Below are 269,977 nucleotides of genomic sequence, written 5' to 3'. Positions count from 1 at the left end.
GAGAACAATTTCACATTATATAAGAATTGCTCATTTGTGTTGCCAAGTATGTTGTGCTAGGTCACTATTAATGGGCACAGAGGTGGGGCTTTCCCACAGGAGAAGCATTTCTTACATGCAGTCTGTTTGGTCATTGCCTGTATAGCCTGGCCCAATACAGGTATGTCTTTTATTTTACACAGGATTAGGTAAAAAGAGAACCTGCCTGTAAATGCAACCACATGTGTGACATAGCTATCTCCTCTAGGTGGGGAACTTTCTTCCTATTTCCTGCTCTAGCTTGAAACTAAAAGTCTGTTCTGCCACTCTTACACTTTTTTAGAAAAAAAAAATTTCATTTTGATTAATGTGTATTAATTGTACTTATTAATGGTCTTCAGTGTGAAATTTCAATACATGCATGCAACATGCACTGATCAAATCTAACCAACTACTAACAGAGGGTGCTAGAGACTTCCATATTGGTTGTGGGATCCTATGGCTGCCGCAGTCTGGCTGGGCACAAATCACGAGCCACTGAAGCAGGAACAAACTTTATTTTTGAACTGCAAGAAAACACTTCACACACACTCCCGGGGAATTCTCCGAACGCCACGCAGCTCGTCTAGGAACCCCCAGCCGGAAATATCTCTCCCGGAAATCCCTCCTCCTGCACTTCCCCAACCAATGGGAACTCTCGGGGAATCCCTGGGAATCCCCACGAGAACTCCAAAGTAGTGTGAGAACTCAAAAGTAGCGGCTGAGGCGGATAGTAATGCCTCGCCTGTCAACCAATACTGTTGGCAAAATGCCAGGGGCCATACAGACTCGGCTGTGGCTCTCAGCATATGGCTACTAATGATACTGGAGAGTGTTTCCATCTCCCAACTAGCTATTCCACTGTAGCTCAAATAGTTAAATGAATGGGAAAATAGGTAGAGAAACATTGTTTTTTAAAAGAGAAACAAGTCTTAACAGACATTTTGGGATCTATCCTATTTCTTCAAACATACTTTGCCTTTAAATGATCAGCTCTCACAAGTCTTCCTGATTTTCCCTAAGGACTAAGATTCTGTACCTCTAATCCATGGGCAAGCTAAACTGCCTTGATTGAGTCATTGTGTTATGCCAGATTTGTGGGACCCCAATAGACCTCCAGGAGCCAAATCCGATGCGATCACACAAGAGTCTTCATTGCAAGCTCGAGCCTGGACTCACAACTATTCCCAACGCAGCGGTCCCAGGGAGTGAGTCCCGGTCCTTTGTTCAGTGAGATTTTATAGGTTTTGTGGGGATACTCTATGTGTCACAACATCACACAGCAAATCATTTCATACCACAGGAAAATCAAACAACAACTCAACATTGATTAACACATTCAATGGCGGCAACAAGTTGGGTAGGGGTGATTGGTTAGTACCAGAGGGGATTCCTTTGAACTGATTGGTTTAGGCCACGAGGGGTGTACATGCTAAACTACATGGTTTCCCAACATGTTATCAACCACCATAAACTACTGCGGGGTCATCTGGCATCCCAGGTATTTCCCTGTCTCATGATGATTGGTGGCTGCTAGGGGCTTGCTATGGGCCCTCACCTAGCCTGACTGAGTCAGGGACACCTGGTGCCTCAGATCGCTCCTGTTATTTACAAACAACTCAGCAGAGTGGGTATGTGCTTAGGAGTGCTCTGTGGGTCTTTCCAAGGACAAGGGTCACGCCCCCTTCCTTAGACAGGCCTTGAGGTAGAAGCTGCTATTATTTATTTATTTTTAAAAATGGAGTCACATCAGTTTCTCAATTGAAAAGTCCCTTTATGCTTAATAGAGCAGAATAGAGTTAGAATTTCACAAAAATAACTTTGGTTTCTTCCTAATTTCTACAATTAAATTTGTTTTGTAGAATTCCAACCCAGTAAGACTACTCCTGGGAGCCAACCTTAAAAATGCTTGTGCCAGAGACCGAATGTTTTAATCAATTCCCCCCGCCCCCCGCCCCCCCCCCCACACTTCTATGACCAAAAGACCTGACAAGAACAATTTTAAAGGAGGGAAAGTTTATTTGGGGCTCATGGTTTCAGCGGTCTCAGTCCACAGATGGCCAACTCCATTTCTCAGGGCCCAAGAGGAGGCAGAACATCATGGTGGAAGAGTGTGGTGGAGGAAAGCCACTGGGAACATGGGAGAGAGAGAGAGAGAGCGAGAGAGAGAGAGAGAGAGAGAGAGAGAGAGAGAGAGAGAGAGAAAGAAAGAAAAAGAAGAAGAAGAAGAAGAAGAAGAAGAAGAAGAAGAAGAAGAAGAAGAGACACTCCTCTTATCATGCACAAAATATATACCCAAAAGTGACCCCATGACCCATCTCCTCCAGCCACACCCTCGCTGCTTACAGTTATCACCCAGTTAATCCCTATCAGGGATCACTGCACTGACTAGGTTCAAACTCTCATTGGGTTCAAACCCAATCATTTCACCTATAAACTTTCTTGCAATGTCTCACCCAGAGCTCCTGGGCCCACCTCATATCTAAACCACAACACAGAGCGATTCCCACACTGAAAGCAAGATCTGGTGGAAGCCTGACAGGGTGTTAGAAAGTCTAATAAGAATGTATCATCCTCGGCAGAGGCTTCCCTTCACTGTGAACTCTCTCCCCGCCTGCTGACTGACTGGAGAGAATCCCAGGTACACATGAGGGAGGCTGAGTCCAACCGTGGAGGAGCCTGATTTCTGAATGGGAGGGTAGAACAGAGTCTCTCACCCAAACTCAGCCAACTGCGACTCTATTGGGAAACAGACGTGGTTTGTATTAGAGCACTCAGGGATCAGGGTGGTGTATTTCCAGCACGTGTAGCAGGACAAACACAGGAAGATTGTTTGAAGAAATCAATTGCACTGCTTCAAGGCTCACTGAAGTCTTTCTGGTTATCATTTGGCTTTCTTAAAAACCTCTAAACATATTTTCTGGGCTAATCAGGAAATGAGAGATCGTTCCTAATTATATTTTCACTATTAATTAGCTATATTTTGGATGCTTATTTTTAATAGTCTCCTAAGCCTTTTTTCCACTAAAAACTATCCCAAGTATGTCCATGGAGAGAGCTTCACAAAGATTTTTAAACAACACAGTCCTTCCTCCCGGTGACAGTTAATTGGAACAACTGTCCCAAGCTGGATCAATTAGTCCTTTCCAGGAATTGGGAACTGTGATCAAAAGTAGATTAGTTTCTCCAAGTAGCTGATTGTCTAGTCAGTCAGCCTAGGACCTGGAGGAGGCACATACCACACGGATCAGAGAACCAGTTGAGGTCCTTTCACAGAGATAGATAATAATGAAATGTGTACAGGGAGCAGCATACATTAGAGACACAGACATCCTGGACAGCATTTTCCACTTCTTTTCTTTTCCTGGGCTCTGACAGCATTCCTGGCATTAGGCTCTGCGACAGACTGCTGGGAGTTCATAATGATTTTTAAAATGTTTTTGTTGAGTTCATCTTATGTTGGTTTTTGTGCTTCCAACCAAAAGAACCACAGACAGTTTTCTTATTTTCAAGTTAATAAAGAGATGATTCATTCATCTTTTACAAGGTTGATTGTATCAGCTCAATTATTAATAATAAATAAATTTTCTTTGCATTCATGAAATCATATTTATGGAATTGAAAACACAGGAAACAGCCTACAGCTGAGGTACCACTTAGAGATACTGCTCTTGAGTGCCCCTGGCTGGATGAATGTCCAATCTATCTGTTCTACATAAGTGGAATTTAAAGCTCATCACCTCCACATTAAAAAATAGATTAATTAGAGATCCAATGAAGGTGGGGTATAGAAAATAGACATTTTTTCTGCCTATTTTATGTTGAAAAGGCTCTCTCTTTTTTTTTAGTGAGAGAGAGAGAGAGAGAGAGAGAATTTTTTTAATATCTATTTTTCAGTTTTCGGTGGACACAACATCTTTTTATTCTATTTTTATGTGGTTGGTGCTGAGGATAGAACCTAGAGCTCCGCTCATGCCAGGCAAGCGCGTTACCGCTTGAGCCACATCCCCAGCTCCAAAAAGGCTCTCTTAAATTTTACTATCTGGTGAAATTTTAATCATTTTTGGTGATTAGAAGTTGTAGTAATCCAAATCAGGTAATTAGAACTTGTTGTAATTTAAATCAGGTTACAAAACCTTGCTTAAATCCCTTTGAGAGCTTCCTATTGTGCATAAGTTAAATGGAAATGTCTCATTCTGGCTTAAGAGGCTTGGCATGACCTGGTCCCAACCTACTCCCCCAATCTTATCTCATACGAGCATGCCTTATTTTACTTTATTTACTTGCTTTCCTTTACTGTGTTTCCCAGATATTGTTTTATTTATTTCTTTTCACAGATTGAAGATTTATGGCAACTCTGCATTAAACAAGTCCATTGTCGCCATTTTCCCAACAGCTCAGATGATCCTTAGCATTTTGTGGCAATAAAGCATTTTTTATTAAGGCACAGCCATTGCTTTTTAGACATACTTGCTATTGCATACTTAATAGACTACGGTATAGTGGGGACATAATTTTTATATGTACTGGGAAACCAAAAATTCACTATTCAATTTATTATATATATATTTTTTATTACTGTGATCTGAAACTCCAATTCTCAATATCTCCAAACTATGTCTCCCCTATCAGCTCATTCCAACCACATGAGTTTTCTATCCCTTCCTAAGACACATCAAACTTACTGACCTGTGGTAAATCTTCCGGAAGAACAGGTTTTGGGCAGAGCAACTATCAGAAGCTCTATTTGAACATATTGAGTCTGATACATACTGAATCTCCATGTGAAGATATTCATTAAAAGTTTAGGGGAAGTTGGGCACTGTGGTGCACACTTATGATCCCAGTGTCTCGGGAGGCTGAGGCAGGAGGATCATGAGTTCAAAGCCAGCTCAGCAATGGCAAGGTGCTAAGCAACTCAGTGAGAGCCTGTCTCTAAATAAAAAAATACACAAAAAAATAGGGCTGTGGTCTAGTGCCCCTGAGTTCAATCCCTGGTATCAAAAAACAAAACAAAACAAAACAGTTCAAGGTAGAGGTTTGGCCTTGCAGATATGATCTGGGAAATTTTTGTATTTCAGAGCTGATAAGGATAAATGCTTTGAATACTCTTTCTCTTTTTGTCATGAATGTGTTTTTGTGGGTGTATGTGTGTGTGTTGTAAAGGGAGGAAAATAAAGATATTTGACATATACACAATATCTCTGCTTTTTTTCCCATTCTTATTCCTTTATCCTATAACACAAAATGTATTACTTATTATCACAATATTTAAGTATAGTTGAATTAGCATGAAAGTAAACTATGGGGTAGAAAGAAGTTTTAACTCAAGGATTTTTACCTCCTCTTTAGAATTAGAGGCTAGAGCGTTTTTGGTTTTTTGCAAGATAATTTTATCACGTTAGGTGGAATGAGAGCCTCGTTATTGATTTTATTTAGAGATTAAGTGAGGTTTAAGGAGATGGTTGCCAAGTTGACGAGGGGACTTGTAGTGGTTAATTTTACATGTTGACTTGCTGAGTCGTGAGGTGTTCCGCTGTTTGATTAAACATTATTTCTGGATGTATTTGTGGGAATATTTCTGGATGGGATTAGTATATCAACTGAAAGTCTCCATAGAGCAAATTGGGTTTCTTAAAGAATTCTCTTAAAGACTTCACAAATTGGTAAAGTCCTTCCCTAAACTCATGTTTTTCAAAGATGTTTCCCCTGTCTCATCAGATAATCAGGGATTACTGTTGATATTTTCTTTCCTGTATTTTGACCTTGCCAGGGCTAATCTTATGTGTCTCTGGGATGAATTCACCAATCAAGTACGAAGTCTCCTTGAAAATTTTCTTCCTGAGGTATATAGAGACAAATTCCTACCTTTTATGGAAATATGAAGAGCAGAAAATATGTACCCCTAATAGGACAGAGCAGAGATTTTTAAAAGACTAGTATTATTTTGAAAATAAAATCAAAGTGATAGTGTATGTTAATGCCCAGCTACAAATGCAATGTGCAATTTTGGTAAGTTTTTTTTTTTGGGGGGGGGAGGTGGGTACTGGGGATTGGACTCAGGAGCACTCCACCACTCATCCCCAGTCCTGTTTTGTATTTTATTTAGAGACAGAGTGTCACTGAGTTGCTTAGCACCTTGCCGTTGTTGAGGCTGGTTTTGAACTTGCAATCCTCCTGCCTCAGCCTTGGAAGCCACTGGGATTGCAGGCGTGCACCACTGCACCCAGCCGATTTTGGTAACTTTTTCTGTGATAACAAACCTCACCAATATCTCATGACTTACAATGTAAATTTTTGTTGTTTTGCTCAGGCAAATTAAGTGCTGCAAATCATCTGACGTTTTGCTGGACTCAGCTGGCCTAAGTTGAATTTGGCTCTAGGATGTGGGCTCTGTTTAATTTTCTTCCAACTATTTTCTTGTTCTGGGGTCTGGATTGAAGCAGCAGCCAAGCCCAACCATGGAACTGCAAGTGGTGTCTTGTTGGATACATCAAATGCTTGTATTCTGACATCTTTTTGCCCAAAATATGTCACACAGCCAGGTCAAAGACCAGTGAATCAGGAACATATACTTCTCCCCCAAAATACCTGAGAAGATCATCTGACAATGAGAAAACCCATATACATCTTTTATAAGAAGGGAACAATAATCTAACCTATTACAGTGCTGTGAAACCAGTTTCTACTCTGTGAGTCACATTTTATCCACTCAAAAAATATCAAGATTCTTCCTCTGAAAGTTTGTTAGCTTCTGTATTAGGGTTCTTTGGAGAAACATAACCAATAGAGTATAATTTTACAGTAGGCCCCCTATACCCATGGATTCTGCAACCACATTTTGAACCAACCTGATTGTTCCCTAAATGATACAATATATCTGCTATTCATATTCATAAAGTATTCATATTACAGTAGGTATTTTAAGCAATCCAGAGATTTTAAAGTGTAAAGGAGGATATTCATATAGGTTGTATGCAAGTACTATGCTATTTCATACGGGGGATTTGAGCATCTGTGGATTTTGATATTCATACAAGTCTGGAATTAAACCCCTGTGGATATTGAGGAAGGACTGTATATTTAGGGAAGATTTATTTCAAGGAATTGGCTAGGTGGATTATGGAGGTTGTTAGGTCCAAAATCTACAAGGTGGGTCAACGGCTGAAAATGAGGGATGAGCTGATGTTGCAGTTCAAGTGTGAAGGAAAGTGTGCTGTCACAGCCGGGGGAGGGGGGTGCCAGTCTTCTGTTCAGGCCTCCAACTAATTAGATGAAGTTCACCCACATTATGGAGGTCAATCTGCTCTATCCAGTGTCCAGCCATCTAAACGCTAATATCAGCTGAAAACACTGTCATGGAAACATCCGGAATGCGTGGCCACATATCTGGACACCATGGCTCAACGGAGACAGCATATGAAAGTCACATCACAGCTTCCCCTCTAGCAGGCAAGCCCAGCTTGTGAGACCAGGCCAGTGGTACCTGATTCTCCAGACTCCGCATCTCAGCCCGGGTCTCCTCTGTGTTCTCATCGCTGCTTCATGGAGCAAAGGGTTCTGCTTTTCCGCGGAGCCTTCAGATGCGTCCTGTGATGAGAATTCTCCTCCTGATGGTGGGTCCCAGGGGTGAGCTCTGCCACATTCCTCTGCCCTACGTGATGCTCTTCTCCTCATCACCCCCAGAAGCAGATTTTATCCCCATTTACTTCAACAGAATCTCGAGCATCGTGATTTCCTCTTTGTGTAATTTACTTCATTTTCTCTAGAAACCTTTTATCCTGTGTGAAAGCTAGGATGGGTACACTGTCCTCGAACAAGATAGCCACAATATAATATGCCATGCTCCGCGGGTTCTTGCCTCTGGCATATCCCTTACTGGGTCAAACTTTTTGGCTAAGTTTGGGCTACGGTGTGTGTGTGTGTGTGTGTGTCCTTCTTCACGTTTTCTTTAATTGCCTGTTTTCTTGGCATGTTCCATTCTGTGACAAATCCTAGCCCTCATCCAGGACCATGGCGAGTTGAGGCCAGCCTCGAAACTTGGTGAGACCCTCTCTCAAAATAAAAAATAAAAAAGGGCTGGAGATGTAGCTCAGTGGTAGAACCTTTGCCCAATGTGCCCAAGACCCTGGGTTCAAGCCCTAATACCACAAAAATAAACTAATTAATTTAACTAAATTAGAAAGGGTAGTGATGTAGCTCAGTGGTAGGGTTCTTTGAGTTCCTTTCCGAGTCAGGGGTGGGGGAAGAGAAAACAGAAACAAAATCATAAACATTGTATTTCTATTTATTAATAGAAAAGACAGATCTAATCTATATTAGATCTGATCTGAGTTGATCAAGAATTATATAGTTCTGGGATGTTTGGGGTGACTAGGACGGAGCGCGCACACACACACACACACACACACACATGCACACAGCATGTTGAGATGACGTGTTCTACTTATGATTGTGATTGTATTTACATCAATGTAGACCTTTGTCAAAAACCACGCCATCATATATTTATAATGGGTTCACTTCAATGTACGTTCAACGTATCTCAATAAACTGATTTTTAAAAAGCCTTTCAGTCTGTGGAGAAGGAGGAAGACATTTTTGGCTGCAGAAGTCATGAGGTCACTGGAGCAGGACATGCGTGACCTCAGGGGAAGAGACACAAAGCAGCACCGAGTATGCAAGAGCAGCTTTACACCCCGGGCTTGCACTATGGACTCCACAGTCTCAAAGAGGAGACTTCTGTGTTGTCCCCGACACTTTAACCTTGGCCATCCTTGTCTCCACATAGGCTTTCTCACGCCTGGGAGCAAAGGTGTGGGCCCACCGTCCGGTTTCAGCCGTTCCTGGGGACCATTCGTCTGCTTCCCCACATGCTCTCACTTTCCTTTATTTTCGTGCATCACTGACCACTCTTGTTTTTTTTTTTTTTCCCTCCATCTTCCTCTTTGGACTTGATACCTGGACGCAGATGTCAGTATTGGATGGCACCTTTCCACATTTCTTAATGGCTCAGCTTCCATTTTTTTGGTCTGTCTATTTGCAATCCTAAATACTCAAAGACTGAAAAAATTGGAAATTAAGGTATTTTATTCTCTAATTCATAATCTGAATTACACACAGGCTTCAGGTACCAAGAACTGGTAGTTCAAAGTGATAAGGAAAGCCATGAGTGGGTTCTAGATATCCAGACTTGGGATGAAGAAAGAGAAACATCCCAAATGTCAGTCGGGGTAAATGGCGAACTCCTCCCTAGTGTTCAGGGGCTGATTTGCATATGCCTATTTTCTCTATTTTATTTTCATGTACCGAAACATTTTGTTATGAATTGAATTGTAATTTCTCATGATTTTGTTTCTCAGCTGTTTTATGCTCACTTGTTGGCACACCAAAAGTCCCAGTATGAAAGCTTGTAAAGGTATGAATAGTTGGACCCTGTGCAGATCATCCTATGAGACAGCTGTGACCTGGTGACCGCCCCATCGACCCGTAGCTCAACGGTGTTTGCCTGGCGTGACTTTTCTAGAGACTGCTGGGAAACAGGGGTGTGTTGATGAGACCGTGGAGGGGACAAAGATGAAAGTGTGCCACTTGAATTTCAGGAGGTCTGTATCCTGGTGAGACCCACTGAAGTCAGAAACTGTCTTTGAGAGACCAGAGTTCTTAAAAGAGGCCCTCGAATATTGATGGATGCGCAGGGTCTCTGGGTTGTGGAATGGCACCAAATTACAGAAAGGAATATCTTTGATTTTTCTCAGCCTTCATAGGAGAAGAAATTGAGCCTGGCCCATTGGGGGGTTCTTCTTCCTTCTTCTATTTCTATAAACGTGCGCTGAAGGGTAAACTTCCGTTCCTGACTTCCTCAAACCTGAAAGCTGTCACCTCTTGACCTGAGGTGCGTTATTTTTGTGTAAGAAGCATCTTCATGTAACCATCTTCAGTCTGGTCCTCATGCGGCCGGGGCTCTTGCTGTTTATCTGTGGTGAGTCGGACAGCTGGGAGCAGGGTCTGGGGAGCCATCACACTGGGGCTCCACTGGCTGACAATCTATGGGGACTCCTGGGGACCGAGTCTCTGCCTGGCGAGGCTCAGGGGGGCTCGGCACATCTCAGATCAGAGTCAGGCAGAGTTTGAGGAAAATCATCGTTTCAGTTTTTATCTAAGACGTGTTCACGGCCCATCTCTCCTTCTACCCCTAATTCTATCTTTGTTCTTGATGCTTTCAACAGCCAGGCCAAAAAAAATCTGCAGGACATAGATAACCCTCCAGTTCCCTTCTTCTTATCATTATCAGCATTATTTTTTCTTAGCCCTCTGTGCACCCCATTCCTACTGCCAAGCCTTAGAACTCATCATCACCCCCTTTTTCAGGATTCCTCCCCACCCCATTGTAACCTGGGCCACTTTCTCTAACACTGTCTCCGAGGTGTCTGTGACGCCCGGCATTGCTTTTCCATGATGGGTGATCACACATCATGTGCTCCGTCCCCACGGGACGCAGATTCCCCAGTCCATCACCACGACACCCCTTAGTCTCTCGTTCCCCACAGCACTGTCCTGCTCAACCCTATTTTTTTTTTTTTTTTTTGCACACTTTACATGTGTGCCTGAGCAGCTGGACGGGACTTTAGACATCTGACATCTCCATTTAATGTGGGACCCCAAATTTCAGGCAGCTCTGAGCCCTGCCAGGCACTTTCCTGCACTCTGACGGTCCTCTTCTCCTGCCCACGATGACCACCGTTTCACACCTTCTTTCCCTTAGATGGACCCCTTTGATTCCCATTTATACCCTGGCTTCATGCCACGTTGATAAAATGAAAACCACCAGAAGAAAACGTCCTCATGCTTCTGCCGCCACATCTACCCACTCGCTGTCCCCTGCGGTCACCTATTCTGCCTCCTCTCCCACCATCCTCAGTATCTTCTCTCGCACCCACCCCCTTGCCCCATCCTTTTTCTGTCTCCCTTTATGAATTTTCAGTGAGTTACGGTCTTTGTTTCACTTCCTTCCATCTTTTTCTTTAAACTCCATATTTGGTCTTTAATTGTATTAAGATCTGCTTTTTTGAAATAGTATCTGGGATTTTTTAAACAAAGGTTTAGGGTCTCGTGGCCACCAGTACATTTCAAAAACCCATTTCCCTCACTTCAAACATCCTCTCCCCCTTCACTCTCTCCATGTCAGATGGTCCCCTCTCTGTAACCCCTGACAGTTGACAAATGGCTTTAGGTCTCTGTAGTCCTTCCTTTTTCTTTCTTGAACCCATTTTAATTGGTCTTTCACTCACTGCTCCACGGAAACTGCTTTTGCTGATCAAGTCCACTACGTCCATGTGGCCTCACCCGGTTTCCAGTTTCCACTCCTCAGCCTCTTGGGGCACCTTTTATGTATCAGTGGACACTCAAGTATCTAATAGCCTCTTTCCTTCCTTCTTCCTTCCTTCCTTCCTTCCTTCCTTCCTTCCTTCCTTCCTTCCTTCCTTCCTTCCTTCCTTCCTTCCTTCCTTCCTTCCTTCCTTTCTTTCTCTCTCTCTTTTTGGTGCTGGGCATTTCAAGGACTTCACACCTGCTCGTCAAGTGCTCTGCCGCAAAGCTAAGCCCCAAGTCCCCTAGTGACCATCTTAAACTCAAACAGACCTCTTGACCTTCCACCTCTACCGGCCACCACCACCAAACCTAACCCATCTCTCCCCACATCTTCTCCATTTCAGTAGCTATCACACGTTTCTTCCTGTGGCTGTGGTCAGAATTTTGAGTCATATTTAATTCATCTATTTCTTTTGTACTTTAGATTTCATATTAATTCTACTTTCAAAATTCATGCTAACACATGACCACTGTGCAGCATCAGTGCTGCCTAAGCAAGCCGTCATTCCCTGCTCTCCTAGATTCCCACTAACGTTCTCCTGAGCTCTCTTGCATTTCTACAGCCTGTTTCCTGACCAATGTCAGACTGAACTTGGAAATTGACTCAGAACCGTCCAGGGGTCCCCATCACATCTAGATTAAATCCAAAACTGCTCTGAAGTCCATAAAGACCCCCAGGACTGGCTGGCTCCTGCCTGCTCCTTTCAGGCTGATGCTCTCCACTGTCCCCCACCTGCTCAGGTGCAGGACTTGCCTTCTCCTTCCTCCCTAGACAAGCTCATCCCCACAGCCCCACGGCCTGTGCATTTGCTGTTTTTATCTCTGCTAGTTGCACTTTCCCAGATATTCCAAAGTCTTGCTTCTGAATCTACTGAGACAGTCAAGACCATCCTAAGACATTCTGTAACTTATTTCTCTGCTCTGTTTTTCTTGTGTCACCAACCACTCTAGGAAACCATCCTACATTTATTTTGTCATTGTCTCCCTCCCAGCATAGCGTTAATTCTTGACACCGCAGACTCTTGGTCATATTCCCTACTGTAAACCTGGTGCCATGCACAATGCCCGGCATACAGTAAACCCTCAAAATTATTTTTTAGAAGACCCCAAGATTAAATAAAAAAGTGCAGTACAACTTAAAGGAAACTTGGATTTGTCTTATAAGGTTTCAATAAAAATTTAAATACCAAATAATATAAAGCAAAAACACAAAACCTCTAATTTCTGATATTTTAGAATGCAATAATGCATCAAAGATTTGTATGAAATGAAAATTAAGGCATTGAAAGACGACTCATTGTCTGGATGGATACCTAAAATATGTTTCGCTCCCCCTGCTTGAGAGACTAATAATTCAAATAAGAATTTAACCTAAAACAATGAGCATCTCAGACTAAACAGAATAGTGATAAGACAATATTTATTGGATACTAAGTAAGTTTCAGGCTCTATTCTAAGAATTTTGTGGGTACCAACTCATTTAATCCTCACAAAAACTCTGCCAGGCAGGTACTATTATTATCTCATTTTATAGAAAAAGAAACCAAAGCACAGAGAGGAGAAACATTTTTCCTAGAGCCACACAGCTTGTAAGAATAAACTAAAGATCCAAATCTCTGCCTTTTGGTTATAAAGCCTAAATTATCTCCCCAATTTTTTCCTTCTTGACCATTATGACACCAGAGTGGGGTGAAATCCTTGCGCTAGAAGAGAATCAGGAGAAATGTCTATCCATTCTCTGGATCTAAGCTTCTTCTGATCTCAAGTTGGTAAAACAAGGGACTCCAAGCCTTAGCCATGAGACCCTTACCCCCTTGCCTGAGTGTGTTGTGGTCCTGAGACAGTGAGTCCTGACTGGATCATCAAGACTTTTGACAGGAGGAGGTGGAAATGGGAATAAGAAGTCTGAAGAGGGATGTTAAGTAATTAAAAGCAAAGCTTTAATGGAGAACGAAATTGATCAAATTACGTTCTTAGATGGTGCAAGTATGAATATGAAAAGAGGAATCCCACCATTATGTATAATTGTAATGCGCCCATTAAAATAAATAGATTTTTAAAGATAAAGGTTATAATGCACTAATTTAAAAAACTGTAAGTAAATAGGAGAAAGACCCTTAGAGGAAAGGAAAGCAGGGGAGGAGGGGAGGGAGAGGGGAAGTACTGGGGACTGAATTGGAGCAAATTATACTCCATGCTTGTAGAATTACGTCAAAATGAACCCCAATATTATGCCTAACTATCATGCACGACAAAAAAATTAAGAAACAACAAAGTTACCATTTCCGAATCACAGATGACAAAAGTTATTGGAAATTATGATCATAGGAAAAAGAAGTGCTTTGGGGATGGGTGTTCTGTGGGTGATAAGGAATGTTGGTAAAGGAACAGAGAGAAGGAAAGACGGAAGGAAGGGGAGGGAGATAAATCAGGGAAGTGAAAGGAGGAGGAGGCAGTGACTAGGAGGGAGGGTCTACTGCTGGAAAGTCCTAGAGGAGTCACATTTGTCTGCCTGTAGGACTTCCTGCTCCGCGCTGATGTCTCCTGAATTTTCTTGCAGCTCTGCTCTGCGAACCTGACGGTGAGTTGCACTTCCTTTACTTCCTCACAGTCTGTCACTCAGGTCAGATCAGGAGACCTGTGGATGGCCCTCTGAGCAGCCCCTACCTGTCCAAGATGCATCTGGTGACAGCTGCTGAGGTGTACGGACATCAGTGGCTCCCCTGAGCCCAGGCTGCTGACCCGTGTCTGCCCAGCTGGGTGATCAGGTCTCGCCTGGCCTTCTTCCTTTCTGGGAAGTCTCAGCACAGGGATGAAGATGCTATTTGCACAAGAGAGGCAGAGGGTGCCAAAGGCTGGCGTTAGAAGATAATCTGTCCTCCCTGCCCCAGGGGCTTCAAGTCCCCTGGGGACTCTGCCATGGGTGATGGAGGAAATGCTGAAATCACAGAGCCATGGAGAACAACACTGAAGTCCGTCCCCAGGCCACGTGCAACAGTTGTACTGTGCCTCCTGCCTATTTTTAGCTCTGCAGCCACAATTGTTGCCCCAGTTCAGTTTCCTCTCTCTGACTGGTTTATGCAAACGTACTTCATTGCTCTGATCCTGATTCAGAGTCTTGCCTTTCTCAGAAGAGGTGGGTAGGAAAGTCTTCTGCCATGAGAAATCTCACGAAAGCAGCCTCCAATATAATATTTACTAGAACCGCTGTCTTGTGCATAAGGTACTAACCTAAAGGTTAAGAGAGGACGTTGTGCTACCTCCGGGGATCAGGGATTCCTGTGACCAGAGAGATCGGAATCACCTTGGCGCTCTGAGTTCCTTCCCTAATATTTGTCCAAGTCCAGCTCCTGCTTGGTGTTAATGTCACATGAGCTTTGTTCTTGGTCTCTCCTTTACCCTTAAACTCAGGGGCCAAATTCTAGCCTAAGCAAAAATCCATAGTTACATCAAGGATAAAGAAACAAAATTCCCAGGTAATCTCTGTTTTCGCCTGGGAAATATTGGCGACAAGCTTGACCTGCAAGTCTGTGTGGCTCCCAGCTCCACCTGCTCCTCTGCCCTGGATAGAAGCTTGAGTGGACTCCGGGTGCCTTAATGCCTTTTTTATTCCTTCCTCTATTCAGCTCCAAAAGCTGTAATGCTCCTCTGTCCTCTGGGGACCAGCTTTCCGAGGACAAAAAGAACAGGGTATTCCATGCCTCAGGTCAGAGGGAACATTCTGGTAACCACAGATGGAACTGAGGTTTAAAAAGACCTGGGGAAAGCCTTGTGGGAGGGGGCGGGGCAGAATTGGAAATGATAGACCTTAGTCTAGGAATCATCTCTCTGTGATCCAGAGTACTCATCGCTGGCATCTGGTGAGGAGAGGAAGAGGTTTCTTTCAGGGAAAAAAAAAAAAAAAAATGAATCTCCCACATGTCAGAGGCTCTAAGAGTTGGATAAACACGTGCCCAAAGATTTGTGAGATTTCATAGGCTGCTGCAACTGGGAGTGCTAAGGGGAAAGGGGAGAGTAGAATGCACCTTCACCATCTTTATTTACCCAGAAAACAAGTCCCTAAGGCCCCAAAGGATCTACCCCTGAGGCTTAAGGCATGGACTAGATTTTCTTCCCCAGATCAGGGGAACGGGGCTGTGTGGGTGTCCACAGGGCACTTCCCAGCAATGGGACTAGCGACAGCAGGGACCGGACATAGTCGACACAGAGGGGTTTGAGTTCCTCTGTTGTTCCCACCCTGACTGATTCTTGAGGTCCACATTCTGTCTTTGAAACAGCAGGTGTCTGAGACGGAAGGGAAAAGAGAACAGAAGAAAATAACAACCAGATGATAAACCAGGGTCCAAAGAAATGTATTCACTTTTATTAAAAATCAAAGCTTCCCCATTTCCAATGCCAACTGCAGCGACTGTCTTCAATATTCCTGCCCTGGCTTCCAGAAAGGGGTTTTTAGTTCCTGGGTAGAAACTTGAAGAATTATAAGATCCTAGTCACAGTGCTGCCTTCTGGAAGTGGCTGCTGTGGCCCGTGGCAGGACGTGTGAGGAGGGACAGGGTGGGTCCCTGGCAAGGGGCAGCCCATGGGCCACTTCAGGGAACATAGGGGTGTTGTGTGGCTGAGGACGGAATGCCTCTCACCAGGAACTGTGAACCCCCCGGCCCTGCACTCTGTTTAATTATTCTCTCCAGAGCTGTTTCTACACCTTATGCTGACAGCCAGGCCTTCCAGGCCCATAGAGGGGAGCTCACTGACCCTGACCTGTGAGACCCCGCTCCTTGGTCAGCCGCCACCTGTCCAACCCCAGTTCAGCTTCTTCAGAGATGGCCACAACCTGGGATCAGAACGGAGCAGCTCCCCAAAGCTCCAGATCCCCACTGTGTGGAAGGAGGACTCGGGGACCTACTGGTGTACCATGACGACAGCCGGGAATAACCCCCCCAAACAGAGCCGGAGTTCCTACATCCGGGTGCAGAGTGAGTGTCTAAGGCCTGTGCTTCCAGAGTCTGCTGGGGAGAGGACGGCAGGTGACCTCTCCTGTCCCTGGGATGGAAGAGGTGGAGGGAGGCTTCAGCTCTCCTGGTACCCTTCCCTCTCCAGGGTCAGCTTGACCAGGTGGCAAGAGAAGGCTTGGCAGAAGTGTGTGGAATAGACTATTGGAGAAGACTTGTGGTGGTGGTGGTGGTGGGGCTTGATTTTGAAAGAGTACAAAAAGAAAATTTTATTACTATGAACCATATCATACCATATCAGACTGACACTTCTGACGTGATCTCCTGCAAAAACCCATCATTTAATCAGGTGCCAGGGTGCACGCCTGCAATCCCAGTGACTTGGGGGGCTAAGTCAGAAGGATTGCAAGTTTGAGGTTAGCAAGACCCTGACTCAAAATAAGAATTTAAAAAGGGTTGGAGGTATAGCTCCGTGGTAGAGCACCCCTGGGTTCAATCGCCAGTACAGAGTTGGAGGTGTGGCCGGAGTATGACATTCAAGTCTACTACCTCCAGAATATTAGGGAGTCCCAGACTTCTAAAAACTCAACACTAGTGAAACTAAACCTGCCATCTCCACCACAGCAAAAACCACTGAACAGCTCGTACACAGCAGGCGCCATTTTAGTGCTTCACATATATGTTTAATTGAAGCCCCACACCTGCAGGAGATAACTATCATTGCATCTCCATTTACAGATGAGAAATTGAGTCTTATAAAAGTAATTTGATCAAGCATGCACCGCAAGCAAGAGTTGGAACCAGTATTCACACCTAGGCAGACTGACTCACAATTTGGATTTGTAATCACTATACTACTGTGCCTTCAAAAAAGAAAGCTTGAGACTCAGGGGAATGGAAGTCACATTGTCCTAGGCAAAGAGGAGACACCACATTTTCCATGGTGATATTTTAGTATCTTTCTAACCCTATCATCACCACCAAACTAGAAGTGATTCCAAATCAGTAGAGCTTTCTCCTCCAGTCAAACTTTATACATCATGACTTTGCCTCCAGCTTTGCCTTCAAGACCCCATACCTACTCCCTGGGCCCCAAACACTCCCTACTTGGGTTTCTCCCACATTATCTGCTGTTTGTGCAGGAATCCCTGTCTCTGACGTGAGCTTGGAGACTCAGCCTCCCGGGGGACGGGTGATGAAGGGAGACACACTGGTCCTCATCTGCTCGGTGGCTAAGGGCACAGGAAACATCACCTTCGTCTGGTACAAAGGGCATTTGGGTTTAAACCTGGAAACCAAGACCCAGCATTCACGGACAGCAAACTTCGAGGCCGCACCAGTGACGGAGAGTGATTCCGACCAGTACTACTGTGCAGCTGACAACGGCTTCGGCCCCAGCCTCAGCGGACTGGTGGACATCACTGTCAGAAGTGAGTTCCAGAGTGGTGTTAATGGGCCTCTCCTGGGGTGCTGGGGTGCCTGCAGCTTGGCCAGCTCGGCTCCGTGTTCCCCTGGGGTGCCTTGGGGAAGTTCCGTGGGGTGGAGTCTCTGGGGACAAGCAGGGATTATGGGTCTAGTGCACCAGTGGAGACACGTCTCTGACAGTCCACTGTCTCTGTCAGTTCCAGTGTCCCGCCCTGTGCTCACCCTCAGGGCTCCCAGGGCCCAGGCTGAGGTGGGGGACGTGGTGGAGCTTCACTGCGAGGCCCTGGGGGGCTCTCCCCCGATCCTGTACCAGTTTTATCATGAGGACGTCACCCTGGGGAACAGCTCAGCGCCCTCTGGGGGAGGAGCCTCCTTCAACCTCTCCCTGACTGCAGAACATTCTGGAAACTACTCCTGTGAGGCCGACAATGGCCAGGGTGCCCAGCGCAGTGAGGCGGTGACTCTCAATTTCACAGGTATAGCTTTGTTGGTGGCGTTGTCTCCATCAGCCTCTTCCCCAGCACCCCAGGAGAGGCCCATTGACACCCCAGTGCCTCTGCTGCTCTACTCAGGACGAGGGTCCTGTGGGAGGAGCTGGAGGTTGGGTGCCTCTCTTCTTGCATCAAGGTGAACAGCTGCAGATCCCTAAATAAATAAGTGAATCCGTCCTGGGAGAGCAGCCGTTGAGCAGAGCCTGTACCAAGAGGTCTGTCCCCAAACTCAATTCCTTCCTACAGCAGCTCACCCCCAGGTCTCCCCCTCAGTGCCTGCCGAACCCAGAAGCGAACATCTTACTTCAGGGGTCGTTGAGGGGTTGCTTGGCAGCGTTGGTCTCATCACTGCAGTCCTGTTATTTTGCTACTGGCTCAAGAGAAAAATAGGTTAGTATTTATAGAGGTGGGTATTTTGTGACCTCAGATTTCACTGAAATAGGCTGGGAGGGTAACATGCAAACAGCAAAGGATAAATATATTCTTTTAGCCATATATTTATCCTTTGCAGTATACAATTTGCAAAATTTAGCCAATTTTTAGTAAAATTTGTTTAGTCCCCATATGTCATCAATTGAGGTTCAGCTGATATCATATTCTTCTGTGATTTAATTTTTTATAGAGAAACATAGTACTTTAATCAGTCAGCCCCTGGAAGAGAAAAGCGCTAAACAACTCCAGCTATCCCGCTCCTCTCCTAGCTCTAAAGTCAGTGCAGAGAGTCTTATTTATCTTTTGGGTTTGCCAAAAGCTACTCCCTACTCCCCCCAAAGCTCATTCACATATCCACATGTTCTAATCATTGCTGGAACTTTTTCACTCCTCAGTGGAAATGCCATTTTCTCCAAGACGCTTCAGCGGGTCACACGGCCTCCCACGGTTCTCTTCCGTTATGAATTCCGGGTGACTCAGCCTCCCACTTTATCACCAATGACAGTTACGTATTCCTTGGTGTACTGAGCTCCAGGCTCTTGTTCTCCACTGAGCGAGTGGGAGATGGAGCAGGAGAGGACAATGTGAGATTTTCATTTAAATTCTAGACTTTTCCAGCATCTTTGGGCACCTCAACTATAACATGGCTGTGGCAACACCTGCCTGTGAGGATTTGGGGCAGGATAAGATTCTCATCCTCACATCATAGACATGAGGGTTCAGAGACCTGGGCTCCACTCCCGGCTCCAGTATTTTTTGCTTGGGGGCAGCTCATTTATATTCTGGACCTGAGCCTCCTCATTTGTAAAAGGAAGGCTCTGCAAATAATTGCCCAGATGTCCTCTGGGCACAGGGTGGCATCCACAGTGGGCATACTGGCAGGAGGTGCATCCCTGTGTACCAAGGCTATAAGGGAGCCGAGAAGGAGGTTCCTCCATTGACAGGTTCACTCATTTGTTTGACTTTCAGAAAGATGCTCAACCAGGGACCCACACAGGTAAGACCTCTGCTTTCTCTGTAGGTACTACTAATGCAGGAAAAAAAATTAACTCTGAATTGTCCTTTTTTTTGGGGGGGGGGGAAGCTGTTTTCCTATCTTCTCATACCTAAAAATCACACCTGAGTTCAATGTACTTTAATTTTCTACTTCTGGTCTTTTAAGTTTCATATAATAACTAATTAATCATTTTTCCTATGTCTATCCCTCTCAATACATCTTCACAATAAGAAAGTTACATTGCTTTGACCAGGACTGTCTATTTGTTCAAGCAGTCAATGTCTCAGGCAATGTCTAAGGGTCTGTAGGCTGCAGAGACACATGAACATATGGAAAGATCTTGGGAGTCCCAAAGTATTTCAGGGTAGGTGAGATATACACACATTTCTGTAATGTTAGACAGGAATAAACATACTGAAAAATTATTGATGACATTCTTTAGAAGTTTAGAGGAAGAAAACATTTTCAAATACTTCTTTCTAGGGCTACCAGTGTTTCTTCGATGTATTTTATAGTGTGATTGTTTATGCCAACAATAAACAGATTTTTTTTTTTTTCCAAATCAGAGTGACCCTCTTTCAGGGGTACATTCCATAGATGCCTGTTTAATTCTGCCTTTTCTTCAAGTTCCTTATTCTGGTCAGCCACCTGTTTTCCTCTGGGGTGAATCATTATTTCTTTATCCAGGAATTAGTGAGCCTTTATAACGTAAGTGACATCATTTCAGGTGTGGGCTGTCCCACAGTGAATCGGTCAGCTAAGACCTGTGGAATATGTGCACTAGGGCGACTGCAGTGTCCACACTTAGGGCCACGGCTTGTATGGTACGGGTGTGCCTCCCAGTTCCCTGGACTGATATTCTGTCCAGGACTCTTCCTTAAAGAGCTTCTCTCCTTTGCTGTTTTACGATCTCGGATAGATAGGTCTGGGACATCTTGAATGCTATTCCAGACAGCTCACACGTGTTTCTGTGTTTGTAGGAGCCCTTCCAGTCCTGAACCCCAAGAACCCAACTATCTCAACTCACCTGACCCAGTGCAGCTACCGCCTGTATACGAAAATGGTAAAGTTTCTCAAATGACCTGGGCCAAAGTAGGCATAGCATTTGAGTCAGCTTTTCGTCACTGTGACCAAAAGACCTGACAAGGACAATTTTAGTGGAGAAACATTTATTTGGTGATTGCAGTTTAGAGGTCTCAGTCCATAGACGGCCGGCTCCATGCCTTGGGGCTCAAGGTAGGCAGAAAGAACATCGTGGAAGAAGGGCATGGTAGAAGACAGCAGCTCAGGACATCACATCAGGAAGCAGAGCCAAAGTCCCCTCACCAGGGACAAAATGTGTACCCCAAGGGCACAGTCTCAATGACCCACCTCCTCCAGCCACACCTTTCTGCCTACCGTTACCATCAGTTAATACCCAGCAGAGGACTAATGCACTGGTTAGGTGAAGACTCATAACCCAGTCATTCCACCTTTAAACTTTCTTGCATTGTCTCACACATGAGCTAACCTCTGCTGGCCAAACCTGATCCTGCTGTGTCCCCGCCTCCTCTACAAATAAACGATCATCAGCCTCCAGGGCTGGGACAGGCTGTAGACACACAGAGTAAACTGAATGATAGAAAGAAGGGACTTTGTCATGATGTCGAAGCCATTTATGGTCCTGCTACCTGGGCACAGCATGGCAGTTGGTGCTATAGAACTCTTTATGTGCTAAACTGGATAATTCACTTGCAAACTGTACTGGAAATTATTACTAATCAAACTGCTACAGCCTTTGGCCACACAACAGACCCAAATGTGAGTGCCTATCTATCAAAACCGCTTGGCATTAGATTACCTACTAGTTGAGGAAGGGGAAGTACGTGAAAAGTTTAACGGTTCAGACTGTCGCATCCAAATAGATGACCACGGACAGACACTTAAAGACATAGCCAGCAATATCAGAAAACTAGCACAGGTGCCCGTCCAAACCTGGAAAGGCATGAAAGATTGGAATCCAATCTCACTATTTGCAGGATGGTTTTCAGCCCTCGGTGGATTTAAAAGCTTAATTGGCATAGCAGGTCTTCTGCTGTTAACCTATTTATTACTCCCACGTTTGGCTTCCCTGTGCATTAAAACTATTGGGTCTACTATAAAAATAGCTGTTAAAAGAAAGAAAACAACTGAGTTCATGACATTATATAAAGCTTTAAAGCCAAGAAGAAGATGATGATCTTTGATTGAAATAAAAATCATCAAAGGGGGGAAATGAAGCAATCCAGAGACCTCCCCCACATCCAGAAGACCCTTGCCATAATAAAGCTTCTCCTCTTGTCAGATCAGCAGGATGCCTGCAGAGGTTACTGTGGTGGGTATTTCCTCTTTCTTGTATATGCCAGGTTTGCACACAAAAGCTGTGATAGTCAAGTCAGCAAACTTGTTGTAAAAAATGATATTATCTCTGTTTCCTTGGTAAGAAAAAAAATTTGTGAAACCTGTGTCTAGTCTCGGGGATGGAACAGAGAGAACTTGTCCTGTGAATCTCCAAGGACCTCCTCCCGCCACCACTGGGTATAAAGCTCAAAGAATTTCCAAAATCTTTGCTCAGAGAAAGAATTCTTAGGCGAGAGCCACCTCTGAACCCTGAAGTCAATAAACCTGCTTCCTGAAAATTCCTCGGGTGTCCACTCTTCTGTCCTACTTCAAAGAGTCCTTTCTTCTCTTGCAGTGAATGTCATGCGTGGGGATGATGTGTACTCCCTGGTCTATCATGTCCAGCAGGAGCAGGAATCGGGAGCAGGTGAGACTTGAGGCTGGGGATGAATTTGCCTCTGACCTTTGTCTCTCATTCTCTTGGAACCAAGAAGATAATCATTTTTTCCTTTGGATACTAAGGTCGTCATACTAGATCGAAAAGCAAAATAATAATAATAATAGTAATGGAAATCAATCTAAGGGAAATACCCAGAAGATGAAGAAGCCTTTATTATTGGGCATTTATTGAAAGACTTTAACTATAAGTAGAATCTCACAGCATGCACTTTTTTCTTTCACAGCTGAACACATGAGGCCACAGGTGGAGAATAAGGTGAGACTGGTTCCTATTGTTCATTTCTCCATGCACATTCTCTGTTTTCCCTGAGGACGGTTCGCAAACTTCTTAAATGATAGACACTTAGAGGAAAAAAAATGTCATGATCTCTTATCTACCATCACAATGGAGGAATTTCTGTACAAGGAAGGAAGTTTTGGAGTCTTACATGTTCACTTGCTTTAGCAATCGGCTTATGGGTGATTTGTAGTTCAATTGCTGCCATTTCAGCCCTGTAAACAAAAGACCTGACAAGAACAATTTTAGAGGAGGTAAAGCTTATTTGGGGCTCATGGTTTCAGAGGTCTCAGTCCATAAATGGGTTCTATTGCCCGGACTCAAGTGAGGCAGAACTTCATGGCAGAGGAAAGCAGCTCACGATGTGGCCATCAGAAAGCAGAGAGAGAGAGCTCTGTTCACAAAATATATACTTTGAAGGTACCCCCCTCCCCTATGACCTACCTCCTCCAGCCACACCCTCCTGCCTACAGTTAAAATTAATCCATTGAAGTGGATTAATGCTGTGATTGGGTTATGCTCTCATGACCCATTAATGCTCTCATGACCCAATCATTGCATCTTTAAAATGAAATTGCATTATATCACACATGAGCTTTGGAGGAACACCTCCTATCTAAACCATACCAAATTTTTAAAAATTCTATTTATTTGAAAATATTTTTCCTAAAATACTGTTGGAATACACACACACACACACACACACACACACATATCACTTAGTGCTGTTAAGGTCAACAAAACAGTGTGCGGCAAACTAAATTAATATTGAACAAAACTAAGCTCATAGTGATTTGTGTTATATCAATGATTTGCAAATCTCAAACAATTCAAGTTATCACTGATGACACAAAGTCACTTTCAGAAAATTGTAGGGTATCCCAACTGCACAAAGAGTAGGTGCTTAGCATTTTTGTGCAGTGCACTCTGGCAGCCAGATATCTCAGGACAGAATTCAAGTCCTTGGGAAACTCTGGTGCTATGCTAAATTTAGTTTCCAATTCTGAAATCTTTAAAAATGGTAGCCCATGACAGTGGCCCGGGAGGACGAGGGAAGGCCTTATCTGTTTGGATCACTTTGCAGCTCATCAGGAAGGAGCCCCTCTGTAAACTTCCAGTGGGCAGCAGGCCATCTGAAAATGCTCATGGGTAGTCACCATCTTCTAAGGGGCTCTTATTTACATGCTGTGTGTGCACCATGGTGGGAGGTATTCAGATGACTGGAGAGGAGGGTTGGTAGACTTCTGTTTTTTATTGCAGAAAAATATACATAACACAAAATTGCTGTTGGTATGTTCTCCTTGTCTGTTGTCCTCTGATCCTATCCATGTGACTTTGCTTTCAGGTCTCTGCAGACATCTATTCTAGGCTGAGGAAGGCAGACATTGCAGATGTGGACTATGATGACACTATGGAAGGTGATGGAAGACTCTGCTCTTCAAAACCCATCCATGCCCCGAGCCTCAGATCAATAGGATCTTCACAGATTCTCAGGAGTCAGGTTTCCAATCTGCCTCATCCACATCATGCTTTTTTTTTCTGTGAGAAAATCCCTTCATCGACTGTGAAGTGAAGTTGGCACAAGTCCTGAAGAAACCACCCATAGAACCAGCATAGACCAAGGACAGGGAAGGATTCTGTTACCAGAAACTGACTCCTGTTTTTTTTTGGGGGGGGAGGGGTCAAATTGTGAACTTGTCTCTTTTTTGCAAGAGGAAACAGGGTGAAATAAAAGAAGTGAGCTATTGGAGAGGAGGACAAGGACACTGAAAGTGGACGCCAAGGTGAGCGATTTCGCATGACTGCTCTGTAGAGAGAGCTGGTCTGTTTCATTCTGTACAGGAGCACACAGTACCGAGCCTCCATAGTGCTGTTTGCCCCAGCCATCCTCTTTCCACCTAAAATATCGTATTCAGTGCATTTTGAATTAGAATTATTACATTTACCATTATCCAATTAGAATTAAAACATTTACATAAGAATTTATTGCATTTGCACTCGATTTTAATGCCATAGTTTGCGTAACAGGCCAATCTCAACACCTCCATACTCATAATAGTCTTTGTGTCACAGTCCTGAGTTCTGCCTTTGTTGAAGTCTCTATATGCTTTATGAACACAGTGCTACTTCTTCCATCTTCACACTCTTTGAAAACATGGTAATATACCTTGGAACCTGTTTCAATTTTTGAATCAAGCATGTGCTCATCCATAAATTTAACCAATATAGAGATATACAAAGTAAAACAATGGAATAAAATGAAACTTGCTCTATAAGCCAATACCACAAATGGCAAGTTTTGTTTTTGTTTCATTTTATTTTTGTCTGTGGTTCTGGGGATTGAATCCAGGGCTTTGTGCATGCTAGCCAAGTGCTCAAGTCTAAGCCACATCTTCATGCCCACAAATGGCAAGATTTTTTTTTTTTTTTAAGCTTATGTATGGGGCTGGGGATGTGGCTCAAGCGGTAGCGCGCTCACCTGGCATGCATGCGGCCCGGGTTCCATCCTCAGCACCAACATACAAACAAAGATGCTGTGTCCGCCGAAAACTAAAAAATAAATACTAAAAAATTCTCTCTTTCTCTCCCTCTCTCACTCTCTCTTTAAAAAAAAAAAGAAAAAAGCTTATGTATTTCTCCAGTTACATACATATAGATACCTAAAAGCATGCCTATTTAATAAGCTATGAAATACTTCAAAATCTGTATATAGAGATCCTTATGCTATTTTAAAAGTCTGTATAGTATTCTGTTGTATAGCTAAGTCATAATGTACTTTGTTTTTTGTTGCAGAAAATATACATAACACAAAATTGATCATTTCAACAATTTTTAAGTGTATAATTCAGCGGCATTAAGTATTATCATAACATCATTTAATTCTTTTGCTTAGTGATGAATATTACAGTGGTTTCCAAATTTTTATATTATAAACACAAAGCTCAAATGTCTTTATATAAGCATACTGATATACTCCTGCTAGATTATCTAAATTTGTAAATTTGGGATTACTGCATCTTAGATTATGTGCATTAAATAAATATTTTTGTCTTCTTAAGTTTCTTCCAGTGAGGCTGCACCAATTTACATACCCACCAACAATGTATGAGAGAATCAATTTGTGGGGAAAGGTATCATTGTTAATTCAATTTATTTTTCAAAATTATTTATGTGGTTGGAGACCATACCATAACTTCACTGTTAATTTGTAGTTCTTCAAAAGCTTTCTTGTGTTTAGTCTTTGCCCATTTTTTATGCATTGTTTCTTCTTATAGCTGTTATAGGAACTATATATCAAGGCATAATTTATGTGCAGTGAAATGCACATATTGTATGTGTATAATTTAATAGACGCACACATCTGAGACTTCCAAACCTCTATCATGATATGGAATTTTTCGTATAGAGAGTTTCCTCATTCTCACAGCCAGTCAATTTCTTTTCCTCTCAAAAACAATGACTGAATTATGTGTCTTTGGTCCATTTCCCCATTGTGTGTGATGCAAATGTTTATGTCTCAATATTCATTTTATGTTTTGTTTATAAGGAATTTTAAAATATAGAAGGCTAGTTTTCCTACAGCTATTCTTCACAGAACTAGATAAATCAGTTCTTACCTTCATTTGGAAGAATAAGAGACCCAGAATAGCCAAAACAACCCTGAATAAGAAAAGTGATGCAGGAGACATTATAATACTTGATCTCAAATTATACTACTCAGCTATAGTAACAAAACAACATGGTATTGGCATCCAAGTAGACATAGAAGTCAATGGAATAGAATAGAAGACTCAAAGACAAAGCCACATAATTCCAGTCATCTGATACTTCACACAAGTGCCAAATATATACGTTGGAGAAAAGATAGCCTTTTTTTTCATTTGTTCTTTTTAGTTATACATGACAGTAGAATGTATTTTGACTTATTATACATACATGGAGTATAGCTTCCCATTCTTATGGTGGTACATGATGTGGAGTCACATGTATTCACATGTGAACACAGAAAAGTTATGTCTGATTCATTTTATTGTCTTTCCTATTCCCAATCCCCTCCCTTCCCTTCATTCTCCTATGTCTAATCCAATGAACTTCTATTCTCCCCTCTCCCACCCCTTATTGTGTGTTAGAATCTTCATATCAGAGAGAACATTTGGCCTTGGGTTTTTTGGGATTGGCTTATTTCACTTAGCATGATAGTTTCCAATTCCATTAATTTACCAGCAAAGGCCATCATTTCATTCTTCCCCATGACTGAGTAATATTCCGTTGTGTGTATATATCACATTTTAAAGAGCCTTTTTAACAAGTGGTGCTGGGGAAACTGGGTAACTATATGTAGAAGAATGGAACTCCGTCCCTGTTTCTCACCCTGCACAAACGGCAAATCAAAATGGATCAAAGACTTAGGAATTAGACCATAAATTTTGCAACTGCTAGAAGAAAACATAGGGTCAACACTCCATCATACAAGTATAGGCGTTGACTTTCTCAACAGGATCCCTAAAGCTTAGGAAATAAAACCAAGAATCAATAAGTGGGGTGTCATCAAATAAAAAAAAAAAAAACAACAACTTTTGCACAGGAAAGAAAATGATTAAGAGAGTGAAGGAAGAGCTACAGAATGGGAGAAAATCTTTGCCAGCCACTCCTCTGCCAGGAGGTTAGTATCAAGAATACACAAAGAACTCAAAAAACTCATTGCAAAACAAAACAAAAAAGAATCTAATCAATAAACGGACAAAGGAACTAAACAAAAGTTTCTCAAACAAAGAAACATAAATGGCCAACAAACAAATAAAAAAATGTTCAATATCTCTAGGAATCACAAATCAAAACTGCATTAAGATTTTGTCTCTCTCTAGTCAGAACGGCAATTATCAGGAAGATGAATAATAATAAATGCTTGGTGAGGATGTGGGGAGGAAGGTACACTCATAAATGATTGGTGGGACAGCAAATTAGTACGAACACTTTGCAAAGCCCTGTGGAGACTCCTCAAAAAACTAGGAATGGAACTACCATGTGACCCAGCTATCCCACTCCTTGGGGTTTATCCAAAAGAACTGAAATTGGAATACTGCAGTGATACAGCCACAATTCACAATAGCCAAATTATGGAATCAACTCAGCTGCCTGTCAATAGATGAATGGACCAAGAAAATGTGGCATACAATGGAGCTTTACTCAGCCACACTAAATATAATGCTCTAATAAAAATAATGAATAAATGTAATGCTCTAATAAAAAAGAATAATAAAAATCTGAGTTAGGAATTGAACCATATTTTTTCAAACATATAAATTGTCCACTATTATTTATTAAATAGTGTGGGTTCCCCCCTTTTATTTTTATGCTTGTTCATCTCATTCAAATTAAACACACCCTCTTACACAAAGCCCTTCAACCACATTTGCCCCAGTTTCCTAGACACATCAGTGTGGTCCCAACTCTGTACTTTCTCCCATGCTTAAAATCTTCCTCTTGATGTTCTTGATCTTTTTTATTTTCATTTCAGTTGCATTTTCTGTATTGAGTTTCTGTTTCTGGCCTATGGAAATTTTTTATTGTTCTATTTTAGGACATTTTGTCTGCCGTTGCTTATATTTGGAATTAGGGTGGAGGGGGAAAAATTAAAGAATGAACTTGGACCATGGTGTGAGTAGAACTTTGAACATCTTTGTATGATCATCCCTTTACCTCAGTACTTAGCATTAACCCTACGCATAGCTTTGTACATTTTGGTCTGTATGTGAGTTCCTTCTTCATGAACTTGGAACATTCTAGAACTATTCCATAGGGCATATTATTTCCTTTGTCTAAGAAGTCCAAAAGTAGAATTTAAGTTGTATAGCTTAGTTTTGTTCTCAGCACTTTTAATATTCTATGTCATGAGTTTCTGGCTTCTAAGTTGCCTTTGAGAAATCTCTTAGGTTAATTATTCCTTTGTAATTAGTTGGTCTTTTCTCTCTGGTTGCTTTTAAGATTTTCTGTCATTGGTATTATGCAGTTTCATGTGTCTAAACCTGAATGTTTTTTGCTTGAAGTTAGTAACTATTAAGTCTCGGGATACATTTCTTCATGTTTAGAAAACATTTGATTTTTATCTCTTGATTTTTCTGCTGTCCCAATACTGTTTTAATTCTCTCCTTCAGAAATTCATATTTCTCATTATATGCTCTTAACTCTTAATTAGTCTCCTGAGTTTTTCATTTCTTTATTTTCCTTGTAGCATCCTGGGCAATTTCTTAATCTCTATCTTGTAGTTTACTATTTCTCTTCATCTGTACATAGTTTATGCTTCAACCTATCTCTTTCCTATTCCAGAAATCACATTTTTCTTGTGCGACATATTAATAGCTAACTGATTAAATGCATGGTCTGTATAGAAGGACTGTCTGGATTCATATTTTGCCTCCACCATTTACTGGCCCTGAAGATTCAGCCAAAGAAATCAATCCTTGTTCCGTGCTGGTGGTAGCAACTGTGGCTACTCTGTGCCTGGGTCGGAGAGCGAGAGGAGTAGCGGGGGCCTCTACCGAGCAGTGAGCAGGGATTGGACCCAGGGGAGCTCTATCACTGAGCCACATCCCCAGCCTTTTTACTTTTATTTTGAGGGTCTCACTAAGTTGCCCAGGCTGGTTTTGAACTCCTCCTGCATGACTAAGACTACAGACATACACCACCACACCTGGCTTCTGCTCCTGTTTTTTCATTTATTCAACATAATTGATTTGAGGGTCTTCAAAAATGCATACCAGGCCATTGCTGCCTCTGATTCTGCTGGGGCCAGCCTGAAGTTGCATGGGGTACCCAAAGGACTTAAAATCAGTGTACTATAGTGACCTAGCCACATTAATGTTTATAGCAGCTCAATTCACTATAGCTAGACTGTGGAACCAACCTAGGTGTCCCTCAATAGATGAATGGATAAAGTAAATGTGGTATATACACTTAATGGATTATTACTCAGCTTTAAAGAAGAGTAAAATTATGGTATTTGCCAGTAAATGGTTGGAGTTGGAGAATATCATGCTAAGCAAAGTAAGGCAATCCCCCCAAACCAAAGACCAAATGCTTTCTCTGATATACAGATGCTAATTCACGACAAGGCAGATCTTATTCATCCTTTCTAAATGAAACTTTGTACAGTTTGATCAGTATCTCCCCATTCCCATCCTGCCCCTAATGAGGCGGGAAAGTAGATCACCCATAGACAGTTGGGATAAAGACCTCAGAGAAGAGAAAGAGGGAATGAGACCATGCCACCCTAGGAGGAGACATCAGACCTAGGAAATATCCTGTCATTGCCCTTGACAACTTCAACCACAGCACCTCCTCCTTGTTAGGATATATTGTTACTGTTCCTGACAGCTTCAACCACAGGAGCTCTTCCTTAACTACCCCACCATAGCGTTAGATTAGGTAGAGGGGAGTGATAGGAAAGATAGTAGGATGAAACTGACATTATTACTGTATGTATATATGTGACTGCATGACCAATATGATTCTGCAACGTGCACACTCAGAAAAATGAGAAATTGTATCCCTTCTATGTATGATATATCAAAGTGCATAAATGCATTCTCCTGTCATGTATAACAATGGCTGGCAATAGCAACAGCAATGGCTGACCACCAAACCTACTTTACCTGACACTTGCCAAACCACAAAGTTGGACCCATTCTCTTAATTACATAAACAAAGGATTAAACTACACACTTCTGATTGGCTTATTAAACTCCGATATTGAAGAGCTTGATTGGTACCTGATAGTATCCCTCACCCCTAAGATGGGCAATCAAATACGCTTTTAAAACCTCTAGACAACAGACACACATTGGCAGCCCTCTCTTGGGACCCTGCCCCTCTGGAAGCTCTGGCCTTCTTCCTAATCTACTCAGTGGTGTGGAAACATAGTGCCATCTTGATAATTAAGCAAAGTTACTTGTGCAAATACTTAAAATGGTCATTAGGACACATAAAATACTCAACTTTTCATCACTCTAATAAATTCTGTCACTTTGCTCTCACTTTTGTGCCAATGGATTTTATTTTTCAAATTCATGAGACAAAGAGCCCTCTCATCCATACTCCATGTTAACGTTTATGGAAATGCAGAAAAAAAGAGCTCTTGTTCCTACTGTCTGTGCTCTTGATTAGTGGACAAGCTACCTTTCAACACTGGGCACCTCTCAGCCAGTTAAAAGTGACTAGCATGGCTGTCAGTCTTAAGACTCAAGTGACAGGCTTGCTGGGCAGGAGAGGCTGATTTTCCTTAATTTCGGGGTTGGGAACATCAGTTCTGACTTGCTTCAGTTCCTTTCTACAGGAGAGAATCGGTGCATGGAACTGTGGAAGGCTTGAGATAATTGAAGAGAGCAGGCTGGTGTGACTCCCCCAGTGATGCACACAGGTCTCATATCCTGAGTCTGACCTTGAAAGCCCTCGGGGGTACAAACAGCAACCACTGTCTGTGTTTTGTTCTCCGACTGACTTGGCCTGATGGCGAAGGGCAGCCTTCCCAGATAGTCTTGGATCCCGAGATGAAGTCTTAGTCTGATTTAAGGTCTTTGGGAAAGAGGCTCCCCATTAATCTGCACAGCATAAACCAAGGAGTATTTTTCCTGCTCTGCAAAAATGCTTCTTCCCACGTACACCCTGGTGCTCAGGCTACTCCCAACAACCCTTTATGTCCTCCTGACCCTCAGTTCTCTCACCTTCTATCAAGTGCCTAAATAAAGTCTCCAGGGACTCCTAGGTTTTCAAGTACTTTCTGGGACCCAACCCCCAAATCTTTCCCTGGTGATCCTCTCAAACAGGAACCCATTGTAAGAGATTACCAAGATAGAGCTCCCCTAGTTTCAAAATTAGACTGCCTTCCTTAGATAGTCACAAGACACCCTTTATTCTGTATCCCCCTTAATTCTGCAGGAAAAGGGGGATACAGAACACTATCAGGCTTGCCTCCTTGTTCAAACTGAGGAAGACAACAAGAGGCCATGGTCCTATGAGTAAAAGGACCCCCAAGAGACAAAAGGAACATGTAAGACAAGTTTTAAAAGCACAGCCAGCTGGCAAATGCCCTCCCTTAACTCAAATAATTATCAAAAATAATAAGTTACTATCTTCCATTCTGAGTGAGGTCCAGTTTTCCCTCTGAAAGTTCTTTCTTTCTTTCTTTTTTTTTTTTTTTTTTGAACTGGTGGTGGGCTCAAGACACCCCAGAAATAAGCAGGTTTCAATTAGAAAATTATCCAGTTCACCAGAGAGAGTTTCAGATTCACTCACACTGGTAAAAGTGGACAGTCCAATAGGCCACCATCTCTCTTCATGGTCGCCCAGGAGAAAGAACCCGTTGCTATGCAGTAACTGCTGCTGTACGTGGCTGGCTACTGTGCAGGAGGAGAACCAGGGATGCTCTGGTTCATAGGAGACAGAGAACATTAGGGTCTCTCCCGCCCTTCCCTCTGTCTCATAGATAGGAAACTGGGTTTCCACCCCTCCACAATGTGTCAAAAGGAACTGTGCTAAATTTGACCCCCAAACCATGAGAAAAAAATGCCAAGGGTCTTTCTGCACCCAAGCCTGGTCTGATGACCAGCTGGGGGACAGAGAAAAGTGACCTCTGGAGGGAAACATAAACCATAACATACTGTTAGACTTGTTTTTACAAAAAAAAAAAAAAGGGAGAAAAAAATGGTCACAAGTGACCTGTGTATAAGCTTTTTGCCTCGTAGGCTCAGAACGCTGAGCTGCCTGTATGATATCCATAAACGTGAGCTGCATGAGCAAATTTTCATCATACAAATTTTAAGGACAAGTACTGGAGGGGGTTTCAAGATGGAAGAATAAAGATAGTCGCTTTCCTGGATGCTCTGTGGCGTGAAACCAAAAAAAACACAGGCAGCTTCTCAGCAAGGTGGGTGAAAAAAAAAAGTGGGAAGACTTTATTGAAATTTAAAACTGAACATTCAAAGTAGACCAGGGACTCTGAGATTGAATATAATAAATAAGGAAGAAATCCTCAGCACCACACCCACATTTTTAGGGGGCCCAAGGCAAGTCTGGGTGCAGAGAGCTTAGAGATCAAAGACAATGCCCAACTAAACTGAAAAGCGCGCTGCACAATATCCCTGTGCAGGAAAGAAGCCACATCTCTGAGGGACAGAGGTAAGCACCATTTTACAGCCACGGTGTGGGGAACAACAGCTGATTCCTGACGAAACCGAGTTTGGCCCAAAATACAGGCCTGGCAAACCCACGCTGCATGACATACAGTATGTCTAAGTGACCAGGAGAAAATCAAATGCAGAGAGGTTTTCACAGGGGAATACTGGCTGTGAAAACCCACCCGGCTCTCCCCTCCTCCCCCAATCCCACTGCTTGCTGGCCTGGCTGGGAGAGAGGTGCCTGGTCAGGATTTGACAAAGCAGGAGTGGGAGAGATTGAGATTGGAGACTAAACCTGAGACCAGTAAAAGTGGGTCCACACTGTATATTTTAGCGCTGTATATTTTTTGCATTTGTTGTTATTATTTGTCTCCCCCTACACAGTGAGGTATTGGAAAACTTCAGGGACACTGTCAGTCTACAGAGTAGAAACTCTGCTGTCTCAGACCCATTCTGTAAGTGGGAAGACACACAAACAACATGAAAAAGTAAGAGATCAAGTCACACCTAACCAATAAAGATACTTCAATAACAGAATCCATTGACATCAGAGTGGAAGAAATGTCAGAGAAGGAGTTTAGAATGTCCATGGCTAAACTGATCTGCAAGATAAAGGATGATGTAAGGAGTGAACTCATTGAGAAAATACAGGAAGTGAAAGATCACTTCAATAAAGAAGTAGAGATTCTGAAAAAACAATCAAGCAGAAGAAATCAATAAACCAAATTAAAAATTAAATGGAAAGCATCACCAACAGACTCGACCATTTGGAAGGTAAAACCTCAGGCAATGAAGACAAAATATATAATCTTGAAAATAAAGCTGACCATGGAGAAAAGATGTTAAGAGACCATGAACAGAACTTCCAAGAAATAAGGGATATCATGAAAAAAAAAACCAAACATAAGACTTATTGGGATAGACAACGGCTTGGAGACATAAATTGAAAAAAATGCAAAACCTTTTCAATGAAATAAAATCAGAAAATTTCCCAAACCTAACGAAATAGAAAACCAAATACAGGAGGCTCAAGGGACCCCAAATATACAAAATTACAACATATACACACCAATGCACATTATTATAAAAATGCTTAACATGGAGAATAAGGATAGAATTTTAAAGACTGCTGGAGGAAAACAACAGGTCATATTTAGAGGGAAGCCAATTTATTTCTCAGCTCATCTCTCCACCGAGAATCTCAAAGCTAGGAAGTTTTGGAATAATATATACCAAGCTCTGAAAGAAAATGGATGCCAGCCAAGAATACTATAACCAGAAAAAGTAAGCTTCAGAATTGATGATGAAATAAAAACCTTCCAAGATAAACAAAAGTTAAAAGAATTCACAAATAGAAAGCAGCACTGAAAAAACATATTCAGTAAAATATTTCATGAAGTAGAAATGAAAAGTAAAACAGAATATCAGAAAAGAGGGGAACTATATCAGAGGAATAGTCAATCAAAGGAGAAACTAATTCAAATTAAAAACCAGAAATCAAATGACAGAGAATAAAAATCATTTCTCAGTAATAACATTGAATGTAAATAGCCTAAACTCATCAATCAAAAGACACAGATTGGCAGACTGGGTTAAAATATAAAACCTAACAATATGCTATGGATCCAACCTAGGTTCCCTTCAACATATAAATGGATAAAGAAAATGTGGCATATATACACAATGGAATATTACTTAGCCATAAAGAAGAATGAAATTATGGCATTTGCTGGTAAATGGATGGAACTGGAGACTATCATGCTAAGTGAAATAAGCCAATCACGAAGAAACAAAGGCCAAATGTTCTCTTTGATACATGGATTTTAACACAATAAGAGCAGGGAAAGACAAAATTGAACTCATTCATTTGATTAGACAAAGAGAATGAAGGGAAGGGATGTGAGATGGGAATTAGGAATGAATCACACATAATTTCCCATGTTCATGTATAAATATACAACCAGTGTACCTTCACATCATGTCCAACCAAAAGAACGTAAAGTTATACTCCATTAGTAGGTATAATAGGTAAAAATACACTCTACTGTCATGTATATCTAAAAAGAACAAATAAAAAATAAATGAGATGGCTTTATACATCAGATAATGTCTGTTTCTGATCATTTGCACTGTTTCCTAAATGTATAAAAGGTTTAAGCTGGGAATATAGCTCAGTTGGCAGAGTGCTTGCCTTGTATGCACATGGCCCTGGGTTCAAGCCCTAGCACCACCAAATAAATAAATAAATAGGTTTAAGACTATTGTTTGATTTCTGCAAGTAATGTGATCTCAAATAGGGAATATAATACATAACTAAGTAAAGGTTTGGGTAAATTACACAATGCATTTAAATATTATAAAAGAGTTTTAGAATTTATGGATCTTCATAGAGGCTAAATAGATACCAAAAATACATTAGCACTATGACAGAAATTATGTTTCTTATTTCAAAGATACATTATGAGAACTAAATATGTTTTTGCTTTTGTAAATTACATTTTGTATTTTCCTTGCAAAACTTTATAACTGTTGCCTGTTAGAGTTTTGAGGAAGTACTAATTGTAACAGAACGACCTAAGTTGAGACCATAGGGAATCCCCTCCGGGACAGATAAAACACAGCACTGACTCCCAGCACTGATACTAACGTGAAGCCAACAAAGGGCTAACTGTAAATTACAGATATTCAAGTTGAAGCCCATTACTGCCGCTTCAAGAATGCAAATCTGGCCTGCTGGATGTTTAAAACCAGAACTTGCAGACCAAAGTCAAGGAAGTAAAAAAGTCCAGGAGAAAATAGCCAATATTTTGGCTTTTGCCCTTTTTCCCTGATGGATGGACTGAGGGCTGTTGTGCTTAATGATGCCGTGGACAAGGGAGCGCAGATCTCTCTCTGACATAGCGATTTCATCTTCTTGGAGAATGGATTCAGTAGTGGGGTTGCTGGATCATACAGTAGTGCTGTTTGTAATTTGGGGAGAAACCCTGAATTATTGTACACAATGGGTGTATTAACTTACATCACCACCAACGGTATACAGGGGTTCCCTCTTCTCACATCCTCTCCAACACTTGTTGCCTTTCACCTATTTCATATGCAACCATTCTCACAGGTGTGAGCTCTGTGTGGCTCTAATCTCTGTTCCCCTGATTATTAATGATTTGAACATATGCCCATTTCAAACCTATTGGCCATTTGTATGTGTTCTTTGGACAAATATCTATTCAGTGTCTTTGCCAATTTTTATTGAATTGTTTCTTTTACTGCTACCAAATTGAGTTCCTTATACAATGGATATTAAGCCTTTATGAGATACATCATTTGGAGAGATTTTCTCTCATTCTGTAGGTTACCTTTTGACTCTGTTTATTGTTTTCTGGCTACACAAAAAATTTTTTTAGTTCAGTGCAATCCTACTAGTCTATTTTTTGCTTTTGCTGCCTGTGATTTTGGAGTCATATCTAAAAAATTATTGCCAAAACCACTATCAAAATTCCCCCTGAGTTTCCTCCAGCAGTTTTACAGTTTCTGATTTTAATATTTGAGACTTTATTCTATTTTGAATTTTTTCTTCTTACCATGTGAGGTAAGTATTGAATTTGATTATTTTACTTGTGAATGCTCATTTTTCTCTAAACCATTTATTGAAGAGACCATCTTTTTCTAATTATGTGTTCCTGGTACCTTTATAAATCACCAGTTAATTTTCAATTCACAAGATTATTTCTGGAATCTTTATTCTGTTCTATTGTTCATATATCTGTTTTTAAGCTAATTCAATTATGTTTCAATTACTAGTACTATGGCTTAGTACTATGTTTTGAAATCAGGTAGGTTTATGTCTCCAATTTTGTTCTTTGCCCAAGAACAAATTCTGCCAAATCAATAGAATTTAATTCTAGCAGAATTGTTTTGCTACATTGCTTTGACTATTTGGGGTGTTTTGTGGATTTTAAAATTGGGTTTCTAATTTCTGGGAAAATCATATTGGTATATATATATATATTTGTACCAGGTATTGAACTCAGGTGCACTTGACCACTGAGCCAAATCCCCAGCCCTATTTTGTATTTTATTTAGAGACAGGGTTTCACTGTGTAGCTTAGCACCTTGCTGTTGCTGAGGCTGGCTTTGAACTCATCATCCTCCTGTCTCAGCCTCCTGGGCTGCTGGCTATTGGCAGTACTTTTGTACTTCACAATTTTCATTAATTTAAAAAATTACAGGCATGCGCCACTGTACCCGGCTACCATTGGAATTTTGATAGGGGAGGCATTGGATCTGAGGATCACTTTGGGTAGAGAGGACATTTTCAATATTTTAATTCTTCCAATTCATGATTATAGGATATCCTTCCATTTATTTGTATCTGTCTCAACTTGTTTCATCAATATTTTCAGTATACAAAATTTCAAATACTTGATTATATTTATTTAGAAGTATTTTATTTTATTATCCTTCATTATATGGGCGTGTTTTTATAGGGCTCCAGATGGATATAATTATAGCCATCTTGATTGCAACTGCCATCTTGCCCTCAGGTGACTCTGGCACTCATTTCAAACCCTATAAGATAAAGTTGTTAACATGCCTGTTAATTGATGGTTGACCTGTTAATAGTTTTTCAGAAATCCCAGGTACATTCCAGTTGGTCACAGGCTGTTAGCATACAAACCCTTTCTTTCTATCTTGCTCTGTTAAAGACACAACCATCTCTTTGTCCCTAATAAATTGCATTTTGTGCTATTCTAGATTTATCCATTTTGTTTTATTTGGTCTCTTAGTAACTTCTGCTTTTGGTGACCTCTGCTTATACATTGAACTCTCTTGAAAGATTTCTTAAATCTTTAAAGATTTCTTTTTCAGATAGTTCATTGTTAATACATGGAAATTATGTATGTTGAACTGTATGCTGCAACTTTACTGAATTTGCTCATTGTTTCTAATATGCATCCCCCACCCCCTTTTTTTTTTTTTTGGTGGAGTCTTTACAGTTTTCTACACTGAGGAGTCAATTTTTCTTTTTCCTTTGCCATTAGGATGTTTTTGATTTCTTTTTCTTGCTTAATTGCTCTGGCTGGGACCCCTAGGTTGAGAAAAATGATAAAAGTGGGCATCTTTGCCTTGTTCTTGATTTTTAGAGAAAAATCTTTCAACATTTTACCATTGAGTATGATATTAGCCCAAGCTTATGATGTATAGCCTATATAATATTAAGGTATATTCCCTCTATCATAATTTGTTGAGAGTTTATTTCTTTTTTTAAAAAAAATGGTAGAATGAATATTTTATTGGCAGTAGGATATATAATTTCTGTTCTTCATACTTTTCATAAATTTAAAAAATTACACGTTTTGAACAACTGATGGATGGTTATATTGTTCATAAATCACAGACAAATCCATTAATGGTGGCGTCAAGCTTTTCCTTATTAGCTCCAGAAAACTCACCTACCTTTTGACACTTTTAATCAAATGGAAAGTGGGTATGCATTTGACTTTATGCTCCTCAGTAATATCCTGACAGTTGTCTACAACTACTTTAAGGAACAACAAGTTGGAATACTTTTCAGAGAGGGAATGAAAGAGAGCCTTGATCATTTTGCAAGGGCCACATCACATAGCTGAAAAGTCAACTATTACTACAAGCTTGTCTCCTGCAGACTCCGAGATTTCCTGAAAAGCTTCCTGGTTGCTGATCTGCTTCACCATTTTGGCTGTTGGGGGTCTAATGAGTGACTGTTGCATCTGATGGAAACGGATCCAAGGCACCATGGGACAGAATTGGGAGGGGAGCTTGCAGCCTGCCTTATCTTTTTTCCTTTGTTAAAAAATTCGAACATTAAGCCTCTGTTTGCATCACTAATAAATAATTGACTTCCAAAAAAAGTTAAAAAAATCATGCATTAAAACTGTACATAATAGAGAGATTGAAAGTTTTTATTTTTTATCATAAAAGATGATGCTTTTCTACATCAATTGTGTGGTCAAATGGTCTCTGTCCTTTACTTTGTTAATGTGATTCATCAATTTATTACTTTGCTTATTTGAACATCTTTGCATTCCAAGGATAAATCCCACTTGCTCATGGCAAATGATCCTCTCACTGGGATGTTGAATTTTAGTCACTAGCATTTTGTTGAGAATTTTCAGATCTGTGTTTATCAGGGATTTTGGACTGTAATTTCCCTTCCTTGTAGTGCACTGATCTGACTTTGGTGTCAGGGTAATGCTGACTTTTTATAATTAATATATAAAAATTCTCTCCTCTTCAGTATTTTGGAAGAATTTGAAAAAGACTGATATCAATTCTTCTTTAAATGTCCGGTAGAATTCAGCCCTAAAGCCATCAGGTCCTGAGCTTTTCTTTGATGGAAGATTCTACAATTATTACTAAGTCAGTCTCCTGACTTATGATTGGTCTGTGCAGAGTTTCATCATGATTCCATCTTGAAAGGTGGTGTATTTGTAGGAGTCTATTCATTTCTTGAAAGTTATCTAACTTGTTGGTATACAATTGTTTAGTCTCATGATTCTTTGTATTTTGTGGTATGCATTGTAATGTCTCCTTTTTCTGATTTTACTTATTCAAGTCTTTTCTTATTTTTAAGTTTGTCCAGCTAAAAGTTGGCTTTTTTTTTTTTTCTTTTTTCTTTTTTTGGTCAGCTAGTTTTTAGGTCTCTGTTTCTTTGGGTCAGTTATTGAAAACCATTGTGTTCTTTGGGTGTTATTTTGTTACTTGCTTTTTCCTGTTTCTTCTTGCCTTTCCTTCTCTGTGGTGTGCTCACTGATGGAACCCTCAACTCTTCCAGACTTTATGGACTGGTTTCAGTGGTGAGTGTGAAGGCACCGGCTGAGTGGCATCGGTAGTTCTGGCTCCAAAGGGGACACACATGCTAACCTCCATGCATTTTCTCAGCTGAGTTTGATGCAGAGCAAAGATTACAGGTGTAGCCAATAATGTGGAGTCTTCAGAGGCACCGAGCACTTGGGATCTTCAGTAGTGGAGGTATCTGTGGTCCTTCTAATATCCTTTTCCCCTACCTGGTTAATCATGGCGGAGAGGAGCCCTCTTGAGTTTCAGATCCAGCTTGAGTGGTGCCAGAGACTGATGTGCCATGCCCATGCATCAGACACGGGCATGGATGTGTGTGGAAGGACGTGAAGAGGGGAAGCCAAGAAGAAAAAGCCAAGCTTGCTTCCTAACCACTCATTCTTCACGGTAACTAATTCAGCTCCATGAGAGTAAGAAACAAACTTCACTGAGAATGGCGTTAACCTTCTGAATAGCCTAACTGCCTGTTAAATGCCTCACTACCTCTCAGCCCTAATGTACTGGGGACAAACATTAACATGAGCTTGGAAAGGACAAATTATATCCACATCATAGACTTTTCAATTTCTCTTTTTTCTTTCTTGTTTTAATTTTAAAAAAAATTAATTGCCTATTTATTTTGAAGGTGAAGGCTGATATTTCTTAGTCTGCCATCTTGCTGATGTTACTCTGTCCTGTGCTTCTGTGTCCTTCAAAAGCCATTTTGCATTTGTTTCTTCTAAGCCCTAGAAATACCTTCAGCTCAGGACCGAGTCTTATGGTGATTCCTTATTTGGGGCTTCCCAGAAACACACCCATGAACGTGGGTCCTGGGTTTTGCTATTGAGGGAGAAAATTTCTGTTTCCCCCAGAGCTCATACAAACACAAATTTCTTGTTACCTGTCTAAGCTGGTGGGTGGCTTTCCCCCGCCACCAACTCCTCATTTGGAATCTAGACTTTATGCTGGTGGTTTAGTTTCAAGAGTCTGCCTTTTGAAAGCCCAAATTTTTATCCCTTAGTTCCACATAGACATACGTGTCTATGTAAATTACCTAGTATAGAGTTTCCTCTGTCATACCTCCTTCCGGGGCTGGGGGGCTCTAATGCCATTTTAAATATTTAACTTTTAATTCTTACTTCCTGTTTTGTCTGTAATGGGGAAATTTCCTTCTTCCTTGCATGTTTAGGTGTGCACTTAAAGTTAGATGCTATTTATTCACCACTCACAAGCATTTAAAATGGGAGGATTTGCAGGATTTTTAGTCTACCGCAATTTCCCAGAACCAATATTCCCACTTCTTGTTTTCCCAGTGGGGATGTGGCTCATTTTGGCTTTTTTCCCATCTTTTAATGAGACTTTGAAAGTAAGGAGATTTAAATGTCAGTCCTTATTTATCCAGCTTGGATCACAGAATAGTTATTGTAATGGAAAATAGACATTTATATTTAACATAATAATAAATCCTAAAAATATTCCTGCCTGAAAACAGAGGCTTTCTGAAAATATTGGCAACCTTTAATATTATCTGTAATCATAGGCTTCTATGGTTCTTTGATCGTCTTTCTCTTTTTTTTTTTTTTTTTTTTTAACTTTTTTTAGTTGTCAATGCACCTTTATTTTGCTTATTTATATGTGGTGCTGAGGATTGAAACTGGTGCCTCACACATGCTAGGCAAGTGCTCTACCCCAGCCCCTGTTTTCTTTCTCTTGTAACCAGCAGTAATCTCTAGCAGTATTGTATCCATCAATTCAAAATCATATTTTAAAACTTCTTATTTTTAGTCTCCAATGTATCTGATGCCACATGGAAGGGAAGCTTTAATTAATTAGAAATAATTGGAAGGAAATTCTAACTTTGGCTACACATGGATGTTGAAATTGTTAGAAGGGAGCTCTAGAAGGGATCCTTCCTTTGCTCTCTCCTTGCTCCTTGCTCGGCTCAGGGTTCCTTGCCCCGTGGGGCAATTTATAATTTTGCCACGTACATTATTATGCATCATCCTCTTGAATGGGTCTGTAGTAGGTGGCTGCTTTCCTGGAGGGTGAAGGTTTCCTGTAGGTCATAGACAAAGCTGCCACCAGGCAGCAGCAGGCTGAGTTTGAGCATGATGCTTAAAGAGAGGAGGAAAGAAGCTAAAGGTGAGACAAATACCTGAGAAAGTGGTCAGAGAGAGCTCCGCAGAATTTGTATAACAAAACTGCAATTCATGTGGCAGGAAGTCTAGAATGTGTTCTAAGGGGAATCTCAGGATTTAAGAACAATTGGTGTGTGGGGGAGGGACCTCTATCAAGAAAAGAAGATCAGGCCTCCCTTAAAAAAACAAATAGTAAATTCATAACTCAGTAAAATCCAGGTCTAGGAATCTGGGCATGTGCCTGAATTCTGGCTTTCCTCTCACACCCCACATCCAATCAGCCACCTAGTCCTACAGATTTTGATTCTCTGGCATTTCTTGTATTTATCCTCCCCATGTATCAGTGGTCACCCAACTATTCTATTTCTCTCTAGTTGTTTCTCTCCAGTCCACAACATACCCAGTTGTTAAAATCCAAAATAATCTTGCTGTGATCACAGTTAAAAGGTTCCTATTAGTCTCAGAATAGTTAGGAGTTCACGGAACTTCCTACCTACATCTCCCCTCCAGGGAGAACTAAATTGAGAATGAAGTCGGATTGGAACCAAACTATGAGCCTTACTAGACCATGCGAGACTGGATCATGAGCTTTGGATCTGAGCCAAATGGAGGGTTTCTACTTTTCTCAATAGACTTTGGGGCTCATTTGTTAAGACAGTTGTGGCCAACCCGCAAGCAGAGGGAGCAGGCTTCTCTGACGGCTCCTTGAAATTCCACATGGGAAATGAGTATGGAAGATTACTCTCTGCTTGGGGACAAAGAAGATGGAGCAAGAAACTGTGAGCTGGTGTCTTCACCCCAACTCATCAATCAGATGGGCCTCTTCTCTCATGCAGAAGAGAAAGGAGTAGGGACGGGGGAGCATTGGTAAAAGGACACCCGACACTCTTACTGTTCTTTTCTGGGAAATGCAGTGGATGCCTGCTCCACCCTGCGGAAATATGAGGGTTCTCACTGGATTTTCAGCATGTTTGCAAGGTGTGCCCTCATTTTTCCCCTGATCACCTTTGGGATTTGTCTCCTTGTACAGATGCATCTGCCAATCTCAAGTAACCGTGGTTCCCTGAGAAGCCCACAATGGTCCCTGTCACTTATTTTGCTTTTGCCGCTTTCTAGGCCTGGAAGCTCTCCCTCCTCCCAAGTCTTAATTGTCTGATTAAAACCTACCCATCCCTCAATATCCATTTCTTTTTTTTTAATGTAATTTAATTTTTAATGTCAATTTCTTTTGAAAGCCTTTATTTCTCCACCCCTTAACCTCCACCGTGTCTATTCACATCCCGTATAGAGGCCCCCACGGGGTATGACGCATGAATGCGTCATCTACCAATGTTAGTCTTCTTTTGCTAAGCTGGGATTCTTAGAAGTTTGGGGACCGTGATATCTTTTTATCTGTGTGCCTGTGGTGCATCAGCAGAGTGCCCAGAAAGCAGAGAGCATTGAAGAGAACTTGATAAAACAGATGAATGTATGAAGGCAGGCCTCAGTCGGTGATGCCATGCTTCCTCTCTTGGAAATCCTACCTTTGTGAATCAGGAAGGAGTTTTAACAGAACATGTTAGAAGATTAAGCAGAAAACCTCAGGGGAAACCGATACTGAAAGCCAAAAATACAATCTGGATCTTGGTTCTTGACTTCTTTGACCACAGTACAACTGACACTTTCCTGCTTGCCAGGAAGACACCCACAGGAAACTGTGGTGGGTGCCTCTTCAAGGGCTGCTACAGTCAATGACCCATGGACTGCAGTTACCCTTAGTCATCAGCCTTCGTTTCTTCTGGAAAACCCACACAGGTATCATTAAAACAGAAAGTAGAGAGGCTGCAACTGAATTTTCTTTGATCCCCTAGAGGTCCCCCCCCCCCCCCCCCACCATCCGCTGTCCCCATGGAGTGCCACCCACCACCCACTGCCGGAGGCATCTTCTCCCACAGAGGGAGGGCTGCTTCCTGTGGCAGATGCTTCTGTAATGTCTTCCAAGAATCACGATATCTTCCTGCCCCTGCCTCTCCTCAGACGCCAAAACTGGACTCCCCTTTATTCTCCACCCGGAGAGTAGCAATGCCTTTTTGAACCAGCATATCTTCTACACTATTGAAGGAACTGATACTCTTCATAAAAAAATTCATAAAAAATTCACATAAACCTATAAAAGACACAGAAACTCTGTAAAACTCCAGTCGATACAGAAATCATTACCTGAAAGCACAAGTTTATTCTTGCCATTCTCTAATTTCTTGGAGTAAATATGCAAATGCAAGTTTTTTTTTGGAACTAGATCTCTAGGGCATGTCCTTCTCCCTCTCTGCCAGAGAGGGAATGACTGATAGCTTCCAGCTCTTCTTCCGCAGTTCAAATTCCCTATCGTGTATTTGGTCTGTTCCGGGTCTCCAATGTAGCTCTATAAATTAATGAATGACACTGTAGAGGATCTTCTAGGAACGGGACTCAGTCTGCCTGAATAACATCTAGAAAGTGTCTATGGAGATAATGTCTAGATTTCTTCTGGCGAATTCTGCTCTAGGAGTTCTCCAAACAACAGTATCACCTTTATTGTACCTCCAGAAGTATATATTTATTTATAACTTTGGGCATGACATTCTTAGGTCAAGTCTCATTCAACAAAGACACATAATGTTGTTCCAGGTAATTAAAATTACTGTGACCACTACAACCACAACTATGATAATCAGGATTATGACTACTCTATTGCCATTTATGCAGCACTTATACTATGGTAAGGGATATAAATATATATACAACATGACATTTAATTCTGTTATAGTGGCCCTCAAACCCCAAGTTCAACTACAGATATCTAGGGTTCTCTGAAGTTAACTGCACCATTTTTCAACTTTAACTGTAACTATCCCAGTAATCAACCTCTTCAGTTGGGAAATGTGATTTGCTTGGCCCTGATGTATAGTTCCTGAAGATGCTATTTGTTTCTGTCTCAACCCTAATGTGCCCCAACTTGGCATTGTTAATTTGTATCGTATTCAAGACATTGAAAGACTGTTTCTCTGCACCTGTATTCTTCTGTATGTCCCCAAGGTGGAATCTCCAAGTTAAGGATCTACCTAGTGGATCTAAGGGGCTTTTTTTTTTTCATTTTTCTAATGCTGATTCCCTCAATATCTGTGACTCCAATATGTTGGTAGCTAAATGTCTTTGCACAAGAAGTATTGTTTTCTCTCACTTTAGCCAATTTCTCCATACAAAATGTCATTTCTACCACTTATAACCTTAATCATTAAGTTGCTTTTCCCCCCGAGGAACTGTTAAGTTTCTAGTCTCTGGTTGTGGTTCTAAGTTTGCATCCAATTTTGGGTATGCTTTTAAGCTATTTCTATACACCTATAAATGTCTACTGGCTGTCTACCAGCTGACAATACTCAGAGGGCTTGCTGTCACCCTTGTTTCCTACCATCTCACTACAATAGCCTTGGTCTCTGACTCATTGGTCTCTTCTTTACCTGCAACACTCCTTTTAGAACCAACCATGAATTCTACCTCATACCACTTTGTAATGCCTAAGGAAATATAAATTCTCAACTGAAGTGGCCACATTTTTATGAATGGAACATCAGAATAAATGAAGGACATCAATAGTGTGAATAATCTCTTCAGATGTCTATGAAAATATAGGTACCTACCACCAACTCTCCACTGTCTTCCGCATGCTCCTTCCCATACTCTTTCCTCAGTTCACTTCCCACCAGAATGCCATGTCTTCCTGTCTGGTGAGATTGAGAGGAATGACAGACCTAGAATCCTGAAGCCCATCCAGGAGGCACAGCCTAATGAGAAAAGTGACAGCTCTGTCCCCAGGGAGAGAAGAACCTTCTCTCTTCCAAACTCTGATTGCCCATCCACCTGTGCAGAATGGCCTTGTTTGGAACACTTTGAGGGGAGAAAGACCACAAAACCCACAGCTTATTTTTTTTAAATACACAAATAGCAGATTTTTTAAAAGAATACTAGAAATCACTAATAAACAAAGTGAGAAAAATAAACATCACTTTAAATTCTATCATTCAGATATACTTACACTAACTCTTTGGTGCTTATTGTACAAGATACCTTTTCTTAGGGTGGGGTTGAGTGGTGTACAGTAACTGAATTGCATTCTGCACCACTTTTCCTTAAGAATATATCCTAAGCACCTTTTTAATTTTTTATTAGTTCATTACATTTATTCATAATGGTGGGATTCGCTATTGAAAGGAAAGTGACTACAACACTCAGAGCAACCAAGAGATCTTTATTACAGCAGTGCAACAGAGGAGAAAAGAGAGAAAGAGAAGGAGAGAGAGAGAGAGAGAGAGAGAGAGAGAGAGAGAGAGAGAGAGCACAAAAGAGAGACAGAGAAAGCAAGAGAGAGAGAGCAAGAGAGACAGCAAGAGAGACAGCAAGAGAGAGGGGTCTGGCAGGAGGGAGTTTTTATAGCCCAAATCTAATGAGGTCTTTAGGTCTGCAAGCTGCCTTGTTGGCACAAGAGGGGTTAAGTGTTCGGCCTTGAGTAGGGGGTTGAGTGTCTAGCCTTGAGCGGGTGCTTGGGCATTTGGGCTTGAAGCAAATAGTTGATAAAGAACCAGACAGAGGGTTTGAGAGGCCAGGTCATCCTGCAGCTGACTTTGTTTGGCATGCCCTGCAGACAGCTTACTCAGCCTGTCCTGCACCTAACATTCCTCCCTTTTTGTTTTTCTAAGTGACATGCGGGATGGCATAAAGTCCTCTGGCTACTTCCTGCTTAATGGTGGGCGGTGTAGGACCTAGGAGGGAAAGTGGAGGAACGTTCAGGGGACAGGTCTGAGAACACCAGGGCAGCCAAAAATAATACTCAGTGGCTATAGACAACTACTTTGATAGGGGTAAAGTCCATAAAAGTTCCTTGAAGCCATGGGTTGTTGATGGCATCAAACCAGTCCTGGATGGAGGAGATTCTTGCTATCAGCCACTGGTCCTGCAGCAGGGACTCTAGGAAGTATTGGAGGTGGCTTGGTTGAATCTAGTTAAGGGTGACAGCCCGATTGCAGCTAGTGGAAGGGCAATCGCCTTGACCCATAAACTGAGAGTGGGTGGTGTCATCCTGGTGCCATGTCGCTTGGATGTTGAAGCGCCATCTGTGTAAAAACTTGAGAGAGAATAATGATTAGTAGAAGAAGAAGAGGGTTGGTGAGAAATTTTGAGTTTGGTGGTTGTGGTGGAAGTCCAGGACTGGACATTTGGAACAGGTGCCTTTTTAAGGCAGGAGACATAGTTCCAGGGAGAGTGTCTAAAAGCTTGGCCACCATTGGGGTAGTAAGTATGACCGTATGGGGTCCCGTCCAGCGAGGTTCCAATGATTGAGAATGCAGTTCCTGAAGAAAGACTGCATCACCCAGTTAAAGAGGGTCCAATTTAGTTTGTGGTTGTGCTGGGATGGAGGCAATGAATGGCGCAGGAAGGTACTGGTCTGCATGTTCCCTTAGGAGTTTGCGTGGAAGTGTGAAATAGGGCAGGGAGGGCACAGGGGAGGAGGAGTGATTGGAAAGCTTTGGGTGGTTAAGAAAGGGCACTCATAGAATTGCTCAAAGGAGCTAAGGCCTGAGGGGGTCCTTGGGGCTGCCTGAATTCAGGTGAGGGCCAACGGCAGGAGATTGGGCCAGAAGAGCCTGAGTTCAATAGCATGTTCAGTGAGATGATCCTTGAGAATACTGTTAGGCCTCTCAACCTTACCCGAGGATTGGGGTTGGTGGGGGATGTGGAGCCTCCAAGTGATGTCGAGGCCTTTGGAGACTATTGAACAACCTGAGAAGTGAGAGCTAGACCATTGTCTGACTGGATGGAGGCGGGAAGTCTGAACCTGGGAATGATCTGCTGGATGAGGATGGAGGTGACGGTGTCAGCAGTTTCCCTGGATGTAGGGGAGGCTTCTATCCAACCTGAAAAGGTATCAACCAAAGTAAGTAGGTAGGGAAGCTTTCTGTGCCTAGGCACATGAGTGAAGTTTATCCACCCGTCTTTGCCTGGCTGGTGGCTCCTCATCTGAGGTGTGGGGAGTTTAGGTTTGGTGCTTCCTTGTGGGGATGCTGTAGAGCAGACTGAACAAGCGGAGTGGACCTGCTGGAGAGTAGTTCTCATTCCTAGGAAGTGAAAGAGGGGTTGTAAAACCTGGAAAAGGGGTTAGGGAGGGTTTTAGGTGGGAGCAGAGTCTCTGGAGCCAGAGGAGTTGGTCATGAGTCCTAGGTCTCCGTCTTGGGCATCAGGGGCTAGTAGTTTTAAAGAAGTGGTTGATTGCAACCGGTTGGTGAATTTGTGTATCTGATCTTTCAGGAACTTCTGTAGGCAATTTAATAGACATGGTCCTATTAGGAGGAACATAGAGAGGACTAATAGGGGTCCTGTGAGGGGGAGGAGCCATACTTGACTGAACATTCCCCATGGAGACTGTTGGCTAGTTGCTGTCTCCTCTTTTTTTAGCTGTTCTTGTCTTTCATTATTCCTAAGAATGACTTTTTGGCTTCACTGTTTTCGGTAGGTGTTTAAGATCAAGCTGGTCAAAATTGACTTTGTTTCTATCTATGGTTAAGAGTCAGCCGAGTTCCCATAGGGGTCGCTTGTGGGGGAACTTGAGAGCAGCTTCTCAGTTCTGCTAGTGCCATCTGCGCTAGGATGGGTCCAGGTCTTGCTTGACCATGTGGCTTCCCTTGGAAGCATCAGGGATGTCTCCTGTCTCCAATGACCCTCCTATTCACAGCAAATGCACTGATTGGCTTTTGTTCTCCAGTGGTCTCATTAATCTCCCTGATCAGGAGGTTATGGGGCCCAGAGTTGCAAAGCTCTTTAGAGAAGTCCCCTGTTCCCTGGATTCAGACTGACTCAGAGGGCCAGAGCCAGATATTGGTTTTCTTGCCCATTTTAATTTAACTTTAAGTCTTGATCTTAAACATCCAGCAAAGTCAGCTTCACCCTAAATTAATAAGAGTATTGGGCTTTAGCTGAAGTCTGGCCTACTTTGGAGTCATTCTTACTTGTAGCAAGATGGGAGGCATAACCTTATCTCAAGTAAGGCAGGGCTCTTTATAAATCTTAGGTAAAGTGTTCTAGTATTGAAGCTGATCTTTGTTTTTAAATATTATTTTATAAAGTTTACATATATTGTTGTTCGAGGTCATATGAATACTAGCTAACACAATATATTACATTTAAATTGTACCCAGTTTATAGAACTTTATATTAATCTTATTGATAATAGGTCCAGTTATAGAAAATTAAATTATATAAATAAATCTCCAATATGTTATTTTTATAAGCCTAAAATTACCATGCAACCTTTTGGAGAACACCAGCTTGATATAATTTTTTTAAAGCTTCTATCTTAAAGACGTATATACCTGGAAAATATGAACACATTTAATATACAAAGAAGAGTAATAGTACCACAATTACATTGATGTTTTTATATTAATCAAGTTTAGCTCTTAAAGAAATAACATATTACAATATTGCAAAATAACAGTTGTTGTTTAACCATAGTTGTATAATGCTTAATTCCTTCAAGATTACTTGCTCAAAAAACTTACATATATAACCAACATACACAGACCTTCTTTATCACTTGTTTAAACCCTCTTATTTATTTAATCACATAGACTCTCTTATCCAGAAACACATTTTTCTTCTATTAAATCCATACCTAGAACCTTCTAATTTCTCTTTCCCATCTGTTAATTCTTTCTTTATTCATACTTTGAACCAATCCTTGTAAATTTCTGAATTTAGGCAAATTATTCCATTTCAATAAGAGATATTTTGTTATTTGCACAATTAATCACATCTGTTTACTATTTCATGAAAGCATGAACAATGTTTAAGTACATAGAATTATACTGTTGTAGGGACGGACAAGGCAAGGCACCTAAGATAGCACCAAAGATAGGGAAACAGTCTTATTTGGTTGCAGCCAGATTCAGAGAGCACACCTTCTGCTGTAATCAATTAATCCCCTGAACCCCAAGTTTAGGTAGTTTCAGAATTTTGCACTCAACATGTAAGGGAGGGGGCTCAGAAGTTCACAGTCTGCAGAAGTTCACAAAAAGCAGTTTTTTTTTTTTTTTCTGTTCTGGGCAAGTTAACTTTTCAAGGACACCTGGGAAGGGGAGAGCTTTTTTTCCCTCTCTTTCCTCCCCCTGCCAGTGGTTACCACGGAGCCCAGTTGGTAACACCCTTATCTTAGAAATGTAGCCATCACTGTGAAGCCCAGCTCAAGGCCAGAGGCCTTGTTCACATATTTTTGTGAAAAACTAGTAAGGGGGTGTCCAGCACCTGGAGTGCTAATTTTTTCAGACAGTGGCCAAGTAAAACAGGGCAACACAAAAATAGGAAGTTTATCTACATTAAACTCTTTTGTAGAGATTCTTTTGCTGAAAGTCCTAAAATCATCCATGGTGGATATGGCTGGAGAAGGTCAGTTAAGACTTTTCTGTGGGCCTGGGTAGGGAGGGGGAAGACGGGAAGGCGGGGCTGAGAGCAGCTCTGGTGGATCTGAGAATGAGGAAGGAGATGTAAAAGAATAATTGGAAAGGGGTTTGGGATTTTCCTAGCAAGGAAACTTGAGCAGCAGAACAGGCAGAGCAGAGGGGAAGACGGGAGTGAATATCCCAAAAAGCCTATAAGGGACTTTAATTCTTAGTAACCTGTTTTCAGTGATGACAAAGCATTTAAAGGCCATTTTCACCAGATCTCTGATAGGGGTCTGAGGGCCCTCCTCAGCTGGTTTGAGCTTTGGGTTTAGCTGGTAAGAGGACCTGGTGGAACCGGTGTGGGTGCTAACAGTAGAAGAGAGGAGTGAGTGGGTGGAGGGATTCCTTCAGTAACCGCTACCTCAGCAAGGGGACAGCAGTCTGAGGAAGGGTGGTGGTGTAGGTTTTTGCTCTAGTAATTGGAGGGGAGAAAGCAGGTTACTGAGGTGGGAGAGACGGCGGAGAGTCTGGGGCAGAAGGCTGAGGGTGAGGATCTATTCGAGTCAGGCAATAGGATGGAGGTTCATTAGCAGGGTCAAAAGTAGTGGATGAGTCCGGAGGAGGAGAAAGTTGGGGATCATGGTTGGGGGAGTTGTTTGCAAGCTGGAAGAATTTGTAGAGGTTTGCAAGAGGTGCAGAGAGCAGGATTGGATAGGAGCAAGAAGAAAGTGATCTCTACCCATTTTTTTTGAACACTCACAGTAATTGTAGAGATCCCTCAGAATAGAGGAATCCAGGGACCCAAAAGCGGGCCATCTGATTTGGTTGTCTAAGGGATAAGTGGGCCAGGCCTGGGTGCTATATTTGATCAATTTTGGGGGTTTGATGTCAGGTGTCAAGGAGAGGGTTTTGAGGTTATCCAAGAGGCATTGTAGGGGACAGTCAACTGGCAGAGAGGACACATTACCCATGTCACAAACGTAGTATAAGGAGGAGGGAAGGGGATGCATATGTAGTGTAAGAGAGAAGGAGGAAACTGATTTATTGGCAAAGGGGGCATCTCTGCTAGAGCCAAAAATCAGGAGTTCCTTAGTGGCAGATTCGAGCTGCAGAGATTGATCATCACCGAATCCTGACAGTCGAAGCTCTCGTCCTGGACGGAGCCGTTGGCCAAGGCTTTTCGGGACCCCTCCTGGAGAGGCCGGAGACTCCCAGGGCCGGAAAGAGGGGAGAGAGAGAGACAGGGGAAGAGGGAAGAAGGGGAGGGTAAGCGTCTCTCTAGCGGCCAAGTCTTGAAGGTGTGAGGACTAGGACTTTAGGAGAGCCACCGAGACCGTGAAGTTCTGGGTGGGGTGATGTTCAGTTCTCTGTTATGTCCCCAGAGGTTACACAGTCCTTTGAGGGAGACCTACAAAGCCTATGTGGTAAACTACCAGCTGGGAAGGGAAGGGAGTAATTTTGAACCCAGGAGTCTAATCTGCCCTAGGAAGGAGTCCCTGAGGGCCACCGTGGCCTTGAAGGCTGTGGTGGGTGCTTTCCTCCCCGCAGGTGGGCAGAGAGGTTTGCCAGACAATCAACGAACGGTCAAATCCTCCCGACACCACCATTGGGTTTAGGGCTCCAGGAAGGGGAACTCACCAATCGAAGGCCGGGGGTGGATGGAGTTCTGGGGTCGAGAAAATGGGTTCAGGCTGTCCAGTGAGTGGCACTTCCAAAGGAAGAGGGACCCAAAAGTGGGTTTTAACCCTCTCCCTCTCCCGGGTCTCGGCACCCAATGACAGGAAAGTGACCACAACACTCAGAGCAACCAAGAGATCTTTATTACAGCAGTGCAACAGAGGAGAAGAGAGAGAGAGAGAAGGAGAGGGAGAGAGAGAGAGAGAGAGAGAGAGAGAGCAAAAGAGAGACAGAGAAAGCAAGAGAGAGAGCAAGAGAGACAGCAAGAGAGAGAGCAAGAGAGACAGCAAGAGAGAGAGCAAGAGAGAGGGGCCTGGCAGGAGGGAGTTTTTATAGCCCAAATCTAATGAGGTCTCTGGGTCTGCAAGCTGCCTTGTTGGCACAAGGGGGGTTACGTGTTCGGCCTTGAGCAGGGGATTGAGTGTTCAGCCTTGAGCGGGGGCTTGGGCATTTGGGCTTGAAGCAAATAGTTGATAAAGAACCAGATAGAGGGTTTGAGTGGCCGGGTCATCCTGCAGCTGACTTTATTTGGCATGCCCTGCAGACAACTTACTCAGCCTGTCCTGCACCTAACAGCTATGCCATGTTTATACACGCACATAACATGATTTGCTCAATCTACTTCCTAGTGCCTCCCTTTCCCTCCCTCCTCCCACCCTCCACCATTTGCATCTCTCCACAGATCTCCCCTTCATCATCATCATTATGCAAAGCATCTTATCTTGCTGTGACATATTCTTCCACAGAATCATTTTAATTACTGCTTAGCGTTCCACATGACTTTCACACACACTTGTTTTTTAATCTGCCTTTCTAGGGGTATTTTTAGTATTTTCTCTTTTACTATCATGAGCAAGGCCATGATAAACATATAAATATCATGGAATCATCAGTATTTCCCAAAGTGAAACTATATTCACAGTGGGTAATAAAATGTGAAGTGTTCACTCAGGTGTGGTGAGGCTTATAACCTAGTGACTTGGGAGGCTGAGGCAGAGGAAGCCAGCCTGGGAAAATTAGCAAGATCATGTCTTAAAATAAAATAAAATAAGATAAGATAAAAAGGGTCTCAGTGTGTAGCTCAGAGTTAGAACATTCCTAGTACCAAAAAAATGTTAGGACTTCACCTGAACAGATGACATTGGGTTTATGACTACTTCACTATGGGTCAGTCCCTCCCTATAATTTTGTGATTTAATTCATGCTGCATACATTCCCAAACGTCAACTTGCACCTGTCTGGACACAGATGCTGAGCAGGCGGTCACACAGTAGACTCCCCCTCATTCATGGAGGATGTGCTCCAAGGACCCCAGTGGAGCGTGCAGCTCTCCTGGTTCCAAACCCTATATGATCTAGGTTTTTCCCTATATATACAAACTATGAAAAAGTTAAATGTACAAATCAGGCACAGTAATAAATTAACATCAATGACTTAAAGTAGAACAATTATTACAATACACTGTAATTAAATGGCCAGCACCACTACTCGTACTTTAGAGCCATCGTTAATTAAAATAAAGGTAACTTGAACACAAGTGTTACGAAATCATGACATTCAATTTGGCAAACTAGAGGCTAGTAAGTGACTAATGGTGGGTAATATATTCTGGACCAAGGATTGATTTATGTTGTTAGTGAGGTTTCATCGTGCTACTCAGAGCAGCAAAACAATTTAAAACTTATTAATTATTTACTTCTGGGATTTTTTTTAATTCAAGGAACGCGGAGAAGCAATATATCATGCTAATATATCAGTGTTTCAGAGCCAGACCTTAGAGCTAGACTGCCTAGGCTGGAGCCTTGGTTCTGTTTCTACTAGAAATGGATCATGTTGTTCTTGGTCAACTTACTGCTGCTCCCATCTGAGCAGCTGTGTTCCTTGGAGAGTCCCATGTTCCTTCTTAACCCCCAAAGCCATCCCATGAAGAGGGAGGCCCTCAGGGGATGATTCGATTGTGAGGCTGGAACTCTAATGAACCGGATTAGCGCCCTTATAAAAGAGGCTTGAGGGGGCTCGTTTCCCCCTCCCACCATGCAAGGATATTCTGAAGGTATCATTTATGAGAACAGACCCTCACCAGACACCAAATCTGCTGGTGCCTTGGTCTGGACTTACCAGCCTCCTAAGCTGCGAGTAATATTCTGTTGCTTATAGATGACGCAGTCTAACATCGGTCATTAGAGCCATTCAGGTGGACTAAGTCACTTGCCTTTCCTCAGCTCAGGAGATGGTGCTGACTGCAGAAGCTTGCTGAGGGTCTGCAGTAACCGTGAGCCTCAGGCACTCAGAACTGGGTCCCCCTCTGAGAGAGCCGGGTGGAATCAGTAGTTGTTATCATTCGTGTCAACAAATGAACTTGCTCCGGCATTAAAAGGATCACTCTAATTCTCTCTTCTTTTTTCTTTTTTTGGCACTGGGGACTGAGCTCAGGGGCACTCAACCGCTGAGCCACAACCCCAGCCCTATTTGGTATTTTATTCAAAGATAGGGTCTCACTGAGTTGCTTAGCACCTCACTTTTTCTGAGTCTGGCTTTGAACTCACCATCCTCCTGCCTCAGCCTCCCGAGCCATGGGATTACAGGCATGCACCACTGTGCCCGGCCTCTAATTCTCTGAATGCCACAGGATGAAAGATAATGGTCATTCATTGCTGGGCTCTTTTACTTCCTTTTTTGGCTAATTATACAAAACCTATTCTGAAAGGCACGTTTCATCCTGTGTTCACAGGCCCCAGATGGTGGCTGAGAGATTGCTTCTCAAATAGCTGGATCAAGCGCTCATGCTGCTGTGGACATTGCTGGTCTTCTCTGGTAAGTTCAATAATTTGAATTAGGACAGAGGTAGATGCAGGAGGAGATTTCTAGCTTCCAAATAGGTCTGAGGCTTATCAGAGCCCAGAAAACAGTGGGATAATCGAGTCTCTGTTTCCAGCTTTGACTTCAAATCCAGGGCTATAGAACATGAAATGGTATAACATTCTAACCCTTAACATTCAGGGCAGGCTGCCTTGTCATTTTTTGATCATAAGTATGTGTTTTAATATCTTGGAGCTCATCGAGGAATATGATACATTCTTAAGTAAAATGTTCATGATCTCAGAGCTTAATACTCACACTAAACAAATGTTCGACCTTGGAATCAAAGGGCTCTAACATAGAAAATACGGTCTGAGGAAAGGTATTGATTTAGGCTGAGTTCAATTCTCATGTCTCTCCCCATGTATGTATTTCCTGGTGAACACTTCGTGAATGTGACTGCCTTGGCATGTGGCAATGTGGTGCTTGAAAAACTTGGATATGAGGGAAGGTCCTGGGGTGGGGGAAGAAGAATGAAATAAAGAAGAGAATCACTAAACACTCAATGTCCATGGGATTTGTTCCTAGCAATGCCTCTGGTCAAGGGATGAGTTTGCAACTTGACTTGTTTGTTTGTTGTTGTTGTTTATTTGCTGCTGGGGATCGAATGCAGGGTCCCATCCATGCTAGACAAGGGCCCCACCACTGAGCCATACCCACAGCTCACAGCTTGACTTGTGACCAAGGCTAATTGTGTGTTTGAGGAAGACTGGGTTCCTGCTTGTGAGGGAGTAGGAGAATAGAGAAAGGGGGAAGATGGAAAGAAGATTTTTGAGCAACCTGTGAGAGTGATCTTAATTTCTAAATCGTGAACACAAATGTTCTGTGCTAACCTCTGGCTTTTGCTCCCATTGCAGTGCCATTCAGCAAACGGGGAGGTGAGTACCCTCTTTTATCGTTCCCCACCACAGGGTTGGGCAAAAGGACTGTGGAGACATCCAGATGTTACTACTCCCCTGGGCTGACACACTCTGGGATGATGCCGTCTCTGCTCCCACACTGCCAACCCTCCCGGGTGATCACACCACACCCCTTAAGAATCCAGGTGCAGGGAGAGAGGTAACATCCCAAAGAGGGTCTGCAGGCTGGCTGCAGAAGAGACTGCATCCAGAACTATCTACAGCTCCTCGGTACTGTCTGGCTGAGCGCCGGATGTGCTCACAGCTCTGAGGATGGTTATTCATAAAGAAAAGCTGAGGGCTCGACACTTCTGGGTGGTCAGACTCAGCCTGTGCCAACAGTCTTGTCTAGTGCTGGGTCAGGAGGCAGCAAATTTTTTCCATAAGAGTCCAGAGAGTAAATAGTTTAGGGCTCTCTGGTCGCTAGCCTAACTCCTGGACCCTCTTCCTCCTCACAGAAAAGCTGATAGGGATCACATGTAAGTGACAGGGGGCCATGCCTATGTTCCAATGACACTTTATTTACCAAAACGGGACATCCGTGACTCACAGTCCATTGCCAACCCCTGCTCTAGACTCATTATTTAGTTTAGTTTTTTTTTTTTTTTTTTTTTAAAAACACATAGTGCTTTTCTAAAGCCGTGTGACTAATTCCATCTCGATCCTTTTGATTTAAAGCTGTGTTTAATAAAGAGAGTAGGTAAGGAAAACATTTTATTCTATAATATATAGAATACTAAATCGAAAGAAAGAGAGAATTGTTCTCTGGCCTCTCCAGTGATAGGATCAGTGCAAGGGGCTCTCTGGGCTCCTGGAAACTGTTCTGGGATAAACAGACCTCCAATTTCACCCTAAATGGAATAGGAGTGTCCAGGGACACCTTCAGAGCCCTGGCCGGGCCTTCATCATCAAGTCTCGTCTCCTGCATTCATTTTGAGCCACGTAAGGCCCCCCCGTGCCATGCTGGTCACTCTACTTCCCTTTCCACCTGTCTGGGCGGTCGGGTGCAGAGGTCTCAGCGCTGAGCTGGTTTCTGACAACAGGTGGGAATCCTGCTATTACTCAGTCTCAGGGTGGCATGGAGCAGGCCGCCTGCGTGACTCACCCTCGGCCACTCACAGAAGAGGGTAACAGCCACTGGACTTCCTTTTCCTTCCCTGTTCAAATGCCAATCTGCATAGCAGCCGAAAATGACTCTCTCCACCCAGACCCTCAAGGTGGCCCCCCTCTGCCGTTTCCTCCTTTCGCCCCCCCCCCCCCCATAACCTGCTGGCACCACCTGGGAACTTCCCCCTCGCATGCAAACCTCTGAGAAATATCATTTGCCTTTTGCTTTTGCTGCTGTTCGGGTGAAAAGACTTTTTTCACAGAAATTCTTGTAAAAAACAAAAATCAAAAAGCCTCTAAATAGCTTGGCCCTAGTTACACTTTTGTGGTCCCCTTTGTTTGTTCTACTTAAGGGTTTTTCTGTTCACAGCCTGAGCTCCCCCTCCCCCTCACTGTTGTTAGCCCAATGCGATTCTCCCTTATCCTCCCGCAGGATTCCTGTGGGTGCTCCTGCCCTCAGGATGACCTGCTGGGTCTTTATCAAAGTCCCGTTACTGGGGATGGGCGAATCCATTCTTCTCTTGCAAAAGAAAGAGTTCCGCCAAGAGGCATTGATGAAGGGTTTATTTAGCAAAATGAAGGCGGGAGTGTCTGCCCCAAGAGAGAAGGCAAAGCCCACAGCTTCTGGGTGTGGACGTTTATGGTTTATGGCCTGCTTAGGTTCCTCCCCGTTCTATGAATTATTCATTTGGGGGAAGTTCCAGCCATTACCCTCCTTAAGGTCAGTTTCACCCTGTTGGCAATCACCCCAGTGGCCTGCACCCATTTTCTCCAGATTGACAGGGAGCTGTCTGACTGCAAGGAGGTGCTCCCTGGGCAATGTTGCGGCCAGTTGTGAGCTGCCCCATGGCGTGCAGCCTGCATCTCCTTTCCCACACCTCCCCTGCTCCTGTCCATCTAGTAGTCTAACCCTCCTCGTTGCTAGAGGGTTTGGAACCCCCTGAGGAGGAACAGTCAGCATTAGGGCTTCCTCACGCTGCCCTTCCAGGGCCTCTGATCCATCTCTGTCCACCAGAGCTACTGTGCACAGAATGGACCACACGAGAGCCAAGGAGAGTCAGTCACACTTCTGCTGAGGCTTCCTAATGGCCAGGTGGTGGGCATCTGAGTAGTCACAGCAACCCTGGGAGCAAGTGGACACAGACATTGTGCCAGCTCTGGGGTTCCCTGATGAAGCTGTGCGCCAGCTCAACCCCACTCCTACAACGCCACTCCTAAGAGGCTGGACTCAAGCCACCTTCACCCCTCAGGCTCCCCAGCACACCCCATTCTTGCAGACTTGAAACCCCCTATTTCTGTTGCTTTTGAAGTGCAGCCATGATAACCTCTTATTCTTCTTCCGTCATCATTAGCTTTGGCAACAAACCCCAGCCCCTCAACTGCCCTCATCGTTAACCGAGGGGTCCGGAGAGGCAAGCTCGGTTCTAGGCTTATTTCACAGAATCCTTAAAACAGCCTGATGAGAAGAGGCAGGTATTCTTCATTGTTCAAACGGAGGCAGAGAAAGCTACAGTGCTCTGTTCGAGACCATTCAGGAGACCTGGATTCAAAGCAGTGTGACCCGAAACTTAGCCACTGGGTCAAACATTTCTGACAACTAAAATCACACAGTCACTCTTGACAATGAAGCTCTCTTGCTGCCCCTTCACGTCTGTGCGTCCCAGCTGTATGCCCTCTCCCCAGCGGTCTCCCCCACGGGCTGCGGGCGGCTCACCCTGCTGTGCCCACTTACTGGGCGAATGGCTTGTCTTTACATCCTCTAGTCCCTTCTGCTCTCTGCCCTGTGGCTAACTCTTGGAGCCTTCTGACCCTTAAAGAGTTTGAAATAATGAATCAACTGACCCAAAGGCTCGCTCTGCAGCAGGCCTCTACCTGTGAGGCTGCCCATTTTATCATTTGTCACCAGGGTCCCTAACCAATGACTCAGAATGTTTCCTCTTCCCAACAACTTTCTTTCCCCAGGAATTTTTTTCCCCAGTTTCTGAGGGAAGCGTATACTAGTGGTTTAAAAGAATGATGGATGTTTGAGGTGATGGATATGCTAATTACCCCCATTCAATCATTGCATAGCAGTACTCCATAAATAAATCCCATTAAACCCACTTAAAAAAAAACTTTGTCTTCTAATGCCCAACGGGTCATGATGATTTTCCTGGAGCATCCAGTAATAAAGCACAAGCTTTCTCAAAAATTATAATCCCCAATTCCACAAGCCTCCTGTGGCCTGTTGGCTGGGATTCTGCAGTGGTATTCTACGAGCCAACACGGCTCCTTCCTTCTGCTACACACCCAGAGACAGGCAGTCACGATACAATCAAATAGTGCTAAGGAAAATTCTTTATTTGCGATGCCTTAGTGATCTACCTGAAGGTCAAAGTTCTCAACTATGATCCTAAAATGTAATGGAAGTGTCACTAACACAGAACATAGCCTGGTACCGCAAATAAGTGAACTGACGGGAGAGAAATCAGAGAGTCCACGGCCAGTCTTAGGAAAGGAGCCCTGGGACACACTTTTGAATCCCCCCCCCCCCCACCTCACTATGGTCAATCCTCAGGGAACTGAACCTTGGATTAAAAGTTACCCCTACCTCGTCGTACACTGAATGACCAGGTGAGGGAAAGTTTCGGAAGACATTCCAATAGAAAGTTCTGAGAATCAGAGAGACTGGACCTCATTCTAGTAACTGGCCTACTTCCCAGGGCCACTCTGTGGTTCATCGGAGGAGATGAGAAGAAAGGGACGGGCTCAGAATTTATGAAACGATGCCGCATCTCTAGGACTGGGTAAAGACATGGGGGATGGGACAGCGGAGTGCCCCGGAGAACGGTGACCCCCTGACGGCATCACCAATGTAGAGGGCTGGGGATAGGAGCTGGGGCAAAACGCTTCATCCATGAATAAAGTCATGTTTATCCTGACATTTCCTGGATGGACTGAGTGTTCTTGTCCCCACGCCGCCACCAAAGGTACATGTTGAAACTCTAATCCTAATGGGATGGTTTTTGGAGGTAAGAACCTTTTTGTGGGGAGGGGTACCAGGGATTGAACTCAGAGGCACTCAATGACTGAGCCGCATTCCCAGCTCTGTTTTGTATTTTACTTAGAGACAGGGTCTCACTGAGTTGCTTAGCACCTTGCCTTTCCTGAGGCTGGCTTTGAACTTGTGAGCTTGTGAGCTGGTCTCAGCCCCCCAATCCACTGGGATTACAGGCATGGGCCACCACACCTGACTGGAGGTAAAAGCTTTGAGATATAATTAAGCATGAGATTGGAGCCCTTGGAAATGGGATAAATATTTTTTTTCTTTTTTTTAGATGTTTTAATTTGTCCTAATTAGTTGTACATAACAGTAGAATGCATTTTGATACATCACACACAAATGGAGTAGAATTTCTCATTCCTCTGGTTGTACATGATATAGAATCACACCAGTCATGTAATCACATTTGTACATAGGGTGATAATGTCCGATTCATTCTACTCTCCTTCCTTACCCTCATACCACCTCCCCTCCCTTCACTCCCTTCTACCTAATCCTAAATACCTCTATTTTTCCCTAGCCATCTCTCCACATTGTGAATTAGCATCTGCATATCAGAGAAAACATTCAGCCTTTGGGTTTGGGGGATTGGCTTATTTTTCTCAGAATGGTATTCTCCAGTTCCATCCATTTACCTGCAAATGCCATAATTCCATTCTTCTTTAAGGCTGAGTAATATTCCATTGTGTATATAAACCACATTTTCTTTATTCATCTAAGTTGGTTCCTTTTAAGATGAATCTAGAAAGCCAGTGAGTTATTTTTTGCCCTATGTGAGGATACAATGAGAAGTCAGCAAGTTATAGCCTGAAAGATGCACCTGACCTCAGACTTCCAACCTCCAGACGTGAGGGAAGTAAATTCTCATTGTTGAAAAGCCACTCGGTTTGTGGTGTTTAGTTACAACAGCCTGAACTAAGATTCTCCTGGTATGATTTGGATCTGGAATATCCCCCCAAAGCTTGTGTTTTGAAAGTATAATCCCCAGTGCGACATGGTTCAAGGGTGGGGCTTTTAGGCAATGACCTAGGCTCTGACCTCATCGGTGGATTAATCCAGCAAGTGGATTAATCTTTTGATAGCTAACATGAACTGAGCAGCTTTCTTCTATGCCATATCACCATGATATTCTACCTCACCTTGGGCCCGGGACAATGGAGTCCGTCAGCCATGTACTGAGACCTCTGTAATCTTGAACCAAAATGACTTTTCTGCCTCTGAAAGTTGTTCGTACCAGGTATTTTTTGATCGCAGCGTCGAAAAGCTGACTAACACACCCCTTAAGGAAAAATGGTATGCAACGCTTAGTAATGAAGGTCTGACTTTGCACCTTCCTCTTGTCTAAAGATGTAGAGGCTCTGCCTGACACTTCACTGCCCAAGAGCAAGGTGGGACATCAGGCGGGTACCCTTCAGGAATGGTAAATAGAGTTTCCCTCCTTCCTTTGCAGATGGGCTGACCCTCCTGGCGCCCTCTCCTGTCTTTGAAGGAGACAGCATTGTTCTGACGTGCTCAGAAGAAAACAACAGAAAAAAACAGATAAGTTTCTATAAGGACGGGAAAAAGTTCTCTTCTTCCGATGAACTCTCAAGCTTCCCTATACAAAGTGCGCTTTTGAATGACAGTGGCATTTATTTCTGTACCACTGCTTCTAAGACCTTTCTGAGACGGGAAACATCTTCAGAAAAAGTAAAGATCACAGTTCAAGGTAAAAACCTTCACTCTTGTGTGCCACGGGCTGGGCAGGAGGCTGGGGACGGAGCAGAATGGGTATCTGGCAGGAGGAAGGTGCCCAAGTGAGGACGCGATGTGCCCTGACGCACCTGCTATTGGAGCACGCAGAGGAGACACGGAGGGGAACGTGTCTGGTCCTGAATCACCTGTTTCCTGCGGCCACTTCTCACCCAGAACTTTTCCGCGGGAACCTGAATCTCACTGCTCTTGGGACTATTGTTTTCCTTCTCTCTAGAGCTGTTCCCGCGTCCTGTGCTGACCGCGAGCTCCTCTCAGCCCATGGAGGGAAGTCCGGTGACCCTGACCTGTCAGACTCAGCTCCCTCCAGAGAGGTCAGATGTCCAGCTCCGGTTCTGCTTCTTCAGAGACGGTCAGGTTCTGGGGTCAGGCTGGAGCAGCTCCCCAGAGCTCCGGATTCCCGCCCTGGGGACAGAGGACTCGGGGTCCTACTGGTGCCAGGCAGAAACAGTGAGTCACAGGATCAGAAAACAGAGCCTTCGATCCCAGATTCGCGTGCGGAGTAAGTATCAGCAAGGTTGAGCCCAGGGGGGGAAAGAGATGAGCACTGGAACTTGGATTTATAGTCTTTTGGCTTCTTTGTGCAACGCCTGTCCTTGTGGAAAGCAGGAACCCAGATAAAGAAATTCCAAGTTGCTCTTGACCTCTGTCTTCTAAGAATCAGGAATAGACTAAGCTTCTTATCATTTTTTCTCTTCTTTATTAGCAAAGGGCAGTGGTCTGGGCACTTTAAAAATCAAGACACCTGCGGCTCATTGGCTTTTCCAATACCCACATGCTGGGGTCACAGATCTGAAGGCTAAGTGGTACTACAGAGGCCGGTGGGGCTAAATGAAGCATCAGAGAAAGCAGAGATCCAAGTGAACAGTACAGAACTCAGTGGAGAGGTTGTGATTTAAGCCTTGAAACCAAGAGTAATAGAAGGATTTTTATTGCAATTTTATTAGAGAAAAAAATGCCTTTTGCAAGGGGGTGGGGGGGGACTGATGATACCAGTGTCCCTCTTCATTGTGTGTAAAGGGCCACTGTCTGCAAAGTGAGTCATCCAGAAAAAATTTCAAGTTTCCCATCTCATGAAATGGATAATTCATCACAAAAATCTGTAATTACTGCTACCCGTGAAGTTAGCCAAGAACAATGTTCTTCAAGGATATTTCTCATGGACTCCCTGTCTCTGTAGGGATGCTTATCATGGAGTACAAATGCAATCCCCACGTTCCCACGCCTTGCATTGGAGAGCGGAATCAGTCTATCAGCTGTTCTCAGAGTCTCCTGAAGTCAGGGTTTCTCGCATATCACTTTATGCCCATCTAGGAGTCCCCGTTTCCAGAGTGAGCTTGGAGACCCAGGCCCCTGGGGGACAAGTGATGGAAGGAGGGAAGCTGGTCCTGCTCTGCTCCGCGGCTGAGGGCACAGGAAACATCACATTCTCCTGGCACAGAGAGGCCACAGGAACCCGTCTAGGAAAGAAGACCCAGGGTTCCTTGTCAGCAGAGCTGGAGATCCCAGCTGTGAAGGAGAGCGATGGCGGGAAGTATCTCTGTCGGGCTGACAATGGTCATGATGCTGTCCAGAGCCAGGTGCTGGACATTCTTGTGAGAAGTGAGTTGTGTTCTCATTCATCTCTACTGGACGTGCTAAAGCGAAGTCCATGGTACCCAGGTAGCATGAGGAGATCCCAGGTGGTCTCAGGGATCAGGGTTGGGAAGACAATTTGAAGATGGATTAGCCATGAAAACTAAATGGGCATCTTTCTTTGCATGGAAGGATCGGTCTAAAATAAACAGATAAATAAATAAAATGAGAACAACAAATCACCCTATCTCTAGACAGTATCACAGAACCCATATTCTTCCAAATCTCTAGATACAATTGACCCTTGAACAATATGGGTTTGACCTGCACATTTCTGCTCATACACGAATCTGGGTTTTGTTTTGTTTCTTTAGATTTACAGCAATTTGAGAAAAAAAAAAAAAAAAATCCACAGACCAGCCATCAACCATGTAGCCTAGAACTATTTCAAAAAAAAATTTTAAGTTAGGCATGCCATGAATGCCTAAAATATATGTAAATAATAATCTGTTTTATTATTTACTATCATGAAGTACAGACAAATCTTATAATAAGCTAAAGTTTATCAAAACTTACACAAGGCAGGCTGGACACCGTGCCATTCGCAGTGGAGAGAAACGTAAACAAATGTCAGGGTGCGGCGTAAGATTAACTGTCATGCCTACTGTGGTGCTGTAGTAACTTCAGAGTCACCTGCTGTTGCCATTGCGGTGAGATCAAGTATTGCAAGTGTGCACTTAAGCACCCTGTAATTAATGCCTGTCAGCTCATGAGCAGTCCATCTCTCCAGGAAATTGTGTAGCATGGTGTAAAGGTGATTTCTCATGGTTCTGGACTACTTTTCACTGTGTCAGATAATATAACATACAAAACGTGTGTTCATCGGTTGTCCATTGGTAAGGTTTCCAGCCAACAGGAGACGACTCGTGGATGAGTTTTAGGGGAGTCCAGAGTGATATGTGGATTTTGATGGCACAGGGGTTGGCACACGAACCGCCACCTTGTTCAAGGGCAAAGTGTTGAGGAAAGTGTCTCTGTTTGGTGAGGTGAAATGTGAGAATGATAAACAGGACCCCAGGCCTTGGCTGCAGCCCTAGTGTGGGGTGTGGGGTTCTGCTGCCGTTTCACAGATCCTCTGATAATCTTCTGGTGCCTCTCAGTTCCAGTGTCCCGCCCTGTCCTCACCCTCGGGGCTCCCAGGGCCCAGGCTGCGGTGGGGGACGTGGTGGAGCTTCACTGCGAGGCCCTGAGGGGCTCTCCCCCCGATCCTGTACCAGTTTTACCTTGAGGACGTCACCCTCTGGGGGAGCTCGGCACCCTCTGGGGGAGCAGCCTCCTTCAACCTCTCCCTGACTGCAGAACATTCTGGAAACTACTCCTGCGAGGCCGACAATGGCCTGGGGGCCCAGCGCAGCGAGGCGCTGTTACTCCTCATCTCAGGTGGGCTTGTGGCCCCTAGATACTTGACGTATAATGATCAGTGACTGCCCCACCTGTCCTTATTGGTACAATATTGGGATTTCAGAAGACAGGAGGGTGATGTCTGTGGTGTGTGAAGAGGCAGGAAGGGGAGTCTCCGTGTCTAAAATCTGATTTTCTTCTCCCAACCACAAGAGTACAGTCTACACTTAAATGGTCTTTTACCTGAATTTGTATCTACCTGTTTTTTTTTTTATTATTGTATTGGTTCTTTTAAGTTATACATGACAGTAAAATCCATTTTGACATAATTATTAAAGCATGGAATCTATCTTATTCTAATTCAGATCTCAGTACCTCTCCTTCCCCTTCCCTTTCCCCTCCCCCGGCTCCCTCCCCTCTATTGATCTTTCCGCCCTTTACCCATAGTTACCTTTTAAATTAATTTCTTGTGTATGTAAATGATGGTGAGATTCATGTACGTATAGAGGAAACTTGTGTCCAGCTCATCCCACCGTCTGCCTTTTCCCTGTTCTCTCCCCTTCCCCTCATTCCCCTCTGTCTAATCCACTGAACTTCCATCTACCATTCCTACCTAGCATTGTTGGGCTCCAGGGCCCAAGGTTTGACCTTCTGAAGCTGAAGCCCTGGTTTCTTCCCTCAGGACCTGATGGATATAGAAAAAGCCATGTCACAGCCAAAGTTCTTGGGGGACTCTTTGGGGTCCTTGGCTCCACCGGTGTGGCTCTGCTGTGTTACTGCTGGTTCCACAAGGCACCAGGTGGGTGTCTATGATTTCTTTTTGTTTTCCCTTTCTTGCTGTCAGCTTTTCCATCAATAATATAGACTGGATTTACAGAAAGAGAAGAAAAAAAGACACAGAAGAAAAGGAAAGGAGAACTTTCTAAAAGTCGACAATTTCTTCCCGTACTTGACAACTCTGCAAGGTCCCCTGCAGAGGGCAACACTGCCACCACACTAGTGATTTTACAGCATGCCACTATTTCCAATTGTGGTCATTTGAGATAGAAATGCGGACACATTTCTCCATGCTTGACTTTTAACTTAAAAGTCAAAGCATTGAATACAACTCCATAATTTTTAATAGACACAGTTTATACACAATGGAGTAAGATATAGTAAGGTAGACTTAAAGCTACTAAAACAATTTGGTGTGATCATTTCTCTTTGATTGATGAATTTCTTACTAGTTACTCTGCTCTAACAAGAGCAGTGACTTCCTTTTGAATTCTTGGATCCTTTATTTGAGTCATAAGGAGGCGACGTCACCCATGGCTTGTGGCTGATGATGGCTTTGGGTTGGGATCCCAGCTGAGACTGTCGACTAGAGCACCTGCAGATGACCTCTCTCTGTGGATTTCCTCAGAGCACAATGACTTCAAAGAAGCCATATTTTCCCCATGTCAGCCTAGACTCCAGAGTGAGTGGGCATGATCTGCCACCATGTTATGGTGGGCTAGTGCCCCACAAATTTGGCCCAGATGTAAGAGGACAGGACACAGAGGCCACCTCTAAAGGGGGAAATAGTGAAGAACTTGCAGCCATGATTTTAAAATTTCTGCACACACCACCACATATTCCAACCCACGACTGGAATCCAGTCTCCTAACCCAAATGACTATAAAAAACACAAACCTTCGGCTGCCCTCAAAAACCTGCAAGTGTTTTATGAAACAAGTGATTCCAGGAGCCGGGTTTATCTCCCTGAGACTATCCTCCCCAAGTCTTATCTCAGTGTTTCTTTATTATCTTATTGCTTTATTTATTTATTTATCCATTTATTTTCATGATACTAGGAATTGAACCTAGGGGTGCTTTACCACTAAGCTATACCCCAGTTCTTCTAATTTTTATTTTTGTTTTAATTTTGAGACAGGATCTCACTAAATTGCTCAGGTTGGGCAATAGTGAGAGGCCATATGCATGTGCCTAGTTGACAATCTCAGCCTGTGTCCCAACCTATGGCCAGCATGCTTCTGCCTCAGCCTCCAGAGTAGCTGGGATTACAGGCATGCCCCCCTGCACCACGCTGATATTCATTCAGTCTGTCAGATACAGGATAAGCACACCAGAATCTCCATGTAAACTTTTAAGCTTGTGCAAAGCACTTCCTTAGACTTATCTATTAACACCAATTAAAAGGAATTTGGGGAATTCATCAGTTAATTTTTTTTTCCAAGTAGTAAATATTTCAGCCAGTATTTTCAAGTCCAGTGGAAGTTCTATTTTTAAACAGACAACCCAAGATTAAGGAATTATGATATTACACCAGCTTCTCTCTTCCTCTCTACTGCTCTATTCTGCATATAATTTTCTCAGGTCCTAAAGCTTTTCGAGACCTTCTTTCCTTATCACTGACTTGCTTTAGGGGAGATGAAATGGTCTTCCAGGACCTTCTATATGTGCAGTAGGCAACAAGTCTTGCTCTGTTTCCTCATTCACAAGATAAGAAAATAGAATCACCTAACTTAACTTCAACTGGTCCAGACTATAAAAGAGGGTATTTGTTCTTTTCCATGGTGACAGCATAGGACGTCTGTATGAGTCTGCTTGGGCTGCTATAACAACAGCAAAAAGCATAGATTAGGTGGCTTAATTTTCTCCCAGATCTGGAGGCTGGTAAGTCCATGGTCAGGATGTAACAAAGCAGGTTTCACTCAGAGCCCTCTTCTCTTAGCTGATAGGCAGCTTGTAGGCAGCTGTCATTTGCTGTGTGCTAACATGACTGCTTAGAGGAATGTGCTGGGAAAGACCCCACATTCTCTGGTGTCTCATGTAAGGACATCCATCCTATTGCATAAAGGCCCCCCCTCCCGTGGCTTCATTTAAACATAATCACTTAAATTTAATTAAGGACTCTATCTCCAAATGTGGCCATATTGGGCTTTAGGGTTCAATAGGTGAATTCTGGGAGAACTCAAACATTCAGTCTGTAACAAGTGCCCAACATAGGGTTATGAGAACACCTTTCAAACCTCCTATTGTCCCATTGACCAAAGAAAGTCACATGGACGTGCCCAAATGCAAATGGAAAAAATAGTCTCTACCTCTTTACTGTGGAATGACAAAGTCACTTTGCAAATGATTGCATGCAGAAAGATGGGAACAGACTGGGGGACATTACTGTATTGATGTAGCATGTGGACACTGGGCTGCATTTCCGGTCATAATTCTTTCTTCCCAGTGCTTTTTAGTGTACATGCGCATATCCACATGCAGCTATCTACTTATAAAACTAGGGTGACTGTTTCAGGAGGTTTCAATCTCAAGCACAAGTGGTCATGATTTGGATCTTTAGATATCTGAAATTAACATTTTATTTCATGGTGAGAGTGAAAATTTTTAAATTTTCAAGTAGACAAACCCAATTGGAACTACGTGTATCCCTTGGAAGATAATAAAAGAAAGCCAAGGTCTTGACCCCCCCTGAGGGTCCTTGGGCCACTATATAAATCAGCCATATTCAAATCATTAATTTTTGAGCTCTGCATAGCATTACAACATATGGACAGGAGTTTGGCTATAGTGAAAACAATGTCTTGTTTTATTTTTGTTAATCTTCTCTCTCCTAAACTGAACCACTCGTATGCTGTCCTCATAGTGTTGCAATTTTCATTTTTTTCTTTAAATCTTTAAATAAATTAGGTAACAAATCCACAGGGCAAAACATTCAAGAGATACCAAAGTAACTGGGTGTGGTGTCTCATGCCTTTAATCCCAGCAACTCGGGAGGCTGAGGCAGGAGGATCCCCAGTTCAAGGCCAGCATGGGCAACTTAGAGATACTTGTCTCAAAATAGTAAGTGGAGAAGGGCTGGGGTGTGGCTCAGTTACAGTCTCTGGGTTCAATGCCCAGTATCACAAAGAAAAAAAGAAAAAAAAAAAAAAACTGATACCAAAATATACAGTGAAAAGTGATCATTTCTCTCACTCACTTTCCTGGGTCTCTCAGTTCCTTTTCTCAAAGGCTTCCACTATCAGCAATTTCTTGTATATTGCAATATCTCATGTAACATACGATCTGCTATGTATAACTTAGCATATTTATGAAAATTATTTGGGGATGTTGCATATTCAATACACACAGAAGGACAATGACTCTTCATTTGTTTGTTTATTTACTTATTTTTGAGATGGGATCTTGCTATGTTGCCAGGTTGGCCTTGAATTACTAGGTTCAAGTGATCCTCCTGCCTGAGCCTCTAGAGTAGTTGGGACTACAGGCAAGTGTTAAGCACACTCAGCTTCACAACATCTTGTTAATGACTGTGAAGTGTTTTACTTAAGGATTCGTAATAATTATTTTAATGGCCTTTTAATGATGGCTATTTAGGTCACCTTGGGTCATTTTCCAAAATGCACAATGCTACATGTGTCAATATATCCCTAAGAATAATTCTCAGAAATAAAATTTGTGGATCCAAGATAAGAACTGTTGAGGAGGTAAGACTTTCCTTCTGAGGGTTTGATAATTGAGTCTATAACAAACTGACAATGGGCAGATTAAAAGAGAAAAGATATGAAGTTTATTATGTGCACCAGGGTTTCAGAAGAATAAAAAGTGAATCACGAAAAACCAGTGAGATTTAAGAGCTTGTGTAGCCTCTTTATAAGTGGGGAGGGAGAGAGGATACAGGCCATTTAGGGAGAGTTGAGTGGTTTTTAGGAAAGATGAATGGGTCCTGTTATATTCTGAGTGCATCTCCTGAAAGTTCATATGCTAGAACTTTTTATATGTTAACCCCCAAAGTCATAAATTAGTGATATTTAATAGCAAAATCAGAGAGGTGGGGCTGTTGGGAGATAAATAGGGTTAAATGAACTCATGATTGTGGGGATTCCCATGACTGCATTAGTGACTTGATAAAAAGAGGAAGCTAGAGACCCAAGCTAGCATGCATGCTTGCTCCGTCTTACCATGTGATGACCCCTTTCATGTTACAGTGGAGCAAGAAGACTCTTAACAGGTGCTGGCGCTAAGCTCCTGAACTTGCCAGCCTCCAGAACTATGAGCTAAATAAATAAAACTTTGTTTTTTTTTTTTTTAATAAACCGTCCCGTACTTTGTTAAAGCAACAGAAAACAGACTAAGACAGGCCCTTATAAGAATAGATGATAGATGATGTGTCATGCTGATTTCTAGTTTTGCTTTCTGCTGATAGGAGTTTATTTTTCCTGGTTTATGAAACTCCTGGGACCGATGACTGGGGTGTTCCCTTTGGAGGATCTACCTTTAGGCAAATAAGGGGAGTTTGGAGAAAGTTCCTCTCTGCATTCGCTGTTCACCAGGTGCTTTCAGATTGAAGCCGTTGGTATTCTAAAGAAGCACATTTTCTAGTGGCATTTCCCCAGATCCTTCAACAGCTTCCTAACCTGATGTCTATAGTGAAGCATTATCCATAGTGGTTACGCCAAATCACACTCCCACGAGTGTACTTTACTCACTCATCATTCTCACAAATGCTTAGGAGTCACATTGACAGGAAGATAGGTTTACTCCAAAGCACCTTTCAGGAAGACAGGGGAGAACTTTCTGTCTCATAACTCTATTTTGGGGATCTCAGGGGCTCAGAAAACTTTTATAAGAGAAGAGGAAGCAAAATGGGACAAAAGACAGGGGATATGCATATGCAGATTTAGTTAAACAGAAAACTCCCTGCTCTCTGTCCTTGGCTTGAGGCAGTTTCTATTCTCAGCATGAGGAAATGCAGGTTATAGAAAAAAGTTATAGGAAGTTGCCCTTATTTTCAGAGGAAGTTTGTTTCATAAGGAGATGTAAGTCCTTATTTCATGATTGAGTAGCCATTCAATGTAAGTTTTTGATTTTTGTCTCCTTGTTAATTGAGAAACATTACTGCCTTATAGTTTTGTTGTTGTTTTTGATACTAAAGATTGAACCTAGGACACTTTTTACCATTGAGCAACATCCCTATGCCTTATAGTTTTTATTTGAATCTCTCTTTTTAGTGAGCTTTCTGCGCATGCCATTTTTTTAACCCTTTGATTTTTTTTAATATTCTTTTTTTATTACAGTATATTGTTATTATTGTTTTAATCTCTTTTTTATTCCAGTTTTTATTAGTGCATTAAGAATATACATAATAGTTGTGTTACCCTTGGGATACCCAGTTGAAGTTCAGGTTCTTGATGTCCTGAACAAAGAATTGAGCTAGACACACAGAAGTAACAGAGTACACATATATTTAAAGTGAAGATAGCCCTCCAGTAGGTAGACTGGAGGGGGCCAAGTGCAAGAGAGAAGCTCAACGCCCTGATGTCTGGAAATTAGGGTCTTATATCCTGACACAGGGTGTCTTCTTCCCTGGGCAGACCTGATTGAAGACCTTACCCCATTTCTCCCATTATTTGTCTTATGATATCTGATTAGAAAATTTTCCAATTTTTCCCCATTGATTACTTTAGAAAACCTAATTAGAATACTGCCCACTTGACTTCCCTTGGTCATTTCAAAATTTGAACCTGTGGCAAGAGTTGTCATGGTGATGTCCTCAGTGGCAGGAGTTGTCATGGTAATGGGTTTTATGATAAACCGGATCAGGACTTCTCTCCTGTCTGGTCCTTCACCAGCTTCTTTTTAATACTCTGCCTCCGCCATCTTGGGGTCCCTGAACCCAACAGTAGGGTTCATCTTGACATCATACATGCATGGAATATAATTTGTTCCATTTCAGTCCCCAGTACCTCCTTCCTCTGCCCCTTCTCCCTGCCCCTGGTTTCCCCTCCTCTACTCCCAGGCTTTTCCCTGCATCTATTTCTGTTTTTTATGAATTTGTTCTTTATAGTAATACAGATGAAATTCACTGAGGCACTTTTACATAAGCACCCTGCATAATTTGATCAAACCCATTTCACTGGGCTTCCCTTTACCACCCCTACGTTACCTACCCCCCCCCCTTCAATCTTCCTTCTCCATTCCTCTGATTCCCTGCCATTTTCATGGTGTCCCCCCCCTCCACTCCTGCCCACAACCTGCTTTTATTTTGCTCTAGCTTCCACACATGGGGAAACATTTGCCCTTTGACTTCTGAGTCTGTCTTACTGCACTTAACAGTTCCACCCATTTCATTCTTCTTTATGGCTGACAAAAACTCCATTGTGTATATAGACCACATTTCTTTATCTATCCATCTGCTAAGAGACATCTGGACTGGTTCCATAACTTCGCTATTGTGAATTATGCTGCTATAAACATTGATGTACCTGCATCTCTAGGGTATGCAGATTGTAATTCTTTGGATAAATAGCAAGGAATGGGATAGCTGGGTCAGATGGTGGTTCCATTCTTAGTTTTTGAGGAATCTCCATACTGCTTTCTAGAGTACGAAATAATTTGTAGTTCCACCAACACTGTATGAGTGTATTTCCCCCCTACATTCTTGCCAGTATTTATTATTTTTTGTATTTTCTATGATTGCCATTCTGACTACAGTGAGGTGAAATATCAATGTGACTTTGATTTACATTTCCCAGATTTCTGGGAAAACTGAACATTTTTTCATGTATTTGTTGTCCATATGCATTTCTTCTTTTAAGAAATGTCTGTTTAGTTCTTTTGCTCATTTCCTGATTGGGCTGGTTTAGGAGTATTATGTTTTATGAGTTCTTTATATATTCTGAATATTAACCCCCTAATCAGGAGTAGGTGGCAAAGATTTTCTCCCATTCTGTAGTCTCTCTCTTCATGCTCTTTATCATTTCCTTTGTTTTGCAGAGGTTTTTTAATTTAATTTGATGCTATTCCATGTATAAATTACTGTCTTTTTTTTTTTTTTTCTTGAGCTTTTCAGGTCTTTTAAGAAAGTCAGTGCCTACACCAATATGTTGGAGTGTTTAGTCTATGTTTTCTTCTACCAGTTGCAAAGTTTCTGGTCTAATTCCTAGGTCTTTGGTCTATGTTGAGTTGACTTTAGTGCAGGATGAGAGAGAGGGATCACATTTCACTATTTTACATATGGCTTTTTAATGGATCACACTTCACTATTTTAAATATGGCCCATTGTCGTTTGTTAAAATGGCTATCTTTTCTCCAACATATTTTTTGGCACCTTTGTAAAGTATCACATGACTGGGTCTATGTGGGTTTGTCTCTGCTTCTTCTGTTCTGTTCCATTGGTCTTCAGGCCTGTCTTGGTGTGAAAACACCAATAACATGGTGTTTTGTTACTGTAGCTCTGTAGTATAGTTTGAGGTCTGGTATTGTGATGCCTCCTGCATCTTCTTGCTAAGAATTGCTTTGGCTACTCTGGGTCTCTTATTCCGCCAAATGAATTTTAGGATTTTTTCCTAGTTGTAAAGTATGTCATTGGTACTTTGATGGGGACTGCATTGACTCTTTTTAATGCTTTTGGTAATATGGCCATTTTGACAATATTAATTCTGCCTATCCAAGAACATGGGAGATCTTTCTATCTTCTAAGGTTTTCTTCAATTTTCTTTCTTCAGAGTTCTATAGTTTTTATTGTAGAGGTCTCTCACCTTCTTGGTTAGATTTATTCCCAAGTATTTTATTTTGTTTTGTTTTGTTAAGGTTATTGGGAACAGGACAGTTTTCCTGATTTCTTTCTCAGCAAATTCATTACTGGAGTATAGGAAAACAAATGATTTATGCATGTTGATCTGACATAGTGATACCTTACTGAATTTGTTTATCAGCTCTAGAAGTTTTCTGGTGGCGTTTATTGGGTCTTCTAGATATAGGATCATGTCATATGTGAACAGAGATAATTCGACTTTTTCTTTTCCTGTTTGTATCCCTTCCATTCCTTCTCTTGCCTGATTACTCTGGCTAGAGTTTCAAGAACTATGTTGAATAGGGATAATGAGAGTAGACATCTTTGCCTTGTTCCTGATTTGAGAAAAAATGTTTTTAGTTATTGTCCGTCCAACATGATGTTGGCTTTGAGTTTGTCATATGGAGTCTCTATAATGTTGGGGTAATTTCCTTTTATCCCTAACTTCTCCAGTGTTTTTAATATGTACAGGTATTGGATATCATCATTTTTTCCCCTCATCTATGGAGATGATAATGTACCTCTTGTTCTTAACTCTATTTATGTGGTGAGTTACATTTATTAATTTAATGTATTTGACCAATCTCACATTCCTGAGATTAAACCCACTCAATCATGGTGTACTATTTTCTTGATAGTGTTTTTGAATGCAGTTTGCTAATATTTTATTAAATACTTTTGCATCTATTTTTCACCAGGGACATTGGCCTATAGTTTTCTTGGTGTGTCTTTGGTTTTCATATCGGTGTGATACTGGCTTCATAGATTAGATTAAGGAGTATTTCTTCCCTTTCTATTTCATGGAATAATTTAAGGAAGATTGGCATTGTTTATTCTTTCAATGTTTGGTGGGATTTGGCTAAGAATCCATCTGGTCCAGGGCTTTTCTCAGTTGGAAGTCTTTTAATTGCTGCTTCAATCTCCTTGCTTGATATTGGTTTGTTTACATTTCTATATTCCATGGGTGAATTTGGGTAGATCATAGAAATTTATCAATGTTTTTAGGTTTTCCTGTTTATTGAAGTATAAACTTTCAAAATAGTTTCTCATGATCCTCTGAATTTCAGATGTATCTGTGGTGATCTCTCCCTTTTCATCTCCAATTTTGTTGATTTGGGTCTTCTCTCCCTTTTTTTGATTAGTTTGGCTAAGGGTGTATCAATCTTGCTTATCATATCAAAGAGCCAACTCTGTTGCTTTGATCCTTTGTATTGCATTTGTTCTCAATTTAATTAATTTTGTCTCTGATATTAACTATTTCCTGCCCTCTACTGATTTTTGAACTCATTTGTTCTTCCTTTATTAGGGCCTAGAGATGTAATATTAAATTTTTTTTTAAGATTTTTTTTTACATACATGACAATAGTGGAATGCATTACATTCATAATTATCCATTCACAGCACGATTTTTCGTAACTCTGTATATAAAGTATGTTCACACCAAATTATGCCATTATATATGAACTGTCTCTTTTTTGGCATTACAATTCTTAATACACCTTTATACCACAATTTATCATATCTCTGTTTATATATAAAGTATGTTGACACCAAATTCACATCTTCATACATGTATTTTGTATAATGATGACCATCACCTTCCACCATCCTTGTTTTTTGTTTGTTTGTTTTTTTAATGTAGGCCCTCAATTCTATGATCTTTCCTCTTAGAACTGCCTTCATACTATTCAGGTTTTGGTATGTTGTTTCTCTGTTCTCATTTGTTTCTAGGAATTTTTTTTTATTTCTCCTTTGATTTTGTCTATGACTCACTCCTCTTTCAAAAGTATATTATTTAATCTCCAGGTATTAAATGATTTGTTTTTATCTTGTTAATGATTTCTAGTTTCATACCATAATGATCTAATAAAATGCAAGAAATTATCTCAATTTTTTTTTTTTTTGTAACTGCTAAGACTTGCTTTTTGTCCTAAAATGTGGTCTATTTTAGGGCTGGTGAGATTCACTGTGGTATACATGCTCTTTGTCTATTTAGGAAGGTTTTTTTTTTTTTTTTTTTTTTTTTTTTTTTTTTTTTGTAACTGCTAAGACTTGCTTTTTGTCCTAAAATGTGGTCTATTTAGTTTCAGGTTCAACTGAGAGGAAAGTGAATTCAGTTATTGATGGGTAGAATATTCTATAGATGTTTGTTAGATCCATTTTATTAATAGCATTGTTTGGTTCTGAAGAATCTTGGTTTACATCTGGATGACCTATCTATTGGTAAGAGAGATGTTTTGAAATCATCCAGAAATATTAAATTATGGTCTATTTGATTCTTTACATTTAGTAGGGTTTTTTTTTTAAAATGTGAGTAGATGCATCGAGGCCATTTTGATTTATTTATGATGTTTTATCCAGACTTTATTCTCCTTTAATTAACTATTCTTCTAGTGAGGTTCAGCCATATGCTGGCTTTGATATTCACCTTTCATTTCTTCTGTATGAAATATTTCACTTGGTATACTCTGTAGTGCAGGCTTAGTGGTTACGACTGCTTTTAGTTTCTGTTTGTCATGAAAATTTTTTACTCCTGCTTTGATTCTGAAGGGTGGTTTTTCTGGATATGGTAATCTTGATTGAAAATTGTTATCTTTTAATGCTTTATATATTTTATTCCAAACCCTCTTGCCTTTTAGGTTCTGGGTTGAAAAATCAGTACAAATTATAATTGGCTTAACTCTAAAGGTGACTTCTTCTTTTTCTCTTCTGGCTTTCAGAACTCTATCCTTGTTCTGCACAGCAGGCCTTTCAGTTATAATGTGTCTTAGAGACAGTCCTTTTTGATCTTGTTTATTTGGAGTTCTAATTTTCTGTTGTATTTGGTTTTCCACTCATTCCTGAGGTTTGAAATTTTTTTTTTATTTCATTGAGAAGATTGTACATTTTTATTTGAATTTCTGTTCCTTTGTGAATGCTAATGATTCTTAGATTTGGTCTCTCAATGTTATCACAGATTTCTTGAATATTCTGATCTCAACATTTTTTCTCTATCATTGACTCCACTTTCAAAGTTACATATTTTGCCTTCAAGGTTTCAGAATCTGTCTTCAAAGTGGTCTAGTCTATTAGTGATTTTTTCAACTGAATTTTTTATTTTCAGGATTTGTGTTTGGTCCTTTTTCAGAATCTCTATTTCTTTGTTGAAATGTTCTTTCACTTTCTGTATGTTCTATCTTAATTCCTTCCTTAGATCTTATTTATTTTCATTGAACATTTTAATTATCAACTTTCTAAATTCTTTTTCTGGCGTTTCCTCTATTCTGAGGTGTCTGTGGGATCAGTTATGTCGTGAGGTACTTGGGATAGCTTGCTCTCTTCATTTTTCATATTGTTAGTATTTATGCCCATCTTCTGGGATAATTCTTTCTTCTACTTTTATGTGAGGGATTTTTTAGTGAGTTGTTTTTTCTTTACTGTGTGTCCTGGGTTGGCTAAATGTCAGTATTTTCACTCATTTTGAACTTGCTACTATGTTCTGTCTCTAACATCACATTGAGATGAGATACTGGTCCCCAGTCATTATAGCCACTTCAGAGCAATGCCTTCTACTAATACATTTTTTAAAAATACTAATAATGATCTTCTGCAACCCACTAAACTATTGTTCTTGGTCAGTTTTTTTTTTTTTTTTCGGGGGGGGGGAAGTACTAGGGATTGAACTCAGGGACACTCAACCATTGAGCCTCAGCCCTATTTTATATTTTATTTAGAGACAGGGTCTCACTGAATTGCTTAGCACCTTGCTTTTGCTGAGGCTGGCTTAGAACTCATGATCCTCCTGCCTCAGCCTCTGGAGCCACTGGGATTATAGGCATGCACCACCGCGCCTGGTCTTGGTCAGGTTTTGGAAGTAGGTTTTTTTCTTTGTGTTTACCATTTGTTTATTCTCAACTCTGATCCAAAGGAGTCAAACTTGTTAGGGGAGTCTCTATATAGAGTTTCACTGCAGGCTTTTACTTTCCCCCTTTGTAGGAGTCTCAGACCTTATTCCGATGGTTCAAATTCCAAACAGCAGAGCAAATGGGATGTGCCTCTCCCCTCTACTTTGCCCTCTTGCCAAATCTTGAAAACATTATTCATTTCCTGGTTTTTATGATGCCCATGGTTTTTCCTATGGATCTTCCAGCCCAAGCAGAGCAGAGAGACTCGGGCTTCCTGAGCCGAAGAAGGGCAGCCTAGACATGGATCCAAAGAACCTGACTTATTTTATTCTTAGTATTTTGTGGTTTCTCCTAGTAAATATGTCAGCCTTTCCTTATGTAATAGTAAAAAGGTTTTGGAGCACTTTTCACTGACTTTCGCAGTGGTATTTTTGTTATACAAAAGAAATGGGTTTAGGTAGTCTAGTTTCTCAATCTCTCTTGTGTGGATTTGGGATTTTGTAACATGTTTTAGCATTCTCCATTTTTAGATGATAAACAAAAGTCTCCTATTTTTTGCAAAATTGTTTTGGATTCATATTTATCTTTTTATCTGTCGAGAAACAGTTTTAAGTATGTACTAGGGTCAGAATATAACCTACTTTTTTTTTTTTTCCCAATAGCTACATAGTTGGTTTATTTATTTATTTTTTAGAGACAGGGTCTCACAAAACTTCTTATGGCCTCACATTTAGTGTAAATTGCTAAGGCTGGCCTTGAACTCATAATCCTCCTGCCTCAGCCTCCTGCGTTGTTGGGATCATAGTCATGTGCCACAACACCTGCCTTTACATATTTGTTCTTATTCCATTTATTTCATAAAACATTCCCTTGATGAAGTGATACCTTTATAACACCATGATATTATGATATAAGAAGTATGTATTTGGTCTTTGTCCTTGGTTTCTAACCATAGAGCTTCTTTTTTTATTTTATTTTTAAAAACTTTGTGGTACTGAAAATTGAACCCAGGGCTTCATGTGTGTTAGCCAAGCATTCCACTACTGAACTACACCTGCAGCCCTTCACAAGAGCTTCTGAAATACTAGGGATTACCTGAATGATGGGAACATTTTTTTTTTTTGTTTATTTATTCTTCTTTCTCTCTCTCTTTTCACTTTTCATTGATTCTTTTTAGTGATACATAACATTGGGATTCTTTTGGACATAATTATAAAGGCACAGAATATAGTTTGCTCTAAGTTAGTCCCAAGTATTTCCCCTTTCCCATCCCTCCTCCCTCCCCCTGTTCCCATCCTTCTACTCTAATGACCTTTCTGCTATTTAATTTTAGTTTTTTGTCTGTCTTTTGCTTTTTTTTTTTTTTTTTTTTTTTTTAGTGTCTTGTGAATATGCTTGATGGTGAGATTCACTGGGGTGTACATGCTCTTTGTCCTTGGTCACCGGCACGGACATCCTAAGAGCTCTGGAATTCCCTGAGGGATAATAATAAGATGGTCCTTGGCTGAGAGGGACTTAGGTGTGTTCAGCATGGGAGATGGCTGCTAGCAAGATCAGCCATGTACTCAGGAGGTCAGAACTTCAGCCCCACCCTGGACACTGGGGAAGGAAGAGGAGGTAGAAATGGAATTGATCACCAATGGCTAATGAATTTAATCAGTTACGCACCCATTTTGTTTGACCATCAACTTTAGAAAACTTCCAACTGTAAATTTTTTCTCTGCCTCTTTGAGACAAATCTTCTATGGCAGTACTGTAAATTTCTTAGAATTACTTTAATTTGATCTAACCATTTTGCTTTATAATTCTAGAATTCTGCTTTTATCTTTTTTAGTTACTGCCTTCTGTTTTCTCTATCCTCATTATTTTGAAAAAAATTCATATTTAATATCCTGAGATTTATTTCCTTTTTTTTCTTTTAAGTATAGGCAGAGCTGGGTGCAGATGGCATATACCTGTAATCCCAGCAATTTAGGAGTCTGAAGCAGGAGGATTGTGAGTTTGCAGATGGCCTCAGCCACTTAGTCAGACCCTGTCTCAAAATAAAAAATCAGGATGGTCGGTGATACAGCTCAGTGAGAGAGTGCCCCTGGTTTTATCCTCAGTACCAAAAATAAAAGTTATAAACACATCTAGACTTATCCTAGTTTTGTTATGAATTACCAGTTTTGTAACAATCAGAGAATATTTATAATGTATCTACTTTGGGGAATATTTTTAAATTTCTTTTGTGAAACAACAGATCATCAGTTTCTGTTCTCAATGCTTAGTTAGTAGGCTGAAGTCCATTTATAAAATAATGTCTTTAAGAAAGAGTTGCTAGAAATATATACTAATTTCGTACATGATTTAAAATGTCAAGCCTGATGATTGAATAATAGTTTTTTTTTTTTTTTTTTTTTTTTTGGTAAACAACTGAAGTATTTTTTTATTTCCCTAAATAGTAGACAAACTAATTATGAAGTTTCTCTTTCTTTTAAGCCAGGGGAACTCCCCATCCGTGTGGCCATCTCTATGGAGCTATTAGTCTGAGGTCCAGAAAATAGCTTCTCTGAGCACATACCTGGTACATCTATGCTCATAGGCCATGTTTCTTGTTTTGCATCTCTCTGCAAAGATTAATGGTGCAAGATATAGACTAATGGATCTTAAGAATGTCAATATCAAGTTTAACCCCAAGACCACTGCTATAGGCTGAGTGTCGCAAATATTAAAACATTTAAAAATTAAGAATGGCCATGAAGAATCTAAAATGGAAGAATAACAAAGTAAAACTAGATCCATTAGCAATTAAAATATATCTTAGAGTAATTAAAAATAGTATTGTATAGGTGTATGCCTGGACAAAGAGACAATAGAACACCATAGAAAATTCATCCAGTGATGGATTCATGCAGGAAGTTCTATTGGAAATATCATTTCAAGTCTGGGTGTGAGTGTGTGGAGGGGGGATGGCAGATGAATTATTCAAATAATAACTAATAGTGTTGGAATAAGGAAGTAATCATTTGGATGAAATACAGTTGGTTCATTCTTCTATATCTTATGTCTTACTAGCTAATTATACACAGATAAGTATGTCCCAAAGCTCTAAGAGAAAAAGCTTCTGTTCTGAAATGCATGTTCTTTTTTCTGGTTTTCAGGAGAAAGTTCTGCCATTAATGCACCCAGGTGAGAACTTCCCAGTCAAAATTGGAACTCTGCAGTGCTCCCTCGATCGCAGTTTGGAATACCTATGAGTTCTCTGTTTATAATAGAGACCGAGGCTATTGGATCATATGATGTCTTCCTTTTAATACTCTTGTCTCTTAATACTTCATTACATTTATGCTATCAGAGCTTTGTCTTAGGGTGATCCACATGACTCCAGGTGTTAAGTTATTTAGGATTAAATATATTTTAACTAATGTACTAACTTAGATATTAATGATTATCAAGTAACTATATGCATGAGTAAGTTATCATTAGATAACTAGAGGGGTAAAAATATTATTATTAACTATGATCATGATTATTATCATTTGGCAGTACTGGGGATTGAATCCAGAGCCTTGAGCAACAGACAAACTAATTATAAAGTTTCTATTCCTTTGAAGCCAGAGGAGCTCCTATACCCATCCATGTGCCATCTACATGGAGTTATTAGTCAGAAGTCCAGAAATAGCTCCTCTGATACATGCCTGGTAGGCAGGTGCTCTACCACTGAGCTACATCCCCAGCCCCTAGAGGGGTGAAAATATGCATAGATTAGAGTCCTATGTCCTCAAGAGAGATAATATCTTATAGGAGATGTCAGATATGCATAGAGAACAAGGAAGAAAGAGATAAAGTAATGAGAAAGATGCTGGTTAAGTTCTGTGAGAGTTTATAAGAGTCTATTGGTAGCTTGGTCAATTTCCTGACCTGTGGTCACTCAACCTTTGTCCTCTGAACCTGTGAAGCTAGGTCCCCTGTTAGGACCTAAAAAGATAGATATGGGGAGAAAAGGAAACAAATATGAGGAAGAGAAAATCGTAGCCAAGTCAGAGCCAATAGTCTGTGTAATGGGCCATTTGGTCACCTGAGGGGGGCGGTGTCCTGCACCTGGATTCTACTCACGCTCTCCCCAGCCTCTTCCCTCTCTATCCTCTCTCTTCCCAGGGACTACCACGTAGATAGTTCACTTTCTCACAGAGGTGCTGCCAGCCCGAATCCTCAAGGGTTCACCCACCCCAGCCCACTCCCGGACACGGAGGATCTGCAGCCGGAGTATGTCAATGGTGAGTCCCCACTGGGAGGGGATCTAGCGCTGGGACAGGGAGGGAAGCAGAAGAGACAACCAGACGGTCTTGCCTCTCCAACCTCGGGAGGCCCAGTCACTCCAAGAAATCAATGAGTCCCTCAGAGCCACGGTGCGGGTATGGTCATGGAGCAGGAGACTGGGGAGGTGTGGCTGATGCTTGAACTTAACTGTGAACATCAGGGAACGCTTGTCTTCTCCCTGCAGTGAGCCCCGGAGGAGATGAGGATGTGGTTTATTCCCAGATCTATAGCAGCCAGCATCCAGAAGGCTCAGGTAAGAAAATTCAAAGTGATTCCTGTCAGGTGGATCTTCCTTGGAAATGTGCATTTTGTACACAACAGGCTGCAAGATATCACTTACCCTTGGAATGATCCAAGAAGGATCAAGAGGTACCTGGAGGCAGGCTCTTGTGAATAAACTGAACTAAAGAAAAAAAAAAGCAGAAGATCCAATAATTCTTGGACTAGACAGTTAAGGAGTATCCAGGATATAAGAAAGAGAGAAGAAAAACAGAGAAGAGTTAGAATTTCTAAAGCTATCATATCCAAAGTCCAGGAAGAATTCCCTCGGTTGGAATGGGTCATTGCAAAGCCTTTTTTTTTTTAGTTTATGTTTTTAATCGGTGTATTATAATCATACATAATAGTGGGATTGAAAATGCCATATCTGTACATGCACATAGCATAATTTGGTTAATCTCATGCCTCATTATTTTCCCTTCCCCTCCCCTCCTTCTTCCCCATCTGTTGATCAGCTCTATTCATCTCCTATTTTTAATATTATCATCATTATTATTTGCCATTATTTAAGTGATGTATCTTAATCACACACAAAGGAGGGATTTCTTGTGGCCTATTCATGCGTAGACACAACATGATTTGGTAGATTCCGTCCCTCAGTACCTCCCAGGCTGGTAAATGGATGGAGATGGAGAACATCATGCAAAGTGAAATAAGCTGTGCCTCTCTTTAAGTGCCTGAAGACTTGGGATGACTCCACGAATCACCTGATCTAGACAATTGTCATTTGGACACATAGCTTTGCAGGAACCAAGAGGACAGTTCTGTAGCAGTGCAGAGTGATAACTTCCAGCTGTTGCCCTGAACCTGCCCTTTCTTCTGTGCTTTTAGCTGTCTCTGATAGAGCCAATGGCTATTGGTAGCTTGGTCAGTTTCCTGACCTGTGGTCACTCAACCTTTGTCCAATGAACCTGTGAAGCTAGGTCCTCTGTTAGTGTGGACTAAAGTAGTGCCTCTGTTGTTTCCTTCTGGGACCAGCCCAGCAGAATAGACAAAGTACACTCGTGTCTACTGGGTGTTCATCTTCCAAGCTCTTGAGGTGTCGATCCGCAGTTAAGGAGAAGGAGGAGATTCATTCCTACTATACACTTTGAAAGTAGGGGGAAAGAGGCAGACAGCAGTGAGCAGACCCTGCAGCCAGACTCCAACTGCTGGGTGACTGGGATCTGTCATCTTTGAATGTGCATTAAGTATCCTTCTCTATGGTAAGGTGAACCATCCGTGGTGGATTATCTAAAAAAAAAACATAGAGGAATGACAAGAAAAATGAGCCCTGGAAGGATATTGTAATGGTCAGAGAAGCCAAAAATAAATAAATAAATAAAATAAAACAAATCATGAGGATAATAGCTCACAGGAAGTTGCATCAGAGAGAGGGAGAGCTTTGTTAGTAAGTGTTGGTGGGGGATGTGGGGCTTGCAGTCTTATAGGAGCTCAGAGTGAGCAAATTTAATGGATGGATTTTGCGGAACAGGAAGGGTTGGACTTCCGTCCATGAAACATAGCAGTTCTATGCCCTGCCGCACACAGTCTGGGCCAAGGATATAAGCAGAAACCCAAGTATTCAGTATCATTTTTTTTTTTTTTTTTTTTTTTGCCTCCACAGCAAACATCAGGACGTCTCTGGAGAACAAGGTGAGCTAGAGCCTTTGGCAGTCCCTGCCTCTCGACTTTCTTCACCTTATTCCTTCTCTTATGCTTGTATGTCCCACTGTTTTGTGTCTCTCCCAGGATTTCCGAGTCGTCTACTCCTCTGTGAAGAAGTCATAAAACTTGGCAGAATCGAGAGCAGATGGCTGCAAAGATAGCGCCTCACTATGGATTTTATTAGCCCCGATGCCAACGCTCAAGGCTGACCCCCTGTCACAGCAAGAATGTGCCCCGGGGACTCTAGGCAAGCCACCTCGTGTCGTGATTTTTATTCCCATCAACTTCCCTCCCCAATATTTTCATTTATTCATTAAATATCTCTTGAACTGCTGCTGCATCCCGGGTACTGTGAAGTAAATGATCTCTGGATCTTAAATGATCAACGTGAAAAGACTTGAGGAAGGGAGAATGAACACGGGAGACAGGGCCTTGCCTTCTCCTCCTCTGAATCGAGAACCACAGAACCGTCGAGGGGCTTCTTTTTCCTTCCCAAACTAGGACTCGGTTGCCTTTGGCCTCCCCAGAGACCGCACTTGTAAACGGAATTCTCTTTTGCTTTTGTGAGAACTTGACAGGGGGCCCCGTGGGAGGAAACGGCAGCCTGGGGTACTTGCCACAGCGTCCAGGTTCTTGAAGGTTCAATTTTACCTCCGTTTAAACAAACTAACAAGGGGGTTTACCATTTTTGAAGTGTTCAGCGTTGTGCATTGATTCCCACAGTGTGGGCAGTAAGAGCACAGCCTTTGGAGTCCTGCGGTGTGGCCCCAATCCCATCCCCTTCTAGTCGGGCAAACTACTTGAACAAACTACCGATCCTTCCTGGGCCTCGGCTTCCTCGATTTTAGATAAGTATGACCCACAGGGCTGCCGTGAGGATTATGCAAACATTCATTCACTGCTTGACACCGTTTCTGCCCTCTAGGTCACACTACAGAAGTTCTTCGTGTTGGTGTCAGATACACAAAATGATCACTCCGCCTTCAAGCTCAGTCCTAAAGCTTCCAGCTTAATTAAGAAATCGAAGTAATGAGGATCTCAAATCTAATGACTGTCCGAGGCAACCAACAAATTTTCACTACTATGCTTTTTTAAGTGAATGTTTTATGCAATTTCATGCCCTTATTTCTGTCACTGTAAAATAAGCTGCTTGGTGAGAAGAAATTTTCTTGTGTTCTTCCTCATACCGTCCATCCACGGTATAGTTGGCAGGAGCACAGTGGGCACAGATGACAGGTCCGCATGCAGAGCAGCAATCTGTTCCAGGGAGGACAAGTTACTTTACTTCTCTTTATATAATTCCTTCTCCTGGCAAATGCAGTTCACCAATTGGAAGGATGTAGGTGGCTGTGGGCTTGGAGTTGGTATTTAAACAACTGAGAATAATTCAGAATGTATGAAGTACATAAAGTTCGTTAGAAAAAAATAATCAAGAATGGTTATGACTGTTATTATTTAATTTTTTGTTGAAATGATTATAGATTTTCCAGAAATTGCAACACCGTGAACCAAGAGACCTGTGTACCCTCAACCCAGCACCTCTGTCAGGTAACACCTCGAGTAATATGATACCAGGAAATCAATATTGGTGCCATCCACAAAATGTCTTCAGATTTCACATTCCACAAACACTCACTGTGTGTGTGCATGTGTGTGTGTGCGTGTGTGTGTGTGTGTGTTTCAATACAGTTTTATCCACAGTGTAGCTTTGCATAACAATCTCCATGGTGATAAGGATTTAGAGGATTGCTTTCACAGAGAGCTCTCTGTGGCCACATGGCCTTGTCTCCACCCCCCAGTCTTTAACGCCAACCACTAACCTGTTCTTCATGATTAGAGCTATGGTATTTCAAGGAGGTTACTTACATGGAATCATAAAATATACAGGTTTTCAGATTGATTTTTTTTTCACTCAGCACATGCCTTGAGAGCCACCTTCCTGTCTATCAATAATTTGATTGTTCCTATTGCTGAGTAGTATTCCACGGCACAGATCAGTCATTCATCTACTGGAGGACATTGAGGTTGGCTCCAGGTTTTGACTATTACCAATCAGACCTCTATGATCATTTATCAACAGGTTCTTACTGAGCACAAGTTTTCATTTCTCTGGGATAAATGCTTAAGAGGGATTACTAGGTCTTAATGGCATGTGCATGTTTAATTTGAAAAGAAAATGCCAGAATGGCTACTCTTTTTCATTCCCAGCAGTGAATGAGTGATCTGTTCTCTCTGTATCCCATTTTTGTTTTAATATGCATTTCCCTCAGGACTAATGTTGACCTTTATATATTTTTATTACCTGTTTTTCACCGGTAGATTCTCATTGAGAAAAATATTATTCAGGTTTTTGTCCATTTCCTAAATGAATTGTTTGCTTTTGCTGTTGGATTTTGAAAGCTTTTTATATGCTCTGGATAAGTCTTTTATTGGATATTGGATGCGAATACTTTCTCCCAAGTCTATACCTCGTCTTTCCATTTTCATAATAGGTCTTTCACAGACCAGGAAAACTATTTTTAATTTTAAAGAGGTCATATTTTTCGGGAGGCAGAGGCAGGAGGATCAGGAGTTCAAAGCCAGCCTCAACAAGTTAGCAAGGTGCTAAGCAACTCAGTGAGACCCTGTCTCTAAGAAAATAAAAAATAAGGCTGGGGATGTGGCTCAGTGGTCGAGAGCCCCTGAGTTCAATTCCTGGTCCCCCTCCCTCCAAAAAAGAGGTCAAATTTAGTGATTTTTTTCTTTTATGATTCTTTTCTTTCCTTGTTTTTTATATCAAGTCTAAGACCTCTTTACCTATTCTTAACCCACATAGGTTTTCTCATGTTTTTTTCCCAAATTTTTTATATTTTTACATACTACATTTAAGTATGTGACCCATTTTTATATTAGATATGAAGCTTAGGTTGAGGTGTATTTTCTTCACCTCTGCACGATGTCTCATTGCTTGAGTATCATTCATTGAAAAGGTTATCCTTCCACCTTTTAAGACTTTGTCAAAAATCACTTGGGCAAATATGTCTATTTCTGGGTTCTACATTCTTTTCTACAGACTTTTATTCTTTTTTTTTTTTTTTTTTTTTTGGTGCTGGGGATCGAACCCAGGTCTTTGCACATGCAAGGCAAGCACTGCCAGGGACCAAAAGGGAGTTCTCCTTCAAAGAATAGCCTGACAGTGCCAGGGACCAAAAGGGAGTTCTCGTTCAAAGAATAGCCTGACAGTTACAAGAAGCAGCCCCTGGGAGACATCTTGCCTGAGACACCCCTGCAGCCATCTATCTCCATGAGACATCCTATGGCCATTTGTCTTCCTGAAGCATCCTGCGTTATCTCACCGTATGAAGACTTCTAGCAACTGCCGATAAGACAGCTTCCCCATCCCCAGCCCATAAATACCCCTGTGTGAACAATAAAAGTTTGCAGCTTGATCAGAACTACTGTCTTGCTGTCTCCTTTCGTGTCTCTTGTCCCTTCATTCCTCCCCATCTAGGTTCGCTGCCCACGTTGATGTGTCCTGCCGGTCGGGACAAAGCACTCTACCAACTGAGCTATGTCCCCAGCCCAAAATTCTATCTTTATTACTGTAGCTACCTAGTACTTTTAGTTTTCAGTGCTGGGGATCAAACTGACATGCTAGGCAAGCACTTAACTACTGAGCTACATACTCAGTCTTGTAATTCTCTTTAATATCCAGAAGAGCAATTCTTCCAATTCTCTCTTCCAATTTCATTATCAATTATTTTTAACAAATGCTAAGGAGAAGAGTAGCAGCTGTAATAAAATAACATGTTTTCATCTCTAACATGTGCAATTACCATGATAACGGCAGGAATATGTAGACCAAATATCATGACAGAATTATAGTAAAGAATATAGACAAGAAGGAAAAAAGGGGGGGCATCTGTGTAGGTTTAAAAAAATGGCAAAGAAAATATCAAGAGGAGAGTGGTCTCCACTTCCAGATTATTATTTTCATTATTATTTTTATCCTTGGGTTGAATTTTCTTTCTTTTCATATCACAATTAAAACGACTGAAGAAACATAAAATTAGGGGAAATATGTGTATTGGCACATGCCACCCATAAAATAGAAATTACTTCAAATTATTATGCAGGTGAAAGGAAATAAATAATAGAAATACCTACAAGTATGGCTGTCCGAAGCAGCAAATAGATTATGAGTCTATGAACTGCCCAGAGACAGAAGCCCCTCTAGAGAACTCTCAGCGCCAAGGGGCCAGCGGAGATTGCCCAGTTGCCAAGGGGAATTCCTTGCTAGCTAAGGAATTTTACCAGTTGATAACCTTAGATTCCAACACCTGCTGCCCAGTAGAGAGTCATGGGCACACGCTGATAAGCCCAAACTGGGCTGTTTTAGCCCCAACTTCAGTTTTGTTTATCTTGAAGATCCTTTCTCACAGTAAATCCTTTTGATGTCTACACTATATAGTAATCCTGTGGCGCTTGCTTGTGGTCAGTCTTCCTCCACCAGAAGTCGGCTGAAGCACCGAGCCCCCGCTTTCTCTCTACTCTTGTGTCTGTTCATCTTTTCTTAATCCCCTCATTGCCTGGCTTGGGAAACAGTAAATGGCCGTACAGGACGTGGCACCTGCCCAGGAATTAAATGAGGAACATCTCTGGTATTGAAGTCTGAGCATCCGGGACTGAAGGTGAGCATGTTTCATGGGGCTATCACGAGGTGGGTTAGTATAACCTGTACAGTTAACCCTGGGGAATTAGCAGGTATCAGGATATAAATTTAAGGTGAAAAATACTAAATGTAAACTTTAAAAAAAGACACAAGAGGGGCTGGGGTTGTGGCCCAGTGGGTAGAGCACTCGTTTAGAATGGGTGAAGCACTGGGTTCCATCCTCTGCACCACATAAAAATAAATAAATAAAGTAAAAGTATTGTGTCCAACTGCAACTAAAAATAAATAAATAAATAATTTTTAAAAAGTAGAGACAAGAGGCCTGAAATCAACTGACCTAGACAACCACCCCAATCTATTCTTCCTAGACAATCAGGCATGAATCAATGGTTCAGAAAATCTGAAAAGAACTTCCAAGCCGGACCTGGTACCACCTTAGTGGTGATGAACTATTATTCACTTTATTTATGTCCAACCCTTCCTGAGGCAGAGGGCACACTCCCATTATTAATAGCTGCTTTGAGGGGGAACATATTAAGGTGTGCATGGGAACATGGGTAACTTGCTGTATCTCTGCTTAGGGGTGCTTGCCCCAAACTCCTTCTTCTCCCTTAAGAATCACTTATCTACTTATTTTTGGGTTTGCCAGAAACCAGAGGAAATTGTAGACTTTCACAAATCCCAGGTCTGACCCAGTGACCTCTCTGATCTCAGGTGGAGAGACTCTGATGACGTCATTTGACCAGTCAACTCTCCTCTAATTGCTTAACAGCCACATACATAACCTGCTTCTGCTGAAATCTCAGAGGACTATCACTTGGACCCTTTGGAGCTGAGAAGAGCTACAAGAACCTATATGGAGTGTGTGTGTGTGTGTGTGTGTGTGTGTGTGTGTGTGTGTGCTATTTAAAATATGATAACATTTTCTATTTTAATATTCTTGTTATGTTTTCATACCATTCAATATTGTAGTAAGATATTTCTGTGGTATGTTTGGATATATCGTAACTTATAAATGACTTATTTGAGGGCTGATGTGACAAACAGTTTTGCAGCGAAGCTCCTTGTCTCTAAGTCAACATTTTGGGTAGCATCACTAGTTTAGATAAGTGAAACCTGTTATTCTTGGTTGTTTTTGGTTGTTTGTTTGTTTTGTTTTGTTTTTCAGGGTGTTTTGTTTTTTTTTTTGACAGTACTGAGGATTGAGGCCAGGGCCAATAGCATGCTCTCCACCACTGAGCTACAGTCCCAGCCCTTTTCTATGCAAAGTCAGACAATAATTTGGCAACATTTTTCATGAGATATCCAGGGTCTATTGATATCTACTATCAAGATAAAGAACAGAAACAATCTGATTGAGAGAGAGAGAGAGAGAGAGAGAGAGAGAGAGAGAAGGATTTCTGTTTTCTCATCAAACTATGCAAGCAAATAGAAACCAGGAAGGGGGAAGTCTTTCCTTTCTTGCTTTCTATTTAGTCAAATGTTCCAAAGAGTGGAACATCCCTGCCCCCTGTTACTTTTTGGCTAACCCTGTCAGGTCAGTTGCTGGCATAGTCCCTTCTCAATGGCTGAATAAGGAGGCTTCAAGGTGCTGGGTCTTTCTGTTGGTGTTCATGTTGGACAACCTGGAGAAAGATCTAGGGCATCGACAGGATGGGGACCCAGCATCTGGAGATCTTTGGAACTTTCTTAGAGCTTACCTCTGGTCAAAGCCTAGCAGGGAGGCCGAGTCTCACTTTTAGTCTCTAGTCCTCCATTTGGGAACTGAGAAAATGAAAAGACCTAGATTTCCAAGAAAATATAAAAGAGATACATTTCAATTTATAAAAGTGTCTTTGCAGTGAATTTCATTCTGATCTCATAGGTAATTTTAAAAATGATGTAATTGGGACTTTTTTTCAATATCAAACTCCAGTATTAAAAATGACAAAATAAAAATCAACACTAGATAAAGGACCAAAATTCACCATAGGTTCTGAGACCTCTTGATAAGATTTTATTTCCTAACAGTAGACAAGAGAAGCTGAGAAATTTGTTAAGGAATTGTGATTCCTTTTCTGTGCTCAGACATTTGGTAATTTTAGAATGAAGAAATGGATTCTTAAGCCAAAACTGACCTGAAGTTGGGAAGAGGGGACTTGCACTTCCTACTGTTATGGCGAGACTGCAATAAATCACCGAGTCAATCTTAAAGTGGGAGACAGAAACATCTTTATTCACCAGCTGGTGGGTCTGGATTCACCAGCTGGTGGGCCAAGGGGCAGGCTGCAAGTCTACACCCTTCGACCCCCTCTGGGGGTTTGAGTACACCTTTTATACCATAAGGAAAGCATGTCAGTACGTTAATCATAAGTGGCTGTTGCTAGGATTCAAGACCATAAACAAACATCATGAGATCTAAAGTCATAAGCAGAAGGGGAAGTGAGTCAAAATGACCCTAGTTAAATATAAGTTAAAGAACAGTTACTAACATCCAGACAATCATCCTCTGACAGGGTGCATTGGTCCAAGAAAAATGGGAACAAAAAAACCCAATTTTACATTGTATAAGAATTGCCATTTTGTGTTACGGAACATGCTAAGCAACTGCTGATGGGTACAGAGGCGGGGTGTTCCCATGGGAGAAGCATTTCTTACTTGGCATGGAGTCTCTGGGTGAAAGGCAGTCTGTTGGGTCACTGCCCACATAGCCTGGCCCATAACATTACCCAGTACATGAGAGAGAGACCCTTCTCTACATCCTGTCCCTGGCTCTGGGTCTTAGGCATATCAAGTCCTTAACGCTGTGGAAATAACAGGGAAAAGACTGAAATCTGGAGATGCTGAACATCTTGGAAAGGGGATCAGCTATTAAAGGAGAGTTAGGAAGCATAGTGTCAGTATCTGCATGATGCAGGTGTCACAGGTAAGAAGAGAAAACTTGTGGAAGAGGAAGAAAGGATTTTACAAAATCAGAGAAAGATGAAAGATTTCACATGGAAAGCTATCAAAATAAAAATCATTTGCTAAGCTAAATAGGAAAAAAATCCTAAACATTAAAGGATAATTTTAGGAATATCAGAACCAAGGGATAACTCTAAAATAGTCAAGAGAATAAAGGTATTATCTACAGATCACAGGAATAAGAAAGACCTCAGACTTCTTAACAAGTTCAAGAAGCTATGCAAATAATGTTTTCAAAGTGTTCCAGGAAAAGAGTCAAACCTATTTTGTATCTATCTAGACTCTCATTTAATTCTGAGGGTAAATAAAGATATAATCTGATAGAACAAGTTTCACACATATACACACACACACACACACACACACACACACATAACACATAACACATAGAGGAAGTCTCCAGTGACAAAAAATACACACACACACACACACACACACACAGAGGAATATTCCACCAGACACAGAAAATGAGTTTCAGTATACAAACTAGTAGGACTTTGCTTAAATGAACAATGACAAAGTACATAGGATGAACACAATGAAATTAGAAGAAATAAATGCACATGATTATTCATTTTAGTAAGTTAGTAATTTCCACCCAAAATGAGAATAGAATGAGCAACTCTTGGAGCAACCTAAGAAAGTTCAACCTTGACCTCTGTGGTAGCGACACTGAGCTGGCCACCACCTTCTCCCTGAGCAGAAGGTGACAGTGCCTCCCACCTACACAATCTTGAAAATCTGCCAGGGATGTCCCCACCCAGGGCTCTGGGTCTGGCCTAACAAAAGTAGATTTGAAAATGAAAGCTGAGCCCAGAAGGGAATCTACAAGCTCCGTCTCAACTGAGGTTACCAAAGTGCCAGATGGTCTGGAGATCAAGTACAGATAGACCAAATAATGTCCATGTGGTACCCATAGATAAGTGGATCACTGAGAACACATTGGGCCCTGACATGACCAGGAAGATCAGTTTGCACATGGCCTGAAGCGGATCTGTTTCTCATTCTTGCTGCCTAACACTGGGGCGCAGGGAGGATGCTAAAATTAATACACAGTACTAGGGGTGCTTATCGGCCGGTCAGAGATGTGGATCTTGACACCTCTCATCTTCCGTACAGGGTGATCTGAAGCTATGTGAGGAAGGCTGGTTGCCTGGCTACCAAATGAAATTTGAGACGATTAAGTCCCAAGTGGCCCAGAACAACTTTGTAGTTGGCTGGAAGACTGGTGAACTCTAGTTTTAGACTAAAGTGAATGACAGGACAGAGTTTGGAGACTCCATCTACCAGAAGTGAACAAGAAGTTAGAGACAACTGTCAATCTTCTGGACAGCAGGAGATAGCTACACTCACTTTGGAATAGCAGCCAAAAGTCAGATGGATCCATCCCAACATCCATTTCTTAGAGTAACCTCCGACTGAGAGATTTAGGATACACTCAGACTCAAGAAAGCCAGGTATCAAACCAAAAATGTCAGGTCTACTGACTGAATGTCCATGTTGGTGGCTACTTGGTCTATGACTGGAATCTCAAGCATAAATGAACACTGTATAATTACTTAAACTATGTCGCAACATAGTTACCTTCATAATTTAGTGTTTCTTTTAATGTTAAAAGTCTAGAATGCTTTAAGTATCACTCAACATCTTGAGAAACCTCCAAGTTAAAGATGATTCAACTTTCAAAAGTACAAAAATGAACCCTGTTCCACCTGTAAACTTGGGGAGAATTGGTGGTCCCTCCAGAGATGTCAAGTTTCTATTTTATCTAGAAATAGCTGCAAGTGGTAATATGGAGTAACTTTGTAAATCCATATTGAGTAAATGAATAAAATTGTGACTTCTGTAGATCTGAACCTTAGCTTTGTACCTTCACTGAAGAGCGGCTCACTGCTTCTCGGTGTGTAAAACTCTCCTGAAAGGGATAAGAAAGGTCCTCAAGATCTATTTCTACTCCAAACACTGAATTCATTGCTACACCAAAAGTAGTCTGCAGGGCATGGAGACTAATTTGTTGGTGCCATTTTGCAGGCAAGACAATGTGTGTAATGAAGCAAATAATGAAGGAATTAATTCCCTCTGATGTGGCTGTCTTTTGTCCTTGCTCCAAAGTAAGAAAGAGCCACCAGGAGCACCAGCCACAAGCTGAGAAATGACCCCTACCGCTGTAATAATGCAGTGACAATTCTCCAGATCCAAATCAGACTTCTGCTGTATTCTCATCATTTGGTTTCTTTTTTAGCAGTATAATGGGCTCATTTTAGAGGCGTCCACCTTGTGTGAAATTAGCTCTCTTCCTTCAAATGGTGTAATTCGTGACATTTAAAATAGAACTTGAATAAAATATTGAGACCTCAAAAAACAGAAAATTCAACTTCCAGAATGAAAAACAGTGGGCAAGGGGAAAGAAAAATAAAAAGAAAATATGAGTAAACAGAAATGAAAAAGTAAAATAATAGAAACTAGGTCCCAATAGCACAGTAATAACAATAATTTTAAGAGGGCTAAACTTAATCAAAAGGTATGGTCCCAGATCATATTTTTAAAAAATTCAATATGTGTTTATAAATATATTTATAATACAGTACAAAATCAACACAATATTATACCATTGCAATTCGATCTCATTCAATTCAAACAATGCTATTTGAATTACATTGAAAATAAAACTATTTCGGTCTCTGATTTTACCATTAAAGTGAATTTTGTGTTGATAAAATTCTCCTTCTCCTAAAATTCAAATGAGTCTCATGTTTTTTCTTCCCACTCCTAGGTGCTAGGTCATTGCATATTTAATGCTCTAATTATAAACTAGAGGGTTAAGCACAAGGTATTAGTCAAAATTCAGACTGTCCCCCTTTTCTTTGCATTAAATTGATCCCCTTCCTCAGTCTATGTCTGTGTCACGCTGAGAGCCTGAGAGTGGACTGAACTTCTCTCTCTTCTTACTCTCCCCAGGAGGACTGGCACAGGAGGAGGCCAGGCAGGAGAGGAGCAGGCTCCACGCATCTGAACACATGTCAGAGTTCTGAGACACCTCTAGCAAACGTCCAGACCCAGGCAAAGACGCTTTCACCCCCAACCCGCCCTCCCGCTGTGGAAAGTAAGGAGGAGAAACCAGCACATCAGGTGGCCCACAGAAGCCTATTCCCCAATCTCCTCCGTCTGTCCCCGTCCCCTTACATTCCTCAACCACATAAGGAGTTCAAGAGTCATGGAACAGATTCTCAAAATTTATTTAAAAGTAACCTGTGACTACTTGCCAACTAGTTATGGAATTTTACAGCTATTAAATCCTGATGCCTCGTCAAAGCTTTTAATAATCTGTTTACAAGGATCTGAAAATTTACTGTCTTTGGAAGTACACATGGAACATTCAAATGAATAAATCATAAGTTCAATAAAAAGCCAACATTGTGTTTTCAAACCTTTATGCAATAAAATTAGAAATAGATTTAAGCCAAGAGTGAAAACCCGTATCGTGTCTGGAGAAGAAACAAGAACTTACTCAAAACAGCCCTGCAGTTAAAGAGGAAATCATAAAGAGTATTATAAAATCACCAGGCTGGTAATGCAAATATAATGGGCGAGATGCAGAACCCAGCCAGGGCGATTCTTGGAGAGAGTTTTATTGCATTCATTAACCTTTATTTATTGAATTAATAAAAAAATGATTAAAGTCAAGAGACCTACCATTCAATTTAAAAAGGCTAGAAAAAGCAACAATAATATTCTCCCTCCAAAATGGAAGCAAAGAAAAATGCAAAAATAATAAAAGGATGAATAAAAAGAGAATCATCCAAACTAGTAGCTCTTCCTCTAAAAAAAAAAAAAAAAAAAGGAGATAAACAACATCTAGCAAAACTTATTAAGAAGAAAATGCAGAAAAACGAAATACAGACTATTATAGGGTAACTACCTAACAAAAGATATAAAGAGTAATCTCGTATTAATAAATTTGTGAGTTTTACGAGTGACTATACGAGGAGGTACCCTGAAGAGATTCTGATTTCCAGACACACTCTTCTCCCTTCCCTTCACACGCTAGCCGCCATATGTCTACCTTGAACAACTAATCACTAATTCTCGTCAAAACACAGCAAAACTGTTTGTTTCTTTGTTTTTTGGTCTGTTGGTCCATTGACATGAAGAGCCCCGAACTGCCAGGCTACAATTCAGTTCCCAGATCACTGAAATCATTAAGTGGAAGCATTTTCTAAGACCTCTCAGCAAAGTATAAACCCATAGGAATGATAAGAAAATGTGTTGAAAGGGGTCATGACTCATATTAGTGAGAGATATCTCACTTCCGCTCAGTTCTCAGAACCTGTGTCTGATTGTGAGGGACTTGTTTCCAAGAATGAAGGTGGACAATAGCCAACCTTCCATGACGCTGTCTCCCAGCAGGGACTGTGAGTCTCCCACATGCCACGACACGGCTTCTCGATGATGGGTAAGTAATACAAGCTGACATTTGGTAGAAACTAGCCCATCCCCTTAGTTCTGTCATTGCAAAATAAGCTGCTGGGTGAGAAGAAATTTTCTGTGTTCTCACTCACACAGTACATTGATGGTGTAGTTGGCCCAGATGGTAAGTCCCTATCCAGAACAACAATCTGTTGCAAGGGAAGACAAGCTGCTTCTCTTCCGTTATTTGTAATTGATTTGCTACCAGCTAACTAGCAGGAAATCTCCCTAGTCTCTACTCCCTCAAACCCAGTAGATCATTGTATTAGCTCATCTTGCATTTCTACAATGAAATACTGGAGGCAGGATGCCTTTATAAAGAAAAGAAGTTAATCTAACTCACAGTTCTAGGAGATCAAAATCCAAGGTCAGCCAGCTCTGTGGTTTGGGCTTCTGATGAGGGTCTAATGGTAGATGGCCTCTTTTCATGGTGGATAGCAATGGTGGAAACAAGTGATCACATCCTCAAACTGGAAGCCAGAGGAAGACCCATACTTCCTTACGAAGACTCTCTTCCAGTTGGAGATCTCCCACCTCTTAAAGATCCCACCTCCTGGGCTGGGGATGTAGCTCAGCTGGTAGAGTGCTTGCCTCACATGCACAAGGCTCTGGGTTCAATCCCCAGAACTGCTAAAGGGGGAGAAAAAGAAAGAAGAGAAAAATCCCACTCCTCCTTCCATGGCTGCTTTAGGTACTGACCGCGTGCGTGGGCTCTTATTGGAGCTCTGGCATATTTTCCTCTAGGCCCACTTGCAGCTCTCTTAGGCGATGACAGAATCCAGCTCCTTGCAGTGACAGGACTAAAAGAGCCACTTTCTTGCTCACTATCTGACAAGGGATCCCCTCAGCTCCTTAAGGCCACCTACACTTGTTCCTGCATGGCTTCTTCAATCTTCAAACCAGCAATGGTACACGAAGCCCTTATTTTTCTAGTTTCTCTTACTTCTGCTACAAATTGGGAAACCCAGTTTTAAAAGAGTTTTGACATAATTAGATTAAACCACTTAATCCAGGTGTTCAAAATTTGGAAGCCTGATAAACCCGCCCCCCTTTTTTTGGTTACAGACCTCAAAGGACTCTACTGCAGATATAAGAGGGAATTTACAGGAACGCTCACACAAATGGACGCCTGGCTTCAAGACTTCTAGAGACCTAGAAAGTGGTAGCTTTATGAACTTAGATTAATGTGGTCTCAGACTACTAGTGTCTCCAGAATCCTGGCAAAAAGAAAGCAAATAGGTTGGAAAAAGATAAGATGTAATATTCAGCAAACAAGAAAGAAGACACCATAAATAACAACCAGAAGAAATGACAATGGACAAGTGAAATCTTTGGTCAGATTGATCAAGAAAGAAAGAAAGGGAGGGAGGGAGGGAGGGAAGATATGAATAACCAATATCTGGAATGAAAAGCAGGATGATTATATATTCTGAAGTTATTACAGATAAAATAAGAGGTTAATAAATAGTTTAATGCAGAAAAAGTGAAAATTAGAGGACTGGAGAAATTCCTAGAAAAATTAAACTTCTTTTTTCTTCTGGAAAGAAATTTTTTAAAATTCTGAATTTTGGAAACACTGAAATGAACTGAAGAAATACAATCCCCTAAATAGGGGTATAATTGTTAAAGAAATTATTGAGACAATAATGAAAAACCTTCCACAAAGAACACTGATGTCCCCAATAGTGATACTGGTAAGTTTTGTCAAATAATTTGAAAGAAGTAATGCCAAGCTTACACAAACACTTGGAAGTATTTGGGAAAAGTAGAAAGTTTCACAAGTCATTTTATAAAGGCAGGATAATTTTTATATCAAAACCGATTCAGAATATCATGGGAAAAAATTATAGGCTAATCTCACTAATAAATAGAAGGGGACTTCTTTTCTCTGGGGGGGAGGGAAGAAAAGAGATATTTATGGAAAGAAAAAAAAATCCTACAATAAGCATTATAGTTGATGGGAAAATGTTGAAAAAGTGCCATTAGGGCTGGGGCCGTGGCCCAGTGGTACAGCACTTTCCTGGCTCACGTGAGGCGCTGGGTTCAATTCTCAGCACCACATACAAATAAATAAAATAAAGATCCATCAACAACTAAAAAATATTTTTAAAAAAAGGAAGAAAAGAAAAAGTGCCATTAACATTCTTAAGAATATTGCCTTATGTATGATATAACAAAGTACATAAGTGCATTCTATTGTCATGTATAACTAATTAAAACAAATAAAAATTTTTAAAAAAAATAATATTGCCTAAGATCATTTTTGTTTCAAAAAGGAAGAAATTTTAAAAATCAGGATTAGTATTACTTATAAATGATGTGATTACATATACATAGCAAATCCAAAAGAATATGTAGATAAATTATTGAAATTAACATAAAAGTTTAGAAGGATTACTTCAAAAAAATATGAATATCAAAGGCTATCTTTATCACATCAGCAAAAAAAAAATGAACACAAAATATCATATACAACAGTACAAAAATTACCCAAGAATAAATTCTAGTGCATTATTACACCAAGGGATAATTACATATTTATATAATGCAATAAGTATATTGTATTATATAAATGAAAAGAGCTATTTTAAATGTTTGAGATGATGAGTAACCCACATACCTGGGAGACGGGCAATTGAGAAATGAGAGACAGAGACCAGGCAGAGATACACTTGAGACAGTTTATTTTGTCAGAGCTGACAAATGAAGGCCATCTCTCCATAGATGGAGAGAGACAGGACAGGCATGGATCTGGGGGCGTTTATAGGCCAGGTTCAGTGATCAGAGCTGGGCCGTCCTAATGATTGTGGGTTTAAGGGTAGGGCTGGTACGATGCAGTAGTGACCCTTTCCCAGAAAGGTCCTTGGGTGGGAAAACAGCATCTGTCACTTAAGATGGCCGCCCAGATACTAACCAAGGACCTTACACACAAATATACCCCACTTTACCCCATACTAAATATGTAGTATTATTATCTATTCATTAAAACTAGATTAATTTTTAAAAAGGTACCTAAGAACAAAGATAAAGAGACATTTAAGACATCTACCAAGCAACTATAAAAGCATTAGAAAAAAATCAAATAAGAAAGTAAAATTTAAAGATAAGAAACATTATTTAGTGGGGGTGTAGTTCAATCCCCAGCACTGATAGGCAAGAGGCACATGGGAGGGTGGGAACATGAGGTTAAAGGGATAATTTTTTAGACTGGTCCACTGTGCCGATCCCACATGCTTTCTCTAAAAAAGCGACTCACCTGCCTCCCTGTCCAAATTAAGTCAATAGGACATGTTCCATCCCTCAGCAGCCACTTGTTCTGCAGGAAAAACGCAGGCCTGAAGCCTCCACTCTACCAGGTTACCCTGAAGAAGTGAACTTTTGTGACCCTCACACCGACCAGAGCCCAGAACCCAGGGAGGTAAGGATGATTTTCCCTGACCATAAAATCTCTAAGAGTCACATCCAATGAGAACAGATTGCAGGGGCCAAAGTGAGGCAGAATTGCCTTGGATTTTACTGTGCACACTGGGGACTTGTAAGTCTGATTCAATTTTACTATCAGGAAAATCAAGAGGTAGACTTGGGGTGGGGAGTGGGGGCTCTCTGGAAACTTCTCTGGGAGCCCCCCAAGAAAACTGGAGGGCACAAGGGGGACAACAACTCTCTTCTCTGAGAGGACCCACTCTGCTCCTTGAGTCTGGCTGGGCACAATTCAGGAGCCACTTATCAAGCAGAAACGAACTTTATTTTTAGAACACACAGGCCATACCACAGGAGCTCTTCAGGAATTCCCTCAGAGCCCAGCTGCCACCACCGGCTTCCCACAAGCCTCTCAACCCCCCACCCCCCACTCCTCCTGCTCTTGAGGCTGATTGGCTGGATCGCATGCATGGGCGGAGCCAAAAAAGTCCCCCAATGAGCAGCTCTGTGGTCTGAAAGGGCAGGGAAACAGCCCAATGAGCATCACCGCAGAGGAGCCAATCAGCTGGCAGCTGGAAGTTTGCTGGCAGCTGGAAGTTGGCTGGGGCCCCTTCGGCTGTGGCTCTCAACACTTGAGGGTGTGCCATTTGCCTCGTTTCCTATCCTTTCTAACGAACTTTTCTATTCTTTGCTGAGTCTCGTGTCTTGCCTAGAACCCTCTCAAGCAAGAGCATAACAATCCGGGTCAGGGCCCTCACAGCTGTGCTCAGGCTCTGTGGTCAGATGAAGAAAAGAAAGGCATGATATAGGCACAAAGACACAAGGATAGACTCATCCACTAATGCCACCGTGCACAGATCCAGGCTGACGTGTACCTGTCAGGAATGACACAGGAATGGGGAACAAGTTAGCTTGCTGTAATTGATTCTGGGACCATTAGGTATGCAGATGGAGGGGAAAAAAAAAAAAAAAAACATTTTAAATCTTTTCCCTACTTCATACTCAAACAACAATAAAACCTATTCCAAGAGAACTAAAAATTAAATATTAAAAGCCGAACAGACTTTTAGATGACAACTTAATACGCGATCATCAAAATTTAGAGAAAAATTTCTTAAACAAGATCGCAAAAATAAAGGAAAAGATTGACAAGTTTGACTGCATTAAAATTCGGAACTTCTGCTTATCCAAAGGCAGGAGAAAGAAAGTGAAAAGGCTGTGTCGAGAAGGAGAAGATATTTATATTACATTAACTCAACCAGGAGTTTGTACCCAGAACTGCAAGTCACAAAGAGCTACAGACCCACCGAGAAAAGCTGGACAGATAGCTCAATAGAGAGGACCAAGCAAGCACTCCACCCAAGAGCAATTCCAAAGACAGTCCACCTGTAAAACTGTGGCCGATCTCACTAAAAACAGGAAGAACACAAAATAAAATGAGAGTGAGATACCACTGAATAGGTATGACCGTCAGAGAGTAGGACATAAGCAGGCAGTGAGGGAGATGAGCCCATAGGCACGCCTCTGTGGAAACATTTCAAACATTCCAACCACCAAAACCCTTTGACCCAGAGGACTGGAAAAGGGGGAGGCAGGCCTGACCGGAGTGGGAGCTACAGAGAGTTCCAAACTCAAGAGCTGAAAGAACACACCCCTCAGAAGGTCACAGCATGACCAAGAACAAGTCACCTTCCAGATGCCTAATTCTCATAAAAGTTAGGCAACTCCACCAGCCAGGTAGATGAAGGCAAGGTAGGGAGAACAGGCAGGCAGAGCGGAAGATGGATAGGTTGATTAGGAGGGCAGATGTCAGGACCACCGTTTGACATGTGTCCACCATTTGATGTGCTCCAGCCTGAAAAGTCTTAACTGGACTTCTCCAAAAATTGTCACCATGGCTGATTTTAGGACTGTCAGCAAAAGAGTCTCTACAAAAGAGTTCAATGTAGATAAACTTCCCATTTTCTGTTTACTTGGCCACTGGCCGGGAAGATACCAGCACTCCAGGTGCTGGACACCCCCTTACTAGTTTTTCACAAACGTATCCAGTATAGTACTTTGAAGAAATGTGCAAACAAGGCCTGTGGCCTTGAGCTGGGCTTCACAGAGGTGTCTACATTTTTAAGATAAGTTACAATTGGGCTCCATGGTAACAGCTGGCAGGGGAGGAAAGAAAGGGGAGAAGAGGCTCTGCCCTTCTCAGGTGTTGTCCTTGAAGAGTTAACTTGCCCAGAACAGTGAAAGAAAAAGCTGCTTTTATGTGAACTTCTGCAGACTGGGAACTTCTGAGCCCCTCTCCTTACACGCTGGGTATAAAACTCTGAAACTCCCTGAACTCGGGGTTCAGGGGATTGATTGATTACAGCAGAAGCTGTGCCCCCTGAACCTGACTGCAGCCAAATAAAACTGTCTCCTGCTGTCTTCGGTGCCTTGCCTCATCTGTCCCTACAACAAGCCATCAAATAACAACATCTGTTTCCCAAAAGGGACCAAGAACTCCATTCTTACAAAAAAGACAACTGTGCAATTCAGCCTGAGCACACACAACAATTAAAATCTCAAGGACAGGTTATAAGGGAGTTAGCCAACTTCCCCTGTGCACCCTTACTCTCCATGGGGAGCCTCCTTACACCTCTGAACCCTAACCTCCTCTTTAATGAATTCCTGCTGGCTTACTTCAGCTTTCAGGGTGTTCATTCTTCCCCTTGGGGGAACGGGTTCTGGATCCTGATTTCTACCAATAGCCAAAGCCCCTAAGCCCAGCAGCTCCTCAGCAACCCTCTCCCTGCCCTGTCTTGGTGGGAGTCTGGTTTCTTTTCTTGCCTGAGCCAGCCTTACTCTTTCACACTCACTCGCCATTGTCTGTGGATTTCATTCTTTGAGTTTGCAAGACAGGAGCCTGGAAAGGGATCACTGATGGCAGGCACTGCTTTCTGTGGAGCTGAAAAAGCTGTCATGCAAACAGGCCCTGCCAGCCAGGATCGGAACAGGCCAACATCCCGCGTCACCACCACACAACAGGGGGAATGGCTTTAATTGACGTGGAACAACATGAACTCAGCTCAATATAAATGAGGTCAACCTCTTGGGAAAACACATAGGCACCATCTACTGAAGTGGACGTGCATATATATTGTCCTTATAACCATCAATTCAATTTCGGTATGAATGTGTGCTGATGTATAAAATGTTCACAATATCTCTATCACTGCAATACGCAGAAAACGTGAGTCCATTCAAGTGGCCATGATCCAAGAATGTATGAATAGCAGAGTGACACATTCACACAATGCAACTTCACACAGCAATAAAAATGACAAGCTGGAATATGTGCATGGATAAATGTCACGAACATAATACTGAGCGAAAGAAGCAAAACAGAAAAGAGAGTGAATTACATGGGTATAAAATTCAGAAACAGGCAAAAGTAAAATACTGTTTAAAGATGGGTAACAAAGTGAAACCGGTCTTGAACATCAGGATTGGGTCCTGGTTCCCCTGGTGTTGAAGATTCAACACTGGAGAAACGCCCAGGCAAAAGCACCTGGAGTGGTGTCCAGCACCTGGAGTGCTGGTATCTTCCCCGCCAGTGGCCAAGTCAGTTTCATTTAGAAACAGAACGGGGTGGGGAGGGGAAGAGAGCCGGGCTCCTCCAGAGAGGAGGGGGTCCAGAGCTGGTGCCTGCGGAAGTGGGGGTGTCTTGCCCTGTATAGATTTTAGCTTTCCTTTCTTTTCCTGCTCCCTCCTCTCTTAGCTTGCCCACATGACCAAAAGGACAGGAAGAGAAGGATTCAGGGGGTGATTGCTTGTGTTGGAAAATGTGACCCTTCCCCTTCCCCCAGAAGTTGTTAGCAAACAGGTGATGGGGAAGTACTATCTACCATTTCCCTTTCTGTGATAGTTAGCTGCTTTCCATAATTAGCTCCCTGGTCTCAAAAGTGAAGCCGTATTACCATTTTACCAGGTAAAACACAGTAAGGGAGGGCGTTGTGATAGAGAAAGAGTAGGCAAGGCTTCCAAGGTCCTGCTAATACCTTATTTCTCTATTTTAGTAATGATTACATGGGGGTTTGTTTTACAATAATTTGTTAAGCTGAACACTTTTGTTCTAGGCATGAGGTGTGTGTGTGTGTGTGTGTGTGTGTGTGTGTGTGTGATATTTAGAAACACAAATTATTCTTTAAAAAGAATTGTTCATGGGCTGGGGGTGTGGCTCAAGCGGTAGCGCGCTTGCCTGGCATTCGGCCCAGGTTCGATCCTCAGCACCACATACAAATAAAGATGTTGTGTCCGCCAATAACTAAAAGAAATAAATATTAAAAAATTCTCTCTCTCTCCTCTCTCTTAAAAAAAATGAAATTCTAAGAATATTATCTTGAGGAAACAAATGCCTGGGGAAAGGGTCAGTTCCCCTCCCCTTCTGAGAGACTTTCTTCAGGAAATCTAATTAACCTTGGGTCCCTACCTTTTGGATTGTAAATAACTGTCTCTAGGAGGCTGGCTACTCCCTTTTGAAACCAGCTGTTAAATAGCTGCCAGTAAAAAGAGACATTTCTTCTTATCTGTTTCTGTAAACATGCTTTAGAGTCGTCTCCCCCCCACCCCCCCCACCCCAGGCCTTTAGTCCTGTAGATAGAAATATTTTTTTAAAGAAAAAAATGTTGTGAGAAAGTGGATCCGACTCAGATTCTCCTATGAGTTCCTGATGTAAAATAAAGATTGGAGTTCTCCTTCTCTCCACTGGTCTGGTTCCCCCCCACCACCCCACTGGTCTGTTTCCAGAAACAATGATGGCGGTTGCACACCTGTTATCTCGGATACTGGGGAGGCTGAAACAGGAGGATGAGGCCAGCAACTTAGTGAAATCTGATCACAAAATAAAAAATAAAAAGGATTGAGGATGTAGCACAGTGATAAAATGCCCTTGAATTCAATCCCCAATACAAAAAAAAAAAAAGAAAGAAAGAAATCAGGGGCCTGGAGGTACTATGATTTCTTTTGATCTCTTAAAAAAGAATTTGATTTAAAGTTTTAATGGGTTTGGAATTTTTCAAATGACATTGATGTCATATAATTAACATTTTTTTTCTTCTGAATTTTCTCAGAAAATTCTACATCACTGCCCACCAGTAGTCCCGTGAGGATGCCCACAGGAGCAGAGCCATCCCCGAACACGAATGTCAGTATGACTTCTGGGTTTTTGGCAACCGAGCCTAGGAGCTCTGCCTGGATCTCAGTTGGTGGATTCAGCCACCCACCTGCATAAGAAATAGGCAAAAGTGGAAAAAAGAAAATGAACTTGACATAGTTTTATCAATTAGATTACTTCTCTGGCCTGACCCACAGAACTACTTACAATTTATAGACAAAAAAAAGTCAGAAGATATGCATATGTAGGGTTAGTTGGCCTGAAGAGGGGATAAGGTGGGGCAAAAGGCATACATACACAGATTTGGTTAGCCCGTGCTTGTTAGGTGCAGGACAGGCTGAGTAAGCTGTCTGCAGGGCATGCCAAACAAAGTCAGCTGCAGGATGACCTGGCCTCTCAAACCCTCTGTCTGGTTCTTTATCAACTATTTGCTTCAAGCCCAAACGCCCAAGCCCCCGCTCAAGGCTGAACACTCAATCCCCTGCTCAAGGCTGAACACGTAACCCTCCTTGTGCCAACAAGGCAGCTTGCAGACCCAAAGACCTCATTAGGTTTGGGCTATAAAAACTCCCTCCTGCTGGGCCTCTCTCTCTCTCCCTCTCTCTCTCTCCTTCTCTCTCTCTCTCTTCTCCTCTGTCGCACTGCTGCAATAAAGATCTCTTGGTTGCTCTGAGTGTTGTGGTCACTTCCCTTTCAGTGCTACACAGGCCAGGGGAGGGGACAGTCTCCAGGCTTGATGCCGGTAAGGTCATGGGTTTAGGGCAGCCCCTCAGCTTCCACTCTTGAAAAACCAGCCTCTACCTCAGAGCAAAGCCTGTCCAAGGAAGGGACATGACCTTTGTCCTTGGAAAGACCCACAGAGCACTCCTAGGCACATTCCCACCCTGCCAAGTTGTTTATCTACAAATGAGATCTGCTGCGCCAGGTGTCCCTGACTCAGTCAGGCTAGGTGGGGACCCATAGCAATCCCCTAGCAGCCACCAATCAGCATGAGACAGGGAAATACCGGGATGCCAGTTGACCCTCCAGGTAGTTTATGGTGCTGGGAAACCATGTAGTTCAGCAGGAACACCCCTCTTGGCTTAAACCAATCAGTTCAAACGAATCCCCCTCTTGTACTAACCAATCACCCCCACCCAACTTGTTCCCGCCAGTGAATGTGCTAATCATGTTTTAGAGTTGTTTTATGATTTTCCCATGGTGTGTGATGACTTGCTAAGAGATGCTATGATGATGTATGTAAAGAGTGTATAAAACTGCTGCAAACCCTGGGCTCGGGGCCTCTCAGCATCACCAGTTGCTGTGTGCGCGCGCGGAGGACCGAGCTAGCTCGCAATAAACGCCTCTTTGCTGTTTACATCGATCTTGGTCTCTGGTGGTCTTTGGGGGGTCCCGAATTCAAGCATAACATATTGAGCATAACACTCTCAGCTCTGTCCAAAACCATACTAGCTCTTAAGCTAGGGCACCAGGGTGGGTGTTTCTGCTATCTGGCCTCCTCCCACATGGGGGGAGTTCTATCTTTTCTTACTTAAATAAATCCTATATCATTCACTCTTCCTTTCCATTATTGTGGGTGGATTTTATTTTTCAAATTTGCAAGACAAGAACCCAGAAGGAAATTGGCAAAGCGTGAAATTGAGTCTCATCTCCAAACTCCAGTTTCAATAACACAGGACATTTTAACCCCATCTTCTCCTCCTAACAATATTTGCAAGTTTAATAATCAATACAATGATTTGTAATAATCAATACAATTCAAAGTTTAATAATCAATACAGTTTAATCATTTAATACTGATACCACCAATTATCGGTGATGAGTCCTGCTTCCCCACTTGTTGAAGTTAAACATGCGGAGGCAAGCATATGAAGTAGGGTTTATTTCAAAAGGGATAACATAGGCTTCTCCCAGGAGGGAGAAGGGGGCCATAGCTGGTATCCCGAGAAGCGAGGGGTTCTGCCTTTCTCATGAGTCCTAGCTTCCTTTGTTCTCCTGCCCCCTTCCCCTTATCTCTCTCCTTCTTGATTACAGGAAAAGCTCAGTGGGATGGCCAAAAGGTGGGCACCAGGTGGGCTGAGTGAAGGGAGTGGGGCAGGATGGAGCAGCCCAGGACAAACTGATTAACAACCTTTACAATTCAATGTAGGAGGGGCAATTCCTGCGACAGGTTACCTTAGCAACAGGTTGGGGCAGGGACTGTTAAATTGATGGGGGGGAGGGCTCTCGGAAGGCACTTCAGTGGGGGGGGCAGTCTCCAACTCCTCCTCCCCCCACTCACTCAAATTGGCCTCCTGATGACCTCCCATTCTCTCTTCCTCTTTATTCTTTGTACATTTCCCTCCCTCCTTGATTCACAAAGCGGATAATAACATTCTAGTGGATGAACTTAAATTCCAGTAAGAGTGACAGGCAGTCCTGTTATGCTGTCTGATAAAATCACACTCAACTTCCCCCTTCTACTTGTCCCCTTTTATTGTCGTAACCCTGGTCCCACCTTTCACTTTCGACCCATTTTTTTTTTTTTTAAAGAGAGAGAGGAGAGAGAATTTTAATATTTATTCTTTAGTTTTTGGAGGACACAACATCTTTGTTGGTATGTGGTGCTGAGGATCGAACCCAGGCTGCACGCATGCCAGGCGAGTGCGCTACCGCTTGAGCCACATCCCCAGCCCTTAGAATTTCATTTTACAACTGGGTCTGACTTTGCTATTTCGCCACCACCCTCAGCCTGGCTCCTGGTTTCTTATTCTGGTTCATTTTGGCTAAGAAGGGCTCCACACCTGAATGCAGCTAAGGTTGTTTCCGCAGTCACTATTTCTGCAGACCATAACAGAGATCCATGCACCTATTAAGAAAAGTCATCAAATTCTTGGTTTAACTTCAGAAAAATGCCAGTCATTTGAGGCCTGTCTACTGAACTTTTTTTTTTTTTTTTTTTGTACCAGGGATTGAATCCAGGGGCCCTTAACCACTATCCACATCCCCAGCCCCTACTTAGAGCCTTTTGAACTTAAATACAACCGTGAGACATCTCCCATTTCAAGCTTAATATCGACAATAAGGGTTCACCCCGGGGAACTGGGTGGCAGCCACTTCTTTGTGCCTTTCTTTTCCACTGCATCTATTCAAAACCTCTTTGTTTTCACTTCCTCTTTGAGTGAAGTACTTCTGACACCTGAAGTTTGAGCTCCGTGGATGATCTCTGAAATGACAGAGTGTCTGTACCCTTGAGCAAGCAGAGGGGCTATGGGTTGGTCTGGATGGTATTGTTCTCGTTAGCCAGCCTCCTGGGGGATATCTTCACCTTGCACCACTCTAGTTTCAGTTAGAAAATATATCTCAGTCCATTCCCGAGATGAAAACGCAGGGTGAGTTTCTGAAAAGTCCCATAAATGGTCAGTGAGGCCCCCATCCTTCCCAGTGCAGAAACATGCGCTCCCTTTTGAATTCCTTGGGTGGATCAGCCACATTCCTGTGCAGTCTGAGCGGGACTGCATGCCCATCTCAAGTAACTACACAACCTTGAGGCTCTCAGTAATTCTTTAAATATTTTCTACCCTTGAACCCAGGAATTCAAGAGTGCTTCCTCTAGTTTGCTCCTTGAACCTGAAGGCAGGGTGAATTGGGGTTGACTGATAATAGGGATCCTTTCAAGGCTTGGCCCTGTAACATGGTCCACTTTATGCTTTGAATATAGGTAGCCCTTGCTGCTCTGCCACTGTGACTTAAATGGACCAGTTTCTTTCTCTTCCTCTCTCCCTGCTCCTCAGTAATCTCTTCCCCTCCCCAATCTCAGGAGAAACCTTTCTTTCCCAGCCTAAGTGGTTATCCCACCTTAAGCACACACCCACCATCTCCACTAAGGAATTTAAACTTTGGGGAAGGCACCAAAAGAGCTCAGAAATGACTACCTCCCAAATTTAATAAGTGAATGACAACCCCAACCCAGGACCTGTGTAGTGCAGCCGTGGAATCTGTTTAAACGCCCCAGTTCTTGCTGAGGGGCAGAATCAAAGCCTCTTTCCTTTTTTTTTTTTTTTCAAAACTTGTGTACTGGTTCTTGGATTGTCTTCAGACCCAAGGACCACGCTTTTGGTCCTAGTAATTTTTAACAATATCTTTATTGGTGTTTTGTACCACACAAAGAATATTATTACAGATAAAAATATTACCATAGTCATCAGAGAAACAGGCTGAAATTGGGGCCCCTCTAAAACTGAAAGCAACTTCCTCTTGTTGAAGTAAAGGACAGGGTGGGGGGGTGAGGCGGGTGGGGGATGTGCTGTCCCCACCCTGTCTGGAGGAAGCCTAGGAAGCCCAGAGGAGACTGTCCCTTGGCCAGGCCAGTACAGGCTAACCATATCTGCCAATGTATATTTCCTGTCTTTTATGCTATTTTTGCTACCTTTTCCTTTTGAAAGTCTTCTCACTCAGAGCCTCTCAAAGAGAAATCTGAAACAAAAGTGTCTTCTGTTTTCCCTTAAAGCTGGCTTTGAATAAACTCGATTTTCCTACCAATTTGAATCTGAATATCGGCGACATCGGTGACATAGCTTGGACTCTCCCCTTGGGTGGTAACTGAAGGGAAAGCCAGGAAAGAGAGACAGAAAGACACGGAGACCAGCTGACAAATAAAGGCCATCTCTCTGCAGGAGAGAGGGACCGCACGGGCTTGAGTTCTGGGACCTTTATGGGGGAGGTTCCGGAATCAGAGCTGGGCGGGTCCTAACGTGGACCCTTAAGAGTGGGGTTGGTAGGAGGGAGTGGGGAGCCTTTCTCAGAAAGGCCCTTGGGTGGGAAAGTGAAAGTTTTTCCTTACAATGGCGGCTGTCACTGAAGATGGCTGTCCAGATCCTAAGCAAGGACCTTATAGTAACAGTGCCACTCAGTCACACTAGTACCTACAAAAGATATCGAGATTTCGACTTTTGCTAAAAAAGATGATCTGCTTCGGCTGCCACTGCCTAGGAAAAGTGACTCAGGCTACCATGGGCTTTTGTCGAGCCCCCAAATTTCTGCTGTTGTAAGGCAACCTTTGAAGCCATTCGTGTGCAGAGTGCCCAGAGGTAAAGCTTGCTCCACCTGCCCCTGCTTACAGAGGCCTTCACAGCTTTCTAGAAATCCCTTACTGTTGCCAGACTACTAGGCCTTAGTGATAGGAAACGGATGTGAGCAGTGTGAACACGAGGTTAAGGGGACAATTCTAGAGGCTGTACTGACCTCCACGTGTTCTCTTTTAAAAAGCAATTTACCCCGAACCCTTTGTGGCTTAGGTCAACAGGATATGCTGCACTCTGCAGCGCACAGCCTGTTATCTGCAGGAGAATCGCAGGCCCCAAAGGCTCCTCTGTGCCAATAAGGGGAACACTAGTTACACTAAAGAGGGGGGCTTCTGTGACATTGACACAGACTACATGTCAAAACTCAGGGAAATAGGATAATTAGAAGCAAAGTTCCACAACCAGGAGATCTGTAAGAACAAGTTCCAATTAAAACCAGAGCATGGACCAAGTGACCCAGAGTTGCCTTAGATCTTTGCCATGCATGGAGGACCTGGAGGTCTAAAGCAATCCTGCTGTCAGTGAGAAGTCGAGAAGTGGACCTGGGTGGGATTCTCTGGAAACTTCCCTGGGACCCTCAACCGGAGGGCAGGAGGGGTACACTGTCCTGCTCTGTGAGAGACTGGTGATGAGAATCGGGGCCAAGTCCCATTCGCCCAGCTGTGAATGAAGATGGAACACCCAAGAGACACTGAGGCAAGAGCCAAAAGTTTGTTTAAAAGATAGAAGAGAGAGAGAGAGAGAGAGAGAGAGAGACTCCTCCACAGAGAGAAGAAGGGGTCCAAGTTGGAAGTTGGTGCCTGAGGAAGTAGGGGTGTCCTGCCCCTTTTATAGATTTTAGATTTCCTCTGTTCTCACGCCCCTCTTCTCCTCTGATCTTGCCTTCCTGACCAGTGACCAAAAAGTGAAGTGATCCAAGAGCAAAAATGAATTGGTGGGAGTCCAGGCAGGAAGGGAGAAGTTTAGGAGGCATTTATTCACAACTCCTACAACTCCCCAAGGGAGAATTAATCCCCTGGAGGCAGGTAACCTTAGCAACAGGCTAGAGGAGGGGGAAGGGCTCTGGAGGTATTAGCATTTCATTTCCTTTCCTTTCCCACCAGCCCACATTTTCCTTACCCAACCCAATCATTCATTACCTACACTGACTGGCCTTTTGCACCCCCACCCCCACCCCAAGGGATCCACTTTCTCTGCTTTTCTATCCTTTTTTTTTTTTTTTTTCCTTTTTGGTACCAGGGACTGAACTCAGGGGCACTCAACCACTGAGCCACATCCCCAGCCCTTTTTTGTATTTTATTTAGAGACTGGTTCTCACTGAGTTGCTTAGTGTCTCACTTTTGCTGAGGCTGGCTTTGAACTGGAGATCCTCCTGTCTCAGCCTCCTGAGCTGCTGGGATTACAGGTGTGCCCCGGGATCCTTTTTTTAACAAGCTTACACCTGCTACTCTGAGCAACACATCTAAAATCTTTCTTTCATGATTGCAAGAACCAGTAACAGAGTACCTGTATTCAGTGGCTGCCTTGGCTCTGCAGAGTGTCCTTGCTCTGTAACACTGACAAGGAGATTTAACAAACCAGATCCAGTTGCTCAGCCAAAGCAAAAACAAGCAGATTTGGTACTATGTACACATGGAGATTTGGTACTATGTACACATGGAGATTTGGTACTATGTACACATGGAGATTTGGTACTATGTACACATGGAAGAAAACCAGTGTCCCTCCAGCACACATCACTCACTAAATCTATTCAAAAACATTAAAAGTCATTCTATTCAGTTATAGTTATCAGATTCAACAAGTAAAAATATGGGACTTCCAGTTACATTTGGATTTCAGATAAACAATGACAATTAATATTTTATAATTAGAGTAAAATTATTGTTTTTGATTTGAAATTCAAATTTAACAGGGCACCCTGTGTCTTATTTGGCAATCCTATATTAAGTGTCAGGCAGTGTGCTGGGTACTGGTTTTAGAATGTGATCACTACATGGTCCCTGTTAGGAGACAGATAGATTAGGATGGTATGAACACAAGGTTAAGAAAGTAATTCTATAAAGTGGGACCAATGTGTTCACCCCCACATGCTTTCTTTTCCAAGAAGCAATTTACCTGTAGCCCTACCTGGCCTAAACGCACAAGGTATATTTCATTCCTCAGCAAACCACCTGTTATCTTCAGGAGAAATGCAGGCCCAAGATAATGTCAATGGGAGGAACCCAGGAGACTTTTGTGACCAGATCCTGAAACTCTAGAGAGATAAGAATAACAACAAAATCTGTAAGAATATGTAGTTAAGAATCAAATTAGAACAGGTCAGCGTGAGCCAAGGTAACCTACAGTTGCCATGGCAGTGGGTACTTAAAAGTCTGATGTCATCTTGCTGTTCAGTCAAGAGTAAAGAGGTGGCTCTGGGCAGGACTCTCTGGAAACTTCTCTGAGATCCCCAATAAAACTGGAGCACAGTAGAGGTACACTGTCCCTCTCCTCTCCGAGATGACCCACTCTCTCCCTTGAGAGAGTCCCCTTTCCCTTTCCCTATCCGTCAGTGAACTCATGTCTGTTACTCTGAGACGCAGGTCTGAAATCTTTCTGACCTGGTTATACAAATTGGGGTTTGAAGGGAGGGTCTTCCTGATGCCTGAGTTTCTTGGAAGGCCCCAGCTCTGTAACACCTGCCTTACTGAAAGAAGGATAGACCCCGGATGGAAATACTATTCAAAAAGCTGCTTTCTGAGCACCTCTTTCCAACCACAAGAAATAACTATTAATAGAAATGATCAACATCCTCACCTTGGACCACGGGATTCATTTGCATTCGTTTATGGTGTAGAATTAGTCGGACAGACTACATCTCAAAGTTATTCACATTCAACTTTGCCTTCCTTTTGTTTTATTAACTAAATTAATTAATTTATTTTTATTTTTGCTTTTCGCTTTTTGTATCGGTGCATTATTGTTGTACATAACGGTGGGATTTGTTGTTACATATTCCTGGGTGCACACAAGATATATAACAATGTAATTCACGGAGCCTTCATTTGGTTGATGACTGCGTAGGCTGTAGAGAAATCAACAGCGAGCCCGAGCTCTTTCTTTCCCTCAGAGTGTGGGTAGAAGGAGTTCAGGGACACGGAGACGGTGGAGACAGGGTACTAGAAGTCGCTGGGGGATGAGACAAGATGAGTCCTGAACCTGTTTACAATAAACTTCATTACTATGACAACCGCTGCCAGTGAGGACTTATCACCATGATGACTCTCTCCACAGGTTCAGATGACCAAGGGGGCAGGAGGGGGATAAGGTGGGCAGTGTTCTAATTCGGTTTTCTCAAGTAACCAATGGGGTCCAGGAATTGGACCAATGGGAGAAAAATGGGGTAACGTCTTCAATTGGGTCAGTATAGGGAAGAGAACACCCCACAGTTCAGGATACTAGATCCTAATTTCCAGACACTGGGGCCTTGAGCCCCTCTCTTTCCTCAGCCCACTCCTCTCTCCCTTACTGAGTGCTACTTCCACCTTCAAGTTCAACAAATCTGTACTTTATCTGTTTCTTCTGTGTGTCTTGCTCAATTCTTGGTTGGAGACACCAAAGACCTGGGCTTCGACTGAATATCCCAATCGAAACTAAAGTACAAAAGTATTTACACTACTCAAGGACACTACAGGCCCTCCACCATAAGGAGCTCTGTAGTGAAGGAAATCAATGCTATTGATGAACGGGAGCGGAAAACCCAGCCCAAATTCAAGAGGTCAGAGGTGACACCCACACTGCACAGTTAGCAGTTTACAACGATCCTGTGCTACAAATGAACTGGGTACAATTTTAGGAAATAGCTCGATAATTTCAATAAATAAATGCAATCGATACGTATCCAGGATATTGGAGATATCTTCAATCAGGAGGGAGTAAGGAAATCACTTAAACACATTGATCTTTTTCAGTGGTCATCCTGCTGTTTCTTGTTGGTCAGCTATTCAGTCATTCAGCCGTACTGATGGACAAATTGGGACAAATTTCTATGAGTGTTCTAACGAGGCACTGAGACCCAAACCTGACTCACTTCCAGCCCCAGTGATCCAGCAGGCTAATGACAGAAATAGACATTACACATCACATAATGGTAAGTTCTGTGGGGGTCATGCTGAAAGCTTGGTCCTTGTCCCCAGTGCTAATCTGATTAACAAGGACAAGGCTTTAAAAAAAAAAAAAAAAAAAAAAAAGGACAAAGAAGTCTAATTGCTTTGCTGGCAAAAGGAGAAAGACAATAGACAAACCGCAGTCACACAGCTGTCCCCCTGACTGCTATAGGGGGAGCAGAGGGCTTTGAAAAGGGGACTGCAGAGCTGTTTCCAGATGTTAGCAGTAGTTGTAATTAATGTTTTTTCTTAAGAGCTGTTTCTCATTTCCTATGTCCAGAGAATCTGTCCAGGTGGGCAGTACACAGAAGGACAGATGGCTCCTCTTAGGATAGAAAGAATGTTCCTCTTGTTTTCCCCACACACAGGGAGGGGAAGAGAGGGGGCGGGGAGGGGAAATGTCTGTTCTACAATGAGCTGCCAGTTGTGGAGCAGCAGGTTAATGCCCAGCGTAAAGGGGGCCCTTGTTACTTGAAAGGGACCCTGTTATAGGAGAGGGGGTGGGGACCCTTGTTACAGGAAAGGGACCCTGTTATAGGAGAGGGGGTGGGGAAGTGTTAGTTGGTTCAGAGAGAGAACCTCTTCACAGCTCTTTACAATACATGCTCCCGGTGGGCCTCATCTGCTCTGAGATCATCTTCCACTTGTAATGCAGAGGTCTCCTTGAGCGGTCCTGACTTTGTCCATGCAGTTACATTGCTGTCTAACCGTACATTCCAACAGGGGTGAGGTCATCCTCCAGGGGGCAGATATTGGTTCTTGGGAAGGTGAAGAAAACAAAAACCTTACTTTTTTTTAAATGTATGAAACACACCTATACATGTAGCACATAAACAGATGCACACATATCTGTGGGTATTAATATTCCATGGAGGAGGAGGGCAGCTGGTGAAAAAACACTGGGGCTGTGGCTCAGTGGTAAAGCTCTTGCCTAGCATGCATGAGGCACTGGGTTCGATCCCCAGCACCACAGGAAAATAAATAAATAAAGGTATGTTCATCTGCAACCAAAAAAGGAAAAAAAAAAAAAAAAAAAAAGGCTGGTCTTAAGTTCCTGATGGCCCATTTCGGCAGTCCCTAAAAAATACCAAAGGATCCCAACTTTCCTAAGAACTGTGAACTAGGAGAGGCACGAGGGATGCTGTAGTGGATAAGACAGACATCGGGCCCTTAAATGTTAGTAGGGGCCGGGCACAGTGGCTCACCCCTGTAATCCCAGTGCCACCGAAGGCTGAGGCAGAAGGGTCACAGTTCAAAGCCAGCCTCGGCAATTTAGCAAGGCCCTAAGCAACTCAGCGAGACCCTGTCTCTAAATAAAATACAAAGAAAAAGAGCTGGGGATGTGGTCCAGTGGTTAAGTGCCCCTGAGTTCTATCCCTGGTACCAAAAAAAAAAAAAAAAAAAAGTTAGATGGGGGAAGACACAAATGCAAGCAAGAACATGGAGAAAATATCCACCAGTTGTGATTTAAAACAACATTACAAATAAAAAGCGGGACCTCTCTGAGTACAAAGGGAAGGAGAGCCTTTCTTAGAAGGGCCTTGCCTTTACAAACAGGGATTCCTGTCTGTACGCTTGCTCATTTATGTCTTAATTTGCACAGTTCTGGACACGACTTGGAGGTAGCCCCCTTTTGCTAACCTGTGTGATTCTACTATTTTCCCATTCAGAAGCTCCATGCCAACTTATGTGAAAGTGAACAAGTCTTTTGCAACTGCTCTGATACCTTGACTTTGCGTGACTCCTTAGGGATGCCCTTAACCTAAGAAGGGCCTTAGCCTAAGTCACTCCATTTTGAAATAAAACCCCAGTCCCAGGGCTGGGGTAGTGGCTCAGCCGTAGAGTGTTCACCTAGCACATCCTGGGTTCGATCCTCAGCACCACATATAAAATAAAGGTATTGTGTCCAACTACAACTAAAAAATAAATATTAAAAAAAAAAAATTGCAGTCCCCACCAGGCACGCCTACAGAACCCTCCCATATGGTCATCAGGCACAGCCTGATAAAATAAGTCACTTTCCACAATCCTGATAAAACTCAGAGTGAAGTCTCTGTCATTTGCCTTCGCCCTGATAAAAGCAAAAGGCGAGAGATCGGGGCACAAACCACCAGACCAGCTGATAGGGATTGAAAGGGTGGTCAGAAGCCCCCAAATTTAGCATAAATGATGGGGCAAATAAATAGACATTCAGCCAGCCAGCACTGATGCCCACATGCCGGAGAGTCTGACCAGAGAGCCTGATGAAGACCTGGACTGACATCCCAGTTCTTCTCATCGTCTGCCTGATCCTCTGCACCATCCTCACGGCTCTCAAACTCTACAGCCTCATCTTGACCCTGGTGAGCAAGGCAACTTCTCCTTAAGACCCTCTCCTCAGCCAGCTGCCAGCTCCACCCCAGGAGAAGCCTCCATCGGTTCCTGACCTGATCACTGGGGTCTGAGTGAGTGTGCACCCGCTGGACTTAAGGCCTAAGAGCCTCTAGTTCTGGCTCTCGAGCTCAGCTGCAGAGGGAATGTCTGTCGTGAGCCTGTCGTGATTAAGAGTGTCTGCAGGGCTTAGAATTAACTTACAATTGTTTGCTTTGAATTGATCGTGTCTCTTGCAGTGCCCAGAATTAAGGATCGTCATTTTCTTGGTTAAGAACCTATAGAGTGAAATTGTGTTGAGTGATTTGAGTGAATAAAGCATTGAAAAGGGCAGAAGCGCGTGGACATTCTTTAGTTCTCCCCTCGACTGCCCAAGTGGCCCTTTTGCCCATCGTGACCGTCTCTCACCACCAAACGCATCAGAACACTGAGCTGGTCAAGCACGTCCATGCTTGATCTATGTTAGGCACCTCACGTGGACCTACAGGATGTATGAATTTGAAGAAATGCTGGGGGTGAGGGGAAGTTGTTTCCATTTGAGAAATGACAAGTTATTTGAATATAAACAAATGTATGGCTTGGCATTTTCAGAGACCCCAGGCACAATATATATATATACTGTTTTTCTGAGAGATCTGAACAGTTGGAAGGTGGCCCTCAAAATATGAAAACACACAGCTACCAGGGCTGAGAAACAGACATCACTTAGGAGGGCCGTCATGTTCGCGTCTGAAAACCCAGGGGTGAGATGTGACACCAAGTTCTTCTACTTCCCCTTTTCTAATTTCTACCTATCTTATCTGAATATGACCTTCCATTTTCCTTTGTAGATGGGAAATAAGCCTGCCTTTTGGTGAGACAGACATGCCCTGCCTGCAGCCAGGCCTGGTTCCCATGTTTCTGTGGCTGTTGCTGCTGATCCTGGGTGAGTAGAGGGACTGGGATAGGGCAGTGGCTTCAGTTCCTACAGTCAGACAAGGGAGCCTCTGTCTCTTCTTTTACACTGGGGTTCATAGTCAGATAGCAAGAAACAGAGAAGGCCCGTGTTCCCAAGACAATCATAAAACTCCAAATACAGCCATCCGAGGAAGCCAAGTATTGGTCCTTGGTTTTGTATCATTGTTGGCTTTTTTTTTTTTTAAATCCTATAGGAGATTTGGGCTTAAATTTCTGCCAATCCTCAGCTCTAAATTCTTTCCTTGTACAGCTCCCAACGAAATGATTTTTCAGATAAGCAGTAGCTTCCCAAACCTAGGTGAGTGAGTCAAGGTCTACTTAGAAACAAGACCTCCTTCTCCCCTGTTTTAAGCCAAAATTTAGCCAGAGATTTAAAAAGTAGAAGGAATAAGAGGAGGCCCAAGAAGTGAGGGGAGGATAAGGCATTTCTCCAAGTGGTTCCTGCGTGGGCACTGTGAGTTCCTGTGGGAGAAGAGAGGAAGGGAATGGAGTAAGAAGTTGTCACGCAGGCGGGTGCAGAGACGAGCCAGGGCTGTGGACGGGCACTGCGTTTGTAAAGTAAATCATAGACTAAATGTTTTCATGGTTGTTTAGGAACTTTGGGTGGTACACAATGGGTGCCAAGAATTGGGAGGAAAGAAGCCGTTGTGCAGCTAGGTTGTCAGAAAAGTTCTCCTAAAGCGTCTGATTGAAAAGATTTGAGAAATATCGTTCTATGCTAATAACCTTTGCTTCTGGATTCCCTCACAGCTCCCGGAGGAGAACAATCACGTAAGTTTCCCCTCCTTTCTGTTCCTCCCAAGTTCTGATCACTCATCCCCTCAGCCAGCATGTTGGGGCTATTTGCCCAACACTTGCAAATGAGGACATTGGGGAGATGCCAACATCAGTTGCTGTGCTGGGGTCACACCTGTTACTATGTTGGGCAAACAGCTCCCAACTTCTCAGTTTCTAGCTCATCCCACATTACCAGGACACCCCGGTGCAGAGAGGGAGCAAGCATGAGCAGAAGGAAGGGTAGACGCAGCAAGCAACTGTTCAGAGACTCTCGGGCCTCATCTCCTCCACCCCCGAAGTCATTTCCTCTGTGTGTCCAAGTTAGTGCTGCTACCAAAGGAGATAGGAATCGCTTCTATTCACGGAGGGTAATGCCACAGTAAAACCCTTCTATATTTCCAAAAGGAGCTCATGTCTCAGCTTCCGGTCCAGCAGTGAGCTGCGATCCTAAACACAAGCCTGATTTCTCAAGCAGCCCGACCTTCTGACTTCAAATTCTTTATATGCCTTTGTTATTGATTGTGTCCAACTTGGATGGAGAGTAGAGTTGCCTTTCCTGTAGATTCTCCAACTAAGCAAAGTTTAAAAATAACAAAATTAAAGAAAGAATCTTGTTCATTACATGTTTAAAGTCAAGCCCAAAGTGATTATTATTATTATTATTATTTTTTTTTTGGAGTCTAGAAACTGCTTTTGAACAGCCCTGGTTAACCTTCATCTTGAAAAGAATGAATAGAACAAAAGTATCTCAGAGCCTACCTTCTGGACTTAGCAGTCTTTGTACAATGACAAATCTTTTTTTTTTTTTTTTTTTTTTTTGTACTGGGAATTGAATCCAGGGGTGCTTCACCACTGAGTTACATCCCCAGCCCTTTTTATTTTGAGACAGGGTTTCCCTATGTTGCCCAGGCTGGCTTTCAACTGGCAATCCTCCTGCCTCAGCTTCCCAAGTTGCTGGGATTACAAAAATGTGCCACCACACCTGGCACTAATCATGTCTTCTAAACTGTTCTGAGCCCCTGCCAAGACCCCGCTATCCTACGATATCCCCTTGCCCGTGTCCAGGGTAGGCAAAGGATGAGGAAGAACAGATTCTCTCCCAGGCATTTTTCAAAGCTGTCTCTGTTCCATTTCTAACCCCAGTCCCAGGAAAATCCCCAGCTGCAAGGCTGGCCCCTCCCATGTCCTCGGCCCACCCCTCACTAACCTGCCTTTGTCTATTTCCCATTTAGAAGTACCACCCAAAGCCGTACTTCTGCTCCATCCTCCATGGTCCACAGTCTTCGAGGGACAAACGATGACTCTCACATGCATGAATTACCAATTGCAATTCCAGGAAGGCGCATCTTGGTATCGGAACAATAAATTGATTGACAAAACATCTGGAAGGATCCTAATCAAAACATCTGGTTCTTACCAATGCAAGACCCAAGGATCCTCCCAGAGTGACCCTGTACATGTGGAATTTTCATCTGGTGAGAAAAAGGAGGAGTTTCTAAAATCAAACCACTGGGCAGAATATCTTCGAGCTGGGTTAACACAGGGGAGCCCAGATGGCACTGTGACAGGCGTGGGCGTGTGTGATGCGCTGGCCCCAGTGGGGAGAGCAAGAAGCACAGCAGCAGCAAAGTGTGGTGCTGTCCATTTCCTCATTCAGAGACGTGTCTGCACCCCGGGGGCCACCAGGCAAAAAGGAGGCCAGGTCTGAATATGGTATGGGATAGAATTCCTCTTTTAAAGATGGGATTTCTCAAGGACATTTTCCAGAAATCAGTCCCCTCTTCTAGAACAAGGAAGAATCTAGTATGGAGCATGTGGAAAAATTGGTGGAGGACATTTGCAGGCGTGTACAGGGCTGTAGCTCTTTTCTCATGGGGAGAACTGAGAGCAAAGAAAGAAACGACAGGGAAGAATTGAGTATGTCCCCCGCTCTTTGCAGACTGGCTGATCCTCCAGGTGCCATACCCGGTCTTTGAAGGAGATGATATAGATCTGAGATGCCAAGGGAGGAAAGAAGAGATAATACATAAAAAGATTTACTACAAAGATGGAAAACAACTTCCTGATGGTGATAACTCAGACTTCATCAGATTAAATTCCGTCCGCCAAGATGATAGCAAATATCGTTGTGCTGTTTCTAAGGAATTTTCTTGGGATTCTTTTTGGAAAGAAACTTCAAAATCCCTAAGTATCCAAGTTCAAGGTAATGGTTGAACACCTGTGGGTTTAGGTTTTGGCAACGAAGCTGTGAGGATCAAGGGAGGGTGTTTATCAGAGAGGATTTCATGAAAAAATCTCCACGGGCCATGGGAGGAAGACGGTCCCCACTTCGGGGGGCTGAGAGCACAGGTAAATCTGTGCCCCTGTTCCCTAAGGATTGTGTTCCTTCTCTCTAGAGCTCTTTCCACGTCCTGTGCTGAAAGCCAGTCCCTCCCAGCCCATTGAGGGAAGCCCATGGACTCTGACCTGTGAGACGCAGCTTGCTTTTCAGAGGTCACAGGTCCAGCTCCAGTTCTGCTTCTTCAGAGATGGCCGTACCCTGGGGTCAGGCTGCAGCAGCTCCCCAGAGCTCCAGATCCCCACCATGTGGAGAGAAGACTCGGGGTTCTACCGGTGTAAGGCAGAGGCAGCAACTCCCAGAATCACGAAAATGAGCCAGGTGTCCCATATGCTTGTGCAGAGTAAGTGTTAAAGGGGCTGCTTGCTCTTCCAGAGCTGGGGAGAGGAGAACAGTTCAGGACACCCCCTGCCCCTGGGGTGGTTGATGTCGAGAGAGGCTCCAGCGATTATGGTATCTTTCTCTCTTTGGACTCAGTATTGGACCAACTTCCCTAGGACCCTCTTTTCCATCTAAACCAGGCAATAGTAATTATCCATCAGTTACTGGGTGCCCAAACCGGACAACTAGAAGCACCATTGACCAAATGCTGTCTGAGAAGGTCCCGATAGTGTTTTCATAGTTAACTTAACCGCACACCAAAATCATCAGAAAAGGGGAAGATGACTATGGACTGGAATCGTCAGAGAAGAATGTGGGGGCATGGAAGAGAGACAGGAGAACCCTTAAAGGATGGGGAAAGAGTTTGGATTCTGAGAAAAGTCACTTCAGGATAGAGGCAACATCCCAGTACTCTTATTCTGTGGCATATCTGAGATTCCTTCCAGATACGTGTTCATAAAAATGTGATTGCAAACAACACCGGGTTTAAGATCATGGGCCTGGTGCCTGCATTACCCAAGAACAGGAGCTGTTGTGGGAGTGGGAAGGGGTACTGATCTCTTTATAAAATTAATTTCTTCTTTCCGACTTTGGACCCTGGCCTATTGCATCTACGACTACTGGCCTATTCCTGGCGGCTCCAGACTTTTCCTTGACTCTGAAGTGCTTGCCATCAAAACCCTCACGTGTTACCTTGTGTCTCCCCAGGAATCCCTGTATCTGATGTGAATCTAGAGATCCAGCCCCCAGGGGGGCAGCTGATTGAAGGAGAACATCTGGTCCTTATCTGTTCAGTAGCCGCGGGCACAGGGAATATCACATTCTCCTGGCACAAAGAGGGAACAAGTCTGGGCAGAAAAACCCAGAGTTCCCTGTTGGCAGAGCTGCGAGTGCCGGCCGTGCAGAAGCGTGATACTGGGAGGTACTACTGTGCCGCTGACAACAACCACGTCCCCATCCTCAGCAAGCGGATCACCGTCACCGTGAGAAGTGAGCTCCTGATTCCTCCCTACCACCCTTGTTTTGCAAGCCAGAGTTGAAGTTCTCCATCAGCCCTGAAGTTTTGGAAGCAGGCAAATGAACAGAGGCGAAGATCCAAAAAAAGACCCCTGCCGCTACAAACGTGGCAAAATGAGTGGAAGATGCTTTGCTCCCGTGGGGAGAGGACTTTGGGATGATGAGGACAAAATTCTCCAGGGCTACTTTTCTGGGTTTTAGGACAATGCTTCTGATCATTCTTGTAGGAAAGTGCAGGCAGTGGGGAACAGAAGTGATCAAGGGATATATCTATTTCTAAGCTCATCTGACAGCCCTTCTGTCTCCCTCAGGTCTTGTGTCCCAACCTGTCCTCACCCTCAGGGCTCCCAGGGCCCAGGCTGCGGTGGGGGACGTGGTGGAGCTTCACTGCGAGGCCCTGAGGGGCTCTCCCCCGATCCTGTACCAGTTTTACCGTGAGGACGTCACCCTGGGGAACAGCTCGGCACCCTCTGGGGGAGGAGCCTCCTTCAACCTCTCCCTGACTGCAGAACATTCTGGAAACTACTCCTGCGAGGCCGACAATGGCCTGGGGGCCCAGCGCAGTCACGGAGTGAGTCTCCACGTCCTAGGTGAGCAGGTTGTGCACACAGTAGCCCAGACACGGACTTCTTGCCGGCATGGATTCTTTCCTGTGATTGCACATTCCTTTATTTTCCTCTGTAAGAGGCTACAGTTCCCATATTCCCCACTCCAGAGGAAGTTCAAAGACTCCAAAATACCAGATACACGAGCTGCAGCGATTGCTGGCAAGGAAACATCATTCCCTGCCATGATCATGATTTTCTTCCTGCCTGCATGCACCTTTTATTTTATTTTATTTTTTTAAAGGTGGTGGAGCTGGGATTTGAACCCAGGGCCTTGTACGTGTGAGGCTAGCACTCTACCAGCAGAAGCCATCTTTCTTGCAGCCAGTGTTGGCTCATATTTCAGGTCTAATCATTGCCGTTCAATGAAGGGTCCCACATTCAGTCTGGAACACAAAGCAGAGCTTAAGATCCTTCCCAAGCCGTCTCTTGCCAGTGAAGCACACAACTGCAATCTAAAGCACCCAAAGAGAACTATCTCATTTAAGTCTCTTCACCACTTAGCAGAACCAGCAGTCTTCTCGTCCCTATTCCACATGAATGGTTTTTCTGTTCTCATTTGCTGTCCTATCTCTAGAGTCATCAATGTACGTGGGATTATTGTTGCTAGTGCTGCATCTGGATGTTTTGGGGGCCAGTCTAAATCAATTAGTTCCGTGGCCAATTATTGGGCGACGATTGAATGTCATGCAAAGTTCCAGCAAATGGAAATACAACACAGGAAAGATAAATCCCTGTTGTTATGGAACTTAAATTCTATTGGGGTCATCTGATATATGATAATGATAGACGAATGGATGAAGGGATAGAGGGATGGATGGATGGATGGATGGATGGATAGACGGATGGATAATAGAGGGATGGATGTTAGTGCTGAATAGTAACTTGGAAAATGAAGTCAGGTAATTGGGTAGAGAATAATGAGGCCCCAAATTAGATAGATATGGAACCATGTCTTGATCTTAGAGCTAAGATTCAGCAATAGGAATATCCTAGAAATGACCCTTGATTTTAGTTATATCTGTTAATAATGCTAGCTTGGCATCCATTGATCACTTTACATACATGATTCTTATTATAATAGTTTGAGATATAATTTATTATTAGCTCCTTTTTAGAAATGAATAAACAGACTTAGAGAAGTTAAAGTTTTTAAAAATCAAGATTACAGCCAGGCATGCCTATAATAATACCTGCTACTCCAGAGGCTGAGGCAGGAGGATTGCAAGTTGGAGACCAACCTTCGAAACTTAGCAAGGCCCTAAGCAACTTCTCAAGACCCCGTCTCAAAATGAAAAACAAAAAGGGCTGGGAATGTAGCTCAGTGGTAAAATGCCCCTGGACTAGATCCCCAGCACCTAAATAAATAAATAAGTAAAGTAAAAATCAAGATTAAAGAGTTAACAAAGGGCAGATACAGGATTCAAACCTATGTTTTTCTGAATCCAGGTTTGTGTTCCTACTCTGAACTATGCAGAATATTATTTTTATCACAGTTTCTTGTATACATGCCTATACAAAACTGCCAATGAACTATTTTCCTCTCTCAGTTCCAGTGTCCCACCCTGTCCTCACATTCAGGATTCCCAGGGCCCAGGCTGAGGTGGGGGACATGGTGGGGCTTCACTGCGAGGCCCTGAGGGGCTCTCCCCCGATCCTGTACCAGTTTTACCTTGAGGACGTCATCCTGGGGAACATCTTGGCTCCCTCTGGAGGAGGCGCATCCTTCAACCTCTCCCTGACTGCAGAACATTCTGGAAACTACTCCTGTGACGCTAACAATGGCCTGGGGGCTCAACGCAGTGAGGTGGTGGCACTCAGCATCACAGGTGAGTTAGTGGCACCGGAACTAGAGGCCACAGTAGTAGGCAGTAAAATATCCCTCCAGTGGTAAGTACAAATTCTATCAATGGCCAAGTTTCTGAACATGCCCACCAAGGTGTGGAGCAGCTTGAGATTGATGCTGATTTCATGTGGGAAGGGGAAAGGGAATAAATTTTAATCTTAGATGCCGGTGACCACCTTTAACATGTCATTGTTTTGAAAATCACAAATTATACTAAAGATAATTTGAATGGAGAAATCAGAAACTGGAAAATTACCTGCCCTGATAGATCTTAGCTCCATTTGCATGTTTTTTTGTCTAGATCCAAAACTTTTGCCCTTGAGACTCAAGTATATATCTTGGCCCTCAGGGAATTCCAGGAGAAGAATTGTTCTTATGACCACAGGAATCACTGGGGGATTGCTCGTCATCCTTATCTTTGCTGCTACTTGGCTGTATCGCATCAAGAGCCAAAAGAAACCAGGTAGGTGTCTCTGTCTTAGCCCTTAAGGCTGTGACTTTGGCCATTGCTATAATGATTTGGAGTTGGGTAGTGCATCCTGTAAAAGCCAATTATTCCTTCTAAGTACTAGTCCCTCCGTTTTATAGGCAATAGTAACAAAAAAGGTAGCGTAGAGTTTTCAATGGGATTTTTTACCTCTCATGTTTGATTTGAGATGAATTATGTATCAGAGCTTTGCTTTCAATTAAAAATTGGAAAATTAAGCGCTTTACTGTTCTACCTGCATTCCAAAGCCTACTGAAAACAAAAGGGCCCCCAAACCCCTCCACCATTTGTAACAAAAAGCAGGTAATCGTCATAAGTGCAAATCATAAGCCAGGATACATTTGAATAGCAGTCAACTGTAATGAAATTTGGATAAAACTAATAGAGAACAACTGAGAGGAGATTAAAAATTCAATTGCTGATTGTTGGTTGTACATAGATATACAATTGCCTTTTGCATGTTAATCGTATACTCTGCAACCTCACTAAACTCCTTACTTAGTTCTAATATCTGTTTTGTAGGTTTCATGAAATTGTCTATCTAGATGGCATGCTGTCTGCTAATAAAGACAGTATCACTTTTTTCCAGTCTTAACCTTTTCTTTTTCTTTCTTGATTGCACTGTCTAGAACCTTTTATGTAATGTTGAATAGAACTGGTCAGAGCAGACATCTCTGTCTTGTTCCTGACCTTAGGAAAAAAGCATTCCGTTTCTCACAATTAAGTATTTTGCCAACTGTCGAATTTTCATAGACTCACTTTATCTGGCTAAGCAAGTCCCTACTAATTCCTAATCTGTTTAGAATGTTTACAGGCATAGATATTTGTCAAGTGCTTTATCTGCATTGATTAAAATAATCACGTGATTTTCTGTTTTCAGTCTTTTAATAAGGCTAACTTTGAGTGTTCAAGCCATATTATATTTCTGGGGTCTTTATCATGATGGTTGGATTTGATTTGCTAAAATTTTATTAAGAATGCTTGTATCTGTTTGTAAGAGGGAGTTGGTTGATATCTTTCTCTTCTCTTGCCTTTATAGGATTTGCTGTCAAAATTGTAGCCACCTAGCTAATCCTTTCAATATCCTCCATCCTTCTTTGTGTGTTTACATTTCCATCTCGTATCATTTTTGATCTGCCAAAAGGGATTCTTCTAACATTTCTTACAGTAAGTGTGCTGTCATTACTAAATTCATTTATGTTCTTACTGATTTTCTGTATACTATCAATAGTTGAGATAGGGAATTGAAATCTTCAACTGCAAGTGTCAATTTATTCATTTTTTCCTGCAGTTGTATCTAGTTCTGCTTTGAGGATTTGATGCTCTTTATGAGCTATGTGAATATTTAGAATTGTTACGTGTTTTTGATGAATTGAAAAAATTTATCCTTACAAAATGACCCTCTTTACCAAACCTCCCTGATAGTATCACTTACTTTGAAATACTTCTTGTTTGATACTAATGTAATAATGAACTATGATTAATGAAATTTTAAATATTGGCATGTTAACAAATATAATCCCTGCTAACATGGTATTTCTCTCCCTGTCCTTTTACTCTTGATTTATTTGTGTCCTATGCTTTAGTGTATCTTTTTTTTATAATTAAAATGTGATTAATTCCTTCTTTTTCCTTTCATCCAATATGAGAGTCTCCACCTTTTATGAAAGGTGTTTAGACCATCTGTAAGTTAGATTTTTATTTTATTTTAATTGGCATATAGTATTTATACTTATTTATGGATACAATATTATAAGTCAATACATGTACATGATATGTATTGATCAAATTAGGATAACTAGCATTTTCATCTCCTCAAATATAACAATTTACATGTCTTGGGAATTTTCAAGTACTTCTGTAGTTATTTTTAGAAGCATAATTGTTGTAGACCATAGTTACCCCACAGTGCTACACAATATTCTAATGAATCCCCCCATCTAATCTCTGTCTAACCTCCCTCCCCACTACCTAGAAGAGGGCATTAGAAACTCACTGTTGAAGTGGATAATGGTCAAAAAGCAGACTACTCAGTCACCACGACACGAGGAAGGAGGAGAATGCTGACAGTTTTATGTGATCCATGTGAACAGAAGGCCAGGGGGTGTTCTGTCCACCAGGTCTAGAAGAAGTGCTGTTGTTTTGTTTTGCTTGTGGTGCTGAGAATCGAACCCAGGACTTCATGCATGCCAAGCAAGGGCTCAGCCCTTCATTCGCTTCCTGAAGAAGTGTATTAAATAGCAGACTCACCGAGAAGTGGGGATAGTTCACCAGGAAGTGGGTCTCTGTCTTTCTCTTCTCAAAAATCTTGACTCCTGAATCCTCCACCCCATAGCAAAATTCCCTCTCCCGTTATTGACCAGTTATCTCAGGAAGGAGCTCAAACTTTCCACGTATTTCTAAAAGTGAAGAATTCTACTTCTTGCCTGAATAATTCCTACAAATTATCAAAAGAGATAAAAATGTGTCAATTCTATATTCAAACTACTTGGGTTAAAATTTTAGTAATGTCAATTGCTAACTTTTTTTTTTGTAGTTATAGATGGACAGCATGCCTTTATTTTATTTATTTATTTTTATGTGGTGCTGAGGATTGAACCCAGTGCCTAACACGTGCTAGGCAAGCACTTTGGCACTGAGCCACAACCCCAGGCCATAACTTGCTAGCTTCTTGATATTAGGAAAGTCATTTAAACTCTCCAAACCCCAGTTTTTTTCCATCTATGTAGTGGTCATAATAACAGTAGCTGCCTTTGACAGTGTAGGCAAACTGCTTAGTATAGTTCCTGGCCCATATGTCCTCAGGGAAGACATGGTAAATAGCCACCTCTTTACATCTCAGTTTTCTTTTTACAGTGAGGAGATAGACTAACTTCTAGATCCATCCTTACAGACAAATTGCCCAGGGAAGACACTGGCTGTGGGTGGAAGTGAATTCTCACTGTTCTGAGGACAGAGACACAGGCCTAGGTCATGATCACACACTTCCAGCCTAACTCAGGAGGCCTGGCCCCCAGGGACTGGGCTTGTAGGCATCATTCAGTTATTTATCAAAGGAATCAGGGCTCTGGGTATAGCTTAGTTGGTAGAGTGTTTGCCTCACATGCACAAGGCCCTGGGTTCAATCTCTATCACCATCAAAAAAAAAAAAAAAAAGAATCAAGACTGGTGTGCTTACTCTGCACAGTGACTGGTGTTCTCTAAAACCAGTGAGATAGGTAGACACAGATTTTTAAAAAGGCTAACGACAGGGATATGAAACTGGGAACAAGTCCACACTGGGGCACGCCAGAAATTTTTCAGAATTTCAGTGATGAAAACTGCCTTATTATAACTAGAAAGAGAAATATTTTTTTTTAAACTGCCTTCCTTTTAAGGCTGATAAAGTAGGCTTCAACATTAAACTCACATGCAATCACCTATTAGAATATTGTCGATTTGTCATTTTTTTTTTCAGTCCTCGAAGTATATACTTTAATTTGTTCCATACTTTAACCAATCTTTATTGAATATTTTCAACTGTTAGGCATGGCTCTGTGAATACAAAAAAAAAAAAAAAAAAAAGACTCAAGTGGATAATGTTTAAAAAGCAGACTACAGGAAGGATTAAGGGAAAACAAAGACATGGATCATGATAGTACACGTAATAATTAGTTCTTACAATATTACCCATTCTATGTGCCTGGATCTAGGTAGAGTTGATGCAAAGCTCTGATGCAAAGAAGGAAAGATAAGTTGAAATTAGCCAGGTGAAAGAGACGGAAAGAAAAGGGATGGAGAAACTGCCCAGTGCCCAAGTGACATGCGGTTCAGCGTTTCTGCAGAGGATCTGCAGGGGTCACAGTTAGAGAAAAATAGGGGAGAGCGTACCTTGAGAGTCACAGTTTGGTGTCAGTGTTAAGCTGCAATCACAGTGAAGAAGTGGGCGTGGAGAAAGACCTAGGCTCCGAGTTAAATATCGCCTCGTCTCACTTCTGCTTCCTGGCCACAGCTATTTAGCATTTCTCTTTGCATGGCTATTACGGATTGAAAAATGACTCATAACGAGTGTGATTCTGGACAGATGTCCTCCAAGACCCTGCCTTCCCTATCTGTAACATGACTTGGGGGCATAGAAGGTTATTCCCCAAGCTTTGCCATGTCTGAGATCTTACAGTGAATCTGACTTCGAGGAAGCAGAGCCCACTGTCCACGCAGCTCTCTTACCCTCAGTGTTCCTTTGTTCCTTTTGTAGGAAGACTTCCCGCCACGGGGACACCTAGGTAAGGTCTTGGATTCTTGTGCTGCTTGGGTTCATTTGCATAATCTGTTTATAACTACGATGATGTACATTTTTAAAGTTTCGAATGGACTTCCTACCAACCTTGTAACATTCTTACAAAATTCAAAAAAAAAAAAAAAAAAAAAGTGATCAGAAAACCAGTCCCACTCCTCTTTGGGGACAATATTGTGTCAACTGACATGCCGAATGCATGCTGTTGTCTGGGTTTATTTATCTACCTCCGAGCTCCAGTACAGAACTGACCGCTGACGTCTTAATGACGTCACCCTGCATAGGGCCACCGTTCATTCACTCCCTGTTTCTCTCATTCCTTCACTCATTTAGGAAGTGATACTAAATGCCAGCGTTAAATCAACAGTGCACAAGGAGGTGATGTTAAGAAAAGAACCCACTTTTCTGAGGAAACTTTATAATATCTTACAGGGAAAGTGGAGTCTCACCACACGAGGTAGAAAATTAAAAAAAAAAAAGACAAAGGTCAAGTTACATGGGAATGCAGAAGACCTTGCGTATCAACGTTTAAACATTAATATCTTTAAAAATAATCTTAACAATTAGACAAATATAAGTTTTATCCTCTCAAAGGGACCTGAAGACTGTGTGGCTTCTGCCCTTGGACTTGGCCTCAGCTAGCTTCCCCTGGGGTCCATCTTGCACCACACTTTTTCCAATATTTTCTTGAAAGAGTCATGAAAAAGTGTCCGTAATAATTTTTTTTTTTACATAAATCCTGCCAGGCTCTAGGCCTTCCTGGATGCCAATTTCTCTGAGACTCTGTGTAACTCACAAACATTCTTCATCCATTATCTCTTCTTGTCACAGTTACAGTCCCAGTGAATATCAGGAGACTTCTGGGTTTGAGCCCTCCAGCATAGATGCCCAGGAGCCCCCCTACTCTGAGCAATTAGTCCAACTGGAGCTGCAGCCAGTGTATAGCAATGGTAAGGACTTCTTAAGGGACACAGGGTTCTAGGGAAGTACCAGTACAGAGGAAGGACTGAGCAACCACGCAGGGCCCTTTCATATCCAATTTAAATATGACATACCTAACATTATAGGGATTAAAAGGCAGCTATAAATTTGATGGCTGTAAAGGAGTATTGGTCTGATTTTCCTTACTATGATGAAACACCTGAGACTGGGTACTTTATAAGAAAAAAAGTTTGATCTAGCTCATATTTCTGGAGGTTCAAGAGCATGGCACTGGCATTGGCTCTGGTGAGGATGTCATTGGCAGATGGCATCACAATTTCAGGAGTGCACATAAGCAGGGAGATCGTGTGGCAAATAGGAATCCAGAGTGATGGGAGGTGCCAATAAAGACCTTTCCCTAGACCCCACCTCTTAGAGGTTCCACTACCTCTTAACGTCACCACACCGGGGACCACTCTTCTGAGAGATGAACCTCTGGAGAACAAACCAAATCCCAAACTAAACCATAGCAGGAGACTCTCAGGGGGGGCCATGTAACATCTTCTGTTTTCTCACAGTGAATCCTGAAGAAAGAAACCTGATTTATTCTCAGATCAGGAGCATCCCGAATACAAACGGAATTTCAGGTGAGATGCCTCTCAGACAAGTAGAGGCGAGGTGGTAGGTGGCAGTGTTCTCGGATCCAGCCAAGGGTCTTTGATCAAAGAGTCGTCTCAAATGTGAGCTTAACATGGGAGACATGGCCTGCTTCTCCCGGGCCCTGTCCCTCTTCTTTCAGGACACAGCTTGCAGTGACTCTCATCATCTCCTCCCATGATCACTCTTTGTGGCAACAGCAGAGTTCAATATGCTTTTCTGGAAACCTGGTGCGTTGGTTTCGATGTCCGTTTCTCCTTTTCAAAGTCAGGGGCTCCTCCGTCATATGGACTGAGCTTCTGTCATCTCTGCCTCCTTGTAATGTACCTAATGTTTAATGAGAAGCCACTTTTCAATGAATGCTTGTTGGCTGAATAAATAAACAAGAGAGACACAAACAACTCTTTGGAAGGACAGAGGAACACACAGTGAATTTTCTTAATGCTCCACTGCAAATCTTTGGCTTCCTGGGGAACTGCTGTGTGGTTTAGACGGCCGGCCGGTCTCTCCTCCAGCCTTCTCCAAATTCCCTGTGCAAAGAGAAGTGAGTGCTGTGGGCCACTTCCTCCCAGATGGTCAATACAGCCACAGAGGTGCCTTTTTTTTTAGTGTGCATATATATATATCTTGTGTGTGGAGGGGAAAGAATGCTTTTTTTTCTGTGAGGACTTAGAAAAAGTGAGCAGAGAAAACAGTCAAGAGATGAGCAGGAGAGGTGGAGTTGACTCGGAATGCACTGGGAATAGGCTGTAAATTGAAATATAGAATTTAAAACTTTTCTTTGCTATTCCCATCCAACAGCCAATTCACCGCGGACACCTAGGAACAGTAAGGTGAGATACATTTCCTGGCCCTCTCTCTTCTCTGCTCTTCCTCATCTGTATTTAGGTACTTAAGATTTGTGGGTTTTCCACCAGGAACCTGTGGTCATTTATTCAGAATTGAAGAAGGCACACCCGGAGGACCCTGCAGGACCGGCCAGCCGAAGAGGCAGTGACCACGAGGACATTACAGAAAACTATGAGAATGTCTCATGGGCTCCAGCAGCCTCGGGGCACTAGCTCCTCACCCAGAGTGGCCCACAGAGAGCCCAGGGAACAGCCGTGTGCCGTGGACTAGAGGAGGAGGACCGTCTGGCCAGGGTCACAAAGGCTTTACCTATAGAATTGCAGTAAATACACAGGAATGATTCTAAGGCTTAAGCATTATAATGTCTGTTTTGCAGATGAGACAGAGGTCCATAAAGGTTAAATAGGTCCAGAGAGGCTATCCAAGGTCGTATGCAAATAAAAGCAGGAACCAAATGCAGGTGTGATCGGCTCTGAAATCTGTGCTCTTAACTACTGCCCTACCTTGTTTTCTCGTCACGAGGATGACAATAGAATTCAGAAGGATCATACATGATACGGAAGGTGAATTACATGCTATTTACCAAACAGGTGGCTTAAGCATGTATAAGTGATATTCAGAATGGACCATAAGCCTGTAATCCATCCCACCGCGGAGAATTCGGCTTCTATTCTCTCATTGTCTTGATTTTGCATTGTTCATCGCTCCTTTTTCTCTTCCCTCAGTGATCATTCTGTGTGCAATTTGCATCAAAATATTTGTTTTTTTCCTTTCTGTCAGTATCTGAATGTTATTGGCAAAGTTCTCAGTCCCCCTGGTTGACAGTGTTTGATGTACTGAATTCGTTGATCTCCTGTCACAGGATCCATCATGCGGCCTGCCTGTAGCAGCTCAGTTGTGCCACTTAACTGCATCACTTACAGTTTGAAGCTACTGAAGCATCAGTGCCAACCCCAGAATCTCAGGAAATCCAATGATTCACAGAACTAGAGGGCGACCTTTGTGTTCCTCAGGAATTTTTTTTTTTTTTTTAATTTGTTCTTTTTAGATAAACAGGACAGTAGGGTGTATTTTGACAGATCCCATTGTTTATAGATACCACATCTTCTTTATCCATTCATCTGTTGACGGGCACCTTGGTTGGTTCCATAGCTTTGCTATTGTGAATTGAGCTGCTTTAAACCACTGATGTGGCCCCTTCAGTGAGGTATGCTGACTTTAAGTACTTTGGGTATAAACCAAGAAGTGAAATAACGGGTCAAATGGTGGTTCCATTCCAAGTTTTCTGAGGAGTCTCCATTACTGCTTTCCATTCACTCAGGAGTCCTGGTTACCTGAGCTGACAGTGGAGAAGTTGCCAGACATTAACTTGTAAGCTCAGAGCAGAACTTCTCATGTGTCCCCCAGTTGGCCGAGAAATATTGTCTATCATGGACTCAGAATACAACAACAACATGCTGTCGGGCTTAAGTTTCAGGAGAATGGACAAAATCACTTAAAATTTCTTCAGAGGCAGAAAAGGAATAACTGAAATGGTTAGCCTTGATCACCTGGCATTACCCTTCTTACAGCTTCCAAAACAATAGGCCTTAGGAAAAAGAACCTAGTGAATTCCGTGATGCATGTGAATGGATCAGTTTAACAGCATCATGGATTCTGCACCACCCATTGTTCATCACTTTATGTAAATAACACAAGAGCACTTTGACAACCTTGAAATAGTTGAAGCATAAAAGTCCACAGTGTATTTCAAATTTATGCCTGGGGTGTCAATAATGTAGACAATAGAAAGAATAACAAGCAATCTAATTTGAAGTTTTTAATCTTAGCCTAATGAATTCAATCAGCAACTGAAGAAAAAAATCCATTTTTTTTTCTTGTTGAAGAAATGTGTATGTTTTATTATGAGAGAAGGGCTTATACGTGTCGTTTTCATATTATTAGGGGCAAAACACAATCCAGGACAGGGGCCGGGCCTGTAGGGGGCATCAAATAATCCAGTTGGAATCTGTGTGTGCTTGAGTTCTCTCCTAATGCCTTTCTCCAGGAAGGGGGAAAAGACATGTCACTAGGCACTTGTTGAAGGAAACCTATGATAAAAGGAGAAAAATTCTCCCATTGACTTTTGAGAGATAAAAGGTCTATTAGGAGAGAGGCAGTGTGCTACGGACATTCTCCAGGGGAACTGGTTGGTGGTGCAGGTGGCACCAAGGACAGCAGCCTTTGGAAAGGAGAGAGTTGGGGACGGGTGGTGGGGGGCAGCTACTGTGCACAGAATAGTTCTGAGCATAATGGGGAACCTCCCCCAGAAGACCTTATTCAGATCCTCAAAACCAAGGCAAATAAGTCAACAAGGTGACATTAGAGACTTTGGTATCTGGGGCATTATTAATTCCTTTCTTTGCATTCTATTTATTTTGTTTATAAGTTTACGGAATAACAATTTATGCAAAATAAATAACATGTATTTAAAGTGTACACTTGGATGAGTTTTGACAGATGAAATCACACGAACATAATCAAGCTCCCAAACACTTTTATCACCCTCACAGCCCCTCACCCTTGAGCAAAGATTGGTCACTTTCACCTCCATCCCATTCAATTACTGCCATGCTTTATGCTGTCATTATAGATTATATTTCCTAAAAATATATATATATAAATGGAATCATATGGGATAGACTCTTTTGCGCCTGGCTTCTCTCACAAAGCAAAAAGATTGTGAGGTTCATTCATGTTGTTTCATTATTTATTTTTATTGCTGAGTAATATTCCATTGTATAGACATATTTCACGATGTATTTGGGTTGATGGACGTTTGGGTGATTTCACTTGTCATTGTTAAAATAAAGCTTGATATATATAAATCGTTCTGTGAATATGTTTCCGTTGCCCTTTGGCAGATGCTGTGGAGTGTAACTGCTGGGTTACATAGTAGATTCATATTTAATTTTCAAGGCTGCATGTTGTTTTCCTAAATGGCTGCACAATTATACATTCCCATGAATGGTGCATAGGCTCAGTTATTCCACATCTCTGTCAATACTTGAAATTTTCAGTCTTTAAATTCAGTTATTCTAAGGAGTATAGAATTCAGTATAAGGTGGCGTTATGATTTAACTTCTCTTTTCCCAGATGTTGAGCATCTCCTCAAGTCCTTATTGACTTTCTGTAGATCTTTTGTGATTTTTTTGTTAAAACCTTTCATCACTTTTTTTTTTGGTAGTCTTTTTTATTATTTGAGTTGGCTGAATTCTTTATATATTCTGGTCTGATTTACATATTTGTCTATAGCTTGATCTTTATTCTCCTAATGGTGTCTTTTGATGAGCAGATGTGTTTAGTTTTGATGTCATAAAATTTATGAATCTTGTCTTTTATGAGTTATGCTTTGTGTCTCCAATGTGAGAAAATTTGTTAAGCTCCAAATCAAAAGACTCTTTCTAGAAATTTTTTCATTTTCACTTTTACATTTAGGTCTAAGATCTCTATATAGTAACTATTTTTGTGTGTATGTGTTGTGTGCAATGCAAGGAAAGTTATTCATTTTTTTTCTTAGAAGTTTCCACCACTTGCCTTGGTAGGTGCTCATAGCTTTTTGTGTGTGTGTGTGTGAGGTTTGAGGGAATAGCAAATGCACATTTTTAAAATTTATAATGCATTATAATTTTATCAGATCCATGCTTATCAAATATTTTCTCTCAGTTTATAACTTTCAAAGTTCCAAATTTGACTAAATTTACCATTTTTTCACTTATAGTTCATATTTTGTATATCCTATTTAAGAAATACTTATCTGCCCAAATGCCATAAATATTTTCTTCGGGGCTGGGATGGTGGCTCAGTGGTAGAGCACTCGCCTAGCACGGGCGGGACCGGGGTTCAATCCTCAGCACCACATAAAAATAAAGGCATTGTGTTGTGTCCATCTACACCTAAAAAATAAATATTAAAAAAGATTTTCTTCTAGAAATTTAATATTTTTATCTCCTGTGTTTATATGTGTCACATTTCAAGATATTTTCTGTATGCACCTGAGGTCAGGGTTGATACTGACTTTTTTCCTATACAGATATCCATCGTTACAGGAGTCTATTGGAAGAGCATGCCTTTTCCCTTTGAATTATCTTGCCATCTTTGGAAAAACCTATTGACAATATAGGTATGAGCCTACTTCTAGACTATTTTGCTTTATTTATTTTATCTTAGAGTAGATCATAAGGCTCTCTCCTTATGCCAAAATGGACACTTTCTTGATTACAGTTGCTACACATGAAGCTTGAAATCACTTGGCATAAGCCACCAACTTTGTTCTTTTGTTTTTCTCAACATGATTTTGGGTAATCTGGGTCTTTTGCTTTTCCATATACATTTTTACATTGACTTCTCAATCTATTTTTTTAAAAAAATTTGATTAGCATCACACTGAATTTCTACATCAATTTGGGGAGAATTTCCATATTAACAAGACTGAAGCTTTCAATCCATGAATTTCATATGACCTTTCCATTTCATTAGGTCTTATTTAATTCTCTTTCACATATCTTTCATTAAATTTATTCCTAATGATTTTATGTTGTTTGGTATTATAAGTGGAGATTTTAGTTCATTTTTTAATTGCTTATTGTTAGTGTAATTTGATAACTTCTCTCAATTTTTTGAAAGAATTTGCATAGGATTGATATCTTTCTTGAATATTTGATAAAATAAATATTTGATAAAATAAACCAATGAAGCTGTTTGGACTCAATTTTTTTTCTTTGTGAAAAAAATTGATATGATGATGTGAGGGGGAAGAGAAAAAAAAGAGAGAGAAATGTGTCATAGTAGATTGTGTAGAGAGAGGTGATGGGAGGGGAAGGGAGGGGAGGGGAGGGGAGGGGGGATAGGAAGGGCAGCAGAATACAACAGACAGTAGGATTGCTGTGTGTATAAACATGGATGTATAACCAATGTGATCCTGCAATTTGTTCACGTGGAAAAATAAGAATTCATACCTCATTTGAATCAAATGTATGATACGTCAAGATCATTGTATTGTCTTGAGCAACTAATAAAAAAAATTTTTGATAATGAATGCAAGCTCTTAATAGATATAGTACTACCAGTGGAGCATCCCTAATCCGAAATCTGAAATGCCCCCCAAATGTAAAACTTTTTGAGCTCCAACAAGTGGAAAATTTCATATCTTGATCTCATGCAACAAGTAATAGTCACAAAGAAAGCACACTAAAAATGTTGCACACAACACTTCAACAACTGAACCCAGGGACACCACGGGGGAGGAAATGTCAGAGGAAGAATTTAGAAAGTTTATAGTTAAAATGTTTAACAAGTTTAAAGAGGGTGTAAGGAATGAACTTAGAGAGGAAATGCAGGAGTGAAAAATCATTTCAATTAAGAGAAAGAGATTGTGAAAAGGAATCAAGTAGAAATTCTGGGAATGAAAGAGCCAATAAATCAAATACAAAATTTAATGGAAAGCATCATCAATGGATTAGATTACCTTGAAGACAGATTCCCAGGCCTAGAAGACAAGATATATAATGTTGAAAACAAAGTCAACAATAAAGAAAAGATGTTAAGAGACCATGATCAGAATATTCAAGATATCTAAGATAATATTTAGAGTCCAAATTTAAGCACCATTAAATGGGTCAGAACAAAGCTTTGAAATACAAACTAAAGGAATGCACAATCTTTTTAATGATATAATATCAGAAAAATTTTCCAAATTTTAGGAATGAGATGAAAATTCAAATATAAATGCATATAGAACTCCAAATAGGCAAGTTCAAAAGAAATCCTCTCCAAGACACATTATAAAGAAAGTACCTAACATACAGAATAAGAATAAAATTTTAATAGCTGCAAGAGAAAAATGGCAGGTCACGTTTAGAGGCAAGTCAATTCAGATCTCAACTGATTTCTTAACCTAGACCCTCAAAGCCAGGAGGGCTTAGAATAATATGTGCCATGCCAACCAATATCAAATGGGTGCCAACCAATATTACTGTGCTCATCTAAATTATCTTTCAGAATCTAGAATGAAATAAAACATTCCATGATAAGCAGAAATTAAAAGAATTCAAAAAAACTAAGCCTGCACTGTGAAATATACTCAATGGAATGTGTCATGCAGAAAGACTCCACTTACAATTTCTTATAGTTTTTTGGCAATGAGTCTCTAATGGTTTTATTTTGTTTTTAGTTTTCTGCATTTGTATTTGGTGTTTTGTTTTGGGGTACTAAGGATTGAACTCAAGGGCACTTGAACACTGAGGCACATCCCCAGCCCTGTTTTTGTATTTTATTTAGAGACAGGGTCTCACTGAGTTGCTTAGTGTCTCGCTTTGGCCAAGGCTGGCTTTGAACTTGCAATCCTTCTGCCTCAGCCTCCCAAGCTGCTGGGATTACAGGCTGCACCAGCACACCAGGCTGGATGATACTATTCTATGTTTGAAGATTTTGTTGCTGCTATTATTATTATTATTTTCTTTTGGTATTGGGGATTAAATTCAGGGTGTTTAACCACTAAGCCACATTCCCAGCCCTCTATTGTATTTTATGTAGAGACAGGGTCTCCCTGAGTGGTTTAGGGCCTCGCTAAATTGCTGAGGCTGGCTTTGAACTTGCGATCCTCCTGTTTCAGCCCCCAAGGCAGCTGAGATTACAGGTATGCAGCCACTGAGCCCAGCTGAAGATGTTATTTTTGCTGTGTATAGAAAACTGGTTTGAAATTTTTTCTTTCAATGCTTTAAAATGTTGTTCCACTATCTTATTGTGCCAATCGTTTCCAAGAGAAGTTTGTGCTATTCAAATCAATGCTCTAAAAATAATACAGCATTTTTATCTACTTTTAAGGTTTTGTGTTTAACTTTCAGCAGTTTGATTATTATTGTCTTGGCATGGTGGTGTTTGAATTTATCTTCTTTGGAGTTCATTAACCTTTTCAAATTGGCAAATGGATGTTTTCCACAAAATTTGAGAATAGTTCAGTTGTAATGTTTTAAATTTATTGGTTTTTTAAAAATTATACATGACAGCAGAAGCCACTTTGATATAATTATACAAGCATGAAATAGATCGTATTCTAGGTAGGACCTCATTCTTGTGGGAGTACATGATGGTGAGATTAACTGTGACATTTCATATGTATATATACACATAGGAAAATTATGTTACATTTATTCCAATGTCTTTCCTTTTCCTGTCCCCCTTCCCTATTTTATGTCTCTCTTGCCTCCTGCTTCAATTCCAATGTGTATATTGTCCCACATATCCCTAAGTTTCTATCAATTTTTTCAACTTTCTTTCAGATCAAATTTTTTTTTTTTTTTTTTTTTTTTTTTTGTGGTGGTGCTGGGGATTGAACCCAGAGCCTTGTGCATGTAAGGCAAGCACTCTACCAACTGAGCTACATCCCCAGCCCTCAGATCAAATAATTTTTATTAATACATTTGCAATTTCACTTGTTCTTTCTTCTGACCTACCATTCTGTTATACACCCCATTTGATCATTTTTAAAAATAACAAAAGTATTTCTAAAATCTGTTTCTCTAAAATTTGTGTATCTCTACCAAGATTTTCTGCCTTTTCGCTCATTCTGTGTGTATTTTCTTTCACCCCATTCAGTGGCTGTTATTAAATTCTTGTCAAATCATTTGGACCTCAGAGGCATTTGACATTGTTGTTACAAGTCATCTTTATCCTAGAAAATCGATCACATTTTCTGTGTTCCTTCCACATTGAATAATTTTTTATTATATCTTGGATGTTACAAATGTTAGGTCGTGTGGTTTCTGTGTTCTATTACCTTCATCAGGAGAATGTTGGTGTTGTTGTGTTAGCAGCATTTTGTCCAGTAAGACTCTGTCTTCCCTTCTGTTGGTGGTAGCTCAAAGCTTAATTCTGTTCTTTTCATTCTTTGCTGTATTGGGGCTCTGAGAGTGTCCTGCACCTGCACGTGGAGTCAGCCTGAACTTTAGCACTGTTCATACAGAGAATTATGGGGTTTCCTCGGCTTCTCACTTTTCCAGAGTGCTACCCTCACTTCCCAGTATCTGCAATTGACAAGCCTCCTGTCCTTCATTCCTCCAGCTAGAAAGACGGTGGGATTTCTAGCAAAGTGTTACTCACCTACAGTGTGCTTCTTCATGCTACAACCTGCACGCAGGTGAAACCCACTGGAAACCGTAAAACTCATCTGTGTGCCAGTCACTTCTCCAAAATTCAATTCCTCTCCACAGTCTGGCTGCTCTTTTTAATTCTGCAGAATCCCCAGGTGTTTTCTGTTTATCCAATTAATAATTGTTACCAGCTGTTGGGCTTATCTGTAGTTATTTGACAAATATCATATCAGAAATGGGATTCCAGCTTGAATATATTTCTACTCTCTGGTTAATGAAGTGGTGATTCAGGATGTATATTTACATACACACTTGGACTTCAACTGTGTTAAATACTTGTTCATTTAATGTGTCTGGGCATTTTTCATGCTTTTCGAATCATTTTCTAAAACATAAATAGTAGTTTTATAATACTATGTCATACAGATGTACCCCAATTTACCATTCTCCTTCTTTTGTATATTTTATTTTCTATTTTTATAAAAAGTTTAAGATAAATTCTTTGCATCTCTTCACTTCCTCACAATAAAATTTTATTGAGAAACAAATTACAAGGAATTTTAAAGATTCTTTTTTTTCTTCCTTTCTTTTTTTTAAGATTTATTTATTCGAATTTGCTATACATGATAGCAGAATGCATTTCAATTCATAGTACACATAAAGAGCCCAATTTTTCATTTCTCTGGTTGTTTAAATACCTTTAATCCAGAAAACTTTTACACTATGTACTCCCAAAAAACGTTTTTGAAAGTTCCAACACTGTGTGGTATGGTTTTTCTTAATTTTACAAAAATGTTGACAGAAATTAAATTTGATTGCTTAAATTTTAATTTATTTGGTGGTTAGTAAAGTTTAAGATAATTATATGCATTTAAGACAATGAACTTTATTAAATCAATAGTTTAGCATAAGAAATTGTCATATTTCGAATAAGTGAAATATTCTTTTTTTTAAAGAGAGGGAGATAATTTTTTAATATTTATTTTTTAGTTTTTGGTGGACAAAACATCTTTATTTTCATTTTTATGTGGTGCTGAGGATCGAACCCAGCATCCTGCACATGCCAGGCGAGCGCACTACCACTTGAGCCACATCCCCAGCCCAAGTGAAATATTCTTTTCCTAAAGAATTACACGGGTTCTTTATGAACTTAGGACATTAACCCTTTATCTGTTAGGCACTGTGTCTTATTTTCCATTTTGCTTATGGTATCTTAACATGCCAAAGTTATCCAGTAGATCACAAATTTGTGTTCATGTGCTAAGACAGCTCTCCTAGCTCTCCTCTCCTAGTTAAGGGACCTATGGACGTCAACCAAGACTTCTCTAAACATGAAACTAAGTCTCCATCTGTATCTGAGACGAGGAGAGGATATCCCCATGCATCATGGAAGACAAACCACTTGTCAGTTGTGCTCTCGGAAGCAGAGTATTCTGATGGCCAGAACAGCCTAATGTTAGGTGTTGGAGAGAATGGGTCAAAGTAGGGATTGCTAACAGCAAAGGACCATTTCAGAACCACAGACTAAGGTCATCGTTTAAGAAAACCATAAACCTTGGCTGCTTCAGTCTAGAGACAGCTTCATTTTTCCAAAAGTGAGTATAATGGAATATGGATTAAAACACCCATGATTTTTTTTTAATGTACTGTACACTTAGAGGAGAAAAACCTCTTAACATACATGGTCAAAGCAGGGCCTTGCTGATTAATAAAGAGACAGGCACATGGACACATAACTGACAATGCTGGACCCCCTTTCAGGTCCCCGTGAGTCTCCACTTCCTGTCCCTACTGTCCTTTTTTTTTTGTCAATGAAATACTATTTGCAGACTATTTTTTTTTTTTTTTTTTTTTTTGTCTTGACAAACGTAAATTCTTCACTCTCCCTTCCTTGGACTGAAGGAAGTTGAATGGGCCTCTCTGTGCAAACTGCTCTTGACATGAAAATGTCCCCTCTTCCCTGTCAGTGGGCAATGAACAGGATTCTTCTTCAGCAACTCTTAGTCCCCAGCCTACCAAGTAGGGCAGGGTTGCTTTACATATGGTATGCAGAGTCAGAAAGGAACCGAGGGAAGCAGTCACCAAAAGAGGAAATAGTGGTTAGTGGGTTCTTCAGAAAGTTCTCAGAGGTTACAGATTAAAAATTCTGGAAGATTAATTCTGTGCTACTCTTTAGTTTTTCGCTTTCTCCTCTCTCTCTCTCTCTCTCTCTCTCTCTCTCTCTCTCTCTCTCTCTTTCCCTCCCTCTTTTTTCTTCACAGTTCCAAGCAGAGGAAACAAGTCTGACTTCTTCTGCAACCTCCCCCATGACCCGGCTCTCTCTGGTCGGCACAGGGGAGGCTTGTGAATGTGCTCTACATCTCCCCTCCAACAGGTGCAAGAGTGTGGTCCCCATTGCCTCGGACCACGGAAGCTCTGTGGTTACACTCATCTCCCTCCTGGTCACCTGTTTGTCATTCTGTGTGATCAGGGCTTGTCCTAATAAGGAAGTTGATCTGATGAGGAATGTCAATGAGGGACAGAGAGATCTCCAGAGGAGAGGACAGACTTTCTAGGTGACTGCTGATGGAACAGTGTCTGAGCTATAAATGTCTTCAAGGTACAGCAGTTGACCACTCCAGGGACATGGTCCCTGAAAACAAATCTACTCAAGAAATTCATATTCCTTGTTTAGAAAAAAATTGATATTGTGCTCATCATCTGTGAAGCCCTGTTACTCAGCTTCAGATTCAAGTTGACCGGGTCCCTCAACTATTTCTTCATGAACACCCCACTGTCCCTCAGTACCTGATGGAAAGAAAGCCCCCCCACACCCCACCCTCAGTGCTAATTCTTTTCTTGCAGGTTTAAATCTCCTGAAAGTGGGAATTGCTCTTTTATCCATTACATATCTATCTATTTTCTGGTAGCAGGGGACATGGGCCAATATTTGTGACCTTAAGTAGAAATGAGAATTGATCATAAAGAAAAGGGGGTGGCTTTTAGAATACCCAGGCAGAAAGGTGAGAAGCAGAAGGTGGAGTGGTGTTGGGAATCTTGGGACTACTCTGCCCTTGCATCCAGACAGACTCCTCTGCCTGCCATCTGTGGCCTTGGACAACCTTCTCAACCTCCCTATGCCTCGGCTTCTGTATTTGTAAGATGAGAATAGTGATGTCTATCTCATAAGACTGTTGTGAAGATTGAGTGCATTAACACAAATAAAGGGTGTGGAACTACTCGTGGGATTTCCCTATCCCTCGAACCACTGTTGCTGTTGTCTCATTCTGTGTGACCATGTGTCTCAATTTCTTTTTACCCTTTTTTTCTTTTTTGCCTTTGCTTCCGGGGAGATTTTGTTTTGTTTTGTTTTGGGTACGAGGGCACCAGGCGAGGGAACTCAGGAGCACTCAGCCACTGAGCCACACCCCCAGCCCTATTTTGTATTTATTTAGAGACAGGGTCTCACTGACTTGCTTAGTGCCTTGCTGTTGCTAAGGCTGGCTTTGAACTCGAAATCCTCCTGCCTCAGCCTCCTGAGCTGCTGGGATTACAGGCGTGGGCCACTGCACCCTGCTACATGACTCAATTTCTATTTTGTTTTTAAGCACAGAACTTTCCGCTTTCTGAGATTACCTTGTTGATTTACTTGTTTGTAGAATCAGTCTTCTCCACTGCCTTATGACTGACTCCATTCATCACCTTTGTTATGGTTTGGGTATGAGGTGTACCCACAAAGCTCCTGTTAATGCAGAAATATTCAGAGGTAAGAGCATTAGATCATGGGAGCTGTAACCTAATGAGTCCATCCTAGTGTGAATGGACTAACTGGGTGGTAACCGTCAGCAAGTAGAGGTGAGGAAGAGCTGGCTCACTAGGAGTTCCTGAAAGGCCCGTCTTCCCTCTGCTCCTTCTCACCCCTCTCCTCTCTGCTTCTCCACCATGCCATGATGTTCTGACTGCCCAGGCCCAGAGCAAGGGACTCAGATGGCCATGGACCGAACCTATGAGACCATGAACCAAGGTAAACGTTCTCTCCTCTAAGTTGTTCTTATCAGGTGTCTCGGACACAGTGATGCAAAGCTGACCAACACAATTTCCTTTCAGGAACCATCTAACCTGGGGTTGTGATGCTGTTGCAATCTGCTTCCATTTCTTGCCAGTATATCATGCAAAACCATCAAGAAGCAAGCCCCAGGGCTAGGGCTGGGGGTCCACGGTAGAGCGCTCGTCTAGCACTCGCAAGCCCTGGGTTTGACCCTCAGCACCATATAAAAATAAGAGAATTTTTTATTTGTGTCCAACTACAACTAAAAAATAAATACATATAAAAAAGAAGCAAGCTCTAGTTTTTCTTTTTTAGTAAACGAGTTATGTGAATATTGTTTAGCCATAAAGAAGAATGAAATAGTGTCATTTTTCAGGGAAAAGGATGGAACAGGAGATTATGTTAAGCAAAATAAGCCAGATGAAAAACAAGTATTGCATGTTTTCTCTCATATGTGAATTTAGAAATTTAAAAAAAAAGGTGGGGGGACTGTTAGGGAAAGAAAAGGCCAGAGGGAGGGGAGGAGAAACAGGGAAATATGCAGGTATGAAACTGTCACAGTGAATCTCCTTATTTTGTACAATTAATATACACTAATAATCATACTTTTTAAATAAGAAATTCTACATGAGGCTATAGGTGTGGACTGAGAGAGGAAGGCTATGCAGCCTATATACATACATACATACATAGGTACATATTTCCTTTTGAGGAACTGCCACTCTTCATGCACAACCTTGTGGCTAGGTAACACCTCACTCAGGATAAGCCATACAAGTTGCACGCTCACTTGATATTCCACGGTTAAGCATTAAATTTCTAGTAAGATAGTGTCAAACTAGGTACTATTTCTCAAAAGAATGTTTATTTCCAGAAAATAGAATAGTTTATTCTGAAATTCTAGGAGTCTATGCTCTACTCCTGCTCTGTTCCTCTTTTCAACACTTAATTCAGATGACACCATATCTGCTGTATCGTAAATCTCAAGTGGTAAGCTGCTTTTGTGGCAATCTGGAATACTACAGAGCTCTCCCTTTCCCTAGGTCTCAGTCAAAACTGAATCAAATGGGTAAGAGAGCCTCCAAAAAGATCTTCAAGTATTGCAACCTCTTCTTTAGCAATAAGGGGGCACAAGGCACAGCAATTTTCTTTAACTTTGGAGATGTCTTGACATAGGAATATAATCTAACTTGTGGGAGTTTATGAGGAGAAAATGAGATACTTAGTTCAGTATGTGACATTAAGTAAGTGCTTAATCGATATTAACTGTGATGATGTTTATTATTGTTACTATATCCAAAATTTAAGCATGACTACATAAAAAAAGGACTTTCAGACCTTCAAAATCTCCCTTCCTCCTGCTCCTGACTATAATTAGCAAAGTCAGAGAAGAACAGATATAACATCCAATTTACAGATAACTGCATCCATATCTCTTCATAAAAAGCAGTCTTCAAATTCAAGAAGCCAGCTCATATCTGTGCAAACAGCTGTTAGGAGTCTGCATCGTTTTAAATGTAGCAATATGTTCCAGTGAAGCCCTAGACTGCTTTATGGTTTCTACAAGAATCCGACAGGAAACATCCTCAGTCCGTACCTGCTGCATCCATGCGTGTGAATGTGGGGCCGGGCTGTGAGGGAAAGGAAGGGGGTACAATGGTTGTCAGGAAGGAATACAGTCTTTGGGGTTCCTAGGACTGAACCCTTCCTGATCCTAGAAAGAATGGACAGGGCTCTTGGGTTTCTATGGGTTAGTCCCTCTGTTATGGTGTGGATCTAGAAGGTTCTCCAAAAGGCTCATGTGTCGAGGGCATAACCCCCCAATGCAGCAAGGCTCAGAGGTAGGATTTGGGGATTAGAGCTCCAACCTTATTGGTGGATTAATCCATTGGTTGAATGAACTACTGAGCAGGTAGGGTGTCACTGTGGAGAATGGCTCATTGAGGGGGCATGGCCTTGGGACTGTCTGTCTCTGGCCCCTTCTCTCTCTCTCTCTCTCTCTCTCTCTCTCTCTCTCTCTCTCATTCTCTCTCGCTCTTTTGCTTTCTCTGACTCCTGACTGCCATGAGCTGAGCAGCTCTCCTTAAGAGATAAACTAAAATTTGGAGAAGGGAATGAAGATCTCAAGTCCAGAGGGCAAAGGCAGTGGTGGAAGGATCTGGAATGAGAATAAGGGAAAGAAAGGGAGGCTGTAGGTCAAGGAGGGGTGTGATCATCTGCTCCTGAATAGATAGAACTCTTCAGCATCTTCCTGACCCTGTTTCTAAAGACCCAGCTCTGTCCCAGAATGATTGACTGTGGACCCCACAGGGAAGGGTGTTGTGGATCCAGCAGTATGCCTAAGCAGAGGACCCACCCAGGGGCACCTGTTCCCAAGAAGCTCCCCTGATACGGACTGGGATCAGTGTCATTTACAGGCTTCGGGTATGGAACACTCATTTACTGTCGAACTGACACAGTAAATGGGATACTCATGAGACCTATGGGATCACTGAGACCCACTAGGTAGACAAGGAGCCTAGTGCATATACTCTGGAAGTGGATTAGAATAATTTAGTGCATGCTGAGTTTGAGACCGGTGGGCATGTCTTTTCATCTTTTTTTTTTCACTGAAAATGATGCCATAATGTTTATTAACATAGGTACATGTCCAATTCACAATAGCTAGACTGTGGAACCAACCCCGATGCCCCTCAATAGATGAATGGATAAAAAAAATGTGGCATTTGTACACAATGGAGTATTATGCAGCACTAAAAAATGACAAAATCATGGAATTTGCAGGGAAATGGATGGCACTAGAGCAGATTATGCTAAGTGAAGCTAGCCAATCCCTAAAAAACAAATGCCAAAGGTCTTCTTTGATATAATGAGAGCAATTAAGAACAGAGCAGGGAGGAAGAGCAGGAGGAAAAGATTAACATTAAACAGAGTCATGAAGTGGGAGGGAAAGGGAGAGAAAAGGGAAATTGCATGGAAATGGAAGGAGACCCTCATTGTTATACAAAATTACATATAAGAGTTTGTGAGGGGAATGGGAAAAAAATAAGGAGATAAATGAATTATAGTAGATGGGGTAGTGAGAGAAGATGGGAGTGGAGGGGAGGGGGATAGTAGAGGATAGGAAAGGTAGCAGAATACAACAGTTGCTATTATGGTATTATGTAAAAATGTGGATGTGTAACCGATGTGATTCTGCAATCTTTGTAATGTTTTGATTAACCAATAAAAAAAAAACAAAAAAACCCCAAAAACATAGGTGCATGTCAATCATATCATTAGTTGACATAAAAAGCAACTCAAATACTGTATTCTGAATCATCACATTTGTCTTTAAAGAGACTGGGCCTTGGTACATTGCTTAGGCTGACCTGGAATGCCTGGACATCCTCCTGTCCCATCCTTCAAGTAACAAGAGGCGCAAAACTGGTTCAGATTATATTTTGTAATAAACATTTACCAGCAAAAACATTGTATCTTTGCATGGTGAGATTAAGGATAATTATTTTTCATTATTATAATTTATATATATTACTTTAAATCAGTGATATGAATTATTTGTGCAGGAACAAAACAAATAAGTCAAAAACCCATTGAACTACCCCCAAAGAGCACTTAACCATTCAAACAAAAAAAATTGGATTTGTAAAATATGTATTTCTTCATTTCTAAACATATTTTAGTATGTGCTATAGAGTTGACCCACATTGTACAGTCTGGCTTCTAATTAGGTGTGTGTATAAAACATGGACTTTTCTTTGCCAAATTTACCATGAACTCTCACTAAATATTCTTTATCATCATCTCCTGCAGGACTTGATGCTAAACACGTGTATCTTCCAGTATCTTCCACCTACAAAACCCAAATAAGCAAATTACAAAATGTTCACATGTGGCTTTGGTGATGAGAAAAATATAAACTAGAATGAATTTAATAATCACCATACAAAGCAAAACACAATTAAGAAAGCACAAGAATTAAAACAAACGATCTAACACAATTAGTGTTCTGAAACTGAGCACTGGTTGGTATCTCCATTATATGTAAACCTGTGTTTTAATGGGTTTCATTATTTGATCTAAAAATATCAGGAAAGAAAGGCATATATAAGACCTAGCACCATATAGTTGTTGAAGAAATAAATATTCACTGGCTTAAACTGTAGACTGAAAAGTTCAATTGCAGTCTTATTGAAGAAAATTAAATGTTATATTAAGTCATTAGATCAATAAAATATGAAGTTATTAAAATCAAACACATTAATGTCACATCTTAACTCTACCTTTGATATATAATGATGAAATAAAATGGTGATATTAAATTATTTGGTTGTATTTGGTGTCAGACTGACAGCACAATTTATTCTTTTTTTAAAAATTTTTTTAGTTGTTGATGGACCTTGATTTTATTCACTTATTAATATGCAGTGTTGAGAATTGAATTGAACCCAGTGCCTCACACATGTGAGGCAAGCGCTCTGCCACTGAGCCACAATCCCAGCCCCACAATCTATTCTTTTTTTTAAATTAATTTTTATTGTAGGTTGTTCAAAACATTACATAGTTCTTGACATATCATATTTCACACTTTGGTTCAAGTGGGATATGAACTCCCATTTTTACCCCATATACAGATTGCAGAATCACATCAGTTGCATATCCATTGATTTACATATTGCCATACTAGTGTCTGTTGTATTCTGCTGCCTTTCCTATCCTCTGCTATCCCCCCTCCCCTCCCTTCCCCTCCCCTCTTCTCTCTCTACCCCATCTACTGTAATTCATTTCTCTCCCTTATATTTTTCCCCCTTTCCCCTCACTTCCTCTTGTATGTAATTTTGTATACCCCTGAGGGTCTCCTTCCATTTCCATGCAATTTCTCTTCTCTCTCCCTTTCCCTCCCACCTCTCATCCCTGTTTAATGTTAATCTTCTTCTCATGCTCTTCATCCCTACTCTGTTCTTAATTACTCTCCTTATATCAAAGAAGACATTTGGCATTTGTTTTTAAGGGATTGGCTAGCTTCACTTAGCATAATCTGCTCTAATGCCATCCATTTCCCTGCAAATTCTATGATTTTGTCATTTTTTAATGCAGAGTAATACTCCATTGTGTATAAATGCCACATTTTTTTTTTATCCATTCGTCTATTGAAGGGCATCTAGGTTGGTTCCACAGTCTTGCTATTGTGAATTGTGCTGCTATGAACATCGATGTAGCAGTGTCCCTATAGTGTGCTTTTTTTAGGGGAATAGCTGGGTCAAATGGTGGTTCCATTCCGAGCTTTCCAAGAAATCTCCATACTGCTTTCCAAATTGGCCGCACCAATTTGCAGTCCCACCAGCAATGTACAAGTGAACCCTTTTCCCCACATCCTCGCCAGCACTTGTTGTTGTTTGACTTCCTAATGGCTGCCAATCTTACTGGAGTGAGATGGTATCTTAGGGTGGTTTTGATTTGCATTTCTCTGACTGCTAGAGATGGTGAGCATTTTTTCATGTACTTGTTGATTGATTGTATGTCCTCCTCTGAGAAATGTCTGTTCAGGTCCTTGACCCATTTGTTGATTGGGTTATTTGTTATCTTATTGTCTAATTTTTTTAGTTCTTTGTATATTCTGGATATTAGGGCTCTGTCTGAAGTGTGAGGAGTAAAGATTTGTTCCCAGGATGTAGGCTCCCTATTTACCTCTCTTATTGTTTCTTTTGCTGAGAAAAAACTTTTTAGTTTGAGTAAGTCCCATTTGTTGATTCTAGTTATTAACTCTTGTGCTATGGGTGTCCTATTGAGGAATTTGGAGCCCGACCCCACAGTATGTAGATCATAGCCAACTTTTTCTTCTATCAAATGCCATGTCTCTGATTTGATATCCAGTTCCTTGATCCACTTTGAGTTAACTTTTGTGCATGGTGAGAGAAAGGGATTCAAATTCATTTTGTTGCATATGGATTTCCAGTTTTCCCAGCACCATTTGTTGAAGATGCTATCCTTCCTCCATTGCATGCTTTTAGCCCCTTTATCAAATATAAGATAGTTGTAATTTTGTGGATTGGTTTCTGTGTCCTCTATTCTGTACCATTGGTCCACCCGCCTGTTTTGGTACCAGTACCATGCTGTTTTTGTTACTATTGCTCTGTAGTATAGTTTGAAGTCTGGTATAGCTATACCGCCTGATTCACACTTCCTGCTTAGCATTGTTTTTGCTATTCTGGGTCTTTTATTTTTCCATATGAATTTCATGATTGCTTTCTCTATTTCTACAAGAAATGCCGTTGGGATTTTGATTGGCATTGCATTAAACCTATAGAGAACTTTTGGTAATATCGCCATTTTGATGATGTTAGTTCTACCTATCCATGAACAGGGTATATTTTTCCATCTTCTAAGATCTTCTTCTATTTCTCTCTTTAGGGTTCTGTAGTTTTCATTGTATAAGTCTTTCACCTCTTTTGTTAGGTTGATTCCCAAGTATTTTATTTTTTTTTGAGGATATTGTGAATGGAGTGGTTGTCCTCATTTCCATTTCAGAGGATTTGTCGCTGATATACAGGAATGCCTTTGATTTATGCGCGTTGATTTTATATCCTGCCACTTTGCTGAATTAATTTATTAGCTCTAATAGTTTCTTTGTAGAATCTTTTGGGTCTGCTAGGTATAGAATCATGTCATCTGCAAATAGTGATAATTTGAGTTCTTCTTTTCCTATTTTTATGCCTTTAATTTCTTTTGTCTGTCTAATTGCTCTGGCCAGTGATTCGAGAACTATGTTGAACAGAAGTGGTGAGAGAGGGCATCCCTGTCTTGTTCCAGATTTTAGAGGGAATGCATTCAGTTTTTCTCCATTCAGAATGATGCTAGCCTGAGGCTTAGCATAGATTGCTTTTACAATATTGAGGTATGTTCCTGTTATCCCTAGTTTTTCTAGAGTTTTGAACATAAAGGGATGCTGTACTTTGTTGAATGCTTTTTCCGCATCTATCAAGATGATCATATGGTTCTTATTTTTAAGCCTATTGATGTGGTGAATAACATTTATTGATTTCCATATATTGAACCAACCTTGCATCCCAGGGATAAATCCTACCTGATCATGGTGCACAATTTTTTTGATATGTTTTTGTATCTGGTTCGCCAGAATTTTATCAAGGATTTTTGCATCTAGGTTCATTAGAGATATTGGTCTGTAGTTTTCTTTCTTTGAAGTGTCTTTGTCTGGTTTAGGAATCGGGGTGATGTTGGCCTCATAGAATGAATTTGGAAGTTCTCCCTCTTTTTCTATTTCCTGAAATAGCTTGAAAAGTATTGGTATTAGTTTCTCTTTAAAGGTTTTGTAAAACTCTGCTGTATACCCTTCCGGTCCTGGGCTTTTCTTAGTTGGTAGTCTTTTGATGGTTTCTTCTATTTCCTCAATTGATATTGGTCTGTTTAGGTTGTCAATATCCTCCTGACTCAATCTGGGCAGATCATATGACTTAAGAAATTTATCGATGCCTTTACTATCTTCTATTTTATTGGAGTATAAGGATCAAAATAATTTCTGATAATCTTCTGTATTTCTGAAGTGTCTGTTGTGATATTGCCTTTTTCATCCCGTATGCTAGTAATTTGAGTTCTCTCTCTTCTTCTCTTCGTTGGCGTGGCTAAGGGTCTGTCCATTTTATTTATTTTTTCAAAGAACCAACTTTTAGTTTTGTCAATTTTTTCAATTGTTTCTTTTGTTTCGATTTCATTAATTTCAGCTCTGATTTTAATTATTTCTTGCCTTCTACTTCTTTTGCTGTTGTTTTGCTCTTCTTTTTCTAGGATTTTGACATGAAGTATTAGATCATTTATTTGTTGGTTTTTTCTTTTTTTAAGGAATGAACTCCAAGCAATAAATTTTCCTCTTAGAACTGCTTTCAATGTGTCCCATAGATTCCGATATGTTGTGTCTGTGTTTTCATTTATCTCTAAGAATTTTTTAATTTCCTCCTTGATGTCTTCTATAACCCATTGATCATTCAGTAACCTATTTTTCATTCTCCAAGTGATGCATGATTTTTCCTTACTTCTTTTATCGTTGATTTTCAATTTCATTCCATTATGATCAGATAAGATGTATGGTATTATCTCTACTCCTTTATATTTTCTAAGAGTTGCCCTGTGACATAATATATGATCTATTTTTGAGAAGGATCCATGTGCTGCTGAGAAAAAAGTGTAACTGCTTGATGTTGCGTGGTATATTCTATATATGTCAATTAAGTCCAGGTTATTAATTATGTTATTGAGTTCTATAGTTTCCTTATTCAACTTTTCTTTGGAAGATCTGTCCAGTGGTGAGAATGGTGTGTTGAAGTCTCCCATGATTATTGTATGGTGGTCTATTAGACTCTTGAACTTGAGAAGAGTTTGTTTGATGAACATAGCTGCACCATTGTTTGGGGCATATATATTTATGATTGTTATGTCTTGTTGGTGTATGGTTCCCTTGAGCAGTATGTAGTGTCCCTCTTTATCCCTTTTGATTAACTTTGGCTTGAAATCTATTTTATTTGATATGAGTATGGACACTCCTGCTTGTTTCCGAAGTCCATATGAGTGATATGATTTTTCCCAACCTTTCACCTTCAGTCTATGTATGTCTTTTCCTATCAAATGCGTCTCCTGAAGGCAGCATATTGTTGGGTCTTGTTTTGTGATCCATTCTACTAGCCTGTGTCTCTTAATTAGTGAGTTTAAGCCATTAACATTTAGGGTTATTATTGAGATATGGGTTGTTCTTCCAGCCATATTTGTTTATTTATGTTACTAAACATGGTTTGTTTTCCTCTTTGATTATTTCCCCCCTCCTTTACTGTACTACCTCCTGCTGTTGGTTTTCATTGATATTTTCCATTTCCTCTTCCTGTAATATTTTGCCGAGGATGTTTTGAAGAGATGGTTTTCTAGCTGCAAATTCTTTTAACTTTTGTTTATCATGGAAGGTTTTAATTTCATCTTCCATCCTGAAGCTTAATTTCGCTGGATACACAATTCTTGGTTGGAACCCATTTTCTTTCAGTGTTTGAAATATGCTATTTCAGGATCTTCTAGCTTTCAGAGTCTGTGTTGAAAGATCAGCTGTTATCCTGATTGGTTTACCCCTAAATGTAATCTGCTTCCTTTCTCTTGTAGCTTTTAAAATTCTCTCCTTATTCTGTATGTTGGGCATCTTCATTATAATGTGTCTAGGTGTGGATCTCTTATGATTTTGCACATTCGGCATCCTGTAGGCTTCTAGGATTTGGGATTCTGTCTCATTCTTCAAGTCTGGGAAGTTTTCTCGTATTATTTCATTGAATATATTGCTCATTCCTTTGGTTTGGACCTCTATACCTTCCTGTATCCCAATGACTCTTAAGTTTGGTCTCTTTATGTTATCCCATATTTCTTGGATGTTCTGCTCATGGTTTCTTAACAGTCTTGCTGAGCTGTCTATGTTCTTCTCCAGTTGAAATACTTTGTCTTCATTGTCTGATGTTCTATCTTCTAAGTGTTCTACTCTGCTGGTAGTATTCTCAATTGAGTTTTTAAGTTGGTTTATTGCTTCCTGCATTTCTAGGATTTCTGTTTGTTTTTTATAACCTCTATCTCCCTGTATAATTGATCTTTTGCTTCTTGGATTTGTTTATGTAATTCATTGTCGAAGTGGTCGAAGTGGTCTTTCATTGTCTGATTTTGCTGTCTAATGTCTTCCTTGAGACTCCAGATCATCTGAAGCATGTATATCCTGAATTCTTTATCTGACATTCCATCTGGTGCAGATATTACCTCTTCTAAAGTTGAGTTGACCTGCATTGCTTGTGTTCCTTTCTTTCCTTGTCTTTTTATACTGATCACGTTTCTTTCTGCTTGGTGAAACTGTTGTGTTATTGATTTTTCCCCCTATATATTTATATTGCTCTTGTATAGTTGCAAAGTCTCCCTCACAGGCTTTGGCGGTGGTTCTGCCCCTCCTCCAATTGGGGCAATGTGCCTTCCACGCTGGCAGGCCGCTGGGCCTGTACTTTCGGTGGGCCTGTTCTTTCGGTGGTCGCAGGTCCGCCTCCCTTGCAGGCGCAAGCAGCAGCTCTGCCCCTCTGCTGGCCGCTAGGCCTGTTCTGTCTGTCGGTTGCAGGTCTGTCTACCTAGCAGGCTCTGGTGGCGGCTCTGCCCCTCCCCCAACCGGGGCGATGTGTCTGGCGGGCCACTGGGCCTGTTCTGTCAGTGGTCACGGTTCCGCCTACCTTGCAGGCGCATGGGGCAGCTGTGCCCCTCCGCGGGTTGCTGGGCCTGACCTGCCGGTGGGTGGCAGGTCCGCCTACCTTGCAGGTGTGGGGGGTGGCTCTGCTGCTCCGTGGGTTTCTGGGCCTGATCTGCTGGTGAGTCGCAGGTCCGCCTACCTTGCAGGCATGGGGGGGGATTGGGGGGGTGGGGGGGTGGCTCTGCCGCTCTGCAGATTGCTGTGCCTATTCTCTCTTTTCATCTTTTTATTACTTATATGTACCAGTCACCATTTTAAGCATTTCAAATATTAACTCAATTAATAATGATGAAAAGGTTAAGATTTCTGCTCAAGGGGAAAGCCAATGGGCTTTAGAACATATGAGTAAGTGTGTTTGCAAGGTAAGGGCAAAGTAGGAACTATAGAGAACGGACAATGGCAGATAGGAAATACTTTGCCAAAATACATGGTGTTAAGGTTTTGGATGCTAACGAGACTGCCGAGGGTGAGCCATTCTTTAGAAGTCTTTCTTCAGTCAGTAGGTGAGCATCGGAAGAGAGCAGAAATCAAGTAAACTTTGGACAACACTATACAACCAGTGAAGTGAAACTCAAATAAATAGCCCAGCACGAGAGACACAGGAAATACTCAATAGATAACTAATAAATGTGTGAGTGAACGATGTCCTTCAGACACAGAAGCTGAGACTTGAACTCTTAATAGAATAGTAAATCTTAAAGTCCCAGGTTAGCCATAATATTGCCCTGTATTTAAGCAGATCTGAAAATATTTCCTATCCTTAGGATCCATAATAGAGGAAGTGGCAATTAGCAAATACCAAAACCTTGACTTCTCTTTTAAAAAATTTCTGGCAATGTCCATCGGTCCCACAGAGGACAGCTTCTGTCCTCAGACTTGAATTGTATGGTAATTACAAAAAGAAGCTCTCTTGGAGTCTCCTGGAGCACAACATCATGCCACTGTATTTGTGGGTGGCGGGGGTGCTGGTCTAGGTGAGCAGGACCTGGATTGGGTGGACCCTCTGCCTTCCCCGGAGCACAAGTCTCAGATGCTCATGAAAGATTCTCTCCTCTGAATCTTGCCCTCGGGGCATCTTTGGGCTTGGGGAGTGGGGGGACTGGGCAAGCTTTCCTTAGATGATGAGCTCCTAACCTCTTAAATAAAAAAATTAGCAGCACATAAGAGTAAAAATAATAATGATAATAGAAATACTAACATTTATTGAAGGCTCACTAGCAATGACGAGTTAATCATGTTAATCTCTATGCTAACTACCACCAAGTAAGATTCATACTAGAATTGAAGAATATATGGAGATCTACTGTTATTCTATAAAATCCCACATCAAAATGCTGGATAAAAGAAATCATACGATGTCAACAGGTGCCAAAGATATTGTAATAGTTATTAAAAAATCAGTATCTAGGGGCTGGGGTTGTGGTTCAGTGGAGAGCACTTGCCTTGCATGTATGAGGCACTGGGTTTGATCCTCAGCACCACATAAAAATAAATAAATAAAGCTATTGTGTCCATCTAGAACTAAAAAAAAATTTTAAATAAAAAAAATCAGTATCTATTCCTAAAGAAATCATCTCATAATTTGAAAGAATATTTACTTAACATGATAAAGAATATGCACTTTAGGGCTGTGGTTGTGGCTCAGCGGTAGAGCTCTTGCCTAGCGTGTGCGAGGTGCTGGGTTCGATCCTCAAAACCACATAAAAATAAATACATAAAAATAAAGATATTTTGTCCAACTACAACACATATATATACATATATATATACACACACACACATATATAAAAGAATATGCTAGTTCTAAATTGATATCCAGTGTTACACATAAAAGGATAGAATTTAAAAATGCTGTCTAAAATGGAGCTAGGACCAAAATGTTTACAATTATCATATTCAATAGCTTTTAAATCCCAGCAGACAAACTAGAGTGGGAATAAAAATAAAAGGCATGCATAGTGGAGACTAAGGTTTTAACAATCGTTATTCATTCTTTATTCATCTCACCGCACTTCTTTAGCACTTGCTTGTTTGCTCTTATTGCCATGAACCACCTGCTCTTGATCATGTCATCTATGTGGAATAGTTAAAAACACATGAATTATGCCAGATGTAGTGGCACATCCCTGTAATCCTGTGACTCAGGAGGCAGAGGCAGGAGGATCACAAGTTCAAGACCAACCTCAGCAACTTAGTGAGACCCTGACTCAAAATTTAAAAAATTAAAAGGGCTGGGGATGTAGCCAGCAGTAAAGTGTCCCTGTATTTAACCCCCAGTACCTCCAAAATCTGAAAAACAACCAAAGGAAGCACAAATACACATTAATTAGAAATAGTCAAGATAAATATAAAAAAAACAATGAAATCCTTGAATATTATCAATCACCAGTTTTAGATTATAATAAAGAAGTTCCATCCAAAATAGCAATAAAAGTAAAAAATAGTGGAAATGTTATAAAAATGTTGGTTCATTTCAAGTACATTTGTACATTCTGTAGAATTTTGAATTACCTGCAGAGTTTTCCTTGGAACTCTATAAAATATTCAAAAGTCTATCTGGAAAAGAACATGAGTGAGAATGTCAAAGGATAGATTATTTTAAAAGAACAATGTTGAAAATCTACTTCCATATAAATATACATCCATGGAAAATAATCTAAATCCAGAAATAATATAATGAATAATATAAATCTAGAAATAAATCTAATTATATATTCCTTTACACATGATAAATAAACATCACCAAACATATATTTTCAGGCTCTACTATAAATTTAAAAATAAACTTTGGAAGATTATAAGATAAGTAAATTCTTTTTTAATTTTCTAGAACCTGATGGAAAATTAAGGCTATTTTAAAATAGATTATCTTCATGAACATTGATGTTGTAGAAAAATCAGAGATTCTATAATATAAAAACTAAGAAGTTATGTATTAAAATAACAGAACTAAAGTAGAAACTAATTTTGTGTTGGAAAAAAACATTTACAGCAAATAAATCAAAGAGTTGAGATAGAATATAAATAATTCATATAAACTGGTAAGAACAACTTGAAAGTGTTACTGAGTAAATGGATAAAGAGCATGATTATATAATACAAAACACTCCCGCCAGCTGCTGCTGAGCTGACAATGAGCTTCACACGAACCATTTTTTATCCCCCAAACCTATCAAAGCATCTAGCATATACCTTACGGTCAATAAATATTTCTTATATGAATGAATGAATCCATTCAAGAAATAGGAATGGAGGTGCAATCTACAGTCATTAAGTTTACAGCATCAGCAACCACTCCAACAGGCTAAGTGCTATTTAACCAGTGTAGGGAGATTGGCTGAGACTGGCAGATTGCGACATTGCTGCTGGCAGAGCAAGCGGTAAAGCTCATTTGGAAAGCCAGTGGGCATGTATTTTGACACAGTAATCTCCGTACCAAGAATCTAAAATAAGTGTGGAGAAAAAGATGTACATAAGGATGTTCATTATAGTTATTATGATAATTCCAAGGAAATAAAAGCAGAATCCTGTATCTTAACACTCATTAAAACGAGATTAGGACAAATAAAAATTTTTAAGAAAACTAGGTTATGGGGGAGATATGGTTGAGTGGCAGGGTACTTGCCTAGTGTGTGTGTGAGGACTTGGGTTCAATCCCCAGCACTGCAAAAAATAAAAAATAATCTAGGTTAAAATCATACATATACAAATAGCAAAACAGTTCATGAAACAAGATGAGCTACAAAATCGAGACTGTTTTACTTTCTAGATGTAACTAATATTTAATGTATGTGAACAAATGAGAAAAAGGGGTCTCAAACTTCATCATATTAGGCTTAACATTTGAACTCTATGCTGTAATATCCAGGCTGCACAAATGGTCTTTTCTTAAACAGTCAAAGAGCAGTTGTGTATTCTCTTTAGTGCTCTTGAAACCCCCTGTTTCCCACTGCCGTCATCCTGTCACACTGGATTATAACTGCTTTCTTACTTTGAATTTCCTTTGTTAGACTGTAAGCTTCTTGAGGGTAGGGACAGTGGTTCACTCTTCTTGGTAACTACGATATTCACACCCGGGATGGCACGGTAAGTATTCATTGATCTATTTGTTAAAGAAAGAAAAAACATGACAATTGTCTCCACCGAGTGCTCTGGCAAAGTTGCTGTACCCCAGGTAAGATTCTGGTGAGACCGGACATCTGTCAAACCCTCCTTTGGACAGTAAAGCCAACCAGCAGTGAGGGAAGATCACCTGCCAAGAAAGGCGAAGGACTGGACTTCATTCTCCATTGTCTTCCTATTTCTGTGCTATTCCACTTCAGTGCTGGGGACCAAGAGAGGGAAATCTGAGGAGCCTAGCAGTCCTGCTGATGGACTGGGGAAGTATCCGTCAGCTGTCCCCTGCTTCTGGGTGAAGGATAAACCTAGAAAGGAGAAAGATGCAATGGTCACTGGGGAAGCCATGAGCAGGAGAGTTTTGTGGGGAAAAGGGGTTTAAGATATCATCCACTGTGGAGAGGATGTCAAGCATGATATCTGTGCAAGGTTTCATCAGGCAGGGGAAGATCAAGGAGAGGATTAAGTGTCCTCTGTTACACACCTGCTGGTTCTCCAAGTCCCCCTTCCTAACTCTGAAGGAGACAGAGCGATTCTGAGATGCCAGGCAAGAGAGAAAGAGAAAATGAAATGAACTATTATTTCAAGGAAGGGAGAAAGGAGGTTTTTTATAAGAAACTCAAGTTTCATCCTACCAATAGCATCCTCAAGCAACATAGTGGCCTCCCAACAGTGACCTGTGTGTGTGCACTGCTTCTTGGGCAGGTTTATGTATGGAGCAGAACTTCAGATCCACACAGATCCAAGTTCAAGGCAATGGCTACCCGCTAGGTGACCGCATTAGATGCAAACAAAGCCTGTAGGGGGTTGGACGACAGTGTGCCCATCAAGGCCTCTGACTGTCCAGTTGGGCCACCTCAATGGCACATTGCTTTGTTTCTAAAAGACCTTCCTGCTGATGCTGACTGCACCAGGCTTCCTTCAAGGAGTTCTGAGCCTCAGGGTCTAGGGATGGTCTCTTCTTTCTTCTCTCTTGAGCTGTTTCCACCTCCAGTCCTGATGCCAGCACTCATGTCCACCACGGGGAGCCCAATGTGCCCTGAACATGAGATTTGGTTTTCTCTGTAGATCAAGATATCCAGCTCCAATCCCACTTCTTCGGTGATGTCGGAGCCCTGGGATCAAGCTGAAATATCTCCCAGGTGCTGCTGGTCACCACCATACCGGGTGAAGTCTCAGGGTCCCGCGGGTGTGAGGCTGAGAGACTTCCATGTCTGGAAACATACCAGAGAGCCTGAATTCTTGTGCAGAAGGAGTTTGATGTAAAAGGACATTGAGACTAGAAAGAGAAGAATAGAGCAGGGCTATCTCTTGGATGTTAGTTCTTTCTTTGCCTGGAAGGTGAGAACAGAGATTTATTCCAAAGATTAGTAAGTTTAATTGGGAATAAACACATTTGTTTATTTTTAGGAATACACATTGCAATGGGAATACCCACAATGTAGTTTACTATGAGCCCATTCAAAAAAGTTGAAATGGGAGAGATTTTTAAAGGTAAAATTGGGAATTACATAAATTGTTTTGAAATAATGATCCTTGGCTACAATAACAAGGGTAATGTGCATGTCAGGGTGAACAGGCCTTTGATAGTCAGATGTTCTTGCAGAAATAATTTCTGTGTGAGAGTGAAGTGGCCTTTGTGCAGGGCTAGGGTTCTAGGAGAGTCTTCTGTGATCTCTGTTACTTCATATGTGTATAAATAGGATCTTCTCCTTTATAACCTCCCAGCTTTAGTTAGTTAGTTAATATTTGGCATAAGCAACTCCATTTTTGATTTTGACAACTCTCACACCCTCATGAGTCCCATGTAAATAAATACACTAAACATAATAATGTGGTGTAAGTAGTTTCTAACTGGAATTGAAAAACTAGTTGTGAAGAGCAAACAGTTGAGGCCACATTCCACGTCCACAGTGGCCTTTTATATCCATCCACTTACGCTATAGTCATGGAATGACACGTGCTGTACTACATTAACATAGCTTGATTACATGAAGGGTTACTCAAAGCCACTGGGATCCTGGCTAAAGCGTTCCCTTCCTCATCCTGCACCCTCTGCTTCCCATTCCTGGAAAAACAAATTTCTTTTGTTGTTGTTGTTGTTGTTTGCTTGTTTGTACTAGGGATCAAACCCAAGGGCACGGCACTTTACATCTCCAGTCTTTTTTTATTTCTCATTGTGAGACAGGGTCTTGCTAAGTTGCCTACTCTAGCTCAGAACTTGAGTCCTTCCTCCTGCTTCAGCCTCCCGAGTCACTGGGATCACAGGTGTGGGCCATTGAACCAAGCGGGATAAGTTAATTCTTAATACAGCTTCTAGATCAACTTTCAACTTGACATCAACTTAAGAGAAAAAAATGAGCATTTGTCTTTCTTAGGCAATGTGGGCCTGAATATTTTTCTTTCTTTGCATCCACACTCCATCCAGCAGAGTTTGTCTCTGTGCTTTGAACTTAGCGATCCTGACATACTCTCATTGGTCAGCTCCAACCAATAAGACATGAAAATAAGATGAGGGGCTGAGAACAGCTAGTTACGGGTACAGCGGTTAGGAAAGACACCACAGTGTCTTGAAGATACCATGAGGTCTGTGGTGCGTACTTAGGGATAGATTTTTTCCCTCTCTGTTTTCAGAAGAGTCAAGATGTGGCAGGACAAAAAGAAAACAGGATTTGGACCAGCAAAATGCCAACTGTTGCTTACTAGTTGTTTGATCTTGGAAGCTAATTGTCTCTCTGAACCTCGGTTGTCTTATCTGTAAATTGGGAATAATTGCTCCTCTCTCATCAGGTTGTTGAAAGGTTGCATGAGACCCTCTAAAACATGCCTGTTGCAAAAACAACAAATAATAAATGTGTCTGTAATATCCAATTATTATAATCATTATTATGGAAAGCACTGTTCTTATAGAATTTCTAAATTCTATAAGAATTTAGAGATTGTTAATGACTTTAACAATATTGCTGCCACTACATTTTCCCAATCTGAATCTCCAAACACAGAAACACAGGTGGAGTCCTCATATACACTCATAGTCCTAATCGGGGGAGCAGACTCTTCAGATCTTCAAGTATTCAGAATATTTTAGTTGGGTTTCTTGGGTCTAGCAACAGAAACCAATTCTGGATGTCTTTTTTAAAGGGGGATAATTTACTGGAAGGACCTCAAGGACTCAGAAAATTGGAAGAAGAATAGGCTTTAAAAATGAATAGAACCCAGAAGGAGTTGACAGCCCAGGCCGAAGGAACCCTGCAAATGTCATGCTGCAGAAAGTTGGTCTCCACATCTTGCAGATCCATGCAACACAGAGGCTCCACACCAGCTCAAGCTGCAAAGTCCTGGGATAAAAATCTAACTGGCTGAGCCAAGGTTCCATGCCCAGGTTTTGATGGCATTTGGGTGGGGAGTGGAAGAATCTCATAGGCTACGCTATTTTCCACTGAGACCACGAGCAAGGTAATATCACCTGAAAACAAATAGAAGTGCTAATTGGAGGGCTGTTTTGTTCCCAAGACATGGAGTAAGTAAATGACAAGAATCTGCTAAAGACAGTGACCTGGGCATCTAAGACTCTAAGTAAATCAGTAGTTTTAATTATATTCTTCTTCTATCCCTGGGCATCCTAATGAAAGTGCTAAGCTATGGCTAGTTTCAGTTCCCAGTTTTTTTTTGTTTTTTTTTTTTTAATCCACAATAACCCACCCATTTCATGACGCGGAGATGATGCTGCAAGAGAGGTTACTACAAAAAGCAGCCTGGGAGACTGAGGCAGGAGGATCCCAAATTCAAGGCCAGCCTTAGGAATTTAGTGAGGCCCTCAGCAACTTAGCAAGATTCTGTATCAAAATAAAACACAATCAATAACACGAAGAAAGAGCCTACAGAATGGGAGAAAATCTTTACCACACACACCTCAGATAGAGCACTAATCTCCAGGATATATAAAGAACTCAAAAAACTTAACACCAAAACAAACAAACAAACAGACAAACAAAAACCCAATCAATAATGGGGTAAGGAACTGAACAGACATTTCAAAGAAGAAGAAATACAATTGATCAACAAATATATGAAAAAATGTTCAACATCTCTAGCAATTAGAAAAATGCAAATCCCAAACTACTCTCAGATTTCATCTCACTTAGTCAGAATGGCAATTATCAAGAAGACAAGAGCAGTAAGTGTCAATGAGGATGTGGGGGGAAATGTTCACTCATACGTTGCTGGTGGGACTGCAAATTGGTGCAACCACACTGGAAAGTCTGGAGATTCCTCAGAAAACTTGGAATGGAAGCACCCTTTGACCCAGCTATCCCATGCCTCGGTTTATACCCAAAGGACTCAAAATCAGCATACTATAGGGACACAGCCATATCAATGTTTATAGTAGCTCAAGTCACAATAGTTAAACTATGGAACCAACCTAGATGCCCTTCAACAGATGAATGGATAAGGAAAACGTGGTACATATACACAATGGAATATTATTCAGCCTTAATGAAGAATGAAATTATGGCATTTGCAGGCAAATGGATGGAGCTGGAGAACATCATGCTAAGCAAAATAAGCCAACCCCCCCAAACAAAAGGTTGAATGTTTTCTCTGATAAGCAGATATTGATCCATAATGGGAGTGGCTAGGGAAGAATGTAGGAACTTTGGATTGGGCAGAGGGGAGTAAGGGAAGGGGAGAGGGTGAGGGGGTGGGAAGGATGATGAGATGAGATGGACATTATTACCCTACATACATATATGATTGCAAAATCCGCCTATGACTCTGCCTCATGTACAGCCAGAGGAATGAGAAGTTGTGCTTCATTTGTGTAAAATGTATTGAAATGCATTCTGCTGTCATGTATAATTAGCAGGAGATTGCTAATGACTTTAACCATGTTGCTGCCACCACTATTCTAAAAAATAGAATAAAATAAAGAAATAAGTAGAATACAGAAAGGGCTGGGGATATAGCTCAGTGGTGAAGTGCCCAAGTCTTCAGTACCAAAAAAGGGGAGAGGGTCCAAAACTTTAGGGTCCAGTGGCAAAGAGCTTCTCTATTCAAGAGGGAGAATAGCTCATCATGCTGGACTGAGGAAGCTTTGGAGAGAGCGCTCTTTTGAAAATCTCCTTCAGAACACCTCTGCCACTGGTCTTTCTGCCATCTTGTCTTCTCCTTTTCTTCCTTGACTTATTCCACAAATCCTGAAGCTGGGCCAAAGGTGAGGCATGGAAGGGTCTTGTCCTTCCCTATCTGTGCCCCTATTAAGAATCCTATTTTATCATTTATTCAAGCATTCACTCAACTTGTCTGTGTTTGGGCCACTTTGCTTATTACTCTGTATTGACTCTGGGGAAAATATTAAATTCCTACTGTGCAATTTTCACAAATGACCACATTGCTGGCTCATATGATAATGCATAAATTATTTACAAGTTAAAAGTGAGGAGGTTTAACATAAAAATACATACTTTGAACTTCTCTTGAAAATTGGAAAAATCAGGTAATAGCTGATCTTCAGAACATGTGCTATTATCAGCTATTGATAGCAATACTCAGAAGTTGAATCACAGCTGCACACGTCCTCCAATTGGTCATAGTTTCTGCCACTCCCTATTGTCTCCCAACACTAAAGACAAGTGACAATTACCGCTTATTCTCACAAATGTCCAAGTGTTTGCCTTTCAATAGATTGAAGAAGACAATGAGCTTTTATCTGTACCTGTGAGAGAATAAAACAAAACAGAAGAACTTGTGGTTTCATGAAAAGAAGGGAAGAAAAAAATGTTCATATATATATATATATGAAGCGATTATTGTTAAAGAATTATGACTAGAGAAAATGACTGTTGAAGAGCTTCATGAACTAAAAAATAAAGAATTGAACTTTGAACTGGGTTTCTATAAAGTGTTTATATATTAAATATAGCTATGATAAAGTGGATTTAATGTATTAAGTAAAAAAAATTCCACAGAAGATAAATCTATAATCTATGACTTTTTAAATTTTTAGTGTTTATTTATGACACATAAGATTATGCTTTAATATATGTATGCATTTTGAAGTGCCTAAAACAAGCTAGTTAACATGGGCATTACCTCATATATTTAACTTTTTTACGGTGAGAACCCTCAAAACCTACTCTCCTAATGAAAACAACACAGTAAATCCCACCATTGTGTACATTCCTAAGAATGGGGTTCTAAATAGAAAAAGATATATTCCATACTTGTCTAAATATACCAGAATGGACTCTGTTGTTATATATGACTAAAAAGAACAGATAAATGAAAAACAAATTTTCAAGTACACAATGTATCATTACTAACAGTAGTCACCGCGGTGTACAGTAAATCTCCAGAATTCATTTCTCCTATTGTGAAATTGTGAAGCCTTTGAGCAACATTTCCCACCCTCTCCACCCCAGACTGGTACCATCTTCCCACTCTCTCCTCCTCCTATGAGCTTGAATGTTTAGAGTCCATATATGGGTAAGACCATGCAGGATCTGTCTTTCTGTGCCTGGCTTGTTTCACTTAACATAATGTCCTCCAGGTTTATCCAGGTTGTCACAAATGACAGGATTTCCTTATTTTTTCAATAAAAGGTCAAATACTTCTCCATCGTGTGTTTATACTACATTTCCTTTACCTGTCTCTCCATGGACAGACAGACAGATTGATTCCACAGCTTGGCTGTTGCAAACAATGCTGAAATGAACACGAGAGTGCAGATCTCCCTTCAACAGGCTTACTTCACGTCCCTTGGCCACACACCCAGGAGGGAGACTGCTGGGTCACAGGGTAGTTCTATTTTAAATTTTTCTAAAAATCTGCACATGTGTTTCTACCATGACTGTACTAAAGAATGTCTATCGGCAGAATTATGATTACGGGAGGGAATCAACCATTGGCTGATATTCGGGAAATTGAAAATATGACGATAGAACTGAAAGGCTAAGTGTGTGAAAATTTTTTTAAAGTAACTCATTTCATTTTTCTATTGCAATTTATTAGAATATAAATATAAACAATAATGCTTAGGTTAACTATGTTTATCTCAATATCATTAACAATCTAGATGGGACTGAATACTTGCTCATGGTGACCATAGCATATTAAGGTAAGTCTTTCCCGTTAATAACTGTGTGTAACCACACCAAAACTTAGTGGCTTTCAACAACAGCCATTTGTTTATCTCATGATTCAGCCATTTGGCAATGTAGGTCGGGCTCAGCTGGACAGTTAATTGGTCTCTCCTGGACTCACTCATGCATACATGTTGTCAGCTCACAGGTTCGGGCCATCTTGCTTGTGATGGCTTCCTTTGGATTGGCTGAGGTGACTGGGTCCTCTCTCCAAGATCTTTCATCCTTCAGCATGCTAACCCAGCTTTATTCACATAGTAGTTAGTGTCTTCCGAAGAGTGAAAGTGAGGCATGCGAGCCCTCCTGGGCACCACATTCAGAACTTTCACCACATTGCTTCTGCCATTTCTATTGGCGAAAGCAAGACTGGAGGAAAACTGTTCTGTTCATGCACTTCTGACCCCAATTGTGTGGGTTTCTACACCAGGCAAGCTTCTAGTTGTCCACAGACACCAACTGGGTGTCCTACAATTTAATCTACCCAGAGTTAATGTAGAGCCCCCAGTTTAAGAGTTCTGTCCCACGAGAATGCTCTGCACATCTGATGCTATTCACCTATATTAGTTGTCCAGAGTACCCACACTTCTGTCCAACATGGCTACAAATCAGCTTTTCATCGCTGTGACCAACAGATCTTACAGGAACAACATAGAGGAGGGAAAGCGTATGTTGGGTCATAGTTTCAGAAGTTCAGTTCCTGGTCAGCTGACTTTGTAGCTCTGGGCCTGAGGTGGGCATTCATCTTGGCAGAGGGGTGTGGTGGAGGGAAGTAGTTCAGAACGTGGTAACAAGGAAGCCAAGAAAAGAGCTCTGCTCACCATCCAATGGCATACCTCCCTGTGACCCACCTCCTCCGGCCACTCCCCACTTCCCTACAGTCACCATCCAGTTAATCCTTGTCAGTGCATCAATCCACTGATTAGCTAACAACTCTCATAATCTAATCTCTTCATATCTGAACACTCTTGCATTATCTCATGCATGAGCTTTTGGGGAATCCTGCATATTCAAACCACGTCAGATTTCCACAAGCCCCTCATAAGATTTGAGAATTTGCTAAAATGGCTCATAGAACTCAGTCGGGGAAGCACTTAATTTACCTTCACCAGCTTATTATAAAGCATATGATAGAGAATACAGATGGACAGCCAGAGGAAGAGGCACCTAGCGTGAGGTCTGGAAGAAGTCAGAGCACAGGAGCTTCTGTCCCCGTGGAGTGGAGATGGGCCATCCTCCCATCACCAGGGCAGAGGCTCTCTGAACCCTCTATCAAGGGGTTTTATGGAGGCCTCACCACATCACGTGGTCTATTATTAACTTAATTTCCACTCCCTCTTCCTTTCCTGGACTATTAGGTTGTGTGTGCTTGGGAAGGTAGAACTGAAAATTTTAGACTTTGATTCGTGACTTGGTCTTTCAAGACTTCTAACTAGACCCTTTCCAGATACCATCCAAGAACCCATCAAGAGCCACCTTCCGGGCTGGGGATGTGGCTCAAGCGGTAGCGCGCTCGCCTGGCGTGCGTGCGGCCCGGGTTCGATCCTCAGCACCACATACAAACAAAGATGTTGTGTCCGCCGAGAACTAAAAAGGAAATATTAAAAAAAAATTCTCTCTCTCCCTCCCTCTCTCACTCTCTCTTTAAAAAAAAAAAAAAGAGCCACCTTCCTAGAACAAAAGGTGGTCCTAGTGTCTAGGAAATTTCAAAAGATTTACAAGTTTGGTGTTGTAAGCTGTAGTTAAAGAACAAGTATTAGAATAAAAGATATTCCTAGCTCCCGTGTCATTCAGGAAATTATGAGTTTCATAAGCTGCGTACCAGAAACCAAAGTATATTTATCATGTCACAAAAACACCAGGTCAAACCATGTTTAAGAACTATAAAAATAGATTCAACTTTTTGGGAGAAGCTGCAAAATTACACTGTAAGCATATGGATACGGGGAGGGAAATAACTTATGGCCATTTTTGCCACTTACCACAAGTCTTAAAAAGCCAAATATAGCTTGAAAACATTAGTTAACAGAATCTAGATGTACCCCTACCATGATCTGTATTAACATTGAACGTGTTAGGAAGTTTAAATTCAAGATGGCAATGTTTTGCCATGACAGAGAATTTAAATCCGTTGTCACATCATCCAAAGCCATCACTCTGTGCTAACACTCTAGATATAGAATAAATATATCTCAAACTCAGTAATAAAAAGGGGGGCATGAGCTAGATAAGTTCTCCATGTTAGAGCCACAGAGAGATTAACACTTTATGTGATGAATAAGACGTAGAATATGGAGATCAGCCACACCGGGACTTTAGGAGGTACCATGTCACTATGGCTATAATTTGAGGTTAGTCAGCTTTTTATGGCTGTGATACCTGCACAAAACAACTTAGAAAGATTTAATGGGTGTCAGCCCATGATGCATGGCTTTGACTCTGAGGTGAGGCAGAGCATCATGGTGAACAGGCACAGCGGAAATATGCTTTCAGCTTGCAGCAGCCAGAAAGCAAAGAGAGAGCAGGGAAGGGCCAGAAAGACAGCAAACCCTTCTAGGGCCCGCCCCCAGTGAGTTTTTCTCTCAACTAGTGTCCACCTGCCAGGAGTCCATTCAACCATCAATAAATGAATCCACCGAGGAGCCCAAAGCCCCACCTTGGAGCACATGAGACATTCCAGATCCAAGCCACAAGAAGTGTCTTCCACAGGTCCAGGTTTGGAGGACTGGGGATATATCTCAGCACCTGCTCAGCATGGGAGAGACTCTGGATTCGATCTGCAGTATCAATCAATCAATCAATCACAAAGGTATATATAGGGGCTGGGTCTTCAGGGTGGAGGTATTGGCAAGTGCTGTACTGGGAGGCAGGTCTCTCCCAAAGTGGGAGGTCCTTAGGTCACTAAGGGAGTGCCCTTGGAAGACAGTTTTCATGGGACACATTGGTAGTTCTCATGAGAGGACTGCTATAAAAGCCCAAGTTTGGCTCTGCCCTTCCTCTCTCAGTTCCGGGCTTAAGACGTGACCTTTCGTTCTGACACAGCTGTCCCTGCTGTTGTCCTCTGCCGCCCTGACCACAAGCAAGCCAGTGAGGTGCTCTGCCTTTGAACCTCTAAAACTCTGAGATAAACAAATCTTTTTTTTTACAAGTTAGTTGCCTCGTGTATTTCTTTGTAGTACAGGTGTCTTACTTGCAGCACGGTGAATTAAAAGGAAATAAATGGTTTATGTCATCCACTGAGCAATCTTCTTACCAAAGACCAAATAGTTGGACTTTTAGCGGACAGTGCCTCCCCTTTCAGCATGTTGACTACTTCTCTGAGATAAGCATTTACAATTACCCCAAATTATGATCCTCTTCATTGAAATCAGTTTCCAGAAATAAAAGGAAAGGATTGAACTACTACGTATCCCAAATTGTGGAATCGAAAAATGAGTTCAGAAAGGAAAGATCTGAAAATAAACCAGTATGGTTGAATTTGCTTTTTTTTTTTTTCAATTAATATTGATAGTGAGCCTGAAGAGTCACAAATAGAAATAATTGAGGAGTAAGGCAACACTGAGAAACAATATGGCAATGGAGGACTGCCAGGATTCTACAAAGAAGAAGTCCTCCCCAATATAAAAACGATTGTGCACAGTTCCTTCCCATGGTCAGAAGTGCCTACATTTGCAAATAATTGTTTGCCTTTATAAAACAATAAAACTAAATATGGCAACCGTTTAAAGAACACAAAGCTGAATCCTACGTTGCATATACAATATGAAATGTTAAGTTCTCGCACTAATTTCTTGGTGCAGAAGAAGCGATGTCAGGTTTCCAGTTCCTGACTGAAAAATAATGACTACCGAAGGAAAAACTTTATGTCTGCATGACAATTTGTACTTTTCAAGTTTGGATTGAAAATATAGTCTCTAATACATTCGTATATTGTTACAAGCATATCCAATAGTTCAGTAAAAAATAATTGAATTTCATTGCATTCTGGAAGTTGATTATTCTAACATGTCATTCCCTTCTCTCTACATTGCTGATCCGGCTCCCACAGGCTTTGAATTTGCAAAGCCTATTTGAAATAGACTAAGTCAGATTAAAACAAATGCCAGGGGCACCAATCTATGAAAAGCAATCAAACCAGAATAAATCGGTAAAATGTGAACTCACTCCACTCCCATAAAGTAAAGAGGACCCTCCAGTGTAATTTTTTAAAATAGGCCTTTCTAAAACGGGCTTTTTGTTAAATATTTTTTTTTTTTTTTTTGTGGTGTGCAGTTCAAGCTAAAAATGGGTTGTCACAGACAGCATTCAGAAGTCATTTAATGCACAGTTTAATGTTGTGTCCTGGTGAATTGGTGATTTTACTTTAGTCTCTAAAATTTTAAGTTCTTTTATATTCGGTTTTCCAATAAATTACCTGATTTGGTAAATCATAAAATCTAGTGAAGGTTATAGTTTTAAATGTTTTATTTTGGTGATCCTTTTTCAAAACTTATCTTTTAGCCAATGGAAGTGAAGTAGTAAGAAAGTCAGTTGCCCCATTAAACGAAGTTCGTGGAAAATCGGTATCCCCTCTTTGCTTTCCTGTAAGTGTTATGTGCCTCCCTAACTTTTGAAAGGGGCCAGGGCAAGAGTAAAAATGGATGTGTATACGCATGTGTGTGACATTATATAAGGCTATCATTTCATAGTTCTATTAGAAAATACAGAGTGCTCCTCATTTGCTTCTAGGTCCATTATCCTTCCTTACAAGAAGGCCAAGGGTCATTTATTTGGAGACATGTGGGAAGATGGTAATGGGGATGGTGACTGCCTTCCACCTTCAGCCATGCTGACTCCCAGTTCAAGAATGACATGCCTTCAAGTTGAATGCCACTTCCACTAGGAAGGCTCTCCTGATTCCCCATCCCAAGTCAATTTCCCTCCCATCAGAGCACTTTCATTCTGTGTCTCATTCCCTATTGCCAGTCTGTCTCCCCCACTAGAATAAAAAGTTTGTTGAGTCCAGATTTCTACTCTGCTCCCGGCACCTGGCACTATAGCTGGAATACACTTATATAAACAACATATCCGTCAAGATACTCCTGTAGCAAATCTCAGATTCTAGGACCTTAAGTGGAAATTCACAGTCTCGTTATCTAAGAAGAGCAAGATGGGGGTGAATTTCCTTTTCAGTTCATCTCTTACTCAGGTCACAGGTTGTGGCTTCCCCTGGGAGAGATGAGTCAGGATATTTTCATACATGGTAGAGGTTAGAGTTGTCTTGTGACTAAGAAATTCACTATGTGTCTAGACAGCCAGCTGAAGTGGGCGGGGGGCGGGCAGCAGAGGCCGTAAGGGTCAGGGGAGGGCATTTCTGACCAAATGGAATGTTCTCCATCTCTGGGTGTTTCAGGTACACCCTTGGATTATGCGAATCTCAGGAGGACTTCGGTCTTGCCTGGTTTCTGGTATCAGAGAGGATCCACCTGTGATCTATCTCCTGGAAAGACAGAGCCAGAAAGTTTTGGAAATGTGACAGCTGCAGCTGGAGAAACTCCCCCTACCAGGATGTGAGTGACAGCAAACTCCTCACACCAAGATGTCAGAGCAAAGCTTCAATCCTCCTGTCAAATACTGACTTTCACTTTCTGGGTTCTCTTGCACTGGGCAACATGGTATTTTAAGAAAGATCGCTCCACTTCTGTTTTTCACTTCATTAAGCAACTAGCTGTACTCAGAGAACCACTCCTGAACCCGCTTCTGGGAGCGCACAGTGTGGATACACGCCGAACTCCTGAACTCGCTTCCGGGAGCGCACAGTGTGGATACAAGCTGCTTTGACCGTCTGGCCTGACCCGGCGTGTCTCCTGAGATCTGCTCCTCGTCCAGCTGCTGGGGCAGGACTCCATGCTGCTGTGGGTGTCCCTGCTGGTCCTCGGTGAGTGATGAACAGGAGCCTGGCCTGAGCCTCCTCCCAAGCAAAGCCCCCCCCCACACACACACTCCTGGCTAGTGAAAACTGCAGAAAATGAACAAAAGGGAAGGTATTGATTTAATGGTATGAGGGAAATAAACAGAAATTGATTTCCAGAGATGTGTTCTTCATCCACTTTGGCTTTTACTTGTACTTGCCTGTGGAAATTCCTCCCCATTTTTGTTTTCAAATGAAAACAAACAAACAAACAAACAAAACAACTAGATTTGGTTAACCCCCACCCCCCGCCCCATGCAGCTCATGAAAACTCAGAGAAAAATACCATCTGAGATTCTAAGGACCATATGTATCCTAATTGTGAGCTGGGGCAATTGATGCTTTGCTGAGAATAGCTATTTCCTTCTCTGTATCCTGCAATCAAACCATGAGAAGAGAAAAAAATAAAATGGTTTCCCCTGGACTGCCCCGACCCCCTGCCCCTGCTTCTGTGTTATTTGACAATATTTGTCCACATGAGACACTGAATTCCTAGTAGTTCACACTGGGAATTTAAAAAGTCAGTCTTGTGTATTTGTTAAGTGTATTTGTCTTGCTCCAACTTGGATCCCCAGACTCTAACTTGGGGAAGATTTATTATTAGTGTGATATGCACCTCGTGGGATCAGCAAATAAAGAAGGGATGGATGGTGTCAGCACAGCCCAGAGCGGAGCACCTCAGAGAGTAGAGAGGCCTGGAGATCACAGCCTCCGCCCTCAAGAGCTGACACTGATTAGAGCATCAAAGTTCCAATGCAAGAACCTTTGACTTGCGAATATCAGAGAAATATTACATACTAGGTCACGGCATGATGGGTGATGATGACAATTGCTTCTTGCTAACCCCTATGTCTCAGACACCCTTCTAGGAATACCCCCATGTTATTGATTTACCCAATTCTTTAATGATCCATAGCTTGGAACTATTATAACTCACATTTACAAATGAGGAAACTAAGGCACAGAAACTGTGGTCTCAATGCTAAGATTCATGAAGCTAGAATTAGTGGTGGTGTCAGGATTCAAACCCATCATCTGACTTTGGAGACTAGGCACTTAACCATCACCCCATACTGTATGTTCAGTTCTGGGCTTCAAGAAGCTACGACTGTCAGCGTCCTGAGTCAAGAGAAGAGAGAGCTTGCTTCAGCCTCGAGACACCTGATAAGGCTTCATGGAGGAGGGAAGGTTTCATTCGGACCCTAATGCGTGGATGTGGCTTGACTTAACTTGGTACTGAAGGAGAAGAATACTCCAGGAGTCAAGATCAGCAGTAGCCCCATACTTAAAAAAATGACAGCAGCCATTAATTGAGGACTTACTAATTCAATTCATTACAATAACACCATGAAGTCACTTTTATGGTCCTCATTTTTCAAAAGAGGAAACTGAGATTTGGAAGTTTATGTGGTTTGCCCAGGGTTTACATGGCTAAAGTGGAAACCAGGTTGCCTGAGTCCATACGTGAGATTTTGGCCACCGTGTTAGGTGACTTCTCTGGGTTAGGATGGAACTGCACGTGTTTCTCTTCCTCTTGTTTTGTAATAGAATGTGGCCTGCGGGTTCTCAGGGAGACATGGTTGGGAACATCCTGCCTGTGTTGATACCTGGCTTTTTACTCTCTTGCAGCTCCAGTCCATGGACAATTTGGTAAGTCCCCAGTTTCTTTTCTCTTTCCTATCTCCAGATACTCTAATAACTAGCCTCTAACTCTTGTAAGAAAGACCACATTGTCTCCTTCCTTTCTTCTCTGAGCGCTGCAGGGACATAAAAATACCAGTTGTTCTGGTGATTCTGATGCTAAGCATTAGACTATTCGGAAGTACCTTTCTCAATCCAAATCTGCCACGTGTTGGATGAATGTGGAGGGTTGGGGCATGTGTCACCGGAGTTCACAGAAGGAGGAGGATCACCTCACCTGATGTGGGATTCTGGCCAGGGCAGATGTTGGAATGCATGGAATTTTGAGAGGGAAAGATTTTTAAAAGCCATTATTACAAAGTGGGAGGCTGAAGCTCCAACTTTGTCCCCTACCCATGTGTAACCAACTTTCTGTGGACACATTTTTCTAGTAATAGCTTAAATCATGGTGACTCTGAGCTCCCATCCATCTTGCTATTCAGCAGAAAGCCAAGTCTGTCTTTCTTTCCTTTCTCTCTCTTTTATTTCTTTCTTTTATGCTGGGGATTGAATCCAGAGGTTTATGAATGCTAGACAAATTCTGTACCATTGAACTACAATCTAGTCCTTTAATATATATATATATATATATATATATTTTTTTTTTTTTTTTTTTTTTTTTTTTTTTCATTTTGAGACAGGACCTAAGTTGCTAAGGCTGGCTTTGAACTGGAAATCCTCCTGCCTCAGCCTCCCAAGTCACTGGGGTTACAGGTGTGCACCACCTCACCCCAATAGAAAGTCCAGTTTTTATAGGGAACTATCTCACAAATGTTTGGCAGCCACCGTGGGATTCCTTCAAGTGTTCCAAGCACATCCCGGGAATCGCTGGTGGTTGTCCTGCTTGAGCCAGCAGAAGCCACAGCCCTCCCCTGGGGTATACACTGTCTCTGTGGCTCTTCCTCATGATGTCATGGACACAAACCATTTCCCTGTCAAAGTGAGACAGGATTTTAACTCAGCGAGAACTTGCTAATGGACCTAGGATGAGGAAATAAACCAGCAGGTCTTACGTCAGCCCCTGAGTGTGGTTGATCTCAGGACCCAGTGCCAGACCTCACAAAGGCCCTGACGAGGGATCTCCTCCTGGTCACCAGGCCACGGCACACCAGACGGGCAGTTTACCTCAACCAAAGAAGAATCCAGTTGAACCCATCAAAGGAGGGAAGGTCGTCCTTCCTTCCAGGAAAGGACCTGCTGCCCAAGTCCCCATTCCCTTGCCCCAGGCTTCCTAGGAACATGACAGGTGACCCCTAGAAACAGAACATTGCTATTCCCTTCAGGAGAAACACAACACATTCCCATTGAGCACACAGGGCATTCTGTCCAAATATTTAAGAGAAAACATTTTATCTTTTTTTATTGGTGCATAATAGTGGAATTCATTGTGGTGCATTTGTATGCATTTTACATAATTTGATCAATTTTATTCCCTGGTACCTTCCCTTCAGAGTTTTTTTTTTTTTTTTTTTTTGCACCAGGGCATGAACCTGGGGGTACTTAACCACTGAGCTACATTCCCAGCCCTTTTATTTTATTTTATTATTTTGAAATAGAGTCTCACTAAGTTGCTGAGGCTGGTTTTGAACTCTCTCTCTTCCTGCCTCAGCCTCCTGGGATTACAGGAGCGTGCCCCTGTGCCTGGCTGAGAAACTTTTTTTTTTCCAAAGTCTGCAAAAACTCTCGAATGTCTCACATTACCAAACAGAAACATTTAGCCTCTTCATCTAAAACATGCATTCAAGTGACCTTATGGTTATTTCCCCCCTAAACAGGAGAAAGGCCTTTTTGTTACCTTTGGATATCATTAAAAGTCTTATTGGGGATGTTCTTCTAGGAAAAAAGGTTAATAATACTTAATATCTCAAGCTTTAAAAAAGCAATTGTTTATAAGCCCTTAACTCTAGACACTTCCCCCTTATCTGAGCATGAAAAGGTAACAAGACAAAAATCCATGTAAAGCGATTCCACTGCAAATTGGATAGTAATTAACGGCACCCCAAAATTGAGATTTTTTTTTATTTTTGAAAAACAAAATAATCCCACTATAATTTGTTTTATTTTCTACTTCACAGAAGTTAGACTATCACAGGCCCTGAGTAGAGCGAAGCATGGACCTAGTATTGGGTTTTCAAATGTGGCATCCAGGCTGTGTTGGAGACAGGAAGGGGTGAGAGGCAGCGGAGGAGGGGACTGTAGCTGTCAGAGGATTCCCAGGTGCCTCCCTTCCTTCAGCGTAAAGGCAGACTTTCCCCGGAACCCACAGTCCCTGGTGTCCCTTAGTTTCATTCCTCTGACAGCTTTTCCCCAGACCTGGATGGAGCAGCCAGGAAAGCCAGCTGCTTCACTTTTCCAGCCCACGGGTGAGCAGCAGTCTGGAGGGGGCATCGGGACCCACCCCCAGGAACCAGACCACTGCTTTCCTTGTGATGCCTTTCTCCTTTTTCACTGTTAACAGATCTGCTTTTCACCTCTGTGTTGCCAGCCATCAGAACAGCGGTTCCACATAACTTTTCCAACTTCATGAAATACTGCGTCTTAGGCACAATCTGCAATAGCGATCCATTTTCACTTTATACCCGTTGAAAGATTAGCTTACCAAGCCACTCATCTTTAAGCAAGCCAGAGAATAGCATTGCATCTGGAGGGATGTTTCTAATGGATAATTTTGTTGTTAGCTTCACCACCTCAAAACTACAGGACTCCGAAAATAAACATTCAGGTTCAAAAAAGCAGGAAGCCTCAGTAATAATTTCTTGTCAGGGAATTAGCACTAAAAATAAGATCTCCTCCCAACCCAGAAATCCTCTCCATATATGGTAGTAGATAAAGGAAAACACTTTATTATTGAATAAGTGTTAAGCCAGAATGGAATGCACCTCATAGGAAAACCACTAAAAGATAGAAAAGACAGAAAGGACTCTATTTAGTCAAGTTGATAATCCAAACATACGTGTTTTCAACATAAATAATAATTGGCCTTCCAATAAAATAACCTGACACGTAGTTTAGCTTAACTATGATAATTGGGAGGACCACCTGTGTTAGCGGATTGCTTTTTATCATAGGAGAAACAAACTTCTCACATTTTTATAACAACAGGTGGTTTTGCGTGTTGGCGTCAGGGGAGCCCAGCAAAGTTAGACTCAGCCTCCTACAGAAACCAGGAGACAGAGAAACGTCTTTCCATATGCCCATCTACCCCAGACCAAAAAGAGAGCATGTCAAGTTCATGACCCTGTTGTGTCAGGGCAGTGGGGCAGGTTGTGAAAAGGCCAGAGATGTCCAGAGATGGCTGTGAGACTTATGATCAGTGACAGTTCAGGAGGCTGAGGCAGCAGCCTTGCAATTCTGAGGCCAGCCTCTGCAAGTAGTGAGATCCTATCTCAAAGTAAAAAATAAAAAGGGCTGTGGATTAATTCAGTGGTAAAGCACCCAGGGTTTAATTGCCAGTACCAGGGGTTGCGGGGGGGGGGGGGGGGCGATAAATAACTGCTCCAAGAAGAGTTCAGTGGTGCTCAAAGCAAGCGCCTCCTTCGTCCCTCCCTCTTGCTCTTTTGACCAGTGGTGCCTGGCTCGGGAGTGATCTGTATTCTTTCCACGAGGCTCTCAGTTCTACAACTTCCCTACTCAGAGGGAGGTTTTATACATCAGGTTGCAGCAGCAGTGACATCAGCGGCTTTAGTTTGCTTGTATGAGCAGCATATCAAGGAGCAACTTTCTCAGCATATATGGAAGAAAGGAGCTTCTGACAGATGGCACTAAATGTCCTTGGTTTCCAGTGTGCTTAAGAGAAACCAGGGTCCTCTAAGATCGTAGGTATCTGCACTTTGCAGCCCAAGGGTGTTATTGCTCCCTTGACTTGGCTGAGCTTTTGGAAAAAGAAGGAGGCATCTGGGGATGATGTTTTACTGTCCCCCACCTTTTTTTTAAGGATAACACATGGGGCTGGGGACGTGGCTCAAGCGGTAGCGCGCTCGCCTGACATGCGTGTGGCCTGGGTTCGATCCTCAGCACCACATACAAACAAAGATGTTGTGTCAGCCGAAAAAACTAAAAAATAAATATTGAAATTCTCTCTCTCTCTCTCTTTAAAAAAAAAAAAAAGGATAACACATGGCACCCAGGACTTTCCTGGGTTTTGAGACTGGCCAGACTCTTGTTTAGCCATTATAAAATTTATGAACATTTAAAAAGGATAGAAAAAGAAATTCTGAAAGAAAACAGAAATCTCTTCCCTTATTTTCCACAGGGAGCTAATGCTAATGCTTTTTTTTTTTTTTAACTTGTTTTTGCCCTGGATTCTCCAGCTCTGTCCACTCTTGTTTCAAAGATCTCAGGGTCCAGTTTCATGCAAGGCCAATATTTTCTCGCCCTGAGAGTGTCTTTGAGGTCTAGAGTGTTGGGAGCACCTGTCTCCCTGCAGTCTTACCCTTTGTAGCTGTCTAGACATACTTCACACCTCAGACAGCAGCCGGCTCCCCTCTCCCACACCTGCTTCTCATTGATATTATTATTTGAGTCCTAGGCCAGAGGCCTGACTCGGGAGACCCCCAAAATGAGGTCCAACCACTCACCCTAAAAACAAATAGAAAAGGAAATGATAGAAAGCATGAAAGGGATTTTAATCAGTGTAGCTCTGCTGGGAAGAGAAGTGGTCCATCCCTTTAGCCCCATCTTCAAGAGACTGACAATGACTTTTGAGGTTTTTTTAAGAAGAGAATGAGAGGCTGGGGCTGTAGCTCAGTGGCAGAGCATTTACCTAGTACTTGTGAGGCACTGGGTTCGATCCTCAGCACTGCATAAAGTAAAGGCACCTAGTTCCCCTTTCTTTAAAAAAGAAGAAGAAAAGAACAAAGAAATGGGTGGGGGTTTGCATTACTAGAAAGTTTGCAAAGATACCAAAGCAGGTGATCCTGATCAGGAGAGGTGTGTCTCCATATTATCTCATTATTTCAAGATTGGTCAGGTCTGACCATGTCAGGTTTAAAAAAAAAAAAAATTACTATTGCCTGGCAGGTAGCTTCAACTCATCACAAGATGTTTACTGGATCAGATCCCATTCCTGGAATCAAAGGTGACTTGGAGCAAAGGGAATAGATGTAAAATGGAGGTGGGAATGCCAAGTCTTTAATCTTGCTCTTAGCCACCCATCAAACATTTGCAGGCAGAAGTGAAGAGTTAAGTCCTTGTTAGAATATGAGTAAAAATACAATCTGGACTTTTTAAATACCAGCATAATTAATCTCCAAATTTCTGTATTTCTTCCTCTTCAAGTCCAGTCCCAATATAGGCTCATTCCGCATGTAAGGGAGGGAAAAACAATTATTTTTGCTTCATCTCATCTTAGGCTCACTAGCTGGGGCTGATGAATCAAACTGGTAAGAGATTAACAGGAGAAAAAGTAAGCTTTAATTACACATATACACATGGGAGATCACAAAGTCAAATGTGGCTCAAGGAGGCAGGCAGATAATCGAGGTTTACATATCATCTTAGGCTAAACAACGTTGAGGGGTTTGGGGATTCTGGGAGAGGCAGAAGGAAGTTATGGGGCGGTGACAAGGAAAAGCATGGTAACAAGAGTTGTTTAGTATGATTTGTTGTGCAGATCTAAGCCAATATCTTCTTTACTGAGAAGGTCCGACAGAAGGAGATGCCTTTATCAAAGCAAATTTTCTTAAGGAAAAGAAAATATATGCCCTATTTTTAGAGTTTTCTTTATTTCTGGTAGTTCCCAATGGTCTTTTGGTTCAAAGTAATTCATATTTGGGGATGGCATTTCCTGGTACCCTTCACACACACACACACACACACACACACACACACACACTCATCTTAGAGAGGAACTGTAACGTGCAGTTCCCTGGAGGAAGGAATACATGCTGGAGAAATGCAATGCCCAATTATGTCCCTGAGGATCTGGTTCACCTGAGAAGGTAAGGGGATTTGTAAACCTCCCATCATTGATCAATCATGAATGGATCCCACTGAGGTTGCCCTCTGAAAGGTCAGTCTGCTCCTGGAAACCCCGGAGCAGCCACGGCACCTGGCAGTAAGGTGAGCCCAACTGGAGAACTTGCAATTTGGGGAATCAGAAGCCCTCCCCAGGACCCAGGGGATTCTTCAAATCCAGGTCCTCCCGTCGTCCCCACAGGAACCTCCGTGGCAGGGACTGCAGGGACCACCGCCTCAGACTCATTTCTCTTCTCCTCAGCAGCTGCACCCAGACCTGTGATCTCCCTCCATCCTCCATGGACCACAGTCTTTCAAGGAGAGACAGTGAATCTGACTTGCAATAGATTTCATTTCCATGCACCAGAGAAAACAGAATGGTACGGGAAATATGGACACATAACAGGAAGAGAAACCCTTCAAGTCCGTGAATCGGGAACTTACCGATGCAAGGTCCAGGGCTCACTTCTAAGTGACCCTGTCTCCTTGACCTTTTCTACAGGTGAGAGAGAAGGTGAATTGGTTAAGATTGTAGCTCTCTGCAGTTTTTCAGCACTGGGGTCCTTCCTTCCTCTCTCTCTCCCTCAGCCTCAGCTGCTTTCCGTTTTACACTCTTCCTCGTTGTCTGCAAATGTTTTTCACTTGAAATTCGAGTTGAAATGCTTAATATTAATCAGCATACATTCTCACACATTGACATAGTCCAGGAAATTCGTTTGTTTTAGTCAATACAAAGAGGAAGCTGTCTGAGACGCTATCCTGTGGAGCTTCACAGCCTCACAGGGAGAAACCACACACACGATCACGCTGAGCATGAAGGAGAAAGTCAGACATTTCAAACCTCTGGCCTTTCATCCCTGCTTGTCCTGGTATCTGTCCCTTCTTCCTTTCTATTTTTCATCTCTAATTTGCAAAATGCCCATATCCCTTCCCGTGCAATTTTACCTCATTTAGACATAATGTGCTGGATCCCCTTCACAGATGTGGCTCTCTAGGAGGAGGTATTCAGGATCTAAGACGGAATTGATACAGCTAACCTCAAGTCACAGCCTGCACAGCAGGAAAATTTCCACAGAGGACCACATTCACGTTCAATTGAACCTAAACTTGTGTCTCTGAAAATAATTCTTCTCTCTAGCATTCCCCAATGCACTGCCATGATTCCTTGCATATTTCTCCAAAGGCTTCCTCTTTGATAGCACCTGCTGGGAGATTCAGTGAGCAGACTGGTGCTGATTTTTGCTATATTATATGATGTCAGAGATTTTGATCATACCTTCTTTGGCTTTTCTTCTCCATATTAAAGTCCTTACATTTTGAATCTGTCCTTAAATGATTGAATACATGTGTTTAGAATTTGTTTAGGAGTTGCATCTGAAGTATGCCTCACTGAGTTGGGAGGAAATGAATAGACTTTGGTCAGGAGATTAACTTCTGATGGGGGCAGAAAGAAAACAATAAAGCCTTTGTAACTGAAGGGACATGGAGAAAGGAGGTAGTGTCCTGAGTGATGGTATCTTATCTCTGTGTTGTTTCCAGCCTCCTTAATCCTACAGGCTCCTTATTCTGTGTTTGAAGGAGACATATTGGTTCTGAGATGCCAGCAAAGGGGAAAAGAGAAACTGACCTCCGTGAAATACACTTGGAATGGAAAAGTCCTTCTCGTTTCTAACAAAAGCTTGGATCTTTTTATCCCAAGAGCAAGTTTAAATAACAGTGGCTTTTATCAATGCTTTGGATTTAGGAACAAAAAATCGGCAGATACGTCAGCTACCAAATATATTGGAATTAAAGGTAAATCCTTCATTTCCTATAGATTCATTTAGTAATGTCAGGGTAGAGAAACGGGGCCTGTCAGGAGGGATTTATAGGTGAATATTGGAACCCTGAATACTGGAGACTTATGAGTCCCTCCAGGAGGCAGAGAAAGTGGAGTGATTGGACTTGAATTGTCCTAGGAAAGAAAAACATAATTGAGGGCTTGATACATTTATCTTGTATGTCTGAAGTTTCCGGGGACAGAGAATCCAAGCCTGTTCCTCCCAGAGTGCTAAATACAGTCGTGCTCAGAACTCGATTTTCCTTTTCTCTCTAGAATTATTTCCACGTCCGAACCTGAAAGTCACAGCCCTTCAGCCTACGGAAGGGAACTCTGTAAACCTGAGCTGTGAAACGCATCTTCCTCCAGAGAGATTGGACACCCCTCTTCATTTCATCTTCTTCAGAGATGACAGAATCGTCCTGTCAAGTTGGAGCAACTTCTCAGGGCTCCAGATCCCCACCATCTGGAGAGAAGACTCGGGATGGTATAGATGTGGGGCTGCAACTGTGACAAGCAGCATCCAGAAGCTCAGCTCCCCCCGGGAGATCCTGGTACAGAGTAAGTAGGCAGGGCCAGGGGGCTGGGTGGCTCTGAGGCATCTTTCCCAGGTCTCCGGGCTCCTTCTGGCCCGTGGGTATAGGGACTATCCAAAAGAGATTGGTTTTGTCATTCTGATAGGGGCATCAGGCTTAAAGTAAGAATCGAGGAACTATATAATAAAAGAAATAGGGGATTTCATTTCTACCTTCATTTCCCAAAAACTTAGTCTTCCTTTCAAACTCTTTCATGTTGGAGTGATAGAGCTGATGCATGGAGTTAGATTCAAGAACTGGGGTTAAAAAACAAGAAAACGAGGTTCCCTGTTATTGAGTTGGCAGATCCAGCATGCCAGAACCCAGGGCAAACTATTTAGAAGACAAATACCCACCTCTTCCTAAACAATAACAAAAACAATATACTGTCTGTGAGGTGTGTGGCAGAGGTGAGGGAGACATATACATACAAAGGGAAATACACTGAATACCATCTTGTCTATGTTTACAGGTGATTGGAATTGGACTTGTATTTCTTTAGAAGAGTTAGTAAGCCAGAATGAAAAAAAAGGGCCAGGATTTTTTTTTTCTTTTGTTTGTTTCTAAGGCAGGGTCTTGCTAAGTTTCCCAAGCTGTCTAGAACTTGCAATCCTCCTGCCTCAGCCTCCTGAGTTTCTGGGATTACAAGCATGTGCCACTGTACCCAGAAATGAGAGGGCCAGTTTCATTAAACATTGCCTTCTCAAAGAAATTTTCTTCTTAAGGGACCAAAAACTTGTATGTCCCTTACATGGTGGCCTATTTTTTCCCCTGATATTAAATAAAAATTGTCAATCAGCCCAAAAAGAAAAATATCATCTTGTCTTAGGTACCAACGCAGGACTTCAGGAATCAGGTGTGGTCCAGCTTAGTCCCATAACAACCACTATTTCTATTACCTATCTCTCGAAACAATTCAGACCACCAGCTAGGTCAGACAGAGCTCAAATGCTTCTCCAGGAATGGTTGATTTTTCTCTCGTGGGGCTTGGTGTGTTAGGCCGGAAAAGTTAGCACATTTAGTGATGTTCTAGATTCAAAATCCATAGTCCATTGATCATAGCACTAGTATCCGCTAAGGAGGACACCTTAAGTCACGTGAGAAGTGACTCTGTCTGAAACCAGCTTTGCCTTCCCCACACCTGGCCCTCAGCTTCTGCTCCTGTTCCCGCAGGGGTCCCTGTGTCTCAGGTCTCCTTGGAGACCCACCCCCCAGGAGGCCAGGCAATTGAGGGGGAGATGCTGGTCCTTGTCTGCTCCGTGGCTGAAGGCACAGGGGTCACCACATTCTCCTGGCACAGAGAGAACACATCGGAGAGTCTGGGGAGGAAGACTCAGCGTTCCCAGAGAGCAGAGCTGGAGATCCCAGTCGTCCGGGGGAGCCACGGCGGGGGATTCTACTGCACAGCCAACAACAGCTATGGCCCCGTACAGAGCCAGGTGGTGAACGTCACTGTGAGGGGTGAGTCTTAGTCACCACTGACCCCCTTTATTCTGGGCGTATTTCCTCAAACTAGGAGTGGGCCTCCCCAACATTAACTTTCTGACTCATCTTTATCCTGCTTCTTTTTCCATCCTCCCCATGACAGACAATCTCTTTCCATCAGAATGTTAACAAACCCGTCGGGTCAGTGGAAAGCAATACGGGGAGGTAAAACTGGCCAGAAGCCATCTTTGCCTCTTGGAGCTGATTTGGTGTGTCTGTTCTCTGATCCTCTGTGCGCTGATCTCAAAGAGTAGCCTTACCTCACTGGCAGCATTGTAGCTCTGTCACCTAAGTGTCACCTATACCTCTCCTTTCAGTAAATGATTCATTGCACACCCGATCCGTGTCCTCGGGGTGGACAGAACCAAAGGCGTAAGGCAGCCCTCTGCTTGGTACAGCAGGCCTGAGGGATTCCCAGCTTCACAATTACATGCAGGAAGCGCCTAAGTACGGTGAGCAGATCCAGAGCCCAGCTTTGTCCCCAGACAGACGAGCCTTGCTTTGGGATCCTCCAGGTCTAGTTCATGCCCCCTTGTGTGCCCAAGAAGCCACAATGGGCCAAGTCATGTTCTCAGTCAACACTCGGCACTAAGGATGTGGTTTCTCCTGGGCTTCGGCTCCTCTCCCACCCCGGGTTCAGTGCCTCCCTAGGCATTCACTAAATCGTCCATCCCATCGAGAAGCTACTGGAAAACTAGATTTCCTTGCTTTCCTTTCCAGTAAAACTCCTCAAAAGGAGTTCTCTCTGCTGGCTCTCCTGACTTCTTCCACTTCTCTCAAATCCTTCTCTCAGGCTTGGCTCACTCCACTGAGTTACTCCTTGTAAAGGTCACCAATGACCTCCAACGACCTCCAAAATGCTGAGGCCGGGCGACGCTCGGCTTCCATCTTACTTGATCTTCCTCCAGCTCTTGACTCAAATGATCCCCCCTTTCTTGAAATACTGTCCTTAACTTCTGGGGCACAACTCTGGGCTTTTTATCGGACACTCCTTTTAGGTTTCTTTTCAGAGCCTCATCATATTTCCAACTTGTCCATTCTGGAGACTCCTCCTAAGGCTCTGTTCTCAGACACTCTGTGCCCAGACTCTCCATCATCTCACCCAGTCTCATGGCTTTCAATGCACTTATGACTTCCAGGTACTGAGGACTCCCAAACTCAGCCTATAGCTAGACCTTCTAGCTAAAAAAGTCTCACCCTCTGTTTCTTCCTCAGATTTTCCAGGAACACCACCCCCCAGGCCTTGCGCAATGCTCTTCCTTGATGTCCTCGGCTCGCTCCCCATTTCTTCCAGGGCTCTGTTCTTCTCAAGGAGTCCTTCCCCCACCATCCTTTATAACATGGAGCCCTTCACCACAGCACTCCCTCCTCCAGTCCCTCTTGAGTCTCCCCCGACACACTCATCACCAACTATCATGCACTTCTTTGCTCTCTTCTCCCCTCCTCTTGCCTTAGCCTCAGGACAGCAGATCCGTGTTCCGACCACTATAGTATCCCAGGTGCCGGAAACAGTGCTGGCGTAATTCAGCCATTCCATAAATGCTTGCTGAATGAATGAATTTCTCATCCATCCTCTCTGTTGATTGTACTAAGAGTCCTAGAAAATAAAGACATGACCATCTGCATTCTACCGACAGGGAAGGTGGAGCTCAGAGAGGTCTTGTCGTGTGCATAGTCACAGGGTTTATACATGGTAGCCCAGATCTGAACCTCTGCTGTCAGAGAGACGACAGCAACATTAACGTTCTCCCAAGGCCACGCTGTCGAGTTCCTACACTGTCAACCATGCTCCATAAGCAGTCAGCTCTGACAGTCAGAGCCGTGAACCTGAACAGTTTAGACAGAGGCTGCGGGAAAGGGTGGCTATGCTAATGGCCCAGCTGCTGCTCAGTTTTCTCTGCAACTCCCTTGAGGCAAGTCCTGAGATGAAGCAGGGGTCCTCCCAGGTAGGGGACTGATGTCTTCCCAGAACAGAAGGAGCTGCATCTCCGTCTTAGAACACCTTCAGGACGTGAAACACCGGGTGCGATTCCTGGCAGGAAAGGACCGAGACGGAGTAGGTGGCATTTCAAGAATCAGCTTGGGAGAAGGGAAAGAGGTTAGGAAAACTGAAAGCCACCAGATCACACTCGAAAGACTCCGAGGTCCCCTGAAATCCAGAGTGGCTCTGAAAGCAGGAGGTGCCACTTCTCCAGGAAGCCACCTGTCCTGAAAAGTTTGCCCAGGGAGCTGAGGTTGTGATCCCTGTGGAGCGTAGACGTCACTCTATTGGTGACTGACACTCAAGTGTAAAATTACTCTTCTTGCTTGGGGGGTTAAGGTAATGGGATGGATTAGGCTTCTCTGCTCCAGGGAGTGAGCTGGTCACTTCACACATGTAGTTTCATTTTCCTCTCTCAGCTTCCCTGCCTATGTGGGCTTGGCTACTTTTTCACATACTAGGGAAACATCATCTCAGAGAGTTAGACAGACGGCAAGGATGCAGCTGATGTTCCATGGAATGAGATTTCCTTCTAAATTTGTGGACTTAATGCAAAAATCTCTGTGCTCAGAAATGGGCAAATTTATAACAAGACATTGATTCTGCAGTAGGCTTAAGGTAGGCTGTCTGGGGGCAGCTCAGGTCACCATGATAAAATTCCATCCACTGAGGCTGGGGTTGTAGCTCGGTGGAGCTTTTCTACTGGCCGTGTGGTAAGTAGCCGACATGCATGAGGCCCTGGGTTCAGATCTTACTACTCAACATCTCGTCATAAGTGACTTAAACCACAGAGAGTTATTTTCTCACTGGTTTAGAGGCTGGAAGTTTGAAATGAGGGCATCGACAGGGTTGGGTTCTGGTGAGGATTCTATTGCTGATTTGCAGATGGCTGCCTTCTTGCTGTGTCCTCATGTGGCAAAGAAAGAGGGAGGGAGGGAGGGAGGGAGGGAGGGAGGGAGAGAGAGAGATAAGAGCAAGTTTTCTAATGCCTCTTCTTAGAAAGGTTTTAATTCATCATGAGGCTCCCCACCCACATGACTTCATTGAAGTTAACTACCTTCCAAAGGCCCATGTTCAAATATGACCACCTTGGGGTTAGAGCTTCAACCTATGAACTTTGAGGGGACATACTGCAAGGATTGAGGTTGGCTGCTGTGGTGCTACAGGGGAGTAGGCTTAACCTATGGGGTTAAGAGCTAATACTGAGGTGGACATAGCACTTACATTGTAGGCACTGTTTGTTCAAAGCACTCAACAATATGACCTCACTTAATCCACCAACAACCGTAAATAGATGTTATGTTCCCCGTTTTTCAAAGGAGAAAACAGAAGTCCAGAAAGATTAAATTATATTCCCTGGCCACACAGTTGGGAAATGGAAAAGCTGGAATCCTAACCCAATAATCTGGTTTTAGAATCCTGTGCCTTTCTAAGACAAATTTCAACTGCATCCTCAAGAGTAGCCATTTCTTCTAGGAAACTGGGTTACCAGAAAGGAGGGATAATTTGCTTTCTACCCATTAGATCTGAAATCCTAGGCCTGGGTATGGTTGAAATTCTGATTTTGCTCAAGTAGATGCCCTTGCAGGCAAATGAGGAAGGATTCCTTCTTCCACTCTCCAGCCATCTTTAGTGGTCGGGATGAGGAGGCTGGGCTGGCTGCCCCCACTAACACTGCTCATCGGTCCAATGGCAGGTTTGTTAGATTTGTCAGGATGGAAAAATAGCGACAGAAATTTCCCTCGCTGGCCGCCAGCCATTTATTTTGTTCCAAGAATCATAAATGAAATAATTGGAAATTACCATTAGCATTGCTATTGTTGTGACATCAGGGTGTCCTCTGTTTGAATCCCAGACCCTTGTCGTGTCTGAAGTTGACTTCCCCAGGGAACCTAGAATCTGTGTAAAAAGCCCCACCCACTCCTGTCCTTCCATCCTGCATTAGTCCCGTGGCCTTTATAAATTTGTTTATTGTCTGTCTCCCTCACTAGACCACAGATCCAAGAAGGCAGGACCTTTTCTATCATTTTTCACTGCTGTATCTTCAAGGTTTAGATCAGTGCCTGGCGTGTGCTGGGCATGTTCGTTGGGTGAGTGGAAGAACTGAACTCTCTCGCTGTGGATGACAGGGTAGGAGAGTGGGCCCTATGGAAAAATCAGAAACGTCCAACAACTCACTTTGTTGCGTATGGAAATATGGAAAAAATCCGTATTTTTGTGTTACTCCACCCTGGACCACACAGGGTGAATTTTTCTGGCCTTATCTTGGCCCAAAATTTCTCTCCCCCACCCCACTTTTTAGACCCATAATTTCTCGTCCCTCTTCCCTTCCCAGACAATCTAAGGAAAGTTTCCAGGATTGGAATGCATGGTGATTCCAAACCCTAAGCCTCTCCTGCTGGGGCTCACACAGCTTCTCTCCCCTTAGTGATTCCCAGCCACAGAAATGTCCTCATCGCCGGAGGAGCCGCTGGGGGACTGCTCAGCTTTCTTTTCCTGCTTGGGGCCCTGCTGTTTTTCCACTGGCACAGGACGAAATCAGGTTTGTGTCTTTCTCTTGCCTTTGCTAGGGTCCCTGCCCTGTTCTTGCGTCAGACACCCCAGCTTTGGTCAGCCTCAGTAACCACCCAGCCACTCTGCAGGTCTCTTCCTTACAGCGCAGTTCCCCAAACAGACCAGTGCGTGAGGGCTGCTTAGACCTAGTCTAGTTCACCAAGTCTCAAGTGGAAGGAAGGAAAAAGAGAGAATCTTTAATGAATAAAGTTTCAAACACTACCTTAACAGCTCTGGGGGGCAGTTTCTTTGGTTCACACAGGTCGACCAACTAGATCATTCAGCCCGACCCAAATCTGTAAATGGATCTTCGAACTAAACTGAAAGGCTCTGGAGACATGATTGTGAAGGTTTCCTGGGCCTTATTGGCTTGACCCTGCCCTGGCCTTGCTCTCCAGGGGTCAGCCTCCCCTACCTCGGGAGAAGGTCTCTCCCAGGCACCATCCATGTGCTTCCAAAGCCTTCTTGCTCAAAACCAGGTCAAACTAGTTTCAGATGACAGAAAACGTGGGGTAAAAGACAGGTACAGAGCCGGGCACAGTGGCGGACACCTGTAGTCCAAGTGACCCAGGAGGTGGAGGCGGGAGGATTACATATTCAAGGCCAGCCTCAGCAACTTAGCGAGGTCCTAGCACTTAGTGAAACCCTGTCCCAAAATAAAAAATAAAAAAGAGCTGGGGATGTAGCTCAGTGGTAAAGCCTCCTGGGTTCAATCCCCAGTTCAAAAAAAGAAAAAAAAAAAAAAAAGAACAGAGAGGCTTTCGGTTCTAGAAAATTACCCACAACCTCCAACTCTTTCTCTTAATCCATTCAATTCAGTTGCGCTCTCCAGATCCTTGGGAGCACGTCCACATGCCATGTACTGAGCTGGAGGTGGGGAACTTTGGACCTCTGATGGGTCTCCTTGATATCCTTGAGTGAGAGCCTGAGGTTTCTGGACAGCCACAGATGTTCCCTGAAGTCTATCCTCAGCCACTTCTCTATGAGGGTGATGATTTGGTTACGTTTAATATTTCTTGAGTTACAGTAACACAGCCTTAAACCCTAATAAAGTCTCACATAATGTGACCCAGGAATGTGTGGCACTGGCCCCAGCAAGTTCCATCCTTTTATGCTCTGTTCCCATCCCTTTTCAAAATATATTGATGAGAACCAGGACTCGGCTGGTGTTTAAATGGTCCCCCCCAACACACACCTCCCCCCTCCCCCTCCCCCTCCCCCCACACCCCTCCCTTCCCCCCACACCTCCCCCCTCCCCCTCCCCCCTCCCCCTCCCCCCTCCCCCTCCCCCCTCCCCCTCCCCTCCCCCACCCCCACATCTCCCTCTCCCCCCACCTCTTCCCCTCCCCCCACCCCTCCCCCCACCACCTGCCCTGCAGTAGCTCATGTATGTGAAGTCTTTGGGAAAGAGCTCCCTCTGCTGACATGAATGTGCCTTTGCTTTATTTTGCAGGAGGTGGTTTCTGGACAGCTGAAACCAGGTGAGACCTCAGCTTCTGCAAGTGCCTTTTTTGCTTCCCAAGTACACAATATGCAAAACTGTGTGGTTGCAAAATTAGGTCAAGTTATTTTTCTTAGACCTTGTGGCTAAATGCTTCCATTTTCATGTTCCTTGAATCAGTCAAAAATGAGCTTCCTAAAGCCATTCTGTCAGCTAAAAGTTATTATTATAGATTTTATGTGTATTTGGATTGGTTTCTTATTTGAAATTGACACATTCATTTAAAAGGATGATAGCAAAGGTTTAGATTTTCTTGGGTGGGTACAAAATACTTCTATACCAATAGCTCCAGAGTTAGACCATATGTTATTAAATATATGTGCAACGGTTAGATTCTAGATTTTTTTTATAAATGTTCTAGATTTTCTGGAGGTATATGCTTTTATTAATCTTATTTTTCTCCCAGACATACAAATATATTAATTAGACTGTGTTCTTAATTTCAGTTTGGGAAATATGGTCCTCTTCTGTCAGTATCTCAGTCTTAGGTTGCACCCAGGAACTGGAGCGTGGATCATGTCTAATTCCTTCTTAAATTTCCCAACATAATAATGTGAAGACATTTGGCCACTACTTCCTGATGAGAAGACCAGTTTTTATCCATCCTGTCTATGAGACAATGATTGTTACTGTGATGTCAAAGACTTTGGTCTTGTCCCAAGGGAGCCTTTCATACCAAAGCTCCCCAGTTTCTTTCAAAACAACAATCCAACTTAATATGGACCCACTGAAGCTTCAATTAAACTCTTCAGGGTTCCCAGTTCCCTACGGACTGCTGACTTCCCTCCAACCCACTTTTCCCACCACCTCTGCCTAAACATCTCACCCTCAGGCATGTTGGAATGCTCCAAGGATTATCATGTATTTCTGTCTCATAGGAGTCCTCTCACCCCCGGCCTGGGACAGTCCTTCCCTTACATCTGCTCTGCCCAGGTGGAACCACACATCTCCTGTGACAATGGTGAGGTTTCCCCTATAAGAAGCTGCTCCTAAGACTCCACCAGGGAAAAATAAATCGCTTTGAGCCCCCTGGGAAATGCCGCTCATCTCCCTACAATACTCTGGAGTCAGATATTCCCAAAGAATAATCACTTCATTGTGTGTCTAAAGAGGTTGGAGGGAGTGCTTGGGAAGAGGCATCTGCAGAACATAACAGACAGAGACAGACTGGTAATGTCGTCTTTTCTTTCCAATGCACCCCGAAGAAGGAGATTTGGTATATGCTGAGATCCAGACTATGGACCTGGGAGAAGAAGGAGAAGGTATGTTTTGGAACGATTATAGCTACAAACTATACTCATTCATTCAGCAAATATTTATGGAGTATCTCCCATGTGCTAGGTGCTATTATAAGTGTGGAGAGTCACTGAGCAAACAACTCCCCACAGTGTGGAGCTTAGATTCTAAAGAGGGAAGATAGACATGAAAAAATACATACTATAGTTGAGGTTGTGGCTCAGTGGCAGAGCACTTGCCTAGCATCTGTGAGGCACTGGGTTCAATTCTCAGCAACACATAAAAATGGATAAATTAAAAAAAGGTCCACTGACAACTGAAAAAAAAATAATACTATATCTTTGCTGATAATCAGAACAAAAAAAGCATCCTTCTGATAAATATTGTGATCTTGATGGTTTGTGTACTAAGGTTGCCTATAGGTCTGAATGAATGAATATTTGCAACATACGTGCTACTATGATAGGCATTGCATTGAGAACATTTAAATATAAAATATTGGATACAAATTTACAATGGAGTTATGTCCCAATAAGCCTGTCATAAATGGAGAATATTTTAAGTTGAAAGTGTATTTAGTATTACCCTACCAAACCTCAAGTTTAGCAATCATTCTATGGTGCACCATAAAGTACCCATTGTTTACTCTCCTGATTTCGTGGCTGAATGGGAGCTGTGGCTTCCTGTTACTGACCAGCATCACAAGATAGTATCATGGGTGATACTGTCTTGGCTCAGTGGAAAAGTGTTTGCCTAGCATGGATAAGGCTATGGGTTCAATTCCCAGTGCAGACAAGAGAGTATCATACCACCCAGCACTAGCCCAGGAAAAGGTAAAAATTTTAAAACTGAAGTATGGCTTCTTCTACGGTTTGTGCACAATTGTAAGGTCAAATGATTGTAAGTAGGAGTCTCTCTCTCTCTCTCTCTCTCTCTCTCTCTCTCTCTCCCTCCCTCCCTCCCCCCACCCCTCCATAGATGATGATAGATAGAAGGCAATTTTTTTAAAGGATGCTGAAAATGTGAATTTTACCTTTTAATATTCCTTAATTTACTATTGAACTTGGAATTTTATTCTGGACCAAGTTAAGTTACTTGGTACCAACTGGATCCTTTCAAGGCTTGTTTTTGTTTTTGTTTTTGTTTTTTTAATTTGTTTTAATTAGTTACACATGACAGTACAATGATCTTGACACATCATACATTTGACTCAGTTGGGGTACAATTTCTCATTTTTCTGAGTGCACAGGTTGCAGAATCACCTTGGTCATGCAGTCTCAAGGCTTGCTTTTAAGCTTCATTATGGCAGGTCCCAAACAACCTTTAGAGGAAGGCTAATCTATCCCTAATACCAAAGCAACATTTCTGAGGATTCTACCCCAGTTGCCCCCTCTATCACTAGATCTGCACGAGCATCTGGGGTTATTTTCCCCGTTCCTTTCTGATGGTTCTTACCCGACCCAAGATAGTTTCCTCTCTCATACGTAGTATTAATATTCAGCCAAAGACTTGAGGCTGGCTACATACCTGTCTGGAGATCTCTGGAGCTTTTGATCTGCCTTGCTGCCGTCTCTTTAGTACTCTGTCCTAGAAATTCTAGCTACTAAGTTTAACAGGACTGTTGGTCTCTGTCACTTGAAGTCAGAGAGAGCCAGTCTCTGCTAGGGTTCTCCAACCTGTGCTGCGGTGTAGAAACTGCCCCCAAGTGGCAAGACTGTGCAACTGCAAGGCTCAGGTGTCTACTGGCTTTCTTTTAGGGCTCCCGGTGGGTCCTGGACTGCCTGTGTCAAATGCCTGAAAAGCATTGCATTATCTGTTTGTTTTCCGGTGGTTGAAAATGGAAAGGTAAATCCAGTCCTGTTAGTCCCTTTTGGCCAGAATGAGCAGTCCTTCTTCATTTCCTTGAATCTCATTCAGATCCCATTTCAAGGCTCTCAAATGAGTGGAGACATTACTGTGGTCAGTTGTGACCTGCAGTCCACTTTGGGTTTTTTTTTTGTTTTTTTGCTTTTTTTGGTATACGCTATTTATTTTCCAAATCAGGGAAATCACTTTTCAGTTTCTAAGATGAATCTCTGAAGGCTCCTTCACCACGCTGGGGGCTTATAAAGTATCATTTCCCCATTCCCTAAACACACACACACACACACACACACACACACACACACACTCCCAATAAAACTTCTGGGTAGAAACTCATTGCACAGAAACCGATCTCTCCTTCTAAAGAAATCTGTTCAACAAATCTTTTTTTTTTTTTTAAATCTCTCTCCATATTTCCTTAATTTGGTTGATTAACCCAGACTCTTACAGTCAAAGAAACAAACTATTATTTTTTAATAAATCTAAATATGGCATCTCATCTGAGAATGTAAACCTCTAGTATCTTTGTGCCTTGTGGGAATTTCATTCATAATCTAACACTGAACCTGTTTTGCAAATGAAGTGGTGGTTAAGTCCTTTCCCAAGGTCACAAAGCCTGTAAAACACAAAGCTAAGACAAAGTCTTCTGTCTTGATTTAATATTTGCTGCTTGTACAAACAACCGATTCCTGCTTGACCAATAATGTATCACCTGATCAACTGCTTTGTCTCTTTGCTCCCTGAGCCAGCCATTGGCCAGGACCCTCTGAATACTAGAATCAGAACCACTAATCGTTTGTTTGGGTTGGTTGAGTGTATCTATCTTATACAGTTTCCTCAATCATCTTTCCACTCTATCCTTAACATATTGGTCTAAACTCCATTTTTGTTTATGAATTGGTTATATTTCAGGCACTTGATGTATTAATGAGCTGTAGAAAACCCTTTTTACTTGTTCCTTCCGGTTTTCATAAAGGCCCTGAGATCATAAGCAAAGCTCTGTCCATTTGCAGGAGGAAAGTGTGCACCACTTTTATCACTTCACTAACAATGTCTGTAATTCCAAAAGTGTATGGTAAGAATACGGTGAAATGGAAACTTCAGGTGCCCCAAGATATATCTCCTTTTCAGGTTCTAGTTCTCCATAAAATTATTATGGTGCTTTAATGATTCTACTTTTTTTCCCTGAGACTCTTAAATTCCAGTATTCGTGATCTAACAAATCACATCTGCTAAACTTTCTTTCTCTATGACTCCACCTCTAAAAAAAAAAAAAAATGGCAATAAAATCAAGAACTAGAACATGCTAATGTGAGAGTTTTCCTCACCAGGCAACACATATAGAGAGTTTTATGAGAACTTGCCAAACCATCCAGGACAGTGTGGTGGATGTACTCTAAATTAAAAGTACAACAAATTAAGCAAGGAGAAAAATATTCTCTCAACATCTGGTAGAAGAAGAAGTGAAGTTTCTTCATGTGATGAGGGAGAGTTTTACAGATCAATGAAGCTTGAGAAGAACTTGCAGAGGGCTTAGATGAGAAATGGTAAATTAAAAAAAGAAATGGTAAAATACCTAATGCTATGCATAGCTAATAGGATATGAAGCAATAAGAAAAGAAAGAAAGAAAAAGAAAGGTAAAATAGAAAATCAAAAGATATGTTGGGGTGGGGAAGACACGACATTGATGGAGAGGGCCCAGTGACCCGCCCCCCCCTGATCTAGGAAATACGTTGGCAGACTGGGTTCTAAGTGAATTCTTATAGTTCCCTTGTCCTCCACAGGTAATACCCCCTGGATGCCTCCAGAGGACAAGGTGAGCCTCCTTTCCCTCTGTCACCACCACCTCCAGCCCTTTCCTTCTCACCCTTTCAAGTTCCTCCGCTGTCTTCTTTCCGTCCCAGCATGCCTTGATAGTCTACTCTGAGGTGAAGACACAGCTGCCAGTTAACTCAGGTGGAAAAGTCGGTTCCAGTGATGAAGATGCAGAAGAATATTATGAAAATGTCGTACTCATGTGACTTGACCCTATCCAAAGCCCCAGGCCCAGTGCAGTCCTCCAGGCCCTCGGAGCAAGCAACAGATGCAGCTTTCCGACACTTACACCACATGCACTCACCCCCAAGACTCCTCATTTATCCACCCTGAAGCGGTGATGGGATGACCTCTGGCAGCCTTTGCTAAAATGACTGGGTTCTTATCCAGAGCTAGAAGAAGACTCTGTACACTTGCTCTGGGCCTGACCTAATGTGTTCTCCAGAATCTGATTTCGGGCAGGAGAATAAGGAGAGAGAGAGAGAGAGAGAGAGAGAGAGAGAGAGAGAGAGAGAGAAAGAATGCTTTTGAAAAACAGAAACATACATTTAGTGAATTAGGACTTGTACAAAGATAGAAAAGACTGAGCAATGGTGGTTCTCCACTTAATACCTCTGTGATTCCTTCAGCGGAGAACCCTTGACATCCTTTGGTGCAGCTGTGAGCAGTTGTGCTCCAGAGACCTGAACAGCCCCTCCCCACCTGCCTGCAGTTTGCTCTGTCAGGATCCAGTTGAAGATGAAAAGATCCACTTCAAATGGTTTATGGAGAAAGGATTTTTCCCCCCAAGATTTTAAACACTTACAAAATCTTCAGGAGAGCTAGAGAAGCAGGCTTTAGGCTAAACTTCCCAAAGCAAAAGGGATTTATGTTACTATCACTTGGAACACAACCTTATAACATTAGAGAGAAAAAGATATAATAGAAAATTAAAAAGCAGCTTTGCAAACCTAAATTTGAATTTGAAATATCAATATAAACTCATGATAAACTCCACATTTTTTAAAAAATGTGCACTTCTAGGTTCATCCACTGAAAAGACATAATCATCAGTTAAACAGCGATAAGCACCCCTTGCAAAGGTTATAGTCTCTAAGCACCCTTTCCTCCTCAAGTGAAAATAGGGCTGCCTTTCTTGTAGGAGTTTTGTCTTTGAGTTATCAAATAGTTGCTGAGAGAATAATTCTTCCAAAAATTAAGAAAACAATGAAAGAAAAAGGAAATCACTATTTCTCGTGGATATTTCATGCTGCCCCTACTGGTTAACATGAAAAAGAAAAACCACAGCCAAACAAGTGGCTTCTGGTGGAAAAATACAATACAGTACCGATGCCCCAAATATCAAAACTGAATCCCAGGGTTGGGGATGTAGCTCAGTTGGTAGAGGACTGGCCTCTCATGTCTCATGTACAAGGACCTGGGTTCAATCCCCAGCACCAAAAAAAACAAAAACAAAAAAAAACTGAAAAAAAAATACTGAATCCCATCAAGTCTTTAGACCTAATTACTAGTTTACAGGAAATACATGAAACGAAGGAATGGGTTAGAATAGCATCAGGGGATTGCAACCAACAAAATGCAAACTGTGGGAAAATTCTACAGGACCAATGACCTGGTTTTCTAACTACTAATGGGAAGGGAGGGAGGGAGGGAGGGTGGGAGGGAGGAAGAAAAGAGAGAACGGGAGAAAAAGAAGAGCAAGATAAAGAGAAAAGGGAGAAAGACATAAATTAAATGGGACTTGAGACCTGTCAACCAGAAAGAATGAGCAGGCCCTGTTTGGAACCTGATTCAAACAAATCCAGGGAAGAAAAAAAAAAAAAAAAAAAAAAAACCACCTGATGAAATACTAAGAGAAAATTGGATGCTAATATTAAAATATTCATGTGTTTTGGATAGAAGTGATAGTATGGTTATATTCTTATAAAAACAAAAAGGCACTCGTTTTTAGAGCTTACGTTGAAGTACGGAATGAATGGTGTTAGCATAAGTTCAATGCACGTTAAAGGAGTGGATTAAATGACAGATTTGACTTGAAGGAACCGATGGGGGAGGGTGGGGAGAAGAGGGCAGGGATACAGGACCCCTCATGCGGGCCCCATCTTTGAAGCTGAGAGATGGGTACCTTGTGTGGGGGAGGAAGTGGGGTTTATACTATTATGATTACTACTTAGACTATTCGGTTCCTTTTGTGTTATTTAATTTTCCACAATAAAAAGTTAAAATCTCCATGCCCAGAACGCCACCTCCTTTGTCACTCCCTGATTTGACCCCTGACTGAGGCAGCTCTCACTTCCATTGCAAGAGTGGGGGTCTCCTCTCTTTGTTCCTTTCCTCCCCACCACCCCCGTCCATCCTCAGCTCTGTGGTCACTGTGCTCCAAACTCCGCAGTGACTGCTCAGTGACTGTCAGCGTCCACTGGTCCCCGGCCCCCCCCCCCCCCCCGTGACCTCTCCAGCCTCCTCTCCTGCTACTTTCCCTTGTACATCACTGTGGGCATGGCCTTCATTGCTGCTTCCTGCCCACATCAGGCAAATGTCCGCTGAGACCTTTCCCTGGCTGCTCTATCTGCCTTGAACCCTGTTCCACCCAGATCCTCACCAAGTCTTTGAGGTCTACCCTGAATCATATGTAAATTTAGAAACTATTTCCCCTTCCCACCACTTCCATTCTCCATTACCCTGCTTTACTTTTATGTCCATAGCACTTATCACTTTCTTCCCCCCACCCCCCCCCGGGGGCACAACATCTTTATTTTATTATTTTTTATTTTTATTTTTATTTTTTTTTTGTTCTTGTTCTTTTTTTAAATTGTTGGTTGTTCAAAACATTATATAGTTCTTGACATATCATATTTCACACTTTGATTCAAGTGGGTTATGAACTTCCATTTTTACCCCGTATACAGATTGCAGAATCACATCGGATACACATTGGCTGATTTACATATTGCCATACTAGTGTCTGTTGTATTCTGCTGCCTTTCCTATCCTCGACTATCCCCCCTTCCCTCCCCTCCCCTCCCCTCTTCTCTCTCTACCCCATCTACTGTAAAGCACTTATCACTTTCAACCAGACTATAAAATTTGCTTATTTATTATGCTTATTGTATATCACCCCTCTGGAAAGTTTCTTAAGGGCAACAATCCTTTGTCTTTTGTTTGTTTGTTTGTTTACAGGCAGATCCTAATGACCTAGAACGGTACCTACTATATAGTGGGTGCTTAATACCTATTTTTGAATGAATGAATAATCTATTTTGATGAGGAGACTCGCTTCCCTTTCCAAGATGGAAGGGGTCCAATGTAAACTGTCTGCCACCACATGGCAAACTGCCCTCCAAGGATCTGGCGCTCTGTGAAAGGCTCAAGTTTAGGTTCTGTCAGGTTGGGCCATTGGCAGTGGGCAGAGTGGCCTTGGTGAGCAGATGCTTACGGAATCGAGCCCAAACATAAGTAACTCTGCACCTTCCACAAACCTACCTGATACGTGGGCCCTGCAATAACGAGTAACTCTAGAGGCAGGCTGCCTGACGTTCGCCTAGGTCAGGTTACCATGTTCTTCTGAATGTTGCAATTCTTGCTGGAAGTCCGCTGGTGAGTGTTCATATCGTCACAAGAATTCTCTTACTCTGCCTGGGTCCATTCAGAGAAGTCTGCCAATATGACTTTTTCCTAATCTTGCAATTTTGCTCTTTTTAAACCCCTGACCATATGGCTCTAACCACTAGTCACTGCTTATAAACCAGAGTAGACCCCCGAACTCTGGACATTCAATCTTCCAGGCAAAGTGAACTCTTGGGACTCATCCCTCATCCCCACAGTCCTCCAGGGACTCCTTGCATGGGGCCACAGGGCTGCATGGTGACCTCCAGCTGATCCTGGCATATCTAAACCAGGATAGATATTTTTCCCTCTGTCAACTGGTCATGGGAAATTTACCACCAAGCCATGGCTGTGGGGTTAGACAGCAGCACAGTATGAGCCAGTCATTGTTTGCTCAATTTACTGTTGCTTTCAGGTCATGTCAGAACCTGCCCATTATGTCCACGTAAGGATGGAATGATCTTGAACATGTGTGACTTTTTGGTTTTTAGATAAGAAACTTCCAGTTTGAAATGAGCAGGTCAGATCTCTGGTGAATCATGGTGAAGCATTCACAACCCAATTCTAGCCAATAGCTTTCTTTTTTAAAAAAAATAAAGACAGTTATTTTAAGAGGGCAAAACTATAGGATCTTTGCTTCAAAACTATAGGGTCTCCTCTCAAAGCTTGCTGCAGACTCTGCACAACATCCTGAATAGACACTGCACTCCTGGGTCTTTTCAGTATGCTAGATTATAAAAGCCAAGAACAGAGCCGGCTGCACAGTAGCCTAGACGAGCTAAAGACCTCTTGTTTGCTCAAGGGCCCACTCAGAGACAGTAGTTTTATGGGTTATTCAATTATTGAGACTGATAAAATGGCAACAACAACTTAATTTTCTTTGAAAGAACTTTTCCAACCTGCTGTAGAGAGCCAACTACATAGTAAAACCTAAGAGAAAAGGGGTTAAATAGACATAGAAATAAAAAATAATTTGCTCACTTATAGCAGAAAAATATGGATATTTTGCTAAGAATAAAATACCAAGGATGGAAGAATAGAGCCCTGTTTGAGGTTAAATAAATTAATTTAGACATACCAGGAAAAGATTCTGAATGCTAGTACTGGTTCAAGCATCTAGGAGAAACCTTAATTGGTGGATCAAAACCTGTACTCAATGGTGGCCTGAGATGAATTTAGCTGAGATACTAATTCCTTGGCATAATGTGGAGGAAAGATTCAAAGATGTATAGAGATTAGATTATTGAAGTGAACCCATCACCTATGACCCATTCATGTACACCCTATGTTTGCTAAGAGTACATTACTTTCCACACAACCCTGAAAAATACTTTGGTGATGAAAAAAATCAAATACTAGCCTCTTTGAAAAGCAAAACAGAAACAGGTCAGAAATAAAATTAAAGATGCTGCTACTAAAATGGACTAGCAGGGGGGCCCCCACGGCATAGCTACCATAATAGGAAACAAGGCCGAGATGGCAATCAGAATACTGTGACTGACTAGGACGTCGGATGATGGGATCAACAGGGACCAGCAGGTCTTATCTGTATAAATGGAAACCAACTCAAAGCCCGGCTCGAATCATCAAAGTCATGACCACCCCACTTTTGTGCCAATTAGTATGAGTCATGGCCCAGAGCAGACAATGGAATCCAGTCTTGCTGATTGAGGAGGAAAAAGACTTAATGCAGGACATTGAGGAAAGCGCTGGAGGGTGGGGTCCTAGGCTGAATGAGCCTCAAGAAAAACTCCCAGAGACAAACTGCCAAACTGGGCTGGCAGGAGAGCAGACACCGTCACCAGCTGACTCAAGACCCACAGAGCCTCTGCTGTCACTGGGAACGTCCCCAGATCAGGAAGCTGCTGCTGCGGCCGCTCAGCACCTCAAAATTAGAGATGGACCAAGGAATTGGCTCAGAAGAATCAAAATACCCACATCTATCACCCAGCTTCCAGAAGACCCACTGGGTCAAAACATCATATTCAAAGTGGCTCTCCGTTTTGTAGATGGTCTCTTTAGTGGAAGAGAGGAGACATGCAGGAACCCTGGATGTACCCTTCCAGTCCCCACTGAATAAGAAGCCACTCTAGAAAGAGACTGGGTTGGTCTTTAGAAAGCCATTCTTCAGTTATAATTCACAATGATTCTTTTAGAATGGAGTGAGTGACTAACAAAAAATGCAGACCGAGGGAACCTATCAAGATAGAACATTGAAGGTTCTGGGGAATAAGATTGATTGAATTATGCATTCATGTACATATGGCATAACAAATCCCACTGTTATGTATAACTATAAGACATCGATAAAAATTTTTAGAAGTACAAGATGGTCTTTTATTTTTACTATTATTTTTTAGTTAACACACAATAATTGTACATTGAATGCATGGATAAAATGTGTAATGTGATTCAGTCAAGGTAATTGTCTTATCTATCACCCCTCCCCCCCAAATTCATCTTTCTGTGTGTTGGACACATTAAAAATCCTCCCTGCTCATTCTGTAGAAATAGATAATGAATTGTTGTCAGCCACAGCTACCCTGCTGGGCTGTTGAACATTGCAAGTTATTCCGCCTAACCTAGGGTTCCCTATATTCACAGTTTCAGTTAGCTTTTTGTAGCTGTGACCAAGAACAATTTAGAGGAGGGAAAGTTTTTTGGAGTTTGTGGTTTTAGAGGTCCGCGTCCACAGAAGGCCAACTCCATAGCTCTAGACCTGGGGTGAAGCTGAACATCATGGTGGAAGGATATGGCCCAGAAAAGCAGTTCAAGACATGGCCACCAAGAAACAGAGAGTGCGTTCCACTCACCATGGACAAAATATAAACCCCAGAGGCACACACCCCTAGTTCTCTACCTCCTCCAGTCATACCCTACCTGTCTACAAATATCACCCAGTTAATCCACATCAGTGGATTAATCCACTGATTAGTTTAAGGCCCTCATAATCCATTCATTTCATCTCTGAAAAATTCCTGCATTGTCTCATGCATGAGCTCTGGGAGTATCCCTCATATCTAAACCATAGAATTCTGCTCCTGGCACCCCCCAAACTTATGCCCATCTCACAATGCAAAGTGCATTAGTCCATTTCCAAAAGTCTCCATAGTCTTAACAGTTGCCCCAAAGTCCAAGATCTCATCAGAGACTCAAGGAAAACTCTTAACTACAAAAGTAAAAAGATTAAAAGCAATTTGCATATATCCAATATATAATGGCACAGAGTAAACGTTTCCATTTCAAAAAGGAGAAAGAGGGGCATAGAAAGAAGGGATTGGATCAGAATATAAGACTGAAGTCCACTTGGGCAAACAAGTCCTGTGGATTCATGGCCAGCATCTAGGGCACAAGGCATTATGATGCTCCTTCCAAAGACCTTGTGTACCCACTAACAATCCTCTCCCCAACCCCCACCCTTCTCAGCCTCTGGTAAACACTATTCTGCTCTCTGCTTCTAGGACATCACTATTTTAGCTTCCACATAGGAAAATATACAGCATTTTTTCTTTCTGTGCCTTGACATATTTCATTTAAAATCATGTCCTCCAAGCTCACCCATGTTGCTACAAATCACAGGATTCTCTCCTTTGTATGGGTAAATAGTACTCCAGTATATATACAGGCCATATTTTCTTTATCCATTCACCTGTTTTGTATAAGTTTATTGTTTTACAATCTTTATTGGTACATGATTGTGAGATTCACTGTAACATATGCACTCCTCCACATAATATAATTTGTTGAATTTCACTCCCCAGTATCTCCCCTAGCTATCCCCTCCTGTCTCCTGCGATGACTTTCCTCTGCCTTCTGATCTCTCTTAGATTTTTATGAGATTCCCCTGGTTCCCTTTTTCTGACTCCCACATATGAGAGAAAACATAACTCTTCACTTTTCAGAGTCTTGCTTATTTCATTTAACATGAACCTCTCAACGAGCAGGAGTTTTTCAAGTGAAGATATTCCAAGTCCGTAATGTGTTGCTTGTTCGCTTTAAGCTCTTAGACAAGTTACAGGTTAATTTTCTGGGGTCCATTTCTTTCTCTGCAAAATGAAGGTCATGCCTGCCTCCTGGAGTTCTTGGGGGAAACGTGCCCCATTCAGACTTTTGCACTTACGGTTCCTTTTCTATGAGGTCTTCTGTGACCTCCTGTTTAGTCAGCAACCTGCCCAACTCCCATCAATACCTCTCATCCATATTCATATTTCTCCAAGTACGTTTCCGCTTCTGATATTCTATTTTTTTCTTCTTTATCTGATTTCTCCATCAACAATTGGGGCTCTAAAAGGAAAGGGACTTTGAACTGTTTTGTTCCCTGATGTATTCCCAGTGCATCTTCTCAGAAACCAACACGCAGCGAGCACTTAGGTAACATTTGTGAATTATGAGGATTATATAAAGCAATAAATGCAAGTGCCTGATGGTGAACTTCTCTCATATAAGTACTCAATACATGTGAATTGATAGTATTGCTATTATAGCACTCACATTTTGTAACTCAACAAGTATTTGTTGAGCGCTTAGTAGGCATCAAACACAAAGATTGGTCAGAAAAAGTGTCTCAAGAAGTTTCCAAAGTAATGTACTGAAAGAGATAGATACATTTTAAAAAAAACTTTCACATAACATAGAAGTAACATTAGTATGTACTTAGCCTGTGTGTTAGGGAAAATAGCATTAATAGTTATTACGGATGACCTCAGACATCTCAGGAGCTCTCTAAAACAAATACCAACCTTTGCATCCAGGCTGAAAGGGATGGTTCTGCTCCATATCATCATCCTGGAACTCAGGGTCCTTGCATCTCACAGAACCACTCTGTTCAGGGTTCCAAATTCTCTGCAAAAGGAAAGAGTGTGTGGACTTTACAGGTCAGCCCTGAAAGTGGTATGTATTCCTTCCTCCCACATTCCCTCTGCCAGAACTTAGCCACAGCTCCCTGCCTAACTCAGAAGGTACAGATATGATCAGCACCCTAGTTAGTCAGTCGTTGCCACATTCAGCCAAAGGAAATACTCAAGGATATTTTCCTGGGGGAGGCAGCAGACACAGAAATCACTGACGTGTGGAGACAGGAAAATGTGAGTTCAAAGCTAGGTCACAGTTAGTAGCTCTACAATCTTGGTTAGTGGCTATGTGACCTTGCTGAAGTTACTCAAATTCTGACCTACTTTCTAGCTCAGAAAAAATGGAAAGAACTATAGAAATTTAATTGATGTGAACTCAGAAACACATGAAATTTTAAGAACAGTGCCTGGAACATAGTATTTAATAAGTGTGTGAAATAGATAATGCATCAAGGCATAAAAGAGCAAAATGTGTTCAGGACAGTGCAGTTGAGTAGCAGAGTTGCATAATATACTGCTGCCTTCAGGACGGTGGCTTGTAACTACCCAGGGCCACTGGAGTTAGTCAATCAACATCCAGATTAGCCCTTCAGACAGGCCCTCCTGGTGGCTGTGTAAAAGATAACTGTAAGCGGGGGAGACCTGCTGGTGACAGGGAGAGATCACCGTTATCAGGTTAGCTGAAGGGGACCAGAGCCAGAGGTGTGTTAGAAAGGTCGGGGGCAAAACTTGTTTTGTAGGTAACTCAGTAAAAGCAGTTGGTTGATTGAAGGTGAAAGAGGGGGTTTAGAATGACTCCCTGGACTAGGTCTTGAGTGACCAGGGAAATGAGGGAACACAAAGAGACAAGCAGAATCCAAACCCACGGGCCACCCTGCCCTTGCGCTTGGTTCAGATTTTCCCAATCAACCCCCACAACAATTTTGAGATGCCCTTCAGCTTTCTTTCACCCGGCACGTTACTTTGTGGCCTCATTTTTTTTTTTTTTTTGGTGCTTTGTACATAATATTATACATAATAGTGGGGTTTATTATGCTGTATTTGTACATGCACCTACTGTCATTTGATCAATTTCATTCCCCCTTTCTATTTCCCTCTCCTCCTTTCTTCCTTGATTCACTTTCTTTACTGATCCCTTTCTATTAGTTTTTTTTTTTTTTGTACCAACCCAGGGGTACTTAACCACTGAGCCACATCCCCAGCTCTTTTTATTTTATTTTATTTTTTTAATTTAGAGACAGGATCTCACTAAGTTGCTTAGGGCCTCGCTAAGTTGCCGAGGCTGGCTTTAAACTTGCAATCCTCCCGCCTCAGCCTCCCGAGTCACTGGGATTAGTGGAATGCACTCTGCACCCAAACTATTACTATAATTTTAATGGGTACATTATAATCACATACAAAAGCGAGATTCGTTGCGATGTACTCGTACCCAGATGTAACATACCTTGGTAGATTTTTGTTCCGCAGTACTTCCCCGTTTCCACCCTCAACCTTCCTCTAGATCCCTTTTCTCTGCTCGGTTATCTCACTTCTGTTTTTGTGAGATCCCCTTTTATTTAATTCCTTTTCTCTCTCTAGCTTTCACATGAGAAATTTTTAAAGACTTTCGGATGCTTCTGACAATTCCTTGCCTTTTACTCTTGAGCCAAGTTAGAAAGTTTCCCTGTATAATTTCTATGATCCTTTTAGTTCCTAGGTTTCATGGTCCCCTTTTATCACGCCCTTCCTCTGTACCCAGAAACTCCATCCCAACTCTTGCTGGTCCTGTTTAATAAAATCTCTAAACTCAAGTATGAACTTGAGGTAAGATATAAAAACAGCCCCCACCCAAACGTCAGTTCAAGAGCCACAGAAAGAGGAACCCCAAGATAAATATATCATTCATGTTTATGCAAACGTGTGTTGTGTCATCGGACTTCCCAGAGGCATGGAAAAATAATACCGCAAACATTTACATAAGCTGGAGGGTTTAGTGGAAAGCCTCAAACCCACGGGCTTCTATTACTTTCTGGTTTAAAAATTAGGATTTTCATTAGAAAAGGAGATTGGCTCACCTGCACAGGGTCCTCCTTTCAAGAAGCCACAATTCCTCCCAGGAAGCTGCCCAGGGACTACGGAAAAGATAACAAAATTAGATGCAAAACTGGTTATGTAATTTATGGGGCCTGGTATGAAATTAAAATGCAAACTCCCTCGCTTAAAAGACAAGAAAATCAATATACCATTGAAGGCACTAAAATATAACAGGGCCTGGTGGTGCATGCCTGTAATAACAGCTACTTGAACCCAAGTTTGAGGTCAGCCTGGGCAACTTAGTGAAACCCTATCTCAAAATAAAAAAAAAAAAAAAATAGAAAGGGTGGAGGATGCAGCCTTGGGGTACGAGGCTCTAGCTCCAGTACTATACACTCACAAAAGTAATAAAATATGAAGCTTTTTCCTTTTCTTTCACAGATCCTCCCTTGACTTGTCATAATCTTTTTATTTCCTATCTGATCCTTTTATTTCCTATGAAAAGAAAAAATAAAATTGTAAGTCATCAGCATGAATGTTCCTGCAATGCCAATTTTACCTGAAAATATAAGAGTATTTAATTAATGTGTAAATGTGTTAGTCAGCTTTGTGTTAGTTGTGTTAGATATGTTAGTTGCTTTGACCAAAACCTGACAAGAACAATTTAGAGGAAGTTTATTTTGGCTCATGGTTTCAGAGACTTGGTCCATGGTGGGCCATCTCCATTGCTGTGGACCCATGGTGGAAGGGCATGGTGGAGGGGCATTGCTCCATTCATGACTGGCCAGGAAGCAGGGGGCAGGGAGCCACAGTGAAGATGTACCTTCCCAGGACATGCCTCAGTGACATACCTCCTCCAGCCCTGCCCCCAGTTAACTGCCTACAGGTAACCACCTAGATAATCCACTCCAACTAGAAGGGACTGATTAGGTCACAGCTCTCATAATCCAGTCCTGTCACCTCTGAATATTCCTGCATCAACACCAGAGCTTTGGGAGGGCACCTCGTACACAGACCAAAGCAGTGGAATCACCAAAATTAGTTCTTATTTTATACTTTGTACAGACAAAATGCATTTTGTTCGTATCAGAAAGGTAGAAATGCTGCAGATTTTAAAAAATACTCAACTATTTATATTCCATTTCTTAAAAATGATAAGAAACATTTTTCTTTTTAAATTATATTTCCTATTCCCCCCTCAAATTTTTTTAAAGATAACTTCTTTGTTATGACGTCACCAGCTGACTCAAGACCCACAGAATGTCTTTATTTTATTTGTTAATTTTTAGGTGGTGCTGAGGATCGACCCCACTGCCTCACGCAGGCTAGGCAAGCGCTCTGCCACCGAGCTACAGCTATGAGCACTTTCTGCCTTTAGTTTTCTGACGAGTAAGAACTGAAAGGCAAAGCAACTCCAGCTTGCCCTGTCTGCTTTCCTTCTGTGTATTTTCATCATAAGCAATTAGCCAATGCAGAGAAGCAACATAAAAAGGGACAGGAAACTGATCTTTCATTGTTTTCTAGAATACCGTGTCCTTCTTGCTCTGTGGTGAGCTAGTTCTAGTTCAAATGGAAAGTGCGACTTCCCTGGGCTGTCAATCATCCACATTCCACAAAGAATAGTTTTGAGGCTCCTTGGACTCCCATGCAAGCTGGGTCCGCCTGGGATTCTGTGGCCACAGAGTATCACTCATGTCATTTGCAAACTGACAGCAGGGGAGGCAGACAGGCATACTGCAGGCAACTCCTCAGCACATGCTCAGCCTGGTCCTGGCAGATTTCATTTACAAAACACAAGTTTTCGAAGTTAAAACTATTAGTAATTTCAAGATGGCAACAGCAGAGTATTAAACCAAGCTTGGGGTCCTCCTGAGCATGGGGTCCTATGGGACATGCCATATCCCATGAAACTAGCTATAGTTAGACATTTTCATCAAGTCATGAAAGGCTGGTCAGAAGCCTCTCCAACTGAGAACTGCTCTGGAATCAAACAGGCTCTACACAGCATTATCTACCCTCAAACAAGTTGCTCTCTACAAATTCTATAACTAACTGAACCGACATTGGAATATTTAAATATGCTAGTTCTGGGTTTGGAAGGCTAACTGGACCCAAAAAACCCAGACTAGAAACAGTTTTAACTAAACAGTTATGTGAATGAGAACAGCTAAAAGCAGTGTTGGCAGGCTAACAAACTTCATAACTGCCTCTTAGGCAGCTCTTTGGTGTATATTTTATGCACATTTTATTTAATCCTCTAGGCAAGTATAATGCCAATTTTATAAATGAGGAAACTGGGGCTCAGAATCTTGCAAAATTTGCTCCAAGTCATTCGAATGATAAGCAACAGAGCTAAGACTGTTTCATACCTGAATAATTCAAGTATCCATGTTATTCCTATACAACAAGCTTCCTCACTGGTTTGTTCAAAGAATCAGAGTCTGATTTTAAAAGGCTGAGTTGCAAAAGTACTACAAAAAGAAGGGTCTTAGAGATTCTAGGTGAGATCCACCTTGGCAGATCCAGCATGTATTCTAAGAGGAGGGGAAATCTGCCTGGGAAACCTAATGTTAGGTGCCTGTGTCAATTTTTTTTTCCTAAGTGCAACCAGGTAGCCAAATTATCTTTTTGTTTGTTGGTTTCAGTGCTAGGGATCGAACCCAGGGCCTTGCACATGCTAGGCAAGTGCTCTACAACTGAGCTACATGCCCAGTCCAGGTAGCTAAATTAATAAGGAAGAAAATTCTACACAAACAGAGTGATGGGTGATATCCAGGGGTTGGCTTAGGTGGGGGAATGGGTACAGATCAGAGAACTAGCAAAGAATTTGAAGGCTGGAGACTTATGGGCCCTGGAGGCCCATGCAATTAAGCAAGGATGGAGTACACAAAAAGCAGGTCCAGTATTCAGAGATAAAAGTCAAGGGTCAGATTAATCTGACGTAATATCCCTCTGGATGTCGTTAGGGAAACAGTAGCCAGAATGCAAAGTGACCCCAAAGCATAGTTAGCTTGCCCGGAAAGAGCAGCTGCTGATGGTGGATGTCAGACATTTTCTTTCTTCCTTTTCTCTGTTATCGTTATTTATGAACCTTCGATTGAGGTGGGCAGTACCCTAAAGACAATTCCACTAGTCTTTAATAAATCTTGTTGTACTGCTCAAGAAGATTCAAGCTACGACATACACATCAACAAAGCACCGAGGCTTGCTCCGACGTGAACAGACTAAGGAACATTTCACCAAGTGAAAGAAGACAGACCCAAGAGAATCATATACTGTACCAATCCGTTTCTATGCTCATAATAGGCAAATCTACAGAGAAAGAAAGTAAATTATTAGTAAATAATTTCCTGGATCTGTGGGTGGGGGTTGAGAGTGATTGCAAATGGGTACTAGGTTCTTTTTGGGGTAGAGAAAAATGTTCTAAAATTAAATTATTGTAGGCTGGGGGATAACTCTGTGGTATAGCATTTTCTTAGCATTGCATATGGCCTTAGGTTCAATCCCCAGCACCATAAAAACAAAACAAAAAAAATGAAAAATAAAATAAAATTGAATTGGAATTGGTTTGTGTTGATAAAAACAAGGGCCTTTATTTTAATTAATTAATTATTTTTGCAATGTGGACATCAAACACAGGGCATCATGCACACATGCTAGGCTAGTGCTCCACTGATGAGATGCATTCCTATCCCCAAACAAGTGATTTTTCTCATTAAAAATTATACCTCAATAGAGCTGTTAAATATATATTCATTCACTCAGTTATCTTTTAACAAAGCATCCATCACCACCAGGTAAAGGCAACTTGGTATAAAGGTTAGAGAGGAAAACGTAAATAAATCTTTGAAAGGGCGACAGATTTTGTGTCACCTACATTCTGGTTCCGAATAAGCAAGGAAAACATTACCAGTTTTGATTTACCCAAGGGGGTAGGTATGTGGCACCTGTTTTAAAATGAAGAAAATTACTGTAATAATTTGTCCAAGGTCAGCCAGCTGGTTGGTGGAAGAACCTGGTGATGGAGCCTGTGTTCCTTTGCCCCTCTGCCATGATAGTACATTGTCTGTAAGATTTTTCCTCCAGAAAATGATGCAACATCGTTTAAGAAATAAAGCCTTTTCTTTGTTCTGATTTGGTTTTGCTGCCCAGATTTTCTCTTCTGTATCGACTCTCTCTCCCTCACTGTATTATATGACACCTGTCTCCTAGCCACTATGCCAGAGCATCTTCTTTGTCAACATTTAAAATCCTCCTCATCACTCAAAGAGCTCCTAAGAGGTTCTGGCCCTTCTCCAAATTGATGAACAGAACCCTAAGAGATATCTCAGCCCCACCCAATGACTATGAGATTTCTATAGCTAATTTCCCACCTCTTGCTTTAAATATGCCCTCCAGACACCTTTGACTATTATCTGAATGTTTTGTAAATAGTTCAGTGTTCATTTTTAAGAACCCTGAGTTTCCATTTCCTGTCACCAAAATAGCCCTTAACAATTGCTCTTGAGAGGTGACTCTTTAGCCATGAAAACTGTCCCCGCTACAGCCGGCTTTAGGACTTGCATTGCATCTGAGTTCCTGTTCAAATGCCTGTGACTGTTGTATCTTTGTATTGAATTAGTTAAGGCTCAGATGGATCTGGATTTTGGTCTTGGCTTTGCCACTATAGGTCACAAGTCTTTGTCTTACAAAGCCAGAAATTGAGAACTGAGGTAAACTGAAATCATAAGGATATAGATTTGAATAACATGACTAACTAACTTGAGCTGAAGAAAAAGACTTTAAGAAAAAAATCATTATTAAGAATAAGAATATATTATACATTTATAAGATATGGATAGCAATATCTGCCTGAAAGAACACTGCCTGGGTTATTTCGTTGTTTAACTTTTTTAGAGTGGAGGCAAAGATTTCAAAAGGTAATCTTTACAAAATATCCAATGTGGTTACAGTAGTCATCCAATCAACGTACCTATTATTGGACTAAGAATCTTTCAGTTCAGAATAAAAGCATATCTACCACATTTTATTTTTCTGAAACCAACCACAAACGACCAAAAAAGAAAAATGAAACTTTATCTTCAATGAAACTTTTTAAAAGCCACATCCCCAACCTACTTACTCTGAAGAATCATAGGGAAATTCAAACGAAACCAAGAGAAGAATGAGGTTGACAGTGTATTATTTATTTAGCTTCAGGATAGAAGAATTTAACACACATTCAGTGTGGTCACTTATTAACTATGTTGACTTTATAACTCTAGTATTCTTCTGGCTCTAAAATTCTAAGATAATTGCAAAGATACTTAAGCAGTCCTGGAGCTCATAAAAAAATAAAACTAGAAGGATTCTTCCTTAATAAAAGTCAGATTCACTTTGAATGAAGAATACTTAAATAATTTCCAGTAAGGCTGGGAAATGTAGGATAGTTTAGAATTGTTCTGATAGTATGTTTGAGGAAAGGACCGTTTGTGTAATGGTAATAATAATCGACCCCCAAAATTGAGTGAATCAACACCTAAGAGCTGACTTTAATCTCAGTTTCATGTCCAATGTGCCTCAGCAGAAGACCCAGACATGGAGAGGTTTCACCCTTTTATAAGTCCACTCTCTGAAACACGCACGCTGTGGTCCAGTAGCCAGGGAAGGGCTGATGAACATTTCCTACCTGTTCTTGTCCATTTCAGCCTGGAATTAGTATGTACCACTTTCACCCACAGTTTATTGGACACACAAATCATGTGGTTCTCTATTATTAGGGAGCTGGGAAACGTTGAGGATACGGCTATTCCACAAGCAGTGAATGCCTCTTCCATATAGTACCAGCCAATGAATAATCATCAGGAGAATAAAACATCATAAAAATGGTTAATGCACTTAAATTAAAACATACATGCATAAAAACCAGGAGCCATTGAAGGCATACAAGAAATTGAGAGCTGAGGTAAACTAAATCCATAAGGATATAGATTTGAAGAACATGATTAACAAACTTGAGCTGAAGAAAAAGACTTTAAGAGAAAAATCATTATAGAGAATGAGTTCATTGGGGGTAGGGGTACTGGGGATTGAACCCAGGGGAATTTAACCACTGAGCCACATCCCCAGCCTTTTTCGTATTTTATTTAGAGACAGGGTCTTGCTGAGTTGCTTACAGCCTCACTAAATTGCTGAGGCTGGCTTTGAACTCACGATCCTTCTACCTTGGCCTTCCAAGCCACTGGGATTATAGGCATGTACCACTGCTCCTGGCTGGGTAATTTCTTAATGATAAAAAGGACCTTCTTAAGAAAGATAGAACAAACTCATCCCGGTTAGCTCTTGCTGCCTAAAAACCACACAAAAGCCAGGTGACTTAAAGCAATGGTTCTATAATTGGTCATGCTCAGCCAGGCACCTGGCTTATCTGGGGGTCATGAATGTGGCTGTGTTCATCAGGGAATATAACTGGGGGTAGGAGAATCCAAAATAGCTTAAGTCACATGGTCAGTGCCTTATCTGAGTTGGCTGCACCAGCTGGGGCTGGCTGGGACTCTCCGATGTGGCAATTAGATTTCTTACATGATAATCTGGGGTTCCAAGAAAACACAAACACTCTGCCAAGCTTCTGAAGAATCAGGTTTCAAATTTGCCCAGCTTCATTTCTGCCACATCCCATTGGTCAAGCGAATCATAAGCCCAGCTATATCTAAGGGCGATGGATACAGCCTTCCTTCTTGATGAGAGAAACAATATGCACACACAAGTATGACAGGAGTTGTTACTAGTCACCTTAGGAGACAGTGCATTCTCTGGCCACAAATGTTTACATTCTCTTCTATAAAAGCAATGGACTTATCACCTCTAGAGATACCCAGACTCATCCAATCCAGCATCAGGTTCGGATTTAAAGGAGAGCATCCAACCATCTAAATAAAGCCCAAATGTAGATGAGATTTCTCCAAGGTGACTCCTGGGCAAAAACACAGAGACTTTTAATAATGGTGTGTCACACTGCCAGGAAGAGGTGACAATTCTAAATGAGAATGCATCTCATAAAATAACTTCAAAAATATAAAAACAAAAAAAAATTGACAGAAAAAAATGAACAAACAGAAAAATCCAGAATTATGATGGAAAGTGTTAACATAATTCCTTTGGTAATTGATGGAAAACCATAAAGAAATATTAAGAGTATAGAATATTTGAACAATTCAGTATAGAAATGACACTGTAAATGACAAAGGACATACTGCAGCAACACTTGCATAATGCAAATTCTTTTTAAAGAAAATGTAGAATATTTGTAAAACTTTTCAGACACTAATCTATAAAGCAAATTTCAACAAATTTCAAAGACAGATTGAACTACAGAGAGATTGAACTAGAGATCAATAATAAAAGAAAAAGAAATCACTAAGTGTTTAGGAAGTGAAACAATACATTTCAAAATAATTCATGGGTCAAAAAAGAAATCCTAATAAAATATTTAATCATTTTGAATAAAATCATCACAGAAATATGACATATCAAAACCTGCATATTGTAGCTAAACCCACATTTAGGTTAAAAAATATATAGCATAAATATATATATTAAGAAAAAAAAAAACTATAAAAATCAAATAGCTAAATATCCCTTTAATAAGTTTTTTAAAGACAAGTTAAATCCAAAATGGTAGAATGGAGAAAATATAAAAGAAAAAAGCAGAAAATATTGAAACGGAAAAATAAACCTACAGCAGAAAAAAAAGTCTATAAGACCAACAATTCTTTGAAAAGACTAGTTCCCCTGATAAATCCCTTCAAAGACTGATCAAGAATAATAATTTTTAAAAAGATGAAAGAAAAAGCACAGTTATCAATATTAGGAATGAAAAAGGGAATGTCACTACAGATCTCAGAACTATTAAAAAATCACATGAAGACATTATAAATAATGTCATTATGTTTGGAAATGTAATTAAACACATTCCTGGAAATATATAACCTATGTAAACTAGCACAAACAGAAAGTATCTGAATAAACCTGTTTGGATTTCAAAGTCAAATCTGTCATTAAACACACATTCACACACACAAACATTCCCCAGAGAAAATTCAGGCCCAATCAGCTTTACCACTAAAATCTTCAAATGGGTAAGGAAAAAAACAACAATAATCTTAACACAAATTCTTTAGGACAATAAAGAATGAAGGAACTTGTTTTATGAAACCAATATAATTTTGATACTAAAATTTGTCAAGAAAGAAAAAGTATAGGTCCACCTTTCTCATGAACACAAATACTAAAATCCAAAACCAAATTAAAAGTCAAATCCAGTAATTCATAAAAAAAGAACAACTCGTCATGGCCCAGTTGAATGCAGAGATGATTTTACATTTGTAATCATCAATGTGATTGACCATACAGGCAATAAAAAAAGAAAAACATGATCATTTCAATAAATGCAAAATAGGTATTTACTGTGACTCAATGTCCATCATATAGGAAAAAAGAAAAATTATTAACAAACTAAAAATGGAAGTAAACTTACTTAATCTAATGAAGACTATCTACGAAAACCACCTAAAGAAAATATACAATTTAATGATGAAATATTGAGAACTTTCCCTGTGTGACTGGAAGGATACTTGTTATCACCACTTCATTCAGGATTATGTTTAATATTCTAGCCAGTGTAGTAATTCAGAGGAAAAATTATTTAATACTAAAAAGTTATATATATTTCTAGATGATAATCTACAAAAATATCTTCATGGTCTTAGAGTAGACAAAATCAGAAGGGATTATAAAAATATCTAACCATAAAGGAAAAGATTGATGAATTAGACTCCATCAAAGTTTAGAATGATCATTAATCAGAAGGATCTATCAATGAGCAAGAATAAAAGCCCAGTCTGAGGAAAGACATTTGCAATATCCAACAAAGGACCCATATCTAGAGTTTAAAAGAACCATAAAACATGAAGACCAAAAATAGGTAGATATTTGAGCAAACATTTCACATAAAGAACAGATATCTAAATCACAAATTAGAAAATTAGATGACTCTCATAATTCACCAGGGACATGAAAATTAAAATCTTATTAAGATGAATCCAACAAAATTGCTAAAATTCACAAGATGGCATTACCTGCATTAGCAAGGACGAGAGCATTGAGAACTCTCATGTTGCTTGGTGGAGTGTGAATTGGCACAATCGCTTTGGAAAATAGCATGGCCACATTTTCTAACCTGGATACTGTCTAGGCATGCCTGATGAGCCAGTAATCCCACTCCCAGGTATTTACCCCATAGAAATCCATGCACATGTACTGATATCTATAGAAGAATATTCACAACTGTTCTATTTGTTTTAGCTCCAAATGCAGGCAGAGACTCTGTTCCCCTTGAGGATCCCCCACTGAACTGAGATGGATTCGTCTCTGTTTACCCTGTATGTTCTCCTCAGGGCACAGTAGTTCTAAATGTGACATCATATGCCAAAGGCAATGTGCATTAGTAGATACAAAGTTAAATGTCCCTTTAGGAGGACCAAGGTGTGAGTCCAGAGAGAAAAGGTGGGAAAAAAATATTTCAAAGAGAGAAACTGACATTCCTTATGGCAGCTAATGTCTTAGGGGCCTTGGTTGACCTGTGCACCAGCACAGAAACCTGACTTTTAAAAAATTATAGAAGCAATTCCTACACATGATGCATGTAAAACAGGATAGAAACACACAATGAAGTGGCTCTTTCCCACAAATAATACATCAAATATAACCATTTATTAGTGCTTTCCATGAAAAGGTATATTTATACTTATAAAAATACATTTATACACATGTATTCAATTTTTTCCATCTATAACAAAGGAATAATACTGCAAATGCCAATCAGCACCTCATGCTTTGTCCTCTCCCATTAATCATAGTGGTCTAATTTTAGCATGTGTAGGTTTGCCTCATTTGGGGGAGAGGTGTTAACCAGGGACTGAACTCAATACACTTAACCACTGAGCCACATCCCTGCCCTATTTTGAATTTTTGTTTTAAAATTTTAAATTACATGTTTATTTCCAAATTTTCACAGATTAATAGATTGCATTTTATTAGAAAACAATTTACAGGAGTTTGCAGCACTGATTTCTTATTAAAAAAAGAGAGAGAGAGTAATGATTAGGATTTGATGATTAGGATTTGTAGATATGAATGACCATGAAAAGACCTCTTCCTGGAAACCAAACATATACAGATATTCCTACCCATCCAGCAACAGTGTGTTGATGATGAGCTGAATAAAGACATAACATCTTAGGTCACACCTAGATGCAGGATAAGGCTCAAAGCTGCAGGCAGCAAAATATTCTCAGAAAGGCAAGATGCAGGCATTGCAGACTGCTGTCCCTCACAGATGCCCATTGTGCGTTGCTGGCTCCTCATAGGAGTGCACAGCAACATGAAGCCAGAAGCTCACTCTGGGAGGAAGGGCCTCTCCTTTCTCAGTGACTCAATCAAAGACAAGGTTCGAAAGAAACATTGGCTCCAAGGCACTGAGGGTGTAAAGTTTTTTTTAGAAAATACATAAAAATGAACAGACTAAAAAAAGAAGTTAATTATCAATGGAAGAATCTATCATTACTGTGTGTGACTAGTGAAATAATTACCTCAGATAGATTATAATCGAAATGCACATCGAACAGACTGCACAGTGAGGGATTGCCTGACCAAAACCCATCCCCATGCCTCTTGGGGCTGGGTAGAGCACACTCACGAAACTTCTTCCTGAAGCCAGAGAAGCTGTGCATCGTTTGTATTTGTAATATCCTTCTCCAGTCTTCTTGCCCAGCTTCTTCTCTGCTACCAGCTTATTTAGTGATGTGCTGGGCTGCAACAGTGGGTTCTTGGCATCCATTTCATGCCACCCATCCAGAATGCACTTTGTAGTATCCAGTCCAACATAATCAAGAAGCTCAAAGGGACCCATAGGGTATTCAGCTCCCAACTTCAAATTGCAGTGTCAGTGTCTTCCTTGGATGCATCTCCTCGTTCATGCATCCTGATCGCTTCTTTAAGGTATGGCACCAGGAGACGGTGCACAATAAACCCAGGAGTGTCCTTGCAAGAATATTTTCCCAAGGCTTTGCTAAAGTCCACCAGAGATTCAAATGTCTTCTGGCTTGTCATTGGTGTTTTAATGACCTCTACGAGTTTCATCAGGGGCACTGGGTTGAAGAAATGAAGGCCGGCAAATGGGTCTTGTCTGGTGGTGGCATTGGCTATGCTTGCGATCTGCAAAGAGGAAGTGTTGCTGGCAAAAATTGTATGCTCAGCAGCAAACTTGTCCAGCCTTTGGAAGAGCTCGTTCTTCACCTTCAGGTTCTCCACGATGGCCTCCACCACCAGGTCTGTGCTGTGGAGGACAGATGCTGCATCTGTGCAGGTTGATATGCTGCTCAGGGTCTTCTCCACAAACTCATCACCAGCCTTAGGATTTTCTGCAAACTTCTTCTTTGAAATTTTCCTAAATACTTTTTTTGGATTTTTGCCAGGATGTCCTCTGTTTGGTCCACCAACACTACTGTGTGGCCACTTGCTGCAGCAACCTGGGCTATGCCGGCGCCCACCAGCCTGCTGCCGATGACCATCACGTGCTTGACGATAATTTTCTTCGCCGAGGCCGAAGCGCTGGACGAAGAAGACAAGGAGTGCAGGAACTGCCTGGTTACGAAAGCCATGATGCAGGGACAGCTCTATTTTGTATTTTACTTAGAGACAGGGTCTCACTGAATTGCTTAGCTTCTCACTTTTGCTGAGGCTGGCTTTGAACTTGAGATCCTCCTGCCTCAGCCTCCCAAGCTGCTGGAGGTGAGCCACCACACCAGCTAGGTTTGCCTCATTTTTAACAGTTTGTCATTGTACAGATGGATTGGAATATTCTTAAACAGCCCCATGCTTCCAGTGTGCAGGTAATAACGAATGATGTTACAATAAACATTTTTTATAGAACTATCTTCACATATTTTCCTTAAGGTAATTTCCCAACAAGAGAAATATGGGGTCAATGGCATGTGGTTTTTTAAAGAACCCTAATCTTTATTTTCTCAATTTGATCAGAGGACAGGAAATCCTGATTGGTAGTTAACCATGGGTACTCCCACTTCCTTGTTTCTAATTTACTAATGCATTTTGCTCTTTTCAAAAAAGCATTTTCTCAGATGTGCTACTTGAGGCTGATGTGAACAGTGTACTGACTGTAAGATCAAGACCAAACCTGCTATTTATGAGAAAACTTGTCTTTGGGTCTCAGGTCTTGGTGGTTCCGGTCTTCATGCTGCTGTGGGTGACTCTACTGGTTCTGGGTGAGTAGATGACTCAACATGAGCCTGGGTTGGGGTCTGCTCCTCTCTCCACCTGGCCCTGGCCCTTTCTTGGGGCCCAGCACCTGCTCAGTCTTTCCCACATAAAGATACTGTATTTTAATGTTTTACTGTACAGCTCAGGGTTTCCTCTAGTGAATTCGAAGAAAGTGGTCACGGATGAAAAAAAATTCCTTCAATCTTACAGAGAAGGAACCCATAGCGCTCTATTAAGGTTTCACTTACATTTATCTTTAACAGACACTTCATGAAGCCTTAGAAAGATATGTTGTGTCTGCTTGTTCTTAGTGTTTGATTCTGGGAACAGTCCACCCTCTTTCTGCAAAGGAGATGCATTTGTTCCTTGTATGACAAGGTCAGATCGTGGTGCTGGGCATGAGAGGGCAAGTCACAGCAGTGATTGACAGATTAAGAACACAGCAGGAACAGGGATAGACACAGAGGGAGGAGTGGGCAAGGCAAAACTTCAGGCACATGGCATTCTCATTCTGCGTGTGCATAAGTCTCTGTGAAGTCATAGCTACGAAGTGGCTAGTTTTTTTTTTTTTTTTTTTTTTGCCAAGGTTTAAAGGTTAGAATTAAATGTTTATAAATTTGTTTGCCAAAACAAAATTTCAGTTATTGTCTATGGATAGCACTATCCCAGGTACTGGGGAATGATACATCTTGTCCCATCAAAGGATACCCTCTGTCAGAGTGCTCCATCTAAATGTCCTATTCTAAACTTGTCCCAATCCTCCTTGAAAACTTTCCATGGCTCCCCGTGGCTTCTATCATAAAAATGTACCTGCCTTCTCAGGCCCTGCATTCCTTTATAATCTTATTTTCCCTGTGGTGCCTTCCAGACACCATCCCCTGCCCCCGGCCCCCCTCTCCCTACCCCGCAACTCCTGGACCAGTGTCACTCTTCACTCCTGTGCCCTTCCTGTTTTGATACTCTTTCCACCATCTGTTGCCACACACAAACACTAACCCTCCCCTGGCTGATTCTCATTCATAGTTTTCTCCTCCTCCAGGCGCTTCCATGATCCACTCACCCTCTTCAGCACACACACACACACACTCTCCACACCGGGCTGTGTAGCCTTCCATCCTCCAATACCTCCCGTGTAATTCTGTTGTTGTACTTAGACCCTGGGTTATATCACCGGGCATCATGATTCTGTTTCTCTCACTGCTCAACGTTTTGCTAGCAGATACCATTTTTATTTGCTCTTATTAGTTATGCATGACAGTAGAATGTTATTTTGACATATTATGCATATATGGAGTCTAACTTCTCATTCTTCTGGTTGTGCATGACTTAGAATTACATTGGTTGTGAAATCATATACGCACATAGGAAAGTGATACCTGATTGATTCATTGTCCTGTCTTTCCTCTTCCGACCCCCTCCCTTCCTTTCATTCCCCCTTGTCTAGTCCAAAGTATTTCTATTCTTCCCTACCCTCCTCCCTTCATGTGCACCCTCATATCAGAGGGAACATCTGGCCTTTGGTTTGGGGGGATTGGCTTATGTGACTAGCGTGATAGTCTCAGATACCATTTTTAAATTTATGTTAGAAGTCTAAGCACTATGTTGTATATGAAGACATTTGAAAAATAACAATATTTTAGACATAAATTTTTTTAATGGAAGAAATAATAAATGGATTGGGGAAATGTATTATCCTTGAAAAACTGAAGAATCCATGCTCTGTGCTCATCTCTGGCTCTTTATTTTTATTATTTATTTATTTACTTACTTACTTACGTGTTTATGTGTTTATTCATTTATTGCAGCTCCTGTCAGTGAACAACTTGGTGAGTTCTCTCTTTTGCTCCTCAGTGTGTCTGGATAAGAGTGTCTCTCTAACATAAAACATTTGCCTAAAAACCCCCTCCTATTTTCCATTTCTTTGCCAAGGCCAGCAAAGATGTGAAAAATGACACCTGGTCTCTTGGCATTGCTCAAGGGTTAGCATATCTTCATGGTCACCCTCTTCCCCTCCCTGGGTGAAGTGTTAGATCCAGTCACTGGCCTCGGCTGGGCCCTGGTTTTATTCCTACTGAGCTGGACCCCACTTATCCACGAGGCACTCCTTCAACTCCATGGTCCACGTGCAGGGCTGGGGATAGGATCTTCTCTAATCAGCAAGCCAGGAGAAATCCTCTGAAAACATCCCACTGTGAGATGCCAGCAGGAATACCCTAACCTTCACAGCTCTGGAAGTCAGTCCTCCGGGAAATGTGTGGGGACCAGGCCAGGGCTGAAGACAGACTGCCTGTATCAACATCTACTGTAGTTGTGACTCATATCACTCTTGGGGCCAGAGGGCGTCTTGGATATTTGAGAATCCATGAATAGCAAGAACTCCCTGCATTTCCTCTCCTCATCCCAAATCAGCTGCTTCAGCTGTACCCTAGGTCATCTCTGGATTCCAATAGATAATTTATCCATTTCTTGTCCTTCCATAATGAGCTATGCTGGGGGTTTTCTGGACATTTGCGTTATCATTTATAAAATGAAGCTGTTAGGCAACTGGATCTCTTTAAGCTTTTCTCGGTAGCAAAAAAATCCCTCGATAGAATTATCTATTCTTTTAGGAAAAGTGCAAAATTGTGATTTTGACAATGCCTGTGTAAGCTCTGTCTGTAATCAGATAGGGAACGGGAATTAGCTGAGTTCTGAACTTAAGATTAAGACAAATGAAATTATCTACATAAAACTCATTCAGCCCATCGGGCAGTGACTCCAAGTAGCATATCCAGAGGATGTAATTGTCACATAACGGCTAAAGGCTACAGATGACACAAACACTACAATTTATTCAGAGTGAATTAATGTCTCTAAACCTGTGGTGTGTGTGTGTGTGTGTGTGTGTGTGTGTGTGTGTGTGTTTGCACACACACAAGCACACATTTGGGAATGTGATGACAGGGGTGAGGGTCATTTTCCCATGACCCACTTCCACCACAGGTAACCAACCACAGACATCGCAGTGAATCCTCTTGAATTCACATTGTTCCTTGCCACTCTCTCTGCCCCTGGGGAGGTGAGTGCTGCGGGTTGACATGCACCTTTGAATGACCAGTGACCCTCTCAGGGAGCCTCTTAGGTGCTGTCCAAAGCTAGGTCCTCCCGTCTGTCCCACAAGAACCTCTGCTGCTGGGACTGTGGGCACTGCCACCTCAGACTCATTTTCTCTCTCCTCCTCCTCAGTAACTCCATCCAAATCCATACTTTCCCTTCAATTTCCATGGACCGTTTTCTTCCAAGGAGAGAGCATGGATCTGACCTGCAAAAGATCTAGTTCCCACTCGCCACGGACAACAAAATGGTACTTTGAGGGAAAAGTATTAAGAAAAACCCCCCAAAGCACCCTCAGGGTTCGTGAATCTGGAGACTACAAATGCCAGGCTGATGACTTGCCTGTAAGCGACCCTGTGCACTTGGAATTCTCTGCAGGTGAGACAGAAGTAAAAGAAATAAAAACCCTAGAAATTATTTCAGACCATTTTCTCTCAGGCTGCTGACACCATTCACTTGGGTGGACTCTTGAATGGACATTTTTGTTCCACATTATAGTTAAACAAGGAGGGCGTTCACAGGCTCTGTGTGTAACCAGACAGGGAACAGAATTAGCTTCTTAAGTTTGAACATAAAAATTAAGAAAATTGATACTCTCCAGATAAAATTCATGTAGCCCAATGGGCCGAGACTCGGAGTAGTGTATCCAGAAGGATATCATTGCCATATAACAGCTAAAGGTTATGGATGACCCAAACACTACCATTTCTTCAGAGTGAATTAATGTCTTCACACCCAGGCAGGGTGTGGAAAGGGGGTGTTGTAGTTTCATGGTTTTGTGTGTTGGGGGGGTTGTTTGTTTGGGGTATGAGGGAATGGAATCCAGGGCCCTCTACTATTGAGCCACATCCCCATACCTTTTTTTATTTTTAATTTTGAGACAGTGTCTTGCTGAATTGCTCAGGCTGGCCTTGAACTTGCATTCCCCCGCCTTGGTCTCTTGATTCACTGAGATTACAGACATACACCACCATGCCCAGCTAACCCTGTGATTTTCAAAATTTGACCTCAGTCAGAAAGCCTGGGAAGGTTTTGGGTTTGGGTTTTTTGTTGTTGTTGTTGTTGTTGTTGTTTTTTGGTGTTGTTTTGCTTTGTTTTCGTAGGGACTCGGTACTGAGAATTGAATTCAGGGGCACTAGACCACTGAGCCATATCCTCAGCTCTATTTTTGTATTTTATTTAGAGACAGTGTCTCACTGAGTTGCTTAGCACCTCACCATTGCCAGGACTGACTTTGAACTCTCAGTCCTCCTGCCTCAGCCTCCAGAGCCACTGGGATTACAGGCATGCACCACCATGCTGGGGTCTGGGAAGGTTTTTTATCATACTCAGGCCCTACCTTATATTTACTGAATCAATATGTATAGACTTGCAGGGCACAGGGGCCCATGCCTGCAATCACAGCTACTTGGAAGAATGAGGCAGGAAGATCATAAATTCAAGGCCAGTCTGGGAAACTTAGCAAGATCCTGTCTCGAGATAAAATTTAAAAGTGCTGAGGATGTTGCTCAGTGGTAGAGTGCTTATCTAGAAGGTACAGGGGTCTGGGTTTATTCCTCAGTATTTCAAAAGAAACAACTTATGGGAGTGCAGTCCAAGAATTAGTATGTTTTATAAGCTGCTCAGGTGAAAGGAAATTTGGGTTGAAATTCATTTGAACAGTTCCTATACATTAAGGTGTGTAGTTTTAAGTCATATTACTTACTTGAAATAATAAGTGGCACAATGATTTGTCACATTTATAGCTATAGATGAAGAATTTCCTGTTTGTCCTAAAACCACCTGTTATAAAGTTGAAGTCATATCATCCCAGTTACAATGCCCTTTAATTTAGTGAAAAAGGAAACAGTGTAGTAACATAACAATTTCCCTCTTAAACATTTACCTATTAAAGGGATCATAAATATCCCCCAAAATGAAAGACCCTAAATGATCAAGAGAAGAAGATTCATTAAATGAATTACAATGCTGCCCCTAAAAGAAAACTGTCCCCCATTGAAAATCAAGCTCAGTAATGATATTACTGAGGGAAAATATTCTGACATAGTAAATAAAGGGCAATTTATCAAATATATAAATATTATTCCAATTCAATAAAGGAGAAACAATACACAGAGACGCTCACATATTTGAACATGGAAGAAAAACAATTGGAAGCATCTCTGGGCAATGAGATCGTAGATACTTTTTACTTACATTTCTACTTTCCAGCTTTTCTCAATTGCATATGTTCATTTTAAAATCCAGGGGGCGAAATGATAAGTATTTTAAGAATCCTTGGAATAATAATGAAAAGAAAGAGGAAACAGTGGGATGAACCAAATAACTGGTCTTATTTTTCCTCCAGCTCCACTGATCCTACAGGGTCCACCTTATGTGTTCGAAGGAGACTCCGTGCTTCTAAGGTGTCGGACAGAAGCAAAAACTGAACTGAATACTGTAGCATTTTTTAAGAATGGTGAACGCCTGGTATTACCTAATAATAGTTCTGATCTGCACATGGATGGTGCCGATCTGGTGCACATTGGTTGCTATCACTGTGGTGACTATACACACACGTGCTGTACAGTTTATTCCAATAGTGTCAGCATCCAAGTCCGAGGTAAGGCTTTCATTGTTTTGTAAGTGGGTTGGTGAGAAGGAGGGCACCTGAGGTGGCAGAGGTAGACTAGGAGGAAGAGGGTGGGCTGGGGTGCCCTTGCGGGAAAGTGCGACTGTGCTCTTTGTGCTGATGGACGGCAGAACTCAGAAGTGGTGGTGCCACAGAGGCACTTTTCCCTCCAGTGCCTTTCCAAGCCTCACTCTTCTGGGGACTGCTGTGATCTTTCTTTCTAGTGCTGTTCCCACGTCCTGTGCTGACCACGAGCTCCTCTCAGCCCACGGAGGGAAGTCCGGTGACCCTGACCTGTCAGACTCAGCTCCCTCCAGAGAGGTCAGATGTCCAGCTCCAGTTCTGCTTCTTCAGAGATGGTCAGGTTCTGGGGTCAGGCTGGAGCAGCTCCCCAAAGCTCCGGATTCCTGCCCTGGGGACAGAGGACTCGGGGTCCTACTGGTGCCAGGCAAAGAGAGTGAATTCCCACGTTCTGAAAGAGAGTCGGAGGATCTCCATCACTCTGTGGGGTGAGTCTCAGTGGGTCCTGGGATGGACAGGGGACGGGACTGGAAGAGTTGTGTGCAATTGCACATCAGTTTGGTTCGTGTGGAACGTGCCTCTTCCACGTGTGAGAATGGGAGCTGTGTGACAGAAGAGACCTCAACTCTTGTGGACATCTTAGAAGAGTTTAGAGAAAACAAAAAGCTCAGGAAAAGAGAGACAGAGCTCATTTTTCTTTCGCTGCCTTTGGATACAACTCTTCTTTGAAAGCTCTCTTCCCTGATGCCCTGTATTTCCTGCTAGGTCTATAGTCATAAGCGATGGCTGGGCTGACTGGACTCTGCTCAGCCAAATGGACAGACTTGGAACACTAGGTGCCTGGAGGCAGAGTGCTGCAGGACAGGGAAATCCAAGGACAAAAGGTTGGGGAATAAACGGTTCCAATTTGATGTCCCTAGGAATGGTGGTGTGCCCATTTTTATTTTTTCCCAAGTTTCTAAAATTGTAGACATTTTCAAGCATGACTCTCATCCAATGGCCAAATGGTTCCCTTTATGAAATTTGGTCTGTCTCATGGAAAATATATTTAAGCATTAGGAAGGGACACATGGTCTGTGGTGCCCAATTTCCTGAGTGAGCCGGGAATGAAAGTGATAGCATTTCCCATAAATTCACCCCTGTTCCTAAGAAAAACAAAAGTCCAATGACACTTTCTTCTAAACTGACTAAATCCTATTAATCTTGCAGTTCCAGGAAGCAGAATTTTCTAGGGTCACTAGTTTAAGGAGAAACAGTCCAGCGAAGGTGGAGAGGGGATTTATTGTCCAATAGTTAAAACGCAATAATTCCTGACAAAGTTTTTCCCCAACCTCAGGTTCTTCTCCCCCTCGGTTTAATGATCTTCCTTTGTTCTTAAAGACCCGAGGATAACTCAAAAAGCACTGCCCCAAGCCAACATCATTACCAAAAGCCCATCACAGATGAGCCTACTTGACGGGACTGTCCTGGCCCCCAATCCTTTGACCTCATATGTCACATGCTAGACAGGTTAAGAAGGGTGTGCTCAAGGGCAAGCCTACTAAACATGTCAATAGTGTTCCTTTCCAATTAGCTGTTGCTGTCTCTGAATCCCCAGGACAATCTCCTTTGATGCCAAGTCTCCCTGCCCCCTGCACACCCTGGTCATTTTACTCAGCTGTTTGGGCAGCAGATATCACCTCTGGGATGACTGACCGTGTTCTATCAAGGTGTGGGTGGACATGAGAGCAGGATAGATGGGGCTAACTCTATTCCTAGGCTGGACTCTCCACAAGAACATTAGGAAGTAGAGGACCTCCCTAGCCCAGCAGGGACCATAGCCTCTCCAACCGTCTCCCTGTTCCCAAGGACAAGGTAACTCCACTCCAGGCTAACCTCATATAGGGAATCAGCAGATTCTGCCATTTCCAGCCTGTGACTCTCCTCTGTCCACGAGCACCCCACTGCCTCCAGGCTCACGTATATACATTTTTTTAAATTTACTTAGGAGTTACTGTCAAAGTCCAAACACGCACTGTCCCAGCCTTAGGACCAGTGTTTGAAGGGCAGAAGTTGACGCTCATCTGCTCAGTAGACAGGCTCCCAGGGCCCATCACGTTCTCCTGGTATAAAGTCAAGTTGGGGAAGGAAACAAAGATTCACACATCCTCAGAAGCAGAAGTCAAGATCTCCATGTTGAAAGGCAGTGACGCTGGGGACCGTTACTGTAAAGTCAACAGTAGTCACAGAAGTTTTACCAGCAGGCGGGTAACCATCAAGCCACGGAGAGGCGAGTGCTGCTGAGTGTCATCCAAGGAATGGATGACCAAACCGCACACAGGGCTCCTCTGTGCAGACCACAGGCAGTCGGGTGGGAGTGGACATTGACATCCAGTGCTTAGCAGGAAAGAGCTCAGGACAGAAAGGGCTGCGGGCCGTGGGGAGTTTTGGAAACTCTCAGACATAGAGATTAAAGAAAACGTTCAGTGATGAGGAATATGTCTGCACCCTTCATATTTACCAATCCCTTTGCAGTGTAAGCAACGTTCAGTGCCTCTTAAGAAGGAAAAGCAGAACAATTAGGATGTTAGAGTCAGGACTGATCTAGGGCCACGTCTCTTGACAAGGCCCTTGACTTACGGATCTTCAGGGACCCTCCCTGCACACATGTAAACAGAGATGGTCAGAGAATGGCCATGGGCAAAGCCCTGAGACCAACCCTAATGAAGTGCCCCCAAGGACATCATCTCCTCTGCCAAAGAGGGGGCAGGTTACCTGGCAAGGGGGGCAGGAGGGAAGAGGCAGGGGTCTGACGGAGAAGGAATAGACGGGAGCAGACCAGATGGAGGATGGGGAGGGATGGGGAGAGAAGCCTGGGAGGTTGCTGGACCACCCTGAGGGCCAGGAGAGACTAGAGTCTGGCCATTTGCTCTGGCCACAGATGGGAATTACAGGGAAGAGGCAGAAGTAACGGTTGACTCATTTTCTCTCCCTCAGCCGCTGTGTCTCGGCCTGTCCTCACCCTCAGCCCTGCTAAGAACTGGCTCCTTGAAGGAACCTGGTTGACACTTCACTGTGAAGTCCAGAGAGGTTCTCCCCCGATCCTGTACAAGTTTTATCATGATTCTGTCTCCCTGGGGAGCAGCTCAACCCCCTCTGTAGGAAGAGCATCCTTGGGCATCTCTCTGACGGCACAGCACTCTGGGAACTACTACTGCACTGCTGCTAATAGATTCGGCCCCCAGCGCAGTGAGGCTGTGAGGCTCTCCGTCTTGGGTAAGCCCCGAGTTCCTGCTAAGCCCATCCCTGGTCAGATCCCTCTCTCTCAGGCCCCTTCACAAGTCTGCGGGAACCTTCCTGCTTCCTATCACAATCAGCCTAACACCCTTCTCGACTCTCAGCAAACCCAGGCCTCAGAGCTTATCCATCCCTGGCTCACCCTGGCCCCATGACAGCTCAGAGACTCCCCCAACTTTTACCCAACACATTTCTTTTCACAAATCATCACTTTGTGCCCTCCATCTTCTGAGCCAATTTTTCTTCACTTGATGCACAGATGCTTCACCTGTTTCTCCCTAACACACGTAGTTCAGCTGCAAGCACCGCTGTGCGGGCAAATCTTGGGCAACACCATAATTTCTCCAAAGAAGTCTCAAGCAGTTACAGCTCTCACAGTAGGTCTGCAGAGGACTGGAGGTGAAAGGGAAGAATATGATGATTCCAAAACCAGAGCCCCCAGCCTTAATGTATCCACTAACCCATTAAAATGTTTTATTATGTCCTCACACTTAGCAATATCTAAATCCTCTCTACTTCCTGTTCCTTGTCTGTCTCCCTCAATGTCAATGGAATATAAGCTCTAAGAGTACAGGACCTCATGGTATAGGTCTTCCCTACCTCCCTGAGCCTAACAGTGTGTGGCACTGGGCATTTGGAACTCTTCTATTCTTGTGCAAGAAGAGAATAGTGTTTATCAGAGACTGGGAACGGGTAGGGGGAGAAGATGGTTATTAGGTGTGCACTTGGAAAGGCGGGATATTTCTAATGTTCTATAGCACATTGGGAGGGTAACTATGATTGACAACAACTAATTGTCTACTTCAAAATAATTAGCAGAGAAGATTTTGATGTTCCCAACACAAAGAAATAATGAATGTTTGAGGTAATGGATTAGCTAATTATCCTGACCAAATACATGTATCAAAATAGCACACTATGCCCCAAATATAGATATGATTACTATGTCAATTAAAATTTTGAAAATTATAAGGAGAAAAGATGATGACATAGTACTTTTATGAAAAAGAATTGCTACAGAAAACAGGAAAAAAAAAAACCTCTCAAATTCTTCTAGATAGTCTCAATACAATTAGAGGAAAATATGGACTCAAAAAAAGTTCAAAAAATAAATTAAAGAGGTCAAAGAAGAGATGATAAGACAATAAAATAATAAGAAGAGATAAGAAAACAATTCAGCAGATCTCAGGAGAAACAAAGAAAATTACAAAGATGTTTTAGAAATAAAATCCAAATGTAAGGCAATAAGAATAGAAGAGATACCCCTAAAAAATGTTAATTGAATGAAGAATCATTATGAGAAAGCAATATAGAATGCAAAACAGAAAAAGAGGCAAAAATATAATATGGAAATCAGACAATAGATACCCCATGTTTGGATAATTAAATGCTTCTAGAGGAAAAACATTTTAAAAATATTTTTTAAAATAAATAACAGATTTCAAAAACAGATTAGAAAACCAAAGTGAAGAGAAAAACAAAACTCAAAGATGTAATTTGAAAATTTCCTAAAATGAAGAAAACATTAGCATGTACATAAGATTATCTCAATTAAGTTTTTGAACTTCAGAATTAAAGTGTGTGTGAAAGAAAGAGAGAGAAGAGAAGCAGAGGGGAAAGGAAGCGGGGTGGAGCGAGAGAGAGGGTTTTTGGAAAAAATGAGCAGTCCTCTCAGAAAGAAAAATATCCAGTTGGTCCTTGACTTTGCACAATAGTCAATGCCGAAGAGAGAAGTGTGGTGTCCAGAGGCATGAGAAAGGAGAATTTTACATCAAACTGAAAAGTCACTGTCAAAAATGCAGAAATTCAGGGAATTTAGTGCCCTTTAACCATTCTTGAAAAAAAAAAATTACTTCTTGAGAAAATCCAGCCCCTCAAGATGTGAATCAACATAAAGGACATATAATGAGGGAAACGTGATATGAAAATACAGACGGAACCGCGTAGCTCAGAGTTTCCCAACCCTGGCTGCACACGAGAATCACCTGGGAACTTGGACAAATACCTCTCATTAAGCTCCTCTCCAAAGAAATTAAATTCAGAATTTCTCAAGTAAGACTTGAGAAACAATATTTTTTAACACATATTCAGGTGAGAATATTGTACCAAGAAGGTTGAAAACCACATATTTCGATACAGAAATAGTGGCCAACCAATTGTGAAAACTATGGTTATGAATAGAAAACCAGGGTTGGGGCTGTAACTCGGTGGTAGAGCACTCGCCTAGCACGTGTGAGGCCCTGGGCAAAACTCAGCACCACATAAAAATAAATAAATAAGATAAAGGTATTGTGTTCATCTACAACTAAAAACTCTATTAAAAGAAAGAATAGAAAACCATTACAAACACTGAGAATTTAAAAAATATATGTGTAATGAAGAAAAATCATCTGGTCAGAAGCAGGAGAGGAAGTAAAATAACAATTATTTTCTTGTGATCACTATTATTTCATAATGGGCAGCAAAAAGAATTGACTTGACAATTTTTTTAAAAAATTAATGTTGCTTCCAAACAAATAATTATGTAAGGCGATGAACACACCAATTGCCCTGATCTGATCATTACACATTGTATACATTATCAAAATGTCACACTGTACCCAATAAATATGCACAATTACTGTATGTCAGTTAAAATGGAAAACATTTTATAAAATTAATAACATTTCAAAATTTCCATTTTATAAATCATTTCTGAGTATTTTTAGAAATTCATTAATGGGTTAGTAAAGTTACATGAAAAACCAACTAGCAGCCTGTAGAGTCACTCAGGAGAGAGTGAGTGAATTATTCAAGTGGAATGACTAGAAAAAGAGAATAAATAATAAATATAAACCCAACTGAAAAAGGTATGAGGAAACAGATACTTATTTGCCCCTAGTGCAGGTGTTAATGGGTCCAATGTTTTAAAGAATAATTTATCATTATTTAAACTGTTCATATACCTCCTCCAAGAAATTCTACTTCTAAGAATTTATCTTAATGCATGCACAAATATATAATGATATATCTACAGGATCACTTAATGCAGTACTACACAAACATTTAAAAATTATGATCTAAACATTCATTCAGAAAGAATTGCTTAAGTATATTATAGTAAATAAACACAATGGAATATTCCAAGGTTTGTAAAGTAGGTAATATCTGTACAAAATTTTACATACGTAAGAGTTGCACTTTATTGTATATAAAGAAATATACTTTGAGGCTGGGGTTATAGCTCAGCGGTAGAGTACTTGCCTTGCACTTGTGAGGTACTAGGTTTGATTCTCAGCACCACATAAAAAATAAATAAATAAAATAAGTAAAGATATTGTGTCCACCTATAAAAAATTCTTAAAAAAATATATATACAATATATATAAACTTGGTTCTTTTAAGTGAATGGTGCAGATCGTTTGTAAATACCACAGAAAGAGGCTCAGGGTAGGTTGCTAAGGCAGAAAGCAGGTTGTGGAAGAGTGTGTATTGTGATCCCCTGCCTGTGGTTTTCACTGTATTTAGGTGTTGATGTGAGTAAGTGTATTTGTACATAGAAACGGCTTAGAAAGTTATTAACACATACACAACTGAGGAAATCTCTGAAAAATAAAAATAAGATAAATGATAGAATGTTTCTTATTTATTTTATATAATTCTGTAAATTTAACATTATTTTAATGGGGAACTGTTTGAAATTATTTTAAGAAGACACTAATGTCAGCTAACATGTTTTCTCTCCTCAGTTCCATTGTCCCGCCCTGTCCTCGCACGCAGAGCTCCCATGTCACAGCCTGTGGTGGGGGACGTGATGGAGCTTCACTGCGAGGCCCTGCGGCTTACTCCCAATCACATACACATTTTACCATGATGATATCACCCTGGGGAGAAGAGTGGCCCACTCTAGAGGAGGAGTGTCTTTTAGACTCTCTATGACTGCAGAACATTCTGGAAACTACTTCTGTAAAGCCAGCAATAGTGCTCAGACACAACACAGTGACACAATGACACTCACTGTCAGTAAGTTGACCTTTCCCACTAACAGCAGCAGGAGGAGCAGACCATAGCCCACCAGACCATGTAGGCGAGACTGGAGCTCAGTTTCCACAGAAGCACCCCCTGGGGGCTGTCATGGTAGGCCTGCTGCCTCACAGACACATGGAGAGCAGGTGTGCCTGGATTCTACAGGTGGAGGAGCATGCACCTTCCTTTCTCACTGTACCTTCCTTTCCCAGCTGGACTTTCCTTTCTCCAGCTGTTCTTTGATTTCTCCAGCTGTACCTTTCTATCTCTAGCTATATTTACCTTTCTCCACCTGTACTTTCCATTCTCCATCTGTACTTCCCTTTCTCTAGCTGTATTTTCCTTACTTGAGCTGTTCTTTCCTTTTCCTAGTTGAAGAATTATTTCTGAAGCAGTACTATACTTGCTATAGGTGTTCTTCCCTTTCTCCAGCTGTACTTTTCTTTCTCTAGCTGTACCTTCCTTTCTCCAGCTGTACTTTACTTTCTCCAGGTGTACTTTCCTTGCTCCAGGTGTACTTTACTTTCTCAAGCTGTACTCTCCTTTCTCTAGCTGTTCTTTCCTTTCTCTAGCTGTACTTTCCTTACTCTAGCTGTACTTTCCTTTCTCCAGCTGTACTTTCCTTTCCTTTCTCTAGCTGTACTTTTTTATCTCCAGCTGTACTCTCCTTTCTCTACCTGTACTCTCTTTTCTCTAGCTGTGCTCTCCTCCTCTAGCTGTACTCTCCTTTCTCTATCTGTACTTTCCTTTCTCCAGCTGTACTTTCCTTTCTCCAGCTGTACTCTCCTTTCTCTACCTGTACTCTCCTTTCTCTAGCTGTACTATCCTTTCTCTAGCTGTACTCTCCTTTCTCTATCTGTACTTTCCTTTCTCTAGCTGTACTTTTCTTTCTCCAGCTGTACTTTCCTTTCTCCAGCTGTACTCTCCTTTCTCTACCTGTACTCTCCTTTCTCTACCTGTACTCTCCTTTCTCTAGCTGTACTCTCCTTTCTCTACCTGTACTCTCCTTTCTCTAGCTGTACTATCCTTTCTCTAGCTGTACTCTCCTTTCTCTATCTGTACTTTCCTTTCTCTAGCTGTACTTTCCTTTCTCCAGCTGTACTCTCCTTTCTCTACCTGTACTCTCCTTTCTCTAGCTGTACTATCCTTTCTCTAGCTGTACTCTCCTTTCTCTATCTGTACTTTCCTTTTTCCAGCTGTGCTATCATATCTCCAGCTGTACTCTCCTTTCTCTACCTGTACTCTCCTTTCTCTAGCTGTACTATCCTTTCTCTAGCTGTACTCTCCTTTCTCTATCTGTACTTTCCTTTCTCCAGCTGCGCTTTTCTTACTCTAGCTGTACGTTTTCTTATTAGCAGTGCTCTGAAGCCATTGTTATGAAAACCCACAAATTTCTCCCTAGCTTCTCTTGTGTTCTGCCAGAGTAACCTGGCTCCCATCCAGGACCCTTGCTAGGAAATTTCCCAATTTTCCTACTCTTGCTTCTTTACATGCCCCAATCCATTCAGCAATATCACCAAGTAACACTGTCATGAGCTGACCATCTGGTCACATCTCACTGATCCACCTCCACACATTGCTTCACCATCGCTAAAGTTGAGAAAAGACTCAGCTACCAGGTTGTATCACAGAGATCACCAAAGACCTCCTTGTATTTAGATCCATTGGCCATTTATATCCCGCCATCATTCCATGACTCTAATGATCACATGTCTATGTCCATGACCAACACCATGGCCTGTCCTTTCCCCACATCCATCATCCACCCCACATATACATAGGCCTCCAACCCTAAAAGACCATTTTAAGCACTTACTACTCACCATCACCTCTTGCCCTTCCAGCAACTCCTTCTGTCACTACTCTCCGCAGACCTCAACAGAACTCCCAGTTCAATCACTCTCCTACTCCCTCCCTAATGCATCTGCCAAGAGCACCTCTGACTCCTACCATCAAGTTCAGTATTTGTCTATCTTTCCCCCAGGTATGGAGCAGGGGATTCTTCTCCCGGTGTCAGTGAACATTTCCATTTGATCTCTACATTCCATCCTCTCATGCATCCTCAGAACCTTCATGACACCAACTATCCCTTTCTCACTCATGACTCTCAGCATCTCTCCTCATAGGCTCCTTCCGTGGGCATTGGACTTGCTCCATTTCTCTCACAGCTAGATACACCATTGCTTGATCCTGCTCCATCCACTGCTCATCACACTTGCTCCACCCAAATCCACAAGGCACAAACTGAGGGGTGTTCCTTGAATCCTCTCTATCTCTACTGCCACCATCCTAGTCATAGCCTTCGTCATTCAATGACATTTAACTACCCCTCAATTTCACTTCTGCCCCCACTACAGTCCATTTTGCATAACAAGGTCAGAATTCTCATATCATTGCTTAGTGAAGAAGGATCAAAATCCTCAGCATGGCGTGGGAAGCCCTGCCTGGCTCTCCAGCCGTCCCTCATTGCTATTCCCACCTAAGCCCACCTTCTTCCCAACCCAGGACCTTTGCACATACTGTCTACCTGCCTCATGTCCTCTTTCCTCCCTCTTCCCATGGTTAATTTCTAATGCCATGAGAAGCTTCCCCTGACTCATCTGTGCTAGATCCAGTCCCAGTATTCAACCTTTCTTACCACCTGATCTTTGGTCTCAATTATCAATGCTTTGACTCTAAATTTCTGTTTTGTTCAGTTTCTGCCTACCATTTCCCCTGCATTGGAGGCTCTGAGAGCAGGGTCTATGTCTTTCTCACCATTGAATATCCATTAGATACAGCCATTGTTAGAACTTATGGATACCTTGTATTCAGTAATTTGTGAATAATTAAATATAAAAATGAGCAAATACACTGCAATGCCCATCCTCTTGTGAGTCCTGTTTCTAATGTAGCCCAGACTTAATTCCATCCCTGGTTATATATGCAACAGCTCTCTCCTCTCCTTCACTTTCTGTTGAACAGGTTTCTCCATCTCCCCTTCATCCTTTGACTTATCAAATACACAGTTTTCAATTTCATCTGTTTTCAGATCCCTCAAATATGCTTGGGTTTGTACATCTCACTGCCCCAAACCACAGGTAGTTACTGCACACATGTCAGTGTTGCCTGAGGTCTGAAGAGGGTTCTGAGAATTGTAAAGGATGAGCTCTCATTTGTGTCACAAGGTCATTAGAAAACAAGAAAATCACTTTCCTGTTTCAAATATCTTTAGTGTGGAAGAACATATTCAATCAGAAAGAGCTAATGGCTGTTTTTCCTCCCTCAGTTCCAGTGTCCCGCCCTGTCCTCACCCTCAGGGATCCCAGCGTCCAGCCTGTGGTGGGGGACGTGGTGGAGCTTCACTGCAAGGCCCTGAGCGGCTCCCTCCCCATCACATACACGTTTTATCATGAGGATGTCAACCTGGGGAGCAGAAAGGCCCACTCTAGAGGAGGAGCATACCTCAGCGTCTCTGTGACTGCAGAACATTCTGGAAACTACTTCTGTGAAGCCAGCAATAGTGCTCAGACACAACGCAGTGACACAATGACACTCACTATCAAAAGTAAGTTGGTCTTTCCCACTAACAGCAGCAGAAGGGACAGACCATTGCCCCCCCCAGCCCCAGTAGGTGAGACTGGAGCTCAGTTTCCACAGAAGCACCCCCTGGGGGCTGTCATGGCAGGTCTGCTGCCTCACAGCCACATGGAGAGCAGATGTGCCTGGATTCTACAGGTGGAGAAGCTTGCACCTTCCTTTCTCACTGAACCTTCCTTTCTCAGCTGGACTTTCCTTTCTCTAGCTGTACTTTCCTTTCTCTAGCTGTACCTTCCTTTCTCAGCTGTACTTTTCTTTCTCCAGCTGTGCTTTCCTTTCTCTAGCTGTACTTTCCTTTCTCTAGCTGTACCTTCCTTTCTCTAGCTGTACTTTTCTTACTAGCAATGCTCTGCAGCCATTGTTATAAAACCTCAAATATTTCTCCCTAGCTTCTCCTGTTTTCTGCCAGAAAAACTTCAGCTCCCATCCAGGACCCTTGCTAGGAAATTTCCCAATTTTCCTACTCTGGCTTTTTTACATGCCCCTTTCCATCCAGCAATATCACCAAATCCCACTGTCATGAGCTGACCATCTGGGCACATCTCACTGATCCACCTCCACCCATTGCTTCATCATCGCTAAACTTGAGAAAAGACTCAACTACCAGGTTGTATCACAGAGATCACCAAAGACCTCCATGTATTTAGATCCCTTGGCCCTCATTCCATGACTCTAATGACCACATGTCTTTGTCTGTGACCAACACCATGGCCTGTCCTTTTCCCACGTCCATCATCCACCCCACATATACACAGGCCTCCAACCCTAAAAGACCATTTTAAGCACTTACTACTCACCATGACCTCCTGCCCTTCCAGCAACTCCTTCTCTCACTACTCTCCGCAGACCTCAACAGAACTCCCAGTTCAATCACTCTCCTACTCCCTCCCTAATGCATCTGCCAAGAGCACCTCTGACTCCTACCATCAAATTGAGTATTTGTCTATCTCTCCACCTGGTCAGTAACTATGCCCCCTTTCCCCCAGGTATGGAGCAGGGGATTCTTCTCCCGGTGTCAGTGAACATTTCCATTTGATCTCTACATTCCATCCTCTCATGCATCCTCAGAACCTTCATGGCACCAACTATCCCTTTCTCACTCATGACTCTCAGCATCTCTCCTCATAGGCTCCTTCCGTGGGCATTGGACTGGCTCCATTTCTCTCACAGCTAGATACACCATTGCTTGATCCTGCTCCATCCAGTGCTCATCACACTTGCTCCACCCAAATCCACAAGGCACAAACTGAGGGGTGTTCCTTGAATCCTTTCTGTCTCTACTGCCACCATCCTAGTCAGAGCCTTTGTCATTCAATGACATTTAACTACACCTCAATTTCACTTCTGACCCCACTACAGTCCATTTTGCATAACAAGGTCAGAATTCTCATACCATTGCTTAGTGAAGAAGGATCAAAATCCTCAGCATGGCGTGGGAAGCCTTGCCTGGCTCTCCAGCCTTCCCTCATTGCTACTCCCACCTAAGCCCACCTTCTTCCCAACCCAGGACCTTTGCACATACTGTCTACCTGCCTCATGTCCTCTTTCCTCCCTCTTCCCATGGTTAATTTCTAATGCCATGAGAAGCTTCCCCTGACTCATCTGTGCTAGATCCAGTCCCAGTATTCAACCTTTCTTAGCACCTGATCTTTGGTCTCAATTATCAATGCTTTGACTCTAAATTTCTGTTTTGTTCAATTCTTAACTACCATTTCTCCTGCATTGGAGGCTCTGAGAGCAGGGTCTATGTCTTTCTCACCATTGAATATCCATTAGATACAGCCATTGTGGAACTTATGGATATCTTGTATTCAGTCATTTGTGATGAATAAATATAAAAATGAGCAAATACACTGCAATGCCCATCCTCTTGTGAGTCCTGTTTCTAATGTAGCCCAGACTCAATTCCATCCCTGGTCATATATGCAACAGCTTCCTCCTCTCCTTCGTTTTCTGTTAAACTGGTTTCTCCTTCCCCCCTTCAACCTTTAACTTATCAGATGCACAGGTTTCATTTTCATCCGTTTTCAGAGCCTTCAAATATGCTTGGGTTTGTACGTCTCAGTGCTCCAAACCACAGGTAAGAACGGCACACATGTCAGTGTTGCCTGAGGTCTGAAGACGGTTCTGAGAATGTGTAAAGGATGAGTTCTCATTCGTGTCACAAGGTCATTAAATATCCCTGTTTCAAGTGTCTTTAGTGTGGAAGAACATATTCTTTTTTTTTTTTTAAGAGAAAGTGAGAGAAAGAGAGAATTTTTTAATATTTATTTTTTTTAGTATTTGGCGGTCACAACATCTTTGTTTGTATGTGGTGCTGAGGATCGAACCCGGGCCGCACGCATGCCAGGCGAGCGCTTTACCGCTTGAGCCACATCCCCAGCCCAGGAAGAACATATTCAATCAGAAAGAGCTAATGGCTGCTTTTCCTCCCTCAGTTCCAGTGTCCCGCCCTCTCCTCACCCTCAGGGATCCCAGCGTCCAGCCTGTGGTGGGGGACGTGGTGGAGCTTCACTGCGAGGCCCTGAGCGGCTCCCTCCCCATCACATACACGTTTTATCATGAGGATGTCAACCTGGGGAGCAGAAAGGCCCATTCTAGAGGAGGAGCATACCTCAGTGTCTCTGTGACTGCAGAACATTCTGGAAACTACTTCTGTGAAGCCAGCAATAGTGCTCAGACACAACGCAGTGACACAATGACACTCACTGTCAAAAGTAAGTTGGTCTTTCCCACTAACAGCAGCAGAAGGGACAGACCATTGCCCCCCCCCCCAGCCCCAGTAGGTGAGACTGGAGCTCAGTTTCCACAGAAGCACCCCCTGGGGGCTGTCATGGCAGGTCTGCTGCCTCACAGCCACGTGGAGAGCAGGTGTGCCTGGATTCTACAGGTGGAGGAGCATGCACCTTCCTTTCTCACTGTACCTTCTTTTGTCTAGCTGTACTCTCCTTTCTCTATCTGTACTTTCCTTTCTCTAGCTACACTTTTCTTACTCTAGCTGTACGTTTTCTTACTAGCAGTGCTCTGAAGCCATTGTTATGAAAACCCACAAATTTCTCCCTAGCTTCTCTTGTGTTCTGCCAGAGTAACCTGGCTCCCATCCAGGACCCTTGCTAGGAAATTTCCCAACTTTCCTGCTTTTCCTGTTTTACATGCCCCAATCCATTCAGCAATGTCACAAGTCCCACTTGTCCGGAGCTGACCACCTGGGAACATCTCACTTGATCCAACTCCACCCATTGCTCCTCCATCGATAAATTTGAGAAAAGACTCAGCTACAAGGCTGTATCAGAAAGATCACTAAAGACATCCATGTACTTAGATCCCTTGGCCATTTACATGCCACCATCATTCCATGACTCTAATGATCACATGTCGATGTCCATGACCAACACCATGGCCTGTCCTTTCCCCACATCCATCATCCACCCCACATATACACAGGCCTCCAACCCTAAAAGACCATTTTAGCACTTACTACTCACCATGACCTCCTGCCCTTCCAGCAACTCCTTCTGTCACTACCCTCCGCAGACCTCAACAGAACTCCCAGTTCAATCACTCTCCTACTCCCTCCCTAATGCATCTGCCAAGAGCACCTCTGACTCCTACCATCAAGTTCAGTATTTGTCTATCTCTCCACCCGGTCAGTAACTATGCCCCCTTTCCCCCAGGTATGGAGCAGGGGATTCTTCTCCCGGTGTCAGTGAACATTTCCATTTGATCTCTACATTCCATCCTCTCAAGCATCCTCAGAACCTTCATGACACCAACTATCCCTTTCTCACTCATGACTCTCAGCATCTCTCCTCATAGGCTCCTTCCGTGGGCATTGGACTTGCTCCATTTCTCTCACAGCTAGATACACCATTGCTTGATCCTGCTCCATCCAGTGCTCATCACACTTGCTCCACCCAAATCCACAAGGCACAAACTGAGGGGTGTTCCTTGAATCCTTTCTGTCTCTACTGCCACCATCCTAGTCAGAGCCTTTGTCATTCAATGACATTTAACTACACCTCAATTTCACTTCTGACCCCACTACAGTCCATTTTGCATAACAAGGTCAGAATTCTCATACCATTGCTTAGTGAAGAAGGATCAAAATCCTCAGCATGGCGTGGGAAGCCTTGCCTGGCTCTCCAGCCTTCCCTCATTGCTACTCCCACCTAAGCCCACATTCTTCCCAACCCAGGACCTTTGCACATACTGTTTACCTGCCTCATGTCCTCTTTCCTCCCTCTTCCCATGGTTAATTTCTAATGCCATGAGAAGCTTCCCCTGACTCATCTGTGCTAGATCCAGTCCCAGTATTCAACCTTTCTTACCACCTGAACTTTGGTGTCAATTATCAATGCTTTGACTTTAAATTTCTGTTTTTGTTCAATTCCTACCTACCATTTCTTCTGCTTTTGAAACTCTGAAAGCAGGGTCTATGTCTTTCTCACCATTGAATATCCATTAGATACAGCCGTTGTGGAACTTATGGATACCTTGTATTCAGTAATTTGTGATGAATAAATATAAAAATGAGCAAATACACTGCAATGCCCATCCTCTTGTGAGTTCTGTTTCTAATGTAGCCCAGACTCAATTCCATCCCTGGTTATATAAGCAACAGCTCTCTCCTCTCCTTCACTTTCTGTTGAACGAGTTTCTCCATCCCCCCTTCATCCTTTGACTTATCAAATACACAGTTTTCAATTTCATCTGTTTTCAGATCCCTCAAACATGCTTGGGTTTGTACATCTCACTGCCCCAAACCACAGGTAGTTACTGCACACATGTCAGTGTTTCCTGAGGTCTGAAGAGGGTTCTGAGAATTGTAAAGGATGAGCTCTCATTTGTGTCACAAGGTCATTAGAAAACAAGAAAATCACTTTCCTGTTTCAAATATCTTTAGTGTGGAAGAACATATTCAATCAGAAAGAGCTAATGGCTGCTTTTTCCTCCCTCAGTTCCAGTGTCCCGCCCTCTCCTCACCCTCAGGGATCCCAGCGTCCAGCCTGTGGTGGGGGACGTGGTGGAGCTTCACTGCAAGGCCCTGAGCGGCTCCCTCCCCATCACATACACGTTTTATCATGAGGATGTCAACCTGGGGAGCAGAAAGGCCCATTCTAGAGGAGGAGCATACCTCAGTGTCTCTGTGACTGCAGAACATTCTGGAAACTACTTCTGTGAAGCCAGCAATAGTGCTCAGACACAACGCAGTGACACAATGACACTCACTGTCAAAAGTAAGTTGGTCTTTCCCACTAACAGCAGCAGAAGGGACAGACCATTGCCCGCCCCCCCAGCCTCAGTAGGAGAGACTGGAGCTCAGTTTCCACAGAAGCACCCCCTGGGGGCTGTCATGGCCGGCCTGCTGCCTCACATCCACGTGGAGAGCAGGTGTGCCTGGATTCTACAGGTGTAGGAGCGTGCACCTTCCTTTCTCACTGAACCTTCCTTTGTCTAGCTGTACTTTCCTTTTTCCAGCTGTGCTATCATATCTCCAGCTGTACTTTCCTTTCTCCTGCTGTACTTTCCTTTCTCTAGCTGTACTTTCCTTTCTCCTGCTGTACTTTCCTTTCTCTAGCTGTACTTTCCTTTCTCCTGCTGTACTTTCCTTTCTCCAGCTGTTCTTTCCTTTGTCTAGCTTTACTTTCCATTATCTACCTTTACTTTACTTTCTCCAGCTGTGCTATCATCTCCAGCTATACTTTACTTTCTCTATCTGTACTATCTTTTCTCCAGCTGTACTTTCCTTCCTCCAGCTGTACTTTCCTTTCTCCAGCTGTTCTTTCCTTTCTCCAGCTTTACTATCCTTTCTCCAGCTGTACTTCCCTTTCTTCAGGTGTTCTTTCCTTCCTCTAGCTGTACTATCCTTTCTCCAGCTGTACTTTCCTTTCTCCAGCTGTTATTTCCTTTCTCCAGCTGTACTTTCCTTTCTCCAGCTGTACGTTCCTTTCTCCAGCTGTACTTCCCTTTCTCCAGCTGTTCTTTCCTTTCTCTAGCTGTACTTTCCTTTCTCTATCTGTACTTCTTTTCTCTAGCTGTACTTCCTTTCTATAACTGTACTTTTCTTTCCCTAGCTGCTCTTTCCTTTCTCTAGCTGTACTATCCTTTCTCCAGCTGTACTTTCCTTTCTACAGCTGTACTTTCCTTTCTCCAGCTGCATTTTCCTTTCTTCAGCTGTAATTTCCTTTCTCCAGCTGTACTTTCCTTTCTCTAGGTGTACTTTCCTTTTTCTAGCTATATTTTCCTTTCTCCAGCTATACTTTCTTTTCTCCAGCTGTACCTTCCTTTCTCTAGCTGTACTTTTTTTTTTTTTTAACTAGCAATGCTCTGCAGCCATTGTTATAAAACCTCACATATTTCTCCCTAGCTTCTCCTGCATTCTTCCAGAGAAACTTCAGCTCCCATCCAGGAACCTTGCTAGGAAATTTCCCAATTTTCCTACTCATGTTTCTTTACATGCCCTTTTCCATTCAGCAATATCACCAAGTCCCACTGTCATGAGCTGACCATCTGGTCACATCTCACTGATCCACCTCCACCCATTGCTTCACCATCGCTAAATGTGAGAAAAGACTCAGCTACAAGGCTGTATCACAGAGATCACCAAAGACCTCCATGTACTTAATTCCTTGGCCATTTACATGCCACCATCATTCTATGACTCTAATGATCACATGTCTATGTCCATGACCAACACCATGGCCTGTCCTTTTCCCACATCCATCATCCACCCCACATATACACAGGCCTCCAACCCTAAAAGACCATTTTAAGCACTTACTACTCACCATGACCTCCTGCCCTTACAGCAACTCCTTCTCTCACTACTCTTCTCAAACCTCAACAGAACTCCCAGTTCAATTACTCTCTTAATCCCTCCCTAATCCATCTGCCAAGAGCACCTCTGACTCCTACCATCAAATTGAGTATTTGTCTATCTCTCCACCTGGTCAGTAACTATGCCCCCTTTCCCCCAGGTATGGAGCAGGGGATTCTTCTCCCGGTGTCAGTGAACATTTTTATTTGATCTCTACATTCCATCCTCGCAAGCATCCTCAGAACCTTCATGACACCAACTATCCCTTTCTCACTCATGACTCTCAGCATCTCTCCTCATAGGCTCCTTCCGTGGGCATTGGACTGGCTCCATTTCTCTCACAGCTAGATACACCATTGCTTGATCCTGCTCCATCCACTGCTCATCACACTTGCTCCACCCAAATCCACAAGGCACAAACTGAGGGGGGGTTCCTTGAATCCTCTCTATCTCTACTGCCACCACCCTGGTCAGAGCCTTCGTCATTCAATGACATTTAACTACACCCCAATTTCACTTCTGCCCCCACTACAGTCCTTTTTGCCTAACAAGGTCAGAATTCTCATACCATTGCTTAGTGAAGAAGGATCAAAATCCTCAGCATGGCGTGGGAAGCCCTGCCTGGCTCTCCAGCCTTCCCTCAGTGCTACTCCCACCTAAGCCAACCTTCTTCCCAACCCAGGACCTTTGCACATACTGTCTACCTGCCTCATGTCCTCTTTCCTCCCTCTTCCCATGGTTAATTTCAAAAGCCATGAGAAGCTTCCCCTGACTCATCTGTGCTAGATCCAGTCCCAGTATTCAACCTTTCTTACCACCTGATCTTTGGTCTCAATTATCAATGCTTTGACTCTAAATTTCTGTTTTGTTTAGTTTCTGACTACCATTTCTCCTGCATTGGAACTCTGAGAGCAGGGTCTGTGTCTTTCTTACCATTGAATATCCATTAGATACAGCCATTGTGGAACTTATGGATACCTTGTATTCATTAATTTGTGAATAATTAAGTGTAAGAATGGACAAATACACTGCAATGCCCATCCTCTTGTGAGTCCTGTTTCTAATGTAGCCCAGGCTGAATTCCATTCCTGGTTATATATGCAACAGCTCTCTCCTTCATTTTCTGTTGGACTCGTTTCTCCTTCCCCCCCTTCATCCTTATCAGATGCACAGGTTTCAATTTCATCTGTTTTCAGATTCCTCAAATATTCTTGGGTTTGTACATCTCAGTGCTCCGAACCACATGTGTGTAATAACTGCACACATGTCAGTGTTTTCTGAGGTCTGAAGAAGGTTCTCAGAATGTGTAAAGAATGAGTTCTCATTCGTATCTGAAGGTCATTAAAAAACAAGAAAATCACTCTCCTGTTTGGAATGTCTGTAGTGTGGAAGAACATATCCAATCAGAAAGAGCTAATGGCAGTTTTTCCTCCCTCAGTTCCAGTGTCCCGCCCTGTCCTCACCCTCAGGGTCCCCAGCGTCCATCCTGTGGTGGGGGACGTGATGGAGCTTCACTGCGAGGCCCTGAGCGGCTCTCCTCCGATCCTGTACACGTTTTATCATGAGGATGTCACCCTGGGGAGCACCATGGCCCCCTCTGGGGGAGGAGCCTCCTTCAACCTCTCCTTGATGGAGAAACATTCTGGAAACTACTCCTGTGAGGCTGAGAATGACCTGGGGATCCAGCACAGTGAATTGGTGACTGTCATCGTCACAGGTGAGCCTGCTGTGCCCACCAGCAGCACCACCGAGACCTGCCTGTGCCTTCCCTTCCAACGGCACCGAATGAAGGTGCAGCGCTCCTGGGGCTCCTGTCTGGTTGCCTTCCCAGCCTCTTCCTGTCTGCAGAGCCCCTGTTTGAACATCGGAGGTCCCTCCCGAGGTAGAGTTTCAGGAAGCCCGACCTGACCTTCCCACAGCACAGTTCTCCTGCAGTGTGATTGAAGCTCTCTCTGAAAATACTGAGAAGACATTTTTACAACACAGACCCCATCCTGACCTGATATTATGATACCAAGGGAAAGCCCAAGAATTCTGAGGATGGGTTTCTCTGCTCCCCCCAAATATAGACCCTTCCTTGCCTGGGTTCTTCTCTCCTTGACTTCCAAGAAGCTTCTACTCTTGAGTTCACCTCATTCCCAGGAATAGAGATTTTATCCATATTCCATATTAAAATCCTATGCTAACGTTAGCACAGCCTCTCAGCCTTTGGGTCCTTAAAGGAAGGGCACAGGTGACAGGGGCAGAGGAGGGGACAGCAGGGTGACATGGGAGAAAAATAGCCCTCATCAATTAAATTTGTCTTCTCTAAGCTGTCCTTTCGCCCCTTGCCATTAAGTGTAATAACCAAAGGAAAACGGCTTCTTTTGAGCCTTTAATCTGTTTGGCGATGACCTTTAAAACCTTGTTTAGGGAGACCTAGGGTAAAGAAAAAGTCTGCTTAGGGCTGTTAAGATGAATGTTCCAGACTTGGCTTTAAGGATTAACTTCCTATATGACATTTACCAAGCATCTTTCCTATACTGACCTCAGTTTCCTCACCCGTAAAGTGGGAAATCCGGCAAGATGGAAATCGTGCCATAATTTCCCTGTCCTAGATGGAAATTGTGCCAAAATTTTCCATAATTTCCTGGAAAGGGAATATAGAACATACAGACACAAAGTTTCCTAGAAGGATTCATGCAAAAGGAGAAGAGGGTTGTCCCCACCTCCGGGATACGTCCCAGGAACGGGAGACGATGCTATGGTGTACGAGTACCCTCTGAGTCAGGTAAAACCAAACCTAGGTTTACACTCTTGGTCTTTCTTGGCTGAATCGCTAAGTATCTTGAGGAGTAGAGACGAAGTTAAATAAACAGGATAATTTGGGACTGCTAGCTCAGGATCCAGTCTCTACTCGAGGTAGCCAGTGCAGTGATCTCTAAGTCACCGGGAGGTGAGCTGATTTGAGGTGTGGTTTCTCCCATTCAGCCAGTTCATTTGCTCTCTGCTCTATGACCTCCTGTCCCAGTAGCACCTGCCTCAGACAGTTTTCCTCTGAACTGGGACTGTTGATCATCCTTCTTCCCTTGTTCCTGTGATCCCCCGGCACAAACACCTGTTATTCTGCTGCTATTATCAACCTAGCTAAAGAGTTTCCTGAACATCCTGGATTAATTGTGTCTGAGTTCCAGAGCTAGGACCCAAGTCATGGAGAACAGCAACCACCCAAAAGAGCAGTTTGGAGGCAGTTTCTCTTCTCTATGATGTGTGTCCTAGTTTCAAGATCCATATCACGAAATTTTATCTGAATGTTTAAAAATCCAGTATTACAAAAGAACCAACGTTGTAAAGGTCTACTTCTTTCTTTCTTTCTTTGTAAAATTTATTTGTTCTTTTTAGATATACATGGCAGTAGAGTGTATTTTGGCATATCATACATACATAGAATTAGTATAACTTAATCAGATTGGTCTCATTCATCCTACTGTCTTTCCATTCCCATCTCACCTCCCTTCCCTTCATTCCCCTTTGTCTGTCCAAGGAACCTCTAATCTTCCCCTTCCTTGTTGTGACTTAGCATCCATATATCAGAGAAAACATTTTGTCTTTTTTTTTTTGGGGAAGGAGGACCAGCTTATTTCACTTAGCATGATATTCTCCAGTTCCATCTATTTGCCATATGCCATAATTTCATTCTTCTTTATGACTGAGTAATATTCGATTGTGTATATATACCACTTGTTTTTTTAATCCATTCATCTGTTATAGGGAACCTAGGTTGGTTCCATAGCCTGGCAATTGTGAATTGAGCTGCTGTAAACATTGATGTGGCTGTGTTACTGTAGAATGCTGACTTTAAGTTCTTTGGGTATAAACTGAAGAGTGGGATAACTGGGTCAAATAGTGGTTCCATCCCAATTTTCCTAAGGAATCTTCATACTTTTTCCGGAGTGGTGGTACCAATTTGTAGTCCCAACAGCAATGTATAAGTGAACACAAAGGTCTCTTTCCAACTTCTCTTCTCCTAGATATAACTATCTGTTAACTGTTTCATGAGTATTTTCCATAAATGTTCTATGAACACTGAGGCACAGAATTTGTTGACTCAAGTAGGATCATATTACACATATAGTTACCCAACTTCCATTTTTCACTTAAAAATACACCTATGCATCTCAGCTATCTTTCATTATTGCATTACTTGGTCTACTAGGTTATTTCTGATATTTAGCTATTGTAGAAATCCTTATACAAACAATTTTGACCTACATTATGTCAGTATCCCTAAAGGAGACGGTCCTAGAAGTAGTTTTGCTGGGTCAAGCTTTCAAAGTGTTTTAAATTTGGTAGATATTTCCAAATTGCCAAAGAAGTGTCTTAAATTTGCTTTCTCACCTAGTCAGTAACAAGGTGCCTGTTTACCTTGTAGGTATTATCCATCCATTTGGGCTGTGCCAATCGGGTGAGAAGGAAAAGGAATTGTATTCAGGTTGTTTTTACTTACATACATGTAGTGTATTCATAATGAAGATAAAAGTCTTTTTATATTTACTGACTATTTGAAGTTTTCATCACTTTCTACATTTTTCTATGGAATATTACTGTACATGAAAAGGTATTTATGGATCAAAGTCATTAACTATGGCTTGTTTTAATCCATTTTCAGAGTCTGAGCTCTGACTTTTTCCGTTTGTTTGTAATACTTTTCTTTTTCTTACAAATATGTTAGAAGCGGAAACTGCCATGGACATTTTGTTTTGTCTCAGTTCCAGTGTCCTGCCCTGTGCTCACCCTCAGGGCTCCCAGGGCCCAGGCTGCGGTGGGGGACGTGGTGGAGCTTCACTGCGAGGCCCTGAGGGGCTCTCCCCCGATCCTGTACCAGTTTTACCTTGAGGACGTCACCCTGGGGAACAGCTCGGCGCCCTCTGGGGGAGGAGCCTCCTTCAACCTCTCCCTGACTGCAGAACATTCTGGAAACTACTCCTGCGAGGCCGACAATGGCCAGGGTGCCCAGCGCAGTGAGGTGGTGGCACTTTTCATCCCAGGTAAGTTTCTTGTGCCCAGGGCACAGGTGTGAGCCAAAAATTTCCTCCGAGGACCGCCTGGTCATTCTCATGGGCTTTTCCAAGAGGGTGCTTCCCGGGTACACTAAGCTGGTGGCTCTCTATAAACTGATATATTTCCAAATGTTTCTCCAGTGATGGCACTTGTGGTGGGGGCAGGGACAAAGGGTATCATCGAATTCGGGGTTTACCTGCTGGCTCTTCTCTCACTGGCCACTGTCCATCCTAACCCTCAGCCCTGTCTCAATCATGGCAAGGCACTGCCTCACAAAGCCAGGAGCCATGTCCTGTGCCACACCAACCCCGCTTGGCCTCAGGGATTCTGGGCCTCTAGGCTCGTCCTGTCTCCCAGGCCAGGCACCAGCTTCAGGGGTCAGAGCAGCTGAAGGTCACAAGCCTCGGTCTTGGGCTCACGCGTGGGGTCTCCCCGTCAGGGCTGACGGAGAGCCGAAGTGGTCCTGTGGCCCCAGGAGTCAGCGGGGGGCTGCTGGGGACGGTGGTCCTTGCTGCTGGCGCACTGCTCTTCTACCATTGGCTTTCGAGGAAAGCAGGTAAGAAGCTCCTGGCTCACCTCCGCTTGAGCCCATGCCTCCTCTGCCTTCCTTCAACCTCAGGCCTCCAAAACCTCCTCTCCTTCCACCCCACAGTCCCTCTTCACCTTTCCCACTGGGTCCCCCAAAGCCCTCTTTACCAAATCTGAAACTGCTGGAAGAGCCGTGTTAGTGGAGCACACCTGGGTGACGTGCAGCTTATCCAACCCCCCAAATTGCAACATGCCTCCCTCGGTATCTAAAAGACCCCCTAAGCGATGGGAAGAGGAGGACATCAACTCTGAGAAACAGAAGTGAAACACAGAGGCCAAATAGGAGTTGGTAACTTACTGATTTTTTGTTTTAAATGCACAGTATGTTTGTAGATGATAAAGTCTCTTTTCCTGCCTTGCAGCTATTAAACTGCCTGCCATTTTTAAAGATCACTCTTTAAAAACTCCAAGTTAAAGGTCTATGACTTGTGGACTCCTATTTCACATTATAACCATACTCCTTTGGAGGCCAGGGGCAGTTGTTTAGTAGATTGGGTCCCATATACCACCTCCCTTGGGAAGGATTCAGATTTCGTTGACAGCAATGCCTGGTGATTTCTGTGTAAGTCTCCTGCGGCTGGGCCCCCTAAGAAGGTCTTCTTTTCCTAAATCAAATACCTCTGTGCTTTCTTTCACAGGGGGACGGACTGCCTCTGACCCCTCCAGGTAAGACCTGGGCTGGGTTTCCATGTAGTTAATGAAATTCCCATGGGGTATACAATGGAATTGAACCTGATTATCACCAAGAGCCCAGTTTCTGCTGTACGATGCTGAGATGGGTGGTTCCCGCTTCACGTCGCCACTTCTGTTGGGATACCTCAAGGCAATTCCCAGGACCTTCCCATCCACCACTTCAACTGTAGAGGCCTTCTTTTTATTTCTCAACTCACATCCTTTACAACCACCCCTAGCTCTTGGCTTGTTTGAGTGACCACTATGACCCCTGAGTCCATCCATGTCTTGAGATGACTTAGCTTAATTAACCTGGAAAGCTGTGGACTTGGCGAACATAATCAAGACCCGTTGTGACGACAGCCAAGAAGATAGAGCCGCATAACTTGGTCACCCAGTGAAGTCACTCTGCCAGCTGAAGAAGGGCCACTGTCTTGGTTCCTTAAGGCTGACTTCAGTAGCCACACCGTGGCTCAACACTATCCCCGGGCAAGCCCCTGGTAGCAGTGGTAGCAGTATCTGAACCGTCCAGAGTTCCTAAGACCTTTTCTGATTCTGATCTCTGTGAAAATAGAGGTTTTGGAGCCTGGTTTGAATTTTGTTTTTTCCCCTTTCTGGTCACCTGGTCATGGTCAATCACTTCACCTTGGAAAACCTCCATTATTTTTTTTTATCTGTAGAATGGAGATAAAATAGAACTAACTTTCTATTGCTCCAAGTACAGTGCCTATTACATACCTGGTGGCCATAACGTCTGGGAAAACATATAGTATGAATTCCTCATGATTCGTAGTCATGAATATGATTCCAGGCTTGACTGCCCATCTGGGGTAAAAACTCACGGAGAGGATCACCATAGCCACTGTGTCAGGCCCCTGGGAAACACCAGTGTTTCTGTGTCTCACAGGCGCTCTTCAGACTCCAACCCCCAGGACCCCACCTACCACAATGTGCCAGGATGGATAGAGCTGCAGCCGGTGTACATGAACGGTAAGGACCAGGGACACGCCATTTGGGCTGGGCCACAGGGTCGGTGTGGGAAAGAGCTGGGACCGGAGGTGAGGGGCGACAACCCGCAGACCCAGAAGGTTTCGTCCTTGTGGACAATAAACAGGCTGGGGAGGAGGACAGGGCTCAGATAAGAGGCAAGCTCCTTCCTGTCCTCTGACACGTCAACTTCTCTCTAAGTAAAATCTAGAGGAGAAGACGTGGTTTACTCCGAAGTGTCGTGCCTCCAGAAGGAAAGCAGAAATTCAGGTAAGACCAGAGGGAGCACCTGTTCTGGCCAACCTTCAATCTTGACAGCCTACTGCTCCATCTCCTCCTCCCCAGTCAGACACACAGCCAGCTGCCCCCCAGCCTAGTTCACTGGGGCTTCTCAACTTGTGCCTACACTGTTTGGGGTTAGCCCAAGCCCATCATATGGTACTGCTTTCTCTGTCCTCAACTGATGGCCTCAGTACAGTCTAACTCAGTATAGAAACATCACCTTGGGTAGTCACTGAACCCCTCTGTAAAGCCGTTTGTTTATAAAATGAAGCAGGACTATTACTCTCTGCTGTCGTATTTTGGGCTCCTATCAGAACACTACGGACTGGTTGGCTTACAGAATAAGCACTTATTGCTCACAGTTCCCAACATGGTCAGCTTCCCCTCTTCCTCTTCCTGGTTTGCAGACAAGAGCTTTCTTGCTATATCCTCTCATGATAGACAGATCATCTTTCTTGTGTCTCATTTTCTAAGGACGCCAATCCCACCACTGTAGATCTAAGATACATCTAAGATTATATATGTGTGTGTGTGTGTATACAAATGACCTAACATTTTATTTTTAAGATATAGATTGATGATTCATAGATTGGTCGGAAGACAGATCAATCCCTTAGAACAGGGCTATAAAGGGGTATAAATAAAAATTGTGTATATGTAGAAAGAGATCTTAGAGAGAGAGATACATAAATATGATCTAAGATATATATATTTATATCTAAGATCTCAACTATATATATTTCCTTAGAACTAGGATACAAATATATATATATATTTATCATATGTATAAATATCTTATATATCCCTTAGAACTGTACCTGTAGCATATATAGATATAGAAAGACATAACTGTAGAATACTTGCATATGATAGTTTCTTTTCTTTTTTTTTCAATATTTATTTTTTTTAGTTGCAGGTGGATATAATATCTTTAATTCCTTTTTATGTGGTGCTGAGGATCGACCCCAGTGCCTCACATGTGCTAGGAGAGCACTCTACCGCTGAGCCACAACCCCAGCCCCGAGTTTATTTTCTTTATAGCACTCAGAACTGTACCTGGCACACAGAAACTGCTCAGCACATGATAGACGATAGAAATTATCCACCTAAAACCAGGTGCACAGTATGTGCCGGTATCATATAGATGCATACATCTCTGCAATAAGCCCAGAGGCCGATGACATGCCGATCCCCATCATAGAGACGTGACAGCTGAGGCAGGAGAAGTTGAGTGACTAGCCCCAGGCCACCGGGGTGGCAAGGCAGACCCAGGGCTCCGTCCCAGGGAGACAGGACTCGGAATCTTCTCTCTAAAGCCTGCTTCAGACAGTGCTCCATAATATGTGACATGACTCCAGGGTCAAGGGACTCCCAAGGTCAAAGGTGAAGCCCTTCTTCTGAGAGCTTCTGGAAGCTCAGAGTGGGGAACAAGGTGTGAGGTGGTGCTGAGGAGGGGGCTGGTCCGCGCTCCAAGGCTGAGGACAGAATGGGCAGTTGCTGGACAGGAGAGGTCCTGGGGCGGAAAGGCCTGGCCTCATAGCACGGGGCACAGGGACAGCTCTGAGTGGGCCTCCACAGCTGAGCGCTCCCCTTCTTTCCACAGCGGCCTCTGCACACAGCCTCAGCCATCAGACGGTGAGTCTCCTGACCTGTGCTGCCTTGCCCGGGGAGCAACAGCTCTGGCCCCCACCTAAATGTTCCTTCCTCCTAGGACTCCTCTGTCATCTACGCCAAGGTGAAGAAGGCATGCACCCCAGCCTCCGGGCCCCACCAGCTGACCTCCCCAGCTCCTCACAGATGACTCCACGCAGCTCCCCAACTGCTGTCTCAGCCTCTGAGTCCCAGTGTTCTCCGTGGGGGAGAAGGAGCATTGAAACGGGAAGATTGAAGCCACCCCAGGCCACATCCAGCAGCTTTTGTGTCAAATGCTCTCTGTCTGCACCAAGCCCAGAGCCCTGCTGGACTCCCACTTATTTCCTAGGTTACAGCATTGCCCTCGTGGCTCCTTTTTGAATCTAGTGAAAAGTTGCTCCCAACTCGGGGCCCATTGCATCTCCAGGCTTCCTTAGTGAGTGTCAGCTCGGGGGCGGGGGGGTCCTGACAGTCCTCAATTCCAGCAGGGAGGTCCTGCCCTCGTGGGTACAATTCTCAATTGCTATCAGCCTCCTGGGACGACTGCAGGAGCCTGCCAGATGGGAAGCACACGCCCCAAGGATGATGGACGCCATATGGATGACCTTCTAGTGGGACTGCACTTCATGCTTTCAACCTGTCTGAATCTCCAAGGTCACCTGACTTGAGACTAACTTCTCTCCTGCGCCTGTGCCAACATCTATTCATTCAAGTGAGTGGATTTTGCACTCCGGCTCCCAGGTCTTCCCCAACCTTCCAGAAGTAACTCCATAAAATCAAGCTGAGGATGCCCAAGGACACTGCTAGAATGCATATTGGAATATATGCAAAGTACCATTTGTCTGAATGAATGAAGAAGAAACTATGGGTAATCAAACTGGCATCTGATCCAGCTCCAGCATGCTCCCAAGAAAATTCAGGAGGTACTTCTGTTTCCTCTGAGCAAGAAATAAAAGAGAAGGAGCTGGGGTGAGGAATTAGGTTTATCAAGAAACAGGGTTTCACAGACTTTAATGTGCCTCCGGACCACCTGAGGATCTTACAAAATTGCAGATCCTGGCTCCGTGAGGCTGGGTGGAGCCTGGGATTCTCCGTTTGTAGCAAACTTCCAGGTGATGCTGATGCCACAGGACCAGGAACCATACTGAGAGCTGAGGTGCAGTAGGCCTGGCTGCACTCCACGTAACTCCACGGGGGGCTTGCACACAGATCACACTGTTCCTGAAGCTGTCCTTCAGCCAGAGCACCACCAGCTGCTGTGGCATACAGAACTTCTCTGCAGCATATTGGGTTTTATCAGCTCACCCTGGGTGGGGGAAGTGGCTGCTGCCATCTTTGTTTCCCCACACTTTCCCATGAAGAGTGAATGAACACCCTATGCATCAATATGCCCTCCAGACCCTGCCCCTAGTTGGGATGTGCTCTTCTCCATTTTCTAGCTCAGCCCTTCTGCAATTCCTTCTCCTGAAAGGCCTTTCCTATCACCTCCATCTACTGTAATTCTGCCCTTTCCCTAAGCCCCACCAGTATCCACCCCACCGTCTCTCCTTTCGGTACCTATGGCACTTTGACAGATTTGTAATTACCATTGTCAAGGTTGGGAGAGAACTGAAAGTTGGTTAGGACAACCCTAATTTTGCAGCTAGAAATGGAGAACCAGAGAATTGGGAAGAAACCAGATGATGATGACCACATAGCCAGGTAGTAGCAAAGCCCAAACTAAAGTAAACCCAGGGCTCCCGACCCCCAAAACCATATTCTTTCCTCCACATCTCTCTTCTGTTGCAGAAACAAGGGGCTGGGGGCATTTCTGGTTCTCCAACAACTTGGAGAGGCCATAAAAGCAAAGCCCAACTCCAGTTGATGTACACACAGAGCCCAGCATGGTGCCTGGCATACGGCTGGCTTTCAATAAATCATTGTCAAATTGAATGTTGGGTAAGTCTCCCAATGAATCCGCATCATCTCCACAAATTTATCCATATCTTTCCTGATTAACTCTTATTCCAGGGGAATGCAATTCATGTCCTCGGATCTCAGAATGTTTGGGGACACCAATAAAATAATTTCTATCAGACCAACCTGTCAGTCTGGAGCGGACTTTTTAACTGTTTTTAACAAAACCAGCATTGTCTGCAGGTATCTGAAACTCAAGGAAAAAAAACTAATCAGATGAACCACAAATTTTTTTTTTCTCTCTCTCTCCTTTCTCCTTCCCTCCCCCTCCCTTCCTTTTCCCCCTTTCATCTCCTCTTTTTAGCTGAGGCCACACCTCTGTCCCAGTCACCCCAGCCAGGAGACACACAGCTGTCTCTGGCTCTCTACACTGAATTGGTCACTCAGTCCAATCCATTCTGCTGTTTGTCTTACGTATCTCATACACCGTGTTCCCTCTGCCCCTGCCTTGGTACAGGCTCTTGTCAACAACCGCGAGGACTATTGCAGTCACCTGAGAGTGGTGTCCCTACCTCCAGACTCTTCCACCCCCATTCATTCCCAGTTGGATCAGCAGGATGAACTTTCCAGCCTGTTGATCCCTCTGCTGGGATTCCCTTGTTTTCCACAGAGCTCACTCTTTCCTCTTTGCAGTTTAGTTCCAACCTAAACTTCCAGCTTCATCTCCAATCCTTCCCCGTCACCACAGGAACAGGCACCCCACGCTCCTGCCACACACACACACACACACACACACACACACACACACCTGATTTCAAGTGGCCATACCTTTCCACGTCTATTCCAGTAACTGTTCCCTCTTTGTCTTATCTGTGCAAGACTCTTGTCCTCCAAGACCTAATTCCCTTCTCAGAGAAGCTTCACTTTCTTCCTCTGGGTCTCTATAACTTTTGCATCTATGTTTCTTATCATCCTTACAAGAGAGAGAGAGAGACAGACAGACAGATGGGCACAGAGACAGAGAGACAGACAGAGAGAAACCCTCCCTGATTCTCACATCACCGCAGCCCACAGTTGGTCAGTCAGATGCTCAGCTCTTAGTGGATAAATGTATAGAATGGGACTTTGCCTGTTTTCTCAGAATAACTCCTGTAGCCCCAAAGCTGAGGTCCGCAGTTGACAGTTACCCACCATGTTCTGAAGAGGAGCTTCTAGACACACCCACGGGACCAACAAACGGCACACCACCCCCGGCACTTCCAGATCCTCAGGCATCCTTACGGGCAGGGTTCATTGAGGAGATGGGGACCCAGTGAGGGTGCTGGGCACCTGCCCTCCTGACCCAGCCAGGGAAGACAAGACTCCTGGGTAACTGCTTAGAGAAATGAAGAGGGTCCTTCACCACTCAGCTCAGGAATCCACAGGCCCCTCCTAGCGTGCCCCAGAGCCCTGCCCACTGAGCTTTTAGGAGATCTTGACACAAGTGGCCTGGAGTTTAGGTGTATGAGGGAGAAGCATTTCTCACCACTCCTGATGTCCCCACCCTGCTGTGCGGAGGGAGCCCATTATACCATACCCCTGGTCCCTCTCTGCCTTACTCCCCCGCTAAGGAACAGCTACTTAGCTCCCTGAAGAGTCTGGAAAGAGGGTGTGGGCATGTGTGGACCGGCCAGTCTGTCTCCCCCTGTGTCATGGCCAAGGGCATCTCATAGGAGTTCGTGTTCTCCTGTGTCCTAAGTTCCAAAGGACCCACTTCTGGCTGCAGATATAGCTCAGTGGTAGAGTGCTTGCCTAGCGTAAGTGAGGCCCTGGGTCAGATCCCTGGACACCGCCCCCCCCAAAAAAAATGTTGAAAGGACCACCTCCACAGATAGGTGCCTGCAGGGTTTCAAACCTTAAGAAACAGAGGAGACTTTAGAAGAGCAAATGCACAGGAAGGATAAAAGTTTCTGCTACAGCCATGGTGGATGCTTTATGCATCAGTGGTATTTACCTGGCGTAGGCCACGTGGGGTTTTTACCATGGTTATTTGCAATAATTCATTTGGAACTGTATTCTGGAGCTGAATTTGATTTTGGCTACTGAAGGCCTCTAAGGCTCTGGCTGCACTGTTTTGTGGCAGGTCACTAAGACTTCGTCCTAGGGCTTTGGTGCTGAGAATGCACACACTGACCATTAAGCAATGCTGGGCAGGGGTGCTGGACTGCTCAGGCTGGAGTCACTATAGCCACAGGTCGCACTAGTTCTGCTACTGTGTATTCAGGCTGCTGCATCTGCCAGGAAAGGATCCCAGTTTCTCTTGGCATGAGGGAGCATGACCCAATGGCACTTCCCTCATGTATACCATGTGCCCCCGCCTCCACTCTGGGCCACCTTCTGGACTGAGGTATAGATGTATAGGAGGTTGATCTTGACAATGGGATAGTAGAGCCAGTGGATGGATTTCTCTCCTTTACCACCACCAAATGCACTGCTCAAAGATGCAAAAGCTTGGTATGGAAACATCCTGAGACCAGGCAATCAACTTGTGGCATAACTGAGATGTGTTCTCCTTACTTCCTAGCCTCTCCCATTCTCTCATTCCTGCTCCCTGGGATTAGGCTCATCCATCATGTGGTTAACACATGAACTTCTGCTTCATGCTATTTTCTAGGGATCAGGAGCTAAAACAGCAGCTTCAAGCCACAGAGTTACAGCCAGGCCGCAGTCACATGGAGCCCAGCAGTCACAACCAGATATGCAGTCACAGAAAGTGGGAGCAGATGGAAAACGCCTTGGCAGAGCCAAGAGTCTTGAAAAGATGCCCATTTCTTAAACAGATGTTGCTTCCCTAAACAGTCAAGGCTGTTGCAAAGGTTCAACTATTTAAAAAAAAAATTTGTCATTAAAGTCTTTGACCTGTTGGAATTCAGAGCAGTGTTTCCTGCTTTCAATGTAATACAGATGAGTCCCACGTGTGCCACACGGTGTTCAAGCTTTCTGGTGCAAGGGCCTGGCCTGGATCAGCAGGGCCAGCTCTGCCAATCCAACCCAAGCTGAGCCTTTCCAAAGGAAGCCACCTCATGTCACAGGCCTGCGCCTTGTAGAGCATGAAGCAGAGACGATTGTCTTGACTGCAGAAATGTAGTTTGCCATAAAGGTGGAGCAGGAGAAATTTTTTCCAAAAAGGCAGGGTTCTTAGGTCTAAATGAAAACCCAGAGAGCACAGAGCAAGGGCATTTCAAGTCTAAAAACTTATCTGCTCACCATCTCTTCTAGAGATCTTGTCACCAAATAGCTCACACCCAATACAGTGCTGAGAAGACTTTTTTGCACCAGGCTCCAGAGAGGAAATTTAAAAATCCCTCATTAGGAAAGAAAGGTACCTCCTCTGTGGATTTCTACTCCCAGTCTCCGAAATGATAAGTGCACAGGGCAAAACAAACTTGCTGGAAGATTTCTACCACTCAGGTTAAAGTTATGGGGCACAGACTCCAGATCAATGTCCTTCTAGTCAGACTAACATTAAAAAAGATCTTTTCCATTCACCCTTCATGATTCAAGTCTCTGGCAATGCCAAGTATCAGACTCTAATGATGTGATTTTCTTGGGACCATTGTTTGAGAGGAAACAAATCCAAGACCTGCCCCTCGAAGATATCTCAAAACTGTCAACGTCATGAAAGATGGAAACAAAAAGGCACTGAGACTCGGGGAGGCTAAAGAGACCTGGCAACAAAATATGAACCTTCACTGGATCTGGATCCAAGGGGGATAAAGCCACTGAAGAAATTTTTTGTGACACGGAAAATTAAATATGGACTATGTAATATTGTGGGTACTATTGAGTCAATAATCCCATATTACTTTCAAAATACTTTTGATAATATTTTAAATACTTTCAAGTGGTCCCATAAAAATGTGTTTTTTTAATTTTTTAAATTTGTTTTAATTAGTTACACATGAATACATTTATGCACTTTGATATATCATACATAGATGGGATATAATTTCTAATTTTTCTGAGTGTACATGTTGCAGAATCATATTGGTCATGTAGTCACACATGTCCATACAGTAATAATGTCTGTTTTATTCTACTGTCTTTCCTATCCCCACATCCCCTCCCTCCCCCCCATCACTTCCCTCTACCTAATCTAATGTAATGCTATTCTTCCCTAGTACCCCCCACCTGATTGTGAATTAGCATCCACATATTAGAGAAAACATTCAGACTTTGGTTTTGTGGGATTGGCTTACTTCGCTTTACATGATATTCTCCAACTCCAACCATTTTCTGGAAAATGCCATAATTACCTCGGTATCCCTAAATAGATGAATGGATAAAAAAATGTGGTATACATAAAAATTTTTAAAGTGTGTGTGTGTGTGTTCACGCATGTGCATGAACGTGCGTGTGCATAGGGGGGTGAAAGAAAGTAAGAAAAAACAAATGTGACCCTAAAAAAAAATGTCACTAATTAGTAAATACAGAGAGGGCATACTGGTAGCTATTCTTTCAATTTTGGAGAGATTTCAAATTTTCTCAAATAAAATATTAGATGTTGAAGAATGGAGAACATCAGACACTAGGCTTTGAATTAGGGGTCTCTGAGGTGCTGGTAGAACTTCACCCTCCCTGTCCACTGAGAGTGTGGAAAGACCCCCCTCCACCCCGGCCTGGGCGGTTAGGGGCTTCCAGGCCAAGACAGAACCAAACAAGACACTGAGGACAATAACTGGAGTTTTTTGTGTTTATTTTATTCAAAATATTTTACTTTGATGTCCTTGGGAATTTAGTCTTGGAAATGCAATTCTTCCCTGGGGAATTGCATAATGGAATGAGGTTTATCTCAGAGTACCTTGGTATTGCCGAGTTATGATTGGAGTACTCAATGGTTGGATCTCGTTGCAGAATCTCTGATAGACTGTGAGGAAATATTGGTGAAATATTTGGGAATGGATGATATGACAAAGGGCGAACTCTGGCCATGAGTATGGGGTGACCTGGGTGGCCTGTCATGAGCTGGCTCTCTGCTTTAACCCATTTCAGAGTTCTCAAGGGACAAACTCTCCCCTGCCTGGCAGTGGCCTTGGGAGGTCTCCACGACAGAGAAGCAGTGCAGAGTCTCCCTGCCCACCACAGCCCTGCTGGGCCACAGGCTCACTGGGTAGTAGGTACCAGTGGTCAAAAGGACCAAAACACGGGGAATGTAGAAGTTTTCCTTTAAAATCGTCTTACTCTTCCCCAGCTCCCTAGAGAACCTTCTCTCACTCAGGTGGCACCTTCCCTCAGGGGACCCCTTCCCTCAGGTGGAACCTTCCCTGAAGCGAGCTATCCCAAGTTTTATCCTGGAGAGTAGGCACTTAGCGGGCCCATTTGGCTCTTAGAGTTCAGCTTTGTTAACCACCACCTTCACCAGGGTCCTCTAGAGAAACAGAACCACAGAGAGTCTATTCATTAGAAGTAAGTAGGCCTTTCGATTAGGTCTTTTGATTGACAAGCCCCAAGATCCACAGTCAGAAAACTAGAGGCCGCCCGTTGTGTGATCCCCGTTCCAATGCCAGCAAGCTGAAGAGCCAAGAGGAGCCGTTTTTCAGTTTGCGTCTGAAGGCAGGAAGGCCTGCACTCAGGCAGGAGGAGTCCCCTTACTTGAAGGAGGTCAGTCCTTTGTTCTACTGAGACCTCCAACAGATTGCATGGGGCCCACTCACATCACAGAGGGCAATCACTTGATTTCCTCTATTGATCCCCACGTTAATTTCACCTGGATTTGTCTTCACAGAAACACCCAGAATGTTTGACTCCGTGGTAGACGCCCCTTGGCCCAATCAAGCTGACACTTGAAGTGCACCATCCCGATCACCAAGGTGTTCTATTGACTCTGCTATATTTCTTGCTTGTTTCTCATTTAGGTCAGGACTCTGATAGGAAGAGGGCGGTTATTGGGGAGGGGGCTCATTGAAAAGGTAAGGAGCTCCGTTTCCCTCACTTTTGTGGTTAAAAACCACTAACAAAAATTAGGCCTGCTTTGTCTTCAGTCCCTCCTGGAAGTCCGTCTTTCTCTTTCGCCTCTGACACAATGTTTCCTAATTTAATTTTACTCCAGCTAGCCAACCTTACAGTCTGGCCTCCTCTGATGCCTTCGGATCACTGCAGCGTATACAACAGAGACCTAACTCTTAAAAATAGCTACTAGGTATTTTTTAAAAATTAATGAACATCAGACATCACGCTAAGTTTTCTGTATAAATCATAGATAATGTTTTCCACAACAAGCCTACGCAATAATCCATTACAGTTCCTATTTTACAGATGAAAAAAACTGAGGCTTAAGGAAATTAGTTTAACCCAAGGCCACATTTGAGTAAGTGGGACCTACCACTGTCCAGCACCAATGTCCAGCACCTGCTCTTAGTTACTTCACTAAATGTTCCTGCATGGGTTTTCTGGGTCCCATTGGGGCAGAAGCATTTGTGAAGAAGTAGAAAAACTTAAGACTTGGAGTCAGGAAGTCTGGCTTTGGTACCACTTGCTATTTACCCTCTCTGATCTCTGATTACCTCACCTGTGATACAAGGAAAATAAGAACAGCTGCTGACTGAACTCCATAGGCAAGGAGAGGAGGTCTGTGTAAACACCTGCAGATGTTCACAGAAGCAGGTGGGGAGGTGCTGGTGTTTATCACAAAGTTCACTTCGGCTTCCGTTTGACTTTATTTGCCCCTCCCCCATCATTATAGTGAAGCAGCTGCTTAATTGCCCCCCCCCCACAAAAAAAGATGCTTCGGAAGAAAATGAGAGGAAATAATCTGGTATCCTTTTTAACATGAAGGAAATGGGATAATGAGGCGGGAAGTGTGGGAATACACAGCATTTCAGAGATTACCTTTTGTGATTTGGGTGTTATTTGACTACCGTCCAGGGAAATAAAGACGAGATGGGTGACTTCCCTAGAGCACTCTTCCGGGTGTTTTGTTGACAAAAGAACGTGTTGTTTGCTCCTGAGAGCATTCAGATAAATGCCAGTTCCTTGGGTGGGGGTCCCTGGCATGTCATGCAGCTCTCGGTTACCTGGCACCAGGCGGTTCAAGAGATTAAGGGCAGGATGAAAAGAGATGAAGCGAGAGCTCAGATTCCTGGGCTTCTCAGGGCTGTCTCCTCCACACCCAGCCCCCTCCCGAGTCTCCCTGGCTGCTCTCATTCACACCTTCTCCACAGCCTGAATACCACATCCACGTCTCTGAACCACAGTGCAAACCCCATAGAAAGTTCTGTGCACGGTTGGTTTTGTGGCTATTGACGAGTGAGGGGGAGAGTTGGGAGAAATGAGAGAACAAGGCTGAGAGCAGGTGCCTCTCCCTCTTTCCATGTGCCCAGGGTGCCCTCTCTCAGTGAAGGAACTGTCACCTCCCCTGACCAAAAGCAGGATACAGGACTGGGTGCGGGGAGGTCCTGAGAGAAGTCCAGCTGCATCCCACCTGCAGGGTCAGGGATCCCAGGACTGAGACTCAGGCTTTGAGAGGAGGAGTGGTCAGGCAGAGGCCAGCTATTTAATTCTCACGGCTCATGATCAGAGGAGACCTTGAGACATCACTCAGCCTGTGCTGGAAACCTCAGCCCCGGAGCACCTCAAAAGCCTGGAATCACAGGAAGTGAGAGTTGAAGAACACCCCTGGCACAGCTTTAGTGCATGCTGGAGGGGGAAGTCTTTACACTCCCTGTTACCCTCTTTGCACCCTGAAGTCTATCTGCATTAAGAAGAGCCTGCTCCCTGGACTTATTCATCAAATTCCTCTTCAAACAACTGGACCAGGGGAGCAGTCGAGTGCGGGAGAACCTCCTCTGTCCTCACGGTCACTGCTGGCCTGTTCTCTGGTTGTGTGCTCAGTGTATACAGCTGAGCCCTTCACACCTTTGCCTTGGCCGACTTCCCCGTGAGCACTTCCCTGACTACCTTATTTATAATTGTAGATGGCCAGTGGCCTCGGAAGGAGGATGCCCAGGGAAGAGGGCACAAGCCATAAGACAGGATCACACCTGACGCATTTGAGGACAGACAGCAGAGAGCAACAGAGTGGAAGCAGACAGACCAGCCAGGAAACCACCATGAGATCCAAGACAGAGATAATGATGGCTGAGATGAGATGAAAACGGTGATGGTGGTCAGCAATGGCGGGATTTCCTGGTGGATGAGATGACAAGTACATGAGAAAGAAAAGAATCAACATGACTCCAAAATATTTAACCTGGGCCCCTAGAAGGATGGAAATTCTATCCTAACATGCTAAACAGCCTGAGTGGGAGAGAGGATCAGAGTTCATTTTCAACAAGTTTCCATTGGAGAGGCACAACATGCAGGTGGGGCAGGAAAGCAGACAGTCCATCACTTAATTCCGAGTCCAGGAGAAAGGCCTGGGGATGCATCTGTCAGTCATTGGCATAAAAACAGCATAAGATCATCAAGGGAGGCCTGGTGGGTACAGTGGCCGAGGTAGCCTTTGTGACCACTTCAGAAACGTGTTGGCTGCCAATTCAACATGGTCAAAGGAGCACTCCAATCGACTCCTCTCAAAAGCCACCACAATATTATTTGATCACTTACTGGTCTCTGTCCCACAATACTGTTTGCATTATCTCAATAGATCCCTGAAATTATCCCTGAGGGAGTGACATTATGCCCATGTTTCAGACGGCATGGTGCTAAGTTCACACTTTTGTCAAAGATCAAGGGTGAAGCTAGGTTTCAAACTCAAGAGGTCAGCCTTCTTTTTTTAAAATATTTTTTATAACTTTATTTATTTATTTATTTATTTTTATTTTTTTCATCTTTCATACATTTGATTCAAGTGAGTTATGCACTTCCATTTTTACCCCAAATACAAATTGCAGAATCACATCAGTTACACATTCACAATGTTTACATGATGCCATATTAGTGACTGTTGTATTCTGCTGCCTTTCCTATCCCCTACTATCCCCCCTCCCCTCCCCTCCCATCTTCCCTCTCTACCTCAGCTGTTGTTGTTCAGTTCTTTCCTTTCCCCCGCCTTTCCCCTCACAACCTCATATATGTGATTTCGTATAACGATGAGGGTTTCCTTTCGTTTCCATGCAATTTCCCTTCTCTCTCCCTTTCCCTCCCATCACTCATCTCAGTTTACTGTTAATCTTTTCCTCATGCTCTTTCCCCCTGCTCAGTTCTTAGTTGCTCTCCTTAAATCAAAGAAGACATTTGGCATTTGTTTTTTAAGGATTGGCTAGCTTCACTTAGCATAATCTGCTCTAATGCCATCCATTTCCCTGCAAATTCCATGATTTTGTCATTTTTTAGTGCTGCATAATACTTCATTGTGTATAGATGCCACATTTTTTTTATCCATTCATCTATTGAAGGGCATCTAGGTTGGTTCCACAGTCTAGCTATTGTGAATTGTGCTGCTATGATCATTGATGTGGCAGTATCCCTATAGTATGCTCTTTTAAGGTCCTCAGGGAATAGTCCGAGGAGGGCGATAGCTGGGTCAAATGGTGGTTCCATTCCCAGCTTTCCCAGGAATCTCCATACTGCTTTCCATATTGGCCGCACCAATTTGCAGTCCCACCAGCAATGTACAAGTGTACCCTTTTCCCCACATCCTCGCCAGCACTTATTGTTGTTTGACTTCATAATGGCTGCCAATCTTACTGGAGTGAGATGGTATCTTAGGGTGGTTTTGATTTGCATTTCTCTGACTGCTAGAGATGGTGAGCATTTTTTCATGTACTTATTGATTGATTGTATGTCCTCTTCTGAGAAGTGTCTGTTCAGGTCCTTGGCCCATTTGTTGATTGGGTTACTTGTTATTTTATTGTTTAATTTTTTGAGTTCTTTGTATATTCTGGAAATTAGGGATCCATCTGAAGTGTGAGGAGTAAAGATTTGTTTATTTATTTATTTTTATGTGGTGCTGAGGATCAAGCCTAGTGCTTCACCTGTGCTAGGCAAGCACTCTACCACTGAGCTACAGCCCCAGCCCCAGGAGGCCGGCTCTTAGCCACACTGTTATACAGACGGAGCATGCATTCTAGCAAATCTAAACCTTAGCAAAATAAAATAACATTTTAAGAGAAAAATACACAAGATCCCTAAAAATGTGGGTGAAAAACCTTCCAAGGTGACAGCCACACAGCAGCCCTAGACAGCAAGTTGTCCTCGGAAAGTCAGGGGACTCTAAAGGTTGTGTTCAGGCGAACCACTGCCACTACAGGAACTTTACAAACAGGCACTCAAAGTAGAGATCCTAAGCTGTTGCTTAGCAATTCTAAGTGATCAGATGAAGATATATGAATTTTAATAGAGACTTTAATAAGAAGAAAAATATTAATTAGAGACCCTGGGAAAAACAAGACAGTGTCAGAAAGAGGCGGTTCAAATTGGATGCCAACTAAAGTGTGGAATAATTGTGGATAATTGATGGAGTGGAGAAAAGAGACCTTCATTCATAGGACATTCTCCTTCGAGTGCCCAAGGTTTAATTACACAGCATTTGATTTCCTTTTCTGTGGGCCTAATCACAGTGCTCGGTTCTTCAGTGAATCGTGTTTACTTAATCATAATGCCTTAAACACCATTTAAGGGTTCTCAGTTTTTCAAATCAGCCCCAAGCACAAAACACTTAATTACCATAAACATGCTCAATATGAAAGTGATAACATGGCTGACAGAAACCTGGAGGCAGAAAGTGGAAAGAAGTCTACGTATAATAATTTCCTTGTTTTGTGTAGTGGAGAATCAATAGATCTTGTCTAACAATAATAATCAAGAAGGAGATTTAAGTACCTTACTTTTAAATTTTTTATTAGTAATAGTGCATTATAGTTATATGTAATCGTAGCATGCATTTTGACATATTTATAAAAGCATAGAACATAATTTGCTCCATTTTAATCCCCAGAAGTACATTTCTTTTAAACAGAAGTCTAACCATTAGGAAAACCTAGTAATATTACAGATTAAAATCAGGAAGGTAGAAAAGTTCTAAGTCATTTATCTTTCCCACATGTGGCTAATAATACCATCAAAAGTGAATAAATTGAAAGTTTACCTACATTATCATGTTATAACTGTGTGCTAATGGCTGGATGATGAAAAGTGGAATTTTAGGGAGAGATATGGAGGAGAAACTTTACACTTAGTGTATGTATTTAACAGCTGTTTGAATTTTTAAACATGAGCGTGTATCCTTTATACACACACATGTGCCTACAGGATTTCGTAGGTAGGTGAATCTACACAACTATAGCACTTGAAAAACCCAAGCCCAGAGCGGTGCCTGAGGCAGGAGGATCTCAGGTTCAAAGCCAGCCTCAGCCATTTAGCAAGACCCTAAACAATTCAGTGAGATCCTGTCTCAAAGTAAAGGGCTGCGGCTGTGGCTTAGTGGTTAAGCGCCCTGGGGTTCAATTTTGAATACAAAAACTAAAACCAAAAAACCTTCAAGTTAAAGCTGAAGTTCTAAGTAATGGCCACGAGGTGTCACTGTCTCATCGTCCTGAGGCCAAGCGTGAGCGCAGAGCTGTCTCATCGGAGCCTTGACAACCCGGGAAGAGGGGCTCCTGGGTGGCTTGCTGGCAGCAGGAGCTGGCTTTCTGCACACACCCAGACCTGGGTCAGCTCGGGGTAAACAGCGTAAAGTGCAGGAGGCAGAAGCACATTCAGCTGGCACCCGTGGCAAAACTGCCTGGGCAACACCAGATGGCATCACCAGGAGAGAAACTGCCTGATGGAGTCGGTAAGGGCAGGGAACAAACGGAAACCCAGGGTCCTAGAAAAGCCATTGCACGAAAGGAGACTCAGGAAGCTCAAGTTCTTTAGATCTGTGCCTGCTCGCCCTGGTGGTGGCGCTCGCCTGTCATCCCAGGGACCCCGGAGGCTGAAGCAGCAGGATCATGTAGCTCAGTGGTAAGGCAGCCCTAAGTTCAAATTCCCTTTACTACAGAAAAAAATAAAATAAAATAAAAAAAGATCTACCTATAGCAGCTTTGTGACCTTGGGCAAGCTGCTTAGCTCAAGAGAGCACAGCACCCTCACCTGGAAGGTGAAATGATAAGAGTAGCTTTCCTAGGTTGGCAGTTTCCTATAAAGTTAAGCACACACTTACTATACCAGCCAGCAACACCACCCAAGTTATTTACCCAAGTGAAACGAAAACCCGGATTTATATAAAAACCTATAGTTTTTTGTTTTTAGTCACCCCAAACTGGGAACAACCCAAATATCCCTTAACTGGGAAATGAATGAACAAAATGGACAAATTCTATAAATGGAATCCTATTCAACAATCCTATTCGGAAACACACAACATGAATGAATTTCAAGTGCATTATGCTACGTGAAAGAGTTCATTCTCAAAATACTACAAACTCCATGATTCTCGGATTTCATTGATCCATTATGATTATACATAATAGTAAGTTTCATTATACCGTATTTTTACATGTACATAACATGATTTATCAATCTCATTCTCTAGTACCTTCCCTTTGCGTGGTTCCATTTTTATGATTTTTTTACAAGACAAAACTGCAGGAAAGCCATACATCAGAGGCCACCAGAGACTATGGTGGGAGAAGAGATTCACAGCCAAGGAACACAGAAGAATGCTTGCGGGTGAGGGATGTCCTATCTTGAATAGGCAGCTGGTTATATGAATGTGTGTATTTGTCAGAGTTCACTGACCACGAACTAAAAAGAACGCAAATTTGTAAATAGGGAGAGAGCTGCCTCTCAGCCAAGTTTATTACTGGCAGGGGGCCTATGCCCTTGCTGTGACCTTGGCTGCAACATTCCTTCCCTGGAGCTTTGCAAACTCACTTCTGGGCTATACTCAATTTTCTGCTCAGAAGCCATTTCTGAGAGAGGTGGCTGAGAGAGAGAGAGAGAGAGAGAGAGAGAGAGAGAAGGGAGGGAGGGGGCCATGTTCCTTCACAGCCCCACAGTCACACACTGGCCAGCACTCCACTCGCTGTCCCTTTATTGTGCCTTTAGTTTCCTCATGGAACTGACACTGCATGGCCTCACACCATGAAGATTTGCTTCTTGTTTATCTGCTGTCGACCCACACCAGGTGGGGCTAAGTCAGTCTCCTTCTCTGCACCGTCCCCTCTTGGAGTAACACAGTCAGTTCTCATAAAGTATTTTCTAGATGGTGAATGAATAAAATGCTAGAACAATGCCAACACAAGAAAGGAACTCATTTAACCACAGTCACTGCTACTGCTGTCACTCTATGTCACCGGTACACACATGTATCACTATGGTAGGAGTTATAGTTATAGTACATGCTTTGTTAAAATGACAAAGGGGACTGGGGACTGTAGGAATCCAGGTTGATCTGACTCCACCATTGTGCCCACCAGGGGACACTGGTACACATTTCCAACCCTCTAAGACACATAAAGTCACAACAGTCAAGCAGGCAGCCATTTCCTCAGTAGGACTCAAAGCTTCCCCAAAGCTCGGGAAATAATACCAAAAACTAATAAGTGGGACAACTTCTTCGGCACAGCAAAGGAAACTAGAGTGTGACGAGAGAATCTACAGAATGGAAGGAAATCTTTGCCAGCTACTCTTCCAACAGGTGACTAATAGCCAGAATATACACAGAACTTGAAACAACTTAATAATGAAAAATAATAATAACCCATTCAAATGAAGTAAGAAGACACTTCTCACAAGGAGACATACAAATGGTCAATAAATACATGCAAAAATGGTCCACATCTTTAGCAATCAGAGAAATGCAAATCAAACTACACTGAGATTTCATCTCACCCCAGTTAGAATAGCAGCTGTTGAGAACGCAAACACTAATAATGTTCGAGAAGCTGTGGAAGAAAAGGAGCTCTTATATGCTGTTGTAGAAATGTGAATTAGCACATCCACTGTGGAGATCAGTGTGGGGTTCCTCAAAAGACTAGGAATAGCATCACCATACATGGGTCCATCTGTGCTACTCCTTCATATTTATACAAACGAATTAAAGTCATACTATAGAGCAACATGCACATCCATGTTCATAGCAGCACAATCACCATAGCCAAGTTAGAGAACCAGCCAAGGTGTCCATCCGCAGATAAATGTATTTAAAATGTATATAAACACAACAGAGTTTTACTCCGCCACAGGAAAGAACAAAATTATGTCATTTGCAGGAAAATGAATGGGACTGGAGAGCATCGTGTTAAGTAAAACAAGATTCAGAAAGTCAGGGGTCCTGTGTTTTCTCTCGTAAGTGGAAGGTAGGGAGAAAAACAGAGGGGGGAAAAGGATCTTCTGAAAACAGATAGTAAATTAATAGGGTAGAGGACAGGTAGTAGGGGGAGGAGGAAGGGAGGGAAATGAAGGATACTGGGGACCAAAACTGATCAAACTGTTATGTACATGTACAAATAAATATGCCACAATGAAACCCGCTATTCTGTATGATTATTATCCACCAGTTTAAAAAAAATTATAAGATAGTTGGTTGAGCCTTTTGTACTGGGCACTGATACCTGGGCTGTTTCTCCACTGATGTTCTGACAGTTAATAGTCCTTGGGAAAGCCCAGATGCATTCTGGTTGGCCAAGGACCACCTCTGTCTAGTTCAGCGTGAAAACACCTTCTTTCTGCCTTGGGGTGCAAGAATCCTCCTCTCTTGCTGCCACCCAAGACATGCTCTGTCAATAAGCCCCTAATTGCCCTTTTTTTGCAATCCTGGATTTTCCCCATTGTCCTTTGGTCTTTCAGCACCATCCTCCTGTGGTGGCCTGTTCTTGTACACCAGATCTTCCCCAAAACAGAGGTGATGATGTCAGTGGACCTTTCTTCACCAACTGAAGGACCACACAGGTCGCAAAGGCCCAGCCAAAGATGGGTCATATTTTTCTAGTCAGCCAGGGCAACAGAAGTTGCTATAAAAACCATCACGCTGTCCTGGGCAACTCCTACCATCCTCCTGTGAAGAGGGACATTGCTTGGGTACTGGGAGTTCAGCCATGCCAAGAGGGGACAGAGTCCTAATGGGGCAATTAGATCTCCTGATTCTTTGCTCTCATCTCTTGCCCTGACTCCAGCCTCAGAGCCCCAGAGATCTTTCTGTCCCTGCTCAGCTTCTACACACCTCTCACCCACACACATGCACACACCTCACCCACACACGTGCACACCACATATCCATGCATGGCAGGTAAGAGATCTAATCTCAAAAGGTAGAAAGAGCCTGCACCCATACCAAGTAACACCTCCAGTGTTGGATATTTTTTTAATGTTCTATTTTATCTTCTGTGGCTCACGCTAAGGTCAACTGATTAAATGAAGTCATGTTCTGAGAAATAATGCAAAGGAAATGGTTATAACTCTAAGGAGGCTCAAACGAAAATACCACCTCTTACCCAAAATATTTTGAGGTGAAACAAGAACCTTATGGCTCATGTAATGAGATAACGGGCACCTTTTCAGCAGATAACCCACTGAATAATGATTACGAACACTGCATTTGCCAACCTGGTTTCTGGCCTATCTTCCTCTCATATTTCCTTTCCCAGCGTCTCCAGCTTTTCTTTCTCACTTAAAGTCCCCCTGCCCAAAATGTCCTCTCCCCATCCTTCTTCACTCTCCTCCCTCTTTTTTTTTTTTTTTCTATTTTTTAAGCCAGAGATTAAACTCAGCAGTGCTTAACCATTGAGCCACATTGGACAGGTACCCCTATGACCTGGCCATGACCTCTCACCCTGCCCCCACAGGCTTCTTCACATGGGCAGCTAACCCTGGCCTAGCAGCCCATGACATCTTTTCAGACATGCAAAAAAATAAACCTAGCGGCTATCGAACCTCAGATTACATCTTGAACTCTCACAAGTGGGTGACCTCCCTATTTTTGTATCCCTAGTCTGTATCTGCAAAGCAAAGACCATGTAAAATCCTGAAAAGGGGCCAGGAATAGGTAGGCATAAGGAATCTGAGTCTGAAGTCAGGGTCAAGGGGAAAGGGAACTCAGTTAACCTGGACGGTGAGAGCTGGAAAGGGAAAGAGAACTGAGCAGCTGGGCCCTGTGTGGGGGGAGAGAAGGAGTGAGGGAGCTGGGAGTCCTCCCTGCAGGACGGTTGAGGGACCTCAGGATCCACAGCAAGCAGCAAGCGTGGCCCAGTGGCTCAGACCAGTGATCCCAGTGATCCAGGAGGTGAGGCAAGTGCAAGGCCAGCCACGACCCTGTCTTAAAATTAAAATTTGTTTTAAAAAAGTCTAGTAATGTAGCTCAGGAGTAAAGCCTCCGTGTGTTCAATTCCAAATGCCATGAGGTCACTAGCCCTGACCAGCAGGAAAGAGTCCTCAGGATGAGCCCCCCATTCCAAGGCCCTTGAGAGTTAGTAGCCCTGCGTAGTGGGGTAGGAGTGGCACAGGCCACCAAGACAGGGACAGAGGCACAACCCATGCTGGACTCAAGTGACACAGGACTTAGGGCAGCAGGGAGGCCAGTGAGCAAGGTGGGGCCAAGAGAGCCCTGGAAGACGGCCTCGTCATGCAGCATCCTCTAAAATGACAGATGGTACCCGTCAGAGAGGACTCTCCATGTCAGGAAGTTGCTAAAGGAAAGGAAGAAAGCCTGAGAGACACACAGTCAGTCATCTCAAAACTCGCCTGGTACTGACCCCCAACAGATGATGACCCTTCTCAGAGGTTTCAGTTGCCCCAGGCCCTCCCCACCCCAACCCCCTCTGCCTGCTCTCATCAGAAGCTATTTTGGAAAAAAGACAAACCGAGAATTAAAACCCAAAATTTCAAAAATGGTAATATTGTCAGGTGGGCTTGATGCTGCAGCCCTCGGTACACACAGCTGGGTAAAGATGCACATCACAATTCTCCAAGGTCCCTTGTGGGGGGCACCTACTCTGTCATTGTGGAGATAATAACTATTTTTCAAAAGAAAACAACAACTTTTTGATCATTGAGGACCTAAATATAAGAAGCCTCTTGAACTCCCAGTTTGGCTATAAAAGGTTTTTTCAATATACTTTCTGGAGTAACACCTGTGTCCTATCCCTTGTTTTGTTTAAAAAAGAAAAAGAGCGGAGGCGGGGGAGTGGGGGGAGATAGAGAGAGGTGGGCAGGTGAGCAAAAGAAGGAAGGAAGGAAGGAAAGAAAGAAAAAATTTTCACTAAGTTGCCCAGACTGGCCTTGAACCTGCAATCCTCCTATGCCACGGTACTGGGGGCGAAAAACTTTCCAATCTAAGTGACGAGTTCTTTCTAAACACATATATGTATACAAATGAGAGAAATGCCCTCAGCCTGACAGATAGACCTCAAGGACATCCACAGAGCCACTAACAGGCTTGCGGCTTCTCTGTAGAGAATTTACACCCTTCCTCCCCAACAACGAGGCCATGACTCCAGCCTGGCCAGCCACAAGTGACTGCAAAAGATCCCTTGGTAAAACCACAGGACGATGCCGGGTGAGGACTTCAGCGTCAGAGTCAATGTCTCGGAGAGCATCCGCTTGCCTGAGCACCCTGCCAGGCGCTAGCTGTACGAGGCGGGGCTGTGACCAACTCGCCCACACTGTGTAAGCATGTCAGTGTTCAAAGCAAAAGATGTATAAGAAGATTGAACAAGTGTCCCTCTTAAAGCCTAGAAGTTTCCAGAAAGCAAACTGCTGGGTAGGGCGAGACAGGAGGGGAGGCCCAGTGGTCAGCATTTCTCAGCTTCATTATCTCCCTGGTTTGGGGCTGAGATCTGTGAGCATGTGGAAACCTAGAACTTTCCCCACGACCAGCAGCTGAGAGATGTTCAACCTGGTGGGAGAAGGGCCTGAGGGAGACGGGGGGCTGCCCTTCAGAGAAGACGGGTGTTCAGTTTCTCCCAGCTAAGGAAGCAGTGGGAAGAGTAGGGGAGACCTCCCCTTTATTAACACACTTGTTCTGTCAGCCATGCTGACTGGACGGGCCAAGAAGGGAAGTGGTCACACCACGTAAGGTTTCCTTACAGCCATTTCTTTACCACCAACCCATCCCGTCCACACCTAAGTCAAGATCTCGTTACAGAAGAGGTCAATCGAAACTATACATGTGAAAAAAAAAAAGGTGTCTCACCGGTCATCCCTGGAAGTCATTCGCCACTAGATAAACCACAAGCCCTGTTCACTGAAGGGCGGGTTTCCAAAAGTAGCTGGGAGACTGTAGCTGTCCCCTGTCCCTCCATGATGCGGCCACCTCAAAATCTAAGCAGAGCAGCCCTCACTCTTTCCAGAGGCCAAGAACCATCCACGCACGATACCCTGGAGATTTGCTGAAAGCTACCTGAACATCTTTGAAAACCCACAAACTCACAAATAGGAAACCCGTGGGGCCGGCTTCCTCCTGGCCCCAGAACCACATTCATGAAGTCAGGTGTTTCCTGAGAATGTTCTTGCACTGTAAGCCAACAGCCTTTATGTCTTTGACCACAGCCCCAAAACCAAGGTTCTCACCTGAGAGTCATTTCTCGTCTGAAAAGGTCACCACAGTATTCACGACACTCCCTCCTCTGACGCTGATGGCTGGCCACCGCACACTTTTCCTACCCAAGTCACGGGCCACACAGAGAGAGCTGTCTGTAGCATCAGGAGACAGCAAACACCTCTGCAATTACCTTTTGTCATTGTCTCCTTGCAACCAGGATGGAAGAGGAGTGAGGCAGCTGCCACATGATTGGCCTCTGTTGGTTTCCCAAACTCTATAAATCCAAGCAGTCTTCATAATCCAACACACTGAGCACTTTCCACCATGAACTCCTTTCAGGAAATCCCAGTACAACCAGATGGGGTGCTCTGACCCAGCTCTCTTATCCACAGGTGCTGCTGTAGTTCACACCTGTGAGGCTCCCCCATGTGCCAGCCCTGAGCCGGGCACGTCACTGCCTTGTCCTATCTACCCATAAATAGGAGTAGGTAAATCAGTATATTGATATTCCTGGCTTGTTTTGTTGCTTTAATTGGTGCATTACAGCTGTACATAATAGTTGGGTTCATTTTTGACATTATCACGCATACACGAAATTTAACTTACTCCATTTCACTCCCCAGTCCCCCCTCCCTTTCCCTACCCTCTTCTCTCTTCTTGCTCCCCTCCTTTTATTCTGAAGTAGTCCGGCTGGGCTTGGGAGGTCACTCAGTAGTAAAGCAGTCACCATGTTTGGCCTTGGGTTCAATTCAAGAAAGAAAGAAAAGGAGAGACTAAGACTCTGGGAACTTCAGTTACTTGTCTAGTTCACCCAGCACAACCCAGGAGACTGAGCAGGGTGGCTGTCTGCAGAGGCCATGTGCTCAAACTCTATTCTCACAACTTCTCCAGGTCGTAGTCACCAGAGGCAGCCCAGCCTGTGCCGTTCCCGGGCTGCACAGAGTCCCATCGATCCTTCTAGAACATCAGACCTGCCTATATATAGGGTCTTCCCAATGAACCCAAAGGTCAAAATCCCTGAGGAAGTCTGCAGGCTCCATGGAGAAGGTCCCAATGTCACTTGATTCCGAGGAAACTCCTGTGGAGCCCAAGCAGTTCACGTATGGAGTCTCATATAGTCTACAGTCACATATAGTCTATATAGAGCCACGTAGAGTCTCCAACTGGTTGTTTGTAGGCAAGACAGCAAATGTGGAGAGGGTGGTCAGGTCCCCCAGCACCGTCCAGGGTGGGCAGCGCCTCCCACACACAGCACAGGTTCAAGACCTGGAACTTGGAGACCTTGCCGCCAGAGATCTGACTCTAAGGAAAGGCCTGGAAGATTGCTGAGAAGAGCCATATATATAAACCTTTTCCCCTGATCTCTTCCCAATTCTATAAATCCTGGAAGCTTGAGGCCCTCGTAGTCTTCATTTATAAGACCACCTCCTTCATTTAATGAGAATTCTCCTGTTCTCCTCTGTTTTCCAGATCTGTAGAAAACAGGACAGTGTTTTTTTGTTTT

At 42.5% G+C, this 269,977-nt stretch overlaps 3 protein-coding genes, 1 non-coding gene and 3 pseudogenes across 4 annotated transcripts; 4 read left to right on the top strand and 3 right to left on the bottom strand.

Annotated features, from left to right (window-relative positions):
- Positions 1–16,093: 16,093 nt before the first annotated feature.
- On the top strand, positions 16,094–24,349 carry LOC143403526 (Fc receptor-like protein 1). The gene is made up of 9 exons (XM_076861578.1): positions 16,094–16,361; positions 17,480–17,767; positions 17,960–18,238; positions 18,500–18,643; positions 19,655–19,682; positions 20,663–20,745; positions 22,396–22,467; positions 22,724–22,755; positions 24,122–24,349. The coding sequence occupies exons 1-9, from the start codon at positions 16,094–16,096 to the stop codon at positions 24,347–24,349; spliced, it is 1,422 nt and encodes a 473-aa protein (XP_076717693.1).
- Positions 24,350–38,330: 13,981 nt separating this feature from the next.
- Positions 38,331–38,659, bottom strand: LOC143403525 (thioredoxin pseudogene; annotated as a pseudogene).
- Positions 38,660–54,769: 16,110 nt separating this feature from the next.
- LOC143403477 (Fc receptor-like protein 2) lies at positions 54,770–83,809 on the top strand (annotated as a pseudogene).
- Positions 83,810–116,416: 32,607 nt separating this feature from the next.
- Fcrl3 (Fc receptor like 3) lies at positions 116,417–130,871 on the top strand. The gene is made up of 13 exons (XM_076861577.1): positions 116,417–116,476; positions 117,259–117,279; positions 118,518–118,760; positions 119,225–119,488; positions 119,682–119,966; positions 120,713–120,994; positions 121,333–121,611; positions 123,177–123,455; positions 123,822–123,935; positions 128,194–128,221; positions 129,064–129,182; positions 129,732–129,826; positions 130,722–130,871. The coding sequence occupies exons 1-13, from the start codon at positions 116,446–116,448 to the stop codon at positions 130,869–130,871; spliced, it is 2,190 nt and encodes a 729-aa protein (XP_076717692.1). The 5' UTR covers positions 116,417–116,445.
- A 7,142-nt stretch (positions 130,872–138,013) lies between these two features.
- Positions 138,014–138,086, bottom strand: Trnav-uac (transfer RNA valine (anticodon UAC)). Its single transcript has one exon. It is a non-coding gene; the product is annotated as a tRNA-Val (tRNA).
- Positions 138,087–142,760: 4,674 nt separating this feature from the next.
- On the top strand, positions 142,761–248,307 carry LOC143403523 (Fc receptor-like protein 3). Its single transcript, XM_076861576.1, has 11 exons — positions 142,761–142,791; positions 180,015–180,299; positions 181,487–181,774; positions 240,376–240,654; positions 243,686–243,964; positions 244,417–244,533; positions 245,204–245,231; positions 246,145–246,227; positions 246,426–246,494; positions 248,110–248,141; positions 248,218–248,307. The coding sequence occupies exons 1-11, from the start codon at positions 142,761–142,763 to the stop codon at positions 248,305–248,307; spliced, it is 1,581 nt and encodes a 526-aa protein (XP_076717691.1).
- On the bottom strand, positions 213,440–214,916 carry LOC143403358 (hydroxyacyl-coenzyme A dehydrogenase, mitochondrial pseudogene; annotated as a pseudogene).
- Positions 248,308–269,977: the final 21,670 nt, after the last annotated feature.

Source organism: Callospermophilus lateralis, chromosome 7 (assembly GCF_048772815.1).
Source record: "Callospermophilus lateralis isolate mCalLat2 chromosome 7, mCalLat2.hap1, whole genome shotgun sequence".
Classification (NCBI taxonomy): domain Eukaryota; kingdom Metazoa; phylum Chordata; class Mammalia; order Rodentia; family Sciuridae; genus Callospermophilus; species Callospermophilus lateralis.
The sequence above is the reverse complement of the archived record's forward strand: the minus strand, read 5'-3'. Positions and strand labels throughout refer to the sequence as shown.

Bases quoted from the DNA above. Each gene is read 5' to 3' on its own strand.
- LOC143403526 (XM_076861578.1), top strand. From the start codon at position 16,094: ATGCTGACAGCCAGGCCTTCCAGGCCCATAGAGGGGAGCTCACTGACC. The intron at 18,239-18,499 runs GTATAGCTTTGT...TCCTTCCTACAG, and splicing joins GGTGACTCTCAATTTCACAG to CAGCTCACCCCCAGGTCTCC. The intron at 18,644-19,654 runs GTTAGTATTTAT...TTTGACTTTCAG, and splicing joins CTGGCTCAAGAGAAAAATAG to AAAGATGCTCAACCAGGGAC.
- Fcrl3 (XM_076861577.1), top strand. From the start codon at position 116,446: ATGTTTCTGTGGCTGTTGCTGCTGATCCTGG. The intron at 129,183-129,731 runs GTAAGGACTTCT...GTTTTCTCACAG, and splicing joins GCAGCCAGTGTATAGCAATG to TGAATCCTGAAGAAAGAAAC. The intron at 129,827-130,721 runs GCGAGGTGGTAG...TTGTGGGTTTTC, and splicing joins TGCCTCTCAGACAAGTAGAG to CACCAGGAACCTGTGGTCAT.
- LOC143403523 (XM_076861576.1), top strand. From the start codon at position 142,761: ATGGACCGAACCTATGAGACCATGAACCAAG. The intron at 142,792-180,014 runs GTAAACGTTCTC...TTTTCTCTCTAG, and splicing joins CTATGAGACCATGAACCAAG to AATTATTTCCACGTCCGAAC. The intron at 240,655-243,685 runs GTGAGCCTGCTG...GTTTTGTCTCAG, and splicing joins GGTGACTGTCATCGTCACAG to TTCCAGTGTCCTGCCCTGTG.